Below are 250,797 nucleotides of genomic sequence, written 5' to 3'. Positions count from 1 at the left end.
ACATATGGAAGCCAATGAGGCTGCACTCCCTCCTGGAGCCCCCCCCCCCCCCCTTATATAAGGCAGCAGCGTCGGCCATTTTCTCTGCGTGCTGCTGTATTATTGAGAGAAGAGAGAGACACTGCAGGGATAGGGAAAGTGATAGTTAGGAGGTCTGTTAGCTTGCTTCTTGCTGATATTTGCTGCTTAAAAGCACCACCAAATCAGCTCTTTTAAGAGCTAATGTTCTTGTAATGTTTTTTTTTTTTTTTGTGGCCCACTGACACTGCATATACAGCCCTATCTGTTGCAGTTGGCACTTGCTAATTGCTATACTGTGCCAGGCCCAGCACATTCAGTGCCTAGTGTGACTGCTGCACATTGTATAATACCAGTCCGTGCATACCTTTCACTGCACCTGTGCGACCGCACGCTGTTTCATATGCCAGTCCGTGCATACCTTTTCATTGCACGTGTGTGACCGCACGCTATTTTATATACCAGTCCGTGCATACCTTTCACTGCACCTTTGTGCCCGCACGCTGTTTTATATAGCAGTCACTACATACATTTCACTGCATCTGTGTGACCGCACGCTGTTTTATATACCAGTCCGTGCATACATTTCACTGCATCTGTGTGATCGAACACTGTTTTATATAGCAGTCACTGCATACATTACTGCATCTGTGTGACCGCACGCTGTTTTATATACCTTTCACTGCATCTGTGTGACTGATACGATTTTATATAGCAGTCACTGCATACCTTTCATTGCACCTGTGTGACTGCACATTGTATTAGTCAAGTCAGTGCATACCTTTCACTTCATCCCCCCCAATATGGACAAAACAACAGGCAGAGGCCAAGCCAGAGGCAGGCCACCCGGCAGGTCTGTTCGAGGTCGTGCTGTCGTAACTTTGTGCGGCCCTCGACCAAAGTACAGTGTTCAGAAGAAGGCACGTGCCATCAACCCCCAATATTGTCAGGACGTAGTTGACTATTTAACACACAACACCTCATCTTCCTCAGTTTCTGCACGGAAGCGTGACATATCTTCCTCCTCCTGCTCCGATTCTGACACCCCACTTAACCATCCGTCGGCAGCCATCACCAAAGTGCCATCATCCCAGGGCTCAGCAGTGTGTAAATGTTTTTGTGTGTCTGCCCCAGATGAGAGCAATGCCATCTGTACTCTCTGCCACCGAAAATTGAGCCGTGGAAAGACCAAGACCCACGTAGGGACAACTACCTTATGAAGACACATGATTACAAAGCACAAACTGCAATGGGATGAACACCTGAGGAAAAGCAGCCAACAAAAGCAAAGCCACACACCGCAGTGGAAGATACTGGGCCGCAATAATTTCTCAAAAAAGGCGATATCCAAACTGTAGCGTGATGTTGAAAGGCAAGTGGTGTCCTCTCTGGCATGTGTTAACTCCCCTTTCACAATGAAGCAATGACCGCCGGCTATATGAGTGTCTCAAGGGGGAGTATGTCTCAAGGGGGAGTAGGGATGGGGGGCACACCCAAGATAATAAGGTCGTTGCTTCATTGTAAACAGACCAAATTCGATCAACTGGACACTCACTGTTGTTCTGTCATTGAACTACCTCAGCCCGGCGACCATATGGGCTTGAAAACCGCCATCGCCTGCACTCTGGCCATGGTGCACACCAGTCCAGCACAGCCGTCACTACACAAACAGCTGTTTGCGGTGCGTTACACAGTGAGTTTGGTCTGTCAGTGTGAAGCAGTACACTAATTACACTACCTGATTGATGTATACACATGCAAGATGTTTTAAAACACTTTAGGCCTCCAATTTAGCAAGCAATGTGATTTCTGCCCTTAAAACACTGCTGTGCGTCAAATCCTGATTTTTTTTTTCCCCAGGACTTTTGGTGTGTGACTTTTGGTGTGTATCCCACTCCGCCATGCCCCCCTCCAGGTGTTAGACCCCTTAAAAAACATATTTTCCATTACTTTTAAGGCCAGCATAAATGCTTCTAGTTTTCAAAGTTAGCCTCCCCATTGAAGTCTATTGCGGTTCGCAAAAGTTTGCGCGAACCGAACATTTGCAGAAATGTGCGTTCGATGTTCGCGAACCTAAAATCAGAGGTTCGAGCAATCTCTATTATCAATTTTTCGCCATATTGCCCCTTTAAAGAGGTAGCTAGCAGGGGTGGCTCACAGTGGACATGGGGTGCCTCTGCAGCATCCAGGTTTGATTTAAAGTGGAACTAAACTCTAACACAGGACAGAAGGAAAACATAGAGAAATGGGCCCTGTATGTACAGTATTTAGAGAGTTTAACCTGTCTAAATCCCCCTCATCAGTGACTAATCACAATTGCAATTTGATCTTTCAGTTGTGTCAGCAGACTGCTTTGGCAGAACAGCTTATTTGTAAACACAAGATGCTAGCCCTATGCCTGCTTCCATGAAAGCAGAAAGTAGACACTGCAGATTTATTGCAGGATTTTTTATCAGCTGTAACAAATAAATGCTTTTTTCTTTAAAGGATATAATGCTGTTGCTTATTTTTTAGAGCGGAGAGAAAGTTCTGAGTTCAGGTCTGCTTTAAATTGAAAATAAGAATGTCAGACTTCCGGAAAGTGCGATTTACCATTTACACTACACATCTAAATAATGATTTTAAACATTTATTTTCAGTTGAGGCTTGCTTAAAGGACTTTTTTAAAATGTTAACCTAAATGCAGCTATCATCCCTTGCTTGTCAACTCTAATTTGGAAATGTCTTTAACTACTTGAGGACCCTGGGCTTAAACCCCCCCTAGTGACCAGACCATGTTTTACAAACTAGGCCACTGCAGCTTTAAGGCCTCACTGCAGGGCCGTACAACTCAGCACACAAGTTATCCCCCCCCCCCCCCCCTTTCTGTCCATGAACAGAGCGCTCTGATGGTGGGTTGTTATCGCTCCCCAAATGTTTATTTTTTTTATATAAATATTGTTTTTTTTTTAATACATAAAGTATTTTTTTAATTCTTTTCATTCCCAGACCTCCCCCCCCCCCCCCCCGCCATCCAATCGGCTAGATCAGCGGTCATAGGCATCAGCCAATGACAGCGGATTGCTTCCCTGCTGCTCAGGGGGACAACCGTGTCACAAGGCTGTCTCCAGTACAGCGCTGCCGTAGGTCGCAGTGCTGTACTATGTAAATAGATGGAGGTTTCACCGTCTAACAGTCTCCTCGCGGTGAGCATCAGCGTGCATGATCCCCAGCAAAACTCGCCCCCAGGGCTGCACGCCGATCGGCGTTAGGCGATCCTGGGGCTGCCGCTCCACTCACACCTATTGGCGTGAGGTGGACATATAGTGGTTAATTAACTCGTAAAATAATGCATATTAAATAACACTTTCTTATTTGTTCTTTCTTCTAGTAAATGTATTCGTGGTATCCTGGAATGTCCTAAGAAAATAGAGCCACAAAAGAGTACGTTATCGCATCAGTATGCTCAGTTTATACTTTGTATATTATTTAATTATTTTAAGTTTTTTGAAAATGTTTTCTGTGATGCAGATCAATATTTAAATATGTTTGAGGTACGGAAATTCTCAGGGTGGAATATTGCACAACATAGCTGGTTTATTGGGATTTTAGGGGAGGTACAGTATAGTAGTTCATCTGCAGTAGGTCATCTTTCATAATATAACATTCTTCATATTATTACTTTGCATTGTTTAGAAGAATATATACAGTATATTCCGTTACATCCATTACATCACCAGCACATGGAACTTTGGGGAAGGTACTGTACATAAGTATTATGGGACTCTTAATATAGTGAAAATAATGAACTGAATTAAGTGAAGTCAGATCAAAAATGTGAATAGCTATCCTATTACACTATACACTATGTGAACCACTCCAAAAATCACAAGTGATGATGAAAGAACTAGAGGTCTAAGAAGTTATAATAACATTGGCTCTCTTTATAATTGAGGTGAAAAATAAATACGATAATTTGAGAGAAAAGCGTCATGAATCAACCAATCAATGGAGTAGGCATTATTTTAGGCCCATGTTTATTATATTTGGATATACATCTTTTGAATATTGTCAATTGCTATTGTCCTATTCCTTAGTTCTACACATTGCATGTGTGTTGTCTGTTTTATCTTTTGTAGCCTGCAATCCTCCCATGTATTTCTATGACTGCAAGAGCGAAAATCCAAACATATTGGGATCCCAGTGTCAAAAGAGCTGCACTACCCAGGACTTAGAATGCGTAAGGAAACAAAAAACAGAGTTTGCTACTCTACTTTAAGTGCACTTGATAATTCAAGAGAGCCATCTTATATACTGTACATTTGTTGTGCAACCCAAATGGTACTCTGCCCTGGAGTGAATGCATCTTTTATCTCTGTATGCAAGATCCAATCATTAACAGTCACAAGAGGAACTTCAGGATGCCCAGGCGGGTGGGTGGATGGGGAAGGTGACAATAAGCACCTGTTTTGTTTGTTCGATAGACGCTTAATGTGTAGGTGTGATTCACCAAGAGTTATATCACTGCACAGCTATCCTTTGCTCAACATGTCTTCAGATTGGCCCCCTCATCTTTTTTTCTTTGCCACCCTCCTGTTCATTTGACCAGAGAATAAAGTGATATTAAACAGACTAAATCCAGAACACACTCACTCATGATCCAGTGTTTAACATATGGAGTGATTAATATAGTAAGGAGATTGCCCCCAAAGGGTGAAGTAAATGCAGCTATACTCACAAACACCAATATAAAGGCTTGTTCTCCCCACCTGCCTGAACAGTGGTTGCTTTGGAGGCAACCCTGGTTTGTGAGTATAATACTTACAGTTCATAACATCCCACCCTTTATCAATACTTATTGCACTATATTGGGCTCTCGGTCTTCTCTTCAATATAAAGAAGAATCGTCAGAGTATTTAAAGAGTAACTGTCAGGCTGCAGAAGCTAATTTAAACCTCTATTCTCCTGTGTTAAACAGTTTAGAAGGAAGCCAAAAAGCCATTAGTGAAGATAAAAATCTCAGTTACCTTTGATGTGTGCTTATCAGAAAAGCTGTTAGACCTAAGAGGACGCAAGCCGCATACTATACTGCAAAGCATTCTGGGGCCCTCCCCTCGGCTGCTAATGAGACGTTACAGCAGCTTGTAATCAGTCCAGCGCGTAGCACTGATAAATCTCCGGGCCGAGTACACTGCAGGAGTCAGCTATTGTTCCTAGCCACATGGCTCATTAATATTCACTGCACACTGTGTTATTCTGTACGAGCTCCTCTGTGATCAGGAAGCAGGCAGGACATGACGACACATTTGGCTTCACAAACATGGAACCTGCCATGGGCTGTCAGGAGCATCATTCTCTGCATATACTATATAAAAATTCTGTGAAATCCAAACGTGGACAGTGAAATGCATATGTAATGTAAGTACAGCCAATCTTTAGCTACTGATATATGTGTTTATTTTCTCTGAGACCTTATACCTAACAGCTCCTCTTTAATGATTGAAACTAGTGGCATAACTACAATTCATGGGGCCCCCAGCAAAACTGTGGGGTCTCCCCAATGTTCACAGCCCTTCCCTTGCCTCCCCTTGGTGCCCTTGACAGCCTTGGGTCCCATCTCACAAGGGTCACAAAACAAGTGTGGCCATCATGATCTTCACACCCACAGCAAGCGTAGCCACAAAAACACCTGATCTAAAGTATAGTCCCCTGTATCGGAAGAAGGGAAGGTTATCAGTTGGGGCCCCCACATTTTATTATTTCGCAATGAGCCACCGACCCATTTTCTTCTCTATATCATTTTCACTACCCAGTTTGTGAGTTGCATTACAGGGTCATGGTGTGCAGCATGGCACAGTATTGTTTACACATATCTACTTGACAATGTCTAATAGACACAAGTCCCACAGCAAGCTCTGCTGCTGAGTGATAAAGTCAGAAAGGAAGTGACACTTTAAGATGAAGGGTTCAGGTTCACTTAAAGGGTTTCTTTGGTGGTTGCTAAAAAAACAAAAACCAACACTTACCATGGGCTTCTATCAGCCCCCTGCAGCTGTCATGTCCCACACCATCCTCCTACGATCCTCGGTTTCCCGTCACTGGTCCTGGTCTAATATTCTTCTAACTAGACGAATAGTGCTCGCTCCCGTGTGCGTCATCGGGAGCTTACTGTGCAGGCACAGTATGAAGTTTTCTTATGCCTGCGCAGTAAGCTCCCGATGACGCGTGCAGAATCGAGCATGCGTGGGAGCAGGCACAAGCCGAAGTCTACTTATATGCGTAATTAGACTGGGACCGGTGGTGGTGGACGGCGTTGGGACATGACTGATAGAAGCCCCAGGTAAGTGTCTTTTTTTTTTTTTACAACTACCAAAGAACTCCTTTAAGGCAGCAGAGAGGGGTAGGGCCAACTGATGAGTAGATAAAAGCTTCCTTCCCCCACCCCCATGGGTTCAGAAACACACCGGCGAATGAGTGAGAGCTGAGGCATGTTACATTACTCCAGCAAAGCTACTCTTCTCAGCTAAGCATGCTTTCAGCTTCAGAACAGAACAGGGGGCAGCCCTACCAGGCCAGACCTCAACTCCTGATTCCCTGCTTGGAAGACCATTCAAGTGCTTCCCCACAGTGTGTGGTGGAACACCAGACAACAGGCCTGCCTGGAGACTCATACAGCTGCAGAATACTGTGTGAATGCTGTGTACCTCGGAGAGAAAGAGGCAGAAGGTCCAGAGCCTGCCGACCCATGACTGTATCCCAAACAAAAGCACCTGGGAGATTAATCACCACTCTTGAACTGTCCAGCTTTAGGAGTAAATCTGTTATGTTAATCTAGCACAGTCAGTGTACCAGTGAGTCAGCAGGGTGCTGATTACATACGTAGCTTTAGCATCTCTTGCAAACTCTTATTGCATCTAGAAATTATTTTCAAGTATTTTTCCATATTGCACGGTTATCATATAGTATGTAAGTGAGCAATAATCAACTCAATGCAGTAGTCAGTGCAGTAAAATCGTTTAAATTTCACTTTCTGTTTCATATTAAAGCATTACTGTTCTGCCTTACCTTGCCACACTAACCTGCCATTACACACATGTATAGTATAATATTTATGTATGGAGTAAGTGGACACAGTGTTTATATGGTATGAATTTGACAAGCCTCCCATTTTTTGGCAGTACAACAAAGAATGTGAGCCTGGCTGTGTCTGCCCTCCAGGTCTGGTGTCTGACAACAAAGGAGACTGCATTCCTCCAAGCCATTGCCCATGTATGAAAGGGGGGAAGAGCTACAAACAAGGAGAAACCATTAATGATGTCTGCAATACATGGTATAGTACCTACAGCTTTATCCTGTATGATGAATTGTTCACAAAGCTGGAATAAGATTTACTTCAAAACTGTTATATACTAATATAGGGTTAGATCTACTTGTAGGTTTGTAATTGTTATTATTTTATACATTTAAATAGCACTGCCATGCTTTCTAAAGTACTTCCCCTTCTCATCGTCTGTCACTTTCCCTACTCTATACCATTTGCATACTGTACCCTCCCATTATGTTAATAACCCTCTGAATATCAATCAGTTTTTAAACTGTGTTACACAGGTGTGGCTTGCAGCACTATTGCTGGGTCAGGGTACTAGGGTTTTACATGTATGTAGTAAAAGGTTGGCTGGAAATGAGGCACCCTTGAAAGCCTATAGTGGAATATCGGTACATTTACTGATACTCTACTATTAAAGTGTAAAGAAGCATCATAAAATATTGGTATTAAATACTGATATTTTACTATAGCTACACCTAACCCTACTCTCACACAGAACCCTTCTCCCCGACTACTAACCCTAACTGCCCCCCCCATCAACCTCCTACTTGACACCTAAATCTAATCATATCCCTCCCCACGTACAAACACCCTACCTGACGCCAAACCCTAACCGCCCCCCCCCCCTTCACAAACAACCTACCTGAAGCCTAACCTTAACCACCACAACTTTAACCCAAACCCTCACTGCTGTTAATCACCACCAATCTTCACCCCCGCTGCAGCAGAAATGTAATTTTAAAAAAAAAAATGTCGTTGAAATAGCGGCGTTGAGGACCCAGTGCCTGCTGTTTATCGGGTGCCTCGGGCACCCAAATTTCCCTTCAATACCGCTATTTTAAAGGGTGTACCCTGTCACAGACCTCAAGGGCTGGTCTGCGATCAAGGTCAATCGATCAGAGTCAGAAATCCTCTCACTGTCACTTTGCTCATCACGAAGCGTAACCTGACTTCGCAAGTTGATGAACCGACTAGTGGAGGGGCATTCGGACGCCAAAGGATTCACCACATGCATACAATTTAAAGATCTGCCACCAAGCGGGTTACACAGCCCGCTACTGTAATTATGCTAATACTTCGAGAACGCTCTGTTAACCCTTTGCAGTATGCAGGAATCTGGGTCAGATCTGAATATCTGAGCCGGGTCCACGCATACGGGTTATAAATGTACACTTCTATTAAACACAGGGTAGCGGTTTCAGGAGAATAGGTACGATTGTGTATGTTCAGCAACAGGTCATAACCGCTAAACGATTTTTAAACGTTTAATAACAAAAATGCATTACATACATTTATATACACTAATTAACATATACACACACAGCTTAAAAATAAAAGGGAATAATTGTGAAAGGTTTACTTAGCTGAGCAGTCCTTGTGAGATATTGGAAGAAGTAAAGTCCAGTTCAAATGCAGGCATTGATATCAGAAAAGTCCTTGAAAGAAAGCATGCATTCGGTCCTCCTGGAACGCATGCATAGACAGTCCTGGTCGATGGAATTTGGAGAACTGGGCGGGTCTGTTCCTGCCCCAACTTTAATAGGAACTGAGTTTTGGGCTGTCTTTACCTGGAAAGTAGGTGTGTTTAAGGCGGGGTTACCTCCTAATCAGCAAGGTTGCCGCCCTCAGAACTCAGAGCAGGAAATTTAACATTTATTAATCATCTGTGTGACTCCGCCTCAGATTGACATATCGCAAATCCGAGACTATATTCATAAGCGGCCTGCGACCCTGTATCAATTGAGGCTACACATGCCTATTCTATCGCGTTCGGTCTGCGCATGCTGAATAAAGCAGTTTCCCTACTGACCCCTGACAGTTGGAAAATTGTAATTCGGGTGGATGATAGAACTGGTTTATGGATATCAGAAAATGTATTTTTTTGTCTTTCTGTGACAAGCCTATTTTGAATTACAAATATATTAAAGTTCTCTTTGTTTGATTCTAAGATTTGTGAAGGAATCCCTTATCTCTATTGGTTGTATCTGTTTTTTTGGGGAATGAGCTGTAGACTAAAATGGTCTCAGCAGGAGGGTTAGCCACATGTCACATTCCTCTCTGGGTGAGGGGTTTGCTTCCCTTCAGAAGAGAGGGAAAGGAAAGACATTTGTTTTAATCTACATAGGACTGACAGTAATGGGGCTGGACCATTACGAAAGTCGTTGGCGATTACGCACGACTTTCCGTAATGTTCATCACACACCTAAATTTCCTACTTCCAGGTTTTTCTGTCCATGGGCTGCTGGACTGTTACACACCCCACACACACACACCAGACGCATACACACCCCACCCACACACACACCACACACACACACACACACTTTCTAACTTCAGATTTGTATTTACAACATACATATGGCATTATTAAACATAACAAATACATAATATACAAATATTTTATACGCAGTTCAGCAATTTGTGCCAGTGTTTAGAAACGCTAATTTAAAACAAAATATGTGTAACTTACTTCAAACTCTGTGTGCTTACATAAAAAAACATGACAAACATCATTTTTTTTATATCAAAAGGTGTGTGAAAGCTTTTCATAGAGGTGTGGCATGCCATGATTTCACAAGATCACACTATCCTTAATCAGTACTGGTTCCTACAAGTGTACATTTCAAAAGGAAAGGGCGCCATGGTAATCTTGGGCCCAGAGAAATCTGCTGATGGAATATCGGTACCGATATTTTACTATGGCCTATCTTAACCTTATTCTCATATGAACCCTCCCTCCTAATGCCTAACCTATCCCCCCCCCCCCCCCCGCAGCAATGCCTAACCCTAAGAATCTCCCCCCCCCCCCCCCCCGGCACACACAGCGATCTCTAACCCTAAGACCCACCTGACGATCTTTAACTCACCCAAATAACCTGTAATAGCCGCTAATTGTGGCTATTAACATAGGCGCACAAATTAACGGCTTCATCTTACAATCTCATTTTATATACTGTAATACTGTTTTATTATCCTCATTTTAAAGACTCCACACACCTTCAAGAGAAAGGTGAGGTGTAAATGTTGGATGTACTAGTCCAAAACATTACCCACGTGTTTTGGACTAATGCATCTCCTCATAGGGTGTTCTGAAGGTTTGCTTTATTTTCTAAAGCATTCTCTGAACAGAAGCGGCACAGTTCTTCTGTCGGAATAATGTGCACATGAGTAGACAGGCCTGCTACCATCTTTGTATAGGTCCTGGCCAGGGAGTTCTTTTGAAAGGAAACCTTGAGAATACCCCCAGATGCATGTGCGTAAACTTACTGTCACCCTATATCCACCCCTGTCTCCCATAGGAGGGCTGCTCCATGACTCATTCTGTTCCCAGCACATCTCCCCGCTTCTCCTTTCCATTGCTGTGAGAACTAGAAAGCAAGCTGTTTGGGAAATAAAGCAGGTCAACGTTTCATAGGAGAAGAGGGGAGGAAAGTGCTGAAGATACAGATTCAAAAGGGACACAACGTCTGTGATTGAAGGATAAAAAGATGCCTAGAAGAAAATGTTGTTTTGGCCAAATATATGTTTTTGAGTATAAACAATGTCCCACACATGGGCCTCAGTGAATCCTCAGTAAGGCCTGGAACACACCAGAGGAGTTTTTCTGAGTGTTTTAAGTTTTTAAATCTGCTGCTAATGTTAGCCTATGTGTCTGTGCACACTGCAGCAATGAGGTTTTGTAAAAAAACCCATAGCATTACATTGGGAAGAGCTTTTAGAGGTTTCAAAAGCTCTTCCCAATGTAATGCTATGGTTTTTTTTTTACAAAACCTCATTGCTCCAGTGTGCACAGACACATAGGATAACATTAGCAGCAGATTTAAAAACTCAAAACGCTCAGAAAAACTCCTCTGGTGTGCCCCAGGCCTAAGTTTTTTAGTAAATAAAGTACTTCTATGCCTGCTCCAACTGCCTGGCAAAAAGGCGTGTATTGCCTTTGCCTTCAGATTGTCTCTGTTATTGTGGCCACCAATGATGCAATCTTTTTCATCCAATCTTACTATTTCTATGAAACATAAGAGACTGCCTAAATTATCAATTCAATAAATTCACTCAGTTTACCCACACACCATACAATAAATTCACTCAGTTTACCCACACACCATACAATAAATTCACTCAGTTTACCCACACACAAACAAGTAAAAGATGCAATTTTACACCAGTTCGATAAATACAATCGGTTGTACTGAAAAATCAAAAGGTTTTTTTTTTTTATTCATTTGATAAATCTGATCGATTTCCTGTTTTTAATCGATGAAAGAAGATCGGTAGTGTTGGCTTTTTCTGATCAATTTATATGAAAATTGAGTGGTGTGTGGTAGATTGACAATTTTTGCTGTACAAACCCAAACTATTTTTTCTAAGTTTTCAATCATTTTTATCATAACTGAGGAAAAATTTAACATACGTGCGGGGTACATTGATTTTTGAAATGTTACAATCAGAAAAATGTATTGCAATTCTTGAATTGAAAAGATATTTAAAACACTGTATGGTGTGTGGCCACCTTTACATTACATAGATGTGGTACAATTGGATGAAAATGATTGGATCATTAGTGGTCGCCATAAAGATGATTACACAATAACATAATTTGTTCATGAAAATAGTTTATTTCAGTCCTCATGCAAAACCGTTTCCTTCTCTGTTCAAAATGTGCCCGGAGAAGGGAGGTTGTTACAATGCTATTGGGTAGAGAGGAAATCTGGTTTACAGGAGGACTGAAAAAGGCTGTCTATGTCAAACTAGAACAACCATCCCTAAACAGGGAAACAGAAGGGGAAAGGGGGGTGCTTGGAGTTTATTTATTATCAACATACAATGCTGTTTTATTAAATTAAACCTGTAATTAACAAGAGACAAACAATTGATACTTAACTCCTATCCAGTGTTGAGACCTTCTGCAAGTTTGTGCCAGGGCTTCCATCCGTGAATAAGAGTAGCCACACTGTGATGGACTCGGCAGAAAAAGCTCTGTGCTACTGCTGCACACTCTATTTTACAAGCGTTTGTTGAAGAGGTTCTGGACGTCCCAGCGCTGGATCAGTGAGGGGGATGGGGGAAGCCTCTGGACCATCCAGAGGTTTCCTTCTACTGAGGTAAGTAATCAGTTTTGAGTAACTTTTATTCCTTTGGGTTTACTTTCAACTTTAAAGTTTAAAGGGAACCAAGGATCATTTTTAACTCCCAGGGTAACTCAATAGCAAATTAAAAATGCATGGTACAGATGCGGTTCGTTATTAAAAAAAACCTTTAATTTTACCTCATCTTTTTTACATTTAAGGGTTAATTACAGAATGAATCCTACTTCCTGTGCTTCCTCCATTCAGCAAGCAACAGAAGATGGAAGGCAGATAAGAATTCACCTAATTAGACTGAATTGTCCACAAGCTTAGGTCAAACAAACCTATTAAAGGGGCTCTACAGCGAAAAACTGTAAAATTTGAAATATGTGCCAACATATACAAATAAGAACTACATTTTTTTCAGAGTAAAATGAGCCATAAATTACTTTTCTCCTATGTTGCTTCCACTTACAGTAGGCAGTAGGAATCTGACAGAAGTGACAGGTTTTGGACTAGTCCATCTCTATATAGGAGATTTTCAGGGATATATTTATTTTCAAAAGCACTTAGTGAATGGCAGTTGCTCTGTCCAACTGCCAAAAAAACTGTGTAGCAAGCAGGGAAGCTAGCCGGCATCATTGTTTAAATCCTTTTTCGGGAATATCTTTATAAAGAATAAGAGCCTTGCTGACAATCCCCTATGAAGAGATGGACTAGTCCAAAACCTGTCACTTCTGTCAGATATCTACTACCTACTGTAAGTGACAGCAACATAGGAGAAAAGTAATTTATGGCTCATTTTACTCTGGAAAAAATGTACTTCTTATTTGTATATGTTTGCACATATTTTACATTTTACAGTTTTTCGCTGTAGTGCCCCTTTAAGTATTAGGGAGGGGGATGACAGATAATATTAGTTACTTGATGAATTTCACACCTACCCTGGAATAATGGCAGTGAAAATGGAGCAGGGGGGTAACTTCTCAAACATGGCAGTGAAAAGGGAAGCAGGGGGGTTAAGCATGACAGCCTTTTCAACTAAACCAGGAGCTGCTAAAATCCCTTTAAGGATTATATATACATATATAATATATACATATTATATATTACATATGAAGTTAAAAAGTCACATCTGCATAATGATTGCTAACTGACTTTTGTTTTATTTGAAGTGGGATTATGCTCCTAAAACTAAAATTTCAGTAGTACTTTTAGGTGCATTAAAGAACATTTGAATGCATTTCCAAGCATTCCACGTGTGTGAAACTTCGTGGAGCATTACGAGCTTGCTTATCTCTCGCTGATTGGCAAATGTAATGATTGCCAGCCAGGAGACTCTCACTGCCTGTGTTTTCATTCTGCTCTCTCCTTCTGCTAAATAGACACATCACCCTGGCAAAAGCAGAAAAGCATGTAGGCAGAGTGAAGACAGAGGAGGCAGAGAGTGTCTTCTGGCTAGCAATAATTACATTTGCTCTGTTTTCATGTGATACATTTATTGTAACCAGGAACACAATATAAATATTTCTCTTTTTTATTTCCACAGTACTTGTAAGAACAGTTCTTGGGTGTGCACAGAGAAGCATTGCTCAAAGACATGCACAGTTTATGGAAACGGGCATACCATTACCTTTGATGAGGCCAAAGGAACCATTGATAGTAATCACAATCATATCTTGTTCCAGGTACTCTTTTTTTTTCTTGTTCGCATATGAAAAGTCTGTCAGAATTAGAAATTTAAAGTACACCTTTCACTTGCTCACATATAGTATAATAAATTAGGATTTATATTGGGCTTCGACGTAATTGCATTGCCAATACATTCAGCATGAACATTGGGATGAGCTGACAAATTTGGGAGCAATAGGTACCCTCTATAAATCATTTCTAATCCATCCCATCTATGCCTAACACTGACCACCCCCCACCATAGGCGCCTATGTTAAGAGGAGGAAATACCTGCTACAGCTGAAAATTTGGACAATAGAGGTGGCTGAAAAAATAGCTGGCATCAGAGGTGCCCAAGCTACATAGTGGCGGTGAAGCTCTACTACCATGTAGCAGAACTCTGCATGGGATGTACACACACCAGAAAAAGTCCTGGACCCTGTTGGTGGTGGCGGAGAAGGCAGTCAAGTGGCAGGCAGAGATGCCGTGTGGGGACTGAGTTAGTCTTCGGGCAGGCAGTAGCCCTCCGGGATCCATGCCTCATTCATTTTGATAAAGGTGAGGTGCTGAACACTTTTTTGACCTAGGCGACTTCTCTTGTCAGTGACAATCCCTACTGCTGCGCTGTAGGTCCTTTTTGATAGGACGCTTAAGGTGGGGCAAGACAGAAGTTGGATGGCAAATTGTGACAGCTCTGGCCACAGGTCAAGCCAGCGCACCTAGTAGTCCAGGGGTTCATCGCTGCTCAGAGTGTCTATATCCGCACTTAAGGCCAGGTAGTCTGCTACCTGCTGGTCAAGGAGGGTGGATCCTGAAGGGCTGAGGCGAGGCTTTGGACTAAAGAGAGTCTGCATGTCCGACATCACCATCAGATCACTAGAGCGTCCTGTCCTTGCCTGTGTGGACTAGTGGTGCTCAAATACCCCTTTTCAAAATTCGAGTTAGGTCGAATTCGAATAGTAAATTATTCGAGATCAGTCGAATATTCGAGTCGAATAATTTTTACTATTCGATTCGACCTCGGAATTCAAGCTCACTATTCGAGTCGGTATTCGAGCTCATTATTCGAGCTGACTATTCGAAATGGCCTTAAATAGCTTCCAACACTTGTTTTGAGGGTGAATGATGCAAGAAACCTCTTTTTTTCCAAGTAACAACAGCAAGTGATTATGTGGGGATGTTCCTTTAAAAAAAAAAAAGTTGAAAAGAGAAGTTGTGTCCAGAAATTTGTTCAGTACTGTATATACTTCTTCTTCTTCTTCTTCTTTATCTTCTATATCTTCTTCTTATTCTTCTATATCTTCTTCTTCTATATCTTCTTCTTCTATATCTTCTTCTATATCTTCTTCTTTTATATTGTCTTCTTCTTCTTCTTCTTCATCTTCTTCATCATCATCATCTTCTTCTTCTTCATCTTCTTTTTCTTCATCTTCTTCTTCATCTTCTTCATCTTCTTCTTCATCTTCTTCATCTTCTTCTTCTTCTTCTTCTACATCTACTTCATTTTCAACTTCTTCATCTTCTTCTTCTTCATCATCTTCATCTTCTTCTTCATCTTCTTCATCTTCTTCATCTTCTTCTTCTTCATCATCTTCATCTTCTTCTTCATCTTCTTCTTCTTCATCATCTTCATCTTCTTCTTCTTCATCTTCTTCATCTTCTTCATCTTCATCTTCTTCATCTTCATCTTCTTCATCATCTTCATCTTCTTCTTCATCTTCTTCTTCTTCATCATCTTCATCTTCTTCTTCTTCATCTTCTTCTTCTTCATCATCTTCATCTTCTTCTTCTTCATCTTCTTCATCTTCTTCTATATCGTCTTCTTCTTCACTTATTTCTCTTTTCAAAATTTTTTTTTTAAAGAAATGCAGCTATTTTTGAGCGTAACAAATAGCTGGTGGCGCACGCATGTTGGAAGCGCCATTGTATGTGCTCCCTGGCAGTGGAAACACACAGACAGCAGGAGGTAAATTCAGCAGCAGGAGGAGGAGGATGAGTGTGTGGCAGCAGGCAGTCAATGAGGCAGGCAGCGTGACATAATAGCCCTGGTACCTAGCGGTGATACCAGGGCTGTAAATAAACACAGCAGGCAGGAGGTCCCAGACAGCGGTCGTGCAGCCCACATTGTGTCCAATACACAACTGGGACAACACAGTTTTCAACCCGGGCACCTCAGAAAAATTAAACCTTTTTTTTTTTTTTTTTATGGTTTTGTAGTTTTGGTTTTACAACCAATTACACAGATATAGCTATTTTTTGACGTAATAGCTGGTGGCAGAGTGGCAGCAGAAGGTAAATCTGTGTACCCTGGCGTTGGGAAACACAGACAGACAGACAGCAGCAGCAGCAGCAGGAGGAATGGAGGAGTAATGTGAGCAGCTATTGTTTGATGTAATAGCTGGTGGCAGAGTGGCAGCAGAAGGTAAATCTGTGTACCCTGGCGTTGGGAAACACAGACAGACAGCAGCATCAGCAGGAGGAATGGAGGAGTAGTGTGAGTGTGGCAGCAGGCAGGCAGCGTGACATAATAGCCCTGGTACCTAGCGGTGATACCAGGGCTGTAAATAAACACAGCAGGCAGGAGGTCCCAGACAGCGGTCGTGCAGCCCACATTGTGTCCAATACACAACTGGGACAACACAGTTTTCAACCCGGGCACCTCAGAAAAATTAAACCTTTTTTTTATGGTTTTTCGGTTTTGTTTGTAAAACAAATTACACAGATATATAGCTATTGTTTGACGTAATAGCTGGTGGCAGAGTGGCAGCAGAATGTAATTCTGTGTACCCTGGCAGTGGGAAACACAGACCGACAGCAGCAGCAGCAGGAGGAATGGAGGAGTAATGTGAGCAGCTATTGTTTGACGTAATAGCTGGTGGCAGTGTGGCAGCAGAAGGTAATTCTGTGTACCCTGGCAGTGGGAAACACAGACAGACAGCAGCAGCAGGAGGAATGGAGGAGTAGTGTGAGTGTGGCAGCAGGCAGGCAGCGTGACATAATAGCCCTGGTACCTAGCGGTGATACCAGGCCGTAAATGAACACAACAGGAGGTCCCAGACAGCGGTCGTGCAGCCCACATCGTGTCCAATACACAACTGGGACAACACAGTTTTCAACCCGGGCACCTCAGAAAAATTAAACCTTTTTTTTTTTTTAATGGTTTTTTGGTTTTGTTTGTAAAACAAATTACACAAATATATAGCTATTGTTTGACGTAATAGCTGGTGGCAGAGTGGCAGCAGAAGGTAAATCTGTGTACCCTGGCAGTGGGAAACACAGACAGACAGCAGAAGGGCAGTACACAGCAGCCCACTGTAGGTGTAAAATGTGTGGCTGCAGGCGACGTAATAGTCAAAGTGAACCAGGCTGGCTTAGTGAGCAGGAGCCAGGAGGTGGTAAAGGGTGGTAAGGCACATTAACGATGGTTCTTAGCCAGTTCATGTCCCCCTCTCGCCGACAACAGGGGCCAGGAACTCGCCTTCCACCCACGCCTGGTTCATCTTGAGAAACGTCAGTCTGTCCACAGACTTGTGAGACAGACGTGAGCGTTTCTCGGTGACCACACCACCAGCTGCACTGAAGCAGCGCTCGGACAGCACGCTGGAAGGGGGGCAGGACAGCACTTCCAGGGCGTACTGCGCCAGCTCGCTCCAGATCTCCAGGCGCTTGACCCAATACTCCATGGGATCAACAGGGGCATCGCTGTCAAGCCCGCTGTAGGACCCCATGTAGTCAGCCACCATGCGGGTCAGGCGCTGGCTGTGACCGGTGGAGGATGCTGCTGCATGCACCTCCTCTCTAGTCACTGCTGCCGGAGCCTCTACAGTCCTGTAGAGCTCGTGGCTGAGAGACAGCAGGTCTGTGGGGCGCTTGCTGCTGGATGCAGGCACCTGCTGCTGCCTCTGTGCTGGCTGCTGGACAGTGGGGGTGGAAGGCTGGGGGAAGGCTTCCTCCAAGCGCTCAACAAGGGCCTGCTGCAAGCTCCTTATGTGTTGCGCTGGGTCTCCTCCTGCAGGCGGCAGGAACTGGCTCAACTTCCCCTTGAGGCGTGGGTCCAACATCATGCTGATCCAGATGTCCTCCCTCTGCTTCATCTGGATCACCCTGGGGTCTCTGCGCAGGCACGTCAGCATGTGCGCTGCCATTGGGAAGAGGCGGGCCACGTCTGCTGGCACATCGACGGCAGTGCTGCTGTCCTCATCCTCCTCCTCTGCCTCGTCAGCCTCATCCTCTCTCCACCCCCGCACCAACTCAGCTGCACTGTGCTGATCCCCCTCATCAGCAGCAAGGTCAGGGACCTCCACCAAGTCCTCCTCCTCCTCCCCCTCAGAGGTGGACTGTGCAGCTGCTTGCCGCTCCTGCTGGTCCAAGGCTGCCGCTCCCTGTTCCAGCAAAGCATCGAGGGCCCTGTTCAGCAGACAAACCAGGGGCACCCACTCGCAGACCATAGCATGGTCCCTGCTCACCATGTTAGTGGCCTGCAGAAAGGGAGCCAGCACTAAGCACACCTGCTGCATGTGCCTCCAGTCATCATCGGGGACGATGGACGGGATGTTGCTGGTCTTGTCCCTTCTCTGAGCGGCGGAAACAGTGGCCAGGGCAAGGTACTGTTTGACAGCGCGCTTCTGTTCAACCAGACGCTCCAACATCGGCAGGGTGGAGTTCCAGCGAGTCGGAACGTCAAGGATCAGCCGATGGCGTGGCAGATCCAGCTCCTTTTGCACGTCTTCCAGGCTCGCACAGGCTGCAGCCGAGCGCCGGAAGTGACGCACAACGTTCCTTGCCGTTTCCAGCAGTTCGCCCATCCCCTGGTAGGTGCGCAAGAACTTCTGCACCACCAGGTTCAGCACGTGGGCAAGACAGGGGATGTGGGTCAGGTTTCCCCTGTCTATTGCGGCAACCAGATTGGCCCCATTGTCGGCCACCACCTCTCCGACTCTGAGGCCTCTGGGGGTCAGCCAAATCCTCTCCTGCTCCTGGAGTTTGGCCAACACATGGGTTGCCGTCAGCTTGGTCTTCCCAAGGCTGACCAAGTGCAGCAGCGCTTGGCAGTGGCGGGCCTTCACGCTGCTGCTGAGGCGGGGGGTTTGGCCAGGTGTGCCGGAGGATGGCAGAGGATCGGAGGAACCTGCTGCAGTTCCCCTGACCCTGCGGGGTGGCACCACCCACTGTGTTGCTGCTGCTGCTGTGCCCGCTGCTGCTCTCCCATCCTCACCCCCTTCCACCAAGCTGACCCAGTGGACAGTGAAGGACAGGTAGCGGCCTGTCCCGAAGCGGCTGCTCCAGGAGTTTCACCAACCGCGTGCTCCAGCCCTCGCTCCACATTGGCCATCACAAAGCGGTGCAGTGCAGGAATGGCCTTGCGGGAGAAAAAGTGTCTGCTGGGGAGCTGCCAGTCTGGGGCTGCGCAAGCAAGCAGCGCACGAATGTCGCTCCCCTCCTGCACGAGCGTGTACGGCAGGAGTTGGGAGCACATGGCCCGTGCCAGCAAGCCGTTCAGCTGCCGCACGCGACGGCTGCTGGGAGGCAGAGCCCTAACCACCCCCTGGAAGGACTCGCTCAAAAGGCTCTGGCGTGGCCTTTTGCTGGCACGGGAATCAGCAGACACAGCGGAGGAGGCCACTGAGGACTGGCTGCCAGAACAGGCCTCAGTGTCGGCGGCAGGAGTTGCAGAGGGGGGAGGAGCAGTGCGTTTCCGCACTCCTGCTGGTGCTGCTGGAGGAGCAGGAGGGCGGGTGGCTGCTGTTGCTGCTGCTGCTGAAGGCTGTGCAGTGATGGGTGTGGTGCCACTGCCAGCACCAGATGCCTTCAGCCTCTGGAACTCCTGATGCTGGTGGAAATGTTTCGCAGCAAGGTGGTTGATGAGCGAGCTGGTGCAGAACTTTAAGGGGTCTGCACCTCTGCTCAACTTCCGCTGACAGTGGTTGCAAGTGGCGTACTTGCTGTACACTGTGGGCATGGTGAAAAAGCGCCAGATTGGTGACAGAAACATCCCCCTACGGCATGGAAGCGCTGCTGCCTGTCTCCCTGTGGTGGTTTGGGGGGGGCTTGGGGGGCTTGGGTGCGGCTGGTGGTGGTACTGGCAGATGCTGCTGCTGCTGCTGCTGAGCCTGAGACACCAGCAGGCTGTGGGACCTGCCTACTGCTGCTGCCAATGCTTGCAATGATGCGCCTCCTTGCAAGGCCCACAAGAGCATCCTCCTCCTTCTCCTCAGAGCTGCTGAGGACGACATCTAGAGATGAGCGTAATGACCTAATTACGATTTCGCGAAATTTCGCGTAATTAGTGTAATTACGATTATAATCGTAATGAAGAAGGATTTCGTGAAATTTCGCGTAAGCGTAATTTTCGCGTAATTTTCGCATTACAATGGTTATTTGTTCATGCCGTAATTTCGCATTAAACGCTACCGTAATTTCGCGTTAAACCGTAACGCTCCGTATAATATAAAAAAGCCGCCGACTTTAAGGGTTAATAGCAAAGCCCCCTTAAATGCTAAGAGCCTCAAATTTGGAGAATATATTAAGGAGATCGGGAGGAATAAGAGGAAAAAACATTTTTTCAAAAAGACCTTATAGTTTTTGCGAAAATCGATGTTAAAGTTTTAAAGTAAAAATGTATACATTTAAAAACCCGCCGACTTTAACGGTTAATAGCAAAGCCTGCTTAAAGTTTAGGAACACCAAATTCCCAGGGTATATTAAGGGGATCAGTGGGAATAAGAGGAAAATTTTTTTTTTCAAAAAGACCTTATAGTTTTTGAGAAAATCGATTTTTAAGTTTCAAGGGCAAAAATTTCTTTTAAATGCGGAAAATGTCAGTTTTTTTTGCACAGGTAACAATATTGTATTATTTTCATAGATTCCCCCAAGTGGGAAGAGTTTTACTTACTTCGTTCTGAGTGTGGGAAATATAAGAGGGGCAGCCAAGCTTTCCCCTCCCCCTCCGAGCCCTTGTCCAATCCAAGGACAAGGGGCTCTTCTCCACCTCCGATGGGCGGTGGAGGTGGAGGCCGCGATTTCCTGGGTGGGGGGTTCATGGTGGAATCTGGGAGTCCCCTTTAAAAAGGGGTCCCCCAGATGCCCACCCCCCCTCCCAGGAGAAATGAGTATAGAGGTACTTGTACCCCTTACCCATTTCCTTTAAGAGTTAAAAGTAAATAAACACACAAACACATAGAAAAAGTATTTTAATTGAACAAAAAACATAACCACGAAAAAAGTCCTTTAATATTCTTAATTAACCATTAATACTTACCTGTCCCTTTAAATAAATGATCCCACGCAATATCCTCGGAAATGTTCTATCAGTTACAATGTAACAAAGTTATTACAATGTAACAACTTTGTTACATTGTAACTACGCCGCACCCGACCTGGGGGAATCTATGAAAATAATACACTATTGTTACCTGTGCAAAAAAAACTGACATTTTCCGCATTTAAAAGACATTTTTGCCCTTGAAACTTAAAAATCGATTTTCTCAAAAACTATAAGGTCTTTTTGAAAAAATTTTTTTTCCTCTTATTCCCACTGATCCCCTTAATATACCCTGGAAATTTGGTGTTCATAAACTTTAAGCAGGTTTTGCTATTAACCGTTAAAGTCGCCGGGTTTTTAAATGTATACATTTTTACTTTGAAACTTTAACATCGATTTTCTCAAAAACTATAAGGTCTTTTTGAAAAACAATTTTTTCCTCTTATTCCTCCTGATCTCCTTAATATATTCTCCAAATTGGAGGCTCTTAGCATTTAAGGGGGCTTTGCTATTAACCCTTAAAGTCGGCGGCTTTTTTATATTATACGGAGCGTTACGGTTTAACGCGAAATTACGGTAGCGTTTAATGCGAAATTACGGCATGAACGAAACGCGAAATTTCGCGTTGAAAATTACGCTTACGGTATTTTCAATTACGATTTCAATGGCAATTTCGCTACGCTAATTTCGCATCGTAATCGCAAATTTCGCATGCGTAATTATAGTAATGCGAAATTACGAAAATTTCAGCTCAACTCTAACGACATCCCCTGGAGGTGGTGGCACCCAGTCTCTGTCTGTCACCGGGTCATCAACATCCTCCCCCTCCTGAAACATGTCCTACTGGGATGAGGACCCCCCAAACTCCTCTCCTGATGCATGGATGGGCTGCTTGACTGTCGCCACAGTCTTGCTGTCCAATCCCTCATCCCCCAAAGTGCCCATCAGCATCTCCTCCTCAAGATCGCCAACAACAGCAGACAATTTACTCATGATGCCTGGGGTCAAAAGACTGCTGAATGACAGGTCGGCGAGTGACGGTGAACTGGCCTCCTCCCCAGACCCTGCTGGGCGGCTGCTGCGAACAGGGGTGGTGGTGGTGGTGGTGAGGGTGGAGGCCTCAGATGCAGAGCTGATGGCGGGCTGCTCATCCTCCGTCATGAGTTGCACCACAGTGTCTGCATGCTTTTCCTCAATGGGACGTTTCCGACCCGGCTGGAGGAAAATCGGAGCAGGTGCTACACGCTGCTGCTGCTGTGTCTCTGCAGCGTGAGTTGCAGATGCTCCTGCTGGGCGGCGCCCAAGGCGTCCACGGCCAGTGGCTATGGGAGGAATGTTAGCCACTGACGCTGCTGCTGCTGCTGCGGAACTGTGCATGGTGGCGCGCCCGCGCCCGCGGCTTGCCACAATGCTGCTCCCTCTCCTCCTGATTCCCTTGCTGCCCTTCCCCTTGCCCAAACCGCGCTGGCTGCCACTTCCAGACATCTTCGATGTTTTGGGCGTATAGACAAAAGTTTTTTAAAAGGGCGGGTGAAAAGTGGGGTACTTTAATGGAGTGGGTTGGTGGGTGAGGTGACTGAGTGAGTGTCCCTAGTACAGTAAGTAAGTAGTAACAGTCAGGAAGTACAACTAGCAGTTACAACTTACAATAATCAGTAGTAATCACAAGTAAATTTAGTGTGTGTACACTACAGACAGTGAGTGCACGCACGCGCAAACACGCGCAGGAGCTAGCCTATGAACAGTGACTGAGTGAGTGTCCCTAGTACAGTAAGTAAGTAAGTAGTAACAGTCAGTAAGTACAACTAACTAATTACAATAATCAATCAGTTATCAGAAGGAAATAGAGTGTGTGTAGTGTGTACACAGACAGTGAGTGCACACACGCAGGAGCTAGTAGCCTATGAACAGTGACTGAGTGTCCTAGACTCCTAGTACAGTAAGTAGTAACAGTAAGTACAACTAACTAATTACAATAATCAATCAGTTATCAGAAGGAAATAGAGTGTGTGTAGTGTGTACACAGACAGTGAGTGCACACACGCAGGAGCTAGTAGCCTATGAACAGTGACTGAGTGTCCTAGACTCCTAGTACAGTAAGTAGTAACAGTAAGTACAACTAACTAATTACAATAATCAATCAGTTATCAGAAGGAAATAGAGTGTGTGTAGTGTGTACACAGACAGTGAGTGCACACACGCAGGAGCTAGTAGCCTATGAACAGTGACTGAGTGTCCGAGACTCCTAGTACAGTAAGTAGTAACAGTGAGTACAACTAACTAATTACAATATTCAATTACAATAATCAATCAGTTATCAGAACTTGGAAATAGAGTGTGTGTAGTGTGTACACAGACAGTGAGTGCACACACGCAGGAGCTAGTAGCCTATGAACAGTAACTGAGTGTCCGAGACTCCTAGTACAGTAAGTAGTAACAGTGAGTACAACTAACTAATTACAATATTCAATTACAATAATCAATCAGTTATCAGAACTTGGAAATAGAGTGTGTGTAGTGTGTACACAGACAGTGAGTGCACACACGCAGGAGCAGCTAGTAGCCTATGAACAGTGACTGAGTGTCCTAGACTCCTAGTACAGTAAGTAGTAACAGTAAGTACAACTAACTAATTACAATAATCAATCAGTTATCAGAAGGAAATAGAGTGTGTGTAGTGTGTACACAGACAGTGAGTGCACACACGCAGGAGCTAGTAGCCTATGAACAGTGACTGAGTGTCCGAGACTCCTAGTACAGTAAGTAGTAACAGTGAGTACAACTAACTAATTACAATATTCAATTACAATAATCAATCAGTTATCAGAACTTGGAAATAGAGTGTGTGTAGTGTGTACACAGACAGTGAGTGCACACACGCAGGAGCAGCTAGTAGCCTATGAACAGTGACTGAGTGTCCTAGACTCCTAGTACAGTAAGTAGTAACAGTAAGTACAACTAACTAATTACAATAATCAATCAGTTATCAAAAGGAAATAGAGTGTGTGTAGTGTGTACACAGACAGTGAGTGCACACACGCAGGAGCTAGTAGCCTATGAACAGTGACTGAGTGTCCTAGACTCCTAGTACAGTAAGTAGTAACAGTAAGTACAACTAACTAATTACAATAATCAATCAGTTATCAGAAGGAAATAGAGTGTGTGTAGTGTGTACACAGACAGTGAGTGCACACACGCAGGAGCTAGTAGCCTATGAACAGTGACTGAGTGTCCGAGACTCCTAGTACAGTAAGTAGTAACAGTGAGTACAACTAACTAATTACAATATTCAATTACAATAATCAATCAGTTATCAGAACTTGGAAATAGAGTGTGTGTAGTGTGTACACAGACAGTGAGTGCACACACGCAGGAGCAGCTAGTAGCCTATGAACAGTGACAGTGAGTGTCCTAGTACAGTTACAGTATATAACTACAATACTAATACAATCAGTAGTAAAGGACAGCAGAAATACTGGTATAGATGAGAGAAATAAACAGAGGACAGGAGGACAGCTGCCCACTAGTGATGGGCGAACACCTGGATGTTCGGGTTCGGGAAAGTTCGCCGAACATGGCCGAGATGTTCGGCATGTTCGGGCCGAACCCCGAACTTTCCGAACATCCAGCTTTTGGGGGCCATATGGGGTCGCAGGCATAAGGGGGGAGCATGCCCCGATCGCGGGGGGGGTCGGAAATTCCCCCCACCCCCTCCGCTAGCGCTCCCCCCTCTGCCCGCTTCCCCATTCAAAAGTTTAAGCAAAGTACCTGTAGTGGATGGCCTGGCAGTGGGCGGCACTGTGGAGTGAGGAGGAGGAGTCCGGAGAGTGACGAGTTGAGGGAGGCCGGGCAGCGGGCGGTTCAGCGGAAGTACCCTTGTGGTACTTCCGCCCTTTCTCTGACCTCACGCCCGCTGCCCGGCCTCCCTCAACTTGTCACTCTCCGGACTCCTCCTCCTCACTCCACAGTGCCGCCCACTGCCAGGCCATCCACTACAGGTACTTTGCTTAAACTTTTGAATGGGGAAGCGGGCAGAGGGGGGAGCGCTAGCGGAGGGGGTGGGGGGAATTTCCGACCCCCCCCGCGATCGGGGCATGCTCCCCCCTTATGCCTGCGACCCCATAGGGGGGCAGTATTCGGCCGAACAGGGCCCTGTTCGGCCGAACAGGGGCCCTGTTCGGCGGCCATTAGAAGTTCGGGGCGAACCCGAACTTAAAAGGCCGAACACCATCAGGTGTTCGGCCGAACGCGAACATCACCCGAACAGGGTGATGTTCTGCAGAACCCCGAACAGTGGCGAACACTGTTCGCCCAACACTACTGCCCACACAGGCAGGCCCTGAGGCCTAAAGCTGTAAGCCTGCAGCAGCTGTGTCTGTCTCTATGTAACACAAAAGCTACTAACTAAAATACAATGTCTAACTAACTAACAACAATATAGGTGTGTATAGGAGGTGTATGTGAGCAAAAACGCTAGGTAAATGACCACAATAAAGCTCTTGCTAAGCCAAAGCACAAAGGAGCAACTCTCTCTCTATGCAAGTCTCAGGCAAGGACGGAGAAACGTAACATGGCGGCCGCTTTTTATAGGGTAGGGGCTGGCCAGGGTCCCCCTCTGTGATTGGCTGCCGTCAGAGGGCCTGGGAGCCCTCTGATTGGCTCTAAGGACATCAATCTGGGCTATGACGCTATTCGAGCTCGGTACCGAGCTCGAATAGCGCCGTTTGCTCGAATAGCTCGAATAGTGAATGGGCTATTCGAGTGTACGCGAATAGCCCATTCGAATAGCTGCAGCTATTCGGAGCTCGAATACCGAGCTCGAATAGCTGAAAAAGAGCTCGAATATTCGAGCTACTCGAATATTCGAGCTCTGCTGAGCACCACTGGTGTGGACATGGAAGGAGGAGGATTACTGGCACCTCTTTCCCCGTTCTGCTGTGACATCACCCTTAAATGCAGTGTAAAGCATACTTGCCAGATTTTTGTGCAAGTGCTGCATGCTTTCAGCCTTCTGGTAATTTGGAAACATCTCCGCCACTTTGTGCTAATACCGAGGGTCTAATAGCATTGCCACCCAGTACAGGTCTTTGTCCTTGAGTTTTTATATACCAAGGTCCCTCAACAGGCTGGACAGAATGAAAGACCCCATCTGCACAAGGTTGGATGCTGACCTTCTAGTCATCTCCTCGTCCTCTTTGTCAGTGATGTCAGGTAACTTCTCCTCCTCCCCCCAGCCATGAACAATACCACGGGTACCCAAAAGGTGAGCAGCACAAGCTGCCTCCTCCTCAAAGCCACCTTCCTCTTCTGACTTCTTTTCCCTAGATGACTCCTCCTCCCCCCTCCTCTGTGCAGGTGTTGTCGGCAAATCTGGTTCTGGTGATGATGTTTCCCACAACTCTTCCTCCTCTTTCTGTTCACATTCCTCTACAGCTTGATCCACCACTCTTCCCATGGCACACGCTCCAGGAAGAAAGCGTACGGGATCAGGTCGCAGAATGGCACCTTCAGTGCGACTCACCAGGTTTGTCACCTCTTTAAATGGACACATGAGCCTGCAGGCATTACGCATGAGTGTCCAGTACCTTGGAAATCCCCAGCTCCTCAGAGCCTGCCCTAGCACCGTAGCTGTACAGATACTCATTGATGGCTTTCTCCTTTGGTAGCAGGCAGTCAAACCTGAGGAGTGTTGAATTCCAGCGAGTCGGGCTATCGCAAATCAAGCACCTCACTGGCAAGTTCTTTTTCTGCTGAATATCGTAGAAGCGCACCATGGCCGCGTAGGAATGCCTGAAATGTGCACGCACCTTCTTGGGCTTCTTCAAGACCTCCTGTAAGCCTGGGAACTTACACACAAATTGTTGGATTATAAGATTCAGCACATGTGCCATGCAGGGCACATGTGTAAACCTGGTCAAACTTAAAGCTGACATGAGATTGCTTCCGTTTTCACTCACCACATTGCCAATCTTCAGTTGGTGCGGGGTCAGCCACTGATCCACCTGTTTGTTCAGTTGTTCAGAGCGGCCAGGGGTGCTGGTCCGGTGTGACTCTCGGCTTTAAGGCAAGACATGTCCAAGATGGCATGACACTTTCATACCTGGCATGCGGAATAGGCCCTGGGGAGCTGGGGGTGTGCAGTTGGAGAGGAGAGCACAGCAGTAGAGTAGCACTCAGTGGAGGAGGAGGATGACAGTGAAGAGGATGTAGGAGGAGGAGTAGGAGGAGAAGAAGAGGAGGTGGCAGCAGGCCTGCCTGCAAGCCGTGGAGATGTCACCACCAAGTCCACTGCACAGCCACATACTCCATGCTTGCCCTGATCGTGCTTTGCAGACCAGGCATCCATGGTCAGATGGACCCCTGGCCCAACGCTGTGTGCCAGAAATGACACCACTTGCCTTTCAACATCACGTTACAGTTTGGGTATCGCCTTTTTGGAACAATAATTCCGGCCTGGTATCTTCCACTGTGGTGTCCCAATCGCCACACATTTTCGGAAGGCCTCAGAGTCCAGCTTGTTTGGCCACAGCTGGTGGGCTAGAAGTTCCGCCAAGCCAGCCGTCAGATGCCGGGTAAGGGGGTGACTGGCAGACATTGGCTTCTTCCACTCAAATATTTCATTAATGGACACCTGGCTGTGTGCAGAGGAGCAGGAACTGCTCAAGGTGAGAGGCGGAGTAGAGGAGGGTGGCTGTGAATGTCCAAGGGCAGCAGAGGATAAAGCGGCTGAAGATGCTGCAACTGGAGGAGGAAGAGGAGGCGGAGGGTGGCTTTGTCCTTGTGTGCTGCTTTTCCTCATGTGCTCATCCCATTGGTGTTTGTGCTTCTTGATCAGGTGCTTTTTGTACGGCAGTTATCCCTAGGTGGGTGTTGCTTTTTCCACAAGTCAATTTTTGGTGCCAGATATTACAGATGGCATTGCTGTAATCTGAGGCAAACACACACAAAAATTTGCACACCGATGAGCTCTGGGTTAATGGCATTCTGGTGGTGCCAGCAGCTGACGTTGAAGGGCGTGTTTGCTGGATGTCCCTAGGTGGCAATATGTGCTGCCGGACACTGCCACAAGCTGTTTCCGATGAGCTCCCCCTGCTTCTTACAGCAACTTGTCTCCTCCTCCTTTCTGTCTCCCCCTCTGAACTGTTCCCCCGTTCATCTTGTCTTCTGGGATCCCACAATGACATCCATCCCATGATCATTATCTTCATCATCCATAGCTTTGCTTGAATCAGACACCTCCAAAACTGCACCAACAGGTACTTCATCATTCTCACACCCAGGGGTGTAGCAATAGGGGTTGCAGAGGTATCCACCGCATCGGGGCCCTTGGGCCAGAGGGGCCCTGAAGGGCCCTCCCTCAACTACAGTATTAGCTCTCTATTGGTCCTGTGCTCATAATAATCACTTCTATAGATACTTCGAATAGTGGTAATTATTAACAAACTGTTCCCCATCCCCTTCTTGCACCTCAGACTGTAGTTGCCATTGGCAGGTTTTGGTGCACCGTATCAATTGCTATGTATAGAGTGCTTGGAGGTGCCCACTGTAAAACTTGCATCGGGGCCCACAACTCCTAAGCTACGCCACTGCTCACACCTTACGTCCATAGTGATGTCTAACTGAAACATATGAGGTGGTGTAACATCCTTAGCGCCTTCATCTTGTACCAATAATGCTCATGCATCAGTAAATTCCCACCAAACGTGTGAATAACTCCTGCAAAACTGAAATGGAGTGGCTGCGATGCTAGTAGTAGCGGTGGTGGCTGCCAGCTGAGTGTTAAGTTGTTGTGGGGTGCCCAAATCGGAGCAGGGGGAGTAAGATATGTTACAGTTCCATCCGGAAGCTGAGGCAGATAAGGTGTTGTGTATTATGAAGTCAACTATGTCCTAAGAATTTTGGGGGTTGAGGGTATGTTCCCTCTAAACACTGTGCATTGGCCGAGGGCCGCACAAAATCCCACCAGCATGACCCTGAAAAGACCTGTGGGGTGGCCTGCCTCTGCTTGTCATTATTTCCATATTGGGTATGCAGTAGTACTAACAATATTCAATAGTGGTAGACAGTGTGTGTAATCACAAAGAGGCACACAATCAGTGTCAAATACACAGCAGCTGTGTGTGTGTATCGCAGGGCTGTGTACTTTAACACACACACACACAGATATCCTATAGTACGTTCAATCACAAATACAGTTGCAAGCTAAGCACTGCTTATGATACACAGTGTGCTGGCTTGTAATAGATAGAATAGGATACTTTTGAACTACAAGGCCCAGCAAATGACTGTGGCCTGGGCTGTATGCAGTGTGTAACCCACACAGACAGATATCCATAAGAGATACAGTTGGAAGCTAAGCACAGCTTATGATAGACAGTGTGCTAGCTTGCTTGCAATAGTTAGAAGAGTATAGTAGAACTATAAGGCCCAGCAACTGATTGTGGCCTGTATGCAGTGTAAGTGTAACCCACAAAGACAGATATCAATAACAGATACAGTAGCAAGCTAAGCACAGCTTATGATAGACAGTGTGCTGGCTTGCTTGCAATAGACTGAAGAGTATAGTAGAACTACAAAGCCCAGCAACTTACTCTGGCCTGTATGCAGTGTAAGTGTAACCCACACATATATCTATAAAAGATACAGTAGCAAGCTAAGCACAGCTTATGATAGACAGAGTGCTGGCTTGCGTTCAATATAGATAGAAGAGTATAGTAGAACTTCACAGCCCAGCAATGACTGTGACCTGTATGCAGTGTGACCAGTGACACACACACACACACACACACACACACACACACACACACACACACACACACACACACACACACACACTCACACACTCACACACTCACACACTCACACACTCACACACTCACACACTCACACACTCACACACTCACACACTCACACACACTCACACACTCACACACACTCACACACTCACACACACCTTCACACACACACACCTTCACACACACACACCTTCACACACACACACCTTCACACACACACACACACACACACACCTACACACACACACACCTACACACACACACCTACACACACACACACCTACACACACACCTACACACACACCTACACACACACCTTCACACACACCTACACACACACCTACACACACACCTACACACACACCTACACACACACCTTCACACACACCTTCACACACACCTTCACACACACCTTCACACACACCTTCACACACACCTTCACACACACACACCTTCACACACACACACCTACACACACACACACACACACACACACACACACACACACACACACACACACACACACACACACACACACACACACACACACACACACCTTCACACACACACCTTCACACACACACACACACACACACACCTTCACACACACACACACACCTTCACACACACACACACACCTTCACACACACACACACACACACCTTCACACACACACCTACACACACACCTTCACACACCTTTTGTTTTGGGGTGCTTTCAACAACAAACAGAAGCACCTAGCTAACTGTCTCTGTCTCTGCAGCAATGTCTCTCCCTTCCACTGACTACAGCAGCAGCACCAGATTGAGAACATGACCAGCGCTGCTGCGTTTTTATGGGGGGAGGGGGGGTCCATGGGTGAGTGCAGCCTGATTGGCTGCCATGTGTCTACTGACTGTGATGTAGAAGGTCAAAGTTTAGCCCAATGCCGAGGTATAGGGGTGGGTCGAAAGCGCTATGTGTTTGCTACCCGCCGCAGACTCAAACAGCTGATGTTCACAGGGAACTGTCCGCCGGCGAACCGTTTGGGCCATCTCTATTCTTAATATGATAATTTTATCATAACCCTAATTTACTCCCCCAAAACAATTTCTATCCCTAACCTAACCTAAATCTACTATTTTCCAAGAAACCTTATTCTACCTACTAACTTGTTCAAACAGTCAAAAATTAAACAAATGGGCATATCCCAGCTCAACATGCATAGGATCTGTTCATACATTGTCACTGGATCTGTTACTTTAGTTCCAAGGAGCAGTCCGCAGGCCTGTGCAGTAAATAGTGTCCGCTCTCATTATGCTGATTACTGTGTACACATTTCTGCATCCTGTCAGCTTCTTCTGCATTGTTACCTTCTGCCTTCATCTCTCACCTTCTGCCTTCCCCTGTCACCTTTTGCCTTCCCCTGTCACCTTTTGCCTTCCCTTGTCACCTTTTGCCTTCCCTTGTCACCTTTTGCCTTCCCTTGTCACCGTTTGCCTTCCTCTGTCGCCTTTTACCTTCATCTCTCACCTTCTGTCTTCCTTCATCACCTTTTGCCTTCATCTCTCACCTTCTGTCTTCCTCTGTCACATTCTGCCTTTATCTCTTACCTTCTGCCTTCCTTCGTCACCTTCTGCCGTCATCTCTCACCTTCTGTCTTCTTCTGTCACTTTCTGCCTTCATTTCTCACCTTCTGCCTTCCTCCGTCAGCTTTTGCCTTCATCTCTCGCCTCATGCCTTCCTCTGTCACCTTCTGCTTTCATCTCTTCCCTTAAGCCTTCCTCTGTCACCTTCTACTTCCATCTCTCACCCTCTGCCTTCATCTGTCACCTTCTGCCTCCCTGCTACCTTCTGCTTTCTTCTGTCACCTTCTTACCGCTGTCTCCATTCGGGTCACTGCTTCTGCTGCCGCCAGGGAAAAGTAACACAATACCAATCATCATCAGAAACCACTAATCCCCATTGCATTGCATTGCCACAGACCAATAGGAATTGTCTTACCCAAGAGAGGATTCTCAATGATGCACCATTAAAGAGACACTGAAGCGAAAAAAAAATGATGATATTATGATTTGTATGTGTAGCACAGCTAAGAAATAAAACATTAAGATCAGATACATCAGTGTAATTGTTTCCAGTACAGGAAGAGTTGAGAAACTCCAGTTGTTATCTCTATGCAAACAAGCCATTAAGCTCTCCGACTAAGTTAGTCGTGGAGAGGGCTGTTATCTGACTTTTATTATCTCAACTGTTCCTGGACTATTTACTTTTCCTCTGCTAGAGGAGAGGTCATTACTTCACAGACTGCTCTGAAAGACTCATTTTGAATGCTGAGTGTTGTGTAATCTGCACATATTATAGAATGATGCAAAGTTAGAAAAAACACTATATACCTGAAAATAAAAGTATGAGAATATTTTCTTTGCTGCTAATCTTCTAGTAATTATTCATAGTACACAACCAATTCACTATATCATATATTTTTTTTCGCTTCAGTGTCTCTTTAAGTAACGCTTAAAGTAAGAATGCTTCTTTTCCCACACCTCCAAATGCTAAATAAATTCTAAAGTATAATGTAATCACAACGTGCGCTAATTCTGTATTCTATAGAATAAATGTTATTAAAATATAATGTATAAAATTCCAACAATCCACACTCATACACACCACAACCACTAAATATTGTTATAGGGCCCTTTAAATCAGCAGCGCTCTAATTGCCAACTATAATAAGTTCGTTAGGAATCACTCTTATCAATGCACAGAAGGGATCCAATTTGTGCTTAAACTTGTGAATAGATAGTTCTTATGTTTATAGATAACACAATCCACATTTATTATGCAGAAGCGCTCATATCTGTTAGTGATGGGCGAACATCTGGATGTTCGGGTTCGGTGTGGTTCGGCCGAACATGCCCCTGATGTTCGGCATGTTCGAGCCGAACCCCGAACCCAACCCGAACATGTCCCTTTGGGGCCCCCTATAGGGTCCCAGCATAAAGGGAGAGCATGCCCTGAGCGCGGGGGAGGGGGGGGTCGGAAATGCCCCCCACCCCTCCCCGCTAAGCTCTCCCTTCTGCTGGACCCTATAAAATTAAATCTAAGTCCCCCGAAGGTACCTTGCAGGCTGGCAGGAGGAGGGCAGGAAGCGGGCAGCCGGTGAGCATAGGCGCTAGTACCATCTGATACTTCCGCCCTCTCTCTGACGCACTTCCTGTTTACATTTGTAAGTCACGTCAAGAGAGAGCAGAAGTACCGCGATGACGCGTACGAGGGTACGCGTCATCTACATGATGACACGTTACGTACCCTCGTACGCGGCATCGCGGTACTTCTGCTCTCTCTTGACGTGACTTACAAATGTAAACAGGAAGTGCGTCAGAGAGAGGGCGGAAGTATCAGATGGTACTAGCGCCTATGCTCTCCGGCTGCCCGCTTCCTGCCCTCCTCCTGCCAGCCTGCAAGGTACCTTCGGGGGACTTAGATTTAATTTTATAGGGTCCAGCAGAAGGGAGAGCTTAGCGGGGAGGGGTGGGGGGCATTTCCGACCCCCCTCCGCGCTCGGGGCATGCTTTCCCTTTATGCTGGGACCCTATAGGGGGCTATGTTCGGCCGGACACGGCAGTGTTCGGCCGAACAAAGAAGGCCTGTTCGGGTTCGGGCAGCGTGCCCGAACACCCTCCCGAACACCATGAGGTGTTCGGGGGGTGCCGAACCGAACCCGAACAGGCCAAAATCCGGGCGAACCCGAACAGTGGCGAACACTATTCGCCCATCACTAATATCTGTGCACGAAGGGGATCCAAATTTAAATTGTCCCGTTTTCATTGAGGAAAATTACAAACAGATCCTACTTGTGTCTCAGAGTGGTTCAGGTCTCTTATATAGGAACTGTGTTAGTAATCACTTAGTATCCAGTACAACGATTCCTTGCATGTTTAATTCTTATATGTCAGTCTCTCATAGCCAGCTGCACTCACCCCGGATTCTTTTCTGAAAACCGCTCTGATGCGAGTGCTTATCCTCTACGATCTCCGCGCTGCATTCCACTGTCGGCGGTGTTCAGGCAGGGCCGCTCTGGTTGTCCACAGAGTCCCCTCGCTGTACTGCTTCCGCCCCCAGCTGGTACCGGTGTGCGCTAGTTGGGTGACGTCACCCCTGCAGGGTATTGGATCTTTGTTATTCAGAACGGCTGCTGCGCGCTGTAGGTCAGCCAGATTCTTGCCCTTAACTGATCGTAATGGTAAATCAAATTAAACTTAATGCGTTTCGACTGATTAACGTCGGTCCTCTTCAGAAGGATTTTGGTTATGAGAGTGTCCATCAGTCCAGTGTGATATAAACTCCTTGTGGGTAATCTCCACCTCTATGCAAATGTCCTCAAAGGCTTTTCATTAAATTGATATAGTCCCCATTTCGCTGTTAATTTGGATTGTGTTTCACCTATGCATAGTTCCCATTTTGTTGCTGATCTGGTTATGTTTCACCTATGCAAATCACTACACCACACTCACCTCCAATAACCATCAGTAAAATTGTATAAAAATGATGCAGACAAATGCAAATGTATGCAAAAAAATGTAAATGCATGCAGACAAAATACAGATAATTGCATAGACAAATAACTGCTCCAATAAAAAGATACTGTGCTATTTTAAAAAACCAAAGATTTCCATCTCACTATTGAGATAGAAATCTTTGTTTTTATTAAAATAGCACAGTGCATAGGTGAAACACAATCTAATCAACAGCAAAATGGGCACTATATCACTTTAATGAAAAGCCTTTGAGGAAATTTGCATAGAGGCGGAGATTACCCACAAGGAGTTTATATCACACTGGACTGATGGACACTCTCATAACCAAAATCCTTCTGAAGAGGACCGACGTTAATCGGGCAAAACGCGTTAAGGTTAATTTGATTTACCATTATGATCAGTTAGGGGCAAGGATCTGGCTGACCTACAGCCTGCAGCAACCGTTGTAAATAACAAAGATCCAATACCCTGCAGTGGTGACGTCACCCAACTAGCGCACACCGGTACCAGCTGGGTGGAAGCAATACAGCGAGGCGACTCTGTGGACAACCAGAGCGGCCCCGCCTGAAAACCGCCGACAGTGGAAGGCAGCGCGGAGATCGTAGAGGATAAGCACTCGCATCAGAGCGGTTTTCAGAAAAGAATCCGTGGTGAGTGCAGCTGGCTATGAGAGACTGACATATAAGAATTAAACATGCAAGGAATCGTTGTACTGGATACTAAGTGATTACTAACACAGCTCCTATATAAGAGACCTGAACCACTCACTTATGTCACTCTGAGACATAAGTAGGATCTGTTTGTAATTTTCCTCAATGAAAACGGGACAATTAAAATTGGATCCCATTCGTGCACAGATATGAGCGCTTCTGCATAATGTGGATTGTGTTATCTATAAACATAAGAACTATCTATTCACAAGTTTAAGCACAAATTGGATCCCTTCTGTGCATTGATAAGAGTGATTCCTAACAAACTTATTATAGTTGGCAATTAGAGCGCTGCTGATTTAAAGGGCCCTTGTGAGGATCCGCTCGGCTGCCTGCGCAGGCAGGCAGCTTTTTGACCACTGTTCAGGTCTGCAATCTGCAGGTCTCTGGAAGAGAGACGTTTTGTCAGTTTTGCAGCTTGCTGCTGAGGAATTTGCATACGTTTGTCATGCAGATTGCCTAGCCACATCCTTTGTAGGCTTGCTCTATATATTATTTTGTCTGTTGCGATTGTCCTGTCCCAGCGGTGGTCGACAGGAAGTCGTTCTGATCTTTGTTCTTGGAGTATAGCTGGAGCAGCGGTTGCTACCAGCTATCTCATCTGATCTGTCTTGCCTGGATCGCACTCGCCTTGCGCTAGTGCTGTGGATCCGTCTGATCTCCATCTCTCTTGCTGTACTTGGATCGCACTTGCTCTGGCGGAAAGAGCAGTGGATCCAGCTCGCTCTGTTTCTATACTTGGATCGCACTCGCTCTGGCGGAAAGAGCAGTGGATGGTATCTCTCACTTATTCCTGTTTTCGTGTATCTGTCTTGTCTGCTACGAACGCTTGCTGGAGGCTCGGTAAGGTAACCGTTGAGCAAGCTCTCGCGTCCTCTGTTTCATGTTTGTCTGTCGGTGGTTAGTTAGGCGTGCTTGTCTCTGTTGTGCTTAACACATGGAGACCGCGCATAAACGCGTGCACTGTTGCGAATGAGTGCGGTGTTCGCGTTTAGTCAGCGTTTGTTATTTTCCTTATCTTCTCATTGTATGATTTGCTGTGCCTTTGCTACTCTCGTGCTCTGTCTTGCTGTAGCCTTGTGTCACCTCTGGCAGTCGCCTCTCTCGCGATTGCGTTCCTACTTCATATCTGCTGTTGTATGTGCACCGTCGCGGGTTGGTGACTAGATTGGGGCGCATACATACATACTGTCCCTGTGCTCATTCTCTTCCGCAATCGCTTCTCTTGCGATTGCGTTCTCACTTGGTTTCTTCTGTTGTGTGTCCACCGTCGCAGGTTGGCGGCTAGATTGGTGGACATACATACATTCCTCATCTGTGCTTATTCGGTCTTGTGTCGCTGTTAGCAATCGCCATCTCTGGCGATTGCCTTCTCACTTTATCTTCATGGTTGTGCATTCATCGTCGCAGGATGGCGACTAGATTGGTGGACACACATATCCTCTGTCACTTTGATCTCTCTCTCTTTCAGGACTATCTTGCCCTTCGTTTCTTCCCTTCGTACAATTCCTGTCTGGCGTCTGTGGCAGCCAGGGCAGAGGATCTGTTCCTCTGCACTCCACAGCTCCACCTGTCGACAGGAATTTCCCTCTACAGGTGCATTGCACCTTTTGCTGGGTTCCGTCAAATTATACGCTTGTGTAAGATTTCCGCAGTGTCAGCGCACAAGACTTGTGCGCTGATCACGGAGAGAATTCCACAATCGTTACAGCCCTATAGCAATATTGAGTGGTTGTGGTGTGTATGAGTGTGGATTGTGGATTGTTGGAATTGTATACATTATATTTTAATAAAATTTATTCTATAGAATACAGAATTAGTGCGAGTTGTGATTACATTCTATTTTGTGGTATTACATTGAGAGAGGGTTGAAGGTATCCCTCTGCAACACGCAGCTTGTCCAGGGTAACTTACCAGCGCCATATAAATTGTATGTCTATTCAATTCTAAAGTCGTTTTCATGCATACCTGCATGTACGGTAACGATTATATAGCCACTTGCAGGAACGTGCTTTGTTCTTTTAACCTCTGTTTTATTCATGATAAACTTTATTTTCCTGAATTTCTTTCCTAAAAGGATTATTGTCAAAACAATACTGGCAGCATTCAGGTCATCTTAGAGAACAACCTGTGTAGTGGAAGCAATACAATCTGCTCACTCAAACTCAGGATCATCTTGTTGGTAAGATATATTTTCATTTTATTTGATGCATCATTATCGTGATAGAAGATTTATGTGTTATAGAATATGAATTCATAGCCATCGGAAGTGAGTGGAATATCTTCATATCTATTAAACAGTATCAATGCTGATTTGTGTGCTGATGCTCTGCCTCTAACACTTTAAATCATGGGCCCAGAATGAGCATGCAGATCAGATACTTTCTCTGGTCTGACACTTCTGACCGCATGCTTGTTGCAGGTATGACTCAAAAACAACCAAATCTAAAAGCTCAGCATGACAGCCAGGCAACTGACATTGTTTAATAGGGAATAAGTATGGCAGCCTCTGAACCCCTTTAACTTCAGGTTCCCTTTAATCACTTTTCCACTGGTATAGTATATCTACGTCATCTGTGGCACCCTCCAAGCCCCAATGACGTAGATATACCATTTTAGCTTGCAGCCCTGCTGTGCACGATCTGGTGTGCTTCAGAGCGCACCCTCCGGCACTGTCAGCTGCATTACTAATTGGTGAAAGGGAACATGTTCCCTTGTAGCCAATTAGTGACCCAGACGTGGATGAACGATCACCGCTGTAGCCAACAGCGGTGATCCTTCATCTCTCCTCCTCCGTGGTCAGATTGTTAAAAAAAATGCCCTTGTAAAGAGAATATCTCACCTTCCTGCGATTATGCTGCAGCTCCAGCCTCCATTCACCGCTCTTCACTCAGCCCCATGACGCTGAATAGCCGGGTCCCGGCTTGATGACTTCATCAAGCCGGGATCCGGATGTTTGGTATCACAGGGCTGAGTGCAGTGCGGTGAATGGAGGCTGGGGCTGCAGGATGATCGCAGGAACCAGGTAAGGTGAGATATTCTCCTTGAAGGGGAATTTTTTATTGATCTGGCCACGGGGGGCTAGGGGGGCAGAGTTAAGGGGGGGGGGCACATCTGGCTATCCATAACGAAGGGTGGGGGGCTAAATCTGAAAGGGGGGTTTGAAATGTTTATTGGGGCCCATTAGGGCACCAGGGGGGGGATTTCATAATGGAGGGCACATCTGATGGTCCTGAGGGACATAACTTAATGCTGGGGACGCATATGGCTATAATGGGGCGGGGGCGCTAATCCTGGGGGCACATCTGGCTATAATGGGGAATGCTGATCCCAGGGACAAATCTGGCTATAATGAGTGGTGCTTTATTGGGGTACGCATCTGTCTATATATTTATATAGGGTGGTAGAAAATATGGGGACACATCTGGCTATAATGGGGGCTGATATTAAGGAGCACATCTGGCTATACTGGGAGGGGGGGGAGGCGGTCTGATACTGGGCACACATCTGGCTATCTCTCCTTGGGGGACATAAAACTAGTGGCATGTCTTTTACCTACTGTAGCACTTTCTATTTTTTACTAGAATCGAAAAAAACCTGAGAAATAATGCAATTTTTCACAGTTTTTCCCCTTTTTTTGCTGATGAAATGTGCAGAAAAAAAAACTCTCGGGACAAAATATCCCCCAATGAAAGTCTAGTTTGTCCTGAAAAAAATGATATCCAGATTATTTAGGTGTCTTGAGTAGGGATAAAGTTATGGCTGTTTAAACAGGGACATAGCTACAATGTCAAAACTGCTCTGGTCCAGAAGGGGAAAAACAAGGTCTGGATGTGAAATGGTTAAAGAAAAGTTCTGACAACTTTCCACAATTGAATTTTCCTTCCATAACAAAACTGGTAAGTATAGCATGCCTGGTGTCTTTGCAACAAACTGGCTAGCCAAAATTCCACCTTTTATCCCTAACCATTGACCTTGGGGGCTACATGCAATTCCAGGTGATAAAAAGCTTGCTGTATGCAAATTTCATATCACCTGACATCACTCAAATTATCTGTGAATTGAATTAGCAGCTTAATGTGGGCAATATCTGAGCCAGAAGATCTACTCTCAGGGAAATAATAGTAATTTGCCTGAGCATTTCACCTAGCCGCCAGGCAATCTCAGGCACAGTGAGGTTTTGTGTTGTGGAGCTGTCTTTCAGCACCACAGTACTACTACCTTGCTCTTGAGTAATCCGCAGCATTTCTGCTTGCCACTACTATACTGCCAGGGAATGATGATGGCAATCTCCACATTTCTCACTTTAGGTTCTCTTTAACCACTTCAGGACTACAGGCTTACACCCGCCTAGTGACCAGGCCATTTTTCACAACATAGGGCTGTGCAGCTTTGTCAGGTTGCATCACAGCCCTACAATTTAGCACACAAATTAATCTAACCTTCTTTTATTATCCTTAACAGGATATTCTTTTGGAGGTTCCGGATGATCGCTCCTGCAATCCTGTGTTCTTTTGTTTTTTGTTTTAACAGGCTTACAGTGCCTGAGTTTCCCTCTCCCCTCCCACTCCTTCCCGCCCCCCTGCCCCGTCCTGATTTGATTATGATGTGATCCATCCTCTTCTCCGCCTCTGATAGCCATCAGCCTATGAGAAGGCTTCAATCCCCTGCCACTCTGAGGGACAGCCGAGAGTCCCTTGTACAGCACTGCACTAGATAGCAGCGCTGTACGGATGTAAATAAAGGGGATTTCTTTCCCCTTTCATTTACTAATGGCTTGCTAGCCACATTTGTAGCTAGCAGGCTGATTACCGGAACGGGGCTGTGTGAACCAGCAGGGAACGATCGTGCATGCCCCAGCGCACGCGCGTTCCCTGCTTAACTTCAGCTCCAGGACTTGACGCCAATTGGTGTTAGGCGGTCCCAGGGCTGCTGCTGCGTTCACACCCATTGGTATGACGAAGTTGTTAGGTAGTTAAAGTGGTCTGAATTCTGAAACCCAGCATTTCTTTTTTTGTTCTAAAAGATTACTTACAGCATTACAACTACTACTATCCCAAAAAACTATTTGTAGCAGAAAAGCATTCTAACAGTTCAACACAGCACTTTGTTCTGCATCCAAAGAGGAGATAGCATTATATTTTGTTTACATTCTTCTGTTTGCTACATTCCTGGCTGAGCTGAAAAGGAGCTCTCTTTTTCTCTCTGCTTCAAGCATGCACACAGTTTAGAAGAGCTCACTAGAAGCTTTTAATATAGAATTACAGCAACTGAATAAAATGCAATGGCAGCTTTAAGAGCAGATAAACTGTACTTTGTAAACAGAAAATGTTACTTGTGCACACAAGCAAATATGATAACTGTACAAATGATAAAAAGTAGGAAAACACATTTTTATTGAATGTTATAATCACCTGGCACACGGATCTTGCATGGACTCCAGACCTACCACGTCCCTTGTTGATGTCCCCCGCTGGCCACAGTCGAAGTCCGAGGAGTGGAACATTGGGCATGTGAGATACTGTAACGATTGTGGAACTTTCTCCGTGATCAGCGCACAACGCGTGCGCTGACACGGCGGAAATCCTCCACAAGCGTGTAATTGCAGGCACCCAGCAAAAGGTGCTACGCACCTGTAGAGGGAAATTCCTGTCGGCAGATGGCGCTGGGGAGTGCAGAGGAACCAATCCTCTGTACCTCCACAAATGCCAGACAGGAATTGTACGAAGCGCAGAACGCAATCGCAAGAGAGGCGATTGCGAATGAGAACGAGCAAAGGGACAGGTTGTATGTGTGTGCGCCAATCCAGTCGCCACCCCGCGACCGCGCACACACAACAGCAGATATGAAACAGGAACGCGATTGCGAGAGGTGCGATCGCCAGACGTGACACAAGGCAGATCAGAACAGAATACGAGGTTGGCAAAGGCACAGCAAATAATACAATGAGAATAACAAGGAAAATAACAAACGCTAGCTAACCGCGGACACCGCACTCATTCGCAACAGTGCACGCGGTTATGCGCGGTCTCCACGTGATAAGCACAATAGAGACAAGCACGCCTAACTAACCATTGACAGACAAACATGAAACAGAGGATGCGAACGCTTGCTTAACGGTTACCTCACCGAGCCTCCAGCAAGCGGTCGTAGCAGATAAGACAGACACACGAAAACAGGGACAAGCAAGAGATAGGATCCACAGCACTAGCAAAAAGTGGCTAGCGCGATCCAGGTACAGAGTAGCAGAACAGAAGGATCCCCAGCGCTAGCGAAAAGTAGCTAGCGCGATTCCAGGAGACAGAACAGAAGGATCCCCAGCGCTAGCGAAAAGTAGCTAGCGCGATCCCAGGAGACAGAACAGAAGGATCCCCAGCGCTAGCAAAAAGTAGCTAGTGCGATCCCAGGAGACAGAACAGAAGAGATAGCTGGTAGCAACCGCTGCACCAGCTATACTCCAAGAACAGAGATCAGAACCATTTCCTGTCAACCACCATAGGGACAGGACAATGGCAACAGGCAAGACAAGACAGAACAGGCAATACAGATAATACAATCCTAACTGCACTAGGGAAATCTGCCTAGCGCAGATTCAGGAATTACTCTAAGCTGATGTTCAAACAGAGAGCAAGGCTGACACCCCACCAGGAGTGTTACATAGGACGAAATCCTTATGACCAGCGAAGCATTGTGGGAAAGACATATTACTTATAGTACACGCCTCCAATGAATGTGGCCAGGCAATTTGCATGACAACGTATGCAAATTCCTCTGCAAGCACAAGCTGCAAAACTGACAGAAGCTCTTCTTTCCAGAGTCCTGCAGCATGCAAACCTACACAATGGTCAAAGGGCTGCCTGCCTGCACAGACAGCTGAGCAAATCATCACAGTACCCCCCCCCCCTCCAGGGTCGAATTCCAGACGATCCTCAAAACTGATATCTCCAAACCACTCTAACTGAAGACTCATGAAGGTCGGGGCAGCCCGACAAGGTCCAGTTCCAGAGTCAGTCCACCCGAAACCGACCTCATCGGAAACAGAAGCCACCGAAACATGCCCATCAGTACTACCAGTCTCAGTATAACACCCATCAGGACTGTGAACGCCAGCGAAGAAGCCATCGACACCCTCCAGACAATACCCACCACCTTCCAAGGAGCGTCCGAAAATACCAAACCTGCCACAATACCTGTTCGAAGTGTCCCTTACAACACAAAAGCCACAGTTGATCTTATCCAGTGTGCCAAGCAAAATTTCTCCCGGAATCTCCCAGAACCTTTTGAAGCTCCACAGAGATCCCAAGAGGGCAGAATAATCACCAGGCTCACATGGAGAATTACCAAGAACCCCCATGGAACCAATGACAATTCCGGATTCAGAATTACGAGGACACCCATCAAGATCAAGACTTTCAGGGACCACTTCTGGGCATGCAAGCAGGCAGGCTAAATCAGAACATGTCTCCACCGAGGAAGCATCTGAGTATGCTGGTAACCGAGGCACACTTGGGCTTTCTGGGTCACAGAGCACACTGGGGTACACCAGCACAGGAGAAACCTCAGGACATGTCGGGGAACTGCCAACCTCAGAGTCCGACACGAGGAAACCAAAACCAGGACCGGGCAGAGAATCATCACGAGCAATGGTCTCAAGCACTGGACTTTCAAAAGAAGACTCGGACTCAAATTCAGAAATTTCTGTGACTGCAATATCATCATTGACTACATATGAGTGAAGCTCCACCAGAGCTGCAAAGGTAGTCAGCACAACAGCAATGCCTACTGAAGTGGGCAACACCTCAGAAGGACTTGGGGGGCAGGAGACATCTCCTACAAGTTCTGCTCCCTTTGGGAGGAACTCGGAGACCTCCAGAACATCAGACAAAACTTCAGGAACATAATTTTTCAAGTTTTCTGAGACGGATTCTGAACTATCTATGTTACAGGGCAAAACTAGAACTTTATTTTGTAGACAGGGCAAATGTCCCAGGGAAGGTTGCACTATAAACTGAGACTGGATCTCATCATCATGAGCGGAATGTACAGGAATATCTACTAGAACACACACTGACTCCCCAACTTTAATCTCACTGCACCCCGAATTCTGCGTAGCAGTCAAACTAGCTTGCAACTCCAAAACTGCAGAAAAACAGGTGAGTATAGCAGCAATACCTAGACGAGCCTCTAGGGGCACTGCAGGAGACATTGTACAAGGCAATATTAACTCATCCAGAGTACAGGGTGCAGAATCAGCATTTTTCTCAAAACAAGAAAGGGACTCACAAATGTCAGTGCAAGTGGAGATCATGTTTTTATACATGGTACAGGGCAGATTCAGAGAAAGCGTCTCTGAACAAGGCAAAGAAGGTTCAGCATCAGATTCGCAAAACCGAAGCGCTGTCTCACTCTTAGATTCGACTAAGAATGTCGAATCCGAGGAATCAGAACGCAAAACCTGCGAATCAAAATTCACTTTAGGTTGTGAAACTGACGCTTCTATAGCGCAAACATCCGCGATCTGCGGAGCAGACAGCAAGGCATCTAGGACCGAAACGCTGGAGCAACTGTCCCCAGGCAACGGGCCCTTACAGGTGTGAACAGGGTGAGACAGAGACTCATTTGCAGAAGAAATGGCGACATCAACAGGATAAACTTTATTAGGCATAAAAATTTTACTTTTGACGCTGCATAGTCGAGAAATTTTCCCCATAGCAGGGTCACAGACGGAAGATCTCAAAGATCTGTTTCTAACTGACAAAGGATCCCACACATCCTTGAGGAAACCGGCAGACTCATGCTGATCACAATCTGCAGGAACATCCGAGAAACAGGCATCAGACCGCACAGATTCAAACTGCACACTGTCAGGAGCAAATCCTTTAGGATTCGCACAGGAATCAACCACAGCGGCACACTCATTCATTTCAGATTGCACAAAGTCAAGACTCTCATGCTTTACCCCAGAAAGGCAGGAACAATCATCTGACAATGATGTCTCTTTATTGGAATCAATTGGTTGGTGTGTGTGCAACTCATCCAAAATCGTTTGCCATACATAGATCACCAGATCCACATCATCCTTGTCACATTCATCGGAATCAATCAGAAGGTACATAGAATCGAGACAAGCATTCAAGACATCTTCGCTTTTTGCGATGTAAAAATCGCAAAAGGCTTTCCAATCAAAATCGAATTCTTCCAGCAAGGCCCCAATATCCCAGGAAGCAAATGGGGGTTCAAACAGGCCAGTATCCAAATAATCTCCATAGGGGTGGAGTTCAGGAACAAGAACAGATTTTTTAACTGCTTTAATGTAGTGTGCGATCCTACCTATAGCAGGATCCACATGAGCTTTGGATTGGGGCAAAAAACCTGGAAACTGATCAGCAGATGCATTATAAACATCATTATCATACTGCATGGTTTTGCCCATTTCAGACTTGACAGAAATAACCTCTTTATTTGTGGATGCTAGGGGCAACGGATCTTTCCGCTGGGAAGCCTTCCTAGATCTTTTACGTTTAGACTTAGAGGCTTTGGATGGCTGCTTTATGGATGAAAGAGTAGATGGAACAGCTGATTGAGCTGCTGACAACAACTCATTAAGGGGGTATGGTAATTGAGGTAATCTCAGCCAATTGTGAATTAAAAAGGCCAAGAATTCCAGGGGTCTTTGACTCAGGGTGGTATGATTTAACACATCATAACCCCACATTGACATTTCGCCCCCCAACAGAATGTAGACCATTTGGGGGGCCCAGGTAGACACTGGGGTGCATTGGAATTCAGGGTTCGCTAACAGTTTTGTACACTCAGACAAAAATTCGTCTGCTGATTCAGGTTCAAGTTTTTTAAATCTCTTAAAGGTACAAGAGCCATATTCGACAAATTCGTACAAATCGGAAATTCCGTCTACACTGGGGTTTTGGGTTGGGCTGGTCATAATGTAACGATTGTGGAACTTTCTCCGTGATCAGCGCACAACGCGTGCGCTGACACGGCAGAAATCCTCCACAAGCGTGTAATTGCAGGCACCCAGCAAAAGGTGCTACGCACCTGTAGAGGGAAATTCCTGTCGGCAGATGGCGCTGGGGAGTGCAGAGAAACCAATCCTCTGTACCTCCACAAATGCCAGACAGGAATTGTACGAAGCGCAGAATGCAATTGCAAGAGAGGCGATTGCGAATGAGAACGAGCAAAGGGACAGGTTGTATGTGTGTGCGCCAATCCAGTCGCCACCCCGCAACCGCGCACACACAACAGCAGATATGAAACAGGAACGCGATCGCGAGAGGTGCGATCGCCAGACGTGACACAAGGCAGATCAGAACAGAATACGAGGTTAGCAAAGGCACAGCAAATAATACAATGAGAATAACAAGGAAAATAACAAACGCTAGCTAACCGCGGACACCGCACTCATTCGCAACAGTGCACGTGGTTATGCGCGGTCTCCACGTGATAAGCACAATAGAGACAAGCACGCCTAACTAACCATTGACAGACAAACATGAAACAGAGGATGCGAACGCTTGCTTAACGGTTACCTCACCGAGCCTCCAGCAAGCGGTCGTAGCAGATAAGACAGACACACGAAAACAGGGACAAGCAAGAGATAGGATCCACAGCACTAGCGAAAAGTGGCTAGCGCGATCCAGGTACAGAGTAGCAGAACAGAAGGATCCCCAGCGCTAGCGAAAAGTAGCTAGCGCGATCCCAGGAGACAGAACAGAAGGATCCCCAGCGCTAGCAAAAAGTAGCTAGTGCGATCCCATGACAGAACAGAAGAGATAGCTGGTAGCAACCGCTGCACCAGCTATACTCCAAGAACAGAGATCAGAACCATTTTCTGTCAACCACCATAGGGACAGGACAATGGCAACAGGCAAGACAAGACAGAACAGGCAATACAGATAATACAATCCTAACTGCACTAGGGAAATCTGCCTAGCGCAGATTCAGGAATTACTCTAAGCTGATGTTCAAACAGAGAGCAAGGCTGACACCCCACCAGGAGTGTTACATAGGACGAAATCCTTATGACCAGCGAAGCATTGTGGGAAAGACATAGTACTTATAGTACACGCCTCCAATGAATGTAGCCAGGCAATTTGCATGACAACGTATGCAAATTCCTCTGCAAGCACAAGCTGCAAAACTGACAGAAGCTCTTCTTTCCAGAGTCCTGCAGCATGCAAACCTACACAATGGTCAAAGGGCTGCCTGCCTGCACAGGCAGCTGAGCAAATCATCACAGATACGCTAGCAAATTTTTAAGATCTTGTAAACACATTTCTTAATTCTGAATTAAAGGTATTGCACCAGAGGGGCGCTCTCTTCTCTCTTTTTTTACTGTATGTTATGTAATTCTGGCTTGATTTTTTTTTTTACACAGACTAATTATGTTTTGTAGATTTAAAGTTTTATTTATAATAAATTGTTAGTGATGATGGGTTCTCTGAATTAATTCTGTTCCTGAATTAGCTGAAAAATGTATCTGAGAGCATAGAAGACTTTTTTTTAGTACCTTCTCTGTACCTGTACTGATTCTTGTGATCTGGGGAAGGTATTAAGAATGGTGAAATCTAATCCAACAGAAATTTGTGTTGGTGTAAATCCAATGTGCATCATAACTGAAAGAGTGGTGTTAATACGAAAGTAGCAAGGCTTTCAGTCTTGAATTTCTTTCCTTTTTTAATAATTTAATGTTTAAAATATTTCCTAGACGTCTAAGTATGTCGTATATGAGACAAAAAAATGGTGGACATAGGCTCAGGTCAGAAATTTGTTTCCTTTTTCTTTTTGAGAATTCAGTGTCTAAAATGTTTCCTACACACCTAAGCATGTCCTATATGTGACACAGGGGCGTATCTGGGTAATATAAAGCCTATGGCAAACACTGAAATTGCGCCCCCCTCCAGTTACAGCACCCTTCCACTCCAAAAACAGCATCCTTTCCCGTGTACATGTGTTATGGTTGCATGTATTTTTTTTGCTTTGCATATTGCTGAAGTTATTTTTTGGGAAATACTCTCTGTCATGTTTCCCAGATAACAGAATCAATCGGATTTGAGGGCTGAGTGATGGGGAGGCACGGCGGCAGGCATGGTTGTGCAACACAGGAGCAGGCATGGCGCCCTTAGTGCTGTGGCGATCATGGCATGATTACCCCTCTAGATACGCCTCTGATGTGACCATGCCAATCCTAGGGCAACAAACAGTCACATTTTACCTTTAATGCTCAAAAATAAACAATTAGGGCTTGTTCAAATTATAAACGCTTTAACTTATTTTTAAAGCAGAACTGAAGATCTTAAAAAAACCAAAGCATTTCACTTACCTGGTGCTTCCCTAGGCCCCCAGAAGCCGTCCTGGATGAATGTGGAGGACCGGAGTAGGACAGGACAGCTGCTGGGGGCTTAGGGAAGCCCCAGGTAAGTGAAACTTTTTTTTTTTTTTTTTAAGATTTTCAGTTAGGGTTAATCGCTGGCGATTTTAAAAAAATCGCCTTAAAAGCGCCTGTGCGGGGGTGTGGCTTGCCGATGGCGGAGTGAGGACGCATTCTACATGGGCTCCCGCTGACCGAACCTTAAAATATCCATTTAACCTCTCTTAATTAGCTGAATTCACCACATGGGTGGCAGGAGAAAGAAGAAGGCAGCAGACAAACACCCTAAGCCATCCACCTCAAAGATTTACCGCTTAATACGGCCCCTGGAACGAAGGCTCCAGCAACAGCAGGAGGAGGAGAACATGGCGGAATCACCTTGTGGCAGGCAAGGCCGCAATTCACCATCCACAAAAGCCGGCTTCGGTAATACCCCTCCCCATATAAGCAAGCCGCAGGCTCATTGCCTAAACCTGCAAATCCAGGCAGGCAGAGTCCGACATCACCCAGTGAGGGACTCCCGCGCAGCACTCAGCCTTCAGTCTTCTACATCTAGCCCACATAACAGTGCCACCCTGAGACTGAGTGGCTCTTCTCCCAAGCCCACACAAGGTACGTATAGACAAAATCCACCGTCACCTGTTGCCTCAGAGGGTGTGGAGTCATATGTGGAAGTGGAGCTTTAAGACTATATCTGCTCATTACCAACCAAGCAGGACTTAGAAAATTTTGTTACTCGCATTATGGAAACCTATAAACGAGAAATGTCGGAGTTCAGACAAGAGGTCGGCTACATAGTGAGGAGGGTGGAAGATATAGAACACCAAGATGACACTGATCAACCTATAGACAAACGGCAGAGCGCTATTCTATTAACTCTCAAGCAGACCACATCTCCACACTTTATATGAAGATTGACTACCTCGAGAATCGCCACAGGCTAACAACATGAGAATCAGGGGTGTACCAGAAGCCACTCAAGCTCCAGACATAATCGCGTCCACTGAAGCCATCTTTAACTTATTCCTGGGTGCAGCCTCAGACAACAAAATTGAGATCGATAGGGCTCATAGAGCTGCTATGCCCAAGAGACATAATTTGCAGAGTCCACTTTTACCGCGTGAAGGAACGCATCATGGCCGCTGCGTGCCAAAAAGGAGAAGTAGACTTTGACGGCGCTAAAATACGCTTGCTCCCAGACCTTTTCAGCCTGACACTACAGCTGAGGAAAGCAGCCAGGCCCCTTCTAACAGCTCTGAGGGATCAGGACATTACATAACGATGGGGCTACCCATTTGCAATTTACATGGAGCAAGACAGGAAATCAGCAGTATTCCACTCTCCACCGGGACCTGCCTAAAGTACAGGACACCTTCGAGCTCCCGCCCATCACACTAACGGAATGGCCGATACATATTTCTACACTGGCCCTACCGCAGAGAGAGAGCTGGCAAAAGGTACAAAACCGCAACAGATTCCAACGTACGCCTGCCATTACCTCGGCTTGAAACCTTATCTACACGTGAGTTTCAATATCTCTCCCTGTTGTCAAGATATTTCTTTTCAGTAACACTACGTCCAGAATGGCAGCATCTATGATTACGTGAGTTGCTATACTATGCATTCATAAAACTTATATCTTGCAATACCGGCCCCTCTCCGTGTTGTCGGGATAACTCTTTTCACTGACACCCGCTCTGATTGATTGTCACGATCTATGGTCACAGGTGTTTCCCTGTCTTGCAGTCACATAACTCATATCCTGTAAGGCGTTATGATACGCAGTGCACAAATTTACTGAGGTCCCTGAACTGGGTCTCTGTTGTATATCTGAACTTGCCAGGCGGGATCCTTTGGTGGCTCCCAGCCACGCCCATTCATGGTGCCACAGTTCATTTGCTGTCCTGACTTGTGAAGTTGAACTGGGCAGCCTGGTTCTGACACATTTTACTTTGTAAGCTGCGGAGGGAGCTCGGTCTAAACAATTGTTGTTGTTTTGAATTGTTTTCACTGTTCACCTATATGCTTAGTTACATATTCCATAGAGTTCTCCAATAACTAGGTTTTATTGCTCAGCCTCCTTTATTGTAAGTCCAGCTGGTTTTGTTCCTTTCTGGATACTACAGGGTGTGACATAGACCTCTGTATTATTTGATAAGGAAGGCTGAAATGTAGACCTTAGTATTCTAAAGGTACTTATTTTATTATGCAATGACTATGCTCTCTATTACCTCACCCTTGGACTGCTCTTTCATGATTTTTACATATACCTTACTCACCTTTTAATATACTTGATAGCGGTTTGAGCAGTCCAACGGTGATCCTGTCATAAACAGTTTATTACAGATGAGCAGTGTGTGAAACCTCCTTTTCCTCTTTTTTTGAATCCCTAGGTATTACTTAATTGTACCCATTAATATTCGCATCATAATGTGGGTAGATTTTGTCTTCCCCTCCCTGGTCTCCGTCGTTTGGGCCTCAGAGAGGTGAATACATCCTTAATCTATAGGAGACGTAGGCTATGTTAACTGTTAATTTTTAATAAAACTTGTTGGTTCCGTTGGTGGGAATCCATGGACCCGGTGTTGGCTTTCACCTCCCACTGAATCGCACTCTCCACTGGTATCTACGATATCCGTCGAGATCTCAGGTGAAAGTTGTACACGCACCAACATGTTGTTAATGCTGGCTGTTTATGTTACTCTTATTTATCTGTTTCTTATACTTTTTTTTTATTATCCTTCTTTTTCTCTGCTTATCTCTTTCTCTTCTCACTACTACCACTTTTCTTGGTGCCCATCTCCCTCGTGGCTGCAGGGGCCCCAATTCCTATGTAATGCTCAGCAACCGTTTAGGTTGAGGCCTCCTTCACCCTACTGTACACATGAATAGTTGCCAAATAACCTCCTTTAACATCAAAGGGTTCAATTCTCCCAACAAGAGATCACAAATTCTTCATCATTTACATAAACAAAAAGTGTCTATAGCATTCCAACAGGAGACTCATTTTCATACTAGTGAAACTCTGATTATAAAATCTAGATACTATAATAAATGGTTCCATAGCAGTAACCCAATTAATTAATCAATCCAGGGGTGCATCTATAGGCTTCCATAAACACCCTAATATCATGATCCTTAAGGAACAGATAGACCCGCTTGGGTAATATGTTTTCCTTTTGGTACAGATGGAGACCCACAGATACACCCTAGATAACCTTTATCTCCCCAACCAGAATCAAGGTAATGCCTTATTAACCTATCTGTCAAAATTATCAGCATTCGCTGAGGGCAATATTATACTAGGAGGAGACTTTAATCTCTGCCTAGATCCCAAACTCGATTCTTCATCACAAAGACGCCAACTGACCAAAGTGTTAATACATAAAATCAAATCTAAACTCTTCTCGCTTAGAGTGGTTGATGTGTGGAGAACTTTACATCCCGGAGCATGGAATTATACATTTTTTTTTTCATTTTTTCATCAAACCTATAGTTGAATTGACTACATCTTTGTATCCCAGCTAGAGATGGCCCGAACCTCCGATTTTCGGCTCGCAAACTTCCACGAAAGGTTCGGTTCGCGCAAACTTTCGTGAACCGCAATAGACTTCAATAAGGATGCGAACTTTGAAAACTAGAAACACTTATGATGGCCACAAAAGTGATGGAAAAGATGTTTCAAGGGGTCTAACACCTGGAGGGGGGCATGGCGGAGTGGGATAGACTTCAAAAGTCCCGGGGAAAAACGTCCCGCTGTTTGCGTATTGACAGCCGCGCTGGACTGGTGTGCACCATGGCGAGAGTGCAGGCCGTGGCGGTTTTCAAGCCCATATGGTCGCTGGGCTGTGGTAGCTCAATGATAAAACAACAGTGACTGTCCAGCTGATCAAATTTGCTCTGTCCACAATGAAGCAATGACCTTATTATCTTCTTGTATGTAGGTAGGCATAGGTAGGTGCCCCGGAATAGGTAGGTAGGCATAGGTAGGTGTCTCAGTATAGGTAGATAGGCATAGGTAGGTGCCCCAGTAGTTAGCTAGGCATAGGTAGGAGTCCCAGTATAGGTAGGTAGGCATAGGTAGGTGCCCCAGTAGTGAGCTAGGCACAGGTAGGAGTCCCAGTATAGGTAGGTAGGCATAAGTAGGTGCCCCAGTAGTTAGCTAAGCATAGGTAGGAGTTCCAGTCAGTGGCGTAGCTAGAGATCATGGGGCCCCATAGCAACACTTTCTTGGGGCCCTCAGATGTAGCCACTCTTAAGTAATACCACTTGCCTCTACCATATGGATATAAGTGAAATGGGTAATTTACATTCTGATGCAATCAACACTGCACATAGTTCATGGGCACTGAGACAAAGTCAGAAGGTGGAGAAACCCAAGAAAGTTAATGATGAATACATAAACTACCTCCTGGGCCCCCTATGCTCCATTGCCCCATAGCAGCTGCTATGACGGCTATTGCTACGCCCCTGGTCCCAGTATAGTTAGGTAGGCATAGGTAGGTGCCCCAGTAGTTAGCTAGGCATAGGTAGAAATCCCAGTATAGGTAGGTGTCCCAGTAGTTAGCTAGGCATAGGTAGGAGTCCCAGTATAGATAGGTAGGCATAGGTAGGTGTCCCAGTATAGGTAGATAGGCATAGGTAGGTGCCCCAGTAGTTAGCTAGGCATAGGTAGGAGTCCCAGTATAGGTAGGTAGGCATAGGTAGGTGCCTTAGTATAGGTAGATAGGTAGGTGTCCCCGTATAGGTAAGTAGGTGCCCCAGTAGTTAGGTAGGCATAGGTAGGTGTCCCAGTATAGATAGTTAGGCAGGGCCTGGCTGGCACAGTAAGAACAGTTACCAAGGTCCAGCTGCAACAGATAGGGCTGTATAATGCAGTGTCAGTGGGCAACACAGAAAAAAAAAAAACATCAGGAGAACATTAGCTCTCAAAAGAGCTGTTGAGGGGTGCTATTTTAGCAATAACAATCAGCCAAGAGCAAGCTAACAAGAGCCTAACTAATCTTTCCCTATGAGAGTCTGCCAGCAGCTGTCCCTTCACTAATTACCCAGGTACACGAGTGAGTGTAATAGCCAGTGCTGCCTGCCTTTTATAAGGGGGGAGTGGCTCCAGGAGAGAGTGTAGCCTAATTGGCTACAATGTGCCTGCTGACTGTGATGTAGAGGGTCAAAGTTGACACTAATGGCGAATTATGGGGACGAACCGAACTTCTGCAAAAGTTCGCCTTCGCTGGCGAACGCGAACCACCGAAAGTTTGCCTGGAACCGTTCGCCGAAGAAACTTTGGGCCATCTTTAATCCCAGCCACTCCTAGACTTTCAGATACAGGCCTCCATGGGCAATAGAATATAGTCAGACCATTCCCCTATATACTGCTCATTTCAAACTGATGGCTACACTCACTTCCATCCCCAATGGAGACTAAATGAAAAAGACCCTGAATGCTCTCAAGCTATTAAGGACTCCATTGCTCAATTTATCCACGCCCACTCCAATGACGAAACTCCACCAGCAGTAAAATGGGAAGCCCTTAAATGTGTCCTTAGGGGAATTTACTTTTTGCATGGAGCAAGACTAAAAAAAGAAAGGACAACACAAACAAAAGGGCTCTTACCAAAAATACACCCACTGGAAAGTGATCATGAATCCTCCTATAATTCTGCCCTGGACTTGGAATTATCTTTTTTTCCATCATATAGTTTTTTTTAATTGATTTTACAGCAAGAGAAACATTAACCATGCTTATACTGTACATGTTTAACACATATTGGGCTTGATTCACAAAGCGGTGCTAACTGTTAGCAAGCCTGTGAAAACTCCATTAGCACGTCAAAACAAGCTTTTCGCGCGCAAAACTTGCGAAGTGCCCATTAAAGCCTATGGGACTGAGCGCGCGCATAAGACTTTGTGCGCGCAAAACTTTACGCGCAACACTTTGCGTGCGATCTGATAGAGAAATCCAGTGCTAACCTACTTAGCACCCTGGTTAGCACGTCTAAAGACTTTAGACGTGCTAAGTGGGTTAGCACCGCTTTGTGAATCAAGCCCATTATAGCTTATACATTGGCAATATCCAAAGATTTTGTTTATTGTAAAAAGCGTTATTCAAATTATATACATAAACGTAGCTATAAACACAATCCACTATTACACCTTGTCCAATAAGCATCTTAAACAGGTCTTCATACTGGTGTTTACAAAACCTCATAGGTAACCAGAGAAGGGACTGTGTGCTGTGAGTATATTGATATGGTGATTATAGGAGCTTGTGTTCCACATTATGTTGGTGTTATTATTATTAACATGTGTAAAAAAGGAACTTTATAGCCTTGTATTAACCACTTTACCCCCGCCCGTACGAATTTCTCCATCCCTTTTTCCATCCTTTAACCCCTAGGGATGGAGAAATCCGTACTTTCCGCGCTCCCGCCGCTGCCCGCGCTCCCGCTCGTAAACACGCCGCTGCCCGCTCGCCCGGAGATCAATGAACGGGAAAATCCATTCCCGTTCGTTGATCTAAGCCCCGCAATGATCCGCTGCTCTCCGATGGGCAGCGCGATCATTGTGAAAAAAAACAAACACTCACAGCCTCCTAGTACTTCCTGCGAGCGTCCGGAAGGTCGCAATAAACAAAAAGTTACTGTTGTCATCTTGTGGCCAAATAGTAAAACTACACCCTAAGCATTTTTTACATAGAAATAAATTAGTGATACACAAAAAATTAACTCATTACCTCCCACACTCCCCATTTTTTTTTTTTGTAATTAAAAAAAAAAAATTAAAAAATTTACAATTAAAAAAATACATAAATAGTTACCTTAGGGACTGAACTTTTTAAATATTTATGTCAAGAGGGTATAACACTGTTACTTTATGAACTATGGGCTTGTAATTAGGGATGGACGCAAAACTGAAAAAAATGCACCTTTATTTCCAAATAAAATATTGGCGCCAAACATTGTGATAGGGACATAATTTAAATGGTTTTATAACCGGGACAAAAGGGCAAATAAATTTCATGGGTTTTAATTACAGTAGCATGCATTATTTAAAAACTATAATGGCTGAAAACTGAAAAATATTTTTTTTCCCACATTTTTCCTATTTTCCCATTAAAACACATTTAGAATAAAATAATTCTTGGCATAATGTCCCACCTAAAGAAAGCCTAATTGGTGGCGGAAAAACAAGATATAGTTCATTTCATTGCGATAAGTAATGATAAAGTTATAGATGAATGAATGAAAGGAGCGCTGAAAGGTGAAAATTGCTCTGGTGCTCAGGGGGTAAAACCCCTCAGTGGTGAAGTGGTTAAACAAACTAGGCGGAGAACAAAAAAAAAAGAAGTGCAACAAACTTACCTGATAGTGGTGAGTCCCACGGCGTCCGTCCTGCCGTGTCCGGCAGGACTCGTTCGTGCGGTCGATCTCCCGCTCCGGCGTCCTCTGGCGGCAACCTCGACGTCCCTCCGGCGGGGAGTTCAGGCGTGCATGCGACCAAACGCGCGCTTGTGGCCGCCATTAAGCCTTATAGGCTTAGGAGGAGGATCTAGTTGAGGTCTGCGGTGATGTCACTGGAGTGACATCATTAGGGGAGTGGTTCTGGGAGATTGGGAATTATACTTAAGGCCAGAGAGTGCATTCACTCACTGGCCTTGATACTAATCAGTTTGCTGGTTCTAGGTCTAGCTAGCTACTCTGAGCTACATTTATATATTGTGTAGACGCACAATATATATGTACTCCAGTTAGTCAGTTGTTTGTTAATTTAGTATTTGATTATTATTATTGTAAGTCATTTGTAATATCCTCATGATATTATTAAAGTAACATCTCATTGTATATTATTCTGTGTACTGACCTTTGCTTGTATTTCTGACCTCACTTCTGTCTAGTCCTTCTGTACCGCAGCCATCTGTATTACGTTACTGACTCGGCCTGTCCTTGACTCTGTTACTGCCTGATCCTTACAATACGACTGACATCTGATACTCGTGTATGACCCTGCTCTAATTGACTACGATTTTAATTAATGACTTTGGATATCATTCATAAAGGAGCTGTCGGTGAGGGGAATCAATGCGGGAAAACACTGCTGGCGGTGTTTTAGACTTCTGGGTGGGCATTCATAAAAAAGTATCCATGTGCGGTAGCAGTGCGGAGATTCCCCGAACTAGGCTGGCGGTAGGCAGGTGGTAGGCTTGCGGAGACACGGAAGCTGCCGAGTTGATACATTTCTCAGGGTAAGTTCACAGTGGGACGTTAAAGTCGCACGTTAAAACAGCATTTAACGCAGAATAACTCACTGCAATGAAAAATCAATGCCCTGTTCACAGTGCACACGTTGCGTTGGTGTCTGACGCTGCACGTTAAGTAAAAGTACTGCATGCAGTGCGTTATACACATTATTAGCTGCGTTGGACTGTTTGCACATGCTCAGTAATGACTTGGAAGCATACTTTTCATTGCCTGTATTTTTTACTGTATCTGCTGTATGCGACGGTAACGCTGCGTTGCCACTTTTTGGGCGCGTTGCGTTGTAAGCTTGCGGTGCGACTTTAACGTGGCATCAAAACGCAACGTCCCACTGTGAATCTAGCCTCAGTGTTCCGCCCTGCTGCAGCTGCCTGGGAGGTCTGTGTGTCTCCATTCACTTACATTGGTATCGCCACATCAGAGGGAGCGGTACTTCCCGACCTCACACCGCTTGCGGTGATCTTTATGAATTAACATTTTGCTACATTTTTTCCGATAATCACCGCACAAGGCGGTGATTTATCACTCTGCTCGGTAGTGTCATTTTTTTCATGCGGAAAGAGCCTTTATGAATGCTGACTTTGCCGAGTGTTCGGTAAAGTCAGCTGTTTTATGCATTTCCGCATGCGGAAATGCTTTATGAATGATATCCTTTGTATCTCGATATCCCTAACTTGTGCACAAGTACTGACCGGTCTAAGACTACGCATTGTACTGTTATTGTGTATTTATCTGGACATTATCTCGTCACGCACCAGCGTGATTTGAAGCCAAATTAGATGCCTAATCCTCATATTAATTATAATAAGCAATTGGAAAAGTATTTTTAGGTGGAAACATAGGAGATGAGTTGAAGGTCTTATACAACTTACTGATGATCTGATGACCCCAGAGCATGGTGTTGTGCTCAAACCTATTGCCATCCCGTTAGGAATGCAGTAGTTATCATTATTGAGACCTAGTCTAGCTCTGACTTCAGACTCCATAAGGAGGTTTAATTTAGTTCTCACCATTAGTTGCGGTATTGAAAATTTCTCAGTAGATTTCCAGTTTTCAGCTATTAAATGGAGAGTACTAAAGATAGTATGGCAGATAATAGGCCGTAGGTTGATGGGTAGGTCTAAAGTGCCGACTAGTAATAAGGCTAGTTTGCAGTGTAATTTAAAATGTGGGATTAGGGTCCTTCTTATGTGTAATTCTACCTTAGACCATAGCTGAGCTACTAAGGGACATTCCTAAAACATGTGAATGTATATCCCAAGATCTTTATTACACTTGCAACATATTGGGGATAGATTAGGTGAGAAGGAGGCTCTCTGTCTTGGTGTGAGGTACAATAAATAGTACCTTCTTTAACATTTCCCAATGGGAGTTACATTTTGAGACTTTAAATACTAGCTTACTTGCTGCAACTAATTGATCTACCGTTATGTCGTAATCCAGATCTGAGGACCATACTAAGGCATATCTGTTTAGTGGTGATATACTGTGAGAATTGAGAGCAGCATACCATATTGATATTCCTCCTTTAAAATAACCTTTAAAGTTTAGCATAGATGCAATCATGTGATGTAGAGCTGGAGAAGATATCTGGTTGGTTTTAATTAGATGAAAGATTCTGTAATAGGTGAATAATTGTGTTTGTGGCAGACCATACTGGAGTGATAATTCTGCAAATAATTTGATCTTGTTCAGTGGCGGCGCCAGGGGGGTGCTTGGGGGTGCTCAAGCACCCCCTAAATTTGTCCAAGCACCCCCAAAGCACCCCCTGGTGTGAATTGACTTCAGGCGTCTAAGGGACGCTGAGTCAGTTCACAGCGGCAGCCCGGAGCAGCAGGCAGGGCTACGGTAAGATGGCCGCCCGAAGCCCTGCTCTGCAGACTTGGAGTCTGCAGTGCAGGGCTTAGGGCGGCCATTTTCCCGTAGCCCTGCTCGCCGGGTAATGCAGGCTGCTGCAGGAAGGAAGAGGATCGTTGGAGCTGAGCGGCGCGCCACAAGGAGGTCGGGAGAGGAGGAGGTCGGAACATGAGGTCTTCTGACTAGGTGAGTAAATGGGTTTTTCTTTTCTTTTTCAGGTGGTGCTGCTGATTGTGGTCAGATCTGCTGAGCATTGTGCATATTGGGGTCAGATCTGCTGAGCATTGTGCATATTGGGGTCAGATCTGCTGAGCATTGTGCATATTGGGGTCAGATCTGCTGAGCATTGTGCATATTGGGGTCAGATCTGCTGAGGATTGTACATATTGGGGTCATATCTGATAAGGATTGTGCATATTAGGGTCATACCTGATAAAGGTTGTGCATATTGGGGTCATATCTGATAACGGTTGTGCATATTGGGGTCATATCTGATAACGGTTGTGCATATTGGGGTCATATCTGATAACGGTTGTGCATATTGGGGTCATATCTGATAACGGTTGTGCATATTGGGGTCATATCTGATAACGATTGTGCATATTGGGGTCATATCTGATAACGATTGTGCATATTGGGGTCATATCTGATAACGATTCTGCATATTGGGGTCATATCTGATAACGATTGTGCATATTGGGGTCATATCCGATAACGATTGTGCATATTGGGGTCATATCTGATAACGATTCTGCATATTGGGGTCATATCTGATAACGATTGTGCATATTGGGGTCATATCTGATAACGATTGTGCATATTGGGGTCATATCTGATAACGGTTGTGCATATTGGGGTCATTGAACGTGTTTTTTGTTCAAATCTGCTCACATTACGTGTATTTTCTTGAGAAAACCTGCACAATTATGTGAATTTTCTGGTTAAAGGGTAACCAAAACTTGGGCCCTCTGTCTTTGCGTTGCACTTTTAAAGGGAACATGAGGTGAGAATATTATTGAGGCTGCCATATTTATCTCCTTTTAAGTAATACCAGCTGCCTGGCTGCCGTGTTGGTCCTCTGCCTCTAATTCTTTCAACCATAAACCCTGAACAAGCATGCAGCAGGTCAGGGGTTTCTGACAATATTGTCAGAACTGACAAGATTGGCTACATGCTTGTTTCTGGTGTAAATCAGTTCACTACTGCAGCCAATAGATCAGCAGGGCTGCCAGGCAACTAGAATTGTTTAAAAGGAAATAAATATGGCAGCCACCATATCACTCTCACCCTGGGTTCACTTTAAATTACAGTTAGCCCCGCCCTCATCCGGTCATGACCACGCCCATTTTTTTTACGCGCTGCAGGTTGTAGCCACACCCATTTTTCACCGCGGTGCGCGAAGCAGGTCGTCAGCTCCCCCGGAAATTGGTCCAGCACCTGCATAGCACCCCCTAAAAAAATTTCCTGGAGCCGCCACGGATCTTGTTGTCAATAAATAGGTCAGAAATGAATTCAATCCCTGCTTTTTTTCCATGCTCTTAGGTCAAGGTCAGATGTTAAATATTTGAGGGCTGAAATAGCTGCATAAGCATGGACATCTTTTGAGGGTGGTGGGGGATGTTTAATGTAATATTCCCATGATTTTAATGACGCCTGAGTAGATGGGAACTGCATTGTAGGAGGCTTTGCGCCCAATAGTACACTAGTTAGTAGATCTCTAAGATTAATATTAAGAAAAGTTGTTTCCAATTTTACCCAAGGCTTTTCTATGACTGGACTCCACCAATGTCTAGTCATGTCCAAAATAGAGGCATGATAATATGCCTCAATGTTGGGTATGCCCATACCTCCCCTAGCTTTAGGCTGGTTTCACACCAGGACGTTGCGTTTTAGGGGACGTTAAGGTCGCATAACGTGCCCCTAACGCAACGCCTGGTGGTGTTGGAGCAGGACGCTACCAAGAGCCGCGTTACAAGCAGCTCTTGGTGCGCCTGCTCTGTCGGAGGCACTGCGGAGACCATGTGAGCGTAGCCCTGCGCATCACGTGGTCCCGCCAGCCAATCAGCGGCCACTCCAAGAAGAAAACACTGCAAGTGCAGTGAATATTAAGTAGCCATGTGCCTGGCTACGTAGCGGCCTCTCCCCGCCTCCTTTCCGCCCCCAAAATAAAAAACCCACCTGTACTGAGCATGTGCAAACAGTCTAACGCGTCTTCGCCGCGTGTAAAGTACTGCATGCAGTACGTTATCAGAACGTGCTGCGTTACAATGTAACGCAACGTGGGCACTGTGAACATCCCATTGATTTTTCATTGCTGTGCGGTGGGGTGCGTTACAGGCTGCTCTAACGTGCGCCTGTAACGTCCCACTGTGAAACCAGCCTTAGGCTTCTTGCACACTGCAAGCGATTCCGATTCAGATTCCGTTTTTTCAATCAGTTTTTACCTCCGATTCAGATTCCGATTTGCAGTGTGCAAGGAGCAAACTGCAAATCGGAATCGGAATCGGAAGTAAAAACAGATTAAAAAGCGGAATCTGAATCTGAATTGCTTGCAGTGTGCAAGAGGCCTTAGAGAGAACCATGACTTGAAATGAAGTTTGGATCTTTTTACCATTCCATATTAAGGTATTTATACATTTTTTCTATGTCAGAGAACCATGATGTCGGTAGTGTTGGGCGAACAGTGTTCGCCACTGTTCGGGTTCTGCAGAACATCACCCTGTTCGGGTGATGTTCGAGTTCGGCCGAACACCTGATGGTGTTCGGCCAAACTGTTCGGCCAAACTAAGAGTGCATGGCCGAACATTCCCCGAACGTTCGACTAGCGCTGTGATTGGCCGAACGGGTCACATGGTTCGGGTAAATAAATACCCGATCCACGTCATTTCTCCGCCATTTGTCTGTGGGTTTAGCTTTGGGTAGGCAGGCAGGGTAGTTCTCTCTCCAGCCAGGCTAGCCAGGGTCCCCCCAGTCATTGTGTCGCTGCTGGGAACAGTAGTACACCGCTCACCCACACTATATAGCATTGTGTTTACTGCCACTCTGTGTCTCTGCTGGGAACAGTAGTACACCGCTCACCCACCACTGTATAGCATTGTGCTCTGTGTCGCTGCTGGGAACAGTAGTACACCGCTCACCCACACTATATAGCATTGTGTTTACTGCCACTCTGTGTCTCTGCTGGGAACAGTAGTACACCGCTCACCCACCACTGTATAGCATTATGCTCTGTGTCGCTGCTGGGAATAGTAGTACACCGCTCACCCACCACTGTATAGCATTGTGCTCTGTGTCGCTGCTGGGAACAGTAGTACAACGCTCCCCCACACTATATAGCATTGTGTTTACTGCCACTCTGTGTCTCTGCTGGGAACAGTAGTACACCGCTCACCCGCCACAAGTAGTACAACCTCTCCACCACCAGCATGACCCGCCACATGGTATCCAAACATCCCACTCTGTGGGCGCCAGGACAGGGTACCAGCAACACTGCCTCCCTTGGGGTCACCAGACTCACCACCAGACCCTCCTCAGCAGCAGCAGTAGCCCAGCCATTGCGTGGTTCACAACAACATTCACAAACATCAGACGACGCTGACACTGTCACTTTCCGGAATAGTGCTCTTGAGGTCTCCCAGTCTTCATCAAACACAACAACCAACAGCCGTTCAGTGTGCAGCCCTACGGTTCAGTTGTCTGTCTCGGAGATGCTTGAGCGCAAGAGGAAATTGCCAGCAAATGACCCCCGGGCCGTGGCACTAACAGCCAGCATAGCCAAGCTTCTGGCCTGCGAAATTCTGCCATATCGAGTGGTGGAGACAAACAGCTTCAAGGGCATGATGTCAGTGGCCATCCCACGTTACGTGGTTCCCAGCCGCTACCACTTTGCGCGCTCTGCAGTGCCTGAGTTGCTTGAGCACGTGGTCAGCAAAATAACCCGAAGCTTGAAGAATGCCGTTGCCTGCAAGGTTCACCTCACCACTGACACCTGGACGAGTGCGTTCGTGGGTTAGCGTTACCGGTCCCTTTTTCCTGGAACCTCTCATCTGTATTACATTTATACATAGCAAAGAAATGAACAGCGCTACTTAAAAACAGATGAGTGCTTACCTGCAAAAAAGTGCACACCCCACTCATGGGATTCAAATACACAATGAGCATACACATGACCTGTCTACCACTTGGAGGATGTTAGTTTCACTAACAATTTGCAATTTGTTAGGTACTTGTCCCTCCCACTGTCGAAGAAGTCTTTCCTCTATGGGAGGGGGACCTAACACTAACTAAATTCTACCTATGCATATGCATAGCCTGGGCGCGCTACCAGTAAAATTGAGAATTGCGCAAAAAAAGTGGGATCAGCGCATCACCAGGCCGCCTCTGAATGGCCTCAGCTCAGAGATGCGCTGAGCCCCCCCAGAAACTGCAAACGCACCTTGAACCCAAACAGAGGCTCTGCATATACACCAAAGGAAAACTATTAAGTGGGAGCAGCTGACCAGAAATAAATCAATTAAACATAGCAAAGAAATGAACAGCGCTACTTAAAAACAGATGAGTGCTTACCTGCAAAAAAGTGCACACCCCACTCATGGGATTCAAATACACAATGAGCATACACATGACCTGTCTACCACTTGGAGGATGTTAGTTTCACTAACAATTTGCAATTTGTTAGGTACTTGTCCCTCCCACTGTCGAAGAAGTCTTTCCTCCATGGGAGGGGGACCTAACACTAACTAAATTCTACCTATGCATATGCATAGCCTGGGCGCGCTACCAGTAAAATTGAGAATTGCGCAAAAAAAGTGGGATCAGCGCATCACCAGGCCGCCTCTGAATGGCCTCAGCTCAGAGATGCGCTGAGCCCCCCCAGAAACTGCAAACGCACCTTGAACCCAAACAGAGGCTCTGCATATACACCAAAGGAAAACTATTAAGTGGGAGCAGCTGACCAGAAATAAATCAATTAAACATAGCAAAGAAATGAACAGCGCTACTTAAAAACAGATGAGTGCTTACCTGCAAAAAAGTGCACACCCCACTCATGGGATTCAAATACACAATGAGCATACACATGACCTGTCTACCACTTGGAGGATGTTAGTTTCACTAACAATTTGCAATTTGTTAGGTACTTGTCCCTCCCACTGTCGAAGAAGTCTTTCCTCCATGGGAGGGGGACCTAACACTAACTAAATTCTACCTATGCATATGCATAGCCTGGGCACGCTACCAGTAAAATTGAGAATTGCGCAAAAAAAGTGGGATCAGCGCATCACCAGGCCGCCTCTGAATGGCCTCAGCTCAGAGATGCGCTGAGCCCCCCCAGAAACTGCAAACGCACCTTGAACCCAAACAGAGGCTCTGCATATACACCAAAGGAAAACTATTAAGTGGGAGCAGCTGACCAGAAATAAATCAATTAAACATAGCAAAGAAATGAACAGCGCTACTTAAAAACAGATGAGTGCTTACCTGCAAAAAAGTGCACACCCCACTCATGGGATTCAAATACACAATGAGCATACACATGACCTGTCTACCACTTGGAGGATGTTAGTTTCACTAACAATTTGCAATTTGTTAGGTACTTGTCCCTCCCACTGTCGAAGAAGTCTTTCCTCCATGGGAGGGGGACCTAACACTAACTAAATTCTACCTATGCATATGCATAGCCTGGGCGCGCTACCAGTACATATTACATTTATGACTGCATGTCGACAAAAAGCAAATTGCTATCCGCACGCTTCTTGTCCGCATGCAAGGCCTGGGTTGTTGTGTCTCAAAGCGTGGCCTTCTCCTCCTGCGCTGCCCTCCTCCTGTTCCATCACGTGTGCTGCTGCTGGGTTAGCGTTACCGGTCCCTTTTCCTGGAACCTCTCATCTGTATTACATTTATGACTGCATGCCGAAAAAAGAAAATTGCTATCCGCACACTTCTTGTCCGCATGCAAGGCCTGGGTTGTTGTGTCTCAAAGCGTGGCCTTCTCCTCCTGCGCCGCCCTCCTCCTGTTCCATCACGTGTGCTGCTGCTGGGTTGGCGTTACCGATCCCTTTTCCTGGAACCTCTATTCTGTATTACATTTATGACTGCATGCCGACAAAAAGCATGTAACCTGTGCAAAGAAAACAGACATTTCCCGCATTTAAAAGACCGTTTTCCCTTTGAAACTTTAAAATCGATTTTTCTCAAAAACTATAAGCTCTTTTTGCTAATTTTTTTCCCTCTTGTACCCACTCCCAAGGTGCACATACCCTGTAAATTTGGGGTATGTAGCATGTAAGGAGGCTTTAAAAAACACGAAAGTTCGGGTCCCCATTGACTTCCATTATGTTCGGAGTTCGGCTCGAACACCCGAACATCGCGGCCATGTTCGGCCTGTTCGGCCCGAACCCGAACATCTAGATGTTCGCCCAACACTAGATGTCGGCACCGATATATGTAGAGTGTGAAGAATATATAGAATTTTGGGTAAGAGAAATAATTTAAAGGCAGCTATACGACCTGATCATGAAAGTCAGTACTTTGACATGGCCGAGCATTCCTTGCGAATATCTGCCAAAAGAGGTAAATGATTATTTTTAAATAAATCAGAAGATAGTCTTGTTAATTTTATACTTAGATAAGATACCGCCTCCTCTGCTCAAGGAAACCATACTTTGATTTAAGACAAAGTACAATTTCAGGGGAGATATTAAGTCCTAGGATAAATGACTTGTGTTGATTTAATTTATAAAGAGAGAGGTTTCTGAGAAGCTCTGTAAATCCTGTAAAAGATGTGGTAAGGAGGATTCAGGATTTGTTAACAACAATGCCACATCATCAGCAAACATGCTAATTAGATGTTCAGTACCATTGATGTTAATTCCTGGGATTCATGGATTGGTGCAAATTTTTTGGGCTACAGTTTCCATAAGCAATACGAACATGATTGGTGATAAGGGACATCCTTGTCTTGTTCCATTAGATATACTGAAGGACTTAGACATAAAACCTGCAGTGTTCACCCAGGCAGATGGGGCGGTATATAAGGCCATAATGGCTGAGACTATTGTTCCAGAAAATCCAAATTTAATCAGCATAGCTTCCAAAAATTTCCGATGAACTCTGTTGAAGGCCTTCTCAGCGTCCAAAGTTAACAGCAGCAAAGGCGTTCAACAGAGCTCAATATGTTTTATTATTGTAGCCATGCGTCTAGTTGCGTCGGCTGCTTGACGGCCTCTTGTGAAGCCAACCTGATCATAATCTAATAAAAGCGGGGTAAATTGCATCAGCCATGTGGCTAATAGTTTGGCATACAGTTTCACATCGGAATTTAATAATGAAATTGGTCTGTAGTTAGTCATGGAGCTTGCATCTTTCCCTGGCTTGGGTAAGACAGTGATGGTCACTTCTAAATACTCTGCTGGTACATTGCCGTTATTGCAAATTCATTAAATAATTTCTCCAGGAAGGGAGATAGGGTTGAATTTAAAGGGAACCAGAGACGAAGCACCCTTGTGTATTTTACCATGTATATCAGTAAGAACATTAGAGAAAACACTTACCATGCTCTGTTTCCTCCTCACTGCTAAAAGTGTCTGTTAACAGCAGTCACAAGAATCCCAGACTGAGCAATTAAATCTGGCTTTGCTGGGAATGATTATAGCTGAGTCATTATAGCAAAGCCACAAGGGGGCAGGCTTGGGCTTGAAATAACACCACAGAATACAGACTTAGCTATAATCTTTCTGTAGCAAAGCTAGACGGAGCAGCCTGACTTCTCAGTCGGGGATTCTTATCAGACGTGATAACAGTCAGATTACACAGAGAACAATGAAACAAAGGGCAGATTAGGTGTTTACTGTCATGTTCCCACTGATTTATAAGGTAAAATACAAGAGGGTGCTTCATCTCTGGTTCTCTTTAAAGTTAGGAAGAACTCGTTGCAAAAGCCATCTGGACCTAGGGCTTTGTTTCGTTTTAAAGTGTTAATAGCATTATTTATTTCCGTAGTACTAAATGGCTAATTTAACCCTCCTGGCGGTCTATTTAAAACCACCAGGGGGCAGCAGAGCAGTTTAAATGTTTTTTTTTTAAATCATGTAACGAGCCCAGGGCTCGCTACATGATAGCCACTGTGCAGCGGCATCCCCCCACCCTCTTCGATCGCCTCCGGCGATCTCCGATCAGGAAATCCCGTTCAAAGAATGGGATTTCCTGGGGGGCTTCCCCCGTCGCCATGGTGATGGGCGACATGTTGTCACCGACGTCATCGACGTCGTGACGTCATTGGGAGTCCCGATCCACCCCTCAGCGCTGCCTGGCACTGATTGGCCAGGCAGCGCACGTGGTCTGGGGGGGGGGGGCGGCTAATTGGCGCAGAGCGGCGGTGATCGGAGTGCACACGCTGCTAGCAAAGTGCTAGCTGCGTGTTGCAAAAAAAAAATTATGCAAATCGGCCCAGCAGGGCCTGAGAAATCCTCCTGCGCGGCATAGCCCCTGCTCAGCACGGGCTTACCGCCACGGAGGTTAATTGATCTAATTGAGATGTGGATAATTTAGGAAGGTCTACCGACTTAAGAAAATCCGTTATTAGCTTCTCCGTGGGTTGGACAGTATGCATATCCTCTTTTAGGTTATACAGGTTTGCATAATAGTTGCAAAAGAGATCTGCAATTGCTTAGGGTTGGAAATTGATTGTTTTGTGGTAGGATGTACCAGAGATTGGATTTTAGCTTTAGTTTATTTGTGTTTCAAAAGTTTCGCCAGATATGACCCTGCTTTATTAAAAATTAAGTTTAGATTTTTGCAGTATAAAATCATATCTAGACTGGAGTAATGTTGAAAGGTCTTGCCTAAGTTGAAAAAATTATCTTTCTAATTGTATGGAGGGGTTTTGCTTATGGAGCTCTTCCCGACTTCGTACCTGTTTTAACAAGTGATCATATTGGATATATTTTTTCATCTGTTAATTAAGATGCTGGCAGCCTGTTTGCATATAGCTAGCATAGGAGGTCAATTTTGACCACTGGTCAGTTTTTGAGCATCTGAACTCAAAGTGTATCTGTAACTCTTAAGCCTTGTTTCCATCTGTGCGCTTCTGTCCGCTTTTCAGCAACATGTATCAATCTGTAACATTGACGTGCTGATAAAAAGCGGATAGAAGCGGACAGATGGAAACAAGGCCTAAGTGTAAAGAAAATACAACGACCAAAATAAGACCAGAATTGAACCAGAAGGGAACAGAATGAACTGACAGAAAACTCTGCTTCTCTGGTTAGTTGCAAAAATGTTTAATCTGGTGTTTACTATCTGCCTGCTCTCCCCAGCCATCCTCAAATCTCTCCACACACTGCATCCTCCTGCTGTCAGCAATATGCTGTACATTTCACCATCCCTCCTATCCACTCCACAGCTCGCCTCTCATGAGATTTTCTTATACTTACAACCTCACCTTCCATGTCATACTACGTCTAAATATAAGTCTACACCGCAACTTCTGCTCCGCTATATCTGCCTACTCCTCCTCTTGTTGCTGGGGACATTTTACCTAACCCTGGACCCCCACTCCCTCCTGCTAATCACACTGTTTACAATAAATCAAATTTCCCTCCCTCTTACTGTAACCTTATTAATATTCCACTGCTTCCCCCTACACTCCCTCCAATCTCAACTGCCCTCTGGAATGCCCGCTCAGTCTGCAACAAACTGCCCTTTATCCATGATCTTTTCATTTCCAATGCTTTCACATTCTTTGGGATCACTGAAACCTGGCTGACCCTTTCTGACACAGTCTCACCTGCCGCCCTCTCCTATGGAGGTTTCCGCTTTAGCCACACTCCTAGAGGTGGGAATAAGCATGGTGGTGGTGTGGGCATTCTCCTCTCAGATAAATGCTCCTTCAAGCCTCTCACTCCTATTCCCGCTCTCTCCCTGCCATCCTTTGAAGTCCATGCAGTCCGACTATACTCTCCCTTGAACCTCCAAATTGCAGTTATTTACCGCCCTCCAGGCCCTGCTTCTGTTTTCTTGGATAATTTCTCTGCCTGGCTTCTCCAGTTCCTGTCCTCTGACATCCCTACCATCATCATGGGTGATTTTAACATTCCTATTGACACCAATAACACTGTCTCCAAAAAACTTCTATCACTCACTTCCTCCTATGGCTTGTCTCAGTGGTCCTCTACCTCAACCCACACTGATGGCCATACGCTTGACCTTGTATTCACTCGTCTCTGCTCTGTCACTGACTTTACTAATGATCCACTACCACTCTCTGACCATAACCTACTTAGCTTCTCTCTCTCCTCCTCTTTTCCTACCACCCTGGCACTAGCACGCTCACATACTCGAAGAAACTATCGCAATCTAGACATTCAAACTGTCTCTGATGCCCTGGCACCTCTCCTCACACAATCCTTCACTGACCCAGACTCGGCTGCTATACACTACAACAGCTCCATTACAAAAGTCATGGATGACTTCACCCCCATCGTCAATGCCCGCCCTCACCGTGTCTGTCGCCAACCCTGGATGACCAAAACCACTAAACAGTTAAAAAGATGCTCTAGAGCAGCTGAACGGCGCTGGAGGAAGAGTAACACAAGTGAGGACTTCATCTCATATAAAATTGCCTTGAACAACTTCAGAAACGCACTCTCTGTGGCAAAAAAGTCCTATTTTTCTTCGCTGATATCAGCCCATTTACACAATCCTAAACGATTGTTCAGCACCTTAAACTCCGTTCTCCATCCCCCTCCTCCTCCTTCATCTTGCTTATCAGCTGAAGAATTTGTAACATACTTCACTGATAAAATTGACAAAATCAGAAGTGAATTCTCCATGCAGCCCTCAAATCCCACCTCCACACCTCTCATTGACTGTTCTCTAACTGCCTTCTCTCCACTCTCTGAACACTCTTTCCTCTATAATTGCCAAAGCTAATCTAACCACCTGTTCTTTGGATCCTATTCCCTCCCATTTCATTCTGCAGTTATCCTCATCTCTCTTGCCTGCACTAACAACTCTAACCTTTCCCTCTCTACTGGCATCTTTCCGTCCACACTCAAAAAAGCTGTTGTGACACCACTACTTAAAAAACCTTCTCTAGATCCTACCACACTTGCCAACTACCGCCCAGTGTCACTTCTCCCATTTGCATCCAAACTACTTGAACGCCATATACATGCAGAATTAAGCCATTATTTATCTGCTAACTCCCTACTTGATCAGTTCCAGTCTGGCTTTCGCTCTAACCACTCCACGGAAACAGCCCTTACCAAAGTGGCCAATGACCTTCTTACAGCCAAATCCAAAGGTCAATTTTCCATACTCATCCTTCTTGACCTGTCATCAGCATTTGATACTGTCGATCACATCTTACTTCTACAAATACTTTAAAATGTCGGAATAAAGGGCCTTGCTCTCACATGGTTATCTTCCTACCTCTCTGGAAGGTCCTTCAGTCTCCTACTCAGATCAGATCTCTTCTCCTCATGCTTTGTCTGTCGGGGTTCCCCAAGGCTCTGTCCTTCTTCCCCTTTTCCATCTACATGCATGGTCTTGGTGATTTAATCAACTCATTCGGGTTTCAATACCACCTCTATGCAGACGATACACAACTGTACCTCTCTGCCCCAGACCTTAACTCCCTCCTTAAACGTGTTCCTGACTGCTTGTCTGCTATATCCTCCTTCATGTCCTCCCGCTTCCTAAAACTTAATATGAGTAAAACAGAACTTATAATTTTTCCACCGTCTCTGTCCACCTCCCTGCCTGAAGTTACAATAAATGTTAATAACACTCCCATAACTTCAGTTCCCAAAGCTTGGTGCTTGGGGGTGATATTCGACTCATCTCTCTCTTTTATTCCACATGTTCACTCCATAACCAGCTCCTGCCATCTCCAACTCAAAAACATATCTCGCATCCGTCCCTTTCTCACTCAAGACACAACTAAAATGTTAATACATGCTCTCATAATTTCTCGTCTGGACTACTGCAACGTACTACTTTGTGGACTACCGTCTAACAAACTGGCCCCGCTCCAGTCGGTACTGAACTCAGGTGCTGGTCTCATTCATCTTTCTTCTCGATCTTCCTCTGTCGACCCTTTTTGTCAAGCTCTTCACTGGCTGCAGATTAACCAGAGGATTCAGTTCAAACTCCTAACCCCAACCTACAAAGCTCTCCACAATCTCTCTCCCCGGTACATATCCTCACTAATCTCCAGATACAAACCCAATCGCAATCTCAGATCGGCACATGATCTTCTGTTGTCCTCCTCTAGAATCAACTCCTCACATTCACGTTTACAAGACTTCGCACGCGCTTCACCCCTCCTCTGGAATGCCCTCCCACAACACATCCGTCACTCGCCAACCTTTGTGACCTTTAAACGCTCTCTAAAAACACACTTGTTCCGACAAGCATATGCTCTACCTTAGGCCACTTCCCTTTGTACTAAGACCAAATTGTACTCCTACTAGGTATCCTAAAACACAAAGCCTCTATATATTTGCTGCATACTACCCCTCCTCCTGTGCCCCCCCCCCCCCCATTCCCTATAGATTGTAAGCTCGCAAGGGCAGGGCTCTCTCCCCCTTTTGTGTCTTGGTAACCATTATACATTTTATTCATCATGTTAATTTTATCACTGTCATTACCAATTCGATAATTTGTATTTTGTATCATTCTTTGTATTTTGTCACTAATTATGTATCTTGTATATTGCTGTACACCATTGTCTGTATTATTATGTACCCCATGTTTGTTTCTTACTTTGTACAGCGCCACGGAATATGTTGGCGCTTTATAAATCAATAATAATAATAATCTTCTTCTCCATCTTCTTCTTCTTCTTAATCACATTCTTCATCTTCTTCTCCATCTTCTTCTTCTTCATGTCCTCCTCCTCCTTATCCTCATTCTCCTCCTCCTCCTCCTCCATATCCTCCTCCTAATCTTTTTCCTCCTCCTTTTTCCTCCTCCTCCTCCTTCTTCTTTTTCCTACTCCTCCTTCTTTTTCCTCCTCCTCCCTCTTTTTTTCCTCTTCTTTATCATCATCATCTTCTACTTCTTTTTCCTCTTCTTCATTGTCTTCTTCTTCTTTTTCCTCTTCTTCATCATCATCATCTTCTTATTTTTCTTGTACTTAGTCTTCCTTTTTGTACTCAACCTTAATTTTTTTTTTCTTTGTGGCTCCTTTTTTTTCATTTTTTTTTTACAACAGCATAGCTATATTTGTGGCGTAATAGCTGGTGGCGCATGGCAGCAGTACCTTATTCTGTGGACTCTGGTGGTGGGAGCACAGACAGCAGGAGGTAAAATCAGCAGCAGCAGGAGGAGGAGTAACTAGGGCAGCATGCAATATAATAGGCCATGGCACCTAGTGGTGGTACCACAGCACCCAAGAAAAAAAACAGGCCTAATTAGCAGGAGACTGGTATTGTGAAGGTTGGTCTGCAAAAAAGATACCCAGCCACCTCATGTCCCCCTCTCGTCGACAGCAGGGGCTAGCAACTTGCCTTCAATCCAGGCCTGGTTCATTTTCAGGAATGTGAGTCTGTCTACAGACTTTGTGGACAGACGAGAGTGCTTCTCCGTGACCACGCCACTGGCTGCACTGCAGCACTTCTTGGACACCACACTGGAAGGGGGGCATGACAGGACTTCCAGGGCATACTGCGCCAGGTCCCTCCAGATCTCAAAGCGCTTGACCCAGTACTCCATGGGGGCATCGGTGTCAAGCCTGCTGAAGGACACCATGTAGTCTGCCACCATCCGAGTCAGGTGCTGGTTATGACTTAGAGAAGGATGCTGCTGTTTAGTCAGAAACAGCAGGTCTCCTGGGCGCCTGCTTCTGCTGCTGCTGCTGGCCACAGGCACCCGCTGCTGTGTTGGCTGGACAGGGACAGAGGGGTTGGAAGGCCGGAGGAAGGCTTTCTCTTAATCGCCGAACAAGGACCCACTGCAACTCCCTTGTTCAGTGATCAGGGTCTCCAGCAGGCAGGAACTGACCTAGCTTCCCTTTCAACCATGGGTCCAGGATCATGCTGATCCAGATGTTCTCCCAAGAACGCATCTGGATCACCCTGGGGTCCCTGCGCAGGCACCGCAGCATGTGCGCTGCCATGGGGAACAGGTGAGAGACAGCAGAGACAATCAGGGTCATTGTCACCCCCAGAGATGACATCACTGCTGTCCTCCTCTGCCCCCTGAGCCTCGTCCTGCTCCTTTGCACCACTGCAGCTGCGCTCTGATGTTCCCCCTCAACACCAAGGTCAGGGACCTTCAACTCCTCCTCCACCAACTGCAGGTCCCCCTCCTCCTCCCCCTGAGCGGTGGACTGTGCAGCTGCCTGCTCATCCCACTGGGTCAGGGCTGCCTCACCCTTTTCCAGCAGATCAAACAGGGCCCTGTCCAGCAGACAAACCCTGGGCACCCACACGCAGAGGGATGACCGTTCCCGGCTCACCATGTTGGTTCCCCACAGGAAGGGAGCCAACACCAAGCACACCTGCTGCATGTAACCCCAATGAGCATTGGGGATGACCCGGAGGTTGGTGGTGCCGGAAACTGTCTCGTCCATGATGTAGCGGCTGACAGCCCTCCTCTGCTCAACCAGCCGTTCCAACATTGTCATGGTGGAATTCCAGCGAGTTGGCACATCGATGACAAGCCGTGTTGTGGCAGGCCCTCGCATTGCTACAGGTCAGCCAGGGACACTGAGGCACTGGCGGAGCGGCGTAAATTGTGCACAATTTTCCTTGTCGCTTCCAACAGATCGTCCATCCCCGGGTAGGTGCGCAGGAACTTCTGCACCACCAAGTTCAGGATGTGGGCCAAACGGGACATGGGTCAGTTTGCCCCTGGTGATGGCAGCCAGCAGGTTGGCCGCATTGTCGGACACCACCAATCTGACTCTGAGGCCTCTGGGGGTCAGCCACCTCTGCTCCCTGAGGTTGGCCAGAAAGTTGGCTGTCGTCAGCTTTGCCTTCCCCAGGCTGACCATCTCCAGCAGTGCTTGGCAGTGGCGGGCCTTCACGCTGCTGCTGAGGTGGGGACGCTTGGTGGCCAGTGTGCTGGAGGAGGGAACTGGATCAGAGGAGCCTGCTGCATCTCCCCTGACTTTGCGGGGTTGCAACACCCACTGTGCTGCTACTGCTGCTGTGCCCGATGATACTGCTGCTGCCTCACCCCCTTCCACCAAGCTGACCCAGTGAGCCATGAAGGACAGGTAGCGGTCTGTCCTAAAACGGCTGCTCCAAGAGTCCATGCTGACATGGACCTACTCGTCCACGGCGTCATCGAGTGAACGGGCCACATTCACCACCACAAACTGGTGCAGTGCTGGGATTGCCGTGCGGGAGAAGTAGTGGCAGCTGGAGATTCACCATTCTGGGAACCTATACTGCAGGAGCACTCTCATGTCACTCCCCTCCTGCACAAGGGAGTATGGCAGGAGCTGGGAGCACATGGCCCAGGCAAGCAACCCGTTCAGCGTCCAGATGCGCCTGTGGCTGGGAGGCAGAGCCTTGGTCACACCCGGAAAGGCCTCTCTGAGCAGACTATGGCAGTGTTTGCCTGCACAGGAAGATGAGGAGGGAACTGTGGAGGGAGCAGAGGAGGCCACTGAGGACTGGCTGCCTGAATCAGCCTGAATCGCGGTGGGAGTGACAGAGTGCGCAGGGGGGGGAGCAGTGCTCCTGCTGCTGCTGCTGGATCCGCAGGAGTCGCCCTCCTGCTCATTCAGCAGCAGCAGCAGTAGCACAGACAAATGCACTGGTCCCCCCCTGCGCACTCTTTCACTCCCACCACGATTGAGGCTGATTCAGGTGCTGCTGCTGAAGGCTGTGCAATAGGTCTCCTGCTCTGACCACTGCCAGCGCCACTCATTTCTGCTTTGAATTTGGGAAAGTTGACGCATGTATCCTGCATGGCACATGTGCTGAATCTCGTAATGCAGAGATTTGTGTCTAAGTACCCAGGCTTACAGGACGTCCTAAAGCAGTCCAGGAAGGTGTGTGGGCATTTCAGGCGGTCGTACACGGCCATGGCATGCTTTGCCAATATGCCGCGGAGAAACAACTTGCCGGTGAGACGCCTGATTTGTGATAGCCCGACTCGCTGGAATTCGCCCCTCCTGATGCTGGACTGCATGCTACAACAGGAGAAAGCCGTCAAACAGTATCTGTACAACTATAGTCAAAGGACACAATGTGGGGAGATGGGGATGTTCTAGCTGAAGTACTGGACACTTATGCGAAATGCCTGGAGGCTCATGTGGCCATTTGAGGAGGTGACAAGCCTGGTGAGTCACAGTGAAGGCGCCACCAGCGACTTGACCCCGTATGCCTTCTTCTTGGAGCGTGCTCCCCACACAGCATCTCTGCCTGCAGGCCGCTTGACTGCCTTCTCCGGCATCACCAACAGGGTCCAGGACACCAGGCAGATTCCTGAATTTTTAAGGCCGCCGCTAGCAGCGGCCACTATAATAATTTTTTGGGTGCGTGAACATGCCTGCCTAATTTTTCTGGCTGCAGTACAGCTGCAACAACAAAACAAAAGGCATGTACATGTGTCAAATCCTCTTCATGTTCGTTACCTTGCCGCGGTGAAGGGGCTTGCGTATCACAATGAAGCAATGACCGCCGGCTATATAAGTGTCTCGTGGGGTGGAACACCAAAGATAATAAGGTCGTTGCTTCATTGTGGACAGACCAAATTTGATCAGCTGGACAGTCACTGTTGTTCTGTCATTGAGCTACCTCAGCCCGGCGACAGTATGGGCTTGAAAACCGCCATGGCCTGCACTCTCGCCATGGTGTGCACCAGTCCAGCATTGTCGCCACAACACAAACAGCTGTTTGCGGTGTATTACACAGTGAGTTTGGTGTGTCAGTGTGAAGCAGTACTCTAATTACACTACCTGATTGATGTATACACATGCAAGATGTTTTAACCTCCCTAGCATTCTGATTATTTGCGGTGCACGGCCGCGGAAGGTTTTTTTTAACTAATATTTTTTTTATTATGTAGCTAGCCTAGCACTTGCTGCATGATTCCCCCCTCCCTGCGGCATCCCTCCCACCCCTCCGATCGCCCCCGGCGATCACACCAAACAGGAAATCCTGTTCTGAACGGGATTTCCTGTATGGGCTTCCTCTGTTGCCATGGCGACTATCGGAATGACGTCATGACGTCAGGGGGAGTCCTGATCCACCCCATAGTGCAGCCTGGCGGTGATTGGCTAGGCTGCGCAAGGGGTCTACGGGGGTGGGGGGCCTCTTTCGCGGCGGGTAGCAGCGGATCGGCGGAACAAACACGCAGCTAGCAAAGTGGTAGCTGCGTGTTTGAAAAAAAAATGCAAATCAGCCCACCAGGGCCTGAGCAATCCACCGCAGCGTTACTGGACGAGCTGAGCTCGCCCGTAACGCTCAGGTGGTTAAAGCACTTTAGGCCTCCAATTTAGCATGTCGTGATTTCTGCCCTTAAAGCGATGCTTTACGTCAAACCCAGATTTTTCCCCGGGACTTTTGGCGTCTATCCTACTCATCCATGCAAAAACTCAGATGTTAGACCCCTTGAAACATCTTTTCCATCACTTTGGTGGCTAGCATAAATGTTTCTAGTTTTCAAAGTTCGCCTCCCCATTGAAGTCTATTGCGGTTCCTGAATGTTCGCAAGTTCACGAACATTTGCGGAGGCTCGCGAACCTAAAATCAGAGATTCGGGCCTTCTCTACCTGCAATCCCCCACTAATTTTCCACCTAACGATACTGCACTATTGGGCTCCCGGTCTCCCCCTCTCTACAGGCCAAAGGATCTTCACTCCCCTTCCAGAGACCTGGACCAAAAAAAAAATCAATTGGGTTTAAGTCAGGACTCCAAAACGTTAATATTGTTGTCTGCTTACCGTTTCTTCACCACTTTTGTTGTGTGTTTTGGGTTGTTGTCATGCTAAAATGTCCACTGGTACCCAAGGCCAAGTTTCTCTGCAGACTGCCTATTGTCATTAAGAATTCTCATGTATTGCTCTTTTTTCATGGTGCTGTTTACTGTGATTAGGTTCCCTGGTCCATTGGCTGAAAAACACCCCCAAAGCATTAGGTTCCTACCACCATGTTTGACAGTGGGGATGATGTTCTTTGGGTTGAAGGCTTCTCCTTTTTTACGCCAAATGAAGGATACCTCATTGTGACCAAACAATTAAATTTTTGTTTCATCTGACCATAACTCAGAAGACCAGAAGTCTCCTTTGTCCAGTTGAGCATTTGCAAAGGCCAAGCAAGCTTTTGTGTGCCTTATCTGGAGAAGTGGCATCCTGCATTTGTGGAACCCAGTAGTGAGCAGTGTCCTTTGCATTGTCTGCCTTGAGACATTGCCACCAGCAGAGCCCAGATTCACCAGGATGGCCTTGGTGGTGATCTTTGGATTCTTCTTCACCTCTCTCACTATCCTCCTGGCCAGCACAGGTGTAAATTTTGGCTTCCGACTACGTCCTCTGAGATTTTCTACAGTGCAGAACATCTTGTATTTTTATTAAAGGAATACTGTAGGGGGGGTCAGGAGAAAATGAGTTGAGCTTACCCGGGGCTTCTAATGGTCATCCGCAGACATCCTGTGCCCTCGCAGCCACTCACCAATGCTCCAGCCCCACCTCCGGTTCACTTATGGAATTTCAGACTTTAAAGTCTGAAAACCACTGCGCCTGCATTGCCGTGTCCTTGCTCCTGCTGATGTCACCACAAGCCTACTGTGCAGTCCCATTATGGTCTATGCCTGCGCAGTATGCTCCTGGTGACATCAGCGGGAGCGAGCATCGGTGAGTGGCTGCACGGGCACAGGATGTCTGCGGGGGACCATTAGAAGTCCTGGGTAAGTTCAACTCATTTTCCCTCGACCCCCCCTACAGTATTCCTTTAATACTTTGCACTGTAGCCACTGGAACTTGAACACATTTAGAAATGGCCTCATAGCCCTTTCCTGACTTGTGAGCCACCGCAATGCGCAGCAGCAGGTCCTCACTGAGCTCCTTTGTCTAAGCCATGACTGTCCACAAACCAACTGCAGAGAGCTGCTGTTTTTCACCTGTTGAGTTGATTAAAACAGCTGTTCCCAATTAACCAGGGTAATTAGGATGCTTTAGAACAGCTTGGACTATTTGGAATGGTATAGAACTTTGGATTTTCCCACAGACTGTGACAGTTTGTGAAGGGTATGAATAATTGTGGGCTGACACTTTTTGCTCAAATGTAATTAAAAGCTGAGAAATGTTTTTGTTTTTCCATGATAATGACACTTGTACATTGTCTTATTATCTTTTGGGAGACACCTATGTCATTTCCCGTCAAACAAATTACTTGTTGGTTGAATAAAAGTAACTTTAAGTCAAAATTTGTCTAGGGTATGAATAACTATGGGCATTGGGCAGCACTGTAAATCCCACCCCCAGAGGTATTACAGATCCCAGTGGCTTATTATGATTGGTGGCATTTTGAAGAGAGGCTTCATGATTTGCTCAAGTGTGAGCAGAAAGTTTTGCAGGTCATGTGCTGCAAGTCCCGCCCACCGAGGTATCGGAACCACTCACAGGAAGCGAGTGGCTGCCTCTGTTCAATGATGGATGCAATTTTTTAGGAAGCCCTGGATACTGTACCAGCAATTTGTGCAGCCTGGCTATGTAGCCCTAAGCTATACTTAACCTTGTAGTCCACCAACTGTGCAAGTGCTTGTACTGTACCTCCAATGGGAGGACAGAGTTGGTCCTTTGCAGCAGAGAATGTACTGGAGCATGCTGGTCCATTTCTAGGACAATTTCTGATATAGCAAACTTCTGATATAGTAAACCACTTTTCCTGGTAGCTTGGAGTTTACCATGACGAAATTATATTGTAATGTATTGGTACTTTAAGGCCCACTCTGTCTGATGTTAAAGAACTGAGGTGAGATGAATATAGAGGCTGCCTTATTTACTTCCTTGTAAACAATGCCAGTTGCCTGGCTAGCCTGCTAATCTATTTGGCTGCAGTAGTGTCTGAATCATACCAGAAACAAGCATGCAGCTAATCTTGTCAGACCTGACAATGTCAAACGCTGATTTGCATATGCTTGTTCTGGGTCTATGGCTAAAAGTATTACAGCCATAGGATCAGCAGGATAGCCAAGCAACTAGTATTGCTTAACCACTTCGCATCCAGACCTTGTTTTCCCCTTATGGACCAGAGCAATTTTGACGTTTTAGCTTTGTCCCTATTTAATCAGCCATAACTTTATCCCTACTCACTACACCTAAATGATCTATGTATCGTTTTCTTCAGGACAAACTAGACTTTCATCGGTGGGTATTTTGTTCCTAGACCCAAAAAGATTTTCTATGCATTTTAATGGGAAAAAAAGTGGAAAAATTAGAAAATTCATTTTTTCTCAGTTTTTATCAATTCCAGTTTAAAAATGAAAGTACCACAGGGGATGCAAACCTGTCACCAGTATCATGTCGCCCAGTATAGATAGCAAAATGTGTCCCGAGCATCAGCCCCCCCCTTCCCCTGTATAGCCAGACGTGTCCCCAATATCAGTCACCCCTAGTATAGCCCGATGAGTCCTCTGTGTTTGGCACCTCCCAGTATAGATAGACAGATTTGTCCACAGGATTACTGCCCCTCATTATAACCAAATATGTATCCAGGGATAATGGTCCCCATTATAGCCAGATGTTCCCTCAGGATTAGCGTGTGCGCCCAGGATTAGGGCCCCCCCCACCATTATAGCCAGATCTGCCCCAAGTATAAAATTCTACACTCAAAATTGGTATATGTGACCCCTCTTATTTTATCCCCCCGCAGCTGCACATTTCACCCCCCACCAGGGGTCCACGCACCCCACAATGGATAGCCAGATGCAACCCCCCCCCCCAGGCAGCCCTCTCGTTGGCCAGATCGTTATAAAAAATGATCAACAAACAACCTGACTCACCTTATCTCGTTCCAGCGATCAGCCCTGTGATGCTGAATAGCCGGGTCCCGGCTTGATGACATCATCAAGCCAGGACCCGGGTAACCGGCATTACACGTCTGAGTTCAGAGCGGGGATCGGAGACTCGGGCTGCAGGCTCATCGCTGGAACGAGGTTGTAAGGCTTGGTGGTGTATTCTCCACAGTCAGCATGCAACGCATGAGCTGGCGTGGAGGAGGTACACACACTAGCACAAGGAAACAGGCTATCCCTAGTATAGTGGAGGGGAGGACTGACTCCAATAGGAGATTGTGGCGCACAGAGCCGGTGCAGATCTGACAGCCACAAACAATGCTTTCGTTATAACGTCTCAGCGCAAAGTAGCGCTGAGCGCATAAACCAGAACTGAGGAGATCAGGACAGGTAGACAGAATGAACGCTTGCTAGCTAGCGGCTACTTAGCGACAGCAAGCGTCCAAAACCAGACAGACTGGAATGAGGCAGCCAATGCGATGCGGCGATGGCGTGCCTCACAAAGACAGGACAGGATAGTCAGAAAATAGCAGGATTAAGATAGATGAACGTAACACAGATAAATATACAATAAGTATGTTTTCCTAGCGTATTACAATTACAGCTATCAATGAAACTATTTGTAACGTCTGACTAACATATGTATATATCGGCAATGAACCGATATATGACATAAGCAGGAACGCTGACTAGGAATGGAGTAACACAGGGAACAGGACTCAGAAGGATTCGCTATCTCTTCGCAGAGATGAACGCAATCCACAAACAGAACCAGGAGCAGGGTAACTACCTCAGCACGGGTGGTCACGGTACGCGCAACCTACCAAAACGTGCTGGAAAGCTGACTAACTGCACACAGGATATAAACAGTTCGTGTACGTATACATCAGCGACACTGATGTATCAACGTAACACAAATACAAGGAAAATAATAAACGTGCTGGTATGCATATATATTGGCAATGAACCAATATATGATGCAAAGACCAGCAAAGTATCTTTATAACAAGAAACACGATCGGGGGCTAAAGCGACAGCAAGGCAGGCTTAAGCTGAAGCTATGAAAACCCAAGGAAACCCTGCAGGAAGCAGATCTTTATACTGAGGTCATCCAATGGGAGCAGACATGCAGATTCCCACACAGGTGAATGATAATCAGTCACAAGCTGACAGCAGGGAAAGACAGACAAAGCTTTGCAGCTTGCATGGAAATAGATCAGAACGGCCTGAGCTGCAGCACTACTACTTCCAGTAATAGCTGCTGCAGCAGCGATCATTACAGTACCCCCGCCTTTAAAAGCGGATTCCAGACGCTTTTCAAAACCGAAATTCCCAACAAAACAGTCTGACTGATAATTCATGATGACCGGGACAGCCCGGCAAGACCGAATTCCAGAATCAGTCCCCACAAGACTGGACCCATCAGAACCAGAACCTACAGAACCACGCCCATCAGTACCACAAGCCCCAGTGTGACACCCATCAGAACCATGATTTCCAGAAGAAAGCCCTCCGAAATTCCCTGAGCGATACCCACCGCCTTCCAGGAACCGTTCAGAAATGCCAAAGCCTTTGCAATGCCCACCGGTACTGTCTTTACCAACACAAAACCCACTGTTGAACCAGTCCAAGGCACCAGGACAGGTTTTCTCAGAGACCTCCCAGAACACCTTGAAGCTCCAAAGAGATCCCCATAGGTCAGAACGCCCCTTAGGCTCACATGGAGAACTATCAAGAACCCCTATGGAACCTAGGGCAATTCCCGAGTCAAGGCCACAAGGACAAACATCAATATCAGGGCTTTCAGGGACCAGAACCATCTCTGGGCATGCAGGCAGACTGGCAACATCAGAACGTGTTCCCACTAAGGAAGCATCAGAGCACGCTAACACCTTAGACACACTTGGGCATTCTGGCACACAAAGAACATCTGGGCACACCGGCACAAGAGAAACCTCTGGGCATGTCAAGGAACTGTGAGCCTCAGGGTCAGCCAAGACAGGACCAAAACCAGGACTGGCCCAAAAAAAATCATCATGACTAAACTTCGCAACCACTGGACTTTTACACGAGAATGCTGGATCAGACTTAGATGTCGCTGATTCCAGCAAAGTCAGTAACAAATCAGATTCAGTGGCACCAACAAAACAGGACAAATCTTCTGATGTATGCACTGAACCAGATAGGGACTCCACAACTACCTCTGGACTGGACAGAGACTCATTTAATACACTGGATTGGAGCTCATGAGGCGCTGCAGAACAAGTCAGTATTGCAGCAGCCCCCACTGGACTAGGCAAAACTGAGGAATTCCCTGGACAGGAAGGGGACTCTGGAACCTCTGCCACAACGGCCAGAGAACTAGAATCTTTCAGGATACAGGGCTGGGTTTCAGGAACACTCATCAGACCGGACTGAAATTCTGAGATTTCTATTATTTTGACCAGAGAATCAGAATTATCCATGTTACAGGGCAAGACTTCTGAAACATTCAGAGGACAGGGCTGGAGTTCCTCGGCTGTTACAACACTGGAGAGGGACTCAACAACATTGGTTAAATCAGACTGTGTACAGGGCAAGGTATCTGACACACTTGCTGACGAGGACAATATTTCAATGGCTTCTGCTTTGCTGGGCAGAAATTCATCAAGTTTTATTAGAGCAGACTGTAATTCCAAAACAGCTGCTAGACAAGTGAATATTACTGCAACACCAACTGAGGTAAGCAGTGCTTCAGCCTCCTCTGCTAGAGGGTTTAAAGTATCCAAAATACTGGGTGAAGCATAAGACTCTGTGACCACAGCTTCACTGGACAGGATCACTGAACAGTCCATATTGCAGGGCAAAACCATGGAAGCACCTGCTGGACAGCATAATGATTCTGTGACCTGAGTTTCATTGGAGAGATCTACTGCACAATTCATGGTACAGGGCAAATTTATTGGAAAATTTTCTGAACAAGGTAATAATTCTGCGATTTCAGGTTCACATAGCAGATGCTCTGAGCTATTCACGAAACTAGAGCGAGGTGTAGAAACAGGAAGATCAAGACACAATGTTTGCGCATCTGCTGGATCAGACCGGAGTTGAACTTTATTAACACAGGTAATTTCTGCAGAAGTGTTTGCAGAGACAGGCAAGATTTTTCTGGTGTCTGTTTCACTAAACAAAGAGTCATGAGTACTGGCTAGGCTGGACTCGGAAGTCAGCAGGACCTCTGGATTCTCTGCTGAGAAATTTGCGCAGGGCAAGGTTAAGAATGTATCAGTGGCTTCTGTTTTACTGGGAAGTAACACTGAGTTATCCATGGTACAGGGTGGAATTGCAGGAACTTCAATTTCACACAAAAAGAGCTCCGAATCACCTGCTGAATCAGCCAAAGGTGCTGAAGCAGGCGGGTCAGAACGCCAAATTTGCGAATTCGGAATCACAAAAAATCATCCAAAATCAGTTCCCACACATCAATCAATGGAGCCACAAAGTCATACTCACACACACCAGTTTTTATTAGGTTACAGGCAGACTTAATGCATGCATTCAATACCAATTCACTTTTTGCACTGTAAAATTGACAAAATGAACTTGAATCATTCTTCCATTCATTGACCAGAGCTTCCATCTCTCCTTTCTCAAATGGAGGATTCCAAGCATACTTAACAGGCAGATCATGGTTTGCAGATATGATTGTAGCAGGGACATATATTGGGTTAATTAGCAGGTGATTGGCAGATTCCTTATTCCTAAGAATCTCCAATACCTGTAGCAAGTGCTGAACTGTAGTGTATGCAAACTTTCCTTGCTTTACAAAGAAGTTGATTTGTTCAATACTCTGTAATATCTCCTCATAATCATACTCAGATAATTTTTTTAAACAAAAATCTTTATTTTCCCTAGCCAGGGAGGAAAGTTCATTAGTAGTTTCATAAGTCCATTTAACTCCCCTGAAAGACAATTGCATTTCATTATCTGTTAATGGCAGAATCTCATTATAGGTCTCAGTCGCTAAGGATAACGACTCTGCAGATCGGACACGTTTCTTAGAACGTTTGCGTTTGGCCTTAGACCCTGCTGTTTTCCCTGCTGTTCTTGGTGATTTATTCAAGGCTGCAGGAAAATTATCAGTAACACCTTCTGCTTGCTGAACATTTTTGCAAGCAATTGACGGAGTAGCTGATTGACCTGCTGCCAGGAGTTCATTAAGAGGAAAAGGCAATGGATCTATGCGCAACCAGTTATGGATCACAAACGCTAGAAATTCCAGCGGTCTTTCTTTCAAATCGGAATGATTGAGAACATCAAATGCCCACTGGAATAATTCCCCTTTAAACAAAATATAACTTAGTTGGAGTGCCCAGGTTGAAACAGGAGTCGCTTGGAGATCAGGATTGGCCAGGAACCTGGCACATTCAGAGAAAAACTCATTTTCTGTTTCAGAGCTAAGTTCTTCAAATTTCTTAAAGGAACAGGAACCATAATTAACAGTGTCATACTTTCTGGGAATCCCCCCCACAATGGGGATTGGTAATGGGGTTTTCATAATGTAAGGCTTGGTGGTGTATTCTCCACAGTCAGCCTGCAACGCATGAGCTGGCGTGGAGGAGGTACACACACTAGCACAAGGAAACAGGCTATCCCTAGTATAGTGGAGGGGAGGACTGACTCCAATAGAAGATTGTGGCGCACAGAGCCGGTGCAGATCTGACAGCCACAAACAATGCTTTCGTTATAACGTCTCAGCGCAAAGTAGCGCTGAGCGCATAAACCAGAACTGAGGAGATCAGGACAGGTAGACAGAATGAACGCTTGCTAGCTAGCGGCTACTTAGCGACAGCAAGCGTCCAAAACCAGACAGACTGGAATGAGGCAGCCAATGCGATGCGGCGATGGCGTGCCTCACAAAGACAGGACAGGATAGTCAGAAAATAGCAGGATTAAGATAGATGAACGTAACACAGATAAATATACAATAAGTATGTTTTCCTAGCGTATTACAATTACAGCTATCAATGAAACTATTTGTAACGTCTGACTAACATATGTATATATCGACAATGAACCGATATATGACATAAGCAGGAACGCTGACTAGGAATGGAGTAACACAGGGAACAGGACTCAGAAGGATTCGCTATCTCTTCGCAGAGATGAACGCAATCCACAAACGGTAACAGAACAGGATTCAGAAGGATTCGTTATCTCTTCGCAGAGATGAACGCAATCCACAAACAGTAACAGAACAGGTTTCAGAAGGATTCGTTATCTCTTCGCAGAGATGAACGCAATCCACAAACAGAACCAGGAGCAGGGTAACTACCTCAGCACGGGTGGTCACGGTACGCGCAACCTACCAAAACGTGCTGGAAAGCTGACTAACTGCACACAGGATATAAACAGTTCGTGTACGTATACATCAGCGACACTGATGTATCAACGTAACACAAATACAAGGAAAATAATAAACGTGCTGGTATGCATATATATTGGCAATGAACCAATATATGATGCAAAGACCAGCAAAGTATCTTTATAACAAGAAACACGATCGGGGGCTAAAGCGACAGCAAGGCAGGCTTAAGCTGAAGCTATGAAAACCCAAGGAAACCCTGCAGGAAGCAGATCTTTATACTGAGGTCATCCAATGGGAGCAGACATGCAGATTCCCACACAGGTGAATGATAATCAGTCACAAGCTGACAGCAGGGAAAGACAGACAAAGCTATGCAGCTTGCATGGAAATAGATCAGAACTGCCTGAGCTGCAGCACTACTACTTCCAGTAATAGCTGCTGCAGCAGCGATCATTACAGAGGTAAGGTGAAAGAGGCTGCTTGCTGATCACCTTTTTTAGCCGATTTGGTCACTGAGGGGAGAGATGAAGGACCACCGCTGTTTGCTACAGCGGTGATCGTTCATTCGTGGGGGGTCTCTAATTGGCTACAAAGGAACACTTTCCCTTTCACCAATTAGTAAGGCAGCTAACAGTGCCGGAGGGTGTGCTTGGAAGCGCTCCCGATCATGCACAGCAGGGCTGCAAGCATAGATATACTGTAGCAGTGGAAATAGTGGTTAAAAAGAAATAAACATAGCAGCCTCCATATCTCTCTTGCTTCAATTGTCCTTTTAAGTGACAGTTTTTTATCAAGTCAATGTAGTCTGCATTTTTCATAAAATAGATGGCTAGACTCAGATTTTATCTGTGCAATCATATGCTGGTCATTGTGTACTGCCAATTAGTCATTTATTTTTACCCATTTTATTTCAGAAAACCATCATTGAAATATCTGAGAACACAGTAGCGTGCATGGACAGACATGATCATCAGCAGAAAGACAACTCTTACAGGATTGAAACAATTGGGCAGAATATCATCTTCAAGACTTCTAATCTGACCGTCACATATGATCGGAAACTGACCGTTAACGTTGATTTGCAACCACCTACTGAGGTATGTAAGTATGTCCTGTACATATACAATATGGAAATATTGCATAGCAAAGGGGCTAGTGTGCTACAGAAAATACAGAACACCCATGCTGATATGCTGGCTGGTATTATTATGGAAATAATATTGTCAGGATCTATCCTGTAGCATGTTATGTTTGTTGCAGTGGAACTGCAGCCGGGCAGTTCTGACTGGTAACAGTAAAAAAGGGCGCAGGAGGCTAGTGGACAAATTGGGCGCCGCCATTCACTCCTATAATAATTATCGTTTACTGGGCGCCGAACAGGAAAAAAGGGCACCAAGAATAATAACGTTTTCCAACGGCGCCCGAAGATTTTTCATGTTTTATAACTGCTTGTGATGATTTACGTTTCTTATTTCAATAAAACATTATTTTAAATGTTATCCCTTACTGTTTGTAAAACATTATTATTCACGAAACAAAGCGATCAGTACGTAATGTAAATTGTAATATATTTTATCCCTTACTGTTTTTAAAACATTATTCTACACACAATACAGTGAGCACTAAGGAGGGTCTTAGGTTTAGGCACCAACAGGGGGGTCTTAGGTTTAGGCACCAACAGGGGGGTCTTAGGTTTAGGCACCAACAGGGGGGTCTTAGGTTTAGGCACCAACAGGGGGGTCTTAGGTTTAGGCACCAACAGGGGGGTCTTAGGTTTAGGCACCAACAGGGGGTCTTATTACATCAGATTACATGTATTTTGGGGGGAAACACTATGGCAGAGCTCAAACTTCCTTGGCAGCCCTTTTACACCACTGCTAAGGTCATGTATATTTGGCCCCGCCCATTACCATGCCCACATTCTGTTGCTTTGCCACACCCCTTTTTGGCATGGCACAGGTTCCTCCTTAGAGGCGCATTAAGTTTTTGTCCCCGGGTGCTGAAAGCCCTAGCTACGCTTCTGCTGGACACAGCCATCACTGTGGTGTGATTGGCTAGTGCTCCAGCTAGTTCTGTTTCTGTGGATGTGCATATAGCTGCGGTTGCTATTAGTTATGCTCCTTCCTGTTTGTCTTGTCTGTGCCTGTGTAGTGGTTTGCTGTCGCTGGGGCAGCGATTAGATTGGCAAACATTCCTTCCTGTCTGTTTGTTTGTCTGTCCCTGTGTAACTAGTGTGGTGGACATCAGATGCTCAGTGCTGCTGTCGCACTGAGCAATCATTGTGTCTTATTTATTGTGGCAGTTATTGGAAACTCAGAGCTGTGGTTGCTCTGAGCAATCTTGCTCTCTAGTCTATAGTTCCTATAGATTGGACAGCTGCCTGCTCACTGCCTTGGTGTATCATCCTAGCTCCTGTAGAACTGACAGCTGCCTGCTTACTACTTAACTTATCTTCATAGCTCCTTCTGTGATCTGTGTAGTCCAGCCTCCAGCCTCCTTGTTTTGGTAGTTTGGTTCTGGTAGTACTTCTGTCTTCCCAGCCAGGGGCGCCGCCAGCATACAGACGAGCTCACACTATGGGGGACCTCGCTCTGCTGCTGGCAGCGGGCGTGCAGGTAGTGCAGTCCGCACAGGCACCAGGTGGAGCTCTAGGAGGGTGGACGTAGCAACGGGGGAGCAGGCAGAGAGAAGTTTCCACTTACCTGCCTCGATCCTGCACACAACTTCTATCTTCATCCTGTTCTGGCATCTGCCGTTATGGTAACAGCGCCCCCTGTGATGACATAACCGCATGTCATCACAGGGGGCTCTTACCGATGCTATGCGCACCAGGACAGGAAGGAGGTAGAAGCTATGTGCAGGATCGAGGCAGGTAAGTGGAAACTCTTTGCCCACTCTCCCGACGCTGCACCCACCCTCCTGCCTATCTAACCTATACTGGGGGCATTTACCTATCTAATCTATACTGGAGGCATATACCAATCTAACCTATACTGGGGGCATATACCTATCTAACCTATACTGGGGCATATACCTATCTAACCTATACTGGGGGCATCTACCTATCTAACCTATACTGAGGGGTACCTACCTATCTAAAGTATACTGTGTGCACCTACCTATCTAACCTATACTGGTAGAATCTACCTATCTATCCTATACTGAGGGGTACCTACCTATTTTACTTATACTGCGTGCACCTACCTATCTAACCTATACTAGGGGCACTTACCTATCTAGCCTATACTGCAGCACTTACCTATCTAACCTATACTCCGTGTACCTACCTATCTAACCTATACTGCGTTCACCTACCTATCTAATCTATACTGTGGGCACCTACCTAACTAGCTTATACTGCTGGTACCTACCTATCTAACCTATCCTGCGGGCACCTACCTATCTAACCTATACTGGAGGCATTTGCCTATCTAACCTATACTGGGGGCAACTATACTAGCTAACCTATACTGGGGGAACCTACCTAACTAAACCTATACTGGAGGCACCTACCTATCTAACCTATACTGGGGCAAATATACTGGCTACCTATATTGGAGGCACCTACCTATCTAATCTATACAGGGGCACCTACCTATCTAAACTATACTGGGGGCAACTTTATGGGCTACCTATACTAGGGGGACCTATAGCTGGCTACCTAGACTGCAGGTACCTATACCTGTCTCCACGTTGAGGGTACATTTTGCGCCCTAGCCCTGGGTGCAATTTAGCCTAGAAACTGCTAGTATTTGGATCCACCCACATCATATTTTGGTCACGCCCATTTTTCGTGGCAACACCGCTTTGTTTGGAGGTGTACCTATCCACTTTTTGCCGCGGGGCGCTTTGCGCCACTTACTTCATGGATGGGGGCCTCAAGTTAAGGACTGCTTGGGGACACCAAAACCTTAGCTGCACCCCTGTTCCCGTCCTCAATCCTTATGCTTTGCACACTGAAGTCCTGGGGGTAACCGTAGTCTAGTAGGTGTAACTCCGTTTCCCATTTATGCAGGAGCTTGTCTATAGGTGAAGAGCGTGGAGGGAGATTGGGGCATAAGGACTGAAGGAAGGCAAGAGATCTGTCAGGCCTTACAAATAAATACAGCAAATATGCTGAACTGAATGCGGAGGAAATACTACTTAACGGGGTGAATGTATACTCTGGACTTAGAGAAACTGGATACATTTATCATCATCAATAAAATAAATGTCATGATTGTTACATTAGTTACCTATACTCTTCTATTCTGGTTTGCATTACATTGTACATTTGTCCAGGTCTTGTTCACATTGCGTTCCGTCCGCATGTCCGTCCGCGTTTTTCATTCCGATTCCCGGCGATTACCTGCGCGCTGCTTTTTTTGTGAACCACTTTTCTAAGCGGTTTTGCAGAGCGATTGCGTTTTTTCACTTCCTGACTTCAGTTAGGAAGTGAACTCTTTGATCCGGAAAATAATAAATACAATGTATTTATTCTTAAAAACACTAACACAATTGCTGCACAAAGCAATATTGTGAGCATTTGCGGTTTTCCTATACCTTCCGTTGAGGCAAAATAGCCTCAAAAATGTCCCATGCACCGCTCTTCTGAGTGGATTGGAAACGAACCGCTCAGATGTGAACTGTCTCATAGAGAATCATGGTGTAAGCGCTTTCAGGGCGTTTTTGAAAAAACGCCCGCGCTTAAAATTTGCCAAAAACGCCTCTAGTCTGAACGAGCCCTCAGTGTCCTTAAACCTGCCTTACCTTGTGTCATTTGGAAGGAGTGAGGCTAATCCTAGAATGAGCAGGTCTTAAAGGGAACCTGAAGTGAGAGGGATATGGGAATTTCTATATTTCCTTTCTCATAAACAATACCAGTTGCCTGGCTGTTTTGCTGATCCTCTGCCTGTAATACTTTAAGCCATAGACTCTGAACAAGCATTAGATCAGGTGTTTCTGACAAAAATCTGAGAAGATTCGCTGCATGCTTGTTTCAGTTGGGTAATTCAGATGCTAATGTAGCCAAGTAGATCATCAGCAGGACTTGCAAGAAACTGTTGTTTAAAAGAAAATAAATATGGCAGCCTCCATATACCTATCATTGCAGTTTCTCTTTAAAGTGATGCTGAAATGAAAAAAAATTATGATTAGAGATGGTCCGAACTTCCGCTTTCGTGTTCATGAACCATGAACTTGCGAAAAAGTTTGCGAACACGTGAATCAAGTGAACCGCAATAGACTTCAATGGGCAGGCGAATCTTAAAACTACAAAAATTGTTTCTGGCCACAAAAGTGATGGAAAAGTGGTTTCAATGGGTCTAACACCAGGAGGGGGGCATGGCGGAGTGGGATACATGCCAAAAGTTCCTCGGAAAATTACGTATTTGACACAGAGTAGGGTTATAATCCCTAAAGGGCAGAAATCACATTGCATTCCTAAATTTAAGGCATAAAGTGTTTTAAAACATTTTGCATGTGTATACATGGATCAGGTAGTATAAGTAGTGTATTGCTTCACACTGACAGACCAAACTCACTGTGTAACGCTCCGCAAACAGTTGTTTGTGTAATGATGGCCGTGCTGGTGTGCACGATGGCGAGCGTGCAGGCGATGGCGGTTTTCAAGCCCATATGGTCAGGCTGAGGTAGCTCAACGACAGAACAACAGTGACTGTCCACTGTCCAGCTGATCAAATTTGGTCTGTCCACAATGAAGCAACAACCTTATTATCTTGGTTGTGCCCCCCAACACACTCATATAGGTCATTGCTTCATTGTGATACGCAAGCCCCTTCACTGCGGCAAGGTAACGATCATAAAGGGGAATTTACACATGTACTTGCCTATTGTTTTGTTGTTGCAGCTGCAGTGCAGCCAGAAAAATTACACTCACCAGAAAAATAATTGTGTGGTAGCCTTAAAAATTCAGGAATCCACCTGGAGTCCTTGACCCTGTTGGTGGTGGCAGAGAAGGCAGTCAAGCGGCCTGCAGGCAGTGTTGCTGTGTGGGGACTGACTTAGTCTTCGGGCAGGCAGCAGCGGCGTGCAGGCAGAGATGCTGTGTGGGGACTGACTTAGTCTTCGGTCAGGGAGTAGCCCTTCGGTATCCATGCTTAATTATTTTTAATAAAGGTAAGGTGCTTAACACTTTTTTGACCTAGGAAACTTCTCTTGTCAGTGACAATGCCTCCTGCTGTGCTGAAGGTCCTTTCTGACAGGACGCTTGAGGCGGGGCAAGCCAGAAGTTGGATGGCAAATTGTGACAGCTCTGGTCACAGGTCAAACCTGCGCACCCAGTAGTCCAGGGGTTCATTGCTGCTCAGAGGGTCTATATCCGCACTTAAGGCCAGGTAGTCGGCTACCTGCCGGTCGAGGCAATGTTGGAGGGTGGATCCCGAAGGGCTAAGGCGAGGCTTTGGACTGAAGAAAGTCTGCATGTCCAACATCACCATCTGATCACTAGAGTGTCCTGTCTTTGCCTGCGTGGACTTGGGAGGAGGAAGAGGATTACTGGCACCTTTTTTCCATTGTGCTGTGACATCACCCTTAAATGCACTGTAAAGCATACTTGCCAGCTTGTTGTTCAAGTACTGCATCCTTTCTGCCCTCTGGTAATTTGGTAACATCTCCGCCACTTTGTGCTTATACCGAGGGTTTAGTAGTGTTTCCACCCAATACAGGTCATTCCCCTTGAGTTTTTTTTATACAAAGTTGGTTGCCAACCTACTAGTCATCTCCTCTTGCTCTTCCTCAGTGAAATCGGATAAGTTCTCCTCCTCCCCACAGCCACGAATAGAGTTGGGCCGAACGGTTCGCCGGCGAACCTGGTTCGCGCGAACCTAGGTGGTTCGCGTGCGGGTACCGCACGCGAACTTTATTGCGGAAAAGTTCGCCCCATTGCGGTTCGCCCCATAATGCACTGAGGGTCAACTTTGACCCTCTACATCACAGTCAGCAGGCCCAGTGTAGCCAATTAGGCTACACTAGCCCCTGGAGCCCCACCCCCCCTTATATAGGCAGGCAGCGGCGGCCGTGGCCACTCGTGTGCCTGCATTAGTTAGAGTAGGGCGAGCTACTGCAGTCTCTCATAGGGAAAGATTAGTTAGCCTTAGCTTGTCCCTGGCTGCATACCTGTTCATTGATCCTGCCACTGCATACCTGTTCATTGATCCTGCCACTGCATACCTGTTCATTGATCCTGCCACTGCATACCTGTTCAGTGATCCTGCCACTGCATACCTGTTCATTGATCCTGCCACTGCATACCTGTTCATTGATCCTGCCACTGCATACCTGTTCATTGATCCTGCCACTGCATACCTGTTCATTGATCCTGCCACTGCATACCTGTTCATTGATCCTGCCACTGCATACCTGTTCATTGATCCTGCCACTGCATACCTGTTCAGTGATCCTGCCACTGCATACCTGTTCATTGATCCTGCCACTGCATACCTGTTCTGTGAACCCACCACTGCATACCTGTTCTGTTCAGTGGACCCGCCACTGTATACCTGTTTAGTGAACCCGCCACTGCATACCTGTTCTGTTCAGTGGACCCGCCACTGTATACCTGTTCAGTGGACCCGCCACTGCATACCTGTTCTGTTCAGTGAACCCGCCACTGCATACCTGTTCTGTTCAGTGGAGTTTGGTGTGTCAGTGTGAAGCAGTACCTTAATTACACTCCCTGATTGATGTATACACATGCAAGATGTTTTAAAGCACTTTAGGCCTGTCATTTAGCATTCAATGTGATTTCTGCCCTTAAAACGCTGCTTTGCGTCAAATCCAGATTTTTCCCGGTGACTTTTGGCGTGTATCCCACTCCGCCATGCCCCCCTCCAGGTGTTAGACCCCTTGAAACATCTTTTCCATCACTTTTGTGGCCAGCATAATTTTTTTTTTTTTTCAAAGTTCGCATCCCCATTGAAGTCTATTGCGGTTCGCGAACTTTAACGCGAACCGAACCTTCCGCGAAAGTTCGCGAACCCGGTTCGCGAACCTAAAATCGGAGGTTCGGCCCAACTCTAGCCACGAACAATACCACGGGAAAGGTGAGCAGCACAAGCCCCCTGCGATGCCTGCTGCAGTTGTTCTTCTGCCTTCTCCTCAAAGCCACCTTCCTCCTCTGTCTCCTCTTCCCCAGACGACAGCTCCTCTTCCTCCTCCTCTTCTGTGATACCGCAGGTGTTGATGACAAATCTGGTTCTGGTGATGGTTCAAACAACTCTTCCTCCTCTTCCTGTTCACACTCCTCTACAGCTTGATCCACCACTCTATGCACGGCATGCTCAAGGAAGAAAGCATATGGGATCAGGTCGCTGATGGCACCTTCACTGCGACTCACCAGGTTTGTCACCTCCTCAAACGGACGCATGAGCCTGCAAGCATTACGCATGAGTGTCCAGTACTTTAGCCAGATAATCCCCAGCTCCAAAGAGCCTGACCTTTGAACGTAGCTGTACAGATACTCATTGATGGCTTTCTCCTGTTGTAGCAGGTGGTCAAACATGAGGAGCGTTGAATTCCAGCTAGTCGGGCTATTGCAAATCAAGCGCCTCACTGGCAAGTTCTTTCTGCGCTGAGTATCGGACAAGCGCGCCGTGGCCGTGTAGAAATGCCTGAAATGCCCACACATCATTCCTGGACTGCCTCAGGACCTCCTGTAAGCCTGGAAACTTGCACACAATTCTTTGGATTATAAGATTCAGCACATGTGCCATGCAGGGCACATATGTCAACCTGCCCAAACTCAAAGCCGAAATGAGAGTGCTGCCGTTGTCACACACCACATTGCCGATCTCCAGTTGGTGCGGGGTCAGCCACTGATCCACCTGTTTGTTAAGAGTGGCCAGGAGTGCTGCTCTTGTCTGACTCTCAGATTTGAGGCATGACATGTCCAAGATGGCATGACACTGTCGTACCTGGCATGCGGCATAGGCCCTGGGGAGCTGGGGTTGATCAGTTTGAGAAGAGAATGCAGCAATAGAGTAGCACTCAGCTCAGGAGGAGGAGGAGGATGACCGTGAAGAGGATGTAGCAGGAGGAGAAGGAGAGGAGGTGGCAGCAGGCCTGCCTGCAAGCCGTGGAGGTGTCACCAGTGAGTCTGCTGCACAGCCAGGTAGTCCATGCTTGCCAGTGGTCACCAGGTTGACCCAATGTGCCATATAAGTAATGTACCTGCCTGACCGTGCTTTGCAGACTAGGCATCCGTTCCATGGCCAGATGGACCCTTGATCCAACACTTTGTGCCAGAGATGACACCACTTGCCTTTCAACATCACGGTACGGTTTGTGTATGATCTTTTTTGAGAAATAATTACATCCTGGTATCTTCCATTATGGTGTCCCAATTGCCACAAATTTTTGGAAGGCCGCAGAGTCCACCAGCTGGTATGGTAATAGCTGGCCAAAACTGGTAAAAGTTCAGCCAAGCCAGCTGTCAGACGCCGGGCAAGGGGGGACTGGCAGACATTGGCTTCTTCCGCTCAAAGATTTCCTTAATAGACACCTGGCTGCTGTGGGCAGAGGAGCAGGAACTGCTCAAAGGGAGAGGCAAAGTGGAGGAGGATGGCTGTGAAGGTGCAAGGGCAGCAGAGGATAAAGCGGCTGAAGATGCTGCACCTGGAGGAGGAAGAGGAGGCGGAGGGTTTTGCCTTTGTATGCTGCTTTTCCTCATGTGCTTAATCCCATTGGTGTTTGTGATGGGACATTAAGTGCCTCGTAAGGCTCTTGTCCTTACGTGGGTGTTGCTTTTTCCACAACTCAGTTTTTGGTGGCAGATAGTACAGATGGCATCATTGTAATCTGAGGCAAAGACACACAAAAAAATGCCATACTGCTGATCTCTGTGATGACGGCATTTTGGTGATGGTGGCAGCAGCTGGCATTGAGGGGGTTTTGGCTGGCTGTCACTAGGTGGCGGTACATGCTGCCGGACACTTTCACAATCGGTTATCGACGAGCCCCCCCCCCCCCTGTTTCTTACAGCAACTTGTCTCCTCCTCTCTGACTCCCCCTCTAAACTGTCCCCCTGTTCATCTTGTCTGTTGGGAACCTAAGTGACATCCATGGCAGGATCATCATCATCATCCTCCTCCTCCACAGATTCGCTTGTATCAGACACCTCCAAAATTGCACTAACAACAGCTACTTCATCATCCTCATACCTTACGTCCATAGTGAGGCCTAACTCAGACACATGAGGTGTTCTCTAACATCCTCAGCACCTTCATCTTGTAACAATAATGGTTGTGAATTAGTTAATTCTCCACAAACATGTGAATAACTCCTCCGACAGCTCAAGTGCAGTGGCTGTGGTGCTTGTAGTAACGGTGGTTGCTGCCGGCTGAGTGTTAAGTGATGTGCCCGCATCAGAGCAGGAGGAGGAAGATGTGTCATGGTTCCATGCAGAAGCTGAGGAAGATGATGGGTTCTGTGTTTAATAGTCAACTACGTACTGACATTCTTGGGGGTTGATGGTCCATACCTTCTTAACACTACTTTGGTCGAGGGCCGCACAAAATCACACCAGCATGACCTTGAGCAGAACTGTGGGGAGGCCTGCCTATGCTTGTTATTTTTTCCATATTGGATGGGGGGGGGGGGGGGTGTATGTGCAGTAGTACTCCATAGTATTCAATTAGACAGTGTGTGTAATCACAAAGAGGCACTCAATCAGTGTTGAATACACAGCAGCTGTGTGTGTGTGTGTGTGTGTGTGTGTGTGTGTGTGTGTGTGTGTGTGTGTGTGTGTGTGTGTGTGTGTGTGTGTGTGTGTGTGTGTGTATCAGTGGGCTGTGTACTTTAACATACACAGAGATATCCTAGATATCCTATAGTACGTTCAATCACAGATACAGTTGCAAGCTAGCATTGCTTATGATACACAGTGTGCTGGCTTGCTTGCAATAGCTAGAAGACTATAGTATGACTACAAGGGCCAGCAACTGACTGTGGCCTGTATGTAGAGTGTAACCCACACAGACATCAATAACCAATACAGTTGGAAGCTAAGCACAGCTTATGATGATAGACAGTGTGCTGGCTTGTAATATAAGAGGATAGTAGAACTTCAAGGCCCAGCAATGACTGTCTCTGTGGGCTGTATGCAGTGTGTCACCCACAAAGAGAGCTATGCTTTAGTAAGATCAATCACACAGATGCAGTGGGAAGATATGCACTGGTCTAACACAGTGTGCAGTCACACAGATGCAGTAGAAATATATGCACTGGTCTAACACAGTGTGCAGTCACACAGATGCAGTAGAAATATATGCACTGGTCTAACACAGTGTGCAGTCACACAAATGCAGTGGAAAGATATGCACTGGTCTAATACAGTGTGCAGGCAGTCAGTGGGACTACAAATACCCAGTAGACAGCAACTGTCTGTGGGCTGTATCTATGCAGCGTTACCCACAAAGAGAGGTATGCTTTAGTAAGTTAAATCACACAAATATGTATCTATGCGCCTGTGTCACACACACACACACACACACACACACCTACCCCCCCCCCCCCGGAGCCGCTCAGGGCCGTTTTGGGGGGCTGGAGGGGTCGCAGCATGAGGGGAAAGCTACGGCCACACTTGGCGGGTAGGGGGGACCTCGAGCTCTCTCCCCTACAGCTCCTCTCCAGCTTCAATAACCATATGTGTGCAGCGGCGGACAGAAGCAGCTACATACCTTCCGTGCGCCCCTCCCCGCCGAGTGCGGCCATAGCTTTCCCCTCATGCTGCTACCCCTCCAGCCCCCCAAAATGGCCCTGAGTGGGCCCGGGCCCCCCCGCGGGCGCATAGGCTGCAGCCCCTATTGTTACGCCCATGATAGCAGCAGCAGACAGAGTGAGAACATGGCCGAAGCTGCTGCCTTTTATATGTGGAGGTGGGGGTCCAGGAGGGAGTGCAGCCTGATTGGCTGCCATGTGTCTACTGACTGTGATGTTGAGGGTCAAAGTTTAGCCCATTGGCAAGTATAGGAGGCGGAGCGAACATGCATAAAAATTCGCTATTCACGCGGCCGCGAACCGTTCGGGTCATCTCTACTTATGATATAATGAATTGTATGTGTAGTATGGGTAATTCAACATTAGTAGCAAAGAAAAGAGTCTCATATTTTGATTTTCAGTTATATAGTTTTTTTTTTTCTTTAATAACATTGCATCATTCTCTAATATTTGCAGTTTATAAATTACACTCTGTATATTTAACTACCTAACGTCCGCGTCATGCCAATGGGCGTGACCGTGGTGGCAGCTCCAGGACCTCCTAACGCCAATTGGCGTAAAGTCCTGGAGCTGTGGTTTCCCAGGGAACGGCCGCGCAAATGCGAGATCGTTCCCTGCCAGTTCACGGAGCTTGATCAATCTGCTAGCCACTGATTGCAGCTAACAGGCTGTTTGTAAACCTAAGGGGAAAGTAATTCCCTTTGTTTACATCCGTACAGTCTCCAGCAGCGCTGTATGAGATTGGCGATCCCCGGCCTCTGATTAGCCGGTGATCGCCGTCCTCTCATAGGCTGATGCCTATGAGAGAAGGAGAACAGGACGGATCGCCGTCCTGTTCAATCCTGTAGGTGGAAGGGAGGGAGAAGAGGGAGGGGGACGGAGCGAGAGAGAGCCTCTGAGGCAAGTGCAAAAAAAAATCAAGTGCAGCAGCGATCGGACACCTCCGGCAGCATGTCCCCTTAGGGACAAAAATAGGAGGGGAGTCCGATCACCATGCTCCTTAGCTGGGCTGTGCAGGAGGCTGAAAAGCCTGCACAGCCCAGTGCAGCAGAAAAGGACCTGGTCGTTAGGGGGGTTTAAGGCCTATGTCCTTAAGTGGTTAAACTATGAAACAGAGCAGTGACTGTGTTCCCATTCACTGATTTGTCTACTAATGGTTGGCAACAAGTATGCGTGTGAAAGTGCGCGCTGGAGTGAGCAGGTGCACGCATAGTGGTGATCAAGGCGGGAGGCGTATATTTACGCCACTGGAACGGTAACAGTCCTCTCGCTGGGCATAGATATACTGTCTGGTTCATTAATATGTGATTAAATAATACCTTTCACATTCAGTCTCAAGCTGCTACAACTTTTTGAGGAAACTTGCTGAAAACCATGGCAACAGAATATGGCTTGGTGTTACCGCATGAGGTAATTTAGGTAGGAGCAGTGAAAAATGGCTCCAGGCGCGGGCGCTATAAAAATGGCGCCTCATTGAAAATCATTATTAAATTATATTTATCGTTTTGTAAAGTAAAAAAATGGCGCAGACCGTCAAAATGTTATTTATCGGGGTACAAAGTACCCCTTACCCGTTTCCACAAAGGCTTAAATGAAATAAAAACACAACCACGAGCAAAGTATTTAAAATGATAAATATCGTTCAGGCAGGACAAAAAAAGCAGGTTTTAAAACGATACATTTCACAAGGTCTGTGCCGTTAAAACGATAAATATCGGGCAGAAGGGGGCGCCATTATTTAACCGTCGCCATTTTTCACTGGACGCAATTTAGGTAGGGATAAATGCAGACGAAAATATCTCCATTTTGAAATTCACAATTTTTTGTCTTCCTAAATTACTTCTTGCAGTAAAAGTGAGGTAAAAGTGCGGTAATTACCTCAAAATGTATCTCCAATTTAAGATTATCAATTGAATCAGTGTGCAGCTAGTTGATGTTAATTAAGGGTTTTTTATCACCTACAAATTGCAGGTGACAATTTTCACTTCTCTGCTTTTGGCCTTTAGAATGGAGCTTTTTGAGCTTTGTTTGTTTGAGTTCATGTTGATTTTACATAGGAGGCAGAGAAGACAAGGGTATCTAATCTCAAGGTGCACTTTCAGACTTCTTAAGCCTCATCTACACGCGTAGATGAGGCTGCGATTCGGCGGCTCGATTAGCCGCCGGATCACCACTTCCGCTGGCCCCCCTGCGTCCCCGCTCGCCGCGCGTGCGCCGCATTCGATTCCCCGCTCGTCCCCGCTTATCTTCCGCTTGATTCCCTGCCATTGTCCCCTCGCGGGGAGCGAGCAGGGAATTGGCGGAAGCAAGATCCGTCCTGTTGGATCTTATCAATCGAGCCGCATCAGCGGCTCGATTGATGAGGAGCATCGCGGCCGCATCTACGTGTGTAGATGCGGCTTTACAGTCTTTTAGATGATTGTATAGATGCCGAGGAGGAAATTCCTCTGTGCTCTAAAAGATAAGCAACAGCATAATAACCTTTAGGCCTCTTTCACAGTAGGGCGCAAATTACAACGCAATGCCCCAAAAAAGTCGCACCAAAACCTAATGCCCCGTTACGGTCGTATACAGTAGAGCAATACAGGCAATGAAAAGTATGTTTCAAAGTTATTACTGAGCATGTGCAAACAGTCCAAAGCAGCTAATAACATGTATAACGCACTGCATGCAGCACTTTCTAATAATGCTACACGTTACACACAAACGCAACGTGCGCACTGTGAATGTCACACAGACTCAGTATTGCTGTGTGTTAGTCTGCGTTGAAACATTTTCTAGCATGCAACTTTAACGTTGCACTGTAAAAGAAGCCTAAAAGAAAAACATTTCTTTGCTACTGCTGATACAAATCCTGCAATAAATCTCCAGTGTGTGTACTTCCTGCTTTAATGGAAGCAGACATAGGGTCCCACTTTACAGTACCCCTGAACCAGGCTGTTAACCATATACTTGTTAAACCGATTTAAGTCTGGTGCTGTAACATGCCTCACAGAACCTTCCTCCACCATCAGCGCGTGTGTCCCTCCCCCCCCCCCCCCCCCCCGGTCCCCCGTTCTGGTCACCCGAAATCTTCGACTGGAGAAGAAAGTTGATTACGGGCTGGGAGGAAGTGTTGGTACTTTATCCTCTAGGCCCAGCCTTAGCTCCACCCCCTTTACTCGCCCCTTATAGTTCCCGATCTATGACTGCACACAGCGCACAGGGGAGCAGCGCTGTGTGCGGGCTTGTGATAACTGAGGTCAGAATGATAGTGTACACTATTTCCTACCTTCCCCCTCCTCCCTCCTCCTCCTCCTCCTCCTCCTCCTCCTCCTCCTCAGGGTCTTGTCTTCCAGGGAATTGTAGGATTTCAAAAGCCAGCTTACATACATTGGCCAGGAATTGAACCCAGGTCTAGTGCTCGGTAGGCTGCTCTGCTCACCGCAATACCACTACCAACACTACATGCTGAAGCCAGCCTAGCATGTACCATTATGATATATCCAAGAGAAAAATGAGCTTGCTTAGGGATTTGCAGGATGTCAAAAGCCAACTCACATACATTGGCCAGGAATCGAACCCAGGCCTACCGCTTGGTAGTGCTATGTTTTGCATGGAGTTTCTGCGCTGCACCTGGAGCAAACAGAAACCAACGCACAAACCCGCAACCAGGCAGAGATGTCACTGTTTAGGAAAAGACTGACAAAACCAGGAGTAAAGGAATAATAAGAATTTATTATTCAATGAAAATAAATTAATGCTGTGCATTAACCTCATGCAAGGAAACAATCAGCATTGACTTGCAGGCAATGTATTCTACACACATACATGCACTGCAACAAATAATACAGGTAGATACATTCAATAAGCATACAAAAAGGTATGAAAATCAGGGTTTATACAAGGACCTCTCTGCATAAAGGGAGTTACGCAGAGTAGGTCCAGTGTATAGAACTGTGTGCACACAGACCCTGGATCCAGAATAGTAAGCACAATATATATATATATATATATAAATGCAGGATTAACAATCGAGGAGGAGACACACGGATAGTCAGCAAGCATAGGTCATACACAGGAGATCAAACAGTACAGTAATCGCTAGGCAAAGAATAGTCGGAGATACAAAGCACAAGGTCAAACCGGGAGATCAATAGAGCAGGGAATAAAGGAACAATATAACCAGGAACACAGAACTCAGGGCAGGATGGCTAGAACCAGGAACAAAGAGCTAGCAAGTTCTGAGTGTTCAGGTGTGGCTTAAATGCCATGCTGAAAGACCATGTGATAGTCCAGGCCTCCACCCTGTCTGTGGAGAGATATCCAGAAAGTCCACCCTCTGCTGGTGGGCAGAGGAAAGTTCAGGCTGCAAATTCATGGAGGAGGCTGGTGACATCTGCTGGTGAAGCAAAGTTAGTTCAAGCAGGACTTTACCAGCCGATGCAGATTGTAACAGGTAGGCTGCTATCCTGACCATTATATCACCAACACATAGAGTTGAGCAGAAATTTTCGTAATTTCGCATTACTATAATTACGCATGCGAAATTTGCGATTACGATGCGAAATTAGCGTAGCGAAATTGCCATTAAAATCGTAATTGAAAATACCGTAAGCGTAATTTTCAACGCGAAATTTTGCGTTTCGTTCATGCCGTAATTTTGCATTAAACGCTACCGTAATTTCGCGTTAAACCGTAACGCTCCGTATAATATAAAAAAGCCGCCGAATTTAAGGGTTAATAGCAAAGCCCCCTTAAATGCTAAGAGCCTCAAATTTGGAGAATATATTAAGGAGATCAGAAGGAATAAGAGGAAAAATTTTTTTTTCAAAAAGACCTTATAGTTTTTGAGAAAATCGATGTTAAAGTTTCAAAGTAAAAATGTATACATTTAAAAACCCGCCGACTTTAACGGTTAATAGCAAAGCCTGCTTAAAGTTTAGGAACACCAAATTCCTAGGGTATATTAAGGGGATCAGTGGGAATAAGAGGAAAAATTTTTTTTCAAAAAGACCTTATAGTTTTTGAGAAAATCGATTTTTAAGTTTCAAGGGCAAAAATGTCTTTTAAATGCGGAAAATGTCAGGTTTTTTTGCACAGGTAACAATAGTGTATTATTTTCATAGATTCCCCCAAGTGGGAAGAGTTTTACTTACTTCGTTCTGAGTGTGGGAAATATAAAAAAAAAACGACGTGGGGTCCCCCCTCCCAGACCTCTTTAACCCCTTGTCCCCCATGCAGGCTGGGATAGCCAGAATGCGGAGCACCGGCCACATGGGGCTCCGCACCCTGACTATACCAGCCCGCATGGTCCATGGATTGGGGGGTCTCGGAAGGGGAGGGGCAGCCAAGCTTTCCCCTCCCCCTCCGAGCCCTTGTCCAATCCAAGGACAAGGGGCTCTTCTCCACCTCCGATGGGCGGTGGAGGTGGAGGCCGCGATTTCCTGGGTGGGGGGTTCATGGTGGAATCTGGGAGTCCCGTTTAAAAAGGGGTCCCCCAGATGCCCACCCCCCCTCCCAGGAGAAATGAGTATAGAGGTACTTGTACCCCTTACCCATTTCCTTTAAGAGTTAAAAGTAAATAAACACACAAACACATAGAAAAAGTATTTTAATTGAACAAAAAACATAACCACGAAAAAAGTCCTTTAATATTCTTAATTAACCATTAATACTTACCTGTCCCTTTAAATAAATGATCCCACGCAATATCCTCGGAAATGTTCTATCAGTTACAATGTAACAAAGTTATTACAATGTAACAACTTTGTTACATTGTAACTACGCCGCACCCGACGTCACTCACCGCCGCCGCCGCCGCCGCCGCCGCGTCTGCGCTGCAGGACCCGACAGAGCTCTGAGCTATAGCTCAGAGCTCTCGAAAGCATCTTTGTATTTGGGCTCCAAGGAGCCCCATTGGTCTGCTAAGGACCAATGGGGTTCCTTCTGATTTGAAGGAACCCCATTGGTCTGCTAAGGACCAATGGGGCTCCTTGGAGCCCAAATACAAAGATGCTTCTCAGAGCTCTGAGCTATATAGCTCAGAGCTCTGTCGGGTCCGTGCAGGACGCTAATTCCCCGCCGGCTCCGCTGCCCTCCCCGCCTCTCCCACATGTCACACACATGTCACCCACATGTGGGTGACATGTGGGTGACAGATGTGGGCGGGGTGGACAGCGGGAGCTGCGGGGACTTAGCGTCCTGCACGGACGCGTATGCGGCGGCTGAGCGGCGAGTGGCGTCGGGTGCGGCGTAGTTACAATGTAACAAAGTTATTACATTGTAATAACTTTGTTACATTGTAACTGATAGAACATTTCCGAGGATATTGCGAGGGATCATTTATTTAAAGGGACAGGTAAGTATTAATGGTTAATTAAGAATATTAAAGGACTTTTTTCGTGGTTATGTTTTTTGTTCAATTAAAATACTTTTCCTATGTGTTTGTGTGTTTATTTACTTTTAACTCTTAAAGGAAATGGGTATGGGGTACAAGTACCTCTATACTCATTTCTCCTGGGAGGGGGGGTGGGCATCTGGGGGACCCCTTTTTAAAGGGGACTCCCAGATTCCACCATGAACCTCCCCCCCAGGAAATCGCGGCCTCCACCTCCACCGCCCATCGGAGGTGGAGAAGAGCCCCTTGTCCTTGGATTGGACAAGGGCTCGGAGGGGGAGGGGAAAGCTTGGCTGCCCCTGCCCTTTCGAGACCCCCCAATCCATGGACCATGCGGGCTGGTATAGTCAGGGTGCGGAGCCCCACGCGGCCGGTGCTCCGCATTCTGGCTATCCCAGCCTGCATGGGGGACAAGGGGTTAAAGAGGTCTGGGAGGGGGGACCCCACGTCGTTTTTTTTTTATATTTCCCACACTCAGAACGAAGTAAGTAAAACTCTTCCCACTTGGGGGAATCTATGAAAATAATACACTATTGTTACCTGTGCAAAAAAAACTGACATTTTCCGCATTTAAAAGACATTTTCGCCCTTGAAACTTAAAAATCGATTTTCTCAAAAACTATAAGGTCTTTTTGAAAAAAAAAATTTTCCTCTTATTCCCACTGATCCCCTTAATATACCCTGGGAATTTGGTGTTCCTAAACTTTAAGCAGGCTTTGCTATTAACCGTTAAAGTCGGCGGGTTTTTAAATGTTTACATTTTTCCTTTGAAACTTTAACATCGATTTTCTCAAAAACTATAAGGTCTTTTTGAAAAAAAAATTTTTCCTCTTATTCCTCCTGATCTCCTTAATATATTCTCCAAATTTGAGGCTCTTAGCATTTAAGGGGGCTTTGCTATTAACCCTTAAATTCGGCGGCTTTTTTATATTATACGGAGCGTTACGGTTTAACGCGAAATTACGGTAGCGTTTAATGCGAAATTACGGCATGATACGACTGTAATGCGAAAATTACGCGAAATTATGCTTACGCGAAATTTCGCGAAATCCTTCTTCATTACGATTATGTACTTACGGCCATAATCGTAATTACACTAATTACGCGAAATTTCGCAAAATCGTAATTAGGTCATTACGCTCATCTCTACCAACACAACACACTACAATGCTACATGCTGAAGCCAGCCTAGCATGTACCAGTGTGATATATCCAACAGAAAAATGAGCTTGCTTAGGGATTTGTAGGATGTCAAAAGCCAACTCGCATACATTGGCCAGGAATCGAACCCAGGCCTACCGCTTGGTAGGCTGCTATCCTAACCATTATACCACCAACACTACATGCTGAAACTTCTTGGAGCAGACTTACTTCCTCTCTCCAAAAGACACACATATATCCCCATAAAATCATTCAATAGCAACTGCGTGCACAGTCTTTGTGGTACACAGTCTCTGTGGCACAATTGGTTAGCGCATTTGGCTGTTAACTGAAAGGTTGGTGGTTCAAGCCCACCCAGGCATGGCCTTGCCTTTTGTGTTCAACAGTTGTCCGAAGAGAACCCAAGATAGCCATGTAGATTCTCTCTCTCTCTCTCTCTCTCTCTAGTAGGGATGGTCACCGCTTTCTGCGGAATTGTATTTACCACAATTTTGGGCGGAAATTGGTCATTCCGTTCCGTTTGGTCAGAACGGAATTGCTTTTTCAATCCGGCGGAATTCCAAAATTGCCTGTGAAATTCTGCCGGTATCCATTGATGGTTTTAAGCTGAAAATTCCGTTCAATGGCATTAAGTCCTAGAGAGAGAGAGGGGGAGAGAGAGCTCATTTTTCTCTTGGGTATATCACAATGGTACATGCTAGGCTGGCTTCAGCATGTAGCATTGTAGTGTGCTGTGTTGGTGGTATAATGGTTAGGATAGCAGCCTACCAAGCGGTAGGCCTGGGTTCGATTCCTGGCCAATGTATGTGAGTTGGCTTTTGACATCCTACAAATCCCTAAGCAAGCTCATTTTTCTCTTGGATATATCATAATGGTACATGCTAGGCTGGCTTTAGCATGTAGCATTGTAGTGTGTTGTGTGGTGGTATAATGGTTAGGATAGCAGCCTACCAAGCGGTAGGTCTGGGTTCAATTCCTGGCCAATGAATGTGAGTTGGCTTTTGACATCCTACAAATCCCTAAGCAAGCTTATTTTTCTCTTGGATATATCATAATGGTACATGCTAGGATGGCTTCAGCATGTAGTGTTGGTGGTGGTATAGTGGTGAGGAGAGCTGCCTACCAAGCACTAGACCTGGGTTCGATTCCCGGCCAATGTATGTAAGCTGGCTTTTGAAATCCTACAATTCCCTGGAAGACAAGACCCTCCTCCAGGGGAGGAGAAGGGAGGAGGGACTGAGGACTAAGGGAACAGTTAATAGGTTCTATGGGCTACCATTTAGCATAAACAAGGTTCCATTTGCGATTACTGTAATATTTCCACCGGAATCCGGAATTCCGCAAAATGGCGGCGGAATTTTCATAGCGACGGAATTGAGCGCTGGCGGATTCCGCGAATTCCGACGGAACGGAATTTGCTCTTTCCGATCATCCCTACCGAACACTTAATACATTTACCGCAACATTACCAAACGATTACCATTTATCAACTGTTTTACCGCACTTTTATCATACATTAATCACACTCGGTAAATTTTAAGTGAATACTAAAAAAAGTTGGTAAGTATTACTTGAAGTAATTTTGCCACCAAAAAAGAGTTACCGCACATGTTATTGTGAATAGAGGCTTATGTGGTTGATGCACAATGTCACTTACCAACAACTCTGTGTACCACGAGTTACGCTATTACCATGACCTGCGGTACTCGACTAGCGTGACCGTTGCTATGGTAATGTACATTAACATTACTAATCAGCAATGAGAAGAACAAAGCAAAGGCTCAGGAAAATTACTTGAGTACCTTTGTTGCAGAAAATCTGCTCTTATGTTTCCCATCACACAACTTCACTATTTTTGCAGCTGTCACTGTAGTCTAGTATGACCCAGGTGGAGGTGGGAAAACATTGCCACCTAATAGTATAAAGTCTTTATTAGATACAGACAAGATTTTGCAAAACACTTACCAGTATGTTCTGTAATTATCTCTAGAAGCTTAGTAAGTCCGGCCTTCTTATTCACCTTGTTTTCATTGTGACTCTTACCTTTACCAGGGCTATGTCTGTGGATTATGTGGAGACAATGATGGTTATGCTAACAATGATTTAATATCTTCCTGGTCACAACATCAAACCTATGCCTCTGGAGTAAGATCGGCAACTGAGCCATGTCATGACAAACCAGAAAAACTAGCCTGGGCTGAAAAACACTGTGACATTATCAAAAGTGACGTTTTTGCCACGTGCCATTCAGTGGTAGGTTATTATAATTTTTTGTTGTAATATCTAACAGTCAAACTTGCTATTCGAATTTTGTAAAGTAAAAATAGGGAATACAATTACCAGTATGTATTTCACTCTAGAGGAAACCTTATATTTAAATTGCAAGGACCTAAGGCTGGTTTCAAATTAGCAACCTGCGTTCGTATTGTGGTGCGATAGAATGATCGCATCACACCGCAACGCTAAAGCACGCTTTGTAGATACCTGCGGCAATGAGGCTTAATGTAATTCTTGGCAAGAAATCAACTCTTAAGTGAGGCTCTCTAGCGCTCACTTTCTGATGCGTTTGCGTCAGATGCGATACTTCTGGCCAATGCATTGTACCGCATCAGGTATGAAATGTCCCATAGACCAGTGTCCCTCAACTCTGTCCTCAAGGCCCACCAACAGTGCATGTTTTGTGGAAATCCACAGAGGTAGGTAATCCGCTCTGCTGAGACACTAATCTCCGCACCTGGGAATGTTTGTGGTTTTCTGAAAAACATACTGTTGGTGGGCCGTGAGGACAGGGATGGGGAGCTCTGCCATAGACTTTCATTGCTTTAGCATTACCCTGCAATAAAAAACGGATAATGCAACACAATGAAAACGCTGTAGTGTGAAAGGGGCCTGAGGATAACCGCAGGTAAAACCTAATATGAAATTGCTCCTTGAAAACACTACCAGAAAAATACCAGAAAGATTAAGTGGTCACATTTACGGAATTTGTTGTCCCCCCACATAAAGGCCCCATCAAGTTCATCTGTATGATTTATCTGCTTGCTGAGATCTTTTGTTCTATAAAAAAACTTGGATTGAATGAGAATTTGCTCCTCTTATTTGTCCCTTGCATGTCCGGTGCCCACTGCATTATAGCTCAAAGCACTGGACACCATAGGAACAAGCCCTTATATAAAGCAGGCTGTTTTGAAACACCCATTTCACTTTTCCCACAGCAAGATCTAGTCTTTAAAGTGTAACTGTCGGGCATAAAATCAAAAGTCAATTCTTTATTTTTATCTGGTAAATTATAGAGAGGTTTCAAACATAGAATTTTCCGTTCGCGAACAGCAAACACGAACTTCCGCAAATGTTCGTGAACATGCAAACAGCCATAGACTTCAAGGGGCAGGTGAATTTTAAAACGTACAGACTGTTTCTGGCCACAAAAGTGATAGAAAAGTTGTTTCAACACCTGGACTGTGGCATGCCAGAGTGGGATCCATGCCAAAAGTCCCACCAAAAATTTCAGAGTTGACGCAAAGTCGGGTTTTAATCCCTAATGCTGGATCCACACGGTGCGCTCGCGCACTCGATTTCCCGCTCGATTCCCATCGATTCGTTTATTTCCAACATGTCCGATTTGGATTTTGATGGATCGTTAGGTCGATTCGGCATACTTTGCATGCGAATCGACCTAACAATCCATCGAAATCCGAATCGGACATGTTGGAAATAAACGAATCGACGGGAATCGAGCGGGAAATCGAGTGCGCGAACGCACCGTATGGATCCAGCATAAAGGGCAGAAATCACATTATGCACAACTATAGGTGTCAGTGGGCTGTGGAGTGTCACACACAGAGAAATGCAATAGTACTATTAGAATACAGTGAAATACAGTAATAATGCACTGGAGTGGTACTGTGCGTGCAACTCACTGTAGCAACAGCAGTAGTGTGCACACAGCTCTGGGTGTCAGTGGGCTTTGGAGTGTCACACACACAAAAAATAGGAGACTGATGTGCTAGCCCTGAAAAGGGCGGTTTGGAGTGCTTTCACAGCAAGTTAGGAACAAGAACACAGGCCTAGCTAATGCAGCAAGTCTTACGCTGCTCTCACTAACAGTCAGCAGCCAGCAGAGAATGAATTTTGATGTGTGTGTGTGTGTGTGTGTGTTGGGGGAGGGTCCAGGAGGGGGTGCAAGCTGATTGGCTGCCATGTGTCTGCCGACTGTGAGGTAAGGGGTCAAAGTTTGGCTCCATGATGATGTATAGGGGGCAGGTTGAACACGCCATATGTTTGCAGTTCACAGAGAACGCAAACAGCGGAGATTCGCCAGGAACTGGTTCCTTGTTTTTCAAAAGAATTGAAAAGCTTGACTGTGAAACGGCAAGCAAGTTTTTGCCAGAATTGGTTAGATTTTTGTTAAACCCAGATTTTCAGGCTACACCTTTTTCTACCTGGTCTGATCAGATAGTTTACACTCTGTTCAAAGGCAAACTTTTTGATTGGGCAGTTGATGTTTTGAATCACACTACTCTGAGAGAAAAGCCTCTAGAATTTATAGCTTTTGTGATCCATAACTCGTTTAGAATATCCCCATTACCATATTCTCGTAATGAACTCCTGATTGCTAGTCAATCAAATATGTCTTCAGCAGCTTTTAAAAGCAACCTGTATGCAAGCAATTCCACTAAAAGTATTGTTCCATCTTTGAAGTCACAGTCACCCAGTGCAGCAAAGTCTTAAATAGAGCTAAATTTGAACATTCCAGAAAATGTTCACAACCAGCAGTGTCGTTGCCCATAGCAACTGCGCATCAGACCCGTAGTCAGATTCTGTCATTAGCAGATAATGAAATCTGTTATTTTTTGATTGAAATGAATCTGTGTGTGCATGAGTTTGTAATTCTTTTAATTGATGCATGGAATGAGATCTTGAATGATCGCTCTGGGAGTCAGTGTGTGCAACACTCAGTAACCAATGTTGATTCTGTCTCTCCGTTGCCCCTAGCAATGACATCACCTGCTAGCCTTGTTTCCCTACAACGAAGAAGAGATGCACACCTTGCTTCTCTGAATTGTTATAATGGAGACAATAAGTAATTATCAACTTTTTTGCAGAATTGCAAAATTTTGAATGCATGTCCTTTCTTCAGATCAGCTACAGCATTTCGGCAGTCCCGGTTAATTATCTTATACTTGCTTGATAGCAAAATGAGAACTTGGGCTGAGGAAGTTGCAGATGAAAACGAGAAAGTTTTTTGTATGAACCCCTGGAATTTGTTAAATTGGTTGCAAAGTGTTTTGTGAAAAAATATAAACAAATTCCTTCTGATTTGTTTTCTGTATCCTGCAAGCAAAGTGATCCAGCAGATACCAATAGATGCACTCCATCTGTTGCTGACTGCTTCAGTCCTACAGATTCTGAGTCTCAGAAACCCTGTTTGGGAAATTTTGAACCCAAGCATCTGAATGTTACAACATCACACATTCTGTGCTCTGGGCCTCCTGTTTCAGCACCTTGCTCTAGTTCAATCATTATACTGTCCAATAGGTGCTTCCAGGGCCGCCATCAGAAATTTTGGGGCCCCTCACACATCATCAGGCCTCCCCCCCCCCCCCCCCCTGCCTGTGTGCGCCGAACCAAATGTAGATGAACTTAGAAGTGGTGGGTCTGCCCAGAGTTGGCTGTAGGCACCTCTCCTACAAACAAATAATGCCAAGATAAACTCAAATAAACTCGATAAAATAGAATTGTATGGTGCCGTGTGCACACGCAAGAGCGTTCCTGGCAATGGGAGCACAATCAAGAAGGCCCACAGACGACAAGACTGGGCATGTCCAGTAGCTGCAACTAGAGCTCTAGTCGCAGCACTGTCAGAGGAGGCTATGACACAAGCAAGTGGCCTGGGAACATTGAGTGGCCTGACAGACAACAGGGAGCTGGAAGGAGCCCCAGGTAAGTTAAAAAGAAAAAATAATAATAATAACTTTTTTGGTGCCAATTAATTGGTACTTTAATACAGATTATGTTTCTGTACACAATCTGTAGTACTTAAAGTGCCACTGAATTGGCCCAAAAAAAAGTGGATGTTTACATACCTGGGGCTTCTTCCTGGCCCCTGTAAACCATATACTCCCTTGGTGTCCATCTAGTTTGGTCCAATATCCTGCAGTCAGCTCTGGTAAAGCTCCCAACTGAGCCAGCCGGGGACTATTGCACATGTACAGCCCTGACCATGCACCTCCTTGGTTGTGCTCTCGTGGCCAAGAGCGGTTTGCGTCTTTGTAGTTTTAACTAACTTTGCAGATGCAGTACGCAGCTGGCCACAGGAGTGTGACCAAGCAGGTGCAGGGCCAGGGCCACGCATGTGCTGTAGTATCCGACCACTGGAGCTGACAGCGGTACAACGGAGCGGCTCAGAAGAACACAGAGGGACGAGCCGGGGGGGGGGGGGAGCAGGGATATATTAGATGCCATCCTCATGCCCACCACTCCCCCTATTCTCCTCTGTCCCTCTCCTTCGTACTGTAAATCCTCTGCTGCAGCTCAGTCCGGAGTCGGGTGATAGTGCGCAGGCGCTCCTGGCCCCATGGCTCTGCACTATCGCTTGACTCCGGCGACCTGTGCAGAGCTGCAGAGGGTTTACCATGCATAGGAGGAGGATGGAGGAGAAGCGTGGGTGTGGTGGACAGGAGGAGGGCATCATAATACATGCCTGCTCCCCCCATTTTTATGTAATAGTTCAGCTCTCAGTATCCTTTAAAGATTCAGTCCGCTGTGATGGTCATAATCGACCCGTACCTCAAAACATCATTTGTTTAGTCACACACATGTACCCTCGTCAGAAATGCTTACTCGATGCACAGAAATAAAAAAAATCCTGGTCGCTGGAAAAACATAGTGGGTACGTTCCTTTAGGGTTAATAGAAATGAAGGAGAGAAAGACAAGTGGCAGGAGGGGAGGTGCCTAACTAAGCTGACCCCAGGTCATGGCTGGTCAGAGTGTATCTGTAGCAATAAGAAGGCTCCCTTCCCCCTCCTGTCCTGTGTTTAGTAGCTTCTCCCAGCAGACCAGACATGTCTCACAGACTGGACAGTGAATGCAGGGAAACACATCCATGAAGAGGGACACTCAAAAGTAAGTCCAGTTCATGGCAGACAGCTCTCTCCCCAAACACTCTCCACTGATTGTCCCCCACTCCTGACAAACAGCACTGAGATCGGAATGTACAACTCCTCCTGCTGCACAGTAAATCCCATACACAGGCTCAGGAGCTGATTACACGCACAGCAGGGAGCGAGACTGAGCCTGTGTAAGATTATCTGACCTGGTGTCTGGCTGTTCTCTTCCCCTCGTGGGCTCGCTGCCTCCCTGAACTCTCATCCTCTGGTCAGAGGACTCCTCTGAGTCATAGGAGACTCGGAGCTGCGCACCACGTGGGCTGCCTGCCTGAAGTGTGACAGGAAGAGGGCTGATTTTGCAGCCAATAGAAACGAAAAAGGGAGGGGAGTGGGATGCCCAAAGACTATTCTGAGGCTACTAGTGGCTGTAGCTGCAGGCAGTTTGAGCCGAGGGGCGGGACTGAATCTCAACCACGTCCGTCCCCGGCAATCAGGTGCATAAACAGAATCCACAGATAAGGATAGTTGACATCACTGGGAGGCGGGCGGGCCCTCTGGGAGCATGGGGCCCCTCACGGAAGTACTGGCTGTCCCCCCCCTGATGGCGGGCCTGGGTGCTTCTATGGTTCGGCCTTGCAACATGGATTGTTCAGTGATCCTGTCCAGTGAAGCTGAAGTCGCAGAGTCTTTAGCTTTACCCTGTACTTTGGATGTTTCAAGATCCCTAGCAGAGGACTCAGAGGCTCTGCTTACTTCAGTTGGTGTTGCAGTAATATTCACCTGTTTACCAGCTGTCTTAGAATTACAGTCCAGTCTAGTTAAAGGGAAACTGTAGGGGAGTCAGGGGAAAATGAGTTGACGTTACCCAGGGCTTCTAATGGTCCCCCGCAGACATCCTGTGCCCGCACAGCCACTCCACAATGCTCCGGCCCCGCCTCTGGTTCACTTCTGGAATTTCAGACTTTAAAGTCTAAAAAACCACTGCGCCTGCGTTGCCGTGTCCTCACTCCCGCTGATGGCACCAGGAGCGTACTGTGCAGGCCCAGTATGGTCTGTGCCTGTGACTTTAAAGTCTGAAATTCCAGAAGTGAACCGGAGGCGGGGCCGGAGCATCGGTGAGTGGCTGCGCAGGCACAGGACGTCTGCGGGGGACCATTAGAATCCCCGGGTAACTTCAACTCATTTTCCCCTGACCCCCCTACAGTATCCCTTTAAGCTTGATGAATCTCTGTCCAGTGAAGCAGAAGCCATTGAAGCATTGTCCTCTTCAGCAAGTGTTTTAGATGCCTTACCCTGTACACAGTCTATTTTAGCTAATGTTGTCGAATCCCTGTCTGATGTTGTAGCAGCCAGGGAACTCCAGCCCTGTCCTCTGAATGTTTCAGAAGTCTTGCCCTGTAACATGGATAATTCTGACTCTCTGGTAAAAATAATAGAAGTCTCAGAATGTCAGTCCTGTTTAGTGAGTGTTGCTGAAGTCCTGCCTTGTATCTTGGAAAATTCTGGTTCTCTGTCCAGTGTGGCAGAGGTTCCAGGGTTCCCTTCCTGTCCAGTGAGATCCTCAGTCTTGCCCAGTTCAGTGGGGGTTGCTGTATTACTGACTTGTTTGACAGCTCTTTTGGAGCTCCAATCTAGTGTATTAAATGATGAATCTCTGTCCAGTTCAGAGGAAGTTGTGGAGACTCTGTCTAGTTCAGTTCATACATCAGAAGATTTGTCTTGTCCTGTTAATGCCCCTGAACATGACTTGTTGATAACCTTGATTGAATCAGTGACTTCTAAGTCTGATTCTGCATTCTTAAGTGAGAGTCCAGTAACTGTGAAATCTGATCATGATGGTTTTCGGCCCTGTTCTGGTTTCGGTCCTATCGTGACTGACTCTGAGGTCCGCAGTTCCTTGACATGCCCAAAAGTTTCTCTTGTACCAGTGTGCCCAGATGTGCTCTGTGTGCCAGTATGCCTAAGTGTGTCTTGTGTGTCAGCGTACTCAGATGCTTCCTTGGTGGTGACATGTTCTGATATTGCCAGTCTGCCTGCATGCTTAGAGATGGTTCTCTGTTTGCTGTAAAATTAGCATTATTTCTGCCGAAAAGGTCTTTTTTGATTGTCAGGTTTATACACATGGTGATCCGTTCAAATAATAGCTCCTCTCTTTTGTAGCATATTGCCACTCATGATGCCAAAATAATGTGAAAATATACATTACCTAAGGCTTATTGATACACATGTGAAGTGAAGACTAGCCTGCCTAATCTGATCCCATAGAAGGCCCACTGTAGCACCAATTGCTGAAAAGTGTAAGGTTGCCTATCAGAGAAAAGTTCTCAGGACATTGCAGCTTGTTGGTTAAGGGGGGTTGTAGCCACAGACCAGCCAGCTACCATGCTGATTTATATTACCTGATAACAGAAGCCTTCCACCAGGATAATGCACAATTCCACACTGCAAAAGTTGATTTGAAATAGCCAAAAGAAAATAACAGTTTAAGGTGTCGAATTCATCTCCAAATTCCCCAAGACAGCCAGGCAATCACATTATTTAAAAGGAAATATATATTTATAGCAGCTTCCAGCTCCCTCTCACTGGAGGTCTACTCTATGCTAGAGATGTAGCGAACGGTTCGCCGGCGAACGGTTCCAGGCGAACTTTGGGGGTTCGCGTTCGCCTGGACCAAGCGAACTTTTGCGGAAGTTCGATTCGCCCCATAATGCACTATGAGGGTCAACTTTGACCCTCTGCATCACAGTCAGCAGGCACATTGTAGCTATTCAGGCTACACTAAGCCCTGGAGCCCCCCCCCCCCCCTTATATAAGGCAGGTTTGCCGGCCATTACACCCACTCGTGTGCCTGCTAGAGACAGACTAGGGACACCTGCTGCAGACTTGTTCTCCTAGGGAAAGATTAGTTAGGCTCTTGGCTGGTTGTTATTGCTAAAATAGCACCCCTCAACAGCTCTTTTGAGAGCTCTAATGTTTTCCTGATGTGTTTTTTTGTGTGTGTTGCTCTGTTGCAGCTGGACCTTGGTAATTGTTATTACTGTGCCAGCCAGGCCCTGCCTAACTATCTATACTGGGACACCTACCTATGCCTACCTAACTACCGGGGCACCTACTTGCCTATACAGGGACGCCTACTTACCTATACTAGGGGACCTACCTATGCCTACCTACCTATACTGGGTCTCCTACCTATGCCTAGCTAACTACTGGGTCTCCTACCTATGTCTAGCTAACTACTGAGGCACCTACCTATGCCTACCTATGCCTATACTGGGACTTCTACCTATGCCTACCTACCTATACTTGGACTCCTACCTATGCCTAGCTAACTACTGGGACACCTACCTATGCCTAGCTAACTACTGGGACACCTACCTATGCCTACCTACCTATACTGGGTCTCCTGCCTATGCCTAGCTAACTACTGGGACACCTACCTATGCCTACCTACCTATACTGGGTCTCCTACCTATGCCTAGCTAACTACTGGGACACCTACCTATGCCTACCTACCTATACTGGGACTCCTACCTATGCCTACCTACCTATACTGGGACTCCTACCTATGCCTAGCTAACTACTGAGACACCTACCTATGCCTACCTACCTATACTGGGACTCCTACCTATGCCTACCTACCTATACTGGGACTCCTACCTATGCCTAGCTAACTACTGGGACACCTACCTATGCCTACCTACATACAAGAAGATAATAAGGTTGATGCTTCATTGTGGACAGACCAAATTTGATCAGCTGGAAAGTCACTGTTGTTCTATCATTGAGCTACCACAGCCCGGCGGCCATATGGGCTTGAAAACCGCCACGGCCTACACTCTGGCCACGGTGCGCACCAGTCCAGCACGGCCGTCACTACGCAAACAGCTGTTTGCGGTGCGTTACACAGTGAGTTTGGTGTGTCAGTGTGAAGCAGAACTCTAATTACACTCCCTGATTGATGTATACCCATGCAAGATGTTTGAAAGCACTTTAGGCCTGCAATTTAGCATTCAATGTGATTTCTGCCCTTAAAACGCTGCTTTGCGTCAAATCCAGATTTTTCCCCGGGACTTTGGGCATGTATCCCACTCCGCCATGCCCCCCTCCAGGTGTTAGACCCCTTGAAACATCTTTTCCATCACTTTTGTGGCCAGCATAATTTTTTCTATTTTTCAAAGTTCGCATCCCCATTGAAGTCTATTGCGGTTCGCAAACTTTTCGGCTAACCGGCTAACTGGGTTCGTGAACCGAAAATCTGAGGTTCGCGACATCTCTACTCTATGCATTATTAGTTGTTAACATGTTTGCTATTTTAAAACTCAACTCCTTCAAGTAAATTCTGCATCTAATACTCTAGGAATTAGACTGAACTAGTCAATAATTGACCGATAACTGCAGATTGACCCCTATTCAATTCACTTTTCTGCTGAATTATCTCACAGGAGATCTTTTCACACCTTAGGCCGTATGCAATTAACTTTTCCTACTGAGTTTTCTCCTGGAAGATAATTTTTCATCTCTTTAAAACAACTTTTCATCACTTTGCAATTAAAAAAGAACTAAAAAGTAGGTGAAGAAGTAACATCAAAGTTATGTTGAGTATTGGTTGGTTTATTGGTTTAAAGGGCATTTTATTGACGACAAGGTATGAAAATATCATTTATGAGAAAACTTAGGAGAAAAGTGATTTAAATAAGGGCCCTTGGCCCATGTGCAATTCACTTCTTCTCCTGCCTGTTCTTCTATGTAATATTTTCACAACTTGCCAATAAAATGCTTTTTAAACCACCAGCAAGCAAGAACACACTAAAAATAATTTTGATGGTTCTTTTTCACCTACTTATTTGGTACTTTTTCAACTGCAATGTGCTGCTGAAAGACTGGATGAAAAAAGTATCTGCTAGGAGGAAACTCCTTCTAAGCCTTGAGAAAGCAAGGAAATGTTTAAAATAAAATACATTCTTTAGCTACCTTGAGAAGTTTTTCATACCACTTCACAGCTTCAGTACAGTATATCTACTCCCCTGCAGACTTCATTTAACCGCCCAGGGGAGTAAATATACGTACTCCCGCTGCTACCACTGCTGTACGCGCTCCCGCTTATTTGTGCACTCGTTCATGTTGCCATTTGCCCGCCAGGAGATCAATGAATAGGAAAGCAATTCCTAATCATTGATCTAAGTCCCCGTAGCAATGATCCGCGCCTTTTATGAGAAGCTGCACGAACATTCTAATAAATAAGTTTCCCATCCTCAGTACACTTCCTGTAAGCATACATATTTCACTTACAGGACGTATAAAAAAAAAGACTGAGGCCATCTTTTGGTTAAATAGTAAAACTACATCTAAAAGCATTTTTTTTAAATGCAAAGACCTGTTTTTACATTTTAAATTAACCCCTTACCTCCCACACTCCCCAATAGTTACCAACATTTATTGTTTTTGTAAAAAAATACAATAAAATAAATTTACAAATATAAAAAATACATAAATAGTTTTCTTAGGGACTGAACTTTTTTAATATGTATGTCAAGAGGGTATAATACTGTTACTATATAAATTATGGGCTTTTTATTAGTGACAAATGCAAAACTGAAAAAAAAGCATCTTTATTTCCTAATAAAATATTGGCGCCAGACATTGTGATAGGGACATCATTTAATTGGTGTAATAACCGGTACAAATGGACAAATAAATTACATGGATTTTAATTATGGTAGTATGCATTTTTAAAAAAATTATAATGGCCGAAAACTGAAAAATAAGGATTTCTTTCCAATTTTTTTTTCTTATTTTTCCATTAAAAACATTTAGAATAAAATAATTCTTGGCATAATGTACCACCCAAAGTAAGCCTAATTAGTGATAAAAAAAAAACACATTTAACACATTTCATTCTGATAAGTAGAGATAAAGTTATTGGCAATTGAATGGAAAGAGAGCTGAAAGGTGAAAATTGCTTGGATGCTAAAGGGGTAAAACCCCTCAGTTGTGAAGTGGTCTGTTAAATGCTGAAAATGTATTTTGTAGATGAGATGAAAAAGTATCTCCTGGTAGAAACTCAGGACAGTTAGTTAGTTTGGGTTTGTTTATAACTTTTTTGTTAAGACCCTTCCACAGACTGTTAAGTACCTAGTGTTTCACTGTTTCCATTATTTCTGGCTTCTAACTACATCCTGGAATGCACACTACATTGTCCATGCATTTCCTAATTAATTTCCAGACACGTCACCCACAACTTCTCTGTCTGCCACTATAGATCCTTACAGTCTGATATTGCCTTCTTATGAATTTCTCCCTTCCTCTGCAATTCTGTTCCGCATTTGTCTTTTTCCCACCCTTGCAAATATGAGAAGAATTGTGCTATTCCAGCAGAAATAAAGCTATTTGCTGTAACAGAAGTTACTTGGAAGTTACTTCATCTTAATGCATTATAAAGTTTATCATTATATTGAACATGTCATGTTGCATGTAGTTTTCTGAAGGCTAATGCCATTATTCTGCTGTAGGTGGAACCTCAGGACTTTTATGACACATGCATAGCTGATACGTGTAGCTGTGGCGATGATATTGGAGATTGTGAGTGCTTGTGTGCCTCTGTAGCAGCATACTCTGCAGAATGTGGGAAGCATGACATCTGCATAAAATGGAGGACTCCTGAAATTTGCCGTAAGCCTACTTAATACTTATTAGAGATATATTTATTAAATTAACAAAATTCTCATTATATGACACCGCATGCTTTTACTAAAATACTTCACGGTGCTTCTTTAAAAATCCAGAAAACTTTTTTTGCAGCTAAAAAATGGCAGTATGAACATTAACGTTCTGAGAACTTGTAGCAGACCTTACATTTCAGTGCATTGTGAGCTATGTTCATCTGTTCACAGGTTTTCCAGGCAGTTAAATTGCATAGAAAGTAGTGAGCATGGTCTTCTTCACCATCAAAATGCGGAAATTAGGGGAGCCTCTGACAGGAAGAGGTTTTGCAGACCCAGAGCCACATTAGCTTGTGTAATAGGTGGCTCATGGGACTACAGCTTCAAGTAAACCTTGAAGGAAACCTGATGTGGTTTTAAAATAAAAAAAACAGATACTTATCTAAGGAGGGGAGCCTTAGTGTTCCTGAAGGCGAGTGTGAGAAAGAGCACGCTCACATGTGCACGCTGTTGAGACATTCGTCTTTGGGAGCACTCGGGCTTCTTTAGACTTCTAGAGCCTCCAGCAGCGGGAAGAGAACAGTCTCTGACCCATCGGTCGGAGAATGCTAACGGGGGTGACGGTGCTGGAACAAGGGGACCAGTGGAAGAACGGGAAGGCTCTATAGCACAGAGAGCCTTCCCCCTCCTTTGGTAAGTATCTGTTGTTTTATTTAAAAAAAACAAAAAACTTCAGGTTCACTATAATAGATGCTGCAGTAAGCAAGTCTCAAGTTTAACTGTAAAGAATAGATTTCACGATGCAGGTTTGGCAGGTTGAGTTGCAACAAGGAGGCTATTGCTAAGACATCAGAATAAGAAAAAAAGGCTTTGCTTTGCCTTGAAACACTGCCAGTAGACAACTGAAGACTGGAAGAAGATCTTATGGACTGATAAATCAAATTTGACATCTTCAGTTCAACCTGCAGGATTTTTGTACATCGGCGAGTAGGCAAAGGGATGGTACCAAGAGTGAATGACTTAAGCTATCAAACACGAAGGAGGAATTTTGATGTTTTGCTAATAATAATCTAAAACAAAAGTCCAAGCTTTGCTAAAACTACCTTAGGAAAAAGAACAAGATGATTAGCTTGAAAATATGTAGTGGATTGCACATAAAGCTGGTTTGGGATGAGATGGGCAGAAGAAAGAAAGCAAAGTGGCCAACAAGTGTCACATATTTATAGGAACTTCTGCAGGAGATTTGAGAAGACATTTCTGAAAAATATTTGATTTCCATTGTAGAAAGAATGCCATTGGCATGTTCAGCAGTTACATCTACCAACGGTAGCTACTTTGAACTGAAAGCATAAAACAAATAAACAACTGAAGTTAAAAAAAAGAAATCATTAATTCATGTATAAACTAAAAGGTATTCTAAACTTTTTTTATTGAAAGTACAGGTAAATATTGAACTGAACATGTAGTGCTCTAAATATTTTAGCCTGTAGTGTATATAACACTTAAAGGGATACTGTAGGGGGTCGGGGGAAAATGAGTTGAAGTTACCCGGGGCTTCTAATGGTCCCCCGCAGACATCCTACGCCCGTGCAGCCACTCCCCAATGCTCCGGCCCCACCTCCGGTTCACTTCTGGAATTTCAGACTTTAAAGTCTGAAAACCACTGCAACTGCGTTGCCGTGTCCTCGCTTCCCCTGATGTCACCAGGAGCGCACGGCGCAGGCACAGACCATACTGGTAATACAGAGCTTTCATTGAGTCAAGACATTTTTTTTTTTCTTTAGAAAAATGTCCTCTAAAAATGATCTCCAGATGTAGCCACAAATCTGTGGTCTGTTTGGTTGGACAAAACAAAACAAAACCTAATACATACTACATATTGAGCTTGAAACCCAGGATATAAAGAGCACTTTAGGAAGCGGACTGTGCTTCGCAAAATGTGTTAAAGAGACACTGAAGCGAGAATAATTCTCGCTTTAGAGCTCATAGTTAGCAGGGGCACGTGTGCCCCTGCTAAAACGCCGATATCCCGCGGCTAAACGGGGGTCCCTTCACCCCCAAACACCCCCCCCCCCCCGCAAAATCAATGACCAAATTGGTCGTAGATTTTGCTGCTCCTAGAGGCAGGGATAACGGCTGCAGCCCTGCCTCTAGTCGCGTCTATCAGCGGCGCATCGCCGCCTCTCCCCCGCCCCTCTCAGTGAAGGAAGACTGAGAGGGGCGGGGGAGAGGCGGAGATACGCGCTGACAGATGCGCGTGGGGCAGGGCTGCGGTGGTTAGCCCTGCCTCAATCAGGAAGTGATCCCCGGCTGCACGGAGGGGATTTCGGGGGGTAAGGGACCCCCGTTTAGCCGCACGATAGCGGCGTTTTAGCAGGGGCACACATGCCCCTGCTAACTATGAGCTCTGAAGCGAGATTTATTCTCGCTTCAGAGTCTCTTTAACGTTTTTGTATCTGATTGTTAAAATGTATTTACTATATTGGCGTTGCTCCTTCTTAGAGGTAAGCCATTTTATATTTATTACATCAATGGTTATTTTTTTGGGGCACCTTCTCCCTCCCAGTGATACCTTGAGAGCAGGCTTATGCCTGGTTCACAGTAGATCTCCTACCAGAAAGTTTCAGTGAGCGGGTGGCAGCAGGCCTATGTGGAACAGACTTTTTCTTTCCTATGGAGCCATTCACACATGTCCATTTTCACTGTGTCCAGTTTTTTTTGTTTCAAACACCAGATGTTTTGACATTCTTCTGACAGAATACTGTAGCTCACATCCACTTTGCACCCAAGTGCAGTGGAAACTACAGCAAACCTTCAGAGTGGTGCAGTGCATGCCTTAAAATACAGTAGCAGTAAAAAGTATGTGAACCCTTTGGAATTATATAGATTTCTGCACAAATCGCAGTCTGCTTAGCAGAGTAAGCCTCTCTTGTGCAAAAAAAAAAACATTGCTGCATGTTTAAAGTTTGCAAAAGAGTACCTGGATGTTCCACAGCAGTACTGGCATAATATTCTGTGGACAGATAAAACAAAAGTTGAGTTGTTTGGAAGAAACACTCAACACTATTTGAGGAGAAAACGAGGCACAGCGCACGAACATCAAAACCTCATCCCAACTGTGAAGTATGATGGTGGGGGCATTATGGTTTGGGGCTGCTTTGCTGCGTCAGGGCCTGGACGGATTGCTATCATTGAAGGAAAAATTAATTCCCAAGTTTATCAATACATTTTGCAGGATAACTTAAGGCCATCTGTCCACCAGTTGAAGCTCAGCAGAAGATCGGTGTTGCAGCTGGACAACAACCCAAAGCATAGAAGTAAATCAAAAACAAAATGGCTTAAACAAAAGAAAATACACCTTCTGGAGTGGCCCAGTCAGGGTCCTCACCTCATCCCAATTGAGATGTTGTGGAATGACCTCAAGAAAGCAATTTACACCAGACATTTCAAGATTAATGCTGAATCTGAAACAGTTCTGTAAAGAGCAATGGACAAAAATTACTCCTGACCATTGTGCACATCTGATCTGCAGTTACAGGAAACATTTGGTTAAAGTTATTACTGCCAAAGTAGGTTCAACCAGTTAGTAAATCCAAGGGTTCACATACTTTTTCCACCTGCACTGTGAATGTTTACATGGTGTGTCAAATAAAAAACAATGAAAACACTTAATTATTTGTGTGGTATTAGTTTAAATAGACTGTGATTGTCTATTGTTGTGACTTAGATGAAGATCAGATCACATTTTATGAGTGATTTGTGTAGAAATCCATATAATTCGAAAGGGTTCACATACTTTTTACTGCTACTGTTTCGATATGTTGCCACACAGTTATGTGAAAAACTAAACTGTATCCCCTCATCTGAGAAGGGGGCCACTATGAAACAGAACATGTCAGGAGGATCTAGTGCAGTGTGGAGCACTGCAGCAAGAGGGCTAAGTAACTCTCTGGGTGAAACTGTAAAGATTCACATTCCCCACCCAACTCACTGTTAAAATGTGGTAGCTAGAGGTCTCCCATTAGTTGGTAGCCAAAGGGAGCCCCCAGTATAGGCATGCAGAGGAGCCACTATTATTAGGTAGACAGTGAGGGACCAAACCAGTATAAGAAACCAGAAAGCCCCCCCCAGTATAGGTAGCCAGAGAGCCCTTCCCCCAGTGCAGGTAGGCAGAGAGCCCCTTCCACAGTATAGGTAGCCAGAGAGCCCCTTCCCAGTATAGGTAGCCATAGAGCCCCCCTAGTAACTTAATTTTCTGGGATCCACATGTGGCAGATCCTTTTCCTCCTAGGCATCAACAGCCCTGCCTATAATACGCCTTTAAAATGCAATCTCGACTCTGCTCCCCTCTGAGCTCCCCTTCACGCTGAGGGAGGACGTGGGCTTGCTGGCTCGGCACCAGCCATCGGGTCGCGGTCCGCAAGAACAGCTGTTCGGGACCCACATGCAGGTCCCAGGGAGCACCACAGCAGACAGACATCAGGAAGCAGGACGGAGCCTGCTGATCCACACCGCTGCGGTCAGACCACTGGCTTTGCCACACGCATCGGTCAAACCACGGCCCCGCAGCTCGTCATCCGGAACGGCTCCCTGCAGAGAGGCCCCGTCCACCACACATCCCAGCCACAAGGCCGACGCAGGACTACACTGGCCGCACTGCCGCCCCCATCAGCAGTTTGAGCGGCATGCCGCCCTTGGCTGCGGAGCATGGGTTCAGCCGATCAGCACGCTCCCCTAGTCAGGGGAGTCCAGACGTGGACCCACCGCTGCCGCTGCCCACGGGATCATCTTTGGAGACCAGGAGACTTCGGAGTCAGATCGCCGGACAGGTACAGACTCAGTCACCGGCGAGGGAGCACCACCGCCGGGTACCCTCCACCACCGGGTCCCCCCGCTCACAGTGCCACTAGAGTGATTGCCAGCGGCTGCAGTCTGAGGCTCCGGCTCCAGCTCCTTTCGTCTCGCCGAGCAGCCAGGAGTCCTGGGCCTGGCCTGTCCACGTGGCCTGCAGCTGTTTCGCCGCCATGTGACTGTCCAATGCTGCTGCCCCGGAATGGCAACTCTACCTGCTGAAGGCAGGCTACCACTCAGCCACAGAGAAGATGATGCTGCTCCCCTCAAAGTGGAGCTGGCTGCCGCATCTGGGCATCAGTGTCCTGCCACCACCAACGGTAAACCTCCCTGGCTTGTCCACCACTGCTGCCCAGCCGTGTTGACCCCAGGCCCCACATCCACCACCCAAAGGTGCCCCCGGGTGCACCCTGGCCCCACAGGGCCCCCACTGTGTCTGCACCCTCATTACCCAGCCGTGCGGACTCAAAATCAGGAGTGCTACTCCTCGGGCAGCCTGGTCCGAGTGAACTCTGCTGTCCGCCTCCATCATGATGCCCCTCAGCTTTCCCAGTTGCTTTCTCAGTTTCTTTCTCTCTACTTTCGTGGACAAATCGGAGCACCTGTCTTGTTGGGAGCGTGTCGCTGTGTAGCGTCCAGTGCCAAAAATGGCAGCGCTCATATCAGCTCTCAGGCTACTCCTCCAGTCCCACTCTTTTCTGTTCCTGCTATCAATGTATGCTTTGCTATGTTTGTATTTACGTTAACTGTACGTGTATGCTGTAATGCTCTGTTTTGCTTTTATTTTTGCTTTTATATTTTATATGTATGTACCATGCTTGACTGCATGTGATGCTGCACTCTGCTTAATTGTACGCACAAGCTGTAATGATGTCCTATGTATGCTTGTCCCACGTCTATGTATGTGTCATGCTTAACTGTATGCTATTTCTTGTCTTCTCACCAACGACCCTGTATGTGCCAAAACCAATTCCGGGTATTATCCACCGTTGTACTTGGCGATAATAAATTCTGATTCTGATTCTAATACCGTAAATATCACATGATGACAGGAGCGACTGTTACCAAAGTGATTAGATGCCTAGGAAGAAGAAGATTGGCCACTGTGCACTCTGGCTGCAAGAGGCAGAATTCAAACACTCTTTGCTGCATCCCTCTCCCCTTCTCGGGCATGAGTGGGTACAGTTTCACATCTCGCAAAACTTTGCTCATCCATCCCTAGTTGTCACTCCAGCAAGTGTAAACCAGGCTTCTTTGTTATTTCCTGCTACCACATTCCTACAAGGGACTACCAGGAGCACTTTTGTGTGAGCTGAGCCCCAGTGGTGCTAGTAGTAAGAATATTGGTAATTTATAATATTTTTTTATATTACAGTATGACCGTGCGGGGGTGGAAGATGCTGATCACAGCAGAAAGCTCTCACATGCTTTTCTGCACACTTGCAGAAAAGCATTTGAATGAGATGCAGTGGGACGCCCATCTGAACCAAGCCTTACACTAACCTCCCACTCGTAATATCTAACATCGGCACCCAAACAACCACTATTTGTAGCTGATCATCTACAAATAGAAGATTGGCTGCAATTCTTCTTCCCTACATAGTAGCCAATAGGCTGTTGTCTGCATCGGGTGCCCAACTCAACACCTGGCACCCAATTACCAATTCTTTATATTGGTGTCTATTAGATGCCTGCCAATCCTAACCCCCAAATAACCTGATCCGCCCACCAGGCCCTCTTCTACCTGTGCATCCCTCTTAATGCATATGTACAATGACATGATCAAATGCTCCAAGGATTCTAGGCTATGACCACATCCACCCATAGCCTGAGCGCAGACAGAGTGAGAATATCATGTAGGGAAACGGGGGACAGAATAAAAATCACTGGAATTAGGTTAGAATGATTTTTTTTAAATAATTGTAATGTATTTTCAGCTATATTCTGTGATTATTACAATAAGGATGGTCATTGTGACTGGCACTATAAGCCATGTGGATCCCCATGCCTTCCAACATGCTATAATCCCAACGGGAATTGTGATTCTGAAGCAAGGGAATATGAAGGTAGGCTAATAAATATTATTCTGATTGCACATCTTTGCTAGACTCTTCAAATTCCTCCTCTTACTGATAAATAGGTATTGTCAGTCTCACCTAGCTCTGCATCAGTCTCGGCGGTGGTTGTCTCCATGTTGCCCGTGTTTCACCTTGCGTGCGCAAGAATGGCCATAGTTTTAAAGTTCCAGTTGGATGCGTCACGTGTCCTGCATCACTCGCTGGCCTTTGCACGTGCTCACAAAGATACGCATGCGCACAAGAGTATGTGTGCACACTGACGTGAACGCGCATGTGCATGCGGAAATTTAATCTGCCGGCAATCAGTGGTGCTATAAAGTAGTGATGGGCGAACACCTGGATGTTCGGGTTCGGGAAAGTTCGCCGAACATGGCCGAGATGTTCGGCATGTTCGGGCCGAACCCCGAACTTCCCGAACATCCCTATTTTGGGGGCCCTATGGGGTTGCAGGCATAAGGGGGGAGCATGCCCCGATCGCGGGGGGGGGTCGGAAATTCCCCCCACCCCCTCCGCTAGCGCTCCCCCCTCTGCCCGCTTCCCCATTCAAAAGTTTCAAGAAGTACCTGTATAGCGGATGGCCTGGCAGTGGGCGGCACTGTGGAGTGAGGAGGAGGAGGAGTCCGGAGAGTGACGAGTTGAGGGAGGCCGGGCAGCGGGCGTGAGGTCAGAGAAAGGGCGGAACTTCGCGATCGGGGCATGCTCCCCCCTTATGCCTGCGACCTCATAGGGGGGCCGTATTGCGGCCTGTTCGGCCGAACAGGGCCCTGTTCGCCCGAACAGGGGCCCTGTTCGGCCCTGTTCGGGGGCATACAGAAGTTCGGGGCGAACCCGAACTTAAAAGGCCGAACACCATGAGGTGTTCGGCCGAACTCGAACATCACCCGAACAGGGTGATGTTCTGCAGAACCCGAACAGTGGCGAACACTGTTCGCCCAACACTACTATAAAGGATAAAAAGTATTGTAAAAGAGAAAGGATGAAGCCTCCAGTGTATACATACACTGCACTCCTCTACATCAATTCTAAAAAACAGCCTATATCTGAGTTACACTCACACACCCTCATGCACTCACACATTGATCACATGCATACGGGAGCCACCTGATTCCTGTCGCTAGCTCTGCTTACTTTCAATGTACCAAATGACATCAGTCCTGAAAGCCAATATACAAATGCACCGTATTCCATACAGGTCACATTGATTAAAATTGGATCAGTGATACTGTAACTGCATACTCAGTTCTTTAACCCTCCTGGCGGTTAATTTTTTTTGGCAAAATGGCAAAAATTCTTTTTTTTTAAATTTTTTTTTTGTGTTTCATGTAAAGCTACCAGAGTGGTAGCTACATGAAACACCACTAGAGGGCGCATGTGTCCCTCTAGTGCGATCGTCGCCGGCATCAATAGCAAACAGGGGAACGCGTATATAACGCGCTCCCCTGTTTGGCTTCTCCTGTCGCCATGGCGACGATCGGAATGACGTCATGGACGTCAGCCGACGTCCTGACGTCAGACACCTCCGATCCAGCCCATAGCGCTGCCCGGAACTCATTGGTCCGGGCAGCGCAGGGCTCTGGCAGGGGGGGGCCCTCTTGCGCCGCTGCGTACGGGCGATCGCCGCAGAGCGGCGGCGATCAAGCTGTACGCGCGGCTAGCAAAGTGCTAGCTGCGCGTACAGCATTTTAAATGGAGCAAATCGCTCCACCAGGGGCTGAGATATCTTCCTGCGCGGCATAGCCCGAGCTCAGCTCGGGCTTACCGCCAGGAAGGTTAAGGTCAATATATACATGGAACACATTGTTTATAGATTGACAAAGTCCAGAGGGAAACTGAAAGGTTGTAATAATGTGCTGCTTAAATCACCCCGATATTAAAATATATACAGCACATCACAATTTCTTAAAAATGACATCATTGCTTCAACTAGTCAGCAGCACATTCCTCCAGACAGTGCTTTACAGATACATTAATAATTAACACTCTAGAAGTTCCAGGCACCTGAATACAAAACCTGTATTTCAATACCCAGTTGGTATATTACCATACAAGCCACTGTGACAGAGATCTGAAGACTCAGACCTATTCATGCATTGTTGTTAAAAAACCTGGTCTATTGAGAAATTAACACATGTAACAAAGTCTACCTCTGCCAGTTGTTTACAGAATAACAAATCCTATTGTCTCTGCTGTCTGTACCATGTCTATGCTATTGTTTCAAATATTTTCTATGTGCACTCCGGTCTAATCTGGTTTTTCCCTAACATCAGGGTGTATATAAGATTGACCTGTAAATAAAGATTTCAGATGCTGTTCCACCAATTTAAGTGTTTGTGGTTCTGTATCTCCCAGCTGGAAGAGAGGGTATTCACTTGGATTGGGGGAGAACTTTAACCTGGGTTGCAGATTATTCTGCTAAGTCATCTTGTAGCTGCCTCCGCTGAAATTGAGCTAACAGTTTGGTGTCGAGAAGTTGGATCCGCCATATACAGTATCGGGTGAGTAATTCTATTTTTTGATTACCACCCTATACTGTCAGAGCGGATTAATAGAACCCGGAGGGAAAGTGCTTCTGTAGCGCCTCTCCCAGGAATCTGATATTCCTAAAGTAAATAGCGGGTCTGATGCCCCAATTAAGAAAGCAGTACTGTGTGTCTAAGTGAATATTCTCTCTAAACCTTGTATATTGTTGTATAGTCGCTTAAGTGAATTTTAGTTATTGCATGTTACTGTATAGATTTGTGTAGATTGTATGTGAGGTTAAGCTGAGATTGAAGGTATAAACTTGTCCACAGAGGATAGTTAAGAATCACATAAGCTGGAGACCAGGTTTGCCAGTAAAGTCTAATACTGACGTCACCATCCCTAGATAAACCTTCAAACTCAGCTAATCTCACTCTATTTTTTTTTAGCTTAGCATAATGGGAAAGTCTCAAGGTAAGGAGACTCCAAGGGTTATTTTTGATTTATGATGTATCATATTCTGTGATGCTGTTTAATGCGGATATATAGATTTGTAAGTTTTAGAAAGAATCATGTTCCACAATTTGCTTTGAATCTTATTTCTGACTAACTCTATTTAGGAGTTTCATTTTTTTTTTCTCGGAGACACTCAGCAGTTGCAGGTGTCTCTCTGGACCAGGACATTTTGAATGGGCATTGCGGCCGCAGGATAACTTTTTTTATCAGTCCCTCCAAAATGTTCTGGCCTGGCTACTAGATGTTTCTGAGCCTTTTCTTCTAATTACTATAAATGTGTTTGTCTATCTCCTCTCACTGTAGTTTCTGTGGAACTGTGATTTAAATTGCTTGTGTATGACTGGTTGCACTTTTTCAGCTAGGTTGTACTTTAAATATGCATCTCTGGACATCTGCTCAGAGTTGTTGCAGGTTTCTACCCCCTCCCTCCATGTATTGGGAGAGACTTGTGTTAATGCTTTTGTTTTTTCTCTTTCCTCTTCCCTGAAAAGACTGGGGGCAATGAGGAGAGTGTCAGGAAACAGAAACAAAAGAAGATCCCAGCTATATGTTGTTTGTCTGTTTGTGTATGTGTCTGTGCACAGAGAGTATCCAAATATTTTTTTAGAGTTAGGAATAAACCTCTTAATTTAATTGATCGTTTTTTTCTACAGTCAGAAAAGTCAAAAGCTAAATTATTGTTGGAGTCTAAGGTATGCGGACTGTGGTTATGTAAATGTGCATGTGTTGTCTTTCTTTGTCTACTATAGGAGAGGGTTTGTAAATTGTCTTGAGGCAAGGCAGGTGAGATTGAATGTGTAATTGGTTTTCACCTCATATAATGAATGACCCATGCACAAAGTTGCTGGCCATTGTGATGTTTTGAATTTAGTGTTTTGCAAAGGAAACAATTTATTTCGGGTGAACCAGATGTAACATGTCTTAAAATTTGTAATTTAAAGTTGGTTATAAAAAATTAACATACGGAAAGGCATGTTCCATCTGAAGTTTTTTGTTTTTCATGTGGGTTTTTTTTTTGTCAGGTATTTTTGCATATACCTGAGAATTCAAAGCACACAACAGTTTTGCTGTCAATGGGTGAATTAGGTTTGTAAATCTTCCAGTAGGAATTAAGTTGCTGTGAATGAAATGTAATCATTTTAACTTGAGCTTGCACTCATGCCGATATGAATGTAATGTAGAGATTGTGTCCAAAATCATCTTGCTCAAATTACTAGAAGTTATGCTCATGCCAGGTTTTCTGTTCATATTGCCAAGAATAATGCAAACAATTGTGTGAATGTTTGGGTACGTGTATAATATTAATGGTGATGAGTCCCTTAAGCAAAGTGACATACTTATATTTTTTCACTTGTAATTGTGTAAAATTCTAACAAATGCTTTTACAGCAATTTCTTTGTTGGTTTCTGGTCTGTCTCTGGTTACAATCTGAGGGGTGTGGGAAACAAACCCTGGTGTTGTGCATTTGGGGAGGGTTTTGAACAGCAGACGTTGACCCCCTGTACCACCTACTGTGCACAGGGTGAGATGGGGGGCCAACTAAACCTGCAAGTGGCTGAATCACACAGCCTCATAACCCGGCCCACATCAGTGTTCTAACATGCCTGGAGAGGGTGGAGACAAATATGTCATGTAAAATACTTATTGGTTGATTTGATTGTAATTGTCTCCATATGTCTGTTTGTATTGATACTGTGCTGTATAAAGCAAGGTCAGAGAAATGTGTTTAAGTGTCAGAACTCTATAGTACTAGGATTTACAGACAGTATGATGTTAGTCAAAAATATTGTTACATAGCTACGCATGTGGTAAATAGGTTGCACACACCCACTAAGCTGTTTAACTTCTTATTACCATTGAGGACCTCTACATAACTGCTTTGATTGAGACTGAGCTATCAATTACTTGGCTCATGCAGTTTGACAAACCTTGAACTCTTGTCTGATTCATCTTTACTAATTTGCCTGCACAAGTGTTCTTTATTACCTGTTCACTTGGAGACCTGCCTGTGATATCACCTGATTATGGAATACTTTGGAGATCATCTGATATGATTCTCCTGCACTGATGCAGCCCTAGAAGGATGACCCTCTGCTGTAAGGATGAGCCCTTCCTGCACCTGCCCTCCTCCTGTGTTGGTGATGGCTGCTTCAAGCCTTTCTTTTGTGTCATCCTTTGGGAAGAACTCCGCCTCTGCTGTTGCAACTGTGAGGTTTCTCAACTGGGATGAGAAGTTGAGTCTGCCCTTCCCTGCCTTCTACAACCTGGCTGCAATTGCTACGTCCTTGTTATAAATCTGTTTCCATTTCTTTTGTGGGTGCCCAATGCCATACAATGAAACTGCTAACAAAAAGGCACTGGGTGTAGCCACGGTGATTACACGGCCAGCTCTCAGCCGCCACTGTCTGTTTGCCCCGAGACAGTGAGAGCTTGGCAGAAAAACATCTGCATTCATCATGAGGGCTTGTGGTGATGAATTCACCGTCCTCCTTCACCCTTCAAATGAACAATATTCTACTCTGCAATAATGAACTGACATTTCCTGGACCCACTCGAGGATCATTTTTTTTCCAAAATGCATTAAGGAGTTCTAACCTTATGGGTGAGGTGTGGCTTTAGGCAACCTGTTACAGTTTACCACATTCAGTTTTCCATTAAGTTATGCAGGGCTAGATTAGGATGATATACTAGCAAAGCTAACTACTGTTAATTCATCGTGTAGTTGTGTAACCCTTTAAACTGTATATTGTATTTGTGTACCAATGACAACACTAACTCATTGATCTCTAACATACATAGAGCTGTGCATAGTATCTAAGTGATCCCGCCCTTTCCTTTAGAAAAGGTTGGGATCAAAGGTTGGGTTGAAAGGTTGTAATAATGTGCTGCTTAAATCACCCCGATATTAAAATATATACAGCACATCACAATTTCTTAAAAATGACATCATTGCTTCAACTAGTCAGCAGCACATTCCTCCAGACAGTGCTTTACAGATACATTAATAATTAACACTCTAGAAGTTCCAGGCACCTGAATACAAAACCTGTATTTCAATACCCAGTTGGTATATTACCATACAAGCCACTGTGACAGAGATCTGAAGACTCAGACCTATTCATGCATTGTTGTTAAAAAACCTGGTCTATTGAGAAATTAACACATGTAACAAAGTCTACCTCTGCCAGTTGTTTACAGAATAACACATCCTATTGTCTCTGCTGTCTGTACCATGTCTATGCTATTGTTTCAAATATTTTCTATGTGCACTCCGGTCTAATCTGGTTTTTCCCTAACATCAGGGTGTATATAAGATTGACCTGTAAATAAAGATTTCAGATGCTGTTCCACCAATTTAAGTGTTTGTGGTTCTGTATCTCCCAGCTGGAAGAGAGGGTATTCACTTGGATTGGGGGAGAACTTTAACCTGGGTTGCAGATTATTCTGCTAAGTCATCTTGTAGCTGCCTCCGCTGAAATTGAGCTAACAGAAACGTATCATCTATCTACAATGCACGTATCTGACAGTGTGTTCTCTTCCCTGAAAGTATTCCTCCGTTTACTCACGGCTCACCTGCGTGTTCAGTATGCTTTCCTTCAGGCCCCAGCCGGTGGCCTGTATATCGGCGTCCTTGGGGCTAGCCACGTTCTCCTCTGCGAGTGCCCTGTTAGCCTACGCCATCCTCTGCAACCCGTATGGCAGCTTCCTGGAGTGTCGGCAGTACCCGGCAGTGATGTCACTTCCCACAGGGCGTCCCCTGTGGTTGCGCTCACGTTCCACATCTTCTCTGCTTCTGCACCCCCTTTGCTTTGCTCTCAGATCGACATGTTTCGATTGCAAAACCGGCAGTCTTCATCAGGATCTATAAAAAACGTGTCCCATGTATACCTGTATATTGACCTTAAAGAACTGAGTATGCAGTTACAGTATCACTGATCCACTTGAATCAATGTGACCTGTATGGAATCAGGTGCATTTTTATATTGGCTTTCAGGACTGATGTAATTTGGTACATTGAAAGTAAGCAGAGCTAGCAACAGGAATCAGGTGGCTCCCGTATGCATGTGATCAATGTGTGAGTGCATGGGGGTGTGTGAGTGCAACTCAGATATAGACTGCTTTTTAGAAGTGATGTAGAGGAGTGCAGTGTATGTATACACTGGAGACTCCATCCTGTTCTCTTTTACAATACTTTTTATCCTTTTAAAATCATTTTTATATCTCCACGAGAATTATATTAATTAGCAATAAAGCTTTTCCACTCTACATAATATTGGTGGTGACATACTCATAGATTGTGTAACTAACCAATAGCGCCTCCTTCAAACATAGATATAGCAAGTTTGGTGACCATAGTCTGTATGGGGGCTTTGCTATTAACTGCAGAAATCGCCACCATTGAATTTAATAGAAAATGATTGCAGAACTTGGAATTTGCTTGTGGAACACCGAGTTTGGGCGGAATCGGAATTCGGCTGTTCCGCTCAACCATAGTGCCGCACTGATGACCTAACAGCAGATCGGACACTTCCGGTGAATCACACCGCGTCCAATCTGAAATGTCCCATAGACTTTTATTGCTTTAGCATCACCCAGCCATAAAAATGGGTAACGCAACGCAATGAAAACGTGCAGTGTGTAAGGGGCCTCAAATACGAAAGACATTTGATACCTTTTATATTGACATTCTATGTAAAGAAGACTATATAGGAAAAATGTTTCTGGATATTTTTTTTTCTCTCTTGAATTAACACTGAGGGCCCGTTCACACTTAGAACCGCAGAACGCCGTCGAGTACCGCCGGCGTTTTGCGGGAGTGCTAAAATCACTGGACACTGTGGCGGTTTTGGAGCGATCGCGATTAGCGTGCTATGCATGCTAATCACAATCGCTGATCGCAGAACGCTCGTCGCCGGCAAACCGATGCATGCAGCGTGGTTGCGGTTATCGCTAACCGCAACTGCGGCAGTGAGAACACTGCCACTCGCTACATTGTGTAGCGGTTCTTGCAGGTGTGAACGGGGCCCTCTGTGTTTGCATATGTACCATCTTAATGAGGTATGTGATTTTTTTTTTCTACGTAGGCTGCTTCCCTGAATGTAGCAAAGAAAGACCTATCTTTGATGCTGAAAATGAAATGTGCATCCCTTTGTTAAATTGCACAACCTGGTAAGTTCATGTCCTGCAGTTCACCACAAATGCAAGTACTAAGCTACAGTGGCGTACCTGCCATAGGGCTGCAAGTGCTCACAGAACCGGGTGTAGCCATGGCTAGGGGTGCCACTGTGGTGCTCAGTCACTTAGTTCTTCCACGTGGGACCTTTTTTCATAGTTTGGGCAACATTTGAGAAAATAGCAGCAGGCAGTGCAAGGTGAGTAGAGAGAATTATTGCTGTGCTGCAGCTGGGACATTGGCAGGGATAGGTGGCAGGATGTGTTTAGTGCAGAAATTGCCTGTCATTAGTAGCCATGTACACTGGCTGCTGTAATACCAGAGTGCCCTGGACTATTGATTATTTATCCTGATCAGAGTAATTAATAATGCAGAGCAGTCTGCTGTTGCAAAAGCCAGTGATACAGGTGCAGACAGCTGACTTCTGTAGTGAGCTACAGAAGCAAAGCTCCAGGCAATTTAGATTAGCTGGATTGCAGATAAACTTATTGCTTTTCCCAGCTCACCCTTCCACCCTTTTGTCTTCACCCATGACCCTTTTCTCTTTTCAGATTTTAGTGGCTTCTTTTAACAGCATGCCCATGCCAACCAGAACTGGTTATGTCTGCAGTCCTGGTGAGAGAGAGGTCTTCCTGCCATTTCTCCTCTCTCACAAGGTTCTCTGTCTTGGGCCCTACCTCTTTATCCCCCTTCCTATGGATCCCCCTCTTTCGTATGTCCCCCTTTTCTGACAGTCCTCAGGTGATCTCACAATCTAATCGTACCATAGTCATAATCTAATGTCCTACCATATTATTATTGTGTATTTATATAGCACTGACATCTTCTGCAGCACTGTATAGAGTACAGAGTTTCAAAACCGTTAGCTCTGTCCACATCCTGATGACTTCTTTTCCCCACAAATAACCCTAAATGTGCAGGGACATACTCAGCGCCCCAACCCATCAACACTCCCATCAAACAAAATTGTTTGTTGGGGGGGTTGTCTGTAAATAATCAGCACTGGGTTTCAAACTCCCTAGGTATACCACTGCTAAGCTGCTACTGTGAAAAAGAACAGCAAAGGCAGTGAGAATTGAAGGTTATTGGTTGGGTTAGTCAGCACTAGGTGATATAGAGGATGGATGCATCATGGATGCACAGGGCCACCAAAGTCAACAGTGGAGGTAAAAGGTTGGGAGTAGTGAATGGGACCCCTAGAAGGAGTCTGAATGCAACATTAGCTGTTAAGTTGCCCTTTATCAAGAATAAAAGGGACCTGAACTCATGCACAGGACTAAAAAAAAACACAAATTAAACCACCCTGTATGTATTTAGAGAGTTTACCTTATGTAATGTCCCCTCATTTGTGACTAACCACAACTGTAATTTAGGGTTGGTTCACACGGAGGCTTGGCGCGGGCTTCCGGGAGTTGTTGTTAAACGCTCTCATGCAACTGAATGGGAGCGTTTCTGCCGGGCTTTTACTGGCATTTGCGCAAACACGGCACTCCTATACAGATTTGTTTCCCAGCGTTTCAGGTGACCCTGGACATTACATGCGGCATCCGGGGTTGATTACCGCCGCATTTTCGTGTCCCCGGGGATAAAAACAAACGCCAATCTCGACGGAATGCTGCCTGAAAGCCCACCAAAAGTGGAAGTGTGTAGTGTGGCAGGATCAGGTGGTGGTCATGGAAAACAAATGGTCCACTGAAGTGAAGCTGATATATCATTACTTCATTTGTAACTAATACTTGTGGTCTCCCAATTATCTTTACATACAAGTTATTAGCCGACATGCAAGACATACTTTATTGGCAATGTGTCAGGTCTCAGTAAGTTACACTGTTACTTTATGGGAGTCCAAGTTTGTTTTCTATCCAAGGTAGCAGTTTACTTTCCTTGCATCCACCCACCCTCATATTGTCCACTTGTTGTAGAGTGGCTTTTATGTTCATCCTCTTGTGGTGTCAGTACGGTTTTTGATAGGGTTGTGTAATGATCAGTGATGTATCTGATGATCAGTACTAGCTCTATCAGCACAATAGTCAGTATTTTATTCAAAGTGTGATCACACGTGATTGGGTGCACAGTAATATTCAGGAACATAAGAGAGTGATAGCCCTTAGTGACAGGGGCTATCACTAATAAGAGAGTGGTTGTACAGGCAATGTAGGTAACAGATCGGTAGGCAGAGGTACAGAATCGTAAGACAAAATTGGAGTGAGTATTCAGGCAGAAGTTGGCAACAGATCAGATTGGCAGAGGTACAGAATCGTAAGGCAGAGAGTAGTCAGAGGTAAAGGTCAAAACACAGTAATAATCAATAACCGTAATAATAATATTCCTAAGCTAGTGCGAATCCCCGGGGTCCTGCTGGTTCAAGCACACACGGATCTGACTACGGTCTGAGAGCATTCACTGCGAAGTTTCAGCAACAACAGACAATGAGCTACTGACATCCCCAAGCCTAAATACAGACAGGCAATTCCAAACAACCCACCCAGAACAGCCTGACCAATCAGCAGCGAGACCCAGCAGCCTGATGTCAGCTGACCAGCAGATCAGCTGACCCATCTCCTAAGCCCATAAAGGTCCTGCCGCTCCGTGCACGAGTGTGCCGACCTAAGCTGATGTGCCACTGAGAGACCTGTCCTGCCAGAGGCTGCGCGACATGTCTGGGAGGACGCAGCAACCGCCGCAGTGACGTCAGATGTGGAAGTTGCGGTCGCACTGCTTTCCGCCGCTGAGGTAATACTGCTATACCTGGCAGGTTGGTGTTTAAATTTAGGATCCTGCATTTGTAAACCCAAATGATGCCAAACACCACACTTCAGCACCTAAGCTAGTGGACAGGGTCATGGGTTGCGGTCCATGTCACGCTTCAAGTGACTCCGATGTTTCCTCTTTCCAAGCCAGAAGGAGGAAGCATCGGAATCATGTGAAGTGCAGTGAGTAGCCTCCCCATGACCCTGCCCATTAGCTTGGGTGCTGAAGTACGGTGTGTTTGGCATAAAATTGGGTTTACAATTGCAGGATCCTAAATTTAAAAAAACAACACTAGTTTCAGATATACAGCCCATATCACATTATAAATAACCAGGGTGCTGGACGTTTCGGGCTAATGCTTTTCCACAGCTGCTTAAATACCACTTCAACTTGCAGAAGGAATTTTATGTCCAATGTCTCATATTCCTCGGTCTCAGTTTCTCAGTGTTTATACTTGACGTCCTTGTAGATGTTACGGCCAGAACCCGAAGTTTGGCCACTTCTAGTTCTGGCCGGCCACTTCGGGTTCTGGCCGGCCAATGCGCGAAGTGGCCGCTGCGCTGCGGCCAATGTTAGAAATGGAATGATTCCTCTGAGGTTAATGTATCTTCTGGCCGCAGCGCAGCGGCCAAACGTATAACAACTTAGTGAATTTATTGCAATTCAGCCGGCGGCAATGTAACATTTCAAGCCGCCGGCTTTTTTTTTTTTCTGCCTCTCTCTCCTCCCCCCCCCCCCCCGCCTCTCTCGCTCTCCTATGGGCCGCCGGCGGGGACACGCGTGTCCCCCCGGAGTCGTTCGTCGCGGCAGGGGGATCCTGCTGTTCTTGCAGAGCGGGTGCTGGCAGAAGCAATGTCTGCAGCCTCCCCGCTCTGCTGCCCTGGCGCCACGAACGACTCCCGGGGACACGCATGTCCCCGCCGACTGCCCATAAGAGGAGAGAGAGAGAGAGGCAGAAAAAAAAAAAAGCCGGCGGCTTGAATTGTTACATTGCCGCCGGCTGAATTGCAATAAATTCACTAAGTTGTTAAACGTTTGGTCGCTGCGCTGCGGCCAGAAGATACATTAACCTCAGAGGAATCATTCCATTTCTAACATTGGCCGCAGCGCAGCGGCCACTTCGCGCATTGGCCGGCCAGAACCCGAAGTGGCCGGCCAGAACTAGAAGTGGCCAAACTTCGGGTTCTGGCCGTAACATATATACCAGACAACTACCCTAAATATATTATTGGGCTGTGATATTATTTTCATATGATCTGGCTATGTCCAAGATTACATATGTTCTGGGTTAAGATCTAGGATAAAAAAGGTTTTCAGGATCGACATTGTCCTTAACTCCCAAATTGTTTTTAGTCAATTATAGATTGTGGGCTCTGGCAAATAGCAGTAACCAGTGACTAAAGCAGATCTTTCTACAATATGCAAAAATTGAATTTTGACCTGGATGTAGACAGAGCTGGATTACTATTGCCCATCAGGGGTGCTCATCATGAACCTGTGATCACAGCTAGCCCGTGATCACAAGCAGTGTTTCACGATCACAGGCTCGGTATTCGGATCCCATGATCTAGCACGATCATGGGTCTGAATTCGAGTTCACCCGGGATTGCACTTGAATTTTGTCCGTGATCATGAGTTAACCCGTGATCATGAGTCCGGATGAAGCGTGGTATCCAGGGGATGACATCGTTGGGCCAATCAGAGAACCCCCAGCCGAGGCCCTAGCAACCAATCAGAGGAGAGGAGCCTGGCCCTCCCCTTCTTTATATAAGGCGGCGGCCATGTTGAGGATCTGTCCTTGCTTGTGACTCTGGGGTACTGAGAGCATCTCTAGTACTATTGTTGGTCTGAGCAAGTGCTTTTTAACCGGATCAGTTCATTTTGGCGCGCAGCTCTGAGAGCCGAGCGCTGAAACTGGGCGCCGTCATAGCAGCAATGCTATGATGCTTGGCCTGCTTAGCGGTAATTCAGGGCTCTGGCGGCTGCCAGACCCCGAATTACATCTCCCTCCAAGTTGCGACAACTCGGAGGGGGAATAGTATTTAAAGGATATCCGAAGTGACATGTAACATGATGAGATAGACATGTGTTTGTACAGTGCCTAGCACACAAATAACTATGCTGTGTTCCTTTTTTTCTTTCTCTGCCTGAAAGCGTTAAATATCAGGTATGTAAGTGGCTGACTCAGTCCTGACTCAGACAGGAAGTTACTACAGTGTGACCCTCACTAATAAGAAATTCCTCTTTTTTACCTCTTTCTTACTCTCAGAAGCCATTTTCTGCTAGGAAAGTGTTTTATAGTTATTATTTCTTATCAGCGAGGGTCACACTGAAGTCACTTCCTGTCAGAACTGAGTCAGCCACTTGCATACCTGATATTTAACTCTTTCAGGCAGAGGAAGAAAAAATGGAACACAGCCTAGTTATTTGTGTGCTATGCACTGTACATGCACATGTCTATCTCATCATGTCACATGTCAGTTGAGGTATCCTTTCTCGGAGTTTATCGACAGCTCTCCCTGCGCCAAACTGAGCTGCGCCAAAATAATATGCACCCGCTTTTCAACTGTTATACCCAGCGTTTTGCATCCTAAACACATTTATTGCACATTGATTGTATTGCTGTATAGATAGATAGTGATTTGATTGTTATAGTTTTCAGTCAGTCAGCTAGTGTATACTGTATTGTACTGTGCTATGCTAGCTGTTAGGTCTGTGTGCAGGCTAGGACTGCTAGCCTAGGTAGCCTTAGCCTACTAGCCTGTAGGTAGGTTAGGGATTAGTTAGTTGTTGTACAGTTTAGTTCATTTGTACTGTTAGTTGATTTAGTGTTAGACTAGCAGCAGCAGTACTATTAGTAATTAGGCAGGCCAGCATCTGTTTAATTCTTTCTGGCTGCTGCCTGTATTGATTGTGTGTGACAGACAGTCGTTTAATGTCACTGTCTGTCACTCTTGTTAGTTATCTACTGCTGTCAGTTTTATTTAGTACAGTACTACTAGTCTACTACTTCTGTTTCTGCCTGCTGACTGTATTGTGAGTGTGACGGTCTTAGTGTCACTGACTATTTGTCATTCTTGTCTTAGTTAAGTGTTGTGCTTGTAGTTCATTCACTGTCACTGACCGTTTACCTGCAGTGACGTGAACTACCTGTCATTGACTGATTCGTGTACTTTGAGAAAAAAAAAAAAAACACTTAACATTTTTCTGACCCTAACCACCCACCACAACTCAGTCACCACACTTTATTTAAGTTCAGACACTTTCCCCCCTTTGTTCTGTATAAAAAAAAAAAAAAAATAATATATATATATATATATATATATATATATATATATATATATATATATATATATATATATATATATATATATATATATTGTGCAATATCTGGCAGAGGCAGAGGGATCAGGACCACGCGTTACGCAGTACGCCCCCCCAAAACAAAACACCCTCAGACTCAGTATAGGTAGGTAGCCAGGTATAGGTGCCCTCAGTATAGGATCTCATGTGTAGGTGCCCTCAATATAGGTTGTCAAGCATAGGTGCCCCCAGTATAGGAAGTCAGGTGTAGGTGCCCTCAGTATAGGTAACCAGCTATAGGCACCCCCTTGGAAGCCGGCGCCCTGAGCAGCCGCTCAGGTCAAAGGCCGGCTATGATGGGGACAGGTGAGGAGGAGTTTGAGATGGAGGAGGTTGTTGTTGACGAACAACAACCTGATTTTGATGAGGAGGAGGGCCTGATCCAGGGGATGTTTTGGCAGAAGAGGTGCTTGGGCGTTCAGAGGAGCTGTTTCAGGAGGAGGAGGATGATGTGCCAGAATTGGATGAAGGCAGCTCAGAGGAGAAGGAGGAAGCAGCTCTGGCACAGAGGCGCAGCATGGAGGTCAGGGGCAGGGCCACCAGTGGGTGTGGAAGGCAGGAGCCACAGCCTGCTGCTTCAGCTACTACCACCACCACCCGCACCAGTCAACGCCCAACCAGAGGGAGACAAGCACCCCCTTCAAGCCATAAGGGGCAGTTCACATCCCCAATCTGGCAGCATTTCCATATGTCCGACATGGATGAGAGCCATGCAATTTGCAATAGCTGCAGGGCTAGCCTGAGCAGAGGACGTTATCCGGCCAAGATAGGTACCTCAAGCCTGCAGACCAACTTGCAGAACAGGCATTATCACGACTATCAGGAGTTTGACAGGCTGAAGCACAGTGGCGCTGGAAGTGGTCAGAGCAGGAGACCCACTGCACACCCTGTAGCAGGAGCGCGGAAATTCACTGCTCCCCCCTTGTGCACTCTGTCAATCCCGCCGCGATTGAGGCTGGTTCGGGCAGCCAGTCCTCAGTTGGCTCCTCTGCTCCCTCCACAGTTCCCTCCTCATCTTCCCATGCAAGCAAATGTGGCCAGACTCTGCTCAGCAAGGCCTGCCTCCCAGACACAGGTGCATTTGGACGCTGAACGGGTTTCTTGCCCAGGCCATGTTCTCCCAGCTCCTGTTATACTCCCTTGTGCAGGAGGGGAGTGACATGAGAGTGCTCCTGCAGTATGAGATCCCGGAGTGATGATCCCAGCACTGCACCAGTTTGTGTTGGCAGACATGGCCCGTTCCCTCGATCACGCCGCGAGCGAGCGGGTCCATGTCACCATGGACTTCTGGAGCAGCCATTTTGGGACAGACCGCTACTTGTCCTTCATGGCTTACTGGGTCAGCCTACTGGAAGTGGGTGAGGAAGCAGCAGAACCATCATTGGGCACAGCAGCAGTAGCAGCCCAGTTGGTGGTGCCACCTTGCAGGTTCAGGGGAGATGCAGCAGGTTCCTCTGATCCAGTTCCCTCCTCCGGCACACCCGCCACCAAGTGCGCCCACTTCAGCAGCAGTGTGAAAGCCCGCCACTGCCAACTGCTTCTGGAGATGGTCAGCCTGGGGAAGACAAAGCTGACAGCAGTCAACATTCTGGTCAAGCTCAGGGAGAAGGAGCAGAGGTGGCTAAGCCCCAGAGGCCTCAGAGTCGGATTGGTGGTGTCCAACAATAAGGCCAACCTGCTGTCTGCCATCACCAGGGGACACTTGACCCACTTCCCCTGTTTGGCCTACGTCCTGAACCTGGTGGTGCAGAAGTTCCTGCGCACCTACGAGGGGATGGACAATCTGTTGGAAGCGGCAAGGAAAATTGTGCACCATTTCCACCGCTCCACTGGTGCCTCAGTAACCCTGGCCAACCTTCAGCAGCACGAGGGCCTGCCACGACACCGGCTTGTCATCGATGTGCCAACTTGCTGGAATTCCACCCTGGTGATGTTGGAGCGGCTGGTTGAGCAGATGAGGGCTGTCAGCAGATACATCATTGACGCGATTATTTCTGGCACCACCAACTTCCAGGTCCTCCTCAATGCACAGTGGGGGCAGATGCAGCAGGAGTGCTTGGTGCTGGCTCCCTTCCAGCAGGGAACCAATATGGTGAGTCGGGATTGGGCATTCCTCTGGGAGTAAGTGCCCATTGTTTTTCTGATGGACAGGGCACTGTTTGATTTGCTGGAAGAGGGAGAGGAGGCCCTGACCCAGCTGGATCAGCAGGCATCTGCACAGTCCACGTCTCAGGAGGAGGACTTGCAGTTGGTGGAGGAGGAGTTGGAGCTCCCTGACTTGAGTTCTGAAGGGGACGTGCAGAGCGCAGCTGCAGTGGTGCGAGGGTGGAGGGGGCAGGACGAGTCTCAGGGGCCAGAGGAGGAAGACAGTGATGTCATCTCTGGAGGTGCCGACGACCCTGATGTCTCAAACTTGTTCTCCATTGCAGCGCACATGCTGCGGTGCCTGTGCAGAGACCCCAGGGTGATCCAGATGCGTGCTCGGGATAACATCTGGATCATCATGATCCAGAACCAATGGATGAAGGGGAAGATGGGTCAGTTCCTGCCTGCTGGAGACCCTGAGCACCGAACAAGGGAGTTGCAGCGGGTCCTTGTTTGGTGATTGGAGGAAGCCTTCCCCCAGCCTTCCACCCCCTCTTTCCCTGTCCAGCCAGCACAGCAGCTGGTGCCTGCGGCCAGCAGCAGCAGAAGCAGGGGCCCAGGAGACCTGCTGTCTCTGACTAAGGCACTCTACACGACTGTAGAGCTGGCGAGAGAGGAGGTGCCTGCAGCAGCATCCCCCTATCAAAGTCAGAACCAGCGCCTGACCCGGATGGTGGCAGACTACATGTGGTCCTTCAGCAGGCTTGACATCAAGGCCCCTGTGGACCCCATGGAGTACTGGGTCAAGCGCTTGAAGATCTGGTGTGAGCTGGCGCAGTACGCCCTGGAAGTCCTGTCTTTCCCCCCTTTCCAGCGTACTGTCCGAGAGGTGCTTCAGTGCGCCCCCGGTGGCGTGGTCACAGAGAAGCGCTCTCGTCTGTCCCCAGACTCTGTGGACAGACTGACATTTCTTAAAGTTAACCAGGCCTGGATTGAAGGTGAGTTCCTGGCCCCTGCTGTCGGCAAGAGGGGGACATGAAGTGGCTGGGTATGTTTTTTGCACACCAACCTTCAGTCTCTTGCTAATTAGGCGTTTTTTTTAGGTGCTGTGGTACCACCACTAGGTGCCATTGCCTATGCTGCCTGCTCCTCCTGCTGCTGCTTTTTCCTCCTACTGTTTGTGTTCCCACTGCCAGGATCCACAGAATTATGCGCTGCTGCCACTAGCTATTACATCAAAATAGCTCCTACTGTTGTTGTGAAAAAAATATATATTTTGAGGTGTCTGGGATGCAAACTGTGCTGTCTGAGTTGTGGGGAAAACCCAACTGTGGCTGTAGGACCACTTCCTGGAACTTCATGTTTTTTATTTTTGTTTGTACCGTGGTACCACCACTAGGTGCCATGGACTATGCTTCCTGCTGCCACACGTTACTACTACTCCTCCTGCTGCTGCATTCCCACCGCCAGGGTCCACAGAATTATGTGCTGCTGCCATGTGCCACTAGCTATTACGCCACTACAATGGCTATATATTGTTGTAAAAAAATATTCTGGGGTGTCTGGGTTAAAAACTGTGCTGTCCCAGTTGTGTATTGGACATGGACACAATGTGGGCTTCACGACTGCTGTCTAGAACCTCCTGCTCTTTTCTCTGTGTTATATTTACAGCCGTGGCACCACTGCTAGGTGCCATGGCCTATTATTGCCTGCTGCCACACATTATTACTCCTCCTCCTGCTGCATTTAACCTCCTGCTTTCTGTGCTCCCACCACCAGGGTCCACAGAATTATGCGCTGCTGCCATGTGCCACTAGCTATTACAAACACTTTTCCTCTGATAAACTCACCTGTAATTGAAGAAATTGAAATACCTAATACTGGTCTCTGCAACATGTAATTAGGGTGCCCAGCAATTAGCTTGAGGCAGCCTAGGTGGGGACTAACTGTGGTGGTCAGATACAGTGATGAGGTGTGGCCTGATTTGTGCAGGGATAGAGGCAAGAAGCAGGGAGAGCAGAGCCACAGTGTCATTTACTTTGCAAAGGGAAAGGTAAGCCTCTGTCTCCTCCTTGCAAAGAACCCATGTCTCCGTCCATATTAAGGAAAAGGTGCCAGTAGCACAGCCTCAGAGCTGTGGGCCCCACTGAGAATGTCCGCCTCAGCACTGTATACATAACAATCACATGATATGGATTGCCATAACAGGCTTTTCTAGGACAGCCTGTTTCAGGAGTGGGATTCAGACACTACTACAGCCAGAGATCTGCAGGGCTGGCCGTCAACTGGTATTAAGAGCCTCTATATCCATCTCACTTCAGGGGGCTTTTAAAGGCAAATATAGAACTAATGCAGCAGCTTAAGGCCCTCGCCTTACATGACCATCAGGTTCAGGGGCACTGGGGTAATCACAGTCTTTACATCACCTGTTGCTATACTAATGTAAGGACTTGCCGCAACTTCACTGCTCAGAAGGACATAGAAGTACTAGTATGGGGTGGGCTTATGGGTGTTTTCTGGTTATCTGCTTAGTAAAATAGCCACAATTGCCCAAATATATATGTAAAATAGGACAGTAAAAAATAAAAATAGTGTTTTGTTTTTTTGTTTCACTATAATCTAGCTCTGCCATCTGTTTTTTCAGTGTTCAGATATACATTCCTTTCTTCACCTGTGTTTTTCTTCTGTCATATTGTTGATTCCAGAATTCAGATCAGCCATCTGTTCTTGCCAAACACCCTACTGTAACTCACTGGCCCCCCAGCATATTTTCATTTCCTGCTGATGTGAGGTTTCCAATTGTCCCTTTCTCCAAAGCCAATTGATATCCTTGGTAGCAAATTCAAATAGGCCGATGCAACATTGGTGGGTCTCAGTTTGTTTTGCTGTTGAGGATGCTTATCTTCCTAGAAGAATAGACCGAAGAGAAGATGGGGCAAGAAGTTCAAATATCCTCCATAGGCCTGAGTGGATATTTGGTTGCCCTCTTATTAAGGAAAGACCGAATGCGGCCCTACTATAGTAACACCTTCTGAGTGCCAGAGATAAACGAGTCCCTTATTCTTAAAAGGAACCTGAGGTAAGCGAGATATGGAGGCTGCCATATATATTTCCTTTTAAACAATTCCAGTTGTCTGGCAGTCCTGCTGATCCTTCTGATCTGTAGTGCCTGAAACAAGCATGCAGCTAATCTTGTCAGAAACATTTGATCTGCATACTTGTTCAGGGTTTATGGCAGTGGATCAGCAGTATAGCCAGGCAATGTGTATTGTTTAAAAGGTAATCAATACTTCAACCTCCATATGTCTCTTACCTCGGGTTCCCTATCACATTAGGACACAGGTGCTTTGTAGGGGGAAGATGGGGGTTTTGCTTTTCTACTTATAAGGTGCCCTCAAACATTTAAAGGTATGTGGGTAGACCTAGATCAGAGGATACAGCCCAATGTGCAGTGTTTAATAAATGTGTTCAATTGGGTACCACTCTGCCCAGTGGGACCAGGGAGTCTGCAGTTTTCTGCACCATATTTGCCAGGGCAGCATGTGATCACATACCACCTGGCAACTAATGCTACTCCAGTGCACTAAGCTGAATAATGCTTTAGTTTAGTTAACCAGGACCAAAAAGTGCTTCTATGACAGGGTTTGTATGGGTCCCTGGAGCAATGTCTGCAAACTCAGTAAGATATTTGTTTTAGAGGAGATAAGTCATTTATTTTTGCCCGTAGGTTCTGTAAGCCATATACTACAGCACATTATATTATGTTCTGACACCTTACCTTCTTCTAATGACCGATACTCAAAAAAACCAACACTGGCCTGCCACATCATTCCCTTAGGGCCCACTCACCAATGAATACACTGGGGAAGTGTGTGTGTTTGTGTGTGTAGGGGGGGTTGTTGAAGGGAGGGAGAGGGTAATGCAAACACCACACTTCTTCCCAGCAGGAACCACAAGAAGCCAAGCTTTTCTGGTATCATGGTTTCCTGCCTCTAGCAGTGTTCAAAAGCCTCATCACTTAAACTTCAGTTGGATAAGAGGGTGCATTTTTAGTGTAAAAAAGTTGTAGGGGGCAGAAAGAAAGTGTAGATAAGCTTTAATATACTGATTCTGTAACAAGCCCTGCAAATATCAGTCTACTCAATATTCCAGTTAATGAATTCTGATGGGGTTCAGTAATCTGCTGGTTGCACAAACTCATGAGATTCTGATGGTGAGTACTTACATGTGCAAGAACAGTAATTACTATCTTCTAATGTTAGGTACATAGGATACAATTTTCTGTTAGATTTACCCACTAGATCGATTTATTTCCAACATGTCCAATCTTAATTTCGATCAATTTTCTGTTCGATTTTCCAATCGATTTCCATAGAAGTGAACAGAAATTGATTGGAAAATCGATCTAAATTAAGACTGGACATGTTGAAAAAAATCGATCTGGCAGGTAAATCTAACAGAAAATTGTATCATGTGTACCTGGCATAAAGGACCATCCATCAACCCTGAAATAATAATTTTGGTTAAATCATCCTTTTAACCTCCTTGGCGGTATGAACGAGCTCAGCTCGTCTATGACCGCCGGAGGGCGCCGCTCAGGCCCCACCGGGCCGATTTTCATAATTAAAAAAAAAAAAAAAAAAAACACGCAGCAAGCACTTTGCTTGCTGCGTGTTGGAGCCGCACACCGTCGATGCGCCGCTACCCGCCGCGTAACACGCCGCCCCCCGAGACCCCTGTGCAGCCTGGCCAATCAGTGCCAGGCAGCGCTGAGGGGTGGATCGGAACTCCGTTGGGAAGCCCTAAAGAAAATCCCGTTCAGAACGGGATGTCCTTATGGGTAATAGCGCCGGCTGCGATCGGAGGGGTGGGAGGGATGCGGAAGGGAGGGGGGCATCATGTAGCTAGCGCTAGGCTAGCTACATGATTTAAAAAAAAATAGTGCTGCGCATCCACCCTGGCGCAATAAATAGAACGCCAGGGTGGTTAATTATATACATATGAGCTTGTTAACATTTTTTTCTCTATTCTTCATTAGCAATGAAGCTGAAAAACTTTGTGATAACAAGACTGGAGGTAAGTGCACTTTTTGATTTGCCCTTTAACAATATTTAAATATTGCCTGTCTTTCATTTTGAACTATGACCTCACTTGTTTAAATACCTCCTGTCTCTTACTCAGCTATGATTGACCAATCCCTCAAGTTAGCTGCAAGTTCTGACCTTCTGCTACGTTTATCGAACAAGCCTGCCTTCTTTCTGTCATAACCTATTAAACAAGTCTGATTACTGCCTGTTTGACCTAGGCCTGTGGCCCTGACCACATCTTGCCTTGACACAGGCTATCAAATTCACCTGGCAAAGCTACCTGTTCTCTCTGTCTCTAGTTGGGCAATACCAGGTGCAAAATCTAGTAGCTACTAGCAGTAAAGAAGTCCACTCCACTGTCTGCTAGTAGTAGAGGGCCAACAAGCCTTGTAAGATGCTCTGGTGAAGACCAGTGGCTGCTTAGACCTCACACTTTGGAAGATTCCACACCTACCATTGGTGAATGTGTAACCATCATATACGCAAAAAATATGTATTTAAAGTATTTGGGTCAAATGTTAATGCATTCACAGATCAGTAGATCAGTAACACAAGTTCCTCTGACTCTACCGTCCGCTACTTATATATACAGTACATATATATATATATATATATATATATATATATATATATATATATATATATATATTATAGTGCTGCCCATAATTATTCATACCCCTTGAAAATGTTGACTTAGTTACTTTCATTCAAACAGCAAGTAATTATTTGATGGAAAATTACATAGGTGTTTCCCAAAAGATAATCAGACGATGTACAAGAGGCATTATTGTTGAAAAAACAAACATTTCTCAGCTTTTATTTACATTTGAGCAAACTTAATTAACTCCACTTGGGGTTTCAATCATTCTTTAAAGTCAAATCCGCTAGTCTTATATTTATTTTTATTGACAATATTTCTCATATTGAAATCTGTAACACGTACAGTATTCTATTGCTGTGTAAAAGTGTATACTTATATTAACACCATGACTTGTGTATCTGTGCTTATGTGCCAGAATGCTTGTGCTGTTATAATGGACAAACGTATCGCAAAGGAGATTCAATAACTGCTTATGTGAATGGTAAGATTTGTCCAGTTGGATATTGCATGGATGATGGAATGTTAGCGCTGATGTCAACAGACTGTCTATTCACCCCTGCAACAACTCCAGGTAAAATACTTCTAAAAGTATTAAAAGGAACCTGAGGTGAGAGACATATAGAGGCTCAAAAACAAACAAACAAAATATAAATTGAGGCTTTAACTTTCTAATAATCTTATGCATAAAACATAACTTTTAATATTAATGCCAATAAATAGTCATACAAGTGATATAGCATAAAACAGTCCTTAATACACATTGGTCATAGTGTCAATAGCCTAATGCATGTTTTGTGACCTATGACCAGGTCACTTCTTCAGAGGCAGAGGATTTTTCTGTGTTCATGGTTTATGAATACAGGACGGTTTATAAAAACATCTGCAGCATGAAAAAGGAACATACCGTATTTTTCGGACTATAAGACGCTCCTCACCATAAGACGCACCTAGGTTTAGGGGACAAAATCAAGGAGAAAAAATATATACTAAACCTGGTGAAGGGGCATCTTGTGGATTATGCCCCCTTGTACTTCTTGTGTCTGTGTCCTCCTCTGTCCTCTTGTGTCTCCCATGTGTCCTCCTCTGCATGGGCACAGTACAGAGAGTACCCAACATTGCGGCGGGTTGGAGGTTCGTATTGACAGGCATTCACAAGTCAGGAACTCCCTGCATTTGAACTTTAACACGCAGTGACTTTTTTTCTCGTCTTTTGGGGGGAGAAAAAGTGAGTCTTCTAGTCCAAAAAATACAGTATGTATAATTAATCAATCAAATAGTCCAAGCCAACAAGTGCTCAATAAAAAGGCATACTTTAAAATAGTATAGTCTCTGGAGATCAATATGTTTGTAACAGACCATATGCACTTACAAAAACAAAACAAAAAACGTATATACAGCCACATCCAGGTATGCATCACATGTTTTTCTCGTCCTGTCAGCCCAATACTCGGCCGATTATAATTTCATCCAATAGTCATCTCTGCAAATAAACCAAAACAAACTGGTATAATCAGAGTATGCTGGAAGCCAATACTAGAGCGGATAGTCCCTCTATTTATTGGCATTACTATTAAGTCATGTTTTATGCATAAGAGTACTAGGCTGTTAAACCCCACATTTTTACTTTGTTTTTGATTTTTGTATTCAGAGCAATGGCCTCCTTTTTTATACAGTATATGAGTACTAATATTTAACACATATGAAGGCTGCCATATTTATCGTTTTGGTCAGTAGTGTCTGAATCACACACCTGAAACAAGCATGCTGATAATCTTGTCAGATGTTTTGTTTTTTTTTAAAAAAACATCTGTTCTGCATGGTTGCCCAGAGGCTATTGCTTAAAATGTTAGACACAGTGGATCAGCAAAACAGCAAGGCAACATGCATTGTTTAAAAAGGAAACAAATATGTCAGCCTCCATATGTCTCTCACCACGAGTTCCCTTTAAAGCGCACCTAAACTCAGAAATTCCTAGCTGCTTTAAAAGATAAGCAACAGCATAATAAACTTTAAAGAAAAACATTTCTTTTTTACAGTTTGTAGAACTCCAACAAAGATCCTGCAGTGTTTACTGGGAGCAGAGAAAGGGTTAACATCCAGTGTTAACATATTAGCATAGAGCATTGATACAGTTTAGACAGAACTGACAGCCTTAATTTGCATTTGCTGATTACTTGCAAATCAGGAACAATTAGACAGGCTGTTCTCTGTAAATACATGCAGGTTGGATTTCTCTGTGTTTTCCTTGTCTCCTGTGCAAGAGTTTAAGTCTGCTTTAAAGGACAACTGAAGAGGAATGGATATGGAGGCTGCTATGTTTATTTCCTTTTAGGCAACACCAGTTGCCTGGCTATCCTGCTTATCATCTGCCTCTAATATTTCAGCCATATTGAACAAGCATGCAGCAGATCGGAGTATTTCTGATACTATTGTCAGATCTGATAAGAATAGGTGCATGCTTGTTTCTGGTGTTATTTGGACACTTTGCAACCAAATAGAGCAGTAGGGCTGCCAGGAATTCAGGGAACTGGTATTGTTTAAAAGGAAATACATATTGTAGCCTCTATATTTTTTTCACTTCAGTTGTCCTTTAATCTCCTGGGCAATAATCCCGAGCTGAGCTCGGGGTATGTCGCGCAGGAGGCTTTCTCAGGCCGCCCCCCCCCCCAGACCCCTTGCGCAGCCTGGCCAATAAGTGCTGACCAACCAGGCAGTGCTAAGGGGTGGATCGGGACTCCCTCTGACGTCACGACGTCGATGACGTCATCGCGAGCATCGCAATGGCAACGGTGGAAGCCAAGCAGGAGATCTGAACGGAATCTCCTGCTTGTGCTGATCGCCGGAGGCGATCAGAGGGGGTGGGGGATTCCTCTGCACAGCGGGTATCGTGTACCTAATGCTAGGCTAGCTACATGATTTAAAAAAAAAAAAACATTAAAAAAAAGTGCTGCGCCCCCTCCTGGGCGATGTAATTGTATCGCCCAGAGGGTTCAAGAAAACCTGTAACCTGAAAAAAACCCTCTTGGGAATACTTACCTCTAGAGGGGGAAGCCACGTTAGGATCCATCCTCCTTTGTCCTGGCAATCCAGCGCTGTGACCCCATGAACAGCAGCAAGGTAAATTGCCCGATTGAATCCGCTCTACTCTACTTGTGCCCTCCCTGCCCTTGGACAAGGGCAGGGAACAGATGCCCTGATGCTGGTAGATGTGCATATGGAGGACAGACTGATATTGATAGTGATAGGCAGGTAATGTGTGTAAATGGAAGCCTGCTACCACTGTCTTCAAGTCTTGGGGCTTGAAGACCTTTTCCTGTCACTGGCCCTGCTATTGCCTAGACACTGAAAAAACAAGGAAACATTTGATGACTTGTAGAAAGACAAATGGCAATACAGCATGCTTTGGGAAGCTGGTGGTGGAGGAAATGACAAAAAGGAATACTTAGGGACAAGATACAGAGGTAATAGCTCAGGTGGTTACAACATTTTTGCTAACATTGGAACCTGTTTTTGACTTCTCTACAGTCTTAGGGCTGGTTCACATGGACGCTTGGCGGCGTTTACCTCCAAGAGTTTGGGATTCAATGAATGGGAGCATTTAGCATCGTGCGGTTACCGGCGATTAACATCGATTGCACAAACGGTACATTCTGATCCCGATTTAACGCGTAGTTTCAGCCAGCACGCGGCTTCTAGGGTCGCTTAGCCGCTGCGTCTTCATGTCCCCTTGCGGGGATGAGAAAAGTCGATCACAACTGGAAGCTGACGATCACCGTACCGCTGCCCCCGAACGAGACGTCACAGGATGTCGCGGCTTCCGACGTCAAGCGTCCGTGTGAACCAGCCCTTACACTACATGGAAAGCTGAGATCAAAGGTGCAAAATCGGTTTCTCAAAAAAGCAAGTGTGATTAAAATTCACATGCAGTTTGGGAAATTGTAAACATGCTTTTGCTACAAGTGTGATGTCTGCTAGAGCCCTGCCTACCCTGAACTGTTGCAAGGGCTCTGCTAGTTGTGACCTCACCTGTTTCCCTATCATTGGTGAGGCAATTACAAGACGTGACCTGCTAGTTGGTTGCAGCAAAGACATCTCCTGTTCACTAGGGGTAGCAGGCCATAGCCCCCTGCAAGGACGGTCTGTGAAGACCATTTTCTACTTAGACACTCCACTGTGTGGGAGCCTGTGCCAACCGCTAGTGACAGGATCAACAATACATAACCATAACAGAGGTCCAGTAGGCCCTACAACATCGACTGAAGTAGAGGTACATTTTGAAACAATGGAATGAGTGATTTGTGAGGTACCCATTTAAATCATGGAGATGGAAAACTATTAATATTTTGTAGTTGGTCAAAAAGAGTCCCCCAAAACTCATCTACTGAAAAATGACACAAACTAGTTCACTTTCTTAAAATTTAAATTATTTTAAAGAATTCGGCTTCACATAAGCAGGAGGTTACACCATAATGCTTAACTTCAGACAGTGATTGAATATTCAAATCATTAGCACTCTACAAATATCCCAAGAGCTTCTGGTTCTCTGTAACCTCACTGGGTACTCTGTAATACCTCCTCTTTTTGCAATAGCAGTGGCCAATCATCTTGTGAGATCTGGCTTAAGTAGTAATTATTACTAACAATAGGGGATACTGTTTTCATTTTGGGCAACTTTGTCCAATCAAAATCTGCTTCACATGTATAGCAAAAATGTAAGCAGGAAAAGTGGTGTCATGTGAAAAGTAATTTCGGCAACAGCGGCACTCAATTATTATCATATATATTGGCAGAGATTGTGAGCAGGGGGTTGGTTAGGGTTAGGCATTGTTAGACAAAGGGTTTAAGTGAGAATAGGGTCAGGTGGTAGTAAAATATTAGTAATTGTTACTGATATTTTCCTATCAGTATTAGCTAGAGCCAAATGGTAGAATATTGGTAATTTTACTGATATTCTACTAGTGGCTATCACCACCAGCACCCAAATACAACAGTGCCCTTTTTCAATCTGCAAGTCAAGTGTATACTGTCTAAATAGTGTTATACACCTCATAACTCTATTACTCCTCAAATTCCGTGGTCCAGTTAGTCCCAGATTATTGATATAGTGTTTGTCTTTACTTATGAGAAAGTCAGTCTATTTCTTAATGAAAATTCAAAATGAACATTTGTTTTATAAAACAAAAAAATGTCAGTTTCAGTTGTTGTGTGGTTTTTGTACAGTTTTCAATAAAATATAGAAAGAACATTGCCAATGTTCTTTAAATTTTCCAAAGCTTCATAACCTTTTTGGGAGTGTATAGTAGAATCAATACAGTTATGTAGTTTTAAAATCCCAACAATAAAACTGGAAGACTCTTTTGAATGGAGAACACCTTCAGGGCTGGATTTGTACCTTTTACCGCCCAAGGCCCACTATCACTAGCCTCCACCTGACCAGCTTTCCTACCCCCCCCCCCCCCCCCCAAAGAACAGGTAGCCAGATGAAGTACTGAAGGGACCTAGAAGCCCTGTCAACTCTCCAAGGAGTAGGAGAGATGAAACAATGGGTATATTCACTAAACTGTAGTAAGATGAATGATGTGCATAAAGTCTTACGCACGATGAGTAGAGCGCAATGCATTGCATGTATAATACACACATTATGCTGCTTACTACAGTCTAGTGAATGTACCCAACTACCAGCACATACAGAGGGAGAGACCACTGTCACTGTGCAAGAACTGTGCACAGTACACGATTGTGCACTGAAAAAATATCTTGCTATCAAAATGTTATTAAAATAATAATAATAGATGCAGTCAATATTTGTTATAAATTGCCAATAACAAGAAGACCCTAAAATGCATGTGTTAAGGATCTGATTATTGCTAAGCATTCTTCAGACTTTTCATGCTTTTACTGATTCTTTAACAGATTTTTCTTTTATTATTTTTTTTACTGATGGCTAACATGGCTAACAATTACTGCAATACTGCTACCTTTATAAAAAGCCAGCAAGGGGGTAAGATTTAATTTAGAAGGGGCTGCCATAAATTTCTCTAGGGGAAAAAAACACCTTATCTCTTTCTGGTCCAGGGCCAGGGGACAGAAGGAATTGCTTAAGTCATTAACAGACTCTGACCAGCTATACTGTTCAGCTCAGCTTGAGTTGTAAAGTGGAGCTCTTCTCTACAACCCTGACACTAAACTGTAGCGTGTATGTTCCTGTATCATCAGGAGATAGTCCAGTCTCATCGCAAACCAGGAAGTAAGGAAGATGCACAGAGCTCTAGAATTCAGGCTGTGTGTGCAGCAAGGCAAGGCAGCTACAGAGCAGGAGAGATTATTTTGACATGTGGCCTCTTATTTCTCCCTAAGTCCATCCACCCTTCTAACCTTCTGTTTTTTCAGTGCCCAAGGATATGGTTTTTGAGGCCTTTCCAGAAGTCTGGCTCAGCACACCATACGGCATTGAAAGCCCCATCCACCAATCTATCCTTCTCCACTGGATTCCTTACACACACTCTAAGAACTAAAGCCAATAAGATTTGATTACTGTATTTATTTCATCATCAGTTTAAATGTCTTCAGAAGTGCTTGTTGATATGATGAGACTAACCTTGTTTTCACCCTCTAAATCTCTAGTTACCATCACAGAGTTCTTAACGGAGATCCTTCCCACCGGAATTTCATTGGAATCTAAAACAACAGAAACCAGCAGCAGGAGCACATTTTATACAGCCTTGCTTAAGTCACTCAGTACTCCCTCCTCATATTCTGCTCTACACTCAACTGCAAAACCAACCAATGGAACCAATGTAATCTCAGCTAGTGTTTCATCCTCAACAAAGGAAGGCTTTTCAATTACAAGAAAAGTAACAGAATCTGAATTGACATCACACATCTCATCGACTACTCCAAAGCTAACCTCATCCATCATTCCTTTCACTTTGTCACCAACTACTGTTCCCAGAACAATTCACAAGGAGTTTTCTTCAAGTTTGCCTTCATTAATTACAACTACTTATACCCCTACCCTTACACCTGCAACAACACTCACTTATCCTGACACTTTTTCGGTGTCTAGGACTGTCATGATAAGTTCTCCCTCACCCAGTGAAACTACTGAAACCACCTCTAAAGCGACTATTGAATCTAGAACAACAAATATTTATGTTACTGGTTCATTTCTTAAGATGGTCACCACACCAACAACATTTACACCCACAACACACTTTTATTCTGACACAATTCCAGTGTCAAAAACTATCCCATTAAGTTCCTCCACATCCATTAAAACTATGCATATTAGTACTCTGACGACACTGAGATCTTCGACCCAGCTCACCACCACACCTACCCTCAACAACACAATGTTTTCAATTTACACTGGACTTTCAAAGATAACTAAAGCTACCAAACCTTCAAGCACAGCTGCAGAAATGCAAACTGGATATTCACAGAGTGTATCATTAACTAAAAGTAAGACAACTTATCCATCAACAAATCAAAGCTCCTCTGAATCACCGCCAACTTTCAGTAAGTAACATAAACATTTATTGTACTGTTATCAGAGTTCCTCACCCCAAGTCTAAAGGCCCACCAACAGTACATATTTTAAAGAGACTCTGTAACAAAATTTTCAGCCTTATTTCTTCTATCCTATAAATTCCTATACCTGTTCAAATGTGGTCTGGCTTACTGCAGCCTTTTCTAGTTGCGCAGTGGCTGTGTTATCTCTGTTATATAATCTAATCTTCTGTAGGCTCTGTCAGGCTCAGGCAGGAATGTGCTGTCTGCTGTTATTGGCAGAAGCTATACACACCCTCTCCACAGCCTATCACAAGCTGGTAACAGCCATGTCTTTTGTTTGTAAACACCATCTAAAACTGGCAATTACAAGCCAGGATTGCAGCAGGCAGTGGCAGAAACAGCACAGAGGGGCCCAGGAGAACATAATGAATAGAATGGTATGCTTTTTATTGTAAGAATTTTAAAGTACAGATTCTCTTTAAAGCCCCATGTATTCACGTGTGGGGTAGTCTGTGTAACAGCAGAGCTGGTTAACTACACCAGTCTGGATTTCTATAAAACATGCAGTGTTGGTGGGCCTTGAGGACAGGGTTGGGATACACTGCTGTAGTTAACTAAATGTGTGGGGACTGAGATAGAAAACAATGTAAACAGCTGCATTTTGATATAGTGTATATACAGCCCCTTTACACTGTTGGGGCCATGCCATACCTTGTACCACCATGGCCAGCAATGTTGGCAAGCATTGTGCACTGTTACAGGTGCAGATGGGCCCTTGTCCATTATTTTCCTAACTCTGAGAATCTACAGTAAGTACATTAGACCCAGTTTGTTTATAAATTTCCTACTATCAATATCTTTACTGTTTCTAGTTGTGTGCTTCAACCAGTTGCCTCGATTATGGCTGTATATTTATGCCCTTCCAGACTTGACTTATTATCCCATGGGCATAGGTACTCCTCTATTGATGATTATGAGCGGCACGCATGCTCGCCCCCAGCGGCAGCAGTTAGAGGACAGATTGGTAAATAAGTGCCTTATTAACAAATTATCTCTACTGTAACAAATAGCAATGATCATTTGTTGAAAGTGTTAGTAAAACCCCTCTAACTTTTACTTTTGTTTCAGCAAAGAAAGCATTCGTTACATTATTTTTAGTACAGTTCCTCTTTAGTGATTGCTTTCACTGGATAATGGATACATTAGAAGGCGTCAATACAAATATTGCTTCTTGCGTATTTTACTTGTTTACACATATTGACATCAAAAGTTAAAGAGGCCATTTCCAATCGCAGGACGGAACAAGGTGTGTACACGTGCCAATCCCTCTAGCCGTGCCATGCGCAGCTATAGGTGACTTGCATACGTGATGTGAAATTATGCAGCATGCTGCCTGTTTTTTCCTGTGTGTGATTCAGAAGGTTGCTTTTTGATTTCAATATGCTGCCTTTCCTCTTTCAAATTACATATGGGAAAATGCTGAAAGTAAAAATTCACTTCATAAATAAGCAATTCCTGCTGCACATTGTTGAGATTTAATGGTTAGTATTATTTCAGCTTGCTTAGCTTCTGTTTTGTGATTATACAATACTGTCACTCCACTGAGTCTTTTAGATTCGGAGTGTCGAAGCTGTTACCTGTTGGTAGACTAGTACAGGTGTGGAAGCGGGGCTGGCTCTAGCGTGGGGCAATAATCACTCTGCCCCTTAAACGTAGCCCGGCTGCCTCCTCCACCTATTTCCTGATTCTGGAATGCAGAGCCGGCGAGGCGAGGAGACGGCACGGACGTCAATCGGTGGGAGGTGCGCAGCGGTCATGTGACTGTTCAGTCACATGACTGCTTGGCTGTGCGCAATTGGTTCAAGCTCCTCCGAGTCCTCCGCTTAGTGTATGACATCATACGCTACTCGAAGAGCGTTAAATGCCAGCCTGCCCACCCGCACCATTTGTATTTGAGACTGAGAGAGACACAGATGCTGCTGTGTGTGCTCTGGATCAAGATCTTTGTGTGCTCAGTGCTGGCTGCCTGTCTCCTGCCTCCTCCCCTCTCTATTAGAGCCACCCAGTCACAGTGTTGTTTTCAAGGCTGACTGACCCCCTGTGCGCTACATGCACCTGTCAGTCAGTCACACTGTATCTCTCATTATCTGCTCCTCTCTTCCATTTTGTAAACTGTTGTTGTTGCTTGCCACCGCTGCCTGAGCTGCCTCCAGTCCGCCACTCTGCCAGTGCCTGCCAGGCAGGCAGTCCATCCGGTCAGACGGGCCACTGGGCCAGTGCCACTGCCAGTACCAGTCAGCGTGCTCCTTGCTGTGAAAAATATGCAACGGCACAGCATATCAACACCTTTATAGAAACATATTTCTGTATTTTAGCAGAAAAATCCTGCATATATCTGAAATGTGCATAACGTGCTCTTGATGTTTGCCATTAAACAATATTTATTTATTTTTTGTAACTACACTAGCGGGTATAAGTACATTACAGTTAGCCCCGCCCGCCTGCAGAACCCGCGTTTAAGTTTCTCTAACAATTACATCGCTCTGGTGTGATTCATCCCATAGAAAAACATTAGCCAACCACTTTTGAAAGTGCTAGCAATTTTAAAAGTGTGCAGAAGCACTCTAGGTGTGCACCAGCCCTAAAGATGGCTTCTTTCACCTGCATGTAGAGCGCCTTTGACAGCATGTTGTCTGTTCACAGCAAAATCTTCCACAAGCCAGCACACCACATTATATCAACTCCAGGCAATAATTACGTAACAATGGACTTGCCAACACCTATCTATGAAATAGCTTTTGAGTAAATTGTACAATTACTTTTAAAACCCTGAAATGTAAGGATTGTGTTAAAAAATGCTTTAGTTGCCTCACCGGCGTAACCACCGGGGATGCGACCCCCTCAGCCGCAGAGGGGCCCGGGGCCGTCCGGGGCCCGCAAGCCATGTGCAGGGGCGATTCTAAGACCCCCCAGCCAGGTGTGGAACTGGCCGCAGCTTCTAATAGACGCCGGGCCAGTTCATTCCCTGCAGCCGCAGTCTGTCTCCCGGGAGGCAGAGCAGGGCTATGGCAAGATGGCCGCTGAAGCCCTGCTCTGGAGACTATTTGTGTCTCCAGTACAGGGCTTCGGGAGCCATCTTGCCGTAGCCCTGCACTCTGCCGGTCAGCACGGGAGATGTGCAGGAGGATCATCGGGGGATCTGAGGCCAGGAGAGGAGACTTCTGCCAGGTGAGTGAATTGGTTTTTTTTGTTTGTTTTTTGTTTTTTTTTGTTTTTTTTACAGGTGCTGTCCAATGTTCTATTTTCTGTTGACTGCTGCCCACATTGTGATTTTTCTGGTGCCTGCTGCCCACATTGCGATTTTCAAGTGTCTGCTGCCCACATTGCGATTTTCTGTTGACTGCTGCCCACATTGCAATTTTCTGGTGCCTGCTGCCCACATTGCGATTTTACTGGTGTCTGCTGCCCACATTGCGATTTTTCTGGTGCCTGCTGCCCACATTGCGATTTTTCTGGTGCCTGCTGCCCACTGTATGATTTTCTAGTGACTGCTGCCCACATTGCACTTTTTCTGGTGACTGCTGCCCACTGTACGATTTTCTGGTGACTGCTGCCCACATTGCGATTTTCTGTTGACTGCTGTCCACTGTACGATTTTCTGTTGACTGCTGCCCACTGTACGATTTTCTGGTGACTGCTGCCCACATTGCGATTTTTCTGGTGATTGCTGTCCACTGTACGATTTTCTGGTGACTGCTGCCCACTGTACAATTTTCTGGTGAACGCTGCCCACATTGCGATTTTCTGTTGACTGCTGCCCACTGTACGATTTTCTGGTGACTGCTGCCCACATTGCGATTTTCTGGTGACTGCTGCCCACTGTACGATTTTCTGTTGACTGCTGCCCACTGTACGATTTTCTGTTGACTGCTGCCCACTGTACGATTTTCTGGTGACTGCTGCCCACTGTACGAATTTTCTGGTGACTGCTGCCCACTGTACGATTTTCTGGTGCCTGCTGCCCACATTGCGATTTTCTGGTGCCTGCTGCCCACATTACGATTTTCTGATGGCTGCTGCCCACTGTACAATTTTCTGGTGAACGCTGCCCACATTGCGATTTTCTGGTGACTGCTGCCCACATTGCGATTTTCTGGTGACTGCTGCCCACTTTACGATTATTTTATGGTGAAATGCTGCCCACTCTACGATTATTTTATGGTAAAATGCTGCCCACTTTATGATTAGTTTATGGTGAAATGCTGCCCACTTTACGATTAGTTTATGGTGAAATGCTGCCCACTTTACGATTAGTTTATGGCGAAATGCTGCCCACTTTGCGATTAGTTTATGGTGAAATGTTGCCCACTTTACGATTATTTTATGGTGAAATGCTGCCCACTTTACGATTGTTTATGGTGAAATGCTGCCCACTTTACGATTAATTTCTGGTGCATTACGATTATTTTATGGTGAAATGCTGCCCCATTACAATTATTTTATAGTGAAACACTGCCCCATTACAATTAATTGGTACCTATGGGGGGGGGCCCATCCAAATTTTCGCAGGGGGGCCCAGTGATTTCTAGTTACGCCCCTGAGTTGCCTCACATTTTTATGCAACGTTTTGTTCTCCCCAATGAGTGGTTTCATTTAAAATTCATTGTGGTAATATACAGAACCAAAACTAGAAATAAATGTCTTTGTCCAAATGAAGGGGCAGCAGGCACATACTTTGCAATTTAAAGTGGGAAAGAGCGCTGCCTTCCTTTTTGCCACAAAGGGTAAACAAAACTGTAAACATTTTCTATAAACACATCTAGGTTTTACAATTCTTTTTTAAAATACAAAAATCTAGTTTTCAATAGAGATGGCCCGAACGGTTCGCCGGCGAACGGCTCCCGGCGAACTTCCGGGGTTTGCGATCACGGAGAACCGCAAACTTTTCCAGAAGTTTGATTTGCATAATGCATCATTAAGGTCCACTTTGACCCTCTACATCACAGTCAGCAGGCACATTGTAGCCAATCAGGCTACACTCCCTCCTGGAGCCACTTCCCCCTTATAAAAGGCAGGAACTGTCAGCCATTACACTCACTCGTGTGCCTGCACTAATTAGAGACGGGACAGCTGCTGTAGACTCTCTCATAGGGAAATATTAGTTAGGCTCTTGTAGGCTTGTTAGCTTGCTCCTTGCTGATTTCTTATTGCTAAAATAGCACTCCACAACTCTTTTGAGAGCTAATCTTGTTCCTGTGATTTATTTATTTTTCTGTGTGTTCCACTGACACTTGGGTTGCATAGACAGCCTTGCTAATTCATACTGTGTGTGTGTGCCACTGCCAGTCAGGCCCAGCACATGCAGTGACTACCTGTGTGGGACAGGTGCACATTGTAATACCCAGTACTGCATATACCTACCAGTTGTGTTCAGTGAACCTACCTCTTCACTGCATATACCTACCTGTTGTGTTCAGTGAACCCACCTCATCACTGCATATACCTACCTGTTATTTTCAGTGAACCCACCTCATCACTGCATATACCTACCTGTTGTGTTCAGTGCACTCACCTCATCACTGCTTATACCTACCTGTTGTGTTCAGTGCACTCACCTCATCACTGAATATACCTACCTGTTGTGTTCAGTGCACCCACCTACCCAGGTAGAGGAAGAGGTAGAGGCAGACCCAGAAGAAGGCCAACCGCAGGTCTGTGCGAGGTCGTGTTGATGTGATTTTGTACAGCCCTGGCCCATATTACAGTGCTCTGAAGAAGGCACGTGCCATCAACTCCCAAGATTGTCAGGACGTTGTTGACTATTTAACACAGAACACCTCATCTTCTGCAGCCACCAGCACTACTACAAGCACCACATCCACTGCATTTGACACTTCGCAGGAGTTATTTGGTGGAGAAATCACTGATTCACAGCCACTACTGCTACAACAAGACGAAGGCGCTAAGCAAGTTACACCACCTCATATGTGTGAGTTAGGCGACACTATGGATGTAATGTGTGAGGAGGAGGAGGATGAAGTACCTGCTGTTGGTGCAGTTTGGAGGTGTCTGAGGCAAGCAAAGCTGGGCAGGATGATTATTATGATACGGATCCCACATGGGTTCCTAAGAGACAAGATGACCAATGGGGGAGTCAGAGAGGAGTAGGAGGAGACGAGTTCCTGAAAGAAGCAGGGGGAGCTTGTCGTCAGAAACAGCTGGTGGCATGTATCGCCACTTATGTACAGCCAGCCAACATGCCCTTCAACGCCAGCTGCTGATGCCACCAAAGTGCCATCACCCCAGGGGAGCTCAGAGGTTTGGAAATTTTTTCATGTGCACCTCTTCCTCCTTTAGGTGCAGCATCTTCAGCCGCTTTCTCCCTTGCACCTTCACAGCCACCCTCCTCCACTCCGCCTCTGCCCTTGAGCGGTTCCTGCTCCTCTGCCCACAGCAGCCAGGTGTCCATGAAGGAAATCTTTGAGCGGAAGAAGCCAATTTCTGCCAGTCACCCCCTTGCTCGGCATCTGACAGCTGGCTTGGCAGAACTGTTAGCTCGCCAGCTGTTACCATACAAGTTGGTAGACTCTGAGGCCTTCCGTAAATTTGTGGGCATTGGGACACTGCAGTGGAAGATGCCAGGCCGCAATTATTTCTCTACAAAGGCGATACCCAAACTGTACCGTGAAGTGGAGAGGCAAGTGGTGTAATCTCTGACACACAGCGTTGGGTCAAGGGTCCACCTGACCACGGATGCCTGGTCTGTCAAGTTACGTTCAGGGCCGCTACATTACTTAACCTGGTGACCGAATGGCAAGCAGGGAGTACGTGGCTGTGCAGCGGACCAACTTGTGACACCTCCACGGATTGCAGGCAGGCCTCCTGCCACCTCCTCTCCAGCTGCTACATCCTCTTCACTGTCATCATACTCCTCCTCCTCCTTGGCTGGTGCCGCAATCTCCTCTCCAGCTACGCAGCCCCATCTCCCCAGGGCCTATGCTGCATGCCAGGTATGACGGTGTCATGCCATCTTAGACATGTCTTGCCTCAAAGCGGAGAGTAACACTGGAGCAGCTCTCCTGGCTGCTCTTAACAAACAGGTGGATCAGTGGCTGACCCTGCACCAGCTGGAGATCGGCAGCGTGGTGTGTGACAACGGCAGCAATCTCCTTTCCGCTTTAAATTTGGGAAAGCTGACACGTACCCTGCATGGCACATGTGCTGAATCTAGTCATTCAAAGATTTGTGTCAAAGTTCCCAGGCTTGGAGGACATCCTGAAGCAGGCCAGGAAGTTGTGTGGGCATTTCAGGCGGGCTTACACGGCAATGGCATGCTTTGCGGACATTCAGCGGAGAAACAACTTGCCGATGAGACGATTGATATGTGATAGCCCGACTCATTGGAATTCGATCCTGGTCATGTTCTCTCGCCTGCTAGAACAGGAGAAACCCATCACCCAGTACCTGTACAATTACAGTAAAAGGACACAATCTGGGGAGATGGGGATGTTGTGGCCCAACAACTGGACACTGATGCAAATTTCATCAGAACCAGATGTTTCCTCAACACCTGTGGCAGCACAGAGGGGGGAGGAGGAGGAAGAGTCGTGTGGGGAAGAGGAGTCAGACTCGGATGATGAGGAAGGTGTTTCTATGGAGGAGGAGGAGGCGGCAGCAGAAGAACAACCACAGCAGGCGTCGCAGGGGGCTTGTGCTGCACAACGTTCCCGTGGTATTGTTCATGGCTGGGAGGAGGAGGAGGACTTACCTGATGTCACTGAGGAAGAGCAAGAGGAGATGGATAGTACGTCTGGATCCAACTTTGTGCAGATGGCGTCGTTCATGCTGTTCAGCCTGTTGAGGGACCCCCGTATAAAAAAAACTTAAGGGGAGTGACCTGTACTTGGTGGCCATGCTGCTAGACCCTCGGTATAGGCACAAAGTGGTGGACATGTTACCAACTCACCTGAAGGCAGAAAGAATGCAACACATGCAGAACAAGCTGGCAAGTATGCTTTGCAGTGCGTATAAGGGTGATGTCACAGCACAACGCAATAAAGGTACCACTGCCAGTAATCCTTCTCCCATGTCCACGCAGGCAAGGACAGAATGCTCCAGCGATCTCATGGTGATGTCAGACATGCGGACATTCTTTAGTCCAACGCCTCGCCTTAGCCCTTCCAGATCCACCCTCCACCAACGCCTGGATTGGCAGGTAGCCGACTACCTGGCCTTAAGTGTGGATGTAGACACTGAGCAGCGATGAACCCTTGGACTACTGGGTGCGCAGGCTTGACCTGTGGCCAGAGCTGTCCCAATTTGCAATCGAACTTCTGTCTTGCCCTGCCTCAACCGTCCTGTCAGAAAGGACCTTCAGCGCAGCTGGAGGCATTGTCACTGACAAGAGAAGTCGCCTAAGTCACAAAAGTGTTCAGTGCCTGACTTTTATCAAAATGTATGAGGCATGGATCCCGAAGGGCTACTGCCCGCCCAAAGACTAAGTCAGTCCCCACACACAGCATCTCTGCCTGCAGGCCACTTGCCTTTTCCGCCACCACCAACAGGGTCCAGGCGGATTCCTGAATTTTTAAGGCTGCTGCCAGCACTGGCCGCTATACTAATTTTTCTGGCTGCACTGCAGCAGCAGCAACAAAACAAAAGGCATGTACATGTGCCCATTCCCCTTCGTGATAATTACCATGCCGTGGTGAAGGGGCTTGTGTATCACAATGAAGCAATGACCGCCGGCTATATGAGTGTCTCGGAGGGTGGCACACCAAAGATAATAAGGTCGTTGCTTCATTGTGGACAGACTAAATTTGATCAGCTGGACAGTCACTGGTGTTCTATCATTAAGCTACCACAGCCCGGTGACCATATGGGCTTGAAAACCACCACGGCCTGCACTCTTGCCATGGTGCTGTGCGTTACACAGTGAGTTTGGTGTGTCAGTGTGAAGCAGTACTCTAATTACACTCACTTTAGGCCTGCAATTTAGCATTCAATGTGATGTCTGCCCTTAAAACGCTGCTTTGCGTCAAATCCAGATTTTTCCCCAGGAATTTTGGCATGTATCCCATTATGCCATGCCCCCCTCCAGGTGTTAGACCCCTTGAAACATCTTTTCCATCACTTTTGTGGCCAGCATAATTTTTTTCTAGTTTTCAAAGTTCACCTCCCGATTAAAGTCTATTGCGGCTCGTGAAAATTCGAGCAAACCCGTTCACGAACCGAAACTCGGAGATTCGGGCCATCTCTAGTTTTCAATAATCCCTTTTTTTATCAGTTTTCTTCTCATGTTATTTATTGCTTGTTTAATAGCAAAATGCTGTCTTGCTGCCATCATTATATAATTTTTTTAAACATCTAAAAAATTCCAATGCAATGCCTCTATATAATCATGGTCTGAATTATTAGCTAAATCGAAATCTCATAGATAAAACATCCATATCCTTTCAATTTATAAAACAGGTATTTATTGAAGTGATCCTGAGTAGGCCAATCACTAAGGTGAACCTAAAAAAAAAACCATAGTCTTCAAACCCCTACACTTCTCTTCGGCTAGTGATACCACTTCCTCCAACACTGGCTCCATTCTCCTCAGTTACTAAGAGATGGCATCAGGCTCCACAAGCTTCTTTACGTAACATACTTCATAACACAAAGGCAAAAACAAGCACAGGTGACATCTCCAAAGACAGTTCCCTCGAAGACCCTGCCATCATCTTTCTCTGTTATCCATGCCCCCCAATGTCAAGAAAGCATAATCAAGTGCTTTCACATAATCCTCTGAGTTTCAAAACTTTAGCCACTGGGCCCATGTGTTTTGTAACTTCTCTGTCTGGACATGTATCATGTGAGTTAGGTCCTCCATGTTCTTTATATAATCCACCTCCTAAATCCAGTTGGTTACTTTCAGAGGGGTCATTGATTTCCATCTCCTAGTAACTAAAATTTTAATAACACTTATCAGATGACGCTGGATCTTTTTTAATGCTCCAAGAATTTGCATAGAGCAGGTAAACAGCAGAATCGTTTCACCCCTTCCCAGAACCCGGCCAACGTTACACATTCCCAAAATATGTGTAAAATTGTCCCTCTATTTCTAGTGCTCTGGCAGTACAAAGGCAATTGTGAAAAATCATTCTCGGTCTATCCAGAGTCATATACTATCTGGTAAATAATTATTAGACTCCTGCATCTTAGATGTCATCGAGCATGTATGAGTAAACAGAAGAATCTTTCCCCATTGCTCATCGGAGAAGGTTCTCTTCAGATCTCTCTCCCATTTAGTACTGATTTAACTTGCCTGGTTTATAATTGTATTATTATTTAGTATTTATATAGACATCTTCTGCAGCACTGTACAATGTCTCGAGTATAATGGCCCTCAGAGGAGCTCACAATAGAATCATAGGATGATCCCTGGTGGTTGAGATTCCAACCGCCAAGGTTCTGTAATGAGAGAGACCAGGAGCCCGCTGGTGCAGTATCGTTAGGTAAAATTGGTATGAGTAAGATAGTAAGATATACTCACAAGGGTGGGTTGCACTCCTGCAACCACCGACAGAGTATTACGGGAAATTGACTGCTCCCATTCGGTATCCTAGATCCACTTGGCAGGTGCTGATCACTCACTCTCCTTAGGTATTTGGACACGTGGTGTACCATATACTACCCTGAAGGGTTGGACTACAACTGAGAAAACTTGTTGGAGGCGCCCAGAATCAGGGATGCTCATCTGGATTACGGATATCCGGGTAACCCGGATATCCATCCTTTTTGTTCCTATTTGGATTGGATTCCGGATTCCAGATAGCTGGGGAAATCCGGATAGCTATCTGTGGATAGTTGGGCGCATAATCCGGAATAACCGCGGATATCCGGGGATATCCGAATCCAAAATACTGTAACTAAGGTGATGACGTCCTGGAGCCAATCAGAGGGCTCCCAGCAGAAACCCTAGCAACCAATCAGAGGGAAACCCTGGGCGGCACCACCTGACCTCATTGAGCCAATCAGAGGCCTCCCAGCCTAAGCCCTGGCACCCAATCACAGAAAGGAACACTGGCTAGCCCCCCTGTATAATGAGGGCTTCCATGATGAGACAGATCGTCCTGGCTTGCTGAATGCTTCCTGAGGGACATGCTCCAGTGCTGGTGCCCTACAAAGGGCTGTACACAGTTATAAACGTAAAGCTGTTCATTGATTAACCCCTTCACTACTCTATAGTTAAATCGTTAATTGGCTTGATTGATGTCTCATAGTGTGACAGTTAGAGACTGTGCTGCTGGGCCAAGGGATGTACACAATGATAAGCTGTTCAGTGATTAACCCCTTCACTATCACTACACTATAGTAAATCGTTCATTAGCTTGATTGATGTCATAGTGTGACATGTATAGTGTTTGCTGCAGTGCTGCTGCAGCTGCTATGTGTTTGTGTGTGTGCTGTGCACACACCAGGTCAGTTGTTGACTGCCACGTGCAAACATGTGCAAAGTGCCATGTGCAAACATGTGCAAAGTGCCACGTGCAAACAAGTGCAAAGTGCCACGTGCAAACACGTGCAAAGTGCCACGTGCAAACACGTGCAAAGTGCCACGTGCAAACACGTGCAAAGTGCCACATGCAAACACGTGCAAAGTGACACGTGCAAAGTGCCATGTGCAAAGTGCCACGTGCAAACACGTGCAAAGTGCCACGTGCAAACACGTGCAAAGTGCCACGTGCAAACACGTGCAAAGTGCCACGTGCAAACACGTGCAAAGTGCCACATGCAAACACGTGCAAAATGCCACGTGCAAACACGTGCAAAGTGCAAACACATGCAAAGTGCCACGTGCAAACACGTGCAAAGTGCAAAGTGCCACGTGTAAAGTGCAAGTGCACGTGGCACTTTGCACGTGGCATTTTGCACGTGGCACTTTGCACGTGGCACTTGGCACTTTGCACGTGTTTGCACGTGGCACTTTGCAGTGTTTGCACGTGGCACTTGGCACTTTGCACGTGTTTGCACGTGGCACTTGGCACTTTGCACGTGTTTGCACGTGGCACTTGGCACTTTGCACGTGTTTGCACGTGGCACTTGGCACTTTGCACATGTTTGCACGTGGCACTTGGCACTTTGCACGTGTTTGCACGTGGCACTTGGCACTTTGCACATGTTTGCACGTGGCACTTGGCACTTTGCACGTGTTTGCACGTGGCACTTGGCACGTGGCACTTGGCACTTTGCACGTGTTTGCACGTGGCACTTGGCACTTAAACTTGGCACTTTGCACATGTTTGCACGTGGCACTTAAACTTGGCACTTTGCACATGTTTGCATGTGGCACTTCACACTTGGCACTTTGCGCATGGCACTTTTCACGTGTTTGCACGTGGTACTTTGCACTTGGCACTTTGCACATGGCACTTTGCACGTGTTTGCACATGGCACTTTGCACTTTGCACATGGCACTTTGCACGTGTTTGCACATGGCACTTTGCACTTGGCACTTGGCACGTTGTACTTTGGACACAATGTGGGCTGCATGACTGCTGCCTGGAACCTAGGCCTGATGTTAATTGACAGCCATTTTTTTTTGTTTTGTTTTTTGAGGGATTTTAAGTCCCCACATCATCAATTATTAATTCCCTTTAAAAGAGAATGATGCTTCTGCCTTTTTGTTCTTGTTATCCAAAGGTTTATTATGTACTCCTACTGGCCTATAACTTACATCATCTCCATGAGATTGTATTAACTCTGTCCTATGGATATGACTTTCTTTAGTTTGCCTTCCCGCACCTCCGCAGTGCCTTTATAAACCATTTATAAACCATTTGCACTTGTGAAACTTGTCCTAACGCATTTACCATATTTCTTCCAAATGGAACTTTATGCCACCGTTTTCTTCTGTGGAAGGGCTACAACGAGACTTTCCACCACCGCACAAAATGTACCCCTTGATGAGGTCTAGGAGGGGGGTTGGATCTGAAGACCATACAATCTCTGGACTGACATTGTTGCACAGGCCTTATAACCACAGCTCTCCGTTATGCATTATTTATCTGCTGTTTTAGAGGATTAGCTCTGAACTCTTTAGTTATTATTAGGTCATAGGTGATGTTATTGCCAGGGTCTATGCCTTATGATTGCAAGCATGAAAATGTTATAGGAAAATTGTTGTACATCTTGCTATATAACGATTTTCAATAACCTGACCCAGGCAACACACTACAAGATGGGGCACCCCCTTTCCCCCCTCTCCCACCCCCATGTACCCTGTGTCCGTCCCCTATCCTTCCCATTCCCCTATCTCCATACCCTTCCCCAGTGGTGCTCACCGCCAGGTCGTGATCACGCTTACGCGTGGATTCACGACCATTTTGACGCATTCCGCCTCGGACACGAAAATCCGTGAATAGATTTTCAACCACGAAAATCTACTTCGGCTTCGCGTGAATGCGGACAGAAATCCGCATTCACGCTCGTGAAACCCGGTGCTGAAGTCGTGGTTTGCGGAAATGCGTCAAGTGACACATTGCAGGCCAATCAGAGTGCCCCAGCCAGGCCCTAGCAACCAATCACAGGAGGGGATCTATGCCCTCCCCTCCTGAATATAAAGCGGCGGCCATGATGGAAAAGCTCTGTCCTTGCTAGACTGTGGTGCTGAGAGGATTATCTCCAGGCCATTGTTGTTTGAGCAAGTGCATTTATTGTGTTATAAACAAAGCGTTTTTTTTGCTAACACTGCTCTTATACTGTACACAGTTAGCTAGTCAGTGAGTGATCGCTGTAGTTAGTTGTAGTCAGTGTAGTGTAGTGGGAGTGTGGGAGTCTAGTGATTATTTAACTGTGTGTAGTGCTGTGCAGGCAGGTTCAGTGCTGCAGTGTAGTGGGAGTGGGGATTATCTGTGTGTAGAGTGCAGGCAGGAAGGTTAGTGCAGCTGCAGTGTTCACTTGTATATTCCAGTGACAGTTATACACTTGTACTATTTGCAGGCAGCCAGTCACACCGCCGGCGCCGCCACTCTCTGCCAGCGCTGTTCATTCATTCTGTCAGTGACCTTGTGCCGTGCCCAGTGCCCACTGCTCGCTCGCTCGCTGGCATATGAGCATCTCATTACACAGTGTGACATCCTTGTGTGCCCACTGCATCCTTCAGTGACCTAGTTGTATATCCAGTGCCCACTGCTGTGCCCACTGCATCCTTCAGTGACCTTGTACTGTGGCCACTGCATCCTTCAGTGACCTAGTTGTATATCCAGTGGCCACTGCTGTGCCCACTGCATCCTTCAGTGACCTTGTACTGTGCCCACTGCATCCTTCAGTGACCTTGTACTGTGCCCACTGCATCCTTCAGTGACCTAGTTGTATATCCAGTGCCCACTGCTGTGCCCAGTGCATCCTTCAGTGACCTTGTACTGTGGCCACTGCATCCTTCAGTGACCTAGTTGTATATCCAGTGCCCACTGCTGTGCCCACTGCATCCTTCAGTGACCTTGTACTGTGGCCACTGCATCCTTCAGTGACCTTGTACTGTGCCCACTGCATCCTTCAGTGACCTAGTTGTATATCCAGTGCCCACTGCTGTGCCCAGTGCATCCTTCAGTGACCTTGTACTGTGGCCACTGCATCCTTCAGTGACCTAGTTGTATATCCAGTGCCCACTGCTGTGCCCACTGCATCCTTCAGTGACCTTGTACTGTGGCCACTGCATCCTTCAGTGACCTTGTACTGTGGCCACTGCATCCTTCAGTGACCTAGTTGTATATCCAGTGCCCACTGCTGTGCCCAGTGCATCCTTCAGTGACCTTGTACTGTGCCCACTGCATCCTTCAGTGACCTTGTACTGTGCCCACTGCATCCTTCAGTGACCTAGTTGTATATCCAGTGCCCACTGCTGTGCCCACTGCATCCTTCAGTGACCTTGTACTGTGGCCACTGCATCCTTCAGTGACCTAGTTGTATATCCAGTGGCCACTGCTGTGCCCACTGCATCCTTCAGTGACCTTGTACTGTGCCCACTGCATCCTTCAGTGACCTTGTACTGTGCCCACTGCATCCAGTGATTCATTACTAGCAACATGTTTCGCGGGGTGAGAGGAAAGGGAGTTCAATTGCCTCAGCCACTTCTGGGACTGCTCCACGTCCAGGGAGAGGACGCCCAGCTGTACGTGGTCGTGATGCAGCAGAAAGGGGGGCAGCAAAGCATGGGCTGAGTCAGCGGACGCCATTGTCCAAATATTTTAAAGTTTCTGGTCCCCGTGTGGTGGTTGAGCAAATGGAACCTGACGTACTCATGGACATCATGACTTCCTCCCAGACCTCTACTGTGAGCACCACTCCAAGCAGTAGCAGCAGCAGCCAACATCCCACGCTTGTTGTGACATCCACCCCAGCACCCACTGGTCAGCAGCCCTCCCAGGATGACAGCGTTCTGTCCCTCAGTTCGGCATCTGGGAACCTGCTGATGCAAGAAGCTCAGGACTTACTGGGGACTGATGTGGCAGAGATTGAGATCGGGCCACAATCACAAGCGTTGTTGAGTTCTGGTGATGAAGAAGAGGGGTCTGTGTCTGGGGATGTAGGGACAGAAGAGGAGACGGGGGAGTCAGAGGAAGAGCTGGATTATGATGATGCTGCTGATGATGACGACGTTGTGGACCCTAACTATGTGCAGCCTGCTGAGTCCGTGGAAGAATGGTCAGAGGCAGAGCAGGATGACGAGTCACCTCGGCCTAGGCAAGGATATCGCAATATGTCAGGCAGGGGCAGGGGCATCGGCAGCAGTGGGCGTGGAGGAAGTAGACAGGACACTGCTTCAGCCGGCACCACCACCATGCAACCCCCGGCAACTACTACCACACATTGCTCCTCTGCACCCTCTGCTAGTGGGGACCGCAGTAAATTAAAGTCACCAGTGTGGGATTGCTTTGAGGAATGTACTGATGACAAAAGGTATGCGGTGTGCAGGTTATGCAGCAAAAGATTGAGCCGTGGGAAAAGTCTGAGCAAGATGGGTACCTCATCCCTCCAGGGCCACCTGAGAAGCCGCCACTGCCGCGAGTATGCGGACTTTAAGAGGAAGCAGGCACTGCTGGCAGGGGTTCCTGAGAGCAGAAGGCCCACCAGCGCAGCAGCATCCTCCCTCCCTCAGAGTCGTGAATCCCCCACAGCAGCAGCAGTAGTAGCACGCAAGCGCTCTTCCACCTCGGCTGCTCAGGACACAGACATTGAGGCTGGCAGCCAGTGTTCGTCTCTCTCCTCTGTCTCCCCTGCATCCCAGCGTCGTCAGACCCTGCTGAGCGACACCTTTCAGGGTCTGACCAAGCCTCTGCCTCCAAGCCACAGGCGGATCCGCAAACTAAATGGCTTGCTGGCCCGGGCCATGGCATCACAGCTGCTTCCCTACTCCCTGGTGCAGGAGGGGAGCGCCATGCGGACGCTGCTCCAATTTGGCATCCCCGAGTGGCAAGTCCCCAGTCGCCACTATTTCAGCAGGAGCGCGATCCCAGCACTCCACAAGTTTGCGGTGGAAAACGTGGCCCGTTCCCTGGACTACTCTGTGGGCAAGCGGGTCCACGTGACCATGGACTCGTGGAGTAGCAGATTTGGGACAGGTCGCTACCTGTCCTTTACGGCCCACTGGGTGACACTGATGGAAGGGAGGGAGGACAAGAGCGCATCAGCCCAGCTAGTGGTGCCACCACGCGGGATCAGGGGGGATGCAGAAGGGTCCTGTCACGACACTCCCTCAGCACCCGGAAAGCAAGCCCGCCTCGGCAGCAGCAGCGCCAAGCCTCGGCACTGCCAAGCCCTTTTAAAATTGGTGACCCTGGGGAAGGAGAGGCTTACGGCCACCAACGTCCTGGCCGCCCTCAGGAAGCAGGAGCGGAGGTGGCTGACCCCCAGAGGCCTGAAAGTGGGGTATGTGGCAGCCGATAACGGGGCCAACCTGGTGGCAGCAGTGCAGCAGGGAAACCTCCAGCACATCCCCTGCTTGGCCCACGTGCTCAATCTTGTGGTGCAGCGCTTCTTGCGCACCTACCAGGGGATGAGCGAGCTGCTGCAGGATGCCCGGGCGGTGGTACGCTTTTTCCGCCTGTCAGCCACTGCCTCTGCACTCTTGTCCACCTTACAGCAGCAGTATGGAAGGCCACAACACCGGCTGATCATCGACATGCCAGTTCGCTGGAATTCGACTCTGGCCATGTTGGAGCGGCTGTGTCAGCACAGGCTGGCTCTTAGGGCCTACATGCTAGACCCAAGTGTCCCCAGCAACCAGCAAGTCCCCATGATTACTGCCACTCAGTGGACACTGATGCAGCAAGTATGCCTGGTGCTGAGTCCCTTCCTGGAGGCAACCAAGATGGTCAGTGAGGAGCGGGCCTCTGTGTGCCAGTGGGTGCCCTTGGTTTGTCTACTGGAGCAGGCAATGGACAATTTAATTGAGCGTGGGGATGAAGCCCTGAGGCAGTTGGAAGAACAGGAGCAGATGGCAGCACAGTCCAGCTCAGAGGAGGGCTCACAGCAGGTAGTGGAAGAGTTGGAGGTCCCTAACCTGAATGAGGAGGAGGAGCAGAGTGCAGCAGGCGTTGTACGTGGATGGCGGTTTGAGGAGGACAACGACATGGCACAGGAAGAGGACAGGCATGCGTTATGGGACAATGGCGAGGACGAGGAAGATCTTGCTGGCAGGGCCCACTTGTTTCCCATGGCTGTGCACATGTTGCGCTGCCTTCACAGGGACCCCCAGGTGATCCAGATGCGTTCAAGGGAGGACATCTGGATTACCTTGATGCTTGATCCCCGTCTGAAGGGGAAGCTGGGAGACTTAATGACGCCATCCACCACCGAGCAACGCACAAGGGAGTTGAAGGAGGCCCTTGTGCGCAGACTACTGGAAGCATTCCCCCAGCCTTCCACCCCCACTGTAACTGCTCTGCCAAGCCAGCAAGAGGTGCCTACCATTGCCACTAGCAGCACAACAACAACCAACAGCAGCAGCAGCAGCAACTGGCGCCCCGGAGACCTGAAGAGCCTAAGCAAGAGCCTGTATGCAGTGCAGCAGCCCAGAACAGAGGTGCCCGCCACAGCATCCACCACCAAACCAGCACAAGCAACGACTGACCACCATGGTGTCTGACTATATGGGGTCATCCAGCGGGCTCAGTGACACCGACAGCCCCGTGGACCCCTTGGAGTACTGGGTCAAGAGACTGGACATCTGGAGCGAGCTTTCCCAGTACGCCCTGGAACTCCTATCCTGCCCTCCTTCCAGTGTCCTCTCAGAGAGATGCTTTAGTGCGGCCGGTGGCGTGGTCACAGAGAAGCGCTCTCGGCTCTCCCACGCCTCTGTGGACAAACTCACCTTCCTGAAAATCAACCAGGCTTGGGTGGAAGGCGAGTTCCTGGCCCCTATTGTCGGACACAGGGGGACATGAAGTGGCTGCTGCATGTGCTGTTGTTAACTATGCCTGCCTATATAAAGACATTTACTACCTGCCTAGTGCCTACCTTGGTTAATTTTTTGGTGTTATGGTACTACTACCAGTAAGTTGCCATGGTCCTCCTTCTGAGCTGCTGAACTGACCGCCCGCTTTGTCCTCCTGACTCAGTCGCTACTACACTCTGCGTTCACACTGCCCGGGTCACCGGGTGCATTTAATGTTTTGGCCAGCACTATGACGCTGTGCTACTACTACTGTGCTGCTGCTGCTGAACTGACCGCCCGCTTTGTCCTCCTGACTCAGTCGCTACTACACTCTGCGTTCACACTGCCCGGGTCACCGGGTGCATTTAATTTTTTGGCCAGCACTATGACGCTGTGCTACTACTACTGTGCTGCTGCTGCTGAACTGACCGCCCGCTTTGTCCTCCTGACTCAGTCGCTACTACACTCTGCGTTCACACTGCCCGGGTCGCCGGGTGCATTTAATTTTTGGGCCAGCACTATGACGCTGTGCTACTACTACTGTGCTGCTGCTGCTGCTGAACTGACCGCCCGCTTTGTCCTCCTGACTCAGTCGCTACTACACTCTGCGTTCACACTGCCCGGGTCACCGGGTGCATTTCATTTTTTGGCCAGCACTATGATGCTGTGCTACTACTACTGTGCTGCTGCTGCTGAACTGACCGCCCGCTTTGTCCTCCTGACTCAGTCGCTACTACACTCTGCGTTCACACTGCCCGGGTCACCGGGTGCATTTAATTTTTTGGCCAGCACTATGACGCTGTGCTACTACTACTGTGCTGCTGCTGCTGAACTGACCGCCCGCTTTGTCCTCCTGACTCAGTCGCTACTACACTCTGCGTTCACACTGCCCGGGTCGCCGGGTGCATTTAATTTTTGGGCCAGCACTATGACGCTGTGCTACTACTACTGTGCTGCTGCTGCTGAACTGACCGCCCGCTTTGTCCTCCTGACTCAGTCGCTACTACACTCTGCGTTCACATTGCCCGGGTCGCCGGGTGCATTTAATTTTTTGGCCAGCACTATGACGCTGTGCTGCTACTACTACCACCAGTATGTTGCCGTGGTCCTTCTGTGCTGCTGAACTGACCGCCCGCATAGTCCTTCTCCTGACTCAGTCGCTACCACCACTGCACTCTGCGTTCACACTGCCCGTGTCCACTGACAACTCTGCTGCGATGTCATTGCTAATTGCTGCAAAAAAACCCAAAAAAAATATTACAAAAACCTCTCTGGAGCCTTTTTGCCGTCAGCCACTCATCCGCCTCCAGCGGTACCTTCGCCGCCAAGTGCCATTGGAACTCGCCTTCACCTCTTTGACTGCTTAACGCGTATATCCCTTTTTAAAACCACTTATTACCAATTAATAGCCCCATTTAAAGTGTTGATTTCACTTTAAAATCCATTTTCTCTAGAAAAAAATTTTTGGGGGAATTTTTTATGTTGAAGTTATGTTGCCCCTTATCACCTCGATAATCCATGCTATTTGGGGGACTGTAGCATGTATGGGGGCTTTGTTATTAACGTTAAAAGAAAATCCGCCTCCGGGCGTGAATCCACGCGTGATTATGCCATTCACGGGAAAAAATCCGCGTGGTTGCGTGGACGCGACCGCAAATCCGCATGCGGCGGGGCCGAATGTGGATTTTTTTTTTCAACCACGCGGATTTCCGAATTCGTGGATGAGGCACATCCGAGCATCACTACCCTTCCCCTTCTCTCCCCTATTTTTGCCCCCCCCCCCCCCCTTTTTTTTCTTTTTGCCTATGTATACTAATTATTGCAACAGGCTAGCCTTCATTTTAACTGCATGGCTATTTTCAACAAGAAAATTTAGATGCCTTTCTCCCGGTCGGATTTTCATTGTTGCTCTCACTGATTGGTGGACTTGGGGGAGGAATAGGCGCTCCTTTCCTCCCACAACTCAACCAGAACCCAACTGGAAATCTACCCGGTTGTGAAACAGAGGCCTTGACCTCTGTACTCCTGTTTTCTGTATTATTAATGTTTTTGTTTTTGTTTAAATGTTCATTGTTTGCTGCTGCTCGCACTGGGACATCCCGACTTATAACCTTATCTGAAGCCTTAGTATCCCTGACTCCATGGACTCTTTGAGGCTATTATCTTTCAACACTAGAGGCCTCAATTCCCCAGCTAAACGCAGAAAAACCTTCATAACCCTACTACGACATAAACCAGACATCATCTGCCTCCAGGAGACAGATTTTTCTTCAACATCATGTCCTCGCTATTTTCATAAACATTATTTGACCGCATATCACTCTCAAGCCTCTAAAAAACACAGAGGAACCACTATCCTTATAAAAAACACACTTCCACTGGTAGTTGGGACAGTAGAATCAGACCCAGAGGGCCGTTTTGTCATCATCAAAGGAACTCTTAATGATAAAAATCTATTTTTGATCAACTGCCACCTACCCCCTGAGAAAGCTTTCCGCACTTTCTGTGAGATTCAGAAACAACTTGAGGTTGGTCCTAACACAATTTTCATATGGTGTGGAGACTTTAACTTCACACTGAATGAGAAGCTTGACAAGGCCAAGCCCTCAAAAGACAAACGTACTAAAGCCCAACGAACTAAGCTAACTACTCTACAAGAGAACAATTTCCTTGTAGATGTTTGGAGGGAGCTCTATGGGGTCAAAAGGGGTTATACGCACTATTCTGATATCCACAATTCTTACGCTAAAATAGATCATGTCCTGGTCACGACATCCTTGGTCCCTTCCCTGCAATTTCTGAGACATATACCTACCAGTTTATCAGACCATGACATCCTCCTTCTCAGCATTGACTTGCACACCAAACCCTTTCTCCGCTCTTGGTGGAGGCTCAATGAGTCCTTGGTTATTAACCATACTACTAGGCAGGATATAGCAGATCACTTTGATCAATATTTTAACTCCAATGATACTGGTAATATCTCCCCAGTGATTCTCTGGATTGCTCATAAGGCCGTCATCAGGGGGCACCTGATCAGAATGGCTAGCTCAATTAAAAAGCGCTCATGCGAAGAACTGGATAACCTCAAATTTAAGCTTCTTCGCCTACAAAATATACATCACCAGAGTCCCTTTCTCTTCCTTCTCAAACAGATTAGGGACACTCGAGCCCAACTTGATGTTCTCTTAGCCAAACCTGCTGACAAAACCCTGAGGTACACTAAAGCAAGCTACTATAGATATGCTAACAAGCCTGACTCCTGGCTTGCTAGAAAGCTGCGGAATTAGCAACGGATTAACAACATACATAGAATCAGGACCATCTCTGGCAAGGTCACAAGTGACCCGGACATGATCTATGAAGCTTTTCATAAGTATTACTCCAATCTCTATGATACCAAACCCACAGCTCCCTCAGATGACATTCAGAAGTTTCTTAAATCTCTAAACCTACCTACTCTCCCCTTAGATGCCTCTAAGTCATTAAATAAAGCGTTCTCGGAGGAAGAGGTGGAGGACACTATTAAAAAGCTCAAACTCCATAAATCTCCAGGCCCAGATGGTCTCAGCGCTATCTACTATAAAAAATTATCTGCAATCATTATACCCTATTTGACCGAATGTTTAAATACATTAAGACTCAAGCCGCTAAATTGCCCAGAATTCCTTGATGCACACATAACCATTATCCCCAAACAAGGCCGAGACCCCCTAAGTGTTAAAAACTATAGGCCCATAGCCCTTCTTAACCAAGATTATAAAATCCTGACTAGTAGCCACATGCCTCAATAAACTTCTACCAACACTGGTCCAACGGGACCAGGTGGGCTTCGTACCCTACCGCCAAGCAGCGGATAACATTCGCAAAACCTTTGGCATATTGCACCATGCTTCCAAATCAGGCCACCAATTGGTTACTTTAGCCTTAGATATTGAAATCTTTGTGAGTATAATTTTCTCACGATAACCTTTATTTCATTTATGCTTCACATACTACACTATATTGGGCTCTCGGTTTCTCTACACTTTAGATATTGAAAAGGCCTTCGATACAATCTCATGGTCTTTTATGTTAAATGTCCTTACTAAGGCAGGTGTGTCTGGGCCCTTTATCCACCTAATACAAAAACTCTACTCTATCCCTCATGCGCGTTTAAAACTCCCGAGCACCTTCTCCGCCCCAATACCAATACGGAGAGGCACCCGCCAAGGATGCCCCCTATCGCCTGCCATATTTGCTCTAGTAATGGAGCCTTTGGCAGCAGCGATACGCTATAACCCTGACATCCAAGGCTATAAAATGGGGAAAGCCGTATACAAATTAAGCTTATTTACGGACGATGTCCTCCTGACTCTCACAAACCCAGTCAAATCTATCCCTAACTTACTTAATGTGAATGTTTACCGTTCAAAAATACAAAAAGTCAGATACTCACCTAAGGAGAGGGAAGGCTCGGTCCTAATGAGCCTTCCCTCTCCTCTCCCGGTGCCCGGTCCCGCGCAGGATCCCCCGTGGCAGTATTCGACCAGTTCGGTCAAATACTGCTACTTCCGCATGCCCGAAGGGAGCTTTCGGAAGCCTTCGGGAGCACTCGGGCTCCCGATGACGCGGCCGCTCCATACTACGCATGCGCGAGCGCCCTCTATGATGCGCTCGTGCGTACGTAGTATGGAGCGGCCTGTCTTCGGAAGCCCGAGAGCTCCCGAAGACCTTCGAAGTCCCTGCGGCGGCGGACGCGAACGGGGGAGCCAGCGCAGCACTGAGGGCACCGGGAGAGAAGAGGGAAGGCTCATTAGGACCGAGCCTTCCCTCTCCTTAGGTGAGTATCTGACTTTTCCTTTTTTTGAATGGTACCCATTGGCTTTAAACTTCTCAAACAATTCGAGACAATGTCTGGCCTTAAGCTGAACCTTGACAAGTCGGAAGCTATGTTCAGCAATTATCCCAGGGGTATGGGTGAGCACATTAGTAGCATCTTCAGGTTTCAGTATAGACCACATTACATAAAGTATCTAGGAGTACACCTACCCAGTGACACCTCTCAAATCTACAAGTGGAAATCTCCTCTACTCAAGGCACTTAACGACCTCTTACTCTCTTGGATGAACTATAATGTGTCTTGGGCAGGTAGGGTCACAGCTGTAAAGATGACCCTCCTGCCCAAGATTACGTATTACTTTCGCACCCTCCCAGTTGATGTCCCTAAATGATCACTAGCCCCACTCCAGACTCAGATCTTTAGATTTATCTGGGCGGAAAAAAAAACAAGAATCAAACAAAGCACTATGATGCTCCACAAAAAAGAGGGAGACTTTCTGTCCCAAATCTATATAAATATTACTTAGCAGCACAGCTTGCAGTACTACCATCACTTAATGCAGGAACTCATGCACCACGCTGGGTTGACCTGGAAAATAACCTATTATACACTATGAGCTGGAGGGGGTTTTTGTGGTCAAAAGGATTGGGCCTCAACACAAAAAAAGACGATGTCCCCCTTCACATATCACTCCCTACTGATATGGAAGAGGGTCAGATATAAATTTAACCTCCAATCGCTACCCTCACGCTTGATGGAATTTTTGGGAAACCCAGACTTTCCAGCTGGACTTGACAGGGCCTCGTTTACCTGGTGGGCCCGGAAGGACTTGACAAGCCTTCATAGAATTCTAATGACAGGCGTCACTCCAACTAAAAATATGCTATGTGAAATTCATAATATTCCATTTGCCGAGTCCTTTAGAGCCCACCAGTTGTATCATTTCCTTGCATCTCTAACCAGGCCTGGTCAGGAAATCAAGGCAACCTCCTTTGAACTTGTGTGCCTGGCAGACCCTTTGCGTAAGAGCATTTTATCACTACTATACTCAATCTTTAACTCCAATCCCCAGAATACAAAAGTCCACTTCCAGATTGACTGGGAAAATGATATCAATGTCTCATTGTCCGATGACCAGTGGGTACAATGTTTTGACACTCTCTCAAAGGGGAGTCTCTGTGTAGTGGATATGGAGGTTGCCTTGAGAGTACTACATAGATCATATCTGGTTCCCAAGAAGATCCATCTAATATTTCAAGTTAATCCGCTGCGCTCAGCAAGGTAATGTCACCAGAAAGAAAGTTCGCTATGCCACCAATGAGTGCTGCTCCTTGTTTACTTTGGGATCAATGTAAACGTTACTGGAAAAAACAGAAGGAAAAAAAGGGGGAGAGGAGCGCTCTCTGGTGCATTAACTTCTTTAATTATACTTCCTGCACAAGGATGCAAATAAAACACGTACAATGTTCAATATGAATAAAAACTCATCATGATTATGTTGTATCACCGTGTCCCAGTTGTTACATCACCGATCTGGTCGCCTCCACACTATGGCCGGTAGTTGTGGGTGATCTACGGAATCCGGACACACCAGCGGGGTTTGGAACACAGGATTCTATGGTAGTTGCCCTGCGCCTAGGACGTCATGACGCGTTTCGGCGTTCCACGCCTTCGTCAGATGACGTCAAGGCGCAGGGGATTGAATTAAAAAGGCTTGGTGTTGCCTGGCAACCGAGCGGGCGCATGTATGGCGGCCGCGTCGGATCAAAATGATAGCATTTGTTTGATTTCCAGACGGACACACTTACGGCGGCCGTGTAGGATCAGGCTGACTATACGTGTCAAGCCTGTAGTGTATGGGGTTGCCTAGCAACATCCATGAGCTAACTGGATTACTACGCTCCTATGGCTAGGCTGATACGTTAAAAAGTACCACAAAAGATTTTTTATATATGTCACAAACTGGACATATCAAAATTTGGCAAACTTGCTCTGGTCCAGATGTATGACGTTGGGGAAACTCTTGTGAATGAATTCATTTACCATCCAATCAAAAGCTAAAGGTTGGCCCGCAAAGGTGAAAAGGGCTGTAGCGCATGTATATGCATATAGAATGTAGCGTAGACAACGGTAACGCTACATGCAAATACATGCATGCTGATTAGAGGGTTACAGTGGGGAAAGGATACACTTGCTGCAACAAATATAAATAAAAATAAACTGAGAGTAAAAAATGAAAATAAAAAATGAAAAGATAGTATGCTCACAGAATTGTTGTGAACTAAGTGGCCATATGCCCGCCAAATGGCCACTTAGTTCACAACAATTCTGTGAGCATACTATCTTTTCATTTTTTATTTTCATTTTTTACTCTCAGTTTATTTTTATTTATATTTGTTGCAGCAAGTGTATCCTTTCCCCACTGTAACCCTCTAATCAGCATGCATGTATTTGCATGTAGCGTTACCGTTGTCTACGCTACATTCTATATGCATATACATGCGCTACAGCCCTTTTCACCTTTGCGGGCCAACCTTTAGCTTTTGATTGGATGGTAAATGAATTCATTCACAAGAGTTTCCCCAACGTCATACATCTGGACCAGAGCAAGTTTGCCAAATTTTGATATGTCCAGTTTGTGACATATATAAAAAATCTTTTGTGGTACTTTTTAACGTATCAGCCTAGCCATAGGAGCGTAGTAATCCAGTTAGCTCATGGATGTTGCTAGGCAACCCCATACACTACAGGCTTGACACGTATAGTCAGCCTGATCCTACACGGCCGCCGTAAGTGTGTCCGTCTGGAAATCAAACAAATGCTATCATTTTGATCCGACGCGGCCGCCATACATGCGCCCGCTCGGTTGCCAGGCAACACCAAGCCTTTTTAATTCAATCCCCTGCGCCTTGACGTCATCTGACGAAGGCGTGGAACGCCGAAACGCGTCATGACGTCCTAGGCGCAGGGCAACTACCATAGAATCCTGTGTTCCAAACCCCGCTGGTGTGTCCGGATTCCGTAGATCACCCACAACTACCGGCCATAGTGTGGAGGCGACCAGATCGGTGATGTAACAACTGGGACACGGTGATACAACATAATCATGATGAGTTTTTATTCATATTGAACATTGTACGTGTTTTATTTGCATCCTTGTGCAGGAAGTATAATTAAAGAAGTTAATGCACCAGAGAGCGTTCAGATCCATCTAATATACCCGGACCGGTCTGACTTGTGTTTTAGAGGATGCGTTCTCACAGGTTCCTTCTGCCATATTTGGTGGTCCTGCCCCATAGTGGCTAAGCTTTGGAGGAGAGTCGTTGCCAAGATCAATTCTGTTCTCTCACTTCAATTACAAATAGATCCAGCAATTTGCCTCTTAGGTCTTCAGCCTGATAAGCTACCCCACTCCCAGCATAAGCTTATACAGTTTATTATGAATGCAACTAAGACCTATATTGCATCATGTTGGTTTAAGCAGACTCTTTCTTTTCAATGCGTCCGCACCCGCATCCACACCACTATGCTAAATGAAAAAATCAAGGCTAACCTGTGGGACAGGAGCCTCCACTTTGACAAGATATGGCAGCCATGGATCCAACATGCTCTATCCCCTGGGGTCCGAGGCACGTTACAACAGTTTTGAGTCTCAATGATCTATTTTATATGACATACCTCATAATTGGGGTGGGGGTGTCCTGGTGTGAGCAGCGCAGAAAAGTTTTGTCTCAGTTAAAACTAGTTATTTTGTTTTCATACCAAGCATTAGATCAATAGCACCTTCAATTGGGGCTCTAACTACTCCCATCGTTCACAGATGGCATCAATGGCCAGTGACTCTAGATCAAACTAACAAATGACACTGATCTACTATGATGACCTTGAGTCCTACTATTATGTAAAGTCCCCAATATTTGACTCTATATGTGTTACCAATATACATATGAGCTTTATATGCTTTGTATTGTGAGCTACTCGTATATATAACTTCGTATCTTTTTCCAATGTACGCCTTGTATGATTCTATTGCTAATTAAAAGAGAACGATGCTACATGCCTCAAATACCCTCTAAAACGTTTTTAAAGCAGTTTAAAGGGCCACTTCCGGGTTTTCTACCTGGATATACGAATTTGCCCGGATACCCCGGATAGTAGGGTTGGATACCCGATTTTAATCGCATACCCACCAGTTCGGATCCGGATATCCGGTCTGGACCCGGATATCTGGGTATCCGGATCCGGGTCAACCTGGATTTTGAAAAGGGGTATCCAAGCACCCCTGTCCAGAATATAATTAACTTAAATCATAAGGTATAGGAGTAATTCTACTTACCTCCATACACGGACAAACCATATAATAGTTTTTAATGATGCACAAAAAGACAGCGCGTTTCACACGTACTGGCCTTCTTCCTCAGGTCAATAACAAAGTGCCTAAGTCTGTAGCAGTCACAGCTGTGGGCGCCTCTTTTTCACAAAAAAGAAAGACACCCACAGCTGTGACTACTACAGACTTAGGCACTTTGTAATTGACCTGAGGAAACAGGCCAGTACCCGTGAAATGTATTGTCTTTTTTTGTGCATCATTAAAAACTTTTACTCATATGGTTTGTACATTTATGGAGGTAAGACTGAATTACTCCTATACCTTATGATTTAAGATAATTCTATTCTGGGTGCCTCCAACAAGTTTTCTCAGTCACAATAGAATTGCTACCATAGTCATATGTCTATGTATGGTATGTATCGGGGGAAGCCAATTAACCTATCTGTATGTTTGGGGAATTTGGGATGTGAGAAGAAACAGTAGCGTCCAGAAGAAACCTACACAAACAGAGAGAGAATATACAAACTCTGTGCAGATAGTGCCCTGGCTGAGATTCGAACCAGGCACCCACCGCTGCAAGGTGACAGTTAACCACTATGCCACCATGCTGTCCACCTCATCATTTAAGTTCACCTCATTTAAGATGACATCAATTTGTGAGCGGATCTCCTGCATAACTCTAGATTTTTATAAACGATAAAAAAAAAAAATATATTATTTTAGTGGTGTCAAGTTGCATATTTCTATAGTTATCAAGATTGAAAATAAAATGCAGACATCCATCATGTTCAACCTATTAAACCTCTCTGTAACTTAATACAGAGTAAGGAAAAATCCACACAACTGTACAATTTACTCAAAAATGCTGCTCCCACTATTAATATAAGATGTGGTTGCCATTTGATGAAAGAAAAGAATTCAAACTTCTCTTCTTGGTGTAAGATTGCCCACAACCTCCAGGCTTTCTGTATGCATAATTAATTGCACTGTTATTCATTGCCCACCTGTACTATGTTGACGTGACTGTAGCAGGCTGATATCCTCTTACAGCATGGCTATGTTTATACTGTATCTCCTCTTCTTCATTTATTCAGTTGACTGTTCCTAACCATATGTACTTCTGCATGCCAGATGTCTCTGTCAATCACTCATTCTTTCAGCTGTTGCATAGGCATGTTCATAGCTTCACATATGCTGTCTATCTGTTTTAGCCTCTGCCATCCTCTTCTTTTGCCCTCAATTTATTTTACAAGCATCAAGGATTTTTTTCCAAAGATTCCGGTCTTCTCATTATGTGACCAAAGTATTTGAGTTTTAATAGTAGTATCAGCCCTTCTAGTGACCACTCTGGCATTATTTATTTAAGTATTAGTTAAAGAGACTCTGAAGCGAGAATAAATCTCGCTTCAGAGCTCATAAATAGCAGGGGCACATGTGCCCCTGCTAAAACGCCACTATCCCGCGGCTAAACGGGGGTCCCTTCACCCCCAACCCACCCCCCGCAAAAGTGTGTCGTAGAAAGGTCGCAGAATTTCCCTTCCTGGAGGCAGGGCTAACGGCTGCAGCCCTGCCTCCAGTCGCGTCTGTCAGCGGCGCATCGCCGCCTCTCCCCCGCCCCTCTCAGTGAAGGAAGACTGAGAGGGGCGGGGGAGAGGCGGAGATACGCGCTGACAGACGCGCGTGGGGCAGGGCTGCAGCGGTTAGCCCTGCCCCAACCAGGAAGCGCTCCCCGGGTGTATCGAGGGGGATTTGGGGGTGAAGGGACCCCCGTTAAGCCGCGCTATAGCGCCGTTTTAGCAGGGGCACACGTGCCCCTGCTATTTATGAGGTCTGAAGCGAGATTTATTCTCGCTTCAGACTCTCTTTAAATCTTCAAGCAGGTCAGGGAAAGCTCAGTGGTTTTCTCCACACCATCGGTTTTAGCATGCATGACCTTATTTATAGTCCAACGTTCACAGCCATATGTTACTGCTGGAAAGATCATACAGTAGCTTTAACCTCCTCGGCGTTCTATTGAGATCGCCAGGGAGGCTGCGGGAGGGTTTTTTTTTAATTGAAAAAAAACTATTTCATGCAGCCAACTGAAAGTTGGCTGCATGAAAGCCCACTAGAGGGCGCTCCGGAGGCGTTCTTCCGATCGCCTCCGGCGCCCATAATAAACAAGGAAGGCCGCAATGAGCGGCCTTCCTTGTTTTGCTTAGATCGTCGCCATGGCGACGAGCGGAGTGACGTCATGGACGTCAGCCGACGTCCTGACGTCAGCCGCCTCCGATCCAGCCCTTAGCGCTGGCCGGAACTTTTTGTTCCGGCTGCGCAGGGCTCAGGCGGCTAGGGGGGCCCTCTTTCGCCGCAGCTCGCGGCGAATCGCCGCAGAGCGGCGGCGATCAGGCAGCACACGCGGCTGGCAAAGTGCCGGCTGCGTGTGCTGCACTTTATTTGATAAAAATCGGCCCAGCAGGGCCTGAGCGGCAGCCTCCGGCGGTGATGGACGAGCTGAGCTCGTCCATACCGCTCAGGAGGTTAACTATCCAGATCTTTGTTGGTAAAGTGTCATATGTATACTTTAGTATCTTATCCAAACTTGCTATAACTTTACTTCCAAGCAACGAGCATCTCTTAACCTCATGTCTGCAGTCACCATCTGCAGAGATCTTCAATCCCAGAAAGATGAAATCTGTTACAACTTCTAGTTTTTCTCCCTCTATTTGCAGATGGCTCATTGGAGCAGATGACTAGGGATAATCGGAAAGAGCAAATTCCGTTCTGCCGGAATTTGCGTATTCCGCCAGCGCTAAATTCCGTCGCTATGACATTTTGCGAAATTCCGCATAATTCCTTATTCCGGCGGAAACATTAAAGTAATCGCAAATGAAACCTTGTTCATGCTAAATGGTAGCCCATAGCACCTGTTGGCTGTTCCTCTGGTCCTTTTTCTTCCTCCTCCCTCCCTCTCCTCCTGTCTTGTCTTGTCTTCCAGGGAATTGTAGGATGTCAAAAACCAGCTCACATACATTGGCCAGGAATCGAACCCAGGTCTACTGCTTGGAAGGCAGCTATCCTCACCATTATACCACCAACACTACTCACTACAATGCTACATGCTGAAGCCAGCCTAGCATGTACCATTGTGATATACCCAAGAGAAAAATGAGCTTACTTAGGGAATTGTAGGATGTCAAAAGCCAGCTCACATACATTGGCCAGGAATCGAACCCAGGTCTACTGCTTGGAAGGCAGCTATCCTCACCATTATACCACCAACACTACATGCTAAAACTTCTTGGAGCATACTTACTTCCTCCCTCCAAAAGACACATATACATCCCCATAAAATCATTCAACAGCAACTGCGTGCACTGTTTTTGTGGTACACAGTCTCTGTGGCACAATCGGTTCTGGAGGGTCCAGAGGGTTCCCTCTTCTTGGGTAAGTAATAGATTTTTGGCCTGAATTTCACCTCAGGTTCTCTTTAAACTCAAGTCTGGTACCGTTATTACAACCCTAAAACTATCAGTGCCTTTTTTTCTGTAATGAACTTTGTATGTTGCATTTCTTCTGTAACATAATAGGTGCACATGGATCATTCATAACATGAACAGCAGGTCATAAAATAATACTCAGAAATTAATACAGGTAAAGACAAATCAATAACTTCAGATATCTAAAAACTTTTTAATCTTAATAACAATATAAGACTAAATTCTGGCGGATACCAATGTTACAAAATTCTGAATAAATGAAATTGTGTTATTCTCAATAGATGATTCTGATTTCACTACCAAAAAAGGTAAGTCATGGACCTGTTTTGCTTCAATAACAGTATTAAATGAATAACAGCAGAAATCACCAGGCTTGCTCAGATGTACCAAAATTCGGTTCGGGTACATTTGAATTCGGGTCCACATGACATTCGGATTCGAATTCACCTTCGTCCACGAAAGTCGACTCAGATTCGGTTCAGGTGTCGGTAACAAAATTTGGTAAAAAATTTGTGTTCGGGAATTCGGATGCGTTTTTTTTTTTAAAGGGAAATTACATTGAAATAGGTGTAATTAAAAAAACAAAACAAAAAAGTGACGTACGGCATTAGCAGCAGGCAATGTATTGTGTGGACCCTGGCGGTGGGACCACTGACAGCAGGAGGATAAATACAGCAGCAGTAGGAGGAGGAGGGACGTGTGGCACTGGCAGCAGGCAATGTATTGTCTCAATTGCCCAGACGCCGGACCGAGGGACACAACACTCTCGTTCAGGGAGGGCTGCTGACCACTGGCTGCAGGGGTGGATGTCATAACTTGTGTGGGGCGTTGGCTGTTGCTGCTGTTGGGATTGCTGCTCACAGCGGAGGTCTGTGAGAAACTCATGATGGGCTCACGAAACATGGTGAATGAACTGCAGTGGTAGTCTGACTGTCTGTAAACAGTAACTGAAGTGAATCACTGGCTAATGAGATGACTAATACCAGTGAGCAGTTAGCACAGTACAACGTAAGTCAAGGGTATCACTGGGTGAGTGATACCAGCGCAGACAGTTGGTGACAAATACAATTAAAGTCGGTCAGACGCACACAATCAACCAATTCGGTCGGGCAGGTGACAGTCACAGGTCACTCAATGGATGCTGGCCTGTGATGTGACTAACTATTATTTATTACACACAGTACAGAAGCTAATAAAATCGCACACTAACAGTACAAAAAATTAACTGAACGGGTACTAGTAGTCGTACGCAGGTAACTAAAAAATCCCTTGCGTACTTCAAATAACGAAGTTGTGCGGCGCAGACAGTTGGTGACAAATACAGTCGGCCACACACGGTCAGACGCAATCAATCAATAGGGTCGGGCTGATGACTGTCACAGATCACAACAGGTTTGCTGGCCTGTACAGTGTACACAGTCAGTAACTAACTAACACAGTACTGAAGCTAATAAACTAACAGACTACAGCAGTACTAAATAATTAACTACACTAGTACACAACTAACTAGAATCCCTACCCTTCCTAAGCTAGTAGTAGGCTAAGGCTGCCCTAGGCTAGCAGGCCAAGCCTGCACACAGACTAACACTAGCCTAGCACAGTATACACTATACACTAGCTGACGACAAACAATCAAATTACTAGCTAACTATATAAGACTACAATCAATGTGTTTAGGAGGTGTTTAGGAAGCAAAACGCTAGGTTTAGCAGTGGAATGCACTTGCTAAGACGCAGCACAGCACTGGAGAATCTCTCAGTACCAGCACATTCACACAAGTACATGGCTCCGCAAGATCGCCGCCAACTTATATAGAGCAGGGGAGAAAAGACAAGACAAATAACATTTGTATTGCGCTTTTCTCCTGGCGGACTCAAAGCGCCAGAGCTGCAGCCACTAGGACGCGCTCTATAGGCAGTAGCAGTGTTAGGGAGACTTGCCCAAGGTCCCCTATTGAATAGGTGCTGGCTTACTGAACAGGCAGAGCCGAGATTCGAACCCTGGTCTCCTGCATCAGAGGCAGAGCCCTTAACCATTACACCATCCAGCCACTTTACACCATCCAGCCAGGCTCCCCTCCTCTGATTGGTTGCTAGGGTTGCCTCGGCTGGAGGACTTCTGATTGGCCCAATGACGTCATCCCCGAATCCCGAAGCCGAACCCGAACCTACCGCGCCATCCGGCCGTATTCGAGTGCGCACATTCGGGAAACTTCGCATTCGGATTTGGCATGATTTGAACTGTTTGGGTTCGCATTCGGCAAACCTGAAAAATCACCCGAATTTTCGGGTAAACTTCGCATTCGGAATCCTGCTGAGCAACCTTGGAAATCACTTTTTTTTTCTTGTTGTAACCAGTGTCTTCGGTAACCCTAAATTAATTATTTTCTGTGATATCTAGATGATTAACTGATCAGTAATGGGTGGCATGTATAAGTTTGTGAATCCTTTTGACTGATGAATGGCCTAAATATGACCTGAAACTATTCTGTTTGTCATATAAGTACTAAAATTAGATACTTAATCCCAATGAAAAAAATGATTGTCAAATTTTAGATTATGAATGAGTGCGCACATTTTTAAGTTTGATCTTGCAGCAAATTGGCCTATTTTCGCTTAGTGAGCCTTTTTGTGAAAAATGATGTGTTTTTGCATGAGAATTTGCTTTTACACATTTTCAAAAATTCACTAGCAGATTTGGGGGCTTAACTGCTTTGAAGACTACCGCCGAGATTAGAGGTTATTAGCAAAGCGCCCACACAAGCTAGAAATGTACCCCCGGTTTACAGGTGGTAGTTACACACTGTGTACTGACCACCAGTAAACCCCGACAACAAAATCACTTCTCTTTCTGTTGATAAAATTGTCCCTACCGATGAGTAGATACATTATCTGTCATTTAACCGCATATAAAAAAAAATTATTTTCGTAACTTTAAAAACTATTTTCTCAAAAACGACAGTCTTTTTGAAATAATATTTTATCCTGTTTCTACTGTTCTTCTTAACATACCTAGCACATTTGGATCTGGCATGTATGGGGGCTTTGCTATTAACTGCTTAAAGGGAACCTTAACTGAGAGTGATATGGATGTTTCCTGTTAACCACTTCCTGACCGCCTAACGCACAGAGGCGGCCGGGAAGTGGAGCCCTTAAGGACCGGCTCACCCACAGAGGCGGCGGTCCATTTAAGGGCATGGGCGGAGCGATCGCGTCATCCGTGACACGATCCTCCGCCGGCGCCTGTCACCGCTCGCTCGCCGCAACATCCCGCCGGCTATACGGAAGCGCCGGCGGGATGTTAACCCCGCGATCGCCGCATACAAAGTGTATAATACACTTTGTAATGTTTACAAAGTGTATTATACAGGCTGCCTCCTGCCCTGGTGGTCCCAGTGTCCGAGGGACCACCAGGGCAGGCTGCAGCCACCCTAGTCTGCACCCAAGCACACTGATTTCTCCCCCCCCTGCCCCAGATCGCCCACAGCACCCATCAGACCCCCCCCCTGCCCACCCCCCAGACCCCTGTTTGCACCCAATCACCCCCCTAATCACCCATCAATCACTCCCTGTCACTATCTGTCAACGCTATTTTTTTTTATCCCCCCCCCCTGCTCCCTGCCCCCTCCTGATCACCCCCCACCCCTCAGATTCTCCCCAGACCCCCCCCCCAGACCCCCCCCCCTGTTTACTGTATGCATCTATCCCCCTGATCACCTGTCAATCACCTGTAAATCACCCGTCAATCACCCATCAATCACCCCCTGTCACTGCCACCCATCAATCAGCCCCTAACCTGCCCCTTGCGGGCAATCTGATCACCCCCCCACACCAATAGATCGCCCACAGATCCGACATCAGATCACCTCCCAAATCCATTGTTTACATCTATTCTCTCCTCTAAACACCCACTAATTACCCATCAATCACCCCCTATCACCACCTGTCACTTTTACCTATCAGATCAGACCCTAATCTGCCCCTTGCGGGCACCCAATCACCCGCCCACACGCTCAGATTGCCCTCTGACCCCCCCTTATCAATTCACCAGTGCATTAATTACATCTGTTCTTCCCTGTAATAACCCACTGATCACCTGTCAATCACCTGCCAATCACCTATCACCCATCAATCACCCCCTGTCACCCCCTGTCACTGCCACCCATCAATCAGCCCCTAACCTGCCCCTTGCGGGCAATCTGATCACCCACCCACACCATTAGATCGCCCGCAAACCCGCCGTCAGATTACCTCCCAAATGTATCGTTTTCATCTGTTATCTTCTCTAAACACCCACTAATTACCCATCAATCACCCCCTATCACCACCTGTCACTGTTACCTATCAGATCAGACCCTAATCTGCCCCTTGCGGGCACCCAATCACCCGCCCACACGCTCAGATTGCCCTCAGACCCCCCCCCCCCCTTATCAATTCGCCAGTGCATTAATTACATCTGTCCTTCCCTGTAATAACCCACTGATCACCTGTCAATCACCTGCCAATCACCTATCACCCATCAATCACCCCCTGTCACTGCCACCCAACAATCAGCCCCTAACCTGCCCCTTGCGGGCAATCTGATCACCCACCCACACCAATAGATCGCCCGCAGATCCGACATCAGATCACCACCCAAGCGCAGTGTTTCCATCTATTCTCTCCTCTAAACACCCACTAATTACCCATCAATCACCCATCAATCACTCCCTATCACCACCTGTCACTGTTACCTATCAGATCAGACCCTAATCTGCCCCTTGCAGGCACCCAATTGCCCGCCTACACGCTCAGATTGCCCTCAGACCCCCCCTTATCAATTCGCCAGTGCAATATTTACATCTGTTCTCCCCTGTAATAACCCACTGATTACCTGTCAATCACCTATCAATCACCCATCAATCACCCCCTGTCACTGCCACCCATCAATCACCCCCTGTCACTGCCACCCATCAATCACCCGCTGTCACTGCCACCCATCAATCAGCCCCTAACCTGCCCCTTGCGGGCAAACTGATCACCCACCCACACCAATAGATCGCCCGCAGATCCGACATCAGATCACCACCCAAGCGCAGTGTTTCCATCTATTCTCTACCCTAAACACCCACTAATTACCCATCAATCACCCCCTGTCACTGCTACCTATCAGATTAGACCCCTATCTGCCCCTAGGGCACTCAATCACCCGCCCACACCCTCAGAATGCCCTCAGACCCCAGCCCTGATCACCTCGCCAGTGCATTGCTTGCATCCATTCCCCCCTCTAATCACACCTTGAGACACCCATCAATCACCTCCTGTCACCCCCTAGCACACCTACCCATCAGATCAGGCCCCAATTTGCCCCGTGTGGGCTCCTGATCACTCGGCCAAACCCTCAGACCCCCTTCCGATCACCTCCCCAGTGCATGGATTGCATCTATTTTCCCCTCTAACCACCCCCTGAGACACCCATCAATCACCTCCTGTCACCCCCCTAGCACTCCTTCCATCAGATCAGGCCCAATACAACCTGTCATCTAAAAGGCCACCCTGCTTATGACCGGTTCCACAAAATTCGCCCCCTCATAGACCACCTGTCATCAAAATTTGCAGATGCTTATACCCCTGAACAGTCATTTTGAGACATTTGGTTTCCAGATTACTCACGGTTTTGGGCCTGTAAAAGTGACCCCATTTTAGGAAAAAAAGACACCCCAAGGTATTATGTTAGGTGTATGACGAGTTCATAGAAGATTTTATTTTTTGTCAAAAGTTAGCGGAAATTAATTTTTATTGTTTTTTTTTTCACAAAGTGTCATTTTTCACTAACTTGTGACAAAAAATAAAATCTTCTATGAACTCGCCATACACCTAACGGAATACCTTGGGGTGTCTTCTTTCTAAAATGGGGTCACTTGTGGGGTTCCTATACTGCCCTGGCATTTTAGGGGCCCTAAACCGCGAGGAGTAGTCTAGAAAACAAATGCTTCAAAATGACCTGTGAATAGGACGTTGGGCCCCTTAGCGCACCTAGGCTGCAAAAAAGTGTCACACATGTGGTACCGCCGTACTCAGGAAAAGTAGTATAATGTGTTTTGGGGTGTATTTTTACACATACCCATGCTGGGTGGGAGAAATTTCTATGTAAATGGACAATTGTGTGTAAAAAAATCAAACAATTGTCATTTACAGAGATATTTCTCCCACTTAGCATGGGTATGTGTAAAAATACACCCCAAAACGCATTATACTACTTCTCCTGAGTACAGCGGTACCACATGTGTGGCACTTTTTTACACCCTAAGTACGCTAAGGGGCCCAAAGTCCAATGAGTACCTTTAGGATTTCACAGGTCATTTTGCGACATTTGGTTTCAAGACTACTCCTCACGGTTTAGGGCCCCTAAAATGCCAGGGCAGTATAGGAACCCCACAAATGACCCCATTCTAGAAAGAAGACACCCAAAGGTATTCCGTACGGAGTATGGTGAGTTCATAGAAGATTTTATTTTTTGTCACAAGTTAGCGGAAAATGACACTTTGTGAAAAAAAACTATTAAAATCAATTTCCGCTAACTTGTGACAAAAAAATAAAAACTTCTATGAACTCACCATACTCCTAACGGAATACCTTGGGGTGTCTTCTTTCTAAAATGGGGTCATTAGTGGGGTTCCTATACTGCCCTGGCATTTTAGGGGCCCTAAACCGTGAGGAGTAGTCTTGAAACCAAATGTCGCAAAATGACCTGTGAAATCCTAAAGGTACTCATTGGACTTTGGGCCCCTTAGTGCAGTTAGGGTGCAAAAAAGTGCCACACATGTGGTATCGCCGTACTCGGGAGAAGTAGTACAATGTGTTTTGGGGTGTATTTTTACACATACCCATGCTGGGTGGGAGAAATACCTCTGTAAATGACAATCTTTTGATTTATTTACACACAATTGTCCATTTACAGAGGTATTTCTCCCACCCAGCATGGGTATGTGTAAAAATACACCCCAAAACACATTGTACTACTTCTCCCGAGTATGGCGATACCACATGTGTGGCACTTTTTTGCACCCTAACTGCGCTAAAGGGCCCAAAGTCCAATGAGTACCTTTAGGATTTCACAGGTCATTTTGAGATATTTCGTTTCAAGACTACTCCTCACGGTTTAGGGCCCCTAAAATGCCAGGGCAGTATAGGAACCCCACAAATGACCCCATTTTAGAAAGAAGACACCCCAAGGTATTCCGTTAGGAGTATGGTGAGTTCATAGAAGATTTTATTTTTTGTCAAAAGTTAGCGGAAATTGATTTTAATTGTTTTTTCACAAAGTGTCATTTTCCGCTAACTTGTGACAAAAAATAAAATCTTCTATGAACTCGCCATACTACTATCGGAATACCTTGGGGTGTCTTCTTTCTAAAATGGGGTCATTTGTGGGGTTCCTATACTGCCCTGGCATTTTAGGGGCCCTAAACCGTGAGGAGTAGTCTTGAAACGAAATTTCTCAAAATGACCTGTGAAATCCTAAAGGTACTCATTGGACTTTGGGCCCTTTAGCGCAGTTAGGGTGCAAAAAAGTGCCACACATGTGGTATCGCCGTACTCAGGAGAAGTAGTATAATGTGTTTTGTGGTGTATTTTTACACATACCCATGCTGAGTGGGAGAAATATCTCTGTAAATGGACAATTGTGTGTAAAAAAAATTAACAAATTGTCATTTACAGAGATATTTCTCCCACCCAGCATGGGTATGTGTAAAAATACACCCCAAAACACATTATACTACTTCTCCTGAGTACGGCAATACCACATGTGTGGCACTTTTTTGCAGCCTAACTGCGCTAAGGGGTCCAAAGTCCAATGAGCACCTTTAGGCTTTACAGGGGTGCTTACAATTTAGCACCCCCCAAAATGTCAGGACAGTAAACACACCCCACAAATGATCCCATTTTGGAAAGTAGACCCTTCAAGGTATTCAGAGAGGGGCATGAAGAGTCCGTGGCAGATTTCATTTTTTTTTGTCGCAAGTTAGAAGAAATGGAAACTTTTTTTTTTTCTCACAAAGTGTCATTTTCCGCTTACTTGTGACAAAAAATAATATCTTCTATGAACTCACTATGCCTCTCAGTGAATACTTTGGGATGTCTTCTTTCCAAAATGGGGTCATTTGGGGGGTATTTATACTATCCTGGAATTCTAGCCCCTCATGAAACATGACAGGGGGTCAGAAAAGTCAGAGATGCTTGAAAATGGGAAAATTCACTTTTTGCACCATAGTTTGTAAACGCTATAACTTTTACCCAAACCAATAAATATACACTGAATGGGTTTTTTTTAATCAAAAACATGTTTGTCCACATTTTTCGCGCTGCATGTATACAGAAATTTTACTTTATTTGAAAAATGTCAGCACAGAAAGTTAAAAAAATCATTTTTTTGCCAAAATTCATGTCTTTTTTGATGAATATAATAAAAAGTAAAAATCGCAGGAGCAATCAAATAGCACCAAAAGAAAGCTTTATTAGTGACAAGAAAAGGAGCCAAAATTCATTTAGGTGGTAGGTTGTATGAGCGAGCAATAAACCGTGAAAGCTGCAGTGGTCTGAATGGAAAAAAAGTGGCCGGTCCTTAAGGGGTAGAAAGCCCTAGGTCCTCAAGTGGTTAAACAATACCAGTTGCCTGGCAGTCCAGCTGATCTCTGTGGCTGCAATAGTGGCTGAATCACACCCTGAAACAAGCATGCAGCTAATCCAGTCTGACTTCAGTCAGAGTACCTGATCTGCATGCTTGTTCAGGGGCTGTGGCTAAAAATATAAGACACACAGGATCAGCAAGCGATTCAGGCAACTGGTATTATTTTAAAAGGAAAAATCCATATCCTTCTCAGTTTAGGTTCCCTTTAAAGTGTACCAGAGCTGACTGAATAGGAAAAAACAATACTTACCCGGGGCTTCCTCCAGCCCCATAAGCATGTGTGAGAACCTCGCCGTCCTCCCAGGGTCTGCTGTTCAGCCGCAGTCAGCCCTGGTAACAGGCTAAGTTGTGACAGTTATGGCCTTCTGTGCATGCTGGTTTACTTTAAGCCCAGTGTTGCCAACAGTCCGTCAAAGTACGGGCAGTCCGTACATATGAAGTTAAATTTACCCTGTCCGTACCTGCCCGTACTTAGGGACATGCGTCCGTCTAAAAAGTCAACACACTGCCGTGATCTTGTGTGCGCATGTGCGCCCCGCAGTTACAGGCAACTTGGTCCCCAGTGGCAGCTCTGTAAAAAGCCTCAGGCTTCTATTTCCTCCTTCCCCTGCCCTCCAATCAGTAACGCTGATTCGTATGCTGGTGCCACTCTCCAGCCAATGAGTCAGGCAGCCAGCAAGCCCGCCCCTTTAAACCCCGTCCAGGAAACAGCAGCAGCTGTGGGGCAGAGAGGAAAACAGCAGCGTGCACTGTTCACCCTTCAGCCCCCGCTGCCCCCCCTGACTTCTTAGCGTCTCTCCCCAGATAACGGCAGCCAGACACAGAGCAAGGTATGAACTTTGAAGATGTGTGTCATCTGCTCTGGGCTGCCTGGGGATATTTGCACCATCCGCAGTAAGAATCAGCATGCAGTCCTGTAACCTCAGTGTGTGTGTGACATAATGCAGAAACACACACACACACACACACACACACACACACAGAAATTCTCACACACACACACACACACACACACACACACACACACACACACACACACACACACACACACACACACACACACACACACACACACAGAAATTCTCTCTCACACACACACACACACACACACACACACACACACACACACACACACACACACACACACACACACACACACACAAATTCACACTATAATCCTAACATAGTCATATGCTATTGTTCTCCCGTATTGTTATGTATTTGTATAGCCTTAACATCTTAACAACTTCTGCAGCACTTTACAGAGTACATAGTCATGTCACTGACTATCAGAGAAGCTCACAATCTAATCCTACCATAGTTATATTCTAATGTCCTACCATATTACTACTATGTATTTGTATAGCCCTAACATCTTCTGCAGCACTTTACAGAGTACATAGTCATGTCACTGTCGGAGGAGCTCACAATCTAATCTTGTCATAGTCTAATGACCTACCATATTATTATTATGTATTTATATTCCACTGACATCTCCTGCAGCACTTTACAGAATACATAGTCCTGTCACTGCCTGACTGTCCTCAGAGGAGCTCACAATCTAATCCTACCATAGTCATAGTCTAATGTCCTACCATATTATTATTATTATTATTATTTTAAAGGAAAATCATGACGGTTAACAAGGTTGCTCATACTTTCGCATCCCACTGGCTCACTCTATATATATATATATATATATATATATATATATATATATATATATATATATATATATATATATATATATATATATATACACACACACACACATACACACAGTGGGTTGCAAAAGTATTCAGCCCCCTTGAAGTTTTCCACATTTTGTCATATTACTGCCACAAACATGAATCAATTTTATTGGAATTCCACATGAAAGACCAACACAAAGTGGTGTACACGTGAGAAGTGGAACGACAATCATACACGATTCCAAACATTTTTTTACAAATAAATAACTGCAAAGTGGTGTTTGCATAATTATTCGGCCCCCTTTGATCTGAGTGCAGTCAGTTGCCTATAGACATTGCCTGAAGAGTGCTAATGACTAAATAGAGTGCACCTCTGTGTAATCTAATGTCAGTACAAATATAGCTGCTCTGTGAGGGCCTCAGAGGTTGTCTAAGAGAATATTGGGAGAAACAACACCGTGAAGTCCAAAGAACACACAAGACAGGTCAGGGATCAAGTTACTGAGAAATTTAAAGCAGGCTTAGGCTACAAAAAGATTTCCAAATTTCCACAGAGCACTGTTCAAGCGATTATTCAGAAATGGAAGGGGTATGGCACAACTGTAAACCTACCAAGACAAGGCCATCCACCTAAACTCACAGGCCGAACAAGGAGAGCGCTGATCAGAAATGCAGTCAAGAGGCCCATGGTGACTCTGGACGAGCTGCAGAGATCTACAGCTCAGGTGGGAGACTCTGTTCATAGGACAACTATTAGCCATGCACTGTACAAAGTTGGCCTTTATGGAAGAGTGGCAAGAAGAAAGCCATTGTTAACAGAAAACATAAGAAGTCCTGTTTGCAGTTTGCCACAAGCCATGTGGGGGACAGAGCAACCATGTGGAAGAAGGTGCTCTGGTCAGATGGGACCAAAATGGAACTTTTTGGCCAAATGCAAAACGCTATGTGTGGCAGAAAACTAACACTGCACATCACACTGAACACACCATCCCCACTGTCAAATATGGTGGTGGCAGCATCATGCTCGATGGGTGCATCTCTTCAGCAGGGACAAGAAAGATGGTCAGAGTTGATGGGAAGATGGATGGAGCCAAATACAGGGCAATCTTGGAAGAAAACCTCTTGGAGACTGCAAAAGACTTGAGACTGGGGCGGAGGTTCACCCTCCAGCAGGACAATTACCTAAACATAAAGCCAGGGCAACAATGGAATGGTTTAAAACAAAACATATCTATGTGTTAGAAGGGCCCAGTCAAAGTCCAGATCTAAATCCAATCGAGAATCTGTGGCAAGATCTGAAAACTGCTGTTCACAAACGCTGTCTATCTAATCTGACTGAGCTGGAGCTGTTGTGCAGAGAAGAATGGGCAAGGATTTCAGTCTCTAGATGTGCAAAGCTGGTAGAGACATACCCTAAAAGACTGGCACCTGTAATTGCAGCAAAAGGTGGTTCTACAAACTATTGATTCAGGGGACCGAATAATTACGCACACCCCACTTTGCAGTTATTTATTTGTAAAAAATGTTTGGAATGATGTATGATTTTCGATCCACTTCTCACGTGTACACCACTTTGTATTGGTCTTTCACGTGGAATGCCAATAAAATTGATGCATGTTTGTGGCAGTAATGTGGCAAAATGTGGAAAACTTCAAGGGGGCCGAATACTTTTGCAACCCACTGTGTGTGTGTGTGTGTGTGTGTGTGTGTATATATATATATATATATATATATATATATATATATATATATATATATATATATATATATATATATATATATAATATAGTGAGCCTAAGTAAGGGACATTTTTTGTAAGCTGTTAAGCAATACGGCAAATTCCTATGTTTATTGTTGATATTATCTGTAATTTATTTATTTGCTTATTTATTCACTCAGATGAGTGCAAGCTTGAGGCACAGAATGTCAATATAACGAAAGGTGAATGCAGTGCTTCTAAAACTTTAACTGTGAATTATTGCCTTGGACATTGCACCACGTACTCAGAGTAAGTCTCCAAAACATTGTCAAATAATATTCTTTCATTTTGTATTTACAGTAATTATTTTATTTCAAATGTGTCAGTCAAAAGTCAGAATGGTATTGGACTATGCCAGTAGTATATCAATTACAAAGCAAGCTTTACTGCTGTCGTCTAATGAAGATGTGTATCATATGGTTAAGCTAGCACTTTGCTAGCTAACCATGCCCTCCAAGTCCCTCCGCTCTCCTCCGATCCCCCCCTCCGATCGCCGCCGTTATACGTACCCCCCAGGGATCTCGTGGTGGTGCAGCCTCCCAATAAGCTCCAGGCTTCGCTATGGGGAGGATCGGGACTGCTCATGACGTCATGTCCGATCATCGCCATAGCAACTAGTGAAGCTGCTTGGTGAAGCTGCGGCTCTCGCTGGATCGCGAAGGGGTAAATATTGCCGGCAGCGATCGGGGGGATCAAAGAGGTGCGGCGGGGCTTGGGAGGCATAGTTAGCTAGCGAAGTGTTTGCTAAAGCATTTAAATTACATTTTATTAAAACCATGAAACTGCGTACAGCCTATGAAACTGCTACCGCCAGGGAGGTTAATGAGTTGGTTGTTTAGCTGGTTTGTGTGTGGAAAATACAAGTCATGTAAATGGTTTTTCATGGAGTTGGTCATTTTGTGGTGTTGGTCATGTACTTTGTTGGACATGTGTATGTACCTTTAGGGCATAAGATGTTTGAATACAACAATATTCTTATCACCCGGAATTGCATGTGGCCCTATTGTCAATGGTTCACAGTTTACATAATCCAATTCCCTCAAGGGATTGACTCAGTTTTTCTTACATAATCCCTTCTCGAGCTCCCATTGGTCCATGGACACGCCCCCCTCTTCTGCCTTCTCCCTACCCATATGATACTATTACCTGCCTATCACTCAGCCCCCACCCCCAGGCCCCCACTAACCATGTGATTGGGCTACTCACACCCACATCGGTATTTAAACAGCCATTTCCAGACTTACCAGTACAGAGGCGCTTATCGTGACCTGGACACTATACTGGTAAGTCTGAATAACATTAATTGTACAGTGGTTTGCAAAAGTATTCGGCCCTTTGAAGTTTTCCACATTTTGTCACATTACTGCCACAAACATGAATCAATTTTATTGGAATTCCACGTGAAAGACCAATACAAAGTGGTGTACACGTGAGAAGTGGAATGAAAATCATACATGATTCCAAACATTTTTTACAAATAATTAACTGCAAAGTGAGGTGTGCATAATTATTCAGCACCCCTGTGCCAATACTTTGTAGAACTACCTTTTGCTGCAATTGCAGCTGCCAGTCTTTTAGGGTATGTCTCTACCAGCTTTGCACATCTAGAGACTGAAATCCTTGCCCAATTTTCTTTGCAAAACAGCTCCAGCTCAGTCAGATTAGATGGACAGCGTTTGTGAACAGCAGTTTTCAGATCTTGCCACAGATTTTTGATTAGATTTAGATCTGGACTTTGACTGAGCCATTCTAACACATGGATATGTTTTGTTTTAAACCATTCCATTGTTGCCCTGGCTTTATGTTTAGGGTCATTGTCCTGCTGGAAGGTGAACCTCCTCCCCAGTCTGAAGTCTTTTGCAGTCTCCAAGAGGTTTTCTTCCAAGATTGCTCTGTATTTGGCTCCATCCATCTTCCCATCAACTCTGACCAGCTTTCCTGTCCCTGCTGAAGAGAAGCACCCCCAGAGCATGATACTGCCACCACCATATTTGACAGTGTGGTGTGTTCAGAGTGATGCGCAGTGTTTTCCGCCACACATAGCGTTTTGCATTTTGGCCAAAAAGTTCAGTTTTGGTCTCATCTGACCAAATCACCTTCTTCCACATGTTTGCTGTGTCCCCCACATGGCTTGTGGCAAACTGCAAACGGGACTTCTTATGCTTTTCTGTTAACAATGGCTTTCTTCTTGCCACTCTTCCATAAAGGCCAATTTTGTGCAGTGCATGACTAATAGTTTTCCTATGGACAGATTCCCCCACCTGAGCTGTAGATCTCTGCAGTTCGTCCAGAGTCACCATGGGCCTCTTGACTGCATTTCTAATCAGCGCTCTCCTTGTTCGGCCTGTGAGTTTAGGTGGACAGCCTTGTCTTGGTAGGTTTACAGTTGTGCCATACTCCTTCCATTTCTGAATGATCGTTTGAACAGTGCTCCGTGGGATGTTAAAGGCTTTGGAAATCTTTTTGTAGCCTAAGCCTGCTTTACATTTCTCAATAGCTGTATCCCTGACCTGTCTGGTGTGTTCTTTGGACTTCATGGTGCTGTTGCTCCCAATATTCTCTTAGACAACCTCTGAAGTCATCACAGAGCAGCTGTATTTGTACTGACATTAGAGTACACACAGGTGCACTCTATTTAGCCATTAGCACGAATCAGGCAATGTCTATGGGCAACTGACTGTACTCAGACCAAAGGGGGCTGAATAATTACGCACACCTCACTTTGCAGTTATTGATGTGTAAAAAATGTTTGGAATCATGTATGATTTTCGTTCCACTTCTCACTGTACACCACTTTGTATTGGTCTTTCATGTGGAATTCCAATAAAATTGATTCATGTTTGTGGCAGTAATGTGACAAAATGTAGAAAACATCAAGGGGGCCGAATACTTTTGCAAGCCACTGTAATCTCCGCCCCTAGGACTTGACGCCTTTTGACGTTAGTCAGTGCTGGGAGAGACACCTTTCTGACGCCTATCGGCGACGCCTAAAGGCCTATTTGCCTGTAACAGCTGTAAAACCAGCCAATGTTGGGATGTTGATGGAGCTCTATATTAGCCACTATAACTAGGAATAGCCCATAGCAATATCTTTGCATCGTTGGGATACAATTATATTCTCCATTGTGATGCAATGAGCTTAGTGTGCAAGGAGCTTTAGTGTTGCGACTAGTGAAGAATGGAAAGGATAAAATTACAAAGTAGAAAGGTAGTTACATTCCACTTAAATTATACAGTCTGGTCTCTATCTCAACTTTCCAGGTTTTCCTTTAAAACTCAGAGAATGGTACGGACCTGTTCTTGCTGCAAGGAAACAAAGATAACTCCCAGGACAATCCAGCTCGACTGTCAGAATGGCAAAACGGAACCATACACCTATGATCACATAGAGGAGTGTGTATGTGAACCAGTGACGTGCCAAGGATAGAACACTGGTTCTGAAATGACACTATGGTCCCACCTAAACCTCTGGGCTAATGATGGTTCAAGCCAGATCATGACTTCTATTTATATATATGTGTTACAGAAGGTTTCTATAGTTTAATACATGTTGAGTCATTATGCAACAATGTTTACAAATTAATATCAAGCCAATATAACCAAACATTATTCCACATATTACTTTGATGCAGTGAATACCAATAGCAATACTATGTAACATGACTGAATAAAACATTTTTTTTTCTTTGCTGCAAAGAAATGTGTATTTGTGTCTTTTCCTAACATTTTCAAATGTTCGTTTTTGCCTGAACTCATCACATACTTAGATAACAATAACCTCACCTTGAACCAAGAGAGAGGACACAGATCTCTTTAAAAAATGCATGCAAATCTATTCTAAACTTCAGTCACAGAAAAAGATCATGTAATGAAGATCTACAGGGTTAGATTTGTTGAAAACTTGATTTAAAAAAAAAACTCAGTAAATCCACAGCGTCACACAGCTGAAATCCACTGAAAATATATTAAGTAATTCAATTGACTGAGTCTTACTATTAGTCAGATAAGTCACCCATCCTGTTAAGGACATGAAATGTCACAGACATTGACATTACGTTTCATGGCAACTCCTCAGGTGCATTTAAAGAACATATGGCAAGTGAAAGCAACAAAGGTAGAAATGAAAAAGTTATATAACGTATGCCAAATATTTCAAAGTGTTGTATAGTGATAAGTGCTGAGTCTACCAGGAGTGGCTGCACTGACCCCTCCGACCACTGTATGTTACCTGGTTGGTTTTGAGACAAATGGAGCAAGACGGCGGGCCATGGGAGGTTTGGTAAGCCTTTCCGCACCTCCCCCCACACACACTGCATTAATTGCTCATTTTTTGAGACCTAAGGTATCCTTTAAATACTGAACTTTTTCTTGATTTGCCAACAGTGGTAAAGTTTGTGAATTGACAATAATTGACATATTTACTGCACAATTCGGTAATTTACCACACTAGTTGGTAATTTAACTGTACCCTGCAGTAACAGCTTTAGTAAATTGATGCGGTAATGCATTGTGACTGGAGCCCTTTGTATGTTAACAGGCTCCAAGAAGGTTTAGGTTTTCTACTTTCCTGAACGGAGCAGTGCTTTTCAGCGCAGGTAGATTTGGGTACAGCCGGCGCAACCATAGACTATAATAGGAATCATATCTATATCGGCGCTCAGTGAGTAACGTCGGTACCGTCAGAAGACGGAGTCGAAGTTGCTTAAAAACACAGTAATTCAGCCTCCAGCAATCGCTGGAAGCCGAATTATATCATCCCCCACTATCCATGGCAGCCTGGAGGGGGAATAGTAATTAACACAGCTGGGACTTGTGCCGAAGCAGGATCAGCCATATACCGGCTGTATCCTGCGCCCAAGTTTACCGACGCCGAATTCAAATGTATGCATCAGGGAAGAGATGGGTGAGTTCCCTGACCTCCGGGAGCCAGCCTGAGTTTTACCTGCTTGTGTGCTGCTCACACGGGTGTAGCATTTAGGTCAGCAAGACTGACACAGAGGGAGCTCTGTAAGCAGTTGGTCTGAAGGTTGCAAGGAAAGGAGCGCTGACAATTGTTATCTCCTGCAACCCTGCTGAGCTGTAAGTTGCTGTATTTTGCCACTGACTGTGATTATTATGTTTAGTTCTTCTAGTTTAGTTAGTGCCACTAATTGGGATGGGCAAGGGAAAGACAGCTATTGCTTATTTTTTTTTTTTTTTTTCGAGCAACTTACAAAAGGAAGATGCAGGCATAAAGATTTCCTGCCAGACACAATTCACCTAGCAAGTTTGATTGCACTGTACCAGCACCACTACATCTGCTGTTTATAAAAAAAAAAAAAAAAAAAAAGAGATGGAGGATCGTGTGTTATGGTTGGCTCAAATTAGCGCAGCCCTGCAAGAAGCAAAAGCTGTTCGAGAGACTAACATCTGGCATGAAAAAATGCTTTTGCTGTCCAGCAGGAGGCGCTGGTTGCAGGCAACTTCACATCTGTTGAGTGCTCAGGTGGCAGCACTGGCTGAGGTGACGGAGAGAGTTAGGCAAATGAAAGTTGAACAGAGGTCACCCCCTACAGAGGTCCTTCAGCAGCCAGCAAACTTGCATCAGGAGCAACCTGGCATTGCCAGTAGTACCAGTAGGTTGATTAACCAGCCTGGTGTTCTATTAAGATCGCCAGGCTGGCGACCGGACGTTTTTTTTTTTAATTAAAAAAAAAACTATCGCATGCAGCCAACTAAAAGTTGGTTGCACGAAAGCCCACTAGAGGACGCTCCTGTTGCGTACTTCTGATCGCCTCCGGCGATCAGAAGTAACAAGAAAGGCCGCGATGAGCGGCCTTTCTTGTTTCGCTTTCCTCGTCGCCATGGCGATGAGCGGAGTGATGTCATGGACATCAGCCAACGTCCTGACATCAGCCGCCTCCGATCCAGCCCTTAGCGCTGGCCGGAACTGTTTGGTCCGTCTGTGCTGGGCTCGGGAGGCTGGGGGGGCCCTCTTTCGCCGCTGCACGCGGCGGATCGGCGCATTGCGGTGACGATCAGGTAGCACACGCGGCTGGCAAAGTGCCGGCTGCATGTGCACCTTTTTATTTGATAAAAATAGGCCCAGCAGGGCCTGAGCGGCAGCCTCCGGCGGTGCTGGACGAGCTGATCTCGTCCATACCGCCAGGCTGGTTAAAGCAAGCATTTTCTGCAGAAAATGACCCCATATGATGACGTGGAAACATTTCAGAATGTATCTGTGCACAGCAGACCACAAGGGTTGGCTTCAAACTCAGAAATCGGGTGATTCTCAGAAAGCATATTTTGATTTGTCAGCTAAAGATGCCCAGGAATATCAAATATTAAAACTAGACATTTTCCACCATTTCGGTATCACTCCAGTTGTGCGGGCCCAACAAGTGCACTGTTGGAATGACCTGCCTAATACTGTAGATCTCCCAGCTCACTGATGAATTACTAGATTCATCTTGTGTGAAAATGGTTGCAACCTGAGACACACAGCACCGCAGATTGTCTAAAGGGTCACAATTAGGGACGCTCATTTGGATTTCGCAGAATTGAAAATTCCGTATTTCCGATTGGAAATCCGTATTTCAGACCCCGAAAAAAGGAACCTAGAAATCGGATTTCAATGGAAATGCTGCATTACCACAATTCTGTCATTTCAGACCAATCACAGAACTCTGAAGCACTGGACCAATTAGAGACTGCAGAAACAGCTTGGAAGTATTTGGTCAACCAGAGAATGCAAAAAAAAAAGACCAAAAAACAACTCCTTGGAATTTGGAATTAACTCAGAAATTGGATTTTGATGGAAATACTGCATTACAGCAACTCAGAAATGTAAGACCAATCACAGAACTCGGAAGCATTGGACCAATCAGAGAATGTAGAAATAACTCGGAAGTATTTGACCAGTCAGAGAATGCAAAAAAACAAAAAAGGCAACTTGGAAATCCCCAGAAACGGTAATTGGCGTTAGTGGAAATCGTATTTTCCGTCATGGTACGGATTAAAAAAAGACACCTGCTGGGCAAGTTTAACCCCCTTTTGTCCACCCGCACAGGTGCTCTAATTATAAGTCCCATATACTTCTTCAAGCAATAATAGTGGGCATTCAATATTGCGTAGATTTCTGTGTGAAATTCACCTCCACCACACCCTTAAGGCTGGGCACTCACCCTTATCCACAGACCCTCAGTTAGATGGGTCTATTGCGCCTTGGGATACTCTCAGGCGATCCCCAGCCTAAAACGATCCACAACTTGAATAGTATGCAAGTTCTTCATGAAGCAAACAACTCAAAATAAAAGCACAAGGCCTCTCATAGCGTAAAACCATTCAGTAATTTAATAAAATATTAAAAATGCACACTCACATGTCCAGAAAGTAATACGGTGCATAGAGTTTTATGTATGGGCTCTCCCCCATATGGTGGCCACCAGGCTGGGCATAGACTGAGACCAAAATCCTGAAATCGTCATCCCTCATGCCGTCCGTGCACCACGCTGAACCACTTCCTCATTAGAGACCCCGCCTGACTAGTTTCGTCAGTTACGACTCATCAGGAGCATGTCCAATGAGGTAAGTAGGTGTTACTAAAATACGAGCGCTTCCCCTCCCCTCCCGCACGTCATCCTCTACTTTCCCCCAATGGAAGCGTGCCATGGCCGGAGGTAAACAAAAGCAGAGGGACGCTGTACGCCGTCTTCCCCTGCGCAAGCGCACAATACTCGGCCTGACCTGGCTGTTTATGCTCAGTACGCAGCACTCAGTGGCGATAGCCAGCATGACGTCAAGAAGGGGGATGGGCCACGGGCTCCAATCATGTGCATACATACATTATGCAAATACATAAGACCATATTTAAAACAAGATAAAAAAAACTACAACAGCTTATCAAAGTTGCAGGATGAATCCCGACCTATAATAATTACAATATACACCTCACGCCATCTGCGCAGCTTTATGGGTGATTACTTTAGTGCTATATAATTGCAAGAGCGTTCCTCCTATTAAATACCATAAACACATGAAAAAACGTGAACAAATCATACAACAATAATACATAACCCCTCCAACCCCCCTATCCGTTCATATTTTCCCCCATTTACATGAAGTGTCAACCCTAAGTGCATAAGCTTCACCCAAGTCGCGCAGTTGCCGAGAAACATTATACATGTCAATCTTTTAATTTTTAAAGGGACATATACCAATTACTATGTTACCTGTTATTCTAATCATTGCTGAGAAAGCATACAAGATCGATATCAGCATTCATCCCTCTTGGTCTCAGGGACCCCATATGATGAATCCACCATGTTTCCCTTTTTGATACCTCCCTAACTATGCTTCCCCCTCTCCAATGCTGCTTTACCTTTTCTAATCCACAAAAAGACAAAAGTGCTGGGTTTGATTGGTGTACCTCCTTGAAGTGAGCGGACACAGTGAGTCCCACCAGACCCCTCGCCACATTGCGCAGATGTTCACCTATGTGCTCTTTTAGGGGCCTGGTGGGTCTGCCCACATACTGGAGGCCACAAGGACACCATATTAGGTATACCACATTTTTTTCATCATTGAATTGCCTAATTCTAGTAGTTTTTCCATTAGCATGACTAACTACCTGAGTGGCTCTTGCTGTAGTGGCCTCCCGACATCCCTTACATCGTCTGCAGGGAAAGAAGCCAGGTTGCTGCCACCCTTGAAAATCTGAACCCCTATTTTTATCCCTCACACAACTTGGTGCCAGTATATTCCTTAAATTCGAACTTATCCTATAAGTAAATGTGGGTCTATCGGGTAATATAGTTTTGAGATCCTTATCCGCCATCAGAATATGCCAGTATTTACCTATTATTATATTCTGCATAGATCTGTACTGACTGTTATAATCAGATATGGAGGCCAATTCAGCACCTCCCTTTTCCATACCTCCACCTCTTTGAGCAGTGATAAGTGATCCTCTATCAGTGTTCCTAACCTTATTCAATTCTCCTTCCAAAAAACGCTCACTATACTCTTTCTCTTTAAAACCTATTCATAAGCGTAAGAGATTGGGATTAAAAATCCAATATGTTGGTGCAATTACGTCTAAGACCTGTGAACTGTCCCTTGGGCACATTTTTAATCCAATTCGGATGGTGCCCACTTCTAACAGAAATGTATCCATTACGATCAGTGCTTTTAAAGTGATTTTTTTGTAACCATGACCCCCTCAATAACCTGTACCGTGAAATCTAGAAAATTCACTTCGTGCCTAGTACTGGCTTCAAAGTTAATCTAATATTACAGTCATTTCTATTCAAGAATTCAAAAAAAGTGATCATGGATCCCATAGCGCCCCCACAAACTAAAAAGAGGTCATCTATATACCCCCTCCATACTACCACAACCCGTGCTTCAGTGCAAGCCAAAACCTCTTCCTTTCAAAGACCCATCAATAAATTTGTCATGCTAGGGGCAAAGCCCGACTCCCATGGCACATCCCCTGTGTTGTTTATAGAAATCTCCCCTGTACCAAAAATAATTCCTTTCCATAGCAAACTGTAAGACCCTCATAAAAAACCCTATCTGGAGCTCTGGTATTCTTCCTTCCTTTCTCATAAAAAACAAAAAAGAAGTATCAGCAGCACTGCTAGAGTGAAAAAGATAGCTCTTTTATTTGTGCAATAAAATCACATAACAAAAATAGAGCTGAAGGCAACTACAGCCCGCTGTTTCGAAGCGACATGCTTCTTCTTCAAGTTGCAAGCTCATAATGACAAACAGTGCTCACATACCTTTTTTTATATGGCTACACATTCAAATGTTAACCAATCCACAAATAGAACTTGAGAAGCGACCAATCAGAGCAGATCAAAAAGCAGAGGACCTGATGGGGAACTTCAGTACACAGGAAGTACATCCCACAAGTGATAGGTATGTATGAGGAGTGACCATTCTGAGCTTTTCAATATTGCTAGTTTCTATATGCTTTTTGCGTATACTTTTTCGCGTTTTTTTTTCTCGTTTTGCATTTATATTTATGCACTGTCTATTTTTGAATTCTTTTGCGTATTTTTATACGCCATTCCCACATTTTTTACGCGTTCTTCTTGTCGGTATTTATGCAGATGTTTTTATGCGTTACTTTCATGTTTTTACGCGTTCGTATACTATTTATGCGTACATTTTTACGCGTCACGTGACTTTTTACGCGTACATGGCAGTTCCCCATCAGGTCCGTTTTTTCCTATTGGGTGTGGTTTAGCAGCCATTTTTTCTGTGGGAGTGTTGTTTTGACAGTTATGTCACTTGTGGGATGTACTTCCTGTGTACTGAAGTTCCCCATCAGGTCCTCTGCTTTTTGATCTGCTCTGAGTGGACGCTTCTCAAGTTCTATTTGTGGATTGGTTAACATTTGAATGTGTAGCCATAAAAAAGGAGGTATGTGAGCACTGTTTGTCATTATGAGCTTGCAACTTGAAGAAGAAGCATGTCGCTTCGAAACAGCGGGCTGTAGTTGCCTTCAGCTCTATTTTTGTTATGTGATTTTATTGTACAAATAAAAGAGCTATCTTTTTCACTTTAGCGGTGCTGCTGATACTTCTTTTTTTGCTATTTTTGAACTTGATGAGCAACGGGTTCTAAACAGCTGTAGCACGCTGGTCTCCAATTAAAATGCTGGGTCAAACAACTTTTTGCTTTCCTTCCTTTCTCATGAAATATTCAACCGCCTTAATACCTTTGTCCTGTGGTATATTCGTGTATAAGGAGGCTACGTCGGCGGTGACCAAAAGCATTTGTGCATCCACAGACATATCCTCCAACACCTGTATGGTGTGTTTGGTGTCCCTAAGGACACTTGGCAATCTTTCTACGAGTGGCTGGAGGAATTTATCCAAATACTGGCCCAATCTGTGGGTAACAGACTTAATTCCGCTTATTATGGGCCTTCCCGGTGGTTTGGACACATCCTTGTGAATTTTTGGTATCTGGTAGATGACCGGGATGCGGGGGCCGAGGGAAGGAGGAACCTAAATTCCGCATCACCCAGCAACCCCGCATCCAGGCCATCCCTAAGCAGAGTCCTCAACTCACAAAGATATGTCCTTGTAGGGCCACTTGGCAGCTTGGTGTATGTTTACTCATCACTCACCAAATCGGTGAAGTTCCTCCATATATTGTACTTTGCTCAGAACCACAACTCCTCTGCCCTTGTCAGCGGGGCGTACCACAAGCTGTTTCTGTTCCAACATGCTGCGGGCCACACTCTTGGCTCCTGAGTATCTGATCTCTGGCAAAGAATTAACTTCCTCTTTATTACTATAAAAATAATCAATTAGAAAAATGCAATAAAAAGTACATATCCCCAATCCACTCATCCACTCCACGCCACCTCTACATACACACCACTGAAGGGCCCTTCTGAAAAATGTAAAAAAAAAAAAGGGGTTGTAAAAAATAAGGGATATAGTGCTTCCCAATAAGTTAGGATTCCGCCCCAACAATTTCCTATATGGATCTAAATGAGGCCTTATATTGGTTAGAAGTCCGTTTTATTGAACCTCCTCCAAAATTGTGCCGTGTTCCAATTACAGATATAGGTTACTCCAGTTGTATAACAGGAGGTTGTTTATATGATAGTTCGTTGTATGGATCCTTATATAATTTTAACTGTTTTGCACAATTTGAGGGTTTGAGGGATCCCTCTGTCGTACACGCTGCTTTAATTATTGGAGAATTCCCACTAGCGCATGGTAGTAACTAATAAAAAGAATTAACTTCATTCACCACCAGATTCTTGAACACCCCTATTGCGTGAAACCCCGTTTCTTGTGGATTGAATGTTGAATTGTTCTTTAAGTCTGTATGTACATATTGGGTATTCTTCTGTGATGAGTTTCCAAAGCAGTGACCCTCCCATTTGGCCCTTCCTTTTTCAGAAAATATTTTTAAGATTGAGTTTGCGACTAAACCTCTCTATATATTTATAAATGTCTGGAATTTATTTAGACCCTTCTTTGGGGCATATTTCAGACCTTCATTAAGGGTTTTCATTTCTTCTTTATTTAATGAGACCCCACTTATGTTGAAAATTCCCTTTTCTTCTATTCTTTCCTCTTTTTGGCGTTGCTTCCTTCCTCCCCTCTTACTCCTTTGGCTCCTCTTTTTCCTGGGGTATGCGCAATATACTGAGGGTCCACCGACCAATCGCTCTGTTGGTACCTGGGATGTTCCTCTAAAAAAAGATTGTGATTTCTTATGGGGTCATACCGGTTGAACGTGGGGATATTATATCCCATATTTCTGGGCCCCTGCCCTCCTCCTCTCTGCCCACATGATCCCCATTCCTGTCTTACCCCCTGGTGCTGTGGTTGATATTGTGGTCTAGGACCACCACCCCTGCCCCTACTGGGAATTAGATATTCACCTCTCTTGGGGCGCCATTTCCATAGCTGGCACCAGTACTTCCATTCACCTGTCCCACAGGTCTCGGTTCCTGTATTGTTTACAGATTAGGGTTTTGAGCACCATTGGCTCCCCCTGCTGGGTTCATATTATTTTTCTTAACCTTTTTGCCGGTTATCCCGAGCTCAGCTCGGGGTAACCTGCGCAGGAGGATTTCTCAGGCCCCGCTGGGCCGATTTGCATAATTTTTTTTATTGCATGCAGCTAGCACTTTGCTCCAGACCCCTGGCCAATCAGTGCCAGGCAGTGCTGAGGGGTGGATCGGGATTCCCTCTGACGTCCCGACGTCCGTGACTTCGGTGACATCAACCCGCCCCGTCGCCATGGCGACCGGGGAAGCCCAGCAGGAAATCCCATTCTGAATGGGATTTTCTGCTTACTCTGATCGCCGGAGGCGATCGGAGTTGCTGCGGGGATGCCGCTGCTCAGCGGCTATCATGTAGCAAGCCCTGGGCTTGCTACATGATTTAAAAAAAAAAAAAAAAAAAAAGTGCTGTGCTGCCCCCTTGCCGCGGGAATTGGACCGGCAAGGGGGTTAATTTGCCATTTATATGCCTCTTTGTTTTTATGGGCCTGGAAGTCCCTTAGAAACTTCTTTCTTTTATCAGCAACAATTTCCCTCTCAGCTTTTTGCATAATTTCCCCTATTTTTTTTGTATTCTTATATTGTACTCTTCTGTGTCCTTATAGATCGCCAATCTTTTTCTGATCTCATCTATATGCCCACCAATCCTTTCTAATCTCCTATTTTTCTCTTAATTAGTAGTTTGACCAATCCTATCCGGCACTTGTCAAAGTACTCCTCCCAATCTATGTCGTTTTCTTCATTATCTTCTCCATCATTTGCAGCTAGATCCTATCTAACTCTCTTTGGTATTATCCCTTCTGCATCATATTTAGACAATGTACTTACATCCCACCACATTTGCTGATCCTTCAATAAAAAATTCTGCAGCATTTTAAAATCATTCTCCATACATGGAGTTTGTGCATATTGTACATTAAATACCTCATCAAGGTTTATACGCTTGTTTGTGCAAAGCACAAATATACCCATACCTGCTGCCATGTTAAAAAATACAATCTCAAGAAAACGCTTAAAAAACACTGCGCTGGTATGATAATTAACAATAGCTATTGCTATACAGGTGGTGCGCGATTCACATACTACTATACAGATATACAACATATAACCCAGATTGCGCTACTACTTTAGGCAAGTCCTTGCTACTGAGTATTAGGATCAATTGTCCATACAGACTTTCTCCAGTCCCATATACTTCTTCAAGCAATAGTAGTGGGCATTCAATATTGCGTAGATTTCTGTGTGAAATTCACCTGCACCACACCCTTAAAGAGTAACTGCTAGGCATAAAACACACAATAACTTCTGTATTGCTGGGTGATATATTACTAGAAAGGATGCTAATCAGGCATTTGAAAAGTTTAAAATCATCCTTACTGTTTTTTCATGTGCAGTTGCTCTCCTCATGCCCGCAGGCTCGTATAGGAAGGGCCGCAGAACAGAAGTGACAGGCATGCTGAATCAGCCTGATTGGCTGATGCCTCTTTCACTCACTTCTCTGCTGTTGGATTGGCAGCCTTGGAATCCCCTTCTCTCTGTAGTCCAGCCACTGTAAGAGCGCAGGGAGGGGGGCCAGAGGCTATCTACTGTAACTGTCCTCTGCCCCCCTCCTCCAGTTGCATGTCCACACCCCACCTCAGCCCTTCTGCCGCCCGCCACCACCGGATTCTCTCTCTTCCCCACACTGAACATTGGGGAAGAATAAAGGCGGCACACACAGAGTCTCTGAATAATGGTTCCAGGCACTGCAGTATCCTTCTATATTCTCTGCACTGGCTCCAGTGGTAGTGCAGAGAATGCATGGGAACGGCAGCGCTTGGATCCATTAGCAGGTGAGTCTGCAGCTGCTGCATTTATTCCTCCCCGCTGTGCACAGAAACAGTATGGGGTCTAGGGGGGTGCAGGGGGGAAGGATCCAGCCAGAGCACACAAGATGGCCCCTGCCAGCAACAGGAGTCATCTTATTTTACAATAAAGAAATCATAGGAATCAAAACATGGACACTACAATACATCTATTATGTAAGTAGAGCAAGTATTTATCTACTTACATGTGTATGTTTTTTTTTTTTTGGGGGGGGGGGCTATTATAGCTAATAGTTCCTCTTTAAGGCTGGGCACTCACCCTTATTATTATTATTATTTTATTATTATTTTTTAGTATTTATATAGCGCCGACATATTACGCAGCGCTGTACAGTGTATATATATATATATATATATATATATATATATATATATATATATATATATATATCTTGTCACTAACTGTCCCTCAAAGGAGCTCACAATCTAATCCCTACCATTGCCATATGTCTATATTATGTAGTGTAAGTACTGTAGTATAGGGCCAATTTTTTTAGGGGGAGCCAATTAACTTATCCGTATGTTTTTGGAATGTGGGAGGAAACCGGAGTGCCCGGAGGAAACCCACGCAGACACGGAGAGAACATACAAACTCTTTGCAGATAGTGCCCTGGCTGGGATTCGAACCAGGGACCCAGCGCTGCAAGGCAAGAGAGCTAACCACTACGCCACCGTGCTGCCCTTATCCACAGACCCTCAGTTAGATATGCCTATTGCACCTTGGGATACTCTCAGGCGATCCCCAGCCAGTGTGCAAGTTCTTCATAAAGCAAACACCTCAAAATAATAGCACATGGACTCTCATAGCGTAACACCGTTACTGTACTTTCTCAGCTCCTATGCCTTCCTCTCCACCCACTGACGAGCCAATGCAGATTGGATATACCAAGCTCTCAGAGGTCAGGAGAAATGGAAGGCGTATAGAGAAACTATGTCTATATTACGCTGACAATGGGCATATGGTTTCCGTCTGTCCCAAGAAGGCGGAACTCTATCGCCTAGGAGTGGCTGGAGGTACTACTCTAGTCGATCCAGATTTGCCTCTAAATAATCCGACAGTAGCCTTTGAACTGGGGAAGCAGAAGGAGTCGGGTCCCCTGACAGAGTCAGAGTTTGTGAATTCAGATTCTCCACAGGGGACTGATGAGCTATACCGCACTCTGGTGGCTGGTAGTACCACGGTGGGTGGTTAGGCCATCCCTTTAGCGGAGGACAGAATTCTTTTGCCCTGTGTGATCAGTTGGCAAGACCGAGTCCAGGAGACGCAGGTATTTTTGGACTCAGGCTCTGCCGCCAACTTTATGAATTATTATTTTGCACTTCAGCTGGGGCTTCCTCTCCAGCCCGTAGCTCAGAATCTGGTAATTACCGCGGTAGATAACTCACCTTTGCAGAACAAACGATCTCCTTCACAGACCCCAATGCTATCGTGTCAGATCGGGGCCCTCTACAAGGAAAATATTCAGTTCCTTGTTATCAAAATGGCCACCACCTCTGTGATTTTAGGGACGCCGTGGCTCGAAAAGCACTCCCCTCGTATTGACTGGGGTTCCGGGCAACTGTTGAGTTGGTTGCCTTATTGTCAGGACCATTGTTTAGCAAAGGTCACGCTTTGTACCACCAAAATTGAAGTAGAGGGGTTACCCAGTCAGTATTCCGAGTTTGCGGATATATTTTATAATTAAGATCAGGTTGGATGCCCCCTAGGGGTCATTTATACAATTTGTCAGGACCAGAGAAACTGGCTATGAAAGTATATATTGCGGATTATTTGGCTAAAGGTTTTATTCGGCCATCCAAGTCCCCGGCCGGGGCTGGTTTCTTTTTTGTTAAAAAGAAAGACTGTGGTTTCAGACCATGTATCGATTATAGGGTTTTGAATAAGATTACAGTGAAAAATCGTTATCCTTTGCCCCTAATCAACGATTTATTTTCTCAAGTTATGGAGGCGGGTGTGTTCACCAAACTTGATCTTAGGGGGCTTACAACCTGATACGTATAAGAGAAGGTGACGAATGGAAGACGGCGTTTAACACGTCCGACGGGCATTATGAATATCTCGTGATGCCTTTCGGGTTGTGCAATGCCCCAGCCATCTTCCAGGAACTAATCAATGAGGTCTTCGGGGAGGTTTTGGGACGATTCGTCTTAGTTTACTTAAACGACATCCTCATTTTTTCCCGTACATTGTCTGAGCACAGGGACCATGTAAAATATGTCTTGAACAGTTTACGTCGAAATTCTCTTTGCCAAGATTGAAAAATGCCTCTTTGAGGTTCCTCAGGTTCCTTTTCTTGGTTACATAATCTCCACTGAAGGATTAAAGATGGACCCCGATAAATTATCTGCTGTCTTGGTGTGGCCGCGTCCTGTCGGGCTGAAGGCACTCCAACGATTTTTAGGCTTTGCCAATTATTATAGACGATTCATACAGGGGGTTTCTTCTGTAATCCCGCCTCTCACGGATCTTACCAAGAAGGGGGGGGGGGGCACCCACAACTGGTCATCAGATGCACTGACCGCATTCGCCTCACTCAAACAGTTGTTTTGTTCCGCCCCCATCTTGAAGCATGTAGATGTGTCCCTTCCTTTTGTGGTAGAGGTAAATGCTTCAGAGGTTGGGGTAGGCGCTGTACTGTCCCAACACTCTGGCTTGCAGGGCAAATTGCATCTGTGTGCATACTTTTCCAGGAAGTTCTCCCCAGCTGAAAGAAACTATGATATAGAGAATCGGGAGCTATTAGCCATCAAGCTTGCATTTGAGGAGTGGCGCCACTGGCTTGAGGGGGCTCAGCACACTATTACAGTCTTTACAGATCACAAAAACTTGCAGTATATTGAAAGTGCTAAACGACTCACTCCTAGACATGCCCAGTGGTCCCTGTTTTTTACTTGGTTCAACTTTATTATTACGTATAGACCAGGCTACAAGAATGTTAAAGCAGATGCACTCTCGAGATGCTTTGAGCCAGAGTCTGTGCAGTCTCTTGCTCCTGTTGGCATCCTCCCTGAAAGTATAGTCATTTCAACTTTGGGGCTTCGGGGTGATCATATTGCCGGTGCAGGGGTTCCTTTGATGGATGGTGAAGAACAGGTGGTGGATTGGAAAGTTATTCCAGCAGACAGAGTTTGGGCTCTCCCAATTAGGTCCAGGAGGTTAAGGTCCTTCTCACAGGGATATTCCTCTCCCTCCCGCCCTGTGATGGTTAAGGTAAACAAAATTCAGGAAGCTTGTCCGGACTCCACGCCTAGAGGGGGGGTACTGTAACAGGAATAACGGCAGCTGCGGCGGGAAGCAGCACCGCCGCCACAGCTGCCTCTGCATGTCCGCTCGTTTCCCCGGCGGCGGAGGTGGTCTGGGGGGCGGCAAACAGCTCCGCCGCCGCAGCTGCCCTCATGCTCCTGCCCGTCTCCCCGGTGGCTGGGACATCAAGGACGGGACTTTCTTTCTCCCACAGGGTCGCTGTTTTGCGTGGGCGCGCGCACAGTCAGGACCTTTATGCTGGGAGGAGAGGCGTCAGCTGACCTCCTGGTCGGCTGACATCAGAGGAGTCCCACGGCGCCCGGGATTGGCTGATGGCAGGGGGCGTGCCAGTGGGGTCTTCTTTGCTTCTTAAGCCTTCGGGCTTCAGTATCACGCTGTCTGTTGTCGTGAATACTTGCATGCTAGCCCTCAGACCTTAGACTAGTTCCCAGGTGTTGATGCCAAGGACTTCACACCTAGACTAGGATATTGTTTATTGTATTGATCTCCTGTGTATGACTCTTAGCTAATACTCTGACTCTGGTCCTGCTTTCTGATCCTGTACTTCCGCCTATCTGCCTTACTAGTTGCTGAACCTCTGCCTGATTACCGTTCACTCTTCTGCCTCACGATTCTGTACCGATACTTACCTCTCTGTTGCCGAACCTTGCCTGTCAGACCATTCTACTCACCAGTGGGCCCAAGCATCTCTGGTGAAGTTATTATTTTGTGCAGTACTGTACGTATCTCCTAGGCTGCAGTACAGTCTGAGTCACCCACTCCTCGGGTGATCACTCGGCTGCAGTACCGTCTGAATTGTCCCCTCCTCGGGAGATTCGGCCACTTCAGTATTGTTCTCCAGCTTGCTGGAGCTTGTACTCTGGTGCACGGACAGTGTACTGATAGTACCTCACCAGCCCCTCTGGTGAGGTCTCTTTTACTATTAAAGTTACGGTTGCACCAAAACACTACACTCTCAGCTCTTTGTCTTGCTATACATGCATTATTGGTGATTCTGCAGATCACACATAATCTGGTATAGTGTCTGCATTATTGGTGATTCTGCAGATCACCACATAATCAGACATCTGAGCTACGACACAAGACCGTTATAATCAGTCTTTCAAACCTTACTGACAAACCTATATGACAGTAAAGGGAGTCTGAAGCGATACTGGGGAAAAAAAACAGAAACTCACCTAAGGAGAGTTACAGAGTACCCAGCAAGTTCATGGTGAAAAAGAACTCCCAGGAGTGTGAAAAGGGCTACAATGGACAAAAAAGCCCTCTTACTAAAATGGTATGGAAAACAAAAGTTACGATTTGCATATTCAGCACTCAGCAGTGATGCACTGGGAGACATCTCAGAGCTCACTCCAACCTGAATAATTGCAAATACTTTTTGTTTTAAGAAGGCAAACTTTGGTTTCACCTAAGGAGAGGGAATGCTCTGGTCCTACAGAGCCTCCCCTTTTCAATCCTGGTCCCCACATTCTGCCGCAGGTTCCCCCATTAGCAGTGTCCGACCAATCGGTTGGAGACTGCTTGCTCTCTTCCACTGCGGGTGGGCTTCAGAAGTCTTCGGGAGCACTTGGGCTCCAGAAGGCAGGCCACTTCGTACTGCTCAATGTTCGAGCCTGCTCTCGTGCATTCTTATAATTCAATAAATTTGTATTAAGTTTTCCAACATACAGAATCAAAAATTATAACACTTTTGAACATAGATAAAGACCTCATGGGCCTAGGTATACAGAGGATTACATTCGAGCAACAGTAGCGTCTGGCCGTGCCATCACATATGTAGCGAAAATGAAGTAAAACCTCTGTTAAGAAGAAATCCTTAGCCAGACATGCTCTAAGGAATTTCAGTATCCTAGAACTGATATAATAATATAGACAGACAGAAAACCTATAATATCCTACATAACATTAAACATAAAAACTTACATCAAAACCTTTAACATAACCAACACCTCTACCTATGGACATTTCAGGCTATACCTAGTTGGTTTGGAGATGCGTAACACTTGTACTTGAATACCTGACTTCCTTAAATCTGCTATACCTATATGCCTGGTTTGTGCTGACATGCTGTGAAATAAAGATCTGATAAGTATAAAATTTCAAGAAATTAAGATCTATTGTTGCCATACAGTCCCATACCCGTAGCGATGAGGAGGTAAGCTGGCTTATTAGATAATTTACATAATATAACCCGGGCACTTTGTTTCCCTGTAAGCTCTTAATCCAGAAAGCGGTTGTATTGCGTTAGGTATAAAAGCTGAGTTAGTGTAGGTACTTTCGAGGGTTTCCAAATGATTATAAAAAGATGCCTGGCCGCTACAAGGATGTGAAAAACTCCCAATCTATATTTAAGCTCCACCTCCTCTATACCTATATTGAGAACTGCTAAGGATGGGGTTAATAAAAATGGGAGATGCATGAAGGATGATATTTTTTCCTGTATTTTGAACCAGTACTCCTCTAATTTTGGGCATTCCCATAAGAGATGAACCAAGGTACCCACTTGACCACAATGCTTACAGCAAAGTGGAGACTGTGAAGGATAAAAAGCAGCCAGTTCTCTGGGAGTTAAATACCAATTAAGAAAACATTTTGGGAGTGTCTCCCAATGAGTGAGGCAGTATGAGAATTTAGAAGTGTCCCTTGTGACTTTGATTACTTGCTTTACTTCGATATTAGCATGAAGATCATAGAACCAGCAGTTAGCGTATTTTGTTAATACTAGTTGCGCATCATTTGTGAAGGATCTATACCCCAGTGAAATACCTCCCTTTAATTGGATTAAACTATTTATAAAGTCGTAAATATGTTTGGGCAGAGAAGGAAGGCAAATGTTATTTGCTTTTACCCAATGATGTAGTCTCAGGTAAGTAAAAATTTGGGACCCGTCTAAATTAAATAAACACGTAAGTCTATTAAATTCCCATAATTTGCCTCTTTCGTAGATTTCGTTCAAATAAGAAATTCCCACCTTAGACCACCTAGAAAACTCTATTTCTCTCATTAAATTAGCCACCGTTCTTAACTCTACTCTTATTCGAGTGTTGTGAGCAGAGTACGGGGAAATATGCTTCCTATAAAACTGCCATGATTTTAACGTGGCCTTACATGTGATTAGAGGGGTGGAAGAGAGATTAATATCCATAAGTGAGCCCAGCATAGCGTCTTTAAGGGGGATTGGATAGGTCGAATTTTCTATGTCCACCCAAGATTTATCTTGAGTGTTGTTCCACGAATGTTTTGACATATCTAGTATACAAGCATGATAATAGTATTCCATGTTAGGAAGACCTAAACCTCCTTTCGGAATATGTAGGATTTCCATTTTAAGTCTGGGTTTCCTACCTGCCCAGATGAATTTGGATATTAGACTATTTAGGTTAAAGAAAAAGGATTTCTTTAATGGGATGTTTATGGATCGAAATACGTATAAGATTTTAGGTAAGATTAACATCTTGAAGGAGTTCAATCTGCCAACTAAGGAGAGTTCCACTCTATTTAACTCTTCCAATTCACTCTTCACTGAAGAGATTAAAGATACATAATTAGCATCTTATAATCTCATTACCGAATTAGTCAAGTGGATACCAAGGTATTGTATAGATTTGGAAGCCCACGGAAATGGAATTTTGGATGATATTAAGTTTTTTACATCCAGGGATAAATTTAGGTCCAGCATCAAGGACTTAAAGTGATTGACTTTGTAGTATGACACATTAGAAAATGTTTGTAAAGCAAGCACCGTGTTGTGAAGAGAAGTTATGGGGTCCGTCAATGTAAGAATCACATCATCGACGAAGAATTCGATTTTATACGATTTCCCACCAATGTTTAACCCCTGAATATCCCTATTAGATCGTATGGACTCGGCAAGGGTCTCCATAATCAACGTAAAAATTTGCGGAGAAAGTGGACATCCCTGCCGAGTACCATATGAGATTAGAGTTGAGCCAAACCTCCGATTTTAGGTTCGCGAACTGGGTTCGCGAACTTCCGCGGAAGGTTCGGTTCGCGTTAAAGTTCGCGAACCGCAATAGACTTCAATGGGGATGCGAACTTTGAAAAAAAAAAATAATTATGCTGGCCACAAAAGTGATGGAAAAGATGTTTCAAGGGGTCTAACACCTGGAGGGGGGCATGGCGGAGTGGGATATACGCCAAAAGTCCCCAGGAAAAATCTGGATTTGACGCAAAGCAGCGTTTTAAGGACAGAAATCATATTGAATGCTAAATGACAGGCCTAAAGTGCTTTAAAACATTTTGCATGTGTATACATCAATCAGGTAGTGTAATTAAGGTACTGCTTCAAACTGACACACCAAACTGTTCACTGAACAGAACAGGTATGCAGTGGCGGGTTCACTAAACAGGTATACAGTGGCGGGTCCACTGAACAGAACAGGTATGCAGTGACGGGTCCACTGAACAGAACAGGTATGCAGTGGTGGGTTCACAGAACAGGTATGCAGTGGTGGGTTCACAGAACAGGTATGCAGTGGCAGGATCACTGAACAGGTATGCAGTGGTGGGTGGGTTCACAGAACAGGTATGCAGTGGCAGGATCACTGAACAGGTATGCAGTGGTGGGTGGGTTCACAGAACAGGTATGCAGTGGTGGGTTCACAGAACAGGTATGCAGTGGCAGGATCACTGAACAGGTATGCAGTGGTGGGTGGGTTCACAGAACAGGTATGCAGTGGTAGGATCACAGAACAGGTATGCAGTGGTGGGTTCACAGAACAGGTATGCAGTGGCAGGATCACTGAACAGGTATGCAGTGGTGGGTGGGTTCACAGAACAGGAATGCAGTGGCAGGATCACTGAACAGGTATGCAGTGGTGGGTGGGTTCACAGAACAGGTATGCAGTGGCAGGATCACTGAACAGGTATGCAGCCAGGAAAAGCTAAGCCTAACTAATCTTTCCCTATAAGAGACAGACAGCAGCTCGCCCTACTCTCTCTAATGCAGGCACACGAGTGGCCGTAATGGCCGCCGCTGCCTGCCTTATATAAGGGGGGTGGGGCTCCAGGGGCTAGTGTAGCCTAATTGGCTACACTGGGCCTGCTGACTGTGATGTAGAGGGTCAAAGTTGACCCTCATAGTGCATTGTGGGGCGAACTGAACTTCCGGAAACGTTCGCCTGCGGGAGGCGAACGCGAACCACCGAAGTTCGCCGGGAACCATTTGCCGGCGAACCGTTCGGCCCATCTCTATATGAGATATGGAAAACCTCAGAATAACCAGAAGCATTCATTTTTGCAGACGGGCAAGAGTAGAGCACCATAATACCCCTCAAGATATTTCCTGAAAAGATGAATTTTCTTAAGGTAAGCTCTAAAAACATCCAATGGACCCGGTCGAACGCCTTCTCTGCATCCAAGGTAAGAAACACAGAAGGCGTCCGACCGGTCTCCAGACAATGCAACAACGATACCATCCTCCTCGTTCCATCCGATGTTAGTCTGTTCTTAGTAAACTTAACTTGATCGTTTTTTACAAGCAATGGTAATAGGTTTAGCAGTCTATAAGCAATGTTTTTTGCGTAGAGCTTTGTGTCAGTATTTAGAAGTGATATAGGTCTAAAGCTAGCAGGATTACTTAGATCTTTGGCCGCTTTCGGAAGGACCACTAGCTAGCTAGTATTCTTGAGGAATATGACCTGTGGATCTAAATGCGTTGAATACTTTAGCCAGCCGCGGCGCTAGAATGGAATTAAACTGCTGATAATATTCATTAGACTACCCATCAGGGCCTGGAGCCTTACCCCGCTTTAGTGACTTAATTGAAAAAACAATCTCTGAGGGAGTGATAGGGGAGTTTAATACTTCCAGCTGTGCTTGAGAAAGCGTGGGCAACTGTAAAGAAGCTAAGAGCTCTTCCATTTGTTTTGCTGAAGGTTGGGGGTCATAGAGTCCAGTTTTAAATTATATAGTTGTTGGTAATATGATGCAAATACATCCGCTATGTGTTTAGGGTTAGTGACCCTTTGTTTGGATTGGGGATCTATCAAAAAAGGGATGCGTGCCCTTGCTTGTTTTAGTTTATACTTCTGGGCCAGCAAAGCTCCAGATTTATTGCTCTGAGAACTTAGTACTTAGTTTTAAGCTCAACACACACCATACAATCTACTTTGTTCAATCTTACCACTTTCATGTAGTGTAAGAGCTTATCCAATTAATCATTCAAGGTATTTTCAATCTGTTGGCCTATAGATTTGGTAAATCTGTACAACCAAGATTGTATGGTGTGTGTTGAGCTTTAATTTTAAGCATATTAAATTCAAATCTGTGGAGAAGCAATAGGCGTAGCTCTTGACAAGCTTTAACAAGTTCTTTCAATAAGCCTATATTTGCATTATTTTTATATTTTTATGTTGAGCTTCAAGTTGTGAGATTTTTGCAATCATAGCTGATATTTGCGCTTCTCTCTTTTTCTTTTGAGTAGACCCAATTTTGATTAGAACCCCTCTAATGAATGCTTTATGAGCACTCCAGACCGATATCCCACTAGCTTCTATCCCTTCATTCCACAAAAAGAAATTTTGTAAGTTATCTGCAATATAAGAGTTGTCGTTATCATAATTTAGGAGTGAGGTGTTTAACCCATTCAGGTTCCGTCGTTTTCACGTGAGAAATGTTCACCTCCCATTCATTAGCCTATAACTTTATCACTACTTATCACAATGCACTGATCTATATCTTGTTTTTTCCGCCACCAATTAGGCTTTCTTTGGGGGGTACATTTTGCTAAGAGCCACTTTACTGTAAATGCATTTTAACAGGAAGAATAAGAAAAAACGGAAAAAATTCATTATTTCTCAGTTTTCAGCCATTATAGTTTTAAAATAATACATGCCTCCATAATTAAAACTCATGTATTGTATTTGCCCATATGTCCCGGTTATAACACTGTTAAAATTTTGTCCCTATCACAATGTATGGCGACAATATTTTATTTGGAAATAAAGGTGCATTTTTTCCGTTTTGCATCTATCACTATTTGCAAGTTTAAAATAAAAAAAAATTAGAAATATTTCATCTTTACATTGATATTTAAAAAGTTTAGACCCTTAGGCAAATATTTACATGTTTTTTTTTTTTTTATTGTAATGGTTTTTTTTTTTTTATTGTAAACATTTTATTTGGGTAGTTTTGGGAGGGTGGGAGGTAAACAATAGATTTATAATGTAAATGTGTGTTAATTTTAAATTATTTTTTTTTACAGGTGTAGTATTACTTTTTGGCCACAAGATGGCGGCCATGAGTCTGTTTACATGATGTCACTCTAAGCGTAACACACGCTTAGAGTGGCGCATTGGGCAGGGAACGGCCAGAAAAGGCGCAGCTTCTGAGAGAAGCTGTCGCTTTTTCAGCGGGGGAGAGGAATCAATGATCGGGCACCGTAGCCCGATACATTGATTCCCTGGCTACCGAATCCGCGGCCGGGAGTGCGCGTGCACGCGCGCGATCGGCAGCGGGAGCGCGCGGTAGCGCGCATGGTTCCTGGACGTAGAAACTACGTCCAGGAACCAAAATAGGTTAATCTCCATGGGCTCCAATTAACATCAGAAATGGATTGAGAAATAGTTATAGTAATAGGAGCGTGGTCTGAGCATGTGATTGAACCTACAGTGGAGTCCGAGGTATTTTGTAAAGTGACACTGTCAAGCAGGAAGAAGTCTATCCTGGTATAAGTACGGTGCACATTTGAAAAAAAAGTAAAATCTTTTTCGGATCCGTGAAGGGCTGTCCATGGGTCATATACTGCAAAGGTCCCCAACCTGGGGGCCGCAGCCCCCTGGTGGTCCGTGGGCAAATTTCTGTGGGGCCGCAGCGGATCTGGCCTTTCTCCCTCTCCCCCCCGCGGCCACCGCTCCAGTTACCTTGTGAGCGGGCGGCCGCTTCCTCCCTTATATTCTCCAATTCCATAGCCCCTCTTCTCTTTGCAGCATTTATTACAGCAGCGCTTCCTGTGTGGCTGCTGTAAGGAGAGAAGGAGGCGGGGCAGCGGTTCCCATGGTAACGGCGATCGCCGCTACAGGAAGCCACTGCCCTGCTTCCTTCTCCTCCTTCAGCAGCCGCTTGAGAAGAGCTGCTGTATTACGAGATACTGCAACATAGGACAGGAGCGCCTGGGGGAATATAAGGAAGAAATCGACCGCCCGCTCACAAGGTAACAGGAGCAGTGGCCGCGGGGGGGGGGGGGGGGGGGGTGAGGAGGTCACCTCTCCTACCTACACTGGGGCAGTTTTACTGGGGTAACTACTGGCTACACTGGGCTAACTGTACTTGCTATACTGGGCTAACTGTACTTGCTATACTGGTCTAACTGTATTTGCTATACTGGGCTAACTGTACTTGCTATACTGGGCTAACTGTACTTGCTGTACTGGGCTAACTGAACTAGTTATACTGGGCTAACTGTATTTGCTATACTGTGGTTACTGTACTTGCTATCCTGTGGTAACTGTACTTGCTATACTGGGCTAACTAGACTTGCTATACTGGGCTAACTGTACTAGCTATACTGGGGTAACTGTACTTGCTATACTGGGCTAACTGTACTTGCTATACTGGGCTAACTGTACTTGCTGTACTAGGCTAACTGTACTAGCTATACTGGGCTAACTGTACTTGCTACACTGGGCTAACTGTACTTGCTATACTGGGCTAACTGTACTTGCTACACTGGGCTAACTGTACTTGCTATACTGGGCTAACTGTACTTGCTATACTGGGCTAACTGTACTTGCTATACTGGGCTAACTGTACTTGCTATACTGTGGTAACTGTACTTGCTATACTGTGCCAACCGTACTTGCTATACTGGGCTAACTGTACTAGCTATACTGGGCTAACTGTACTTGCTATACTGGGCTAACTGTACTTGCTATACTGGGCTAACTGTACTTGCTGTACTGTGATAGTACTAGCTACACTGGGCTAACTGTACTTGCTATACTGTGGTAACTGTACTGGCTATACTGGGCTTAACTGTACTAGCTATACTGGGCTAACTGTACTAGCTATACTGGGCTAACTGTACTTGCTATACTGGGCTAACTGTACTAGTTATACTGGGCTAACTGTACTTGCTATACTGGGCTAACTGCCGCCGCCACTAGCCACGCCCCTCCGAACAACAACACCCCCCATCCCCCCGGGGGGCCCCGGAGAAAATTTTGGTCGGTATAGCGGGCCCCAGGCTCAAAAAGGTTGGGGACCCCTGATATACTGTATATTTTCCATATGGATCAGATGGAGAGATGGAGAGATGGATTTAGCAGAGGCCTTAGATGAATCTAAGTTCAGATTTAGAATTGCATTAAAATCCCCTCCATAAATGACCTCTCCCTGCTTGACAGCTTCTACCTTTTGAATCAAATTTTTTTTAGGGACCTGGCCCTATTAGGTGCATAAGTGCATACCAATGTGTAGGTACCTTTATTAATTGTGCAGATTGCTATAATATATCTATCTATTATTATAGATTCAGTAAAGGACCCAATGGGCAGATATATTATAGCAATCTGCACAAGTTAGTGCTAAGTTCCTGTGAAAGGAGATTAAGACCCCTATTTTTTTTTCTGAAAATTACTAAAGATAGTATGTATAACATTTGGATTATGGCACAGATGATTGTGAGATTCCAAAAGATGAGTCTCATGTGCAAATATCACATTTGCTTTGGATTGAGTAGCTTCTTTCCAAAGCAAACTCCTTTTAAAAGGGGTATTAACAGTGGCGTAGCTAAGGAGCTGTGGGCCCCGATGCAAGTTTTACAATGGGGCCCCCCTAGCACTCTATACATAACAATTGATATGGCGCACCAAAACCTGCCAAGGACAACCACAGTGTCAGAGGTGCAAGAAGAGAATAGGGAGCAGTTTGTTAATGATTACCACTATTCAAAGTATCTATAGAAGTGATTATTATGAGCACAGGACCAATAGAGAGCTAATACTGTAGTTAAAGGAGGGCCCTTCGGGGCCCCTCTTGCCCAAGGGCCCCGATGCGGTCGCTACCTCTGCACCCCCTATTGCTACGCCCCTGGGTATTAAGGCCCTTTACATTTAATGAAAACATTTTAAGAGCCATCGTACAACCAGAGAACACTTATAGTAAAGTGAACAACCAGGCAATCAGGTACATATATAATACAAGGTAAATACTCAGATTGGTAGTGGACAAACATATAAACTGAACATAATAATAGATACACGCAACAAATGTGAATATACCACAGTCTCCTGGGAGACTTCATGGGGAGATCAGGGCAGACTCCTAGTGGCCAGCAAGCAGAGGCCATACCCTGCCACATAGTTCAGCCTTAGCAAAAGGGAGAACCAGAAGTAATGCAGGGCTCTAGATCTATCTATGATTTGCCCGTTGACACTCTTGCGGTAATTTAGACATTGGATTGAAGTTGCGAGATGAAGTGGAATCTTGTGGAGGAGGTAGGTTAAGACACTTGAGGGCCAAAAGACCCTGGTCCGTAGCAGTGATTAGAGATGTGGTGAACCTCTGATTTTCGGTTCGCATACCCTGTTCGCGAACCTCCGCGAAAGGTTCAGTTCGCGAAAAAGTTTGCGAACCGCAATAGACTTCAATGGGGAGGCGAACTTTGAAAAATAGAAAAAATTCTAACACCTAGAAAAATGATAGAAAACATGTTTCAAAGGCTCTAATACCTGGAGGCAGACATGATTGAGTGAAATACACATCAAATGTCCCAGGCTAACATCTAGGTTTCACACAGACCCCTATTTCAGGGCACCCTCCTCCCGGAGGGAGGAGGGTCTTATCTACCAGAGAATTAGATTATTTCAAAAGCCAGTTTACATACCATAGCTGAGAATTGAACCCAGGTCTCACTATGCGGTGGGCAAGTACCTTAACCGCTGTACCACAACAGTACTAACTGAAGCTGGCCTAGCATTTACCATTTATGCTCAATCCAAGAGAAAAATTAGACAAGATATCAGCATTAGGAAGACTTGCATAAAGTCTCCTACTGAATAGGTGGTGCCTTACTGAACAGACAGAGACGAGATTTGAACCCAGGTCTCCTGTGTCAGAGGCAGAGCCCTTAACCATTAAACCATGCAGCCACTGCTTTCAGATATGTAGTCAGACATGGCCTTGTATTTTGTGTTCAACAGTTGTCAAGAGAAAAATTAAACAAGATAGCAGTGTTAGGAAGACTTGCCTAAAGTCTCCTACTGAATAGGTGCTGGCTTACTGAACAGACAGAGACGAGATTCGAACCCTGGTCTCCTGTGTCAGAGGCAGAGCCCTTAACCATTACACCATGCAGCCACTGCTTACAGATATGTAGGCAGGCATGGCCTTGTCTTTTGTGTTCAACAGTTGTCCAAAGAGAACCCCAGATAGCCAGGTAGATTCATATCTCTCTCTCTCTGGAGAGAGTGGCTGCATGGTGTAATGGTTAAGGGCTCTGCCTCTGACACAGGAGACCAGAATTCGAATCTCGTCTCTGTCTGTTCAGTAAGCCAGTACCTATTCAGTAGGAGACCTTAGGCAACTCTTCCTAACACTGCTATCTTGTCTAATTTTTCTTTTGACAACTGTTGAACACAAAATACAAGGCCATGTCTGGCTACATATCTGTAAGCAGTGGCTGCATGGTGTAATGGTTAAGGACTCTGCCTCTGACACAGGAGACCAGAGTTCAAATCTCGTCTCTGTCTGTTCAGTAAGCCAGCACCTATTCAGTAGGAGACCTTAGGCAAGTCTTCCTAAGACTGCTAACTTGTCTAATTTTTCTCTTGACAATTGTTGAACACAAAATACAAGGCCATGTCTGGCTACATATCTGTAAGCAGTGGCTGCATGATGTAATGGTTAAGAGCTCTGCCTCTGACACAGGAGACCAGAGTTCAAATCTCGTCTCTGTCTGTTCAGTAAGCCAGCACCTATTCAGTAGGAGACCTTAGGCAAGTCTTCCTAACGCTGCTATCTTGTCTAATTTTTCTGTTGACAACTGTTGAACACAAAATACAAGGTCATGTCTGGCTACATATCTGTAAGCAGTGGCTGCATGGTGTAATGGTTGCTATCTTGTCTAATTTTTCTCTTGCATTGAGCATAAATGGTAAATGCTAGGCCAGCTTCAGTTAGTACTGTTGTGGTACATCGGTTAAGGTACTTGCCCACCACACAGTGAGACCTGGGTTCAATTCTCAGCTGTGGTATGTAAACTGGCTTTTGAAATAATCTAATTCTCTGACAGATGAGACCCTCCTCCCTCCGGTAGGAGTGAATAGGTAGAAGGGTGGAGGGTGGAGCCCACAAGAGCCTAATTAAAATCTCCCTAGCAGAGTGTGTAGCAGCTGTCCCTTAACTAATTAGTGTAGGCAGACAAGTAAGTCAAATGGTATAAGGACCTTGCTTGGAGGAGGGAGGGGGGCGGGCCTCCAGCATTGAGAGCAGTGTGTTTGGCAATAATGTGTCTGCTGACTGTGATGTAGAGGGTCTAAGTTTTGCTTCATAGAGCATTATGGGGCGAATCGAACTTCCGGGAAAGTTCGCGTTTGGTAGGCGAACGTGAACCACCGAAGTTCGCCTGGAACCGTTCGCCGGCGAACCGTTCGGGACATCTCTAGCACTGATAGCGAACTTATGCCCTCCATGAGAAATCAACAGCTTGGTGGGAAACCCCCATCTGTAAGGGATTTGATGCTGATGCAGGACTCTTGTGATAGGTGACAGCATCTTCCGATTTTGTAACGTGACCTGTGACAGGTCCGAGTAAAGTTGCAGCTGATAGGGAGAAGTTCCAGATCATTCATGTCAGGGAAAGTAGCTTTTAAAAGATATTTTATGTAATCACACAGACCCGCAGAAAGGATTGGTTCATCGATGCCACGGAATTGCCAAAGATTGTTGCGGCGATTTCTATCTTTCGCATCGGTAATTTTCTTCTTCATCCAAGAGATGGCTGTTGTATGTGAGTCCATGCAACCCACTACCTTATTATGCTCTTGCGTAAGCAGAGCAACCTAATCTTCAGTATGAGAAACACTCTCTCCCAGTGAACTAATAGAATTCTGAAATGAGGATGCTAGAGCTTTACTTCACTGGTGATAGAATGTTTAAAGGAAATCAATATGTCCTTAATAAAGTCCTGGGACACCGACTGTGGGGGAGTGTGCACAATGCAAGGGCTTACCTCAGCCTCAGTGTCCTCTCTGTCCTTTGTCTTCTGCCGCGATTTGGCGGGCTTCTGGAGGAAGGGGTGCTTGGAGAAGGAGAGGAGTCATCCAAGCCTTCTGCCATGTCTCCTGCACTTAATGCTGCGCCATTGCCTCCTCCGGCTGCGAGGTGGGTAGATGCTGGCGCTGTGTTAAGTGGACCGGCGCCATCTTGATTACCTCCTTGTAGTTTGCCAGGAAAGAAGTCCGTGAGTTTCTGTGGTTTGGACGCTTTTTTTCTTCCGTCCATTTCCATGCTGCTGTCCTCCTCCATCTCTCTGAGTCGCTGTGCCAGGCAAACTGTCGCTGAATCACCGCTTAGGAGTAGATCAGAGATGGAGCTCTGCAAACATGCTGCCGTCCGCTCCGCCGGCAGCCACGCTCCCCCTGTCTACTGCATTCTAGTGTGCACAGTACACAGCTGCCTGACTTAAGCAAGCACTCGGGCTCCACCCGAAAATGGTACAGGCAGTGCTTTGCTGAGCGGATCGGAAACAAACCACTCAGATAGGGAATCATAGGTAATCATTGCACATGCACTTTTAGGGTGATTTTGAAAATCGCCAGCGCTTTAAAAAGGGCAAAAACACTCTCTAGGTGTGAACAAGCCCTCAGGGTTCCTGTGAACCATCGGGGTTCTGTTGATCCCGTCACTGGTATCAAGGGGCGAGCAGCCCCAGGGCATGGGGTCTAAACGAGCAAGGGTCTTCACCAGTGCAACCCACAAGGGATGATGGGCCGTCACCCCTAGTGGGTGGCAGACTACTTTGCTGCCTTGTGCTTGCAGGTCACGACCCCTAGGACTACTGCACCAGTGACGGAAAGAACAGAGGTTACCTGACGGGATAGGAGGAGGTTCGAGCAGAGTGGACCATAAGCTATCGGGCTGGGACAGGCTTGCAGGACAGATAGGACTAACCTTAGGGATCCCAGGAAGGAACTGTCTGGCAGGGAAAAACCCAGAAAGGGAGCTGATTGTATGGTTCCCAGGAGGCAGCAGACAGGCAAGAAGCTGACAGCAAGGATCCCAGGAGGAGTACTGACGGACAGGGTAAGTCCTGGAGATACTTGCAGTCAGGGGAAATCCTTGGGAGGGGAGCTGACAAGCCAGGAACCCAGGAGGGAACGGACAGACTGGAGGAAACCCTGGGATGCTGCAGATGACTGGAGAGTTCCTGGAGGGTACTGGCTTAACCTGGAAGCCTATCGGGTTAGCGTTCTCCGCTATGTGGGGAAGAAAGGGCCGAGCTGCATGGGATCCTGAGGCTAGAATGAAACGAGCGATCGCTTACACCCTGCCGCCATAGCAGGAGAGCCAGTGCAGGAACAAGGTGAGGTAAGGATGAGCAATTGTGACGCCCTCATGATATACATATTAAAAAAAGTTGAGTCCCTAAGGTAACTTTTTATGCATTTTTTGATGTCATTTTTTTGATGTTATTTTGGTAACTATGGGAGGTAAGGGGTTATTTAATGGAGGATTTTATTAGAGATGTCGCGAACCTCTGATTTTCGGTTCACGAACCGGGTTTGCGAACTTCCGCGGAAGGTTCGGTTCGCGTAAAAGTTCGCGAACTGCAATAGACTTCAATGGGGAGGCGAACTTTGAAAAATAGAAAAAATTATGCTGGCCACAAAAGTTATGGAAAAGATGTTTCAAGGGGTCTAACACCTGGAGGGGGGCATAGCGGAGTGGGATACATGCCCAAAGTCCCGGGGAAAAATCTGGATTTGACGCAAAGCAGCGTTTTAAGGGCAGAAATCACATTGAATGCTAAATTGCAGGCCTAAAGTGCTTTCAAACATCTTGCATGGGTATACATCAATTAGGGAGTGTAATTAGAGTTCTGGATGCAGACGTACTCTCCATCTCCTCTTGCTCTTCCTCAGTGACGGGATGCAACTCCTCTTCCTCCCCCCAGCCACAAACAATACCACGGGAACGTGGAGCAGCAGAAGCCCCCTGTGACGGCTGCCGCGGTTGTTCTTCTTCCGCCGCCTCTTCCTCCTCCAAAGAAACACCTTCCTCATCATCACCATCATCAGAGTCTGACTCCTCTCCTTCCCCACACGACTCCTCTTCTTCCTCCTCCTCCTCCCCCCTCTGTGCTGCCGCAGGTGTTGTGGGAACATCGGGTTCATGTGTAAATGGCTCCCACGACTCCTGCTGCCGTAACTCTTCTCGTTCACGCTCCTCCACAGCTGTATCCACCACTCTACGCATGGCACGCTCCAGGAAGTAGGCGTAGGGGATCAAGTCGCTAATGGTGCCCTCATCGCGACTCACCAGTTTGATCACCTCCTCAAAGGGCTCCATGACCCTGCATGCATTTCGCATCAGTGTCCAGTTGTTGGGCCACAACATCCCCATCCTCCCAGATTGTGTCCTTGTACTGTAATGATACAGGTACTGGGTGACGGCTTTCTCCTGGTCTAGCAGGCGAGAGAACATCAGCAGGGTGAAATTCCAGCGAGTCGGGCTGTCGCAAATCAGGCGTCTCACCGGCAAGTTGTTTCTACGCTGAATGTCCGCAAAGCGTGCCATGGCCTTGTAAGAGCGCCTGAAATGCCCACACAACTTCCTGGCCTGCTTCAGGACGTCCTCTAAGCCTGGGTACTTGGACACAAATCTTTGCACGACCAGATTCAGCACATGTGCCATGCAGGGTATGTGTGTCAGCTTTCCCAAATTCAACGCAGCAATGAGATTGCTGCCGTTGTCACACACCACGTTGCCGATATCAAGCTTGTGCGGGGTCAGCCATTGCTCCACCTGTTTGTTAAGAGCAGCCAGGAGAGCTGCTCCAGTGTGACTCTCCACTTTCAGGCAAGACATGTCTAACACTGCGTGACACCGTCGTACCTGGCATGCAGCATAGGCCCTGGGGTGCTGGTGCTGTGTAGCTGGAGAGGAGATCGTGGCACCAGCCAAGGAGGAGGAGGAGGATGATGGCAGCGAAGCGGTGGTAGCAGGTGGAGAGGAGGTGGCTGGAGGCCTACCTGCAAGCCGTGGAGGTGTGACAAGTCGGTCCGCTGCACAGCCACGTACTCCCTGCTTGCTGCCATCGGTCACCAGGTTGATCCAATGGGCTGTGTATGTAATGTAGTGGCCCTGCCCGTGCTTGGCAGACCAGGCATCCGTGGTCAGGTGGACCCTTGACCCAACTCTGTGTGCCAGAGATGACACCACTTGCCTCTCAACTGCACGGTACAGTTTGGGTATGACCTTTTGTGAAAAATAATTGCGGCCTGGTATCTTCCACTGCGGTGTACCAATGGCCACAAACTTACGGAAAGCCTCCGACTCCACCAGCTTGTATGGTAATAGCTGGTGAGGTAATAGTTCCGCCACACCAGCTGTCAGACGCCGGGCAAGAGGGTGACTGGCAGACATTTGCTTCTTCCGCTCAAATACTTCCTTCACGGACAGCTGGGTTCTGCTGTGGGCAGAGGAGAAGGAAGCGCTGATGGGAAGAGGCGGTGTGAAGGAGGGTGGCTGTGAAGGTGCAAGGGAGAAAGTGGATGAAGACGATGCACCTGAAGAAGGAAGAGGAGAAGGAGGGTGGCTTGTCTTTTGAGGGGTGCTGCTTTTCCTCAGGTGTTCTTGCCATAGCGGTTTGTGCCTTCTCTCCAGGTGCCTTCGTAAGGCACTTGTCCCTACATGAGAATTGGCCTTTCCACGGCTCAATTTTTGCTGGCAGAGACAACAGATAGCTTTGCTCCGATCTGAGACACACACGTGAAAGAATTTCCAAACCGCTGAGCCCCCCTGGGGTGATGGCGCTACGGTGGCATCAGCAGCTGACGTTGAGGGGATGTGTGCTGGCTGGCCATAGCTGGCGATACATGGCGCCGGACACTGCCCCCAGCTGTTTCTGAGGACGAGCTCCCTCTGCTTCTATCATGGAGTCGTCTCCTCCTACTCCTCTCTGACTCCTCCTCTGAACTGTCCCCCTGGTCATCTCCTCTACCGGAAACATATGTGGTATCCGTATAATCGTCATCATAATCCTCCTGGCCAGCTGCGCTTTCCTCAGACACCTCCTCAAGTGCACCAACTTCAGGTGGTCCACCATTATCCCCATCCACACACGTTACGTTCATACTATTGCCACCTAACTCAGACGTGTGAGGTGGTGTACCTGCGCCTTCTTGTTGTTGTGACAGTAGTGGCTGGGAATCAGTGATTTCACCACCACCACCAAATAACTCCTGCGAAGTGTCAAATGCAGCGGATGTGGTGCTTGTTGTAGCGCTGGTGGCTGCGGGAGAAGAGGTGTTCTGTGTTAAATACTCAAGCACCTCTTCACGATTTTGGGAAGTGATGGCACGTGCCTTCTTCTGAGCACTGTATTTTGGGCCAGGTCCGCACGAAATCAGAGCAACACCACCTCGCACAGACCTGCCGGTGCCTGGTGGCCTTCCTCTGGGTCTGCCTCTACCTCTTCCTCTACCTGGTTTGTCCATTTTGTCCATCTCGGGGGGATGCTAGCTATATGCAGTGAGGTGGGTTCTCACTCAACACAACAGCTAGTTAGATGCAGTGAGCTGGGTTCACTCAACACAACGCTAGGTATATGCAGTGACGAGGTGGGTTAAGTATACACAACAGGTACTGGGTAGTTAGATGCAGTGAGCTGGGTTCACTGAACAGTAAAGGTACTTAAAGGGGAACTGAAATAACAGGTACTGCTGTGGGCTGCCATATTTATTTCCCTTTAATCAATACCAGTTGCCTGGCAGCCCTGCTGGTCTATTTCTCTGCAGTAGTATCTGAATAACACCAGAAACAAGCATAGTATGTGGTGGTGGTGGAACTGGTGAGCCTGCTGCAGAATGCCAAGGAGGTCCACACTTTATTTGTGGTGTCATTTCAGTCTGAAGGCAACGTGTTACAGTAAATTGACCTGAACTGTTGCACAGGACAGGAGGAAAACTGAGATAAATGCACTCTGTATGTATTTAGAGACCTTAGCATGTCTAATTTCCTCTAATTTGTGTCTAATCACAAATTGTAACCTGATCCCCCCCCCCCCCCCCCCGGGTCAGCAGACTGCCATGGCAGATAAGCTCAAACAGCCCTCTGATACTTGTGTCCAGCCAGAGAGAGAGAACGAGAGGCTGACGTTATGATCCAGTCTCCCTGCAAAGTAACACACTCTTCAGCTGAGACGGCTCTGGATCACTCAGCCCGTTGCCATGAATCCTCTGCACTCTGCCCGCAGTGTTTGAGCAGTGTAATTTCCCTGCTTCCTCTCTCCTTGTCTCCACGTGCACCGCCACCACAGCATCTGAGCCAGGGCAGTTTCTAGGCTAAAATGCACCCAGGGCGATGGTGTTAAAATTGCCTCCCCCCCCCCGCGGAGCCAGGTATACATGCCCGCAGTATAGGTTAGCCAGGTCTAGTTTCACTCAGTATAGGTTGCCAGCTATAGGTCCCCCCAGTATACGTAGCCAGGCATAGTGTAGGTAGCCAGGCATAGGTGCCCCAGTATAGTTGCCCCCAGTATAGGTTAGCCAGGTAGGTGCCTCCAGTATAGGTAGCCGGTATAGTTGCCCCTAGTATAGGTTGGATAGGCAGGTGCCCCCGGTATAGATTAGATAGGTAGGTGCACCCAGTATGGGTTAGTTAGGTAGGTGCCTCCAATATACGTAGCCAGTATTGTTGTGCCCCCAATACAGGTTAAATAGGTAGAGGCCCTCCAGTATAGGTTACATTAGGTAGGTGCCCCCCAGTGTGGTTAAATTAGGTAGGTGCCCCCAGTATAGGTTAGATTAGGTAGGTGCCCCCCAGTATAGGTTAGATTAGGTAGGTGACCCCCAGTATAGGTTAGATTAGGTAGGTGCCCCCCAGTGTGGTTAGATTAGGTAGGTGCCCCCCAGTATAGGTTAGAGTAGGTAGGTGCCCCCCTCCCCCCCAGTGTGGTTAGATTAGGTAGGTGCCCCCCAGTATAAGTTAGATTAGGTAGGTGCCCCCCAGTATAGGTTAGATAGGTAGCTGCCCCCCAGTATGGAGGGGGGAGCCGCAGCCGCGGGGAGGGCAGCCCGATCTCTCCCTCCCTTCCTCTCCGTGGCCGCCCTCCATGCTCCCCCCTCCGAGTCTGACTGCAGGGAAGCGATGTGTACAGAGCGCAACTCACCTCCCTGGTTCCAATCGCAGCCGGTCTCCTCTTCTGTCTTCTCCTCACAGCCGCTGATACACACGCTGCTTCCGGCTAAACAGGAAGCAGCGTGTGTATTAACTTGTTTTTTTTCTTTTTTCTTTCAAAAAATTTTATTGAAATGCAATATAACAATGAGTACATACGCATATGCATAGAATGGAGCACAGAACAGTAGGCATATTTACATATACGTATTGCATGCCCCATGGCATTTTGAAAAAACAAATAAAAACGTAGAAAAAAAAAGGCAAAAATAAAAAGAAATGATATAAAATAACTTGGGAAAACATGAACAAGTTATTAAACATCGGAAGGTTGTACAATGAAACATGAACATTCACAGTCACTTGGTGTGGAGAAACTACCTAGCAGTGTGGGTTGCCTCACGTAGAGGCTATATCATATGCAAATTGGGGTGGGAGCTGGCAGCACTGTGGCAACAAATACCAGCGCCCTCCATGGGAGCCACAGGTTGTACTAATAATGCGTGGGCAAAAGCCAGGTCCACCAGTCAGGGAGGTGGACTATCAAAAATTGAGAAGGCCGTGGGTACCTATGGTACTAGGTCTTGAACGTTGGGAGGGGGTCAGAGCTGATACCCCTCCTCTGTGGATGGCCCTGTCAAGTGCCTGTATCTTACATAGGGAATGGGGGGAAAGGTGAGGGAAGAGGATGGGAGAGAGATAGATGAGTGGGGAGAAAAAGGAGAGGGGGAAGAGTTAGAAGAAAGGAAGAGAGAGAAAGAAGAACAGAGTAGGAGAAGGGTCCGCCCCGGCGCCGCCCAAGATCAGAGAAGATTAAAGTGTATGGTTCAATTGTTTGTTTATATGTTCAGTTGAGTGATTGGTTCATTCATTAGGTTAGATTAGATCCCCCTGTAGCTATTACACAGAAGCCGAGTGGGGAGGGCTATGGTGCCATTAAACTGTTGTGAGAGATTGGGGAATTACGTTTTGTTTTTAAATTACATTTTCTACTTGCTGTGTACTTGTTCAGTACCGCTACAATGAGAATCCTATGGAGGCGGGCAAGTCTGGCATTGTGACCCCGGGTAATGGCCGGGGGATGAGGGTTTGAATCCGGTGTGGAGCCTGAGCAACGGATACCACTACACATCCAAGGAGGGCAGCAGGCAGGCATGCACGCCCGCCCCGAGGTAGTGACCAAAAATAACAATACAGGAGGACTATCGAGGGCTTACTGTATTTGAAATGAATGACCAAAAATAACAATACAGGACTCAGGAGGACTTTTGAGGCCCTAATTGTAATGAATCAACTTTAAATCCTTTAACGGGAATCCATTATGGAGGGCAAGTCTGCCATTGTCACCATGGGTAATGGGCGGGGAATGAAGGTTGGATTCCGGCCCGAAGTGGGAGCCTGCTGAGACCCATGCTGTAGCTGCCCTGACCGTGCTTTGCAGACCAGGCATCTGTGGTCAGATGGACCCTTGACCCAGCGGAAGACAAACCAAGTCGAAAGCATTTGCCACGAATGTTTTACGGAGGGCAAGTTTTTTGCCATTTTTTTCAATTGTTTGAAACTGTAGATGGTTGTATTTTTAAATTGTTTGAAAATGTAGATGGTTGTATTTTTAAATTGTTTGAAACTGTAGATGGTTGTATTGCGTTCCGGAGTTGGAGCCTAAGAAATGGCTACCACCACAACTCCAGGCAAGGAGGGCAGCAGGCAGGCATGCACGCCCGCCCCGAGGTAGTGACCAAAAATAACAATACAGGACTCAGGAGGACTTCTGAGGCCCTAATTGTAATAAATCAACTTTAAATCCTTTAACGGGAATCCATTATGGAGGGCAAGTCTGCCATCCATTCAAGTGCAAGTTCTGCACTAACTGCCAGGTATAATACAATGTGCAGTCACAGATGCAGTAAAAGGTATGCAGTGAGTGCAAACAGCCGTTTGTGTAGTGACGGCCGTGCTGGACTGGTGCGCACCATGACGAGAGTGCAGGTGATGGTGGCTTTTCAGCCCATATGGTCGCCCGGCTGATGTAGCTGAATGACAGAACAGTGACTGTCCAACTGATCAAATTTGGTCTGACCACAATGAAACAACAACCTTATTATCTTTGGTGTGCCACCCCCACCCGAGACACTCATATAGCCGGCGGTCATTGCTTCATTGTGATACGCAAGCCCCTTCACCGCGGCAAGGTAATGATCACGAAGGGGGATGGGCACATGTACATGCCTTTTGTTTTTTTGTTGCAGCCGCCTGCAGTTCAGCCAGAAAAATTAGGCAGGCATGTGCACGCCCCAGAAAAATTAGTATAGCGGCCGCTGCTAGCAGCGGCCTTAAAAATTCGGGAATCCGCCTAGAGTCCTGGACCCTGTTGGTAGTGGCGGAGAAGGCAGTCAAGCGGCCTGCAGGCAGAGATGCTGTGTGTGGGGACTGACTTAGTCTTCGCTCGTGCAATAGCCCTCAGGGATCCATGCCTCATTCATTTTAATAAAGGTCAGGTACTGAACACTGTCATGACTTAGGCGACTTCTCTTCTCAGTGACAATGCCTCCAGCTGCACTGAAGGTCCTTTCTGACAGGACGCTTGCGGCAGGGCAAGAGAGAAGTTGTATGGCAAATTGGGACAGCTTTGGCCACAGGTTAAGCATGCGCAACCAGTAAAACAAGGGTTCATCGTCGCTGCTCGCAGTCGCAGTGTGTACATCCACACTTAAGGACAGGTAGTCGGCTACCTGCCGGTCCAGGCGTTGGTGGAGGGTGGATCCCGAAGGCCTACTGCGAGGCGTTGGACTAAAGAATGTCCGCATGTCCGACATCACCCCGAGATCGCTGGAGCATCCTGTCCTTGCCTGCGTGGACTGGGGAGGAGGATTACTGCCAGTGGTACCTTTATTGCGTTATACTGTCACATCACCCTTAAATGCATTGTAAAGCATCATTGACAGCTTGTTCTGCAAGTGCTGCATCCTTTCCGCCTTGTGTTGAGTTGGTAACAGGTCTGCCACTTTGTGCCTGTACCGAGGGTCTAGTAGCGTGGCCACCCAGTACAGGCCATTCGCCTTGAGTTTTTTGATGCAGGCGTCCCTCAACAGGCTGGACAACATGAAAGAGGCTATCTGCACAAAGTCGGATCCAGACGTACTGTCCATCTCCTCTTGCTCTTCCACAGTGACGTCACGCAACTCCTCTTCCTCCCCCCAGCCACGAACAATACCACGGGAACGTGGAGCAGCAGAAGCCCCCTGTGATGGCTGCTGCGGTTGTTCTTCTGCCGCCGCCGCCGCCTCTTCCTCCTCCACAGAAAAACCTCCCTCATAATCTTCATCCGAGTCTGACTCCTCTCCTTTCCCACACGACTCCTCTTCTTCCTCCTCCTCCCCCCTCTGTGGTGCCGCAGGTGTCGAGGAAACATGGTTCGGATGTAAATCGCTCCCACGAATCCTCCTGCCTTAGCTGTTCCTGTTCCCGCTCCTCCACAGCTTCATCCACCACTCTACGCACGGCACGCTCCAGGAAGTAAGCGTAGGGGATCAAGTAGCTGATGGTGCCTTCAGCGCGACTCACCAGGTTTGTCACCTCCTCAAACGGCCGCATGGTCCTGCATGCATTTCGCATCAGTGTCTAGCTGTTGGGCCACAACATCCCCATCTTCCCAGATTGTGTCCTTGTACTGTAGTTGTACAGGTACTGGGTGACGGCTTTCTCCTGGTCTAGCAGGCGAGAGAACATGAGCAGGGTGGAATTCCAGCGAGTTGGGCTATCGCATATCAAGCATCTTACCGGCAAGCTGTTTTTCCGCTGAATGTCCGCAAAGCGTGCCATGGCCGTATAAGACCGCCTGAAATGCCCACACAACTTCCTGGTCTGCATCAGGACGTCCTCTAAGCCTGGGTACTTTGAGACAAATCTTTGCACGACCAGATTCAGCACATGTGCCATGCAGGGTACATGTGTCAGCTTTCCCAAATTAAAAGCGGAAAGGAGATTGCTGCCGTTGTCACACACCACGTTGCCGATCTCCAGCTGGTGCGGGGTCAGCCATTGCTCCACCTGTTTGTTAAGAGCAGCCAGAAGAGCTGCTCCAGTGTGACTCTCCGCTTTGAGGCAAGACGTCTAAAATTGCGTGACACTGTCGTACCTGGCATGCAGCGTAGGCTCTGGGGAGATGGGGCTGTGTAGCTGGAGAGGAAGAGGAGATGGCAGCACCGCTAGAGTTCAACTGCCACTCAGCCAAGGAGGAGGAGGAGGTTGACAGCGAAGAGGATGTAGCTGGAGGAGAAGGAGAGGAGGTGGCTGGAGGCCTGCCTGCAAGCCGTGGAGGTGTGAAAAGTCGGTCCGCTGCGCAGCCACGTACTCCCTGCTTGCTGTCATCGGTCACCAGGTTGATCCAATGGGCTGTGTACGTAATGTAGCGGCCCTGCCCGTGCTTGGCAGACCAGGCATCCGTGGTCAGGTGGACCCTTGACCCAACGCTCTTCGCAATAGATGACACCACTTGCCTCTGAACTGCACGGTACAGTTTGGGTATGGCCTTTCGTGAAAAATAAGTGCGGCCTGGTATCTTCCACTGCGGTGTCCCAATGGCCACAAATTTACAGAAAACCTCTGACTCCACCAGCTTGTATGGTAATAGCTGGCGAGCTAATAGTTCCGCCACACCAGCTGTCAGACGCCGGGCAAGAGGGTGACTGGCCGAAATTGGCTTCTTCCGCTCAAAGACTTCCTTCACGGACACCTGGCTACTGCTGTGGGCAGAGGAGCAGGAACCGCTCAAGGGCAGAGGCAGTGTGAAGGAGGGTGGCTGTGAAGGTTCAAGGGAGAAAGTGGGTGAAGACGATGCACCTGAAGGAGGAAGAGGAGAAGGAGGGTGGCTTGTCTTTTGAGGGGTGCTGCTTTTCCTCAGGTGTTCTTCCCATAGCTGTTTGTGCCTTTTCTCCAGGTGCCTTATTAACCTCCTTGCCGGTTTTCCCGACCTGAGCTCGGGGTAGAAAAAAGAAGCTATTAGCGGTGATCCCGAGCTCAGGTCGGGGTAGGCATTGCAGAGCTTTACCTTTAGTTGTGGAGTCTTGCAGCGGGACTCCAGCCTTTCTCCCTGGCAGTGTGGGGTCTTTCCCTGGCCGCCGGGATCCCCCATGTCCCCGCTATTCTTCCGGGGACCCGGCAGCTAGTTGGAGCAGCGCAGCCGTGGTGGTGGCAGCGTGACGTCATCGGGGGCGGGGCTAATATTGAAAACGAACTTCTCTATATTAGAGAAATATAGAGAAGTTTGTTTATATGTATATTAGCGCCATCTTGTGGGCAAAGAGAAAACTGCAGCACAGGAGCCCAGGAAGGTACATTGTTTTTTATTTTGCTGCAGATCTCCCTGCCAGAATGATTTTTTTCAGGTTTTAGGGTCTGAAAGAGTGAAAAAAAATTGCACCGCTTTTAGACCCTAAAATCTGGAAAGAATCAGACCGCCAAGGAGGTTAAGGCACTTGTCCCTACGTGAGTGTTGGCCTTTCCACGGCTAACTTTTTGGAGGCAGAGAGTACAGATGGATTTGCTCCTATCTGAGGCACACACGTTAAAATATTTCCAAACCGCTGAGCCCCCCTGGGGTGATGGCACTACGGTGGCATCAACAGCTGACCTTGAAGGGCATGTTGGCTGGCTGGCCCTAGCTGGCGATACATGGCGCTGGACACTGCCCCCAGCTGTTTCTGAGGACGAGCTCCCTCTGCTTCTATCATGGAGTCGTCTCCTCCTACTCCTCTCTGGCTCCCCCTCTGAACTGTCCCCCTGGTCATCTCCTCTATTGGGAACATACGTGGCATCCGTATAATCGTCATCATAATCCTCCTGCCCAGCTTCGCTTTCCTCAGACAACTCCACAACTGCACCAACTTCAGGTGGGTCATCATGCCCCTCCTCACTCGTTACGTCCATACTATCGCCACCTAACTCAGACGTATGAGGTGGTGTACCTGCGCCTTCTTCTTGTTGTTGCAGTAGCGGCTGTGAATCAGTGATTTCACCACCACAACCACCAAATAACTCCTGCAAAGTGTCAAATGCTGCGGATGTGGTGCTTGTTGTAGCGCTGGTGGCTGCGGGAGATGAGGTGTTCTGTGTTAAATACTCAAGCACGTCCTCACAATTTTGGGAAGTGATGGCATGTGCCTTCTTCTGAGCACTGTACTTTGGGCCAGGTCAGCACGAAATCACAGCAACACCACCTCGCACAGACCTGCCAGTGCCAGGTGGCCTTCCTCTGGGTCTGCCTCTACCTCTTCCTCTACCTGGTTTGTCCATTTTGTTCATCTCGGGGGGAAGCTAGGTATATGCAGTGTGGTGAGTTCACTCAACACAAAAAGGTAGTTATATGCAGAGAGGTGAGTTCACTCAACCCAAAGGTAGTTATATATGCAGTCAGGTGAGTTCACTGAACACAACAGGTAGTTAGATGCAGTCAGCTGAGTTCACTCAACACAAAGGTAGTTATATGCAGTGAGGTGAGTTCACTCAACAGAAAAGGTAGATATGCAGTGAGGTGAGTTCACTCAACAGAAAAGGTAGATATGCAGTGAGGTGAGTTCGCTCAACCCAAAGGTAGTTATATATGCAGTGAGGTGAGTTCACTGAACACAATAGGTAGTTAGATGCAGTCAGCTGATGTGAGAAACCGCGGAGAAGCCTCGGTTTGCATGCGGCAACGTGTGGCCAGTGTGGCTGGGCCTAGTAGTGCACACAGTTTGAGAAATACGTGCACGCGCTGAGAGGCAGAACTTTTATGGCAAATGAGGAAGGATCAGCTGACCAGGCTGGTCAGCTGATCTCGGTGCGAGCGGTGATTGTTTGATGGCGCTGCTGAGCCACTCGCTATATATTCTTGCTGCTTGCCAGTCTCAGGTTGTCTGCCGTTGCGAACACTTACGTGGAAGCACTCAGACCTTAGTCAGATCCAACAGTGTGTTTGAACCAGGAGGACCTGGGAATTCACACTGAGCCAGGGAACTTGTATTATCATTCTGTTATACTTCAGACTAGTTCCAGGGTGTAGCGACCACAGACCTTACACCCAAGACTAGGGAACTTGTATTATCATTCTGTTATACTTCAGACTAGTTCCAGGGTGTAGAGACCACGGACCTCACACCCAAGACTAGGGAACTTGTATTTCTGTTATACTTCAGACTAGTTCCAGGGTGTAGAGACCACGGACCTCACACCCAAGACTAGGGAACTTGTATTATCATTCTGTTATACTTCAGACTAGTTCCAGAGTGTCGAGACCACGGACCTCACACCCAAGACTAGGGACATTGTTTACCATCATATTATACTCCAGACTAGTTCCAGGGTGTAGAGACCACGGACCTGACACCCAAGACTAGGCATTGTTTGATATCTGTTATGACCTACTGCTTTTCTGACTATCCCTCTGCTTTCTGATTCGGTACTTTCGCATATCTGATTATCTGTTGCCAAACCCTGCCTGCCTTTGAATACCGAATCAGCCTTCTGTCTTTGTACCTTGCCTGTCCGTGTGTTGCCGACCTGGCTTGCCCGACCTTGAGAGCTATCTCCTCCCTTAAGAGATAGTCTCCAGACCTGCTAGTGACATCCACCTTCCAGGTGTTACTCACTCTCAGGTCCTTCCTATCTTCAGCCTGGGACTCCACCCCTTTGGAGGTCTCAGGCTGCTCAGTAGCAGTGTTACCCATACTGCCAAGGACCACCTGCTCATCGTCTGGTTTACTCAAAGTTATTACTGTTACACCAAGCACTCACTATACATTCAGATGTCCAGAGGTTAGCGATATATTTGTATTATTGGTGATTCTGCAGATCATCCATAATCAGGTATATATCTGTATTCTTGGTGATACTGCAGATCACCAATAATCAGATTCTCTCTGTGTGCTGACACCGATCGTTACAGAACGGCAGACCAAACCCAAATAGACGCACTTAACAGCCGTCTTGAGGCACTCACCACTTCGGTGGAGAATTACACCCGAGTGCTATACAGTCATCAGACCCAGATTAACGCCTTAGCTGGGTCTGTACAAGTCTGTCAGATGGTTGTAGGTACAGTGCAATCTCCTCCAGGTACAGATTTACGTATACCTGTGCCCGAAAGGTTTTCTGGTCACAGATCTGACTTCCAGAATTTCAGAAATAGAGTGTTAGCTTACTTTGAGTTGAGACCTAATTCATAGGGAACCGAGGCACAGAGAATAACGTTTATTAAGACTGTTGTCAGGGGATTCCCAGCCCTGGGCATATAGTCTCCAGACCGGGCATGAGGCTCTAACCTTAGTCAAGGAATTTTTTAAAGCTATGGCTATTATTTATGATGATCCAGACATTGCCTCTACCGCAGAGCAGAAACTTAAGTTGTTGCGGCAGGGCAAGGGTCCGATTGAAGATTACGCAGCTGAATTCAGGAAATGGGCAGTGTCAGCTAGGTGGGGGACATGTGCACTTCTGGACTGTTTCTTGTCAGGGTTGTCAGATGCGGTCTCTGATCTGATGCTGGGTCATCCTGAGCCCAAATCTATTGATGAGGCCATTTCGTTAGCAGTCAGGATTGATCGACGTCTCCGCTATCAGAGGCAGACCCGTAGTAGGAACAATGTGAGATATGTTTCCTATGCTCTTCCTCCACCTGCATCACCTCCACCAGAACCCATGCAGATTGGTCGTTCTAAGTTATCCCGGGTGGAGCAGAATCGCAGAAAAGCTGAACAGCTCTGCTTATACTGTGCAGAGGAGGGTCACAGAGTGCAGAATTGTCCCAGAAAGTCAGGAAACGCTGCCGCCTAGGTGTAGTTGGGGGTAATACCCTAGGCGTGCAGTCCTTACCTCCAGATGATAAGCGTTTGCTTCTCCCTTGTTCTATATCATGGGAGAATCAGACAGTCACCACTGAGGCTTTTGTAGACTCAGGTTCAGCAGCTAACTTTATGGATTATGAATTTGCAAAGAAATTGGGAGTCCCCATTTCTCCTTTAAAACAACAGATTCTGGTCACAGCTGTGGATGACTCTCCTCTGCAAAGTAAACACCTGCTATCTCAGACCCCAGAGTTAAGGGTCACGGTGGGAGTGTTACATACTGAGAGTCTACAGTTTTTGATTTTGCGGATGGCAACTTCCACAATCATTCTTGGTATGCCATGGTTACAACTTCACTCCCCTCAGATCGATTGGGCTTCTGGTCAGCTAACGAGCTGGTCTGCCCATTGCCATCATCATTGTTTGGCGAAGGTAACCGTGGATAACACCAAGATTCAGATGGAAGAGTTGCCAAGTCAGTATTCAGAATTTGCTGATGTGTTTTGTCCTAAGTCAGCGGATAGACTTCCTCCCCACCGTCCCTTTGACTGTCCCATCGACCTCAGGTCTGGTTGTATGCCCCCTAGAGGTCATCTCTATAATCTGTCCGGGCCAGAGAAATTGGCTATGCAGGAGTACATCCGAGAAAATCTAGCTAAGGGGTTTATTCGTCCCTCTCGGTCACCAGCAGGGGCAGGATTCTTTTTTGTGAAAAAGAAAGATGGAGGCCTCCGTCCTTGCATTGATTATCGGGCCTTAAACAAAATTACAGTGAAGAATCGTTATCCTTTGCCACTTATTGACGATTTGTTTACTCAAGTCACTAATGTAAAGATTTTCTCGAAGCTAGATTTGAGGGGTGCATACAAAATTGTGCGTATCAGGAACGGTGATCAGGAACGGTGATGAATGGAAGACGGCCTTTAACATGCCTGACGGCCATTACGAGTACCTAGTGATGCCCTTCGGGTTGTGTAACGCCCCGGCCGTCTTCCAAGAGATGATTAACGAGGTGTTCAGGGAGGTGTTGGGCAGGTTCGTCCTAGTGTACCTAGACGATATTCTAATTTTTTCATCCAACCTCTCAGAGCATAGGAAACATGTCAGGTTTGTCTTACAGAAATTGAGACAAAATCAGCTGTATGCTAAATTGGAGAAATGCATTTTCGAAGTGACTTCTGTCGCCTTTTTAGGATACATCATCTCAACCTCTGGCCTCACCATGGACCCTGGGAAAGTGTCTGCTGTCTTGGAGTGGCCTCAGCTTGTAGGACTAAAGGCACTCCAGTGATTCCTGGGGTTCGCCAACTACTACAGGAGGTTCATAAAGGGGTATTCTATGGTGATCGCACCGCTCACCAGCCTCACCAAGAAAGGGGCAGATACTCACCACTGGTCCACTGAGGCCCATGCTGCTTTCTCCATTCTGAAGAAACTGTTTTGTTCTGCACCAATATTGAGACATGGTTGACGTCTCTTTTCCCTTTATCGTGGAGGTCGATGCCTCAGAGGTCGGGGTAGCGTTCTGTGTTGCAGGGGAAACTCCACCCATGTGCCTATTTTTCCCATAGGTTTTCTCCCGCTGAGAAAAACTACGACATCGGCAACCGAGAACTTCTAGCCTTCAAGTTGGCCTTTGAGGAATGGCGACATTGGCTAGAAGGGGCAGAACACACCATTACAGTTTACACAGACCACACAAATTTAGAGTACATTGAGGGTGCTAAGCGACTTAGCCCCCGACAGGCTTGGTGGTCATTGTTCTTTTCGAGATTCAGATTTGTAATTACGTACACCCCTGGAAGTAAGAACATCAAGGCTGATGCCTTATCCAGGTGTTTTAAGCCTGAGACAGCACAGCCCTCAGCCCCTGAAACCATTCTCCCTCAGAAAGTGGTACTGGCAGCCACGGAGACCTGGAAAGACTGGACTATCATCTTAAGTCCATTCCAACAGGATGTACCAGAGGGGGAGACTGAGGGGGTTCTATTTGTTCCATTACCTATAGCACTTGCAACTACTGCAGCTGTTTCATTCCCATAAGAATGCTGGGCATCCTGGGGCCACCAGAACTCAAGATCTACTGGCTAGATGTGCTTGGTGGCCGTCATTGGCAACAGACTGTAAGGAGTTTGTAAGAGAATGTGCAGTGTGTGCTAGAAGCAAACCCTCTCGTCAGGCACCTGTTGGGACGTTACAGCCGTTACCAGTTCCAAGTGAACCCTGGACTCATTTGTCCATGGATTTTGTGGGCGAACTCCCCAGGTCTGAGGGCATGTCGGTCATTTGGGTGGTAGTTGATCGATTCAGTAAGATGGCCCATTTTGTTCCTCTGAAAGGACTCCCCTCGGCTCAAGAGTTGGCTAACCTCTTCATCCAGCACATTTTCCGTCTGCATGGCATTCCGGAAAATGTAGTGTCAGATCGGGGAGTCCAATTCGTGTCCAAGTTTTGGAGGGCATTCTTCCATCAGTTAGGCATAGATCTTTCTTTTTCATCAGGCTACCACCCACAGACCAATGGTCAGACCGAGAGAGTCAATCAGTCCCTAGAACAGTTTCTTAGATGTTATGCTTCAGATGCACAAATGGATTGGGTGAAATTTTTGCCGTTTGCAGAATTTGCGCACAACAATCTGAAAAGTTCCTCTTCAGGTTTTTCCCCATTTCAAGTGGTATCAGGGAGGTCACCCAAGTTTTCCCCTTTACCAGTGGCTTCGACTCCGTTTCAAGCCCTGGAGGATTGGCAGGGGGTTTTGAAGCAAATTTGGGCAATGGTGAAAAGAAGTTTGGGGAAAGCTTTTCAGAACCAAAAGAAACAGGCGGACAAGAGACGTTCTATAGAATGGAGATTTTCGCCAGGGGACTTGGTCTGGGTGTCTACGCGACATTTGGCTCTAAAGCAATTATCACCCAAACTGGGCCCCAAATTCATAGGCCCTTTTCCAGTGACCAGAAAGATCAATAATGTCACTTATGCCGTTGATCTCCCTACCAGCATGCGCGGTGTGAGATCATTTCATGTGTCCTTGCTCAAACCGGCAGTGCACGTGCATTCCCCCCCCCCCCCCCCGTGATAATCGATGACCAACCTGATAGATAGAGATAGAGAATATTATAGACTCCCGGCTTGTGCAGAACTCTGTGCAGTACCTGGTTCACTGGAAGGGATATGGTATAGAGTAGAGAACTTGGGTGCCAGATTGTCGCATGCATGCAGAAGATTTGTAGAAAGAGTTCCATGAGTAGCATCCAGGGAAGCCCGGTGGCAAGTGTCCGGAGTCCACTCCTCGGGGGAGGGTACTGTGAGAAACCGCGGAGAAGGCGCCGCGCAGACTGGCGGCAGAGCGGCGGATTCCGTGTCCAGCGCGGCGGTTTGCACGCGGCAGCGTGTGGCCGGTGTGGCTGCGCCTAGTAGTGCACACAGTTTGAGAAATACGCGCACGCGCGCGCTGAGAGGCAGAACCTTTATGGCAAATGAGGAAGGATCAGCTGACCAGGCTGGTCAGCTGATCTCGGTGCAAGCGGTGATTGGTTGATCAGCGGTGGGTGGCGCTGCTGAACCACTCGCTATATATTCTTGCTGCTTGCCAGTCTCAGGTTGTCTGCCGTTGCGAACACTTACGTGGAAGCACTCAGACCTTAGTCAGATCCAACAGTGTGTTTGAACCAGGAGGACCTGGGAATTCACACTGAGCCAGGGAACTTGTACTATCATTCTGTTATACTTCAGACTAGTTCCAGGGTGTAGAGACCACGGATCTCACACCCAAGACTAGGGAACTTGTATTATCATTCTGTTATATTTCAGACTAGTTCCAGGGTGTAGAGACCACGGACCGCACACCCAAGACTAGGGAACTTGTATTATCATTCTGTTATACTTCAGACTAGTTCCAGGGTGTAGAGACCACGGATCTCACACCCAAGACTAGGGAACTTGTATTATCATTCTGTTATACTTCAGACTAGTTCCAGGGTGTAGAGACCACGGACCGCACACCCAAGACTAGGGAACTTGTATTATCATTCTTTTATACTTCAGACTAGTTCCAGGGTGTAGAGACCACGGACCTCACACCCAAGACTAGGGAACTTGTATTATCATTTTGTTATACTTCAGACTAGTTCCAGGGTGTAGAGACCACGGACCTCACACTCAAGACTAGGGAACTTGTATTATCATTCTGTTATACTTCAGACTAGTTCCAGGGTGTCGAGACCACGGACCTCACACCCAAGACTAGGCATTGTTTGATATCTGTTATGACCTACTGCTTTTTTGACTATCCCTCTGCTTTTTGATTCGGTACCTTCGCATATCTGATTATCTGTTGCCAAACCCTGCCTGTCTTTGGATACCGAATCAGCCTTCTGTCTTTGTACCTTGCTGGTCTGTGTGTTGCCGACCTGGCTTGCCCGACCTTGAGAGCTATCTCTTCCCTTAAGAGATAGTGTCCAGACCTGCTAGTGACATCCACCTTCCAGGTGTCACTCACTCTCAGGTCCTTCCTATCTTCAGCCTGGGACTCCATCCCTTTGGAGGTCTCAGGCTGCTGAGTAGCAGTGTTACCCATACTGCCAAGGACCACCTGCTCATCGTCTGGTTTACTCAGTTATTACTGTTACACCAAGCACTCGCTATACATTCAGGTGTCCAGTGGTTAGCGATATATCTGTATTATTGGTGATTCTGCAGATCATCCATAATCAGGTATATATCTGTATTTTTGGTGATACTGCAGATCACCAATAATCAGATTCTCTCTGTGTGCTGACCCCGATCGTTACAGCTGAGTTCACTCAACACAAAGGTAGTTATATACAGTGAGGTGAGTTCACTCAACAGAAAAGGTAGATATGCAATGAGGTGAGTTCACTGAACACAACAGGTAGTTAGATGCAGTCAGCTGAGTTCACTCAACCCAAAGGTAGTTCTATATGCAGTGAGGTGAGTTCACTGAACACAAAAGGTAGCTATATACAGTGAGGTGAGTTCACTCAACAGAAAAGGTAGATATGCAGTGAGGTGAGTTCACTCAACACAAAAGGTAGTTATGTGCAGCGAGGTGGGTTCACTCAACACAAACGTAGGTGTATGCAGTGAAGAGGTGGGTTAACTAAACAGGTACTAGTAGTAGGTAAATGCAGTACTGGGTGGGTAGTACAATGTGCAGCTCCCTGTCACACACACAGGTAGTCACTGAATGTGCTGCTGAATGCTGGTGGGCTGCTGGCAGTGGGACACACACATTATGAATTAGCAATGCTGTCTAAGCAACACAAGTGTCTCACACACACAGGTAGTCACTGAATGTGCTGCTGCTGCTGCTGCTGGCAGTGGGACACACAGTATGAATTAGCAATGCTGTCTAAACAACACAAGTGTCGGTTTCAAACACAGAAAAAAAAATTGATCACACGAGCAGGATGAGCTCTGAAAAGAGCTGTTCTGGGGCGCTATTATAGCAATAAGATTCAGCTAGGAGCAAGCTAAAAAGGCAAGAGCCTGACTAATCTGTCCCTAGGAGAACAAGTCTGCAGCAGCTGTCCCTAGTCTGTCTCTAGCAGGCACACGAGTGAGGCTAATGGCCGCCGGAGCCTGCCTTATATAAGGGGGGGTGGGGCTCCAGGGCTTAGTATAGCCGGATTGGCTACAATGCGCCTGCTGACTGTGATGTAGAGGGTCAAAGTTGACCCTCATAGAGCATTATGGGGCGAATCGAACTTCCGGGAAAGTTCGCCTTCGCCGGCGAAGGCGAACCACCTGAGGTTCGCCTGGAACCGTTCGCCGGCGAACCGTTCGGCCCACCTCTACTGACAACCCTTTACCTGGACTACCTTGAAATTAAACCTGACTGGTAACTATGGAATGGTTCAATTCATACATGATGCAATGTTAATGCAAAATTATGAACTGTTATGCTTTTGCTGGATGATCTTGCTTTTGAAAATATGTTTCTGGACTGCGAATGGGTCCCTTGATCATCATGCTCTGCTTTGCATGTGCAACTCTGACAATCCATCTTCTTATCTTATGATGCAGAAGAACTCTGATCACCTGTATACACTGTTCGCTTCTTGATTATACAATCTGCGAGTGAGATTGTGGAACATGTGAGGGGAAGCCTTCTTGATCTACCTACTAACCTACAAGCATTCACATCCAGCTTTAACCAGCTTGCTTTGCCACAATTGCCAGCATATGCTATTCTGCAAATCATTATTGCTTTATCTGCATGAGTGACCCTTGCCTTGCCTTGAAGATTTGACTAGTGCACTTTAATACCAGGACTCATTATTCTCCTGCCATTTTTTGTCAATACGGAGGACTGCAGCCTCCTTGAGGTGTCTCTTGATGGTTAAGATGGATCAAATTTAGATTTGTATATATGATATATATGTGTGTGTTGTCATTTAGATTTACAGCTTCGATACAATAAAAGTTTTTTATATGCACCCAAGAGCCAATTTTCCTTTTGTCTATATAATTAACTGAAAATAAAAATTAGAATATTTTCTTTGCTACTAATGTTCTAGTAATTATCCATACTACACAACCAATTCATTATATCATCATTTGTCTCTTTAACATGATTTACTGGACTGCATGATCTTCAGCCCCTGGACTTCTGATATACTTGCATAAGCTTAGTGGTTCCAGCCTACTGACCACCTAAAACCTAACTGCAAAATAGTAGCCAGAGAAACTGCCGTCTTTGAACATATGGCAGACTGGCACTATGCCTGAAGATGGGGACTAGATTTCTGAAAGCTTGCATAATTTAGCTTTATCGTTAGCCATTAAAAGCTGTAACTTTTACAAAAAAACTACATTTTCACAATTAAAGTATTGGTCAAGGTATGAGGATGTGAGATTATGAGTTATCTCACTTAGTAGAATGTGTTTTTTTATTTTTTTTATTTTTTTTTTTACATTTCCTTAAGCGTTGCACTTCACTGATTATACTAACAGTTCTGCAACATCTATCTGATGCATTCACCGGAATGTCTTTGTTGCTCTGCAATTTTTGTAGTGTCTGACATTCCACTGAGGGCAAAACTTTAAAAATAATGTTGATAAAATCAAAATGTTTAATCTGCCACTCTATCTTTAACATGCTCAATGCTTTAGAATTGATCTTGTATACTAAAGGTTGACATTTGCAATAGGTTTACTTTAGAAAGGCATAGGTAGTGAAGTAAGATAATTGTTATCCAGACAACAAACTTCCCCCTTTAACTTATCCTTGAAACTTTCCTAGTTTGACAGATGTAGGAGGGTGGGAATTGTCACATGTTTCTACCATTAAGTCAGACAATCATGGGTTCTGACTCAACTTTTCCTCACACCTGTTTAGACACTATTTAGACTATTGGTGCGGGCGATCATTGACACAGGGACTTAGATCAATGAATGGGAACTGTGTTCAGTCACCTAATCCTGCAAAATTTACTTGAACCAATGTCTCTATTGTTCTATTATTGTGTCCTTCATGCCAGACTTTAAATTAAAGTGACCTTATAGCAAGAGAGATGTGGAAGAAGAAGAGGTGCCCAGGGAGAATAAAATACATTTAAATCCTTAAAATTAAGATGTGCCTAAAACTGGATACAAGGTAAACACATTTATTTGGCACTAAATAATAATAATTAATAGTGCAGGGGGCATGGCCGAGATGGCTGACTGGTAAGACGCAATGTCCCGAGCCCGGTCTCTGATTATACAGATTTTTCAACACTTAACTGTACACAGATTATTTCCAAATTGCTCCTGGAGTACATGGTAACACCTCCGCATTCACCCTGGATCAGTGGTGCAACCCGCTAGGGGAGGAGTGGACGACAGAGAGTGACCGATCTGAGGATGCCTTACAGCCTGACGATGCTCCAAAGCCTCAATGCTCAACACTCTGGTATTCCCCTTACCAGCAAGCAGCAACCCACAACGTCACAAAGGGGTAATCGAAGGGATAGAAACAAATCTCCGGATAAACACTCTTCCATTCATCCTACACCGAAAATGACCCCTCGCAACGTACCAGACAATGATGCAGAGGATGTAGAGCAAGTTGAGAAAGATCCGATGCCCTCCTCACCCAGCAATTAAGATCTTATGGA

General features: G+C 45.9%; 2 protein-coding genes across 3 annotated transcripts; both read left to right on the top strand.

Annotated features, from left to right (window-relative positions):
* Positions 1-7,262: 7,262 nt before the first annotated feature.
* LOC137537709 (mucin-5B-like) lies at positions 7,263-200,449 on the top strand. 2 transcript variants are annotated; one of them, XM_068259646.1, is made up of 14 exons: positions 7,263-7,327; positions 13,940-14,078; positions 37,425-37,529; positions 85,082-85,264; positions 105,475-105,675; positions 117,042-117,201; positions 123,980-124,108; positions 132,181-132,265; positions 145,507-145,544; positions 146,572-146,727; positions 152,781-153,674; positions 185,002-185,028; positions 196,981-197,089; positions 200,102-200,449. In XM_068259646.1, exons 1-14 carry the CDS (start codon positions 7,269-7,271, stop codon positions 200,265-200,267), a joined length of 2,451 nt encoding a protein of 816 aa, XP_068115747.1. In that variant the 5' UTR covers positions 7,263-7,268; the 3' UTR covers positions 200,268-200,449. The 2 variants fall into 2 exon arrangements, with proteins under 2 accessions (XP_068115747.1, XP_068115748.1); XM_068259647.1 differs by lacking the exon at positions 185,002-185,028.
* Positions 15,316-15,870, top strand: LOC137537717 (uncharacterized; the record flags this gene model as incomplete). Its single annotated transcript, XM_068259657.1, has 1 exon — positions 15,316-15,870. A coding segment is annotated over one exon (555 nt), but the record flags the coding sequence as incomplete, so codon positions are not given.
* Positions 200,450-250,797: the final 50,348 nt, after the last annotated feature.

This window comes from Hyperolius riggenbachi, chromosome 11, assembly GCF_040937935.1.
Source record: "Hyperolius riggenbachi isolate aHypRig1 chromosome 11, aHypRig1.pri, whole genome shotgun sequence".
Classification (NCBI taxonomy): domain Eukaryota; kingdom Metazoa; phylum Chordata; class Amphibia; order Anura; family Hyperoliidae; genus Hyperolius; species Hyperolius riggenbachi.
The sequence above is the reverse complement of the archived record's forward strand: the minus strand, read 5'-3'. Positions and strand labels throughout refer to the sequence as shown.

What these genes read in the sequence shown, in the direction of transcription:
- LOC137537709 (XM_068259646.1), top strand. Translation starts at nt 7,269, where the DNA reads ATGAAAGGGGGGAAGAGCTACAAACAAGGAGAAACCATTAATGATGTC. An exon ending in AATGATGTCTGCAATACATG is followed by an intron (nt 7,328 to 13,939) that starts GTATAGTACCTA and finishes TTATTTCCACAG; the next exon opens with TACTTGTAAGAACAGTTCTT. An exon ending in CACCCCTGCAACAACTCCAG is followed by an intron (nt 146,728 to 152,780) that starts GTAAAATACTTC and finishes CTAAATCTCTAG; the next exon opens with TTACCATCACAGAGTTCTTA.